At 48.7% G+C, this 288,358-nt stretch overlaps 1 protein-coding gene and 1 long non-coding RNA gene across 46 annotated transcripts; one reads left to right on the plus strand and one right to left on the minus strand.

Moving 5' to 3' along the window:
• Nucleotides 1-43,930: 43,930 nt before the first annotated feature.
• Nucleotides 43,931-235,650, minus strand: Tcf7l2 (transcription factor 7 like 2). 45 transcript variants are annotated; one of them, XM_040742576.1, is made up of 17 exons: nucleotides 234,944-235,650; nucleotides 234,581-234,647; nucleotides 234,209-234,333; nucleotides 222,192-222,260; nucleotides 160,263-160,364; nucleotides 113,521-113,661; nucleotides 69,855-69,987; nucleotides 67,670-67,772; nucleotides 65,469-65,555; nucleotides 59,721-59,861; nucleotides 59,044-59,203; nucleotides 58,527-58,634; nucleotides 53,797-53,845; nucleotides 53,162-53,212; nucleotides 51,744-51,816; nucleotides 51,022-51,094; nucleotides 46,009-46,147 (listed from the first exon to the last, which is right to left on the minus strand). In XM_040742576.1, exons 1-16 carry the CDS (start codon nucleotides 235,130-235,132, stop codon nucleotides 51,052-51,054), a joined length of 1,641 nt encoding a protein of 546 aa, XP_040598510.1. In that variant the 5' UTR covers nucleotides 235,133-235,650; the 3' UTR covers nucleotides 46,009-46,147; nucleotides 51,022-51,051. The 45 variants fall into 45 exon arrangements, with proteins under 45 accessions (XP_040598421.1, XP_040598424.1, XP_040598422.1 ...); XM_040742595.1 differs by lacking the exon at nucleotides 51,022-51,094 and adding an exon at nucleotides 50,025-50,049 and having other exon boundaries at nucleotides 46,011-46,147; XM_040742584.1 differs by lacking the exon at nucleotides 51,022-51,094 and adding an exon at nucleotides 50,025-50,052 and having other exon boundaries at nucleotides 46,011-46,147.
• On the plus strand, nucleotides 185,983-186,649 carry LOC121139285. Its single transcript, XR_005876198.1, has 2 exons — nucleotides 185,983-186,250; nucleotides 186,447-186,649. It is a non-coding gene; the product is annotated as an uncharacterized LOC121139285 (long non-coding RNA).
• Nucleotides 235,651-288,358: the final 52,708 nt, after the last annotated feature.

Here is a 288,358-nt window from a genome sequence, read left to right on the forward strand (position 1 = left end):
AGCACCAGCGGTGCTCCCTCCCTGGGTCTTCCAGTGAGCACCACTTTTGTCTTTGTTTATCGAGGACCCTGGTGTTTTCTTTACATCCATGCCGGTGACCATCCTGGAAAGGGACAAGGACTCCAAGGCAAGAGAGAGAGCTTTTATTTTTCTCAGGGAGCCCACCTGCCCTGGCCTGTAGCCCCAGTGGAGCAGTTACTGACCGAGAATTTAGAGCTCTGGACCATTTTGGCCTCCGCTTACAAAGGATGAGTGTGATTTTCACAAAATGTCCCTAAGCCACCCAAGGCTGTGCCAACAGGGGTTTGAAGGGAATAGAAAGTTTCAGGTAAGCCGGTGTGATTTCTGTAATTTCAGGAAGACATTTGACATCAGAAGCTTCCAAAGCCCGGGTCTCTGGCCTGACCCAGCATGAGGCAAGAGGAGATGCCTGCACGGCCGCCCTCTGCAGATAATTAGCGCCACCAAGGCACAAACAAATTCCTGCCTACTGCTCATCTGCAGGGCTCTCGTGGAGCCCTGGGAGACGGGGACTTTGTCTTCCTCAACCAAGGCACATGGAGGTGACTGGGGAGAGGCTCTCGGAAAAGATGAAACCCCAGTCTCGGGAAGCTGCACCATGGCAGACTCTGTGAACTCCTTCTGATTTGCAAATGAAATTTCCCCCACAGACAATGCAGGCAGCACTGGGGAGCCCCAATTGAAGACGCCAACTCCTGGAAGTCTGGGAGTCCAAGCTGGGGGACTGGGAGAAAAAAAAATCCCAGCCACCGAAGGCGGGGGCTGGAAATAATGAACCACATTAACCAAGAAATCGCAAAAAGCCATCTCTATTAGACAGCTGCGCGGGTCAAACGGAACCAGACAGCGGAGGAAGCTCGGGCTCCTCGCGATAATTGCAGCGCAATTAATACAGGGTGAGTCACTGCCCCCGTGGAAGTGGCTCCCGCTGCGGCGGCGAAGGACAGCGCCTCAGATCAGTTCCTTCCTGTGCCCACAGCAGCCTCAGATCAGTTCCTTCCTGTGCCCACAGCAATTCCCCTTCCCTGCCATCTGTGCACCCTAAAGAAGTGTCCTCAGGACCCAGGTCAGTCAAATGACCGTTACATGTACACACACACACACACACGCACGCACGCACGCATGCACACGTGCCAGAATCCACAGGTACCAACACAGAGAGGGCATGGCCACGAAACCAGGCAATGGACTTTAAAGACTTGTGCTCTAGCTCTCAGACACACTGGGGCTCTGCGGGTACCGGTGACTCACAGTAATACGTTGGTGGCGCGCGCCTTTAATCCCAGCACTCGGGAGGCAGAGGCAGGCAGATCTCTGAGTTCGAGGCCAGCCTGGTCTACAGAGTGAGTTCCAGGTCAGCCTCCAAAGCTATACAGAGAAACCCTGTCTCAAAAAAACCAAAAAAGAAAAAAAGAAAGAAAAGATAAGGTCACCTGGGTGTAACGCATTAGGCACCTGGGGTTTTTGTCTGGGTGTGTGTGGGGGGGTGCCAGGTGCTTGTGCTGGGTCCAGGGTTCGGGGGCATGCTTTCCTCCCAGAATCCTATAGGCTGAGGATTTGTAGCCTCATTCCACAGAGGCACAAAGTGAAATGTAAAGAGAGCAGGCCAGCAAGTAAACAGGAAGCAGAAACCGAAGATGGGGGTGGGGCGGTGAGAACAGGAAGAACAGGGACAAGCCTATGGACCCCCACATTCTTCTCCCTGTCCCCCCTTTTCCCTGGGCTCCGGACAAGGCAGAGCTCGCTGAACCATGGGGAAATCCCACAGGCATTTTCAAACCCACACTAGAGTCACACCTGGGGCAGAGCCGAGCCCAAACTCTCTTGACACACAGCACCAGACCCATCCACAGGAAAGAAGACTCTGGGGCTCATCTGCCACCCGGGGGGTGTGTGACGCATGCATACTCATGGGTGGATCCTGGATCAGAAGGTAACTCTGAAGAGAGAGGTGGCCACTAATTGTATTCTGAAAATGGCAGTCAGATGTTTTCATTCTTGCTGGGGAATAATAGCTCACTGGTAGAGCACTTGCCTACCATGAGCAAGGAAGGCCCTGGGTTCTATCTCCAGGGAGAGGAAAGGAGAGAGGGAGGGGAGGAAGGTGAGAGGGAAGGAGAGAGAGAGGGAAGGACGGAGAGAGGGAGGGAGGGAGGGAGGAAGAGAGATTTTAATTCCCTGCACTGAGCGTGCTCCTCCTTCCTCACCCAGAAGTGTCTTTGGAGGTCTGAGTCATTCTTGGGATACAGGACAGGCCAGAACAGGCCTGCCAAGTGGCCCAGGAACAATTCCCCTCACCTCAGTGGCTCTGTGAGAATGGAGGCTCACTGCACATCCAAGTTGCAGCCAGTGGTAGTCTGGAGCTAGACCACAAGGCCAGTCGTTAGCTGGGCTCAGGGGTGCACGCGTGCCTTCCCAGCCCGTGGCAAGTAGTCGCAAGAGAATCTCAAGCTCGAGGTCAGCTGGGCCTGCACAGTGAGCTGTACAAGCTCTATAGTGAGACCTTGTTTGGAGAAGCTTCTGAGAACTGGGTGGGTGAGAGAGGGCTCTGGGGACAAAGGTTCCTGTGGGAAAAGCACAATGGAGCAGCTAAACCCCTGGAACCTACATAGAGGTGAGCAGAAGGGACCATGGAGAGAGACGCCTTTTCCTTGGCAGCAGCTTTGGTTTATTCCCACCAGTCGCCTGGGCTCTGCCGCATTGTAGTCCCCAAATAACACACAAGACACTGTATTAATTATGAAGCTGTTGGCCTTGCTTGTTTCTTACTGGCTAGCTCTGACTTAAGTATTTACCTCATAATTGTTAACCTAAGTATTTCTCTTACTGGAGAAAAGTTCTGAACTTCTTACCCCTATGGCAGCAACATCGTGACTCCCTGTGTTTCTCCTTCCCAGAGTCCTCCTGGACTCCTAGTCCCACCTATCTTGCTTCCCTATTGGCCAACAGTGCTTTATTGACATATACACAGGACATCCCCATCAGGACCAGCTCCACAGAGTTGTCCTCTGAACCCCACGTGTGTGCCGTGTGTGACACACACACACACACACACACACACACTGGGGGGTATCACAGAGATAGAGAGAGGGAGAGAGGGAGAGAACACATAATAATTATTATTAAAACTTTTACCAAAAAGGGGAAAAACAGACTACTGTTAATTTTTCAGAGACTTTCCCACCTGTTATCTGAGGTGGGCAGCGATTTACACTTCGGCAACTGGTGAGCACTAAAAAAAATCAAAAGCTTGTTCTTCCCTCTTCCAGAGAACTGCGGCTGGGACAGAAGAACATCTCAAACCATCTCAATAAGAACGGAAGCCTGGCTGTTGCTATAGCGAGCAAATCCGAGGGCAGGGGAACTTGCGGTGGGGGGGCTTCATTCGGAAAGCTTGGAAGACAGTGAAGTCAGAGTCTCCATCTTTCCACTGGACCTTCCCCTGTGGTAGTCTGAGCCAGCAGACAGAGGCTACCTCCGTAACAGCTGGTACCTGCTAAGGGTCGTAGACCTTCTATTCCTACCAAATGTCATGGTGGAGTTTGGTCCCAGTACAGCAGTGTTGTGAGTTGAGGCTGAGGGGATGGGGAAGCTGTGGGGGCTCCATGATGAGTGACATTGTGCATGAGTTCTCACTCTTCCACAACAGGGGTGAGCTACGTCCCGCCCTCCTTCAGGAAGCCCTTCTGGAAACCAGGCAGGTGCTAGCACCACGCTCCTAGGCCCCCCGACTCTGTAATGACGAGGAGAAACAAACCCCCTTCCTTTGGGAATTACCCAGCCCCAAGTGTTCTGTTAGAGGAACAGTAAACAGAGAACCGTTGTCTGCCCCTTACTCATTCAAGTTGTACGACCTAAGAGGAAAAGAGTATGCCCCTGCTGTATCCACTAGAGACTGGAGAAGATTCTGACTCCTTAGGATCCTGACAGAGCCGAGGCAGGGGCAGGAGGGAAAGCCCACCTAACCAGCAATGATTGTACACCCATCCTGGGGAGAGGCAGTATCGCTTGACGTTAGGATTTGGTTTGGGTTTGGTTTTTTTAACCTCCAGACAATGTGGGGACTGTAGCTGAGTATCTACCTCGTAGGCGCAAGGTCCTGAGTTCGATCACCAACATTAGAGGATTGAAATCCTGGCACTGGAGACTAATAAGTGGCCAACTCCTCTGATTTACGGGAGCCAGTGGGCAATGAGATGGAAGGGTTTTACTTAATCTATCAGAGCAGAGCAGTGGAGAATGGAAAGGGCACAAGAAGTTGCTGGAAATCAGGCAATGAAGGAAGCCCACTGGAAAGGACTTGGTTATCAAAATAATCACAATTTAAAATAACAGACTACCCTGGGTAATACCAGCTGTCACCCAGGGAAGGCTACGTGAGCTTTTCCTGAATAGGGATGACACAGACCGGCAGTTGACATGAATTTTGCATCCATCTATCTGACCTCAGATCCCTCACCAACCCAAAATCTAAAAAGATAATAGAAAGAGCCCCCTGCAGGGTTTGATTTGATGTGACATGATCAGCCTAGCCTCTGGTGGCCCCTTTGTGAAGACGATGCCTGGCCCTACCGGGTAGGAATGTCGCTCCCTGGAGGCCAGGTCCCCCTCCCTCAGTCTGTCTTTGGATTATCCAAATACACGACAGTTTCCATCCTCTCATCTAAGTGCATTAAGCAATAGCCAAGGGAATAAGACAACCATTTTGTCTCCAAAATGAGCCTTCTGCAGATATGTGTCTCCGGCACTCTTCCGAGCAGCAGGGCTGGTTGAAGAGAAGTCGGATGTTAGCGAAATATTTTCCCTCCTGCTGATCTCCTGAAAAACGTATGTAACTTCCTGAAAGGTTAGAAAATAATCTCCCATGTCCCTTGCTTCAGGAAGGACATTGAAGGGGGTAGACCGCAGTACACAAGATCTTTAATGGAGTGCATAATATCAATGCATGTTACTACTTTTGATATTGCCTCGATGACAGAAGTGGGGGCGGAAATGCAAGTTCAAAAAAGGGAAAAAAAATTCCGAACAGACAGATGGGCAGAGCTTTGTCATTCAAAGAATAATAAATGTTTGCGATGGCCTACTGGGTAAGGCTGTTGAGGTAAAGACACGGGGCTTGCTCAAGTAGCAATTAGATGCTGTCCTGGGGGGAGCACGGTATTACCAGAGAAGCATCAATGTGGTAAATTCCATGCTTCCAACCCTGCCTACGCTCCCTTTGCGCTCTTAAAGGTCTGCGGTCCCGGCAGAATGAGCGAGCACAGAAATTAGGCCCCGCAGCACACCCTGGGAAACTGGGCCAGGAGAAATAATGCCACTCAGGCAGGACCACGGTGTGTGACGCTCGGCTATAACATTTGCTTCATTTTCATTGTTTCTTAGGTCTTGAGAGACACAGATGGTGCCAGCCAGGGAATAGGAGACAATCGCATCCTCCGGGTACCCACCGGCTCCGCTCAGCTTGGCCCAATTATGCCTCCCGAAGCCTGCTACACTCCTAGGCTGGGGAATACAATGATATATACAAATAGTGCAGCGATGCTGTAATTGGTTCTACATAAGATGGCTGTTGCTGCGCTTAGAGCCTTTCTCCTTGAAGTCCATCCTGGTTTTTGCCCCATGCTAGAATCAGGTGTCCTGTGCCTGACATAGGTCACGGTCAAGGATTTTAGAGAGTTTCTATGTTGGTTTTTGTAGCAGTCCCTCAAAGGCTGCTTGTAAGGACTTTAGGTTTTGTCCCAAAGACACACTCCAAGTCGGTCTGTTTACTAATTCCAACATAAGGCATTGGCAAGATCGGTGTCCTCCCCCTTCCCCCCCCTTCCTCCCAGTAAACCCTCATTAAAATGGTTATGCACTCAAGAAGAGAATCTGGGACACACAGAGGACCGTAAGTGATTAAAGTGATCAAGTGTGTAGAGGTGACAGTGTCGACACGGGCACTAAAACCAAAGTAACAATTTTGAAATTAGCGCAATTAAGATCAGCAAAAATAGCTGGGCAGTGGTGTCGCACGCCTTTAATCCCAGCACTCAGGAGGCAGAGGCAGGCGGATCTCTGTGAGTTCGAGGCTGGGCTGGACCGACAGCCTCCAAAACAATACAGAGAAACCCTGTCTCATAAAACAACAAAAGAAAGATCAGCAAAAATAAAAGTACAGAGCTAAGGATGTTGTCCAGCATGTGTAAGACTCTGAGACAGACACAGACAAGGAGACAGAGACAGGGCGGGGCTGGGGGGAGATTTGGGGAAATATTGGTGAGAGGGTTAAAAACAAGAATAAGCAAGCGAGGAACAATTTCATCGTTTAGAAAACAGATACTCAAACAGAACAGGTACAAATCCCCAATCTCAAACTGGCCCCAAAGCAGGCTGTGACTGCTACTGATTAACTTCCAGTAGAAGAGAGGAAATAGGTCAGAGGGGATAAATAATTATCTCAATAGGAGAGAATATGTGGAGCTGATTCTTTGCTAAGTTCCTTTAAAAAAAAAAGTAACCTTAAATACGTCATGTAAAGCTGCATAAAATCACTGGTAGAGTGAAAAGAAATTTAATTTTTTTTAGGCCGAAAAAAATATATCCACAAAAGAACAAGACAAAATGGGAGCTGGGAGGCCAACTGGGAGAAAAAACAACACGCTCAAATCTAAGGGGAAAGATTTTCTCTACGATCTCATATCCACTCAACTTGTATTCAAGTGTAAAATAAATACTTTATGTATAACAATTTAAATGAATAATGAGACATAAAGATGATTTTTTTTTGTCTAACGTTTATTGATGTTACCACCCTTAAACCCTCTGGAAGACTTCAGCAAAAAAAAAAAAACAAAAGGTATCAAGCAAGGAACAGACGAAGAATTCTGGACACAAGTTTTGTTTTGTTTTGTGTTTGACGTGAAAGTATCTGAGAAAAATATTAAATTCTGTCGATATGCGAGCATAAAGAGATGGGAGATGGGAAGAGGTAAACATCAAGCTAAGATTCACAGAGCATGAGAGCATGCGCCTGCTCGCGTGCGCGTGTGTGTGCGCGTGCGCGTGCGCGTGTGTGTGCGCGCGCGCGCATATGTGAATGCGTGTGTGCTCATGGGTGTGTGAGCGCGCATGCGGGTGCACACATGCCCACGAATGCTTTCTTCAGCAACAGAAGCATAAAAAGAAAGGTGTGTGCGATTTAAAAAAGAAGTGTAGGGAAGGAATCGGAGAGCTGGCACAGCCTTGAAGGGCCCTCGCTTTATCGGAGGCCTGGAGCCTGCTTCCCAGCACCTCCACTGGGGGCTGGCAGTTGCAGGGAGCGATGGCATGGCAGGCACTTGTCACCGCGGTCCATCCTCAGAAGGAGGTGCACTTTGCAGCTCATCTATAAACAATCAGGAGGCACCAAGTGCAGGTTTTCCGGAGCTGGAGCCGGAGCCTGCTTGTCTAGCGGCTCTCAGTGCAGCCTGGGGTTGGAAAGTTTGGGGGCAATCTGCTATGTGAATGAGCCCACATGTGGGAGTGGGGGTCGCAAGGCCTAGGACACGCATTACATGAGGCTCTGAGTCCTGTGCCACTAGGATGACGCCTTTGAGCAGTGGGCGATACTAAACACCAGGACGACTGCACCTCCCTGGAACCCAGACAGTGAAGAATACAGGGGTGTGGTTAGAGAGATGAAACCACCGGTTTTCGCCAAACGGCAGTGCCCAGCTTTGCTTTTTGGCCACACTGATCTCCAGCTCCTGCAGAATCTAAAATAAGGCTGTCTTGCCTTTAACTACTTTGATTATCTGGGTCTCTTACTATGAAATAAGGATTGTTGTTTTTGACAAAGGCCCTCTGAAACCTTCTTCTGGCCTCCTCTGACACTTATGCATGCATACATATGTAAATAACCAGAGAGAAACACACATACACCCATAAAATATATCTGTCTAGCCGGGTGGAGCATGCCTTTAATCTCAGCACTCACTCTTGAGGCAGAGGCAGGTGGATCTCTGTGAGTTCGAGGCCAGCCTGGTCTACAGAGTGAGTTACAAGACATCCAGGACTACACAGAGAAACCCTGTCTCAGAAAAAAAAAATCTGCCTAAGAAAAAGGTGTGTGGAAAGTGTTTCTGATAAGGGCTTTGAGAGTTTATAGCCTTCCTCTACTTTCAGTTTCTGTCTCTGTCTCTCTTCCTGTATCCCTCCCCAAATAATCAAACAAAATATTTTTAAATAAATAGAAGAAAATAGAATTCTAGTTATTCTAGTCAAGCATTATAGCAAACACCTTTAATCCCACTACTCAGGAGACAAAGGCAGGCAAATTGCTGGGATTTCAAGGTGAGACTGTTCTATCATGAGCTCCAGGATATCCAGGGCTACATAGTAAAACTGTGTCTCAAAAAAAAAAAAAAAAAAAAACAACCAGAATTCTGAAAACAATCAATAAATCCAAAATTAAATCAGAAAAAAGAAACCTAAAGCAGATGAGATAGACTGAAAACAAAGGAAAATGATAACATAAAATCCAGTCATGTGATGAACTACAATAAATTTAAATGGACTAAAAACTTTAATATCTAAAATCAAGAAATGATAGCAAATTAAGACTCATCTATATGCTGTCAACAACATAGTTGTTTCAAACATAACATTCAAGTAATTGCTAAAGGAACATAATTTCATACAAATAATAGTCATAAGAAGACATGTTACAATTTTATCATATACTAAGTAGACAGACGTCAAGAACAAAGAGCTTCATGTGAGAAAGGGAGGAACGTTTCTCAATGTTAAAAGTATGAATTTACCTGGACGATATAACAATTGTAAATATTGTTTGCTTGATAAAGATGTTTCAAAGCATATACATTGAGTAGATTGCCAGAGAGAAACAGTCTAATTTACAATCATGATCCATACTTAGTACTATAGTCCCAGCACCATTTCATCCATCACACAATAGAAGTACTGTATGAAATATACTGGAAACAGCACTGCCAGCCACAGCAATCTCACTGACTTTCAGGAGCTCTGTGCCCAACAACAGTGGGGAGGTAACTAGTGCCGAGGGCATAAAACAAACCCACCGACGTAGAATATATGCTGCCGTCAAAATACCGTGTCAATACAAATGAAGTATTAAAATTGTGCTGAGTATGTTATCTGACCACAATTAAAATATACATTAAAAAACAGCATATCCAGGTAAAAAGCCCAAATATTAGGAAGTTGAATGACATGCTTCCTACGTCTTGATGAAATTGGTTATGGTGATAAACTTCAAGGTTCCCAGGACCTGGAGGCAGAAGCAGAAGGATCACACATTTCAGAGCATCTAAAACTGCATAGCAAAAAAATCTGTTTTGGAAGGAAAGAAAAAGGAAGGAAGGGAGGGAGGGAGGGAGGAAGGAAGGAAGGAAGGAAGGAAGGGAGGGAGAGAGGGAGGGAGGGAAGGAAACAGAGGGGGAAAGAGGGAGGGAGGGAGGGAAGAAGGGAGAGAAGGAGGGAAGGAAGAAGAAGGGAGGGGGGAGGGAGGAAGGGAGGAAGAAAAGAAGGAAGGAAGCAGAGGGGGAAAGAGGGAGGAAGAAAGAAAGGAAGGAAGGAGGGAGGGAAGGAAAGAAACTTGACACACACTAAAGACTAAAGCATGGCGACCTCGTCAGGCCTTAGCACACCCCTTAAGACACTTGTTGCTTACTCTTTGGCTAATGACCCGCCTTCAGGAAAGGGCGGCCTGATCCACACCTGAAGAGGGGAAATGGATGGGCAGGACAAAGGGATGAACTCCAAACAGTAACACCTTGCAAAGGGAGGCGTTAGAGCTTTCCCACCGTGATCTGTTCTTAAATATGAGTGGAAATTAGCGGGGAAAGGAGAGGGAAAAGACAGAAGTGAGCAACAGGGAAATCATCCTAAGTAGTATGAGTTTGGGGAAGCAGAAGAGAAGCTCTGATCACCAGCATTTTAAGAAGCTGCTGTAGGAAGAGAGAAGCAAAGTTGGGGAATCGGAACCAGATTATAAGATAGAAATATGGGGCCAGGGAGGTGGCTCAGTAGGTGAAAGTATCTCCTTGGCGGGAGGAGAGAACTAACTCCTGAAAGCTGTCCTCTGAACCCCACACGTGCACAGTGGCAAGTTCAAGTATTTGCACACACATGCACACACCCAATAATAGTGATGATGGTGGTGGCAAGTAAAAATATAGGAACACATTATCATTGAAATTAAAATATCATCAGATATATATGAGATGACATAATAGAATTAAATTAGAAGAGTGTCTCTTTTCAGGATTTACCTATAAAAAATTTACTAGGGAGCAGAAGGGAGAAAACTGAAGAAAAAATGGTCAAACTTCCCCAAATTCAAGTATGCAATATTCAAGCTATACTGATAGAATGAATAAAAAAAAAAAATACATGACATCAAATGAGTGTAGTATTTCAGGATACCAAAACTAAGGATCCTTAAGGCAATCTTGGAAAAACAAAAGGTCGCTTATGTAGGGGACAGAATCAGATGACATGTTTGCCATCAGTCTCTGTGCCCGTGACTTGGGACCTGGCAGATGGGAGAGAAAAACCTACCTGCGTGCAAATACTTAGAATTTTATTGCCTCCCTTCTTTTTTTTTTTTTTTTTTTTTTTGAATTTTACGAGACAGGGTTTCTCTGTATTGTTTCAGAGGCTATCGGTCCAGCCTGGCCTCGAACGCACAGAGATCCGCCTGCCTCTGCCTCCTGAGTGCTGGGATTAAAGGCGTGTGCCACCACCGCCCGGCACCTCCCTTCTTTGGAAATTATTTAGAGCCAAGCTGTAAAAAGGGGGGGATGAGAAATAAGAAAACGGAAATGGGGAATTCAGAAAAGTCTGGAATCTATCAGAGGGTAATAAGTGGAGATATCATGATAACAGTTACCCTCCTGTCCTAAGAGCCATGGTTTTCTGTTTATAGATCCACTGGGGATTTTTGGAAGGTTAAGTATGAGGAAAATGGGAAAGGTGGAATTTGAAGATACTAAGAATGCGACTTTACAAAAACAGTTTAAGAAGAAAAGGGGAATGCCGCTAGAAATGCTTTACCAAGGAATGTGACAGGTGACTTGGAACATCTTTTTATAAGGTACTCAACTCTACTAGAAAAATTATAGAACTATTGCTGTATCAGTCTTACCCAGCAATCTGATAGAAACTGAGGATGGATTCCACCCGTGTCTATGAGAATGAATGAGTTGGGCATGCCTAAGTCATTAGCATCTTTCTGAAAAGCCACTTGGCAATAATCACAAAAGAAATTCAACTCCCATATTTTTTTTGGTTCAAACAGATGCTTCAGGAAGCCTCAGATGAGACCACGTCGTCTGTATGCCAGGACTGTCCTTGAACCCTGCTTTATAGCGTTAAAAGTAAAAGCTCTTCCAGTGTGGAAAGACCTGCAAGAGCGTAGTAACTGAGAACATTTAGCTATAAAAAACAAACGTAATTTGAGAGCGTGTGGCTTGTGCATGTATGTCCACTCATATGTGGTTCATGTGTACATGGACATAGAGTCTGGAGGTTGACACTGTGCTGCTCAGTTGCTCCTCTTAACCCCGGGCCTTTTTTTTTTTTTTAATGTAGGTTCTGGGTCACCAAACTCAGGTCCTACTTTACCAACTGAGCTATCTGTCATCACCTCCCCCTACCCCGCATCCCCCCACCCCCGACCATGAATTCCAAAGGGGAATAGAGACATGGTTGCTCACTTGAACCTTGTATTTTATGTAAAATTGGACCGTTGATTGGGAGATATGGAAATAAAAATCATTTAAACACCTATGCTATTGCCTAACAAATTGTTAACAGCTTTGCAACTTAAAACAATACCTGGTTATTTAGGGGAGACAGGCATTCTTATCTACGGCTTTTTAATTGAAAGGCCCTTTCTGTAAAACAATTTGTCAGAGTGTGAGAAAACCCTTATGAAAGTGAGTGTGGGTTAAAGGAAGTAAACACCATAAAACTGTTTGGTAGCCGGGCCTCTTAAAGGAGCCTTGAAGGTTTTTGTCACTAATGCTGAGTCAGGAAGCCTCTCTTAATAAAGGAGTTGGTCCTCTACTTGCTCCTCGAAAACAGAGCCCTCCCGAGAAAACGCTGCTGCCAAGAAGCCAAGCCTGATGGTTTGCGTGTGTTTAGAATCTCTTTTTAAGTTCTTGTCAGGTTTTATGTGGACATTATTGCCCCATGTTGGGTGCAATATGCAATAAGAGACTGTTTTTCTCCACCCACTGGGTCCCGGCAGCCGCTTACGAATTAACCACTCAGAGTTCTATTTACAACTGTTTGCCCGTTGACTTAGGCTTCTTACTGGCTTAGCTCTCTCTTAATTATTAGGTCATTATCATTAATCTATGTATCTCTATGTGCCCTCGACTCTCCAGCTGCTACATGCCACCTGATCTCTTGTCTCTCTTTTTCTTGTGTCTTTGTTCAGAATTCCTGCCTAGCTAAATCCTGCCTGTCCATTGGCCAAAATAGCCTTATTCATCAACCGATAAAAGGAACACATATTGGATGTGCAGGCGATCTGACTACGACATCTGTCACCCCATTGATCGCCAGAGTTGATTGGGCTGATCTGACTGGCTAGGTGGGTGTCCCCTTTCTTCCCTCACTGCTTGCTCCGTGTGCATCTTTCCAGAAGTTGCTCCCAAGGAAGCTGCTCCCTTGGTTGATCAAAGAGGATGGCCTTCCCCGAATAGAGAAGGACTGGTCTTGGGTCAATGTTATATGAGTAGCTGCGCTCCCTTGCTAGAACCTTCAAACAAGCTCTCAAGAAACACCTATTTACGGCATTCTCCTTCAACGAGGGAGGCCAATTCCAGGAGTTGATCTCAACAAGATAATTTGAAGGTGCACCCAAAACTCCGCAGCTTCCACTGCGAGATTTTCTTTCTCTATTTCTTTAATTTGCATTTTAGTTTTTTATTTTTATGTTTTCTTTTAGGGGGAGGTTGCAAGGCTAGAGTGCTGATACAGAGGATGGGGAGATGAGTAGGATCGGGATGTATGATATGAATTCACAAAGAATCAACAAAATAAACAAAGTGTTCCCGCAGGTTTATATAAGAGTGTCCATCACAGCGTCATCAGTTATGTTGAAAACACCAGAAACAATTTAAGAGTCCACAAAATATGAACTTCACTACTTGGTTTGCAGGGTACTATGCAGTCATTTAAAACTTGTATTAGAGAAAGAAAATGGAAATAATAAAGACTAATATCCATGACATGTCTCCAATGCTTCCTTGTGAATAATGTACGTATCTGTGAAATGTTAATACAAGAACATAACTCTATTCAGAGACTAGGTCATGAGCACCTACCCTCTTGAGAGAGTGCTGTGTGGTCAGTGCTGAGCAGGACAGCTGCCGGGCACCTGCCCTTAGAATTAATGGGGAGTTGGGAGTGGTCATTCGTGCCTGTAATCCCAGCATGCAGAAAGGTTTTCATGAGTTGGAGGCTAGCCTGGGCTAGAGATTCTGTTTCAGAAAAACAGAACTTGGAGGTCAAATCCTGGTTACAGTAAATAACCCCACTGAGCCTCTGGGTTTGCTAAGAAAATTCTCCAGTTATTTACCTTTTGCATCTTTTAGGGATGAAGAAGACACCACTTAGGAATTACTACTTGAAAGATCATTTGGGTAGCTGAAGATTTAGCTCAGTGTTAGAGTGATTACCCAGTTAATGCAAGGTCCCAGCTCTCTTTCTCAGCTCCAGAACAAACACAGTTCATTTCAGACAGACATGTGGAATCAGAGTCCCAACAGCAGTTAGCCCAGCTGGGCATGTGGCTGGTCAGTAAAGTGCTGCTCATGACGTCTGGCGACCTGAGCTTGACCCCAGAACTCCCACAAAAAACCAGGCATGGTGGCACACTTGTAAACCCAGCACTGGGGTTGCAAAGACATGAAGATCACTGGGCACACTGGCCAGCCAGCCTAGTCTACTTGTTGAGTTCCAGACCAGTGAGAGACTACCCCCCCAAAATCTAAATGAATGGCTTCTAAGGGACAAACACCCAAGGTGACCTCTTGATTTTACATGAAGGCACACATGTGCACATGAACCCAAATACGCATACATCCATGTGTATTCAAATGAACATGCCTGTGTACACATGCGCACGCATGCACACACACACACACACACACACACACACACACATTAGTGAGCCCCAAGAACACCCTATTTTGTTTTCCCGCTTTACATTCTTGAAAAGATCCTTGCAATCTCCAAGAACATACACCCCTTTCCAAAGGACATTGCAAGGGGAGGCCCTTAAGCTGAGCTTAAGCTAAGCCATTTCCTCAGTGACCAAGTGATGATGCTCCTTCCAAATTCAAGTAGAAGCATACTCCCAGCGCATCAGCACTGAGAGACGTGGTCTTTGGAAGACAACTGAGTCACGGGGTTTCATCCTCGGGAGTGGGACTAAATGTCCTAGCAAAAGACTTGAGGGCAGTCTTCACCCTTCTTCCCACAGCCTTCCCACATAACGCCATCCCTTCCAGCCGTGGACACCCTTAGAAGCAGGGAGCAGCCCCGATCAGAACCGGAACATCCTGCTGCCTTGACCTTGGGCTCCTTAGACTACAGAGCAAGGAGATAATGCACATCTCTTCTTTGTAAAGTGTGCTGTCTACAGCATTTTGGCATAGTGGCACAAGGAGACCAATGTAGACCCTGGGCATAAGAAAACTCGGTTCCGGCACTTATGCCCTCAACATCCCCAAGAACACCTTTCACCCTCTCTGTTTCCCCACTCCTGGAACTAGAAGTCAGCGCTCTAATCCTTGTGGCGGAAAGAATGGGAGAGAGCTACCCAGCTCATCGGAGCTGCCACTGTGTGGTAACCTTCTGGCATCCTCTGACCGTGTGGCGCAAGCAAAACGCCTGTGGCTGAAAGCTCAGGGGGACAGAGCCTCCTCAGTGCGCACACGACTGTCTGCTACATCTTTTCAAAAGCACAGGCACCGCCACCCAGAGCCAGGCACCAGCCAGGTCAAGTTAATGGCCAGCCAGGCTCTGCAGAGAAACGTCAAGTTCAACTCAGTGGACTCAGGAAAGAAAGACTTAAGTCGGAGGAGCAGGTGCCGTCAGCCAGCTCTGTTGCCATCAGCAGTGCTGATGAGCTTCTAGAGAGGGCTCTTGGAGCAGAAGCAACATGACAGGAGGTGCCAGGGCAACTTTGGGGGACTTCCATAAAACATTCCCTATGCAGAGGCTGAGTCCTTCCATTATAGAGACAAAGATGTGGGTCAGCACAGAGAATACCTACAGAGCAGATGCCCTCAACCTGTGGGCAGTAACTCCTTTTCACAGGGGCCATATATCAGATATCCTGCGTATCAGACATTTATACTATGATGAATAACAGTGGCGAATTACAATTGTGAAGTAGCAATGGACATAACTGTGTGGTTGGGGCCCACCATAACATGAAGAACGGTATTTAAGGGTCACAGCATTTGGGAAGGTTGGGAGCCACACTGCTCTAGAGGGACAAACAGCCCATTCTGATCCCAGCTCTGCAGCTCCAAGCAGATCCCTCCAGCTTTGGGATTCACTGTCCCCACCAGATGGAATAAAAGACCAAGCAGCAGAGCCTCTTGCCCTCTTTTTGGCTTCTGATTCAGTGGCAGAAAACTACTTGACTCACCTGGGTTGCCCTTTTTCTCTTGTGAGTAATTTCTACAATAAACAGTTACTTATACCCTCAACAAGTGTGCTGTTTATTGTTGCAGTGCCAGAGAGGCATGGAAGGGACTGCTGGATTAAACCAGCCTCTGTATTTTAGAAATGCCTTGGCTTCATAATGGAAGTCGAAAAATGTGTTGCATTGGGGGAGAGGTTGTGCATCTGTTTCCACAGGCAATGAAAGGCTACAGGTTCCTTCAAAGTTAATCGGGGTTAGATTATACTGGGGGACTGGATTGTAAAAATCTTGGCTACAAACACAAAAAAGGGAACAAAACAAAAACTACAAGACAGGTAATGTAAAAGCCAATCCTTTGACATGGGGGACATCTTGTGGGCTACAGAGTCCTCTTGACTTATTATTACATGCCATCCTTTCATATGTCATGGGTAGAGGTTTATATTATAGTCCAAAAAATTTTATAAAGTTAATAAATACCTTTTACCTACTCAACCACATAACAAAAAATCATCTTTAACTGATTTGTGCACATTGCACATTCCATGCTATATTAATGCATATATATATATATATATATGTTATCATTAAAAGTTTGTGCATTTTCAGGGGAGAAAAGGACCAGATACCAATAAAGACAAGGAGTCCAGGTGATCTAGCCTCTCTCAGAATGCCTCTGTTAAAGCTTCCTCAAAATTCTGCATCCAGAGCAATTTCAAAGCTGCTAACTGAGATGGCCCATCCTCACCCACTGCTCCAGCCAGAACTTCAGAGAAGCCCTGCACTTTCCTATTGCACAGACTGGACAACAAAGGCGACTGCTAGCTCTCCTAGGGCTTGACCATTGTTCCACTTTTCTCAGGGTCCCCTAGAGATACCATCACCCCGAGACAAGAGAAAGCAGTCTAGAGAAACATGATGTCCACATTCCCAAGAGGTAGGTTAGTGGGTTTTGGTCACTCAGTGGGTTATAGATGTTTGCCAGTATTTAGGGGGATTGGTTATAAGCTGTTATTGGTTATGGTAAGGAAAAAAGTTGAACAAAGGAGGTTAGATTCAAGAATATCTTTCTGAAGGGAAAGGGGGGATATAGTATAGAAATGATGTGATAGACAGGTGATTTGTTGAGTCTACTTCCAAACAACACTAGTCTCAAATGTTTTACATTGTAAAATATTTTTGTGTGTTGATTTTTGTGTATTGATACAAATTTAAGGTTATTTTTTGCTAAACTGTATATATGTTTCTGCTCTTGTTTAAGGTACTGTACCTATACAGGTCATTAAAAAGCTAATGTAAAGTTTTAGTTCTTAAAAGCTATTTAGGATAATAAAGAAAGACAGGTTAGTAGTTAGCCACCTATAACAATCAAACTTGTAGTAATTTTAGGAGTGTTTTAAACATCATAAAGAAATGTATTTTATATAGATACATGATCTTTGAACATTTCAAAGACCTACATAACATGGCATTTAAAATGTTTAACAGTATAAGGATTTTAATGACAGTAAGACACATCTGCACCAATTTACTTTAAAACAGGGCAATGGGCATTGTAGAACATTCATATGGAATTTGCTTTCTTTGTGGCAAAAGCTAGCTATTTGGTCCAGAAATTGCTCTTCCTTGACTGCAGACAGTATGCTGTCCAAACTGGATAAGCAGGACACAAAAGAAAGTGACTGCTCTTTGCCAAGACAAGGCGGGAGAGTCCTTCAAAAATTCCCGCTTCACAGATAATCCTGTCCGATATTCTAAGCCTATAGGCTGAAGATGGATGTCCCAATGTTACAGAAGAAACTCAAGTGACTGTCCAGGTAGCCAGATGTCTCTGTTGTTTCTCATAGTTTTGGAAGTTGTTTGCTCTGCACTCCATATTTACTCAGGTAATATTATATCCTTCTAGGATCTTTGATGGGATTAAAGACTAGACAGTTATAGTTACAGTTTTCTTTGTTACCAAATTCAAAAAAAAAGAAACTCACAAAAAGAGGTACAAAGTGTACATGGTTGAGAGACATAAAAACTTAAATTGTTTATATAAAAATGTTTTTGAGGTCCAAAAAGATATAGTTTTGGGTTGGTAATACAAGTGATAATTTAAAAAGTGGTTTTTTTTGGTTTTTATGAGACAGGGTTTCTCTGTATTGTTTTGGAGGCTCTCAGTCCAGCCTGGCCTTGAACTCACAAAGATCTGCCTGCCTCTGCCTCCTGAGTGCTGGGATTAAAGACGTGCGCCACCACCGCCTGGGTTAAAAAGTGTTTTAAAACTTTGGACTCATCAAGATAGGATAGATAATAGTGTACTTTCTCCAAAATTGTAAGTTACAAATGAACTGGACATTGTAAATGTAATTCTTACCCGATAATTGTTCTTATTGTACATAATTTTACTATGTTAGAATTAAAAAACTTTTCTTTTTATTTAGACAAAAGGAAGAAAATGTTGTGAGATACTTGATTACATTGTGTAAAAGATATGTCATTGTGAAATTAAAGAAGACACCAGAAAATGGAAAGATCTCCCATGATCTTGGATAGGCAGGATCAACATAGTAAAAATGGCAATCTTGCCAAAAGCAATATACAGATTTAACGTAATAACCATTAAAATCCAAGCACAATTCTTCACAGACCTTGAAAGAACAATTCTCAACTTTATATGGAAAAACAAAAGATCCAGGATAGCCAAAACAACCCTGTTCAACAAGGCAACATCTGGAGGCATCATCATCCCTGATTTCAAACTGTATTACACAGCTATAGTCCTGAAAATAGCTTGGTATTAGCACAAAAATAGACAGATAGACCAATGGAATCTAATTGAACACCCCGACATTAACCCACACACCTATGAACACCTGATCTTTAACAAAGAAGCTAAAATTATACAATGGAAAAAAGAAAACATCTTCAACAAATGGTGCTGGCATAACTGAAGGCTGACATGTAGAAGACTGCAGATAGATCCATGTCTATCGCCATGCACAAAACTTAAGTCCAAATAGATCAAAGACTTCAACATAAATCCAATCACACTGAACCTGTTAGAACAGAAAGTAGGAGACGCCCTTGAACGAATTGGTATAGGAGACTGCTTCCTGAACATAACTCCAGTAGCACAGACCCTAAGATCAACAATTAATAAATGGGACCTCCTGAAACTGAGAAGCTCCTGTAAGGCAAAGGACACAGTCAGCAAGACAAAAAGGCAGCCCATAGATTGGGAAAAGATATTCACTAACCACACATCTAACATAGGGCTGATCAAAGTTTACAGAGAACTCAAGAAGCAAGTCTCCAAAACACCAAAGGATCCTATCAAAAAGTGGGGTACAGAACTAAATAGAGAATTCTCAGTAGAGGAGTCTAAAATGGCTGAGAGACACTTAAGAAAGTGCTCAACATCCCTAGCCATCCAGGAAATGCAAATAAAAACAACTCTGAGATACCATCTTACTGCTGTCAGAATGGCTAAAATAAAAAACTCCAATGACAGCTTATGCTGGAGAGGATGTGGAGAAAGGGGAACACTCCTTCACTGCTGGTGGGAGTGCCAACTAGTACAGCCACTTTGGAAATCACTATGGAGATTCCTCAGGAAAATGGGAATCAGTCTACCACAAGACCCAGCAATTCCACTCTTAGGCATATATCCAAAAGATGCACATTCATACAACAAGGATGTCTGTTCCACTATGTTCATAGCAGCATTATTTTAATAGCCAGAACATGGAAGCAACCTAGATGTCTCTCAACTGAAGAGTGGATAGAGAAAATGTGGTACATTTACACAATGGAGTACTACTCAGTAGGAAAAAAAATGGCACCTTGAAATTTGCAGGTAAATGGATGGCACTAGAAGAAATCATCCTGAGTGAGGTAACCCAGTCACAAAAAGAGAAACATAGTATGTACTCATTCATATGTGGATTTTAGAAATGAATCAGGGGGAGGGTGAGCATACAATCCCACTGCCAGAGAGTCTGGGAAACAGAACCTTCATCCAGCGACTGATGGAAGCAGAGGCTGACACCCACAGGTAAACACTGAACTGAACTCCTGGAATCCAGTGACAGAAAGGGAGAACTGATGAGCAAAGGAGTTAAGACCGGGCTGGTTTAACCCACAGAAACAGCTGACCTGAGCAAGGGGAAGCTCTTGGACCCCAGATTGATGGCTGTGTGGAAAGCATGGGACTGACCCAGAACCCCTGAATGTGGGTGTCAGTGAAGAGGCCTAGGTAATCTATGGGACTTGGGTAGTATTTATCCCTGACATACAAATGGACTTTGAGTACCCATCCCACAATGAGGGATGCTCTCTCAGCCTGGACTCTTATGGGAGGGCCTAGACCCTGCCCTGGATGAAATGATAGACTCTGGAGATCCACCATGAAGGGCCTCACCCTCCCTGGGGATCAGAGTGGAGACTGGATGGGGGACTGGGGGGGCCTGGTGGGGAGGGATGGGGAAGAGGGGAGGGAGAGGGAGCTGAGATTAACATGTGAAACAAGCTTGTTTCTAACTTAATTTTTTTTTAAAAAGTGAAAAAAAAGATATGTCATTGTGATTGGTTTAATGAAAAGCTAAATGGCCAATAGCTAGGCAGGAGGTATAGGCAGGACTTCCAGACAGAGAGAGCTCTGGGAAGAGGAAAGGGGGAGTCACTAGAGGACACAGAGAGGAAACAGGAATTGCAAGATGGAAGAGAGGTAAAAAGTCATGAGACAAAACATAAATTAATATAAATTGGTTAGTTTAAGTTATAAGCTGGTGGGCAAACCTAAGCTATAGACTGAGCCTTCATAATTAATAACAAGTCTCGGTGTCATTTCTTGTGAGTTGGCAGCCCAAAGAAAAATCCATCTACAGGGATTCTGTTTGGATCAAGCAGAATGGAAGTCCATCAGAGGGTGTGATGGTTAATGTTGTCAGACTGACAGGAGGATGTGATGGTTAATGTTGTCAGGCTGACAGGGGGTGTGACGGTTAATGTCAGGCCAACAGGATCTGGAATCTCCCAGGAGTGAAGCCTCTCGGCACACCCAGGAGGATTGTCTCCAACAAGGTTAGCCTCTGGGATTGTCTGTCTGTACTGTAAGGGATTTTCTTGCTTGTATTAATTGATGCTGGAGATTCATCTTAATTATGGGTGGAGAAATTCCCTAGGCTGGGGATCTTAGACTGCATGCAATGGGTGAAGCATGCACACATGCATGCATTTCCATTTCTTGACTGCTGACGCAGGGTGGCCAATTCCCTGAAGCTCTTGGGGCATTGACTCCCCCCCCCCACGATGGGGCGTCACCTGGAACTGTGAGCCACAGGGAAGCCTCTCTCCTCCTTATGTTGTTTTGGTCAATGCATTTCATCACAGCCAACAGGAAAAGAAGCCAAGATGGGGCTATAGGCCGGCAAGGATGTGATGTGATTCATGTTCTTATAAGATTAGACTACGTACCATGTATGTAGTATCCCATGTTGAGGGGGCCATCTGTCGGGTCCAGCTGGCTTACCCTTTCATAACAGAGAAGGGGAGTGTGGGTTGGAGGAAGAAACATACAAGAGACAGAGCTAGGATCAGCCACAAGTTTATTACTCAAAGCTCTTATATATCTCCAACCAAAAGGGGGGAAGGCAAAAGACTTCCTTACCAAGATACAAAGAACAAGCAAGCATAGTCACCTTCTCAATAGCCAAAACATCAAGTAACCCACACCTCGAACCAAATATCCTGTTGTTAAGGCGAGACACACATTAGCTACACCTAAGTGAAACATTTTGTTGTTTTAACCTTGAATGAGTAATAATAACTTCAACTCTCCGACCTGAAGTCAGAATGACACGGAGTCACTTGTACCGGCCCCAGCACTTGCAGAAATAGGATGGAGGGACAGAAGTTAGTCTGCAAGTCCATGCAGTAGGCAGTGTTGATGTAAGCTAAGCAGATGGGTAATCACACAGAGGAGAAGTTGGTGGACCCATATTGGAAGGAACAGCTGCTCAGATTTGTTTGTCTTTCAGAGGGTAGAACTGATGGAAAATATTCCTGAATTAGACACAGGGAGGCATCTTAGTTAGGGTTTCTATTGCTGTGAAGAGACACCATGATCATAGCAACTCTTACAAAGGAAACCATTTCCTTGGTGTGGCTTACCGTCCAGAGGTTCAGTCAGTTATCGTCTTGGCGTAACATGGCAGCGTGAAGGCATACACGGTGCTGGAGAAGGAAGCTGTAGAGTTTTACATCTTGACCTACAGGCAGCAAAAAGTGAACTGAGTGTCCCACTGAGAGAAGCTTGAGCAAAGGAGACCTCAAGCCCCCCCAAACAGTGACACACTTCCTCCAAGAAGGCCACACCAACTCCAACAAAGCCACACCTCCTAATAGTGCCACTCCCCTTTTGGGGGCCATTTTCTTTCAAACCACCACAGGAGCTACGAGGAAGAAAAGAAAATGCAGAAACTGGGTGGTGCCTCAGAATGCCCTCTATCCTGAAAGGATGGAGAACAGAGGGGAAATCCTATGCCAACTTCTAGGCACCCATCAGGTCTGTAAAGGAGATGCCCTGTTAGGGTTGGTCACCCAGGTTGAGATTCTATGGGAGAGCAAGTCAGAACATGCAGATCTGAGGGGCATCTGTCTTAGGAAATACTAATGTTACAGCTCTAAGTCAGTTTATCTGGGGAGAGAACGTACTGGGTGTTATGAACTGTTACCTCTCCCGCTCCACTCTCTCCCACCAAATTCGTACATTGAAGGCCCGTCCCTCAGGTGAGGGTTGGAAGAGGCTGACTGGATTGCAGTCACAGTGTGGAGCCTCAAGAACAGGATGGACACACTCATAAAAGAACAAGACCCCTCATCCCCTCTCTTCTTGCTTGTGTGATAACGTGAAAACACCACCAGCTGTAAACCAAGACTGGGTTCTCCCTCACACCAAATATTGCCAGGGTTCTGGTTGTGCATTTAGTAATTTAAGACCTCCGGCCTATAGTAGTTTGTTACAGCACCCTAAACTAAACAGTGATGTTTCACATTGTGATTCTAGATGAGGATAGCTGGAGAGGGGACCCTAAGTTCCAAAAGCTAAGCAAGGGAGGGTCAAGTAAATTTCCTTTTATAATTTTGCTTCCCTGAAGCCTGTCTCTCCCGATCCTCCAAATCCCACCCAATACCCTGCTGAACTGCAAAGTTCCCTTCCTGGCCCCAATACCCTTGAGTGGCACCACACCCACCCAGCTAGCCAATGGCAGAGGAGAGCAGTCCCTTTGGTTTCCTCAGAATCCTGGCACCAAATGCCTGACTAGCTCTTGCCAGATTTTGCCCTGCTGGGTCCTCACCTCTTCCTAGAACAAATGAGGAGACCATAGATGGCAGTCTCCTGCTGACAGCCCTCCCTGTGCCAACGTGACTTCAGGCTCAGCCTCATAGCAAACGCTCCTCAACTCTGGCCTCTACATAGGCATGCCTCACAGAGAGCGGCCCTTCTTGGTAGGGCCTTCCCGCCCTAGAGCAATGGTTGCCTATGACAACAACCCCAGTGACCCACAGGTGTTTGCTCAGCGCAGAGCCCCAGGGTGGGGTGCACTGGACAGCCTCAAGAAGCTAAGCGGAAGGAAATCCGGGGCGCGAAGGGGACTGGGAGGGTGCGGGATTGAAGGTGGACTGCCCCCATCATCGTAACCAGGCACCCACAGAGAAGTGGCATGGCACATGGTTTGGGGGCCTGTCTCCCCCGTGTCTTGTTCCTGTAATATGCTTTGAACTCACTTCTCGTTTCTTTGTGTGTGTGCAGAGGGGTTCACGTGCACGCGGGTGCCAAAGGCCACCCTCAGGCACCCTTCCTCAGGAGCTGTCCACTTTGTTTTTGTGACAGGGTCTTTCAACAGTTTTCCTGGATCCCAGCACGGAGGCTAGGCTGGCAGGCCAGAGAGCTGAAGGGTCTCTCTAGCTCCACCTCTCGGGCACCGGGGTTATAAACCAGCATCTGACTTTTTTTTGCATACGGTTTCTGGGGATTGAGCTCAGGGCCTCGCACTTGCTTGGTGTGACACACTAAACCACTCCTGCAGCCCTGGTTTCTTTAAGCCTGCTGGCCGATGCCTCTGAGTCTGCCACTTATACCTCCAAACCTCTCGCTTGCATGATTTAGGCACGTGGCTCAACCCATCTACCTCCTGACAGCTTTGGGCTCACCCCATGTTTTCCTGGCTTCGCATTCTGGATTATTTAAATTGGGTGTGTCATATCCTTGGGCATGCTGCCAAACTACCCCAAACCCCTGGGGCTTGGGCTGCTGTTGAATAGCAGGCTACTAGGAACACGAACCCCAGTGCCTGCTGTCGGGGAGGGGCTGAATGCTCCTATGCCAGGCCTGCAGTGGTGACCGTTGTGTCTAGGCCAAGCGCTCCTGCTTTGAAAGGACATCTGTATGGTTTGTTTCACTCTGTGAGACCACCAAGGCCACTTCCCATCAAGACAGACCCATTTCCATTTGCCCATGTGACCTTTTCCCACTTTCTTTAGATAATCCATGTTTAAGGGGAACCCTGAGTTAGGGCCTCTGTGCAGCATCCCAGAGCTGGCGGGCCTGGCCAGCAAGGAAGCCCGGCAGCAGGGTGGGAACAGGCCAAGAAAAACCCGCTGGGCCTCAGGCTACACAGGAGGGCTCATGCCCATGGCCCACTCACCAAGGCCTGGCCTCAGAGTTCTCTGGGACTGGCCTGGACAGCTGCCAGCAGCCACCGCTCAGTTCCCTTTGCGGAGCCAAGGAGACAAAACAGAGCCTGATTTAAAGCAGAGACACACAAAGTGGCCTCTTCTCTGCGCTCCGTCACAACTGGGGCCGATACAGAACGATGTCTGCACACAGGGACCTCAGGAGGCAGAGTGTAGAGTATTCATCACACTCAGGAGAGTCAGGCCGGGACAGGATAATAAATAAAGCCGCCCGTGTTTAGCAAACCCTCTTTGGGAGCCAGGCACCACACTAAGTGCTCTGCACGGGCCTTGTCAGCTCACTGTACCAGACAGCCACCAAGGCACAAGAAGGGACCAAAGTTCACACACCTCCGAGAACAGCTCAGCTGTTTAAAGCCGGGATCAAATGCTAGGAGGACCCAAGCAGCCAGAGCACCTGAGTGCTCTGCAAAAGGGCACAGCCACCGCCGTGGAAAGCAAGATGACTGTTTCTTTCCTTGGGGGGATGGGCAGGGACTGTTGTAATTTAGTTACACCGCCTTCCCGTTTCTTCCCCCCTTCAAACCCTCCTTTCGACCCCTCCCCACACCCCCTTCAAATCTATGGCCTCAATTTCTATTAATTTGTTGTTATTGCACGCATACATGTATATACATCTATATTCCTAAATGTAATCTGTTGGGTCCATTTAATGTTACCATACCTGTGTGTATGTTTTCAGGGCTGGATTTGGTACTAGGCAACCCATTGGTGTGCTCTTCCCTGGAGAAGGCCAGCTTCCCCACTCCCAGGTTTACCCAGTTGTGTGTGTGTATGTGTGTGTGTGAGGCCTCATGGGCTTGACCCCATTCAGTTTGGAGCTCATTGGTATCAACCTTGTTCTGCTCGTGTTTGGGTAGTCATGTTGGTGAGATTTTATGGGCATAGCTTCTGGTGTTACCAGGAGACACGATCTCACAGCAAACTAGCCATGCCCCTCCTGCAATGGGCAGTTTCTTACACAGATAGACATACTCCGACCATTCAACCCAGGCAGCACTCCTGGGCATTTATTCATCAAAATAAAAACCTGCCCCCAACACATTTCACACCGTTCATGATCACCCCAAACTGGAAACGACCCAACGTCTCTCTACTGATCAACAATTAAGCAAACTGGTTCTTTAATACCCCAGAGTACTACTTAGCAATAAAAAGGAATATGCTAGTGACACCTGAAAAATATGACCAAATCTCAAATGCATTGTGTTAACTGGAAATTTTTCATAATTAAAAGACCACACACTGATAGGAAGTCTTCATGATAAGGAACCATAGGGAGAGAAATGACTGATGACTGTCTGGGGCTGCAGTGTGTACATAGAACATAGGGACTATATAATTGGGCTTGGAAAGGTTCCACATATAGTTTGATTGGGGGGAGTGATCCCATACTCTATACATTTGTCAAACTTACAGAAGTGAACCCCCCAAATAGTTAAACATTACTATGTACAAATTAAGCCTTAATCCTTTTTTTAATTTTTATTTTGGGGGGGTTTCGAGACAGGGTTTCTCTGTATTGTTCTGGAGGCTGTCCTGGAACTTGCTCTGTAGACCAGAGCTGACCTCAAATTCACAGAGATCCACCTGCCTCTGCCCCCCGAGTGCTGGGATTAAAGGCGTGCATCACCACCAATACCCAGCACCTTAATCGGTTTTTAAACTAGGAGAAGGTGGAGGAGGAGGAGGAGGATGAGAAGGAGGAGGAGGAGGAGGAGGAGGAAGAGGAGGAGAAGAAGAAGAAGAAGAAGAAGAAGAAGAAGAAGAAGAAGAAGAAGAAGAAGAAGAAGAAGAAGAAGAAGAAGCCGCCAAGAGATTCAGAGAGGCAACCAGCCAGGAAGCGGCAGAGGCAAGCGCAGCTGTTGCACCACTGAGCTAAGCTGCCGCTGCTCTGGACACCATCTGGCCCAAGCCTCATTTGCCAGGAGACGAGGTCCTGCCAGGATACTTAGGGAATGGTAGATTACGGAGTGGCTCTTTTTAAACTGACTGAAAGGTCATTTTCTTCCAACCTCTCTTGCTTATCTGCAGGTTGTCTGAACTATCAGGTTGTGATATGTCTGTTATTGTTACGAGAGTCATATCCCCTGTGTGTGTGGAGGGTGACTTAGTCACACTCCCCCACCTGACACCTAGAATATGTCATCCACTCTTTCCCAACCTGCTTCCTTCACCATGAGAAGGGGGCTGTAGCATCAATCTCTATATGAAGTGCTCAAATGAGATTATGGGGGTTGACAAGGTGGCTCAGTGGGTAAAGACGCTTGCTGCCAAGCCTGACGACCTGCGTTTAATCCCTGGGACTTACACGGTGGAAGAAGAAAATTGTCTCCTATAAATTGTTCCCTGACCTCCATATGTATGTCATGCCATGCAAACCACACACACACACACACACACACACACACACACACACAAACACACACACACACACACACACACACACACAAACACACACACACACACACACACACACACAAACACAAATGTGTTTTAAATGCAACCTACAGCTTTAGCTTCATAATCTAACTGCCCCTCTCTAGTCTCAGGACTGGCGCACAAGCCCAAAGATCGCATCAACAGCAAAAGGCAACAATTTCAAGTGTTCACCATGAGCTGTGCGGTGAGAGAAACTTCGTCTTGCTATGGAGCTTGCCTGGTGGAACCAGCTGGCCCGGCAGAAGGGAGATAAAGCATACGGACGTTTTCTCCAGTCTCGCAACTCAAAGGACGGGTGTGGGGACTCAGGCCAGAGGGTCCTGTTCTAGAATGTGGGACCTTCCTCTTACTAGTCACCTCTCCAGCCGCCTGCTGTGACCGTGCCCTGTCCGCTGTCCCCGAGCAAGGGTGTGTGAGGCCAGAGGTAAGTGGCTGGAGGCGGGGAGGGCAGAGAGGAGAACGTGCTTTTACAGGGTACAGCAAATCTCAAAGCTCCCCCTCCCTCGTCAGTCTGGAGGCTTCATTCTGCCTCATTGTCCCTCATTATCAGAGCTAACTATGTCCAGGCGAAGGGCGAACATGATCCTAAATTTATGTCTCTGTGTGCGACCATGACAATGTGTGTTTGGTGTTCTTCTCCTGGAAAAACTCCTCTTGTGACCCGGGCGACCCAGCTTGGACTTGGCCTTTCATGTGCGTCACCTACTCCGCCTGGCACCTGCTGTCAGAGTTTTCTTAAAGTCTGAAACGAGGGGCTAACCTTCTCTTCTCGCCTTTTCTTCTCTGCTACCTATAATCTTGATGTGAGTCGCACAAAAGCCACTCAGTGGGAAACCCACTCGAGAAGGCTTTGACGGGGAACAATGGACGGGCACCTCTCGGGGGCCGGCCCGCCGCGTTGAGGGAAGGAGAATGGATTAAAGTTTAAAGATGTCATGTATGTTAACCGGTCAGTATCGGTTTTGTGTATTCTCTCAAAGAGACAGCAGCAGTGAGGCTGGGCCCGTGAGGGCGAGGGGGTGCGAGGAGGGAGAGGCAGTCCCCCCCCACACACTTTGGCCAAAAGGCCTCACCAGCAATAACAAGCCCAAGGAGCTGGCGTGTTTGAAGCACAATCATAACAATCATAAGGAAGAAAAGGCCCAGAGAAGATTGTCATGGGATTGTATGTATGTCGCCTTTGTCTTCTCCACAATGGGGCAGGCCCAGGAGCCAGGCGGTCATGGGGCAACAGAGTGCCCCTTCAGAAAACAGGCTGTCCATTCAGCCTGGGTGTCTTTCTTCCAGGATAATGCACCAGCCCATCCAGAGTGAGCAGAAGCCCAGGGGAGTCATGGGGGTGGGGGGACAGAGAAACAGGTGATTCAAAGCAGCTGGCTCCCTGATACCAGGAGCAAGGGCCGTCACCAGCTTGCATGTGGCTTCCGTTTGACCTTGCTCCTTGTCTCCTTGTGGTGCAGGGTACCCACAATGCCCTACTCTTCTGACAAGATGCCAAAGAATAGACACACACACACACACACACACACACACACACACACACACACGCACACACACACACACACACACACACACACACACACACACCACTTTCACCAAAAGGAAAGTGGAATTCCCCATTCTGGTTTCCACGAACCTCTCGGTACTTTTCCTTTAACGGGAAACTCCCTTTGTGAAAGTTGCTAGAATGTTCTCGAGCAGTAAATACACTTCTCCCTGAAGTTGTCCAGACTTAGATGGGACAAACACACAGGCCTCTTTGGAAGATGTTGGGCATGGGCAAAGAACGCTCTTATAGGTTAGTCCACGCCCACTCACACCCTGGCAGCCACAGAAGCGCTACAGGCAGAGTGTACAGAGCGGGCGGACTCTCTCCCCACGGAATGCTCCAGAAGTCAGCAAAGGGAAGGCTCCCATTGGGTGGGAGACCACCTGGACTCTGGGTTAATAGTCCAGAGGTCCTGGTGGACCTGACTCATGGTGGATGGTTCAATTTGCAGCCATCACAGGACTCAGAATCAAGCAGTTCCTGGGTGAGAAGCAAGAGGAAAACCACCCCAATGCCCCGCTAGAATTTGGATGAAAACTGCTAACAACTGTCAGAGAAGCCGCTGGAGGAGAACCTAGCTGGGTCATTAAGAATTCACTCACGATGGCCTCTCCGACTCTGCTGAGTCATGGCCATCCAGCAGTCCCAGCAGACAGAGCTGGAAGTCCTTAACCTCTGGAGATTTGGTCATGTTTAAGTTGGGAATCTGGTTTGCTTTTGATCTTCTCTGCAGGAGAGAACCGGTCAGCTCAGTAATGAATTAACTATGTGGAGCCTCTTGAACAAAAACAAAAACATTCAGCCATCTCACAAACCAGTTCTAAAAATTAAATAATGCAAACTTACCAGCAAACAAATACAGCAAAGGTGAAAACAGCGCAAATTCACCATTCCCTCCCTATCTACTGTCATTCGAAGGCAGTGGTTCTCAACCTATGGGTCGTGACCCCTTTAGGATCAAATGACCTTTCATAGGGGTCACCTAAGACCATCAGGAAACACAGTTACTTACACTATGATTCATAACGTTAGCAGAGTTACAGTTACATAGTAGCAACAAAAGTAGTTTTGTGGGTGGGGGTCACCGCGATATGAGAAGCTGTATTAGAGGGTCACAGCATTAGGAAGGCTGAGAAGAGCTGTCCTAAGGCTTGGAGTTAGGTCTGCTCATTGTATTTATATGGTGGGAATATTATATGGCGGTATACTGTTAACATCTCTTCCCAATTCCATGTGCAGTGACAGCTGGTCACAAACGGGTCACAGTGGAGTACCCGGGGTCTTTTCTCCCCAAGTGCTGGGTGTCAGGTGTTTACCAGTTCACCATCCAGGGAGTAGTCTGGCCAGTGCACTCGGTCACCAAAACCAGGGTCAGCGGAAGAAGTTACCTTCTCTCTGACAAGTCACGAGAAGAAAGCGGCGAGATGGAACCAGAAGTCATTTTGCAGAAAAACAACATGAAAATATGAAGCACTGACAGCCCCTGTGCCTCTTGGCACCACATTCATGCTGCTTGCACATTTTGTCCCTGAAGGAAAATGTGCCAGGAGGAAAACCATTTCTGCTTCCAAGACCATGTGATTTGTGTGTGCGTGCATATGCGTGTGTGTGTGTGTGTGTGTGTGTGTGTGTGTGTGTGTGTGTGTGTATGTGTGCGCGCGCGCAGAAGCCAAAGGCTTACTTCAGGTGTTTTCCTCAGCACCATCTGTTTATTTTGTGGGACAGCGTCTCTCACAGAACCTGGAGGTCGCCAGTTGGCTAGATTGGCTGACCAGCATTTTTCACAGGGAAGTCCTGTCTCCAGCGACTGGGTTGACTGGCGTGTGCTCCAGGCCCGGCTTTTTGTGCAGGTGACGGCAATCTCAACCCTTTCCTCATGCACCTGCCTAGTCCCCCAGTGCCTGCTTTTAATGAGAGTGGCTGAGGCCAGCTACTTGATTCTGCCGGCTGTCCTGGGTCCAGAAAAGGAAACTAGAGTGAACAGTGATGGGCTTCGAGGATCACGTCTCTTTCTGCCTGTTTGCGTTGTTCCGTGGTCTCTCTCTGAGGGCCTCTGCTGTACGCACGCACCCCAAGGATGAACCTACAGAGGTTAAGTCACCTTTAAGGCCACAGACAACTTGCTCCTCTTGGGGAAGGGTCAGTGTTGGGAGGGGCTCTGCCGATCCAAGTCTGGCGGTCATCTGTCTACAACCACATCACACAGGCCACTGCTAGCTCCCTCTTCATAGGCTGGCCTTGCTCAGGGCTCTCCTTGCTCCTCCTTGAGAGAGTGCAAAGCAACACACACACAGGGATAATAGCCAGGGTTTATAGACCAGGCCTTCAGTGTTGACCTATGGCATAAGTAACTGACTGTCATCTGAGGCCCCGGATGTTCCCATCTTCCTGCTGAGGGAGGAAGGGTTAGAGAAGTCCCTTGAGTATGACTCACGCTGTTCAGCTGGGACTCGGGCTCAGACAGTCTACCTTTAGTCATCTCAATTGGTTCTTAGGAAGCTGACATTTTTGGCCCTCGTGGTCCTAACGCCTGCCGGCTCCCTCCTAGGTTTGATGGATGGAAACAAGGGAAGAATAAATAAGGTGGGATGGCGTCGCATGAACACAGTGACCAGGGGGATGCAGCTTGGTGGCAGAGCATTTGCTTTGAATATGCCATCTCCCTATCCCCCCCCCCGTTCAACCCCTGGGAAAAACCAAGAGGCAGCAGAAAGACAAACGCCAATAAGCGTAGGGAAACCGAGCGCTGCCTATCCCGGCTGGGTTGTCATTCCTTGAGTCTCACGATTCACAGAACATCTGCCCCCTCCAAGGTTCTCAAATTGTCTCACACCCCCAACAAAGTTCCTGCTTCCCGTGGTTTTGGATTGTAAGAGAAAAGCATCTGTATTCTGAGATTCTAGACATGCAGTAGGTACTAACTTTTGTTTTTATTTATGTTGGTTCTGACACGGGGTCTTGACATGCAGCCTAAGCTGGTCTTGGGCTTCCGGTCCCCCTACTTTAACCTCCGTAGTGCTGGGATTACAGGCGTGTGTCGCCACGTCCAGCACACAGCAGGCACTGGGAGGTGTCACCGGGAAAGGACCATACAGCAAGGCATACCAGCATCATTTTCTTTTCCTAAGAGCAGGCCTCTCCTCTACAGAGCCGGTTCAAGCTTCCCATTCACCTTTGGTTGTGTTGACTTCACAACACAGAGAGGATTAACCCAAGACAGCTCCGGGATGAAGGCCGCTTACTCAGCACAGCTCCCCTCCAAGCCTGGGCCCAGGGCTGTCCTGACGCTGCTCTTTTCAGTTCAGCATTCAACACAGCACCACCCTTTGTGAGGGGCCACGGCACGAGTAGCAGATGAAATCAATTGAACCCTGGAAAGGTGTCAACTGCTGAGACCAGCAGACAAGGGCCGAGGGAAAGGAATACTCGAGATTCCTATGAAGGAGCGATGTTGGGTTTGACGCAGAGAAACAAAGAATGCTAGACATTACATAATCCGTGGAGACATAGGCAGAAGAGGGGCTGGAACCCAGTAAGGCGGACTTCCAAGGAGGCAGCTACCCGTGGAAGTGGCAAAGGGGAGGGAGAGCCATGGGTATACTGAGTCAGCACGTAGGGCAGATGGGATTGCAGACAGCCGCCACGGCAGCATTGCAACACAAGGAGTGTGGCTTGTGATCTGAAGAAGAGTAAACTGAGGCACTGAGGATGAGTCCCTTGTCTAGACGTCTGTGGGGTCCTTTCTCAAGAGGGGACTGGGCTGTGTTGTAGCTCAGCCAGATGTTTAAGGGAATGGGGACAAAACTCAGGAAGTAAAAAGCTCACCTTGCAAATAAGAGGACTTGAGTTGATCCACAAAACACACATTCACAAAAGATATAAAAGCCAGCCATGATGATGTGTGCTTGTAATCCCAGCCTTGGGCAAGCAGAGACCGATTGGGTTCCTGTGGCTTGACAGACAGTCAGCCGAGCCAATCAGTGACTTCCAGGCAATGAGCGATTTCTTTTCTTTCTTTCTTTTTTTTTTTTTTTTTGTTTCTTTTTCATCTTCAAAAGGAGGGTGACTTCTAAGGAATGCTATCTGAGGTTATCCTCTAGCCTAGACTCACAGACATATACAGACACACAGACACACACAACACATACTCATACATACACATATATAGTCAGAGAGAGAGAGAGAGAGAGAGAGAGAGAGAGAATTGAAGAGTAACTAAAGACAGCACTTCAAGGTTGTGTGTACAATGGGTCTGTACACAACACACACACACACACACACACACACACACACACACACACACACCCTCCAAAGCTCAACCCTACTCAACAAAGCTGTGGCCACTTCCTTGAGCTTCTATGCTTAAGGAGAAGTGAGATTAACAGTATCTCCTTAGGAGAGGTGTGGATGATAAAGAAGGATTGAGAAACTGTGCTCTGTCAAAGAAGCCAATCTGAAGAGGTCTAACAAGTCAGATGGACAGAGGAGGGCCTGGTGTGGGAAACCAGGAGTGTTCACCGGGGTGAGGGGGGATAGTCTCAACTCAAATTGTGGTAACAGTTGTGCAATTTTGACATTTTCCTAAAACTCACTAAGTCTGCACTTAAAATGAGTAAGTCTTCTGGTGTCTAAGCTACACTCTGATAAATGTGTTTGTTTGTTTGTTTCTAAGGAAAACAGCAGGCATGAGTATCTGAGAGCCCCAACTCTAGTCCCCCCATTCCTATGAACCAAACAGGTTGATCCAGGCCTTGGTGTCAACATCAATAAAGTTGCCTTTAGTCAAACCTCTGGGAGGCTGTGAGGGGCCATAGGAGATACAATATTGCTATATCAGAGTATCAGCTATTCGAAAATGAGTCAAGAAATGGAGCGGGCTAAGGAGGAAGGGGTAGATCTGGGAGGAATTTGGGAGTGGAAGCTGGAGCTGTGTATACTCAAGGAAAGGTGTATGAAATCCTCAGAGAAATAATGAAAATGTTAGGTTAAAAGAAGAGGGTTATTTAACGGTGAAGGCAAGTCTGAACATCAGATCCTGGGGTCTGGAGAGGGAACCCTGACGGCATTCCATGACCGAGAGGTGACTGAAATGGAGAAGTTCCCGAGCACATGAGGCAGCCAGGCTGTATAACAACACACTCCTGAGAGAACTGATCCAGCCCGGAAGATGTAATGTACCAGTGAAGTGGGCATTAATCGCTGTTGGGGGTGGTACCCTAATGATCTGACGATCTGCTATGTGCCGCCTCTTAAAAGTCTATCTGCCCGTTTCCATCCACCTTGTGGGAGCAGTGCCTCAGCACATGGACCTTTGGGGGCGCTTCATACCTTAACTTTTAGAACTGTGTTTAAAGCCCTTAGCACTGGAATGTGAGGGTCTGCGGGTAATGACCTCAGGGCACTCAATCTGAGCAGACATGGATCACCTTTCTTTCATCTTCATGCCTGAAGTAAGTTACCATCTCCTTGAGGGGCTGTCTTTAGCCAATGGTTGTTGTTACCCAGCATGTGCGTGTCTGTGGGCTTGCTAAAATCCCAAGTGGTCCTTGAACTGGCTTGCCATTGGTCTTCCTCTCCAGTAAGGAGGTAACCTCATCTTCTATGCTCATCTTTGCTATAAGGGTACTCCCTACTGTCACAAAAGAGGGACGGGCAAATAATAGTTACTAATGTCATTGCTCAAATAACAAACGAATCCAGAAATATGAGCTGTCTGCTCATTATTAATTTCTGGGGACTTCTTTGCCTCAGAAAGGCTTCTCTGTCAGGTGTGCAGAAGAAGCCCCCAAATTCTGGTCCTGGCTGTGGAAGCAGAAGAGAGACTGGAGAAAGCTACAACAAGATCAACAGGTAGCTAGCTGTCAAAGACAGACTCAAAGCCCTTCCCCACCTGGGCTTCACGAAATAAACTGAGCATGCTCAAAAATAGTTCCTGGTGTGCAAACGTGAGAGAGACAGGTTCTGTGTGAATATTCTATGCAAGGTCTTGTGGCTTAACTATTTTTTTTTCTAGCTTTTCCCTCGGCTCGCTTGCCCATCCTCAGAAGTCTTTTTCTCTTTAAATAAACCGTCTCTATTCCCAGTCCTAAGCATGCGTCTCTCATCCTGTGCTCGGCCTTCAGACACAAGGCCCTGAGAACCTGGGTAGATGACCCTGGTCTCAGAGCCACATCCCTAACACTAGGCATCCAGGCCTGGCTGTCAGTCATTGCAACCTGAGCCGGCCTGAGGGGTGGTGCCAACCCACAGGCTACTTTAGGTGGACTACTGGTTAAAGCTGAGGTTCCTGGAACCAAAGGTAGAGGTAGAAGCTGCTGGAGTGCCCCCCCGTTAGCAAAGGAAGCTGCAGAGAGAGACCAAGAGAGGCTGATCTGCCTGCCCCATTCATTGGCTATCTACCCAGAGCAGGCAGAAGGAAGAAAACACAGAAGGGTGGAGCTGGCCAAGGGAGAGCAAGGCGTTCTGGGTAGAATGCTGAGACTGTGAGTTACCAGGGTGGGTGTGTGTATGGGTGTGCATGGGTGTGTACTTGGGATCCAAGGCAGGGCAGTCAGCCATTCGTCATCCGCAGACCTCCACTCTACCAACTAAACTATGGAAGAGAGTCCTTAACACAAGGTGCTGGCCAGCCTAGGGCCCAGAAAAGCGGTTCCAATTCTCTGAACACAGTGGCCCTTAGACAGTAAAATCAAGAAGGGGAGAGGCCAGGGAATGGGCTAATTACACCTACCAAGCGACAAATCACTCGGAAAACATAAATACGTTTTCAAGGACACTCGTCCACTAACGATGCTAAAGTGTTTTTCTTTCAAACCCCAGCAAGAAAATCCAAGGGATGAAACAAACTTCGCTTATTTTAGTTTCTACTCAATTACCTGTTAATGGAAAAAACCTGGCACCAGCCATAATGAGGCCAGCATGATCTCACTGGCGAGGGGGACGGGCCTGTCAGGGAGGGTTGCAACAAGCCCAGCCTGTATCAGCCTCTCTATAACCCTTTTCAAGCTGCTGTCACAGAGCCCACCCGGAGCAGGAGGGAAAGAAGGAACTTGGAGCCCGCTCCAGGCCTCCAAGGCCCTCTGGGAAAAGGAAAATTGTTGTTGGCAAGTCAGTCTGGCTCCAGAAATTGATCCAGTGCCCCCCACTTGTCCATGCGGCAGCAGACAGAGCTAAGAATTTTGTTATAATTAAATAACAGGGTGCTGATTGGTTGCTGGAGGTGGTCTAGAAACTGGTGTTTAAAGAGAGAGAACAAGGGTTACTATTCATAGGAAAATCCCAGCGTCTTAAAAATCCATCTGTTTCATTCCCAAATTTAGGCCAAAAAAATGCTCACTTGCTGTCTTTAAAAATACCACCTGCTTGGCGACGTTGTATAATGTGCTGTTATGTAAGTGGGGAGGGAGACGTAGGCTGGACAGGAGGGTGCTGTATGATTGGCCCTCAGAAAACAGACACAGCCTTGCCCAGGCCCAACTCACCAAAGACTGAGCCCTAGGCACGGAGAGTCTTGCAAGTGCTACCTGGGTGAACAGCGGCCGTTGCTCCAGATGCCTGGGCCTGGTCCCTGCTGAGGCCCACCTTGACCTCACCTCTCCTTACCTGGCTACCAGCTATGGCAATCTGAATGCAGGTGAGGAAGTAGGCAGTGTATAGTTGTTTCATTTCTTAAGGAGTAGCCAATGCTACCATTTGAACTCCGAGGAATTCACTGGATCACTCCATTCCTCGTGGAAGGGCCATACTCCGGGAGAGGAGTTTGTCACGATTCAGCCCTGGCTGCCCCCCTCTCAGACCTTGCTCTGCAGACCACAGGGCAAACACACCCCAGCATTCTCTGAATTCTCTAGAACACACAAAAACCCGGGTTCCTTTCATTCTTCTCACTCATCAAAACCTCCACAAGCTTTTTAGTGGGATGGAGAGATCTAAGAGAAAGCATCTTTGGACATGGCATGAAAATTCCCTGTCCGTTTCCTGTTAGCTGAAGTTTACTTATCTACGCTACTTATGGTGCATGGACAGTGGCTGGTATCAGTTTGGGGCCATTTATGAATGAAGCTACCTACCATGGTCATGTATTAACGTGGACCATATGCCATTTGGATTGTCCCTTTCTGCGAATTATTGAGTCTCAATTTTGAGTTTGGTTTAGCTTTTCTTTCGAGTTCTGCACATAAGTCCTCTGTGGTATCCCTTTTGCTACAGACACCTGCTACACTGTCCTTTGTTTCTCTAGATGACTTTGTGATAAATGCCTTTAACAACTTGATAACACACATCTACAGAAACATGCAGGCTGCCGCCACAGTGGGGTGACATGGGAGCTGTTGTCCTGTGAGTGGAGAAGAAAGATAACAAGCCTGTTATCCAACGCTGTGCTGGAGAGCTACTTGCCAGAACAGAGCTTAAATCCAAACCTCAGTTTACTTAAGTATAAAACAGGGGAGGTAGTTACAGCTACCTCAAGGAACTGTCCGAAGGCTTGACTAAGATGTGAAAGGTGACTGGTCCAATGCTCATAGTTTTCAGGTCAAGTTATCCTTCCTATATGGAATTATACAGCCACGCCTTATGCCCTTTGACCTTTCAGTTCTTCTTTCATTCATGGGCAGGATACACTTTGTACCCTGATGTTGTGTGAGGAACCTCAGGTTTTGACAAAATAATGAGGTCAGAATTAACAGTGTTACCATTTCAAACAGTCTTAAGACAGTCGTTTCTAGCCAGGCGGTGGTGGCGCACACCTTAAATCCCAGCACTCGGGAGGCAGAGGCAGACGGATCTCTGTGAGTTTGAGGCCAGGCTGGACCGACAGCCTCCAAAACAATACAGAGAAACCCTGTCTCGTAAATACCAAAAAAAAAAAAAAAAGACAGTGGTTTCTGCCTTGGACAAAGAGATGCGTTGAACACAGCCAGATTCAGCTCATCCTAGAGCCAAGTTCAGCCGTCAGTGCCACACAGCCCACACCGACCAAAGCAAGAAAAACAGTTGCTTGCTCTAGTAGACCTCTGACTTGGGGGGTAGTGTGCTGTGTAACATTGTTACAGAACTATCTGTCAAATACACTTGATACAAAAGTGGGCTTGATATATAGTCTCTATTTAATGTAAGCCGGTTTCTTCACTGGAGAATGCTTCCTACTTGGACTCAGAGCTGCTAAAAGGTGAGATGGCTGATATGCACATAAAAGGTTATATATCTGAAGACACATTTCAAGGAATATGAATTCATAAAGCATTTTCCTCTACAAAAAAATTCTATGGCCGATTACAGTTGGAAAATGCAGGCGAAGTGAAAGAGGAGTATAAAACAGACACACACACACACACACACACACTCATATATATATATATATATATATATATATATAGAGAGAGAGAGAGAGAGAGAGAGAGGAGAGAGAGAGAGGGTATGGGTCCACGCCTACCCATGTAGAAGCTAGAACAGGATGTCTGCTACCCTTCTTTTAAAGAGCTCTTCCCCCTGATCCCTTGAGACAGGACCTCACACTGAACCTAACACTTCACCATCTGAACTAGGGTGGCTGACCATCAAACTCCTGAGATTCACTCAACTCCACAGTGTTGGAGTTACAGGTGGGTACTCAGATCTTAATGTGGGTCCTTGGGATTCAAACCCAGGTCTTCATGTGTATAGACCAGGGGTTCTTACCCACTAAGTCATCTCCCCAGCCCAGGCATAAATAATTAGCCAACACTTTGATGCTGCAAAAGGAAGCCTAGTATGAAATGTCCCAACAGTTTGACCAAGTAAACTCCAAAGTACCAGAGGTCCAACAACCCCATTTGAGTAAATACTAGTATAATAAGTTAATAATCTGTCCACCAATAAACTTCTACTAACTGGATTTCCTACATGTGGATATTGTATTTTATATATTAAAAATATTTTTCTTAATGTATTGCAGCTATTTCTATTGTTCAGACTTGGCTTTTGCACTTTTTTCCTCTCGCCACAGTAAGGAAGACTTTAGATAATGCAGGAAACACATAAGACAAGAGTCTATTTTCCATTTCATTCTGTCTTACTTTTTAAAATGCTAACCTTGATGCATTACATGCATCTCCTGACCTTCAATGGCTTACAACCCATACTGTGAAAAACACTATATGATATGAATAGACAACACTGAAAAGATACGTAGGGTCATACACTTGATGTTCTTCCAATCCTCCTAAGATTCTTTAACTTCTAGTGGTGAGTCCAAAAATGGCTCAATCCATGTAATTGTCAACTGTCATCATTGTCACCTTCCCCCTCCTCTACTCCCTCTTCCTCCTTCCTCTTCACCCAGAAACCACAAAAAGCATGAAGAAAACACAAGTAAAAAGAGAATACTCTTGTGTACACACTGGGAAAGAACCCATCCCTGGTGGGTTCAGCAAAATCCTCACTCAAGGGTGTGGCTCGAGTCAGCCCTTTGACCTGTCTGTCTCCACTCAGTCACTTACTTAGCTGTCTGTGCCTTTATCACAAGCGATCTCATGTGGTCCTTTCAAGCCCAAGCATGACTTTCTGCCTTCACAAAATGAACAGGGGCCAACTGTTCTGCTATGGGAGATTAAATGAGAAATTGGAGTAGACATTTTAACCCACCCTCTTGTATTACTCTATATATCCAAGTATGTGCTGTAAGATGACACAAGAAGAAACTTAGAGAGGAAGAAAGAGGAGCAAGATGGCTTAGTTCATACACATACCATTGCCTAGAGCCACCCTGATGCAGATAAGTGACGAAGAAACAGTCACTGGAGACATGAAAGAAAGAAAGAAAGAAAGAAAGAAAGAAAGAAAGAAAGAAAGAAAGAAAGAAAGAAAGAAAGAAAGAAAGATGAGCTCATTCACAGCTCGGGCAAAGTGTACTCACAAGAGGCCAGCTCTAAAAAGCCCCAGGTGGACCTCTCTGGTGCAGCCTGTCAGACACATGCTAACTCGGGTCTAGCCTCTACTATAATTCTGGGTCTGGGGACGCTCACCTAACCCTTGGGTGGGAGATGAAGAGGGTAGCTTCAGCTGGCAAATCCAGTCTCCACCCAGTTCCCCCGTGATCCCAGCTCTGGTCTGCAGCCCTGGCCTCAGGTGATGCCTGCAAGAATCTTCTGGCTACCCAAGGGTCTTTCCAAATGGCTTAATTAAAACCTTATTTTAGCCAGGTGGTGGTGGTATGTTGAATGTAGCCTTCCTCACCATCCACCTGGGCCCTGCCGCATTGTCTGAATCCCCAAATAACTCACAGGAGGCTCTATTAATTATGAAGCTGTTGGCCATTTGCTTGGTTTCTTACTGGCTATCTCTGACTTAAGTGTTTAACCCATAATTGCTAATGTAAGTATTTCTCTTACCAGAGAAAAGGGTCCAGACCTCTTATTCCTATGGCGGCTACATCATGACTCCTGTGTCTCTCTTTCCCAGAATCCTCCTCAACTCCTAGTCCCACCTATCTTGCTTCCCTATTGGCCAACAGTGCTTTATTGACATATACGCAGGACTTCCTCATCAGTGGTGCTCTCCTTTAATCCCAGCACTCTGGGAGGCAGAGGCAGAGAGAGGTAGATTTCTGTGAGTTCGAGGCCTGCCTGGTCTACAAAGTGAGTTCCAGGACAGGCTCCAAAGCTACACAGGGAAACCCCGTCTCAAAAAAAAACCAAACAAAACCTCATTTTATACTGAGAAAAGCACACCATCCAGGGATAAGGCCTTCTAAAGAGAGGGTGTTACTCTTAGAGGGCCATTGAGTTCCAGGTTGAATGAATGCTAAGGGTGAGGCTGGTATCCCTGGGTGACATGCACGCATCTTCCTCATCTAGGTTTCTTAGGTTTTCTGACTACTGGACTCACAGAGTCCCAAAGAGGGACGGAGAAGGCACAAAAAGACGGGCCCTCTGGTTTCTGTGATCACAGTACACTTGCACATCAGTGCCAGCATGACTACGGAAATGGACATGACTGTCAGCCCTGGGCTGAAGAAACTTGGACAAAGAAGGATGGATGAGGGGGTTCCCTAAAGTCAGGTGCAGATTCACCCCTCTGCTTCCTCTCTTGGAGGCCCACATTTGGAGGACAGCAACCCCCCCAGCCTACATTCATCTGAGTCAGAACCATCAGATGCAAAAGAGAACCTTCTAGCATCTGCAAGAGGAGAGCACCCACCATAGCCATCCAGGACTACTCTGTCAGAGCAAGTACAGTCAGAACCAGCAGTTGCCCCAGGATCAGAAGCATGGACGCTCCCAGTACAGGCCCATGTGGTCAGCCATTGTGTTGCACATTATAACCTAGTACCGGGGAGGCTGAGACAGGAGAAGTGGAGTAAGGCATATTAGTTACATGGGGCATGCTAGGACAGGTGTGGTCACACGGCCAAGGCCTTGTATCAGTCAATCCAGACAATGCCAACAGCATCGCACACACATGCACATTTTCACACACACATGCATATACACACGTGCACAACACACAGGAACACACATATGAGCACACACATGCACAACACACTGGAACACACACATACCAAAGCTAGAGCTTGTATTACCATACTTTTATACAGCAAATGATAGTTAGGCATCTAAAGATAGCATATCAAGAACTATCCACATGGACCTGGAAATAAAATCATACGCATCCTTACAAGAGAGATGAGGAGCAACTCTGGGGACAGACACGCAATAGACGGTGACATGATGTTGCAAGCAGAGTCGTGGAAATGAACTTGAGATAGGAAGACTTCAAGTTGCTACCATAGGGACGACGGAAGGCCAGGACTTGGTCCCACATTTGGGAGATGAGATTGCTGATGGCCCAGAAGTGACACCCGGGAGAGCTCCTAATGTATCTCAAGCACATCAGGGTAAACAAGCAAGTATCTAAGTATCTAGGTGACCCCCATTCTGAATTTAATGCGAGACTTGACTTGGGATGGCTAACAACAAAGAAACTCCCTTCTCCTGACATCTGTCAGGGACACACAGCTTCAGTCCAGCATGCTAAGAGCTACTAAGGTCATCACCAACAGTCTTGGCATTGCGGGAGTACACAACGGGGAACCATTAATCAGTCTCCAGGTACAACCTCTTTCCTTTATCACAGAAACATGGGGCACCTTTTAGGTGCCCAGGACCCTTGTACACAACATTGAACATGAAAGCCATGCTCGTGTCCATTTGGAGGGCTCGCCAAAGAAAAGATTTTCAGGTGTAGGGACTTCAGGTTCCACAAGGATATTTAGGAATGTCTGGAGATGGTTTTGGTCATCCTGATTATCAGGAGGGTCGGGGTGGGGGGCAGGATGGGTGCTGTTGCCATCTGTAGGGTAGAAGTCAGGATTGGTGATAAACTGCTTTTTTAAGTATGAATGCGTCATTCCAAAATGCCAGCATTGCCTTTCATGGGGAGTACTACGTGTGCCCTTGAGCCTCCACAGGAGACTAGGGAGCTAAAGTGAGGAGGTGGGGGTTGGGGGCTTTAAGAACACAGAGAAAAGGTCTTACCATCACAGGATCGGAGTAGTTGGAAGATCTTCTCTGTCTCAACTGGTCCCACTGCACACCGGTTTATTTCCTGCCCACCAGTCCCCGTAACCGCTTATTAAATAATCATTCTCAGCTTAATATTAATTATAATTGTTTGGCCAATGGCTCATGTGTGTTATTTATTAGTTCTCACAATTAAATCAACCCATTTTTATTAACCTGCATATCACCACATAGCTATGGTTACCAGTAATGTCTGACATCTTACCTCCATAGCAGTTACATGGTGTCTCTCCAACTTCACCTTCTTTCTCTCCGTAACTCTGTTTGGATTTCCTGCCTAGCTATATTCTGCCTGGCCATTGGCCAAAACAGCTTTATTCATCAACCAATAAAAGCAACACATATTCGCAGCATACAGAAGGGCCTCCCACATCAGATCAGGACCATGAGAAAGTGATGTCTGCAGGCAGGAAGGAGGCTTGTGGTGGGGAGGGGCTCCCAGTGAGAACAGCAATGGTTCAGAGAAGCTTCATTCTCTTGTGAGCTGCATTTCCTGAGAGTGAACAGGCCGGTGAGGCAGAAGGGCCATCTCTAGCCTGTGAAGGTTTAACTCGGTGTTGAGAACATGGCTTGAAGCCAGGTCTCCACTGTAGTCCCTCCAATCCCCCCCCCCCACCAATTGTGGTCTTGGACAAGATGCATCGTATTTCTCAATCCATTGTTAGGATTAAGGCAGAGGCCAGCAGGGGAGTCTTCCGCTGGCAGTAGTAGGATTAATGAGAAGATGTACAGGGACAGCTTGGCACATTGCCACCAGTAACACACAGTGTCCTTATTTCTGTTCTCAAAGGTCAATCTGGGCCCCACATACAGAATACAGTAGGGAAGAGGAATCAGAAATTTCCTTATCAGAGTACAAAGCAGGACAAAACCAAAATACAGAAAATTCACAAACTCAAAGCTAGCTCAAGTAAGGCACAGCTCCTCATAGTTCTTGACCCAACATCACGGCGCTCTTAAAGGACAGCCACACGGAGGGCTTCTGGGATGGCTGAAATGGCCCTAGACACATGAACAACAAATGTTCCGTCCACCCATCAGTGAGAAGAGACACCGATGATCTCCACTTCAACCCTCCTCAGTGAGGGGGACCAACTTGGGTAATTCCAGGGGATGACCCGGGACATGGGTGCTCTGAACAGCAAGACCGTTCCCATGCAGAGTTGTGCAAAGCACTCTCTTCCATGCCCAGCTGCTTAAATCTCCTCCTCTCCACGAACAGCTACGTGAATGGGATGCTAATTTTCTAAAAAAGATGCTTGCTCAATGATTGCTAGATAAACCAGAACCCTGTATCCATGCCTCCCCTCCCTCAGGCAGTGGCTAGAAAAGTCAAGTGGTACCCAGTCGGCTCCTTAAGTCTACTCCATGTGGACTAACTCACACTGTCTAGAATCAGATTCTACTTCAGACTGTGCAATGGACAGGGTACGAGTGAATGATGGCCAAACTAGCATCATTTGTCCCTTCGTTGTGAAAACAAAAAAAAACAAAGCAAAAAACAAAAAAACAAAGCAAAACAAAAACCACCATAAGGTCCCTTTGTGTACAGGAGTCTTCACTGCAAACAAGTCATAGCTGGCTTCTCAAGATACACCACACGTTCACCAAGGGTTGGGGGAAGGAAGTCGAGAAGACTTTTTTTTTTTTGGTTTTACAAGACAGGGTTTCTCTGTATTGTTTTGGAGGCTGTCGGTCCAGCCTGGCCTCAAACTCACAGAGATCCGCCTGCCTCTGCCTCCCGAGTGCTGGGATTAAAGGCGTGCGCCACCACCGCCTGGCTGAGAAGACTTTTTAAAAGACCATTTTAGGCATCCAGTCACCACACACCACCACGTACTACCTATACCATCTTAAAGCTCTAGCCTGGCCAGTCTCTCCTCCAGAGGAAGTCCAGTGTCCAAAAAGAGACAACCAAAGCACAGAAGCAAGTGACCAGCCTTTCTCTGCACATACTAAGTCGCTTTTATTAATCCAGAACGGCATGCTACAGATACTGTACAGCATGGACATTTATTCATTACAAAAATGGCTTCCAAACCATTCAAAATGAACTTGGAATAAGCATAAAACAGAACGGTAACATCACAACTGTTAGGAAACATTCAGAGTATTCACAGGAAAAAAAATGTTATAGTTAGCATTTTTAAGAAACCAGAGAAAACCAGAGACAGTTTTACAATCGCTTTCATGTCAACTACGATGGCACTGAAGGGACAGGTCTCAGCTTTATACAGCATTTTTTACAACATCAGCATGCCTAGGTTTTCTTGTTTGCAAAGTTCACCACCTACTTGTATGTAATGTGTGTACATAAAAGCGGCAGCTGGTTTTTTTTTCCTTTTTTTTCTTTTTCATTTAAGAGTCATCTAATGTACAGAATTTTTTGGCCCTTAAGGGTTTAGACCTCTTCGTTTAAAATGCTTTCTGGACGGTCTGCTACCAAAACACAATTTTGTTATAGGTGACATTAAAACTACACACAAGTCTATCTATGTTAACATCACAGCAAAACATGGTGAACAGAAAGTACGGCATCAAAAGAGAGAGGGAGGAAGCTAAAGCCACTGAGAGTTTTGGCACATACAAGTTTTGCACACGCTCAGTCCATGTTCTAAGAGCACGGGGCGATGGACTAGGAGATCAGGGGAAACAGGGAGGTTCCCAGGGCTGCTCAGACAGCTGCGAAGAATCCTCTCACTAATGTTCAAGTCTTGTTTTACATAATGGCTTTTAAAGCAACCCTTGTTAATGCTACTGACCCTTCACGTAACTATTAATGTCCTTTTGGTGGCGTCCGGGTTTTATACAGAAGCAAACAAATAAACAAAAGTCAAAAAAAAGGAAACAAAAAAATATGTACACATTTTATATATAAACTTAAAAACCTTGTACAAATGAGTTGTTATATATAAGATGCTTATGCTAAGGAGGGGGGGACTTTATACAGTTTCGGAAAAAAAAGGAAAACATATTTAAAAAGGGACGGACGTACAGGTACAACAAGCAACCTCTAAAGCAATAAATACTACTGGTCCAACAGCGTTGATTCCATTCATTGTTGAGCAGCGTCCCCTCCCACCCAAAAGAACAACACCATGGAACAAGGTATATTAACACATTTTAACCCTTTGTTTCTGTACATTTAAACAATAACAAGTAACGTCACAATAGAAGTTGTTTCACACAGAAAAAAAAAAGAAGAAGAAAGAAAGGAAAAGAAAGAAACGGCACTGCATTCATTGTGCCCTCAAGGTTTAAAAACCAAGATGTAAAAGTGATTGGTTCGCAAGCTCGTATTTAATACAAATAATACAGAACCAACTCCTTCTGCAGGATGCTTCAAAACTGCTTCTCTCTTTTTTTTCCTTTTTGCTTTTTAATCAGTCTTTTAAAACTAAGCTATCCAAACTACATAACAGTTATGTATATATATATATATTTTTAAACGCTACAAAGACTTTAAACAGCTGTTGATAAAAATTTTGGTAGAATCATGAGGTTTCTCTCATCTACATATTTAAAAGGAGAAGTTGAAATAAGAATGGGTCAAATATTGACCAATGAACTCGATAAACATCAACTCATGTAGCCACAGCGGCACAAAATTAAGAGTACAAACAAAAGCTTTCCAAGGGGGGAGGGGGAGGGAGAGGAGGGGGAAGGGGGGAGGGCAAACCAAGAACCGGAAGGAAACAACTTTAATCAAGCAGGCGATGGTGGACGAGGTGTAGCTATTCTAAAGACTTGGTCACCAGAGACAGAGGCTGGGGCTGGGTCCCAGCCAGAGAGCCGTGGGAATGTAAGGAAGATGTAGATGGCTGTGCGAGCGATGGGGAGGGGACCATGGGTAGCTGCAGGGCGGCAGCTGGCAGGTCCAGGGCCCCGTTGGGACAGAGGGCGGAGGCCTTGCCGTGGGCAGCTTCAGCCAGCAGGAGTGCAGGTGGCGGCGGCATCATGGGCAGGTGGGCCAGAGGGTCAGGCTTCAGGGACAGCGACAGTGGCTGTGTCTGCTCAGTCTGTGACTTGGCGTCTTGGGGAGGGGAGCCTAGCAAATGCGGGGACGGGGGCGGCGACTCTAGTAAGCTTCCGTCTGAAGAGGGTGGGCTGAGGCAGCTGCCTTCACCTTGTATGTAGCGAACGCACTTTTTTTTTCTCCTAGAAACAGGGGAGAGGAGAGTTGTCTGTGAATATAAAGGGCAAAGATGCCAAGGTAGAGGCGTCATCTGATGCTCTCGAGGACTTGGCCATCACCTAAGGGATGTCCCCCCGCAAGTCATGCCAGGCAGGCGCAGAGCAATTAAAGAGGTGACTTGGGGTGGGAAGGCGGGGCTGTGTGGCTCCCAAGTCTTAAGTCTGCTCTGGCACGGGAAGTACCCTTCCTCACATTCTACCCTCTCTCTGGACACCCAGGGCCCCAACTCCTTCCAGAATCTATGTGAACAGACACACGGCTCGTCCCCTGCAGAGAGTGGCACAGATTCACTAGGAAGTAGTCTTATCTACGCGAAGGCTAACTGACTAGCTCAGTTTATATTTCTCTTCCGGCTTGGACTCACTTGGGTTTTGCCTTCTCCTTCCCATCACGCCTTCTCCCCTGCCCTCTGGGTTCTTTCCCACCCTCCCTCCCCACCCCCAGTCTCCAATGATGCCTTGAGTGTATTTAAAAGAGAAAGAAAGCTCCTTCCCCCGGTGGCCTCTTATCAATATGAGACTCTCAGAAAAGCTGACGGAGCCCACATAGCTGAAGGGCAGTGCTAGCAAGGGGCTTAAAGGTTTTAACACACCACCACCACCTTGAGGCAGAGGTTCCCAGAGAGAGAGCTTTGGGGCTTGTCTGTTTGCGAACCACACCAAATCGGGAGAGGTCAGAATCAGGTGAGAGGGAGGGGAGGAGTGGGGGAGAACAAAACAAAACAAGCTTAAAAAAAACCAAAAAGAAAAGAAAAAGAATAAGAAGAACCACCAAACAAAATCAAAAAACAGGTAGAAGAGGGTAAACAAAGGTGGGGGTGGGGGGATAAGAAAAACAGAAAATGATTCAAAAGCACAAGAATAACTGGTTGACATGGCCTGCAGGTTGTGGATAAAAATTAAGATTCAAAGTTTTTTTTTTAAATTTTTTTCTGGTTTTGTATTTTTTTCTCCCCCCACCCCCTTAAGGATCTGGGACTTCCCCACTCCCTGGTGAGAAGGTCGCAGGGAGCCAGAATGCTACCCAGGGGTGCCCCGCCCTTGTCATTTGCTGAAGTCAGGAAATGGGGTGCATAGCACAAGCCAGTCACAGAGAAGTGACAAGGAAGAAGGGGCCAGGAGGGAACCTCAGGATCAGGGTTTGAACCAGAAAGACTAAATCTGTCCTATGCCAGAACCCGTAGTCCCCCATTTCCACACCCCATCTGTGTAGGAAGGAGGGAGGGATGAGAACCTCAGAGCCTTTCTGACTCATCAAAGGATAAGGTGGGGGGGGAGACCGAATCAAGAAGCCAGGCACGTGACTCTGAAGTCTTGCCCACCACCCATCGCTGGCTGATGGGAACCTACTTAGTAGGAAAAGTGATCCTGGGGGGATCAACCCACTAATGCCATAGAAACAATTCAGACTGGGAATGTGCCATCCAAAGACTTTCCAGTAGAGTATCAGAACCATGGTGGGTGGGTACTGCTCCATCCAAAACCAAGTGTGTGAGCACCGGCCAGTAATCGGTCTCTGAGGAAACTCCAAGACGCTGCCTATTTGAAGGCAACCCCCCCCCCGTGGGACAGCGTCTTTGGCATCTGCAAGGATGGGGCTGTACAATATGAGTTCTTCTAGTCTAGGCTGGGAGCATGGGGCACAGGGCATGGGCTTTGTAGAGAGGCCGGGGGGAGGAGAGGAGGGCAACCAATGGAAGAGGGCAAGCCTCTTCCTCCTGCCTCCCAGAGGCTGGGGTTAAGTGGCCTTGGGGCTGCGGCTGTCTAGGCCAGAAGGAACTCTAGGGGAGCAAGGATGGTCCCCTCTTACCCTGTCTAGCAGGCTTCCTTTCTCTCCCTGGATAGACTGGCACAGACTATGGGTTCTGCTCCCATCCCAGGAATGAAATTAACAGTTTAACCTCTCCATTTTAAACCACCTTAGCCTGCAGATCAGAGAGAGCATGCTCACACACTAGGATCTCCATGCAGTTTGAAAACAGGAAGAAGAAAAGAAGGGGAGGGTAGGGAGGGCGGAAGCAAAACAGAGGAAGGACCAGGGAGAAAGGAGAGGGAAGAGAGGAGGGTGAGAGGAGAGGGAAGGGGGGGGGGGGACAGCCAGAGGGGAGCATGAAGCAGGGTTCCAGGCTCTGTCAGGGTGGAGCAAGAAGATGGGGAAGCAACTTGGTGGGCTCAAAACAGAGTCTGGTTAAAATGTCCTCAAGTGCCCACCTGAATTAGAACCTAAGAGTCCTGACTGCTAGGTGCACAGCTGCGGTTCTCCTCATCCCTCCCGCCACCCTTCCCGGGTCATGCGGGAATGCTGTGTGGCGAGCATCTGGACACAGGACAGGGAGACTGCGGTGGTGGACTGATGCTCCCCAATAGGGCTGGCTGAGCCAAAGGCAGTTGGGACACACACATCTGGATGGGTCAGAAAATGCCTCTGTTCACAAGCGTGCGTGCGTGCGTGCGTGTGTGTGTGTGTGTGTGTGTGTGTGTGTGTGTGTGTGTGTGTGCGGTCTGAATGTGCTATTGGATTAGCTCAGTGCCGTTATGGTGGTGTGTGAAGGAAGAGCTGGGGGATGGGTGGGTAACTCCTAGTTCACGCTCCACACTGAGACTGCCCCATTCTAGAGTTTTCTCATAAGCTCCCATCTGTGGCGTCTCCTGTACACACTCTAAGGGTGCTTCCTGGTCCTATTTTGGAAGGTCCTCCTCAAATAGACAGCAGAAATAAGCTTGATAACACATTAACAGCACACACCAAAAAAAAAAAAAAAAAAAAGAAAGAAAGAAAGAAAGAAATCCCCCAAAAACTTAAAAAAAGAAAAATACAAATGTTCAAAACAGAAGAAACAAGGCAGCTAGAACTTTCTAGGGGCTGAGGCCAGAAAGAAGGCTAGGGCCTGTTGGATTCCATGTCCTCTGTCCAGGGACATCTCAGCCTCTTTGGCAACAGAAGTGCTGCATTAGGGACAGTCAGCTGCTCAAGGACAAAGAGACTACAAAGATTTTAATCTGGCAAAACAAAATAAAAACCCAATTAAAAAGCTGTTGTTGGTGGAGGCGGTGATAAAAGTATCAAGAAATTTCTGGTTGGAGGAAGATAACGCACCACGGATTTAAGCAAAGATGGCTTATATTTGAGGATGGTGGGTCGGGTCGGAGGGTGGGGAATGGTCTATCCTTCTTAATGTCAGTAATAGCTTCCAAAGAAGAAGCCAAGGCTAAGTTTGCAGCAACTGATCTGAAACCAAAAAAGGGTCCATAAATAAAAGTATGAGGTCGTTACCTGCACCAGCCTCGCTGTGGGGCATAAACACGGGTGTCTATTGTGACTTGCTATGGCAGGGTGTTCCACCGTCTAACCCTGGGCATTCGTAAAGTGTTATTAACCAACTGACTACCTACAGAGGTTAAGCAGGTCCCTGACCTCCCTGGCTCTCCCTGGTTTAAAGTTGACTTCCTTATGCAGCTTTCTCCTGGCGTCCCTGAGGCTGCTCTGTAAGACAGGTCATGTCTGAGTGCTGTCTGCTCACAGTTAGCTGCTCTCCTGCTGGGTGCCCGTCTAAGGCCTGCTTCCCTTACTCCAGACCACAGAGCCATCTGTGTAGCTTGCTGTCAGGGGTGATTCCCTGGCCCTATCTCCCTTGGGGGCTTGTGTGGTGAGCAATCTCTCATACTGGCACCAGAAGAAGGGGGGACCAGAGACACAGCAGACTCGTGGGCATGCATGTGATGGGATGAACGTCTGATCTAACGGCTAGACACGGAGCACAGCAAGGAGATGGGGAAAGGGACACGTGATGCGGGAGGCACTACAAACAGGGATGTGTGTTTGGGGTGTTGAGATACCTACCATCACAATATTCCAAATTCAAAGACTGCTTGTATCAGAACAAAGAAACAACAAATTTAACCAAAGGTGGTCGTTAGGAGGAAAGGAAAGGGCATGGGAGCTAGAGCGCCTCCCTCCACCAAGAAGGAAGCACCTATACCTTCTCTGCCGGGACCCTGAGTTGGGAAACCTGCAGGCAGATCATGGGGCTCAATTTTGGACTCTTCGGATGCATGTGGGGACCCACGCTACGCCTGCATGTAGTCACAATGGACTGTTTGCTCTGCAGGTCTGGCAACGCCCCAGCGTGTGACTGCAGCCCTGACTACCCACAGGCTGTTAGCTGGTGCACGCCATTCAATGCCACGCCTCTTTTTTCAGCTCTGTAAAACAATGTCAGCTAACCAGCTCCTCCACACAGATAACGTGTTTCAGACATAACACAACCAAAGGGCGGGGGGAGAGTGAGTGAGATAGAGATAGAGATAGAGATAGAGATAGAGAGAGAGAGAGAGAGAGAGAGAGAGAGAGAGAGAGAGAGATTTGCTTTTAAAGGCAGCCTGCCCACAATGCACTTCTGTCAGCATCTTTAAGGAAAGTGCGCACGCGGGAATGCTACCACTGCCAAATTCAAGTTCTGAGTCTTTCACACCTGGGGGGGGGCACGCGACACAGCGGCCGGCATCTCTCTGCTGAGAACACAGGGCACCGAGTCATTCACCAGGCTGACCAGTTGCAGGACAAGCCTCAGTGTCTGTCTTCATGGGTTAGGTCATGGCTGTCAGCCCTTGCCACCAGGGGTATGCTCTTCACAAGAACAAGGAGGAGAGAGTCGGGGGAGGGGGTGGTGAAGGAAACGGTATGGAATTAGCGAGGAAAATCTGAAGGAGAGTCTTATTAGTCATTGACGCCAGTGGGTAGAAGTAGATGCGAATGAGGACAAAATAAATCGACCCACTAAAGTAGCGGAAGGACAGAACGCTCTGATTGTCCCCAAGGCCTCAGAATGGTCATGTACCTGCAGGGTTTGCACCATAAAGTCATTCGGTCAAGCCCGAACAGTGCCCGACACTTCTTTGGAGTATTTGCATCTGTTAGCATAAGGTAAACACAAAAAAAAATACAACACAATGGTGGGTCGTGTTCAGTTGGACGTGAGACCTCCACTAATTGTTTCCTGCTGTCATCTTGGTTCCATTCCACAATCGTCCCTCATCAAGGGTTTGAAAGGAAGGGGCCTCTATGAGCCAAAATAAACCAAATAAAACAATAAAATGCACGCGCGCACACACACTACACGCACACACAAAGGAAAACAACAACCAGAAACAAACAAACAAAAAAGAACCGATGGAAAATAAATAAAAAGAGAGAGGAGAGAGAGAGAGAGAGAAGAGGAGGGGAGAAGGTGACATCATTGGCTTCTACCTAGGCCAGGATGAGCACATCCTGGGCTGTCACAAGGAAGGGGCTTTGGCAGGCAGCATTCCCTGGTCCAGGGCACGCTGGAACGGGACTCTCAGCCCTGAGGAGGCACACACACTGTTTTACAGTGGCATTCTGGCTAGCAGCAGCTGGCAGACAAGCACATCCCACTGTGGAGCCCACACACTGGCAGTGTCCCCCGCTCCCTGGTATTTCCTATGATCCACACACAAAGCTACAAAGCAACAGGCCAGAGGAGAAGAACGGGAGAGACAGCTGCAAACCAGCACAGCGAATCTGGGAGACTATACACACCTGCAGGGGCCGCACCAGTTATTCTGCTGATCAAGGCCAAAGCGCGCTCGGCATTTCTTAGGAGCGCTCAGGTCTGAATGAGTTCAAGAAAGGAGCCAGAGGAGGAGGAGGCAGAGAGAGGGAGGGAGGGAGGAAGGGAGGGAGGGAGAGAGAGAGAGAGAGAGAGAGAGAGAGAGAAGGGGAAGGGAGGGAGAGAGAGAGAGAGAGAGAGAGAGAGAGAGAGAGAGAGAGAGAGAGAGAGAGAGAGAGAGAGAGAGAAGGGGAAGGGAGGGGGAGAGAGATACAAACAAGAAAAAATAAAAATAAAAAAGGGAATAAATCAATGACCGGGTTACTAATAGCAAAATATTGACTTTTCTTTCTTTTTTTTTTAAACTTTCTTTAATTAAAAAAAGTAAAAGTCACACTTATTCAACTTGTGAAATTAGCTGTTGCAAATAAAGCTGCAGTATCCCTTATGAAGGACGGTCAGATCCGGTTCCAGCCGCCCAAAGGGCGGCAATAGACAAGAACTTGTCTTTCTATTATTTTTTTCCTCTGTTTAGTTCTGTTTTTTTTTTAATTCTCTCAATTTTCTTTTTCTCAAAGAAGAAAATAAAGCAAAGGAAGGAGTTGAGTTTGTAACATGCTTTTTTCTTCTGAGTACCACAGTTTTGAAAAGAAACAAACAAAGAAACAAACAAACAAACAAAAAACTACTACAAATAAAGAGAACGAAATGAAACGAAACAGAAAGAAATAAAGAAAGAAAAAGGTTGTGGGTATTGGGATATTGCAGCTTTTGGGATGTTCTTTTTAAAAATCTATTTTCATTAATATTAAGAGGGGAGAAAGGTGAACAGGCCATGGGATGAGCTGTTAAGTGTTAAAAGCTCCTAGCGGCATGGAAGCAGGCGTGGTCAGTATGGCTAGCGGATTTGCAAATGATAAATGCAAAAAAGCGAAAGGAAGAACGAACAAACGGAAAATAAATAAATAAAAAGCAAAGAAAAATAATCATACTGCGATTGCATGCTGGCGTGAGAAAACTTAGTGAGGCAACGGGAAAAGCCATTAGATTAAGGAGGTTTTATTGCTGAAATTTTTTTCCATTTTTTTTCTTTACCAGTCTCTTTTAAAGAAATACTGCATATTCAATTTGCACAGTTAGTTCAGCTCTAAACCACTGACATCACTGCTTAAACAACTGTTATGGGAACAATAAGTAAATGAAACAGAAGTTAAATAAAAAAAAAACAAAAAGCAAAACCAACAAAAGCAACTGGAAAAAAAATCTACTGAGCATAATGAAACCGTGTAGATGATCGTTTTAAAGGATGTTCAAATGTCATACGTGTTTAATGTTAAAACTATAAATGGCAAGAAAAATGAAAAAACAGTTTATCAACTATTGTAATTACTCAAAAGGACATTAGCACCTGTGATCGGAGGAAGTGAAAGGCAAGGATTTAGGAAACATTCGCTGTGTTCTGAAAAAAAAGAACAAATTACACAAAGTCTTCAAAATCTTTGTTTGTCTGTAAAACCCTGGCCTTCTCCAAGGGACTCGATTGCCTATGCAGTATTTCTAGTTTCTTCCACTGAATGACAAACCTCCTTAATTTAAAATGGGTGCGATTTACCACTGTAAAGGCATGCATTGGAACATTCAGGGACAGCCAGCTAACCCAACACTCACACACGCCCCTTCCTGGCCCCCTAGACTCCTCCACATCCCTTTTCAGACACACACACACACACACAAGCAGGCTGTCCAAAACCAGGCAGAGGCATGCCTACCGCTGGCTCTCTAGTTACAGGCTTGGCAGTTATTTAAAATACACATTGCGCCAGAATAACAACGGGCTTTTCATGCAACAATGGATGTTACTAGCTTTAAAAGTGCAGTCACGAGCAAGTAATTAAAACGCATAAACCAAAAAGGCTGCCTAAGACGGGTTCCCCCACAACGTCCTGGCCTTGGATGTCTCCTGCCTCCCCCAGATGGAAGCCTGATGTACGAGTGGCCCTCCAGCTAGTGTCTCTTCCGTCACCCCGACCCACGGTCACTCACCATTGGTCTCACCGGGTTGCTTGTCCCTTTTCCTCTTCTTCTTCTTCCCCTAGATGGACAGATGAAAGGCAGGAAATTAGGTCGAGAGATGGACGAGGAGGGAGATGCCTGGACACACGCGGCAGGAGAACCAGGATGAACCAGTTTGCCGTCTCCACTGTTTCCAAGTCTACCCAGTCTGCCGCCCCTGAATCTAACCAACCCTTGAACACTGCCTACCCGGAGGGACACACATTTCTTGGAGAAAAGGGGGGACAGCAGGTAAATGTGGAAATACCTCATGGCCTTTATCCATTTTCAGACCGATCCAGGACACCTGACTCCATAAAGGGCAAGAGAAAGAGACTAGGAAGATTCAGGAGGGATGGGTGGGCACGGCGGGAGTAGGATGAATACACTTCCAAGGGACCATGGAGAAACCTGGGAGGTTTCGGCGGTTCACAGCTGCCCCTCCAGCCCCAGAACCTCTCACTATGAAAGCCAAAGTGTCCCTGCCCTGCGTTGAGAGAGAAACCACTGGAGTTTTTCTGTAGCAGTGATTTCTCCCAGAAACGTAGGGTGGTCCTTCCTTCTAAAAGGTGGCAAGGAGGGGGGGTGGAGGTACAGGGGAGCCAACAGCTACCTGGGCTTCTTTCAAAATTTCAAGGTGCACTTGCATAGGCAACAGGGAGTGTTCCCCCATTCTCCCAAGTTGGATACAGGTATTCCTCTAATTGCACCCCAACTAACACGCCACTGCTCACTGAGGCCACAATTCACAAACACATGCGTTGTGCCCAGGGACATAACATGTCTCAGGACACGGCAGCGTAGGCCAGCCCACTTCATACACACACAGGGCAGCTACATGTGGCCAGCATCATCTACCATGAAGACTGCCTTATCAAAAAGGGTTGAACGGCTTGTGCCACAGACAGTGTGCTTTCTTGAATGCGCAAAGTAGAATGTTTGATGGGCATGCTCCCATGCCACGATGAAGTTGAAAAACTGCGAGTCAAACCACAACAGGAGCCGTCTTTATCATTACTGCTAGGGCGGCTAGCTCCTGACAGGTATTAAAATCACGGCCTATTATAAGGTTAGCTCTTCAGTATAACAGCCGCTCCTAACACTAACAACGGCCAGCATTTGTCAAGAACACATTAGGATCCAGGCATGACCCAGACAGTAACACCTCTACACAGCGCATGAATCCTCATCACTCCGGTGTCACAAATGAGGACACAGGCTCAGAGAGGCTGGGCAACGTTCCTGAGTTGGCACAGCTAAGGTGAGGTGGACCCAGAGTGCGAACCCAAGTGCTCTCAGAGCACTGCCCTCAGCCTCAGCCACAGGCTGCACCTACCGCAGAGTGCCATCTGTGACCCTCCACAGAAGCCCCTCTTTGACACTTCAAGGGTGACGAGGAGACTGCCTTAAGTCATTGCCACCTGCCAGCCTGACCCTGTCAAGTGAGCGAGCCAGGCTCTGGGGCATTGCAGGGCTGTAGGGGGTTTTTTGGCTCCTGCGAGTTAGCTGTGGTCTTACAAAACTGTGCGTTTCAGAACATGTGAATGGTGCCAACCTTTGCTTAAAGGTTTTTATGGGACAGTGACATCGACACCAAAAAGGATAAGGGTATATGTGTAGCAACCCCAAGGCAGTGTCAGGCTTGGATGAGTCCAACTATTTCGGAGCGGGCTTCTCTACCCCCTGAGGGTATGGGGTCTGGGCCACTGGGAATGCGTGCCATTACCGTTTATGCAGCTATATACCAGATCCTTTTGTTTCTTGGCACACAAAGGAAAAGCAGGAAGCACGCCATGTGGCTATCTCAGAGTGGGCAGAAGCAAGAAGAAAAACTCAAGAAGTGGTCTAGCCTGAGGGTGCCTGTATGCGCGCCCTTCCCCCCCCGCCACACACACATTCCAGGGCCACCTCATGGTCCCCCTACAGAGTTCTCTGCTGTGCACTGACACCTGGAATGCAGGTCATGTCCTTGGCTGAGCAAAGGGTTATGCAGACTACCAGCTCCTGGTGTTTTAATGGGAAGAGGAAGGCATGAAGATAGAAGGGGAGACCACTTCCTTTGTAAAGAAAAGAAGAAAAAGAAAAAAGTATAAGAAATGGGAGCGAGAGAGAGAAAAGAATCAAGTGGACATACCCAACCTTTAATATAGGAAGGAAGGGATGCTCTTCTATGATGTCTGGTTAGCTAGCTGTTACTGTGGTACCTAGCTAGCGTCTCCTGGGTCTTACAGAACAGGGCAAGTCTGAGCAGCCAGATGGGGTTCCTTTCCAATAGACTTCCCTAAGGTGGTGACATAAAGGCTCCAAGCCCCACTTGGCTGGAAGAACAAGAAAGGCTGGTTCAGACCATATCTCCCAGAAGAAACATCTGGACTCCGCAGTAGCCACAGCTATCTGCGGAACCTCCAGTTGGTTAAAAGGGAATGTTCACAAGTTCCCACCATATTGAAACTCATAAAAGCTTCCGGGATGAAACCCCTGACCCCAGTGTGTTTCCTGGAGCAGGGAAGGAAGGAGTGAGCATGTGTTCAAACACACGTGTAATGAGACATTGGAACAGGGACCTGAGAGCCTGTGTCCAAGAGGCTAAGGTCTGGCAGTTCTACTTCCAATTCACCTCTAAACCATGCTCCTCTCCTTCTCGGTGGTTCCTAACTGGCCAAGCTACCTTCCAATGCTGATGAGAGAAGTCCTTCTGTGTACACATTTATCTTATTGGTTGTTGAATAAAGCACTGTTGGCCAATAGGGAAGAAAGATAGGTGGGACTAGGAGTCGAGGAGGATTCTGGGAAACAGAGTCATAGTCAGTCACGATGTAGGACACCAGAGGAGTAAGAGGTCTGGACCCTTTCTCCGGTAAGAGAATACCATGTGGAAATACTCAGAATAACAGTTATGGGTTTATAATTAATAAGTCAGAGCTAGCCTATAAGAAACCACAGCAAATGGCCAACAGCTTCATAATTAATATAGTGTCTCGTGTGTTATTTGGGCTCAGAGACAGCAGCCGGACCCAGGCAGCTGGCGGGAAAGAATACATATTACACTATGCAGAGTGGAAGACAGGGAAAGTGGCATTCGGACCTTCTGAAAAATCTAGACAGCACATCACAGAATGCTTGGACCGTATCTGAATGACTCCCTCCAAGTCAAATATGGAATGTTTCCGACACTGTCACCAAGTCCGCTTGTACCTTTGTGTTCATCCTGTGCAACCCCAGAGGGCACCACCTACCCAGCCCCTAGTGTAAATGACACATGGTCCACAAACTGGATACTTCTGATGAGAAGGCCCTGCGAAGACATAGATGCCTAGGATGTCTTGGGATACGGTAGCTGCAGAGAAGCTGAATCCTGCTCTGGGATACCTTCTCAATGACTCTAGGATGTGTAACGGACCAGAATTGAATTAGAGTTGAACTCGATGAGCTCTTAGAACTCAGGGTGACAGGAGGGTGCCTGAGGCTGAAGTGCCACCTGGGATTGGGTGGGATGTACAAAGAGCCCGGGGAAGGGCTCAACCTCTCAGGTGTCCCAGCAACACACACAAAGGCAAGTGGAAAGGTGTCACATAGCTAAGAGCTCATGATGCTTGTCTGTAAGTGGTAAGTGTCACTTTCTCAAGAACTGGAGTGCTGGGTAGGGAGCCCTGGAAGGGCATGGCAGGGGCATGGCTGCTAAGCCAAGCCAGTCTACTCGGCTGCGTGGTAGACAGAAGGTGAGCCAGTTCCAGCCTTACAGGGCTGAGGAAAAAGAGTGAGGGAAATTCAAAGAGCTATGACATCAATGGAATAGAGGACGACCAAAGGAACGGAGTCCATCTTCCCGTCCTCTCCATTGGCACTAACAGGCAAACACTCTCCTGGCTCTATGACTTTCCCAAGAGGGAAGAGGAAAGGAAGCCCGTGATGGCAGCAAGACAGGTTTGATTTTGACGTTAGAGTGGGTGGAGGAGACATCTCATGAGATCAAACACAATGCAATGAAGAGACAAGGCAGGAGACACTCCACCCACCCAGAGAGGAAAGACGCTCAGAACTCAGGGCTGCGGGTAAAATGAGGACCAGGACTAATGGTGAGAAATGACAGGGTCTCCAGAACAGTGGGTTTGTTGTGTGCTGTCAATGCAAGCAGTAAAAACAATAGTCCTATTAAGACGGTGTCAGCCCAGAAGCACCCATACCGTGCGACAGATGCATCATGGGACACATAACCTTCTCTACCTCTTTGGAACCCTGAGTCATTTCATCTTTCCTACCCAAAGCTGACTTCTGCTGGCTACTTTCAGGGATATTCCCATCATGCCTTTCTCAGGATGAAACAGGCTCCCAGCTCCTGTGACAGCTGGATGTTTTTTTTGGTTGTCCTCCCGAGACTGGAAAGCCTGTGAAGAGTTAAACACGGCCCACCAATCTGTCTAGTAGTGTGGTCTCTATAAAGCCGCACCACTCACGGCAGGAGGGCAAAGAGCTACAGGCTGACCAATTCAGTCTCCGGATCCCGTGTGGGAACATGGACGCCAGCCTCCTCCCTGCTTGCTTAGGAATGACCATGTGCTAACACGGAACAGAGTCACATTGAAAGACAAGCTCCTTGATTGGGGCTCAGGGACGGAATGCGTGGCCTGGAGGCCTGGTTCAAGGAGGCCACAGCCCCAGGAACTCTCAGGCCCACACGGTACCCACGGAAGACGGAATTCTCTAGAAAGCGGTCCACGTACATAGTTATCCCGCGCAGACCAGCCAGGGTACAGCTGCATGTGAAGCTGTCGTTCCTTCCGGGCCAGCTCGTAGTACTTGGCTTGCTCTTCCCTGGACAGGGCGTGCCACTGCAGAGAACATGGGACGGGGAGAAAGACACGCAGAAGCGTCACTAACCATACCGTGACAGTCAACGAGACACAATGCTATGGGGGCATGAGCCTATCCCGGCATGACAGATGGGGTGCAGGCACTGGCAGCTTTGCCAGGTCCCAGCACGAACGACGGCATCCGGGGAAAACACGCCTGCCCTCTGCGCCCTCCTGCCCTTTGCAGCGTCTGCAGCGGGGAAGACGAGGGATGTGACTATCCTAAACGCTGCTCAAAAGCACAATGGTCTTGGCCAATGGGAGCCATGCGAGGGTTCAGAGTGGCAGGGCTGAGGGGTGGGGGCCAATGCTCTGAGAGCCAAGTGTAGAGAGACAGCCGTCACTGCCTCTGGCCCACTCCGGGATCTCTCCGTGGAGGGCCACCTACCCTGCGGCCGAGGATCTGGTTAATGGCGGCACTTTCCTTCAGCGTGCACTCGGCCACCACCTTCGCCCTCATTTCCTTCATATACAACATGAATGCATTAAGGGGCTTCTTTATATGGGGCTTCTTCTTCTCCTCTTCCTTTTTGGAGTCCTGATGCTTCCTGGATAGAGACAAAAGGAGAGGGACACACACACACACACACACACACACACACACACACCACCCAATCAGCAACAATGCAGTCAGAGTCCCCCAGAGTGGGGCCCGCGTCCCTCCCTCCTTCCCACCCAAGCCTGGAGGTTTCAAACGAGAAACATCCATTTCCCCTTTCATACCCTCCCACCCCGCCCCAGGAGCATGGGCCAGAGCAGTTGGAGGGGGAGGGCCGGGCTGGTGAGAAATTCTGAAATCACTTCCCAGGGATTTGCAAGCAGACATTTTCCCAGGGCAGAGGAAACGCACAGGGTGACGGGACCCCACTTCCCAGGGTTTTGAGCAGCAGTGTGGCAACCAGTGAGCCTGGCTAGAGAGCGTGTCTCCTTCATAAGGAAGCCAGAGGCCAGATGGACTGGGCACTCACTCGGGTCAAACTAGAGGAGCTGACCTCGACCAGAAAGCCAGCAAGCAGCGGCCACCGTGGTGGCGCATCGCACAGGGCCACGGAGCGTGCAACTTACGAGCTATGGAGTGAGCCGACGTCACTCTGGGAGGATTCCTGCTTGACTGTCGGTGTGACGATGGCAGGATGGGGGATGCCGGTCGTGTGGAGAGTGTGGTGGGGAGGGACCATATGGGGAGGGAACCTAGAAGACAGAAAGCTGTGTAAATCGTCAGAATCAAAATGAAGAAATGAGGAGGGGCGTGTACACACAATTCACAAAAAAAAAAAAAAAAAGCGCAGTAACATCCACATGAAAGCAACCCAGGGCATATGAAGCCTGTCAGCATTAATTAGTGATAAATTAAACATAATGATTCTCATAATTGTCACTAAAGCCAAACTTCCCATTCATTATTGCTAACGACATGAGACATTATGATTTTTTAACATCTTTAGCAAAAGACAAATCCAACCGATGTACGTGGGCTTGGACTACCAGCCAGAAACTGCGCGGCCACTTGGTTTCTGAGGCATGAGCTGCAGCTTCTCAGAAGGCAGTTTCCTAAGTCCTGGTGAGCTGCAGCTTTGCAGTTTCCTAAGTCGTGGTCAGCGCTAGGAGGGCGGGTGATAGCGTTTCTCGTGTACTGACAGCTAAATAAAATATTAACGTGGCTGAAACATATATGCATGTCTTGACAGTGCTCCACATGCCTCATTAGGCCTCATTCTGGCGATGGAGAGCGATCGAACCTTCATTTTTTTTTCTTTTGTTGCCATGCCCACAATTTGAGAGTAACAGGAGAGAGTAGGACACAGAGAGAAAAATCCTGATAGTTCCTGCGTGGCTCCCATCTCAAATCATGGGCATTTTAAATAAATTTGCATTTTTAGTTTTAGTTTTTAGAAAGACAAGAAAAGACGCTCCCCCCACCCCACCATACACCAAAGCACCGAATTCTGTTTTTATGTTCCCTTTCTCCTCTAAGATTCTTACTTTTACTCAACACACTACCTGTGCATCAGTCAAGAGCCTGGCCAATGACCAAAAAGTCATAATCATAGAAAAGACAAAGTTAACAGCACTTGCTTCTGGGAAAGGCCTCAGGACACACTTCAGTTCTTGAACCAGCATTTCCTGACACAGAGTTTGCCAGGAAGCAGAAGCTCGTTTTTCGGCTCCACGGGACAAACGGCTGTCAAATTTTGTATGCTTTGTTAGAACAGGTGGGCAAGGACCTCCTCAACTGAAGTGACGCAGGGTTTAGGAAAGCAGGGCAAAGGAGGGAAGGACAGACTGCTAACTGATGTAAAGAGAGGCGGGGCCCAGGCAATGGCTGCCCTTCTAACAAAGTCAACCCAGAAGAGAACCACCGCCACCCAGGGACCAGCTGGGACCAGCGTCCTGCACTTGAGAAAGCCAGTTCTGGGGAGAGAGAGAGAGAGAGAGAGAGAGAGAGAGAGAGAGAGAGAGAGAGAGAGAGAGAGAGAGAGAGAGAGAGAGAGAGAGAGAGGGACAGAGAGACACAGAGACACACACAGAGAGAGAGAGAGAGAGAGAGAGAGAGAGAGAGAGAGAGAGAGACAGACAGACAGACACAGAGAGAGAATCTTGGTAAGGCTTCATTGTGATGGTTATTCCAAAGGGAACTTGTATTTCTTTACCAAGTTCTTTCCATAAGTGAATGGGGGAAATACGCAATATAGCATATAATATGCTCTACTGAAAAGGGATTTCCAAAAATCAGAGAATGAACACTCTCAGTACACCTTTAATGGAGACAAAAATCACCCATGAGGAATGTTGACTTTTCCAAGGATCCCAGAGCCATCACAGACACTTGCCTTAGGAATTCCACCCTCTACGGCAGTAGCCTTTGCAAACTTAAGGCAGTACCGGAGACTGGAAACAATGACATACTTCAATAGTGGCCAGAAAGATTGTGGGGGGGTTGGGGGGGGTGGATAACAACCAACCCATTCCTGTCCCTTAAAAAAATAAGGAAAGAAATAAGAAAAACAGACCCCTGAACTCTCCAGTTACACCATGCTCCTCCCACTGCTCCCAGGCCACAGAGCATAAGCAAGTTAAGACGTGCTCTTGGAAGCCCTTCAGCGAAGGGGCGGGTGGAGCGACAGTTCTTACTATGAACGTCTCAAATACATACGTTCCTTTCCTGCTGTGCGAGAATGCTGTGAATATGTGTGCACACACTCGAGGGGAACACCAGGGAGGGGAAGAAAGAAGTGTGCGAATGTGTGCTTGCCTGTATGCAGACACACTTACAAATACCGGGCCAAAGCCACAAGACCCGAGCACATTTTAGGGGTGGAGGATGTGGGTGCCACTAAAAAGAACAAACCCTTGTGAGCCCCTTGACCCCCACACATGGGGCGCATACGGAAAAAGATGAGCAGTGGCAGAGAGACTGTGTGTGTGTGACCCATGCGGTACACACACCTCCACCCCTTTCTGCAGACAACCGTTTCATGAAATGCAATAGACACCCTCAAAAAATTCTAAGCAGCTCATTATATGCCCATGTCTGCTTTTTATGGCTCCAAGACAGAATATAATGATGAACCTTAACTTGTTAAGGACAACTAATTTTTGTTTCTGGCTGTCTCAGGGGCCTCCCTCATACTCACGCTCACTTTCCTTCACTGTTGACACATTTCTGTTAGCTGCATGTCATCTGCCGGCCTTGATTTTATGCACAAGCGGTAGGATGCATTTTTCCCGTGCAACGATCCCGCTTTGAGTTACATTAGGATTGTCATTATTCTCTCATTTCCCCCCTTGCACGTGTAACATTTCATCTCTCCCTGCCTTATTTTTTTTGTGTGTGTGCGCCACGGTGCACCCACATTATGGTTTATACATGATCTGGCTCCCTTTGAAGCCGGCAGATTTCAGGGCCCCGCTCTCGTCATGAGAAGAGCCTTGCCCAATTTAGCAGGCTGAGGGCCCGGAGCTCCGACATCTCAATCTAAAGGGGGTCACGGGGTGGCAAAAGTGAGTGTCAGCAAGCGCTGTTTAATTGCCAATCTAGGCTTCTCCATGGTGTTTAAAGTATAATGACCCATCACTTAATTCTGAGAAGTCCTGGCCCTGCTGCTGAATAGAATAAATATCAAAGGGTGTTCTGGAACAGGGCAAACTGCCTACATTCGCCATAACTGCCGTACATATAATAGACCTATACTTCTGCCGCCCCATTACCAAAGTAATGTATTTAATTTGCTGTATACGCTTTTTAACCAGCTACCTTTCATTTGGCCTACCCAGGGAATCGGCCACCTCCACCCCATGTACCACAAGCCCCTAACCTTTCTTCCCACCACCCCTTTCCTACCGCCGCCTCCTGCGACCTATAAATCATCAGCTAGCCTCCTAATGATAATTCAATCAATAAGCTTAACCCCCAATCCCTATCCTACGATTACTCCATTGCTTTTAACCTCTGGGTGCACTGAGCAAACAAGTAGGAGGAAGAATTGGGAGCAGCCTCGTGTGAGCGCCCGCCAGGACGGAGTTAGGAGGACAAGCAAGCCCCCTCCCCTCTCCTCCCAGGAGGTTTCCCATTCGCTCCCACGCTGCACAGGGGCTGTGACGACATCATCTAAAGAGTATAACCTTTCTACTTTCTCCGGCAGAGAAGACGCAGAAAATCATTCTCCCGCCTCGCTCAGACGGGCACGGATTCCGAGATTTAGGGGATACATCACACATGTGGGGCATGGCTCTTTCAAGCTGGGTGACATTCACGGAGTTAACTATACACTCCAGCTACACTCCAGCCTGCTTCTCTCAGTGGGTGTGAGTCTCGCTCTGTCCGAGACAAAAGTTGCTGTCCTGAAAGCAGGAAAAGGAGCATTGCAGGCAGCCTTCAGACCCTTCCCTCCTTTAGGCTCTCAGTGGTTGTCCACAGAGCATGGAGGCAGAGGCAGGGGGACAGCATCCTTGCCGTGTACCGCATGCTAATTGAATCTCACGGCATCATCAGAATGGATTGGTTGCTTCAGCCCATCAGGAAAGTCTAAACCTCCACCGATTTAATTAACTCAACCGAAAATCAGATGAACATAAAAATAAAACTATCATTAGAGGCAATTAGTGACTACTTAAACATACTGCTGCCAACCAGTTTGTAAATAAACTAACAGCCACTGAAAAATTAGCTAGAATTAATTGGAGAGAGGAAAATGAGTCCCGGGGATGCATATGTACATGGTATACATGAGTAAATCTGAATGTATAGGAATGGGTGCACACATAATTTCTTTTCAACTGTCGAAGATTCGGCAGCATTGTGCATGTCAGTAACATGGCCTCCAGGCACGTATCCTTAAGTCCCTCAAACGTGCTCAGCCCGACTTGAGATGTGCCATAAAGTGTAAATGCATGTCACATGTAAAAGCTAAGTTAAGGAAAAAAAAAAAAAGAGTGGTAGCTGTGGTGTGGTCACATTGTGTTGAAAAGGTAATACTGCAGCCACACAGTATGACTGATGAATATAACGAGTTACTGAAAACAATTTCACCAGGGGGTAATAGGAGGTAGGGGTGACCTTCTTCAAGTGATATCAACAAGAAAAGCAAACATAATGTTAAATGCAAAACACAACATGGGTCCCATGAAATTTCTACAGGACACCGCTGCTCTGAGGGGCCAGGATACAGCTTATTATAAACTCTGAACTGGAATCTGAACTTTCAAAACACCCATCATTTTTTCTCAAATCTTTGAATAACAATCATAAAGTTATCCATAAAGTTACCCAGCAGAGGACAACAAAGAAACAATGACTTCAGAAGCACCGCCCACTCTATCTGCTTTCCCCTGAAGCACCGCCCACTCTATCTGCTTTCCCCTGAAGCACCGCCCACTCTATCTGCTTTCCCCCCGAAGCACCGCCCACTCTATCTGCTTTCCCCTGAAGCACCGCCCATTCTAGTTGCATTCCCCCCTGAAGCACTGCCCATTCTATCTGCTTTCTCCCAAGCACCGCCCACTCTATCTGCTTTCCCCTGAAGCACCGCCCACTCTATCTGCTTTCCCTGAAGCACCGCCCACTCTACCTGCTTTCCCCTGAAGCACCGCCCACTCTATCTGCTTTCCCCTGAAGCACCGCCCACTCTATCTGCTTTCCCCAGAAGCACCGCCCACTCTATCTGCTTTCCCCCAAGCACCGCCCACTCTATCTGCTTTCCCCCAGAAGCACCGCCCACTCTATCTGCTTTCCCCAGAAGCACCGCCCACTCTATCTGCTTTCCCCCAAGCACCGCCCACTCTATCTGCTTTCCCCCAGAAGCACCGCCCACTCTATCTGCTTTTCCCCTGAAGCACCGCCCATTCTAGTTGCATTCCCCCTGAAGCTTGAGTGGGCGGTAGCTTGATTCATTTATTTGTATGTGTGTGAGTGTGTGCATCTGCACGTATGAGCACCACATGCATGCCTGCTGCTAGTGGGGGCCAGAAGAGGGCACTGGATTCCCCGAACTGCAGTCACAGATGGTTGTGAACTGGCACCTGTGGGTGCTGGGGACTTAACCCCGGGTCGTCTTTATGAGCAGCAAATGCCCTTAACCGCCGAGCCTCTCTCCTGCCGTCTCATCTGTGACATCACGTTGCTCTGTGGATAAACTCCTAAAACCTTAGACAGGCAACCACTTACCTTGAAAGGTCAAGGCAACCTTTTGGGATTTTCTAGGAGGGAAGCCAAATGAACATTGGTCTATATTATTACACCCACACATCTTCACGGGCCCTGCTGGCCCTGGCGGCGGGCTAGAGGGGCTTCCTGAGAAGCCACCGGCAACTCACCTAGACATAGAAGCGTTGACTGTCAGGGCTGTGGGGTAGGGGTGCCTGAACCCTCCTGTCGTGATTGGATACACAGGCTGACCTTGCCTACAAAGAAAGGGGGTACGAAAAAGTGAGAGCCTAGAAGTAAGGCTGGGGTGAGACAAGGAAAGGAAGAGGGGAGTTCTCTCTGTGCAGTAAGCTTTATTCTCATTTGATCAGAACAAAAATCTTGGGGATTGTGCAGGCGGGATCAAAGGGAAGAAACAGAACAATTTGAATGCCATAAATCTGATAGGAATGGCTAATTAAATTTTATAACCTCGGCTTGTGTCAACAGAGACCCTCTCCCCACGCTGAGACTGGGTGTTTTGTTGTAATAATTAAAGGCGAAGTCTCTCTTGCTTTAATAGAACCATCACACTAATTGAGGGCTACACATCCAAAGGAAAACAATAATGAATGTAAATTTATACCAAAATAAAGAACAGCGAATCAAAGGACTTCAGTTGCGCTTTGGGCCTCTTTCGGTATTTAGATCTCGGTGAGAAAACATTAAATTAACAGAGCTTAATTTGTAGCCTTTTGTCAAATTAACAAGTGTTGACAAGAGTTACCAGGGGGGGAAGAGTCCCCAAGAAGAATTGTGGGTAACCAATAGACAATCACACCTCATTACAATAATTAAAAAATACAGCAACATGCAGAATCGCATCCTCATGAAAGACACACAACTTTTCCTGACGGAGGGTCGTCTGAGTTGGCTATTCCTTTTTATCTAGCCTTCAGTATCTCCCCACCCAATGACTGAACGAACTATGAGGCTCAGCCCCACCCAGTGGAGAAGAAGCAGAAGAAGCAGAGCCAACCCTCGAGTCCACCTCACCACGCAAAAATAAGACAAAGAAACAGAAGCAGCAGCACCCACCCACAATGGGTACTTAGCACAGCTACCGCATAACACAACCTGTTGTTTTTTAGACGGATAAATAGCCCAGTATCTGTCCAACTGGAGAATGGGGGCACTACTCCAAAATTTGTATTGCCTTTAAGACTATAAAAGCCTGTCTTCTGTAAGACTCAAACTTGACAGCTTCAGCAGGATTTGCATCTTCCAGCAACTCAACACTGCCCTGCGTTTTCTAGAGCTAGAGGTCACTGATGAAGTGGAGAAAGGGATGCATAAACACACAGAATCTCAAACATTATATCATGCCCTCACACGTGCTGCACCGTAAGGCACCTTAGCACAAAAGGCCTTTCTGCTCTGGTTTCTAAGCATATCACACTTTAAAGTTGTAAGTGGCAGTCAGATTATTTGGGCGCTGCCAGGGACTGGGGTCAACATTCAGGCAGTCCAGCCCCGAATGCTAACGGGAGGGTTCTACTTGTCTCTCTGGAGCCCATAGTTGGCTAAAGCATCAGCCATAAAGAACCTCAGAGACCATAAGGATAGTCTCACCCGAGATTCCACCACTAGCTTGCTCCTGTTTGCAATCCCTTGCTGCCACAGAGGCAATAGCTGAAAGAGAGAGCTCAACCCAGCAACATGAGCCCAAACCAGCTTCACTGGCCTGCTGCAGTTCCCAGAGCAGCTTCAGGACATCCTTGGGGACCCTGAATTTAGAGTGCCAGTTACCACTGACCCTTTTCAATACAGCTCATTGAGATGGTGTAATCCTTGTGCAAATCTACTGGGCACCTCAACAGCAACCTCCCTGTGTTATTCTATCAGCTGTCCCTCTGTAAATAGGCAGCCATCCATGCTTACACACAGGCACACGCATACACACATATACACAGACACAGATAGACACACACATACATACACAGAGACAGATAGACACACACATACATACATATACACAGAGACAGATAGACACACACACACACAGACAGATAGACACACACATACATATATATACACAGAGACAGATAGACACACACACACAGAGACAGATAGACACACACACATATACACAGAGACAGATAGACACACACATACATACATATACACAGAGACAGATAGATACACACACATACGTATACACAGAGACAGACACACACACAAAGACAGACACATACACACAGACATACATACACACAGACAGACACACACTGACACACACACACAAAGACAGACAGACACACACTCACAGAGACGAGTAGTGAGCATGCTCATGCAAGAAACAAAAATGGAATTAAAAACTGGAGCTGCTTACTGTGGTACTAACCATCCTAGCGGATGGGGGATTTGTCCTACGGTGCCGGGCGACAGCGGGTAGTATGGAGAGATATCTGGAGGGTGCGGAGGCCGTGGGATTCCTGGGAGAAGAAGCAGTGGGATTTAGGTTTGAGGGAAGAGTGAGGCAGGAGGATCCTTGGAGAGAGGGGAGCAGGGAGCGAGTGAGGATAGGGGTTGTCTCTCCTCAAGCCCCAGCTGGAGGTCATTCCCGACTCTGAGGGAGAGGGCAGCTTTCTTCTCCTTCTCCCTACGGCGTCGGTTTGCAGTGGGTGAGCTTGTTCTGAAGGGACTCGTGTGATTGAGTGAATGAGACCAGGAAGATGCCATCTTGGCTATTTTTGCTTTGTGTGACTAAAGTGGTTGCTTCAAGTTAAAAAAAAAACCCAAGAAGCTTGGCCTACCGAAGGCGAGCCAGTCACAATTATTAGTTCCTTTTGCTTTGGAAATTGGTCCATTACCCCTTTATTTCGAATGTGAAACGTATACTGCTAATTTGTAAGGCTTAATTAACTGATGGACTGCAGTGTTTTGAGACAGGGTCTAACTACACAGCCCACATTGACTTTGAACTCACGGCCTCTTGCCTCGGCCTCCTAAGTGCTGTGATTACAGGCATACCTTGCAATTCATTTTAAGTTATGACTCAGAGAGGTGAGCCTCATTTCTTTCAAAAGACTCAGCTCCTATATACAGCTACAGCTGGTCAATTCCTCCATGAAGAGAAACCACCAAACGCCAGCTGGTGTTTCAGCCAGGAGTCATTATACCTAGACAGATATGGAGAAGGTGGCCCGGTGTGCTTATCTCTAGACTATGACCCCTGGAGGGCAGATTCATCTGTGGGCACCAGCCCTGTTGCTGGCTGGGTCCTCATCGGTCAGGGACCGTGAGCCTTCTTCCCGAGGCCCACGGGAGTGCAGGCTGAAAGTGTACACCGTGGCTCACTTCCTAACTGCACAGGCCGCACATCTGGCCATCCATCCTCAGGCTGTAGAATCCTGAGAATAATTTGGCTTAAGAGGAATGGCTCTGCCCAGCTGCCCAGTCCAAGTAGGAAGCAACATGTGCCGGAATCAGCCGGGGATTCAAGGGACAGGGCGGCAATGTTCACGGATAAAAACTATCTCATTTTTCAAGAAATTCATTCAGGAAGCTTTTAATCTGTAAATTAAGTCTCCCTGGGTGACGTTTTAACGCAGACATTGCTTTCTCTCCATTACAAAAAGCAAACAGATTAGCCAGGCTTGGACCCTACACTGAGCCATTTGCACACTTGAAAGAATGTTCGCAGAGGAAAAATAAACAGTCCTTAGACGTTAATCATATGGTTTACGATAACCATTTAAAAGCTATTCCCTGGCCTACCATTATTCAAATGAGACCCTGCCTGCTGCAAGTGGAGCCTTGTACTTTGCGGGGCCTGGGGCGGGCTGGTCGCCTCCTCCAGCCAGTCAAACTGCCAGGCTGTACCTAGCGTACACCCAGGAGGCCCAGAGGGCCTATCTGTGAGAAGTGGCTGCCTGCCGTACAGAATCTTGCTGTAGGGGGAGCTATAAGCAGCCCTGCCTCTCACCAATTTCCCTTGGGGGAAAAGAAAAATAAGGGGCAGGCGTGGAGGACAGTGTGGCATTCTCTGCTCAAGACACTGCTGGATGGAATGAGGAACGCAAGCTTCCTAGGCTTCAGTTTCTACATCTGTAAAATGGGTCCAACAAAAACACATCCATGATACTGGAATGGAAGAAGAAATTGCAAAGAACCTACAAGGAGTATGAGACCCCAGTGATGTGGTCCCTTTAAGGATATACCACAAGCCACTCTTAAGTGAACGGATCCCTTCGAAACCATGATGTTGGCTCCAGGAAGCTCAAAGTGCCTAGGAGACAACGCCAGTCCCATTACCACTTGGTTTGCTTAGGGAGGTCCCCAGAGTCAGGTTCCCCAAGTAGCCCCCCCCAAAATGTCCTGGCATAAATTCTATCCCTCTAAGTGGATGTCTCCGAAGAGGAGGGAGAAACTGTTCCCCCAACACACACACACACACACACACACACACACACACACACACACACACACACACCAGGCTCTGGATCCTCTAGGAGCTTCCCTTTCAGCTCCCAGGTGAGAAGTCAAGACCCCCTCATACCTCTCCCCCGGCTTACCTGTTTTGGGGTCTACGTCAGCCGGTAAGTGTGGAGGTGGATTTCCCGGGGTGAAGTGTTCGTTGCTGTAGGTGATGAGAGGCGTGAGTGGGTGGACATGGTGGGGGTGCTGCACCACGGGCACTTTGTTCGACTGTTGGGGGGAGAACAGAGCAAGACGGTGAGCTGGGTCGCCACAGCCTGCAACGTCGGAGCAAGGGCCCCGTGTCCCCCTACCACACCCCCCAGGGTTGACTTTGTACGATGCCAGCGCTCACTCTGCCCAACCCCACCTCCCTAATTGGTTTAAGAGTAGGAGGTGGTTTGCTCTGCAGACTGGCCTGCTTCGGGTTCACCTGTGAGCACCCTCTGGAACCCCAGTCAAAAGCTGAGCTTCCCAGGCAGGGCAAGGCACAGTAGGGGTGGAATCCACTACCCCAAGGACCTCTAGGAGGCAGCTGGCTTCATAGGTAAGTCAGGAAAGAGGAATCTTCATTTACAAGAAGCCTGGCGAGGCTGGAACCCCAGCCTTGCAGCCTCCCCACCCACCCCATAATTCCGCAGGCTCTCACGCACAGTAGGATCTCACCCTTCACACTCAGCCTGGATGGCAGACTCAACTTAAACCAGAAGCCCTGGCCTGGCTGGCACCTGCATATTTTATGCAGATTACCTCGGCCCTGATTCATTAGGAAGCCATCAGGGACCACTAATAAATTAACTGGATGATGATGAATTGAGCTAATAAACAGCACGCATTTGAGAAATGGGCAGTTCTAGCCAACATAAAGCACACGTGTTTGCTGTACTGGGGCAGAGTGGGGGGTGAAGAGAACAAGAAAACAAAGAAAAGCGGTCTCAAACAGTCCCCACTGCCTTCTCCCCAGGTCTTCTCCAGGCACTCCCCCTCTCCGCCCCTTGCCCTGGCCCCTCCCCCTCGATGCTGGGCTAGAACTCAGCCCAGCAAGATCACAAAGGAAAAAAAAATTAAGCTGAAACAAGCGAACTACTGGGCCATTTACTGAGAGTAATCCAATTGCAAAAAACCCTATTCCCAATAGGGGATTTTCACTAAAATCCTACAACAGGGACATTTAACCAGATTAGGTACCAGAGAAGATAAAGAGGCTAGTATTAGATGATGAATGGATTAGAGTCAAGTTTCATTTCAGAATGTGTCTTCATTTCCTTTTATTACTTCTAGGAAGGGCACAAGTTGCATTAACATCAAGGAAAAAGAATTGCATTAAAAGAGAAGAAGGCAGGTTCCAGCACTGCCCACCAGCGCCTCTCGAGTTCAGGGACCACTGAGCAGCTCGCTCTCTTCCCCTGTTTCCTCCTGGCTCCCCTTTTAGCTTTTTTAAATGCACAAGACACAGCAAGAGTAGCTTCCTGCTGCAGCTAAGGATGGCAGAGGCATGGTCAAGAAGCGTTGCTTTCCCATGCCACGTTAGGAAAGAAAAACATGGTCTTCCTAGACGATCCCAAAAGAGCATCCCCAGCTTCCTGTAAAGCCCTAACTCTTCCAGAGAAAAGGGCTAGTCAGTTGCTCAGGGGACCTAGTTACCATTTTGCAAATGAAAATGATTACGGTAAAAGTTATCAAAGGTTTGAAAGGAGTGTCCTCTTCCCCCTACACCCCCCCCCCCGTCAGCAACCACAATGGTGGCCAGGTTGGGTGTACGGAAGCTGCTGTGTCCAAGCCCGTGGCCACACCTCATAGAAGCACACAGAGATCTTCAAGAGAAGACTCCCAGGAGTAGGAAAGAAAGAGTGAGGGAAAGATGGACAGCGATGGGGTGGGAACTACCTGGAAGGGCGGGGAAAAATGACTAAGGCCGCCTTCCAGAAGTTTATGACTTGGTTGGAAAGATAAACCCTGGGGATGTGAAAGGAAGCAGATGGCTCTCAAGACAGGCCACATGTCCCACAGAGAGGACTGACCCTGCTTTAGGGGCTGCTGTGAGCAGTGGTCAGGTGTGACAGCCACCACGCGGAGGTAGACAGTGCCCGCAGTGGGCAGGTAAGCCAGCAGCTGCCGTCTCCGTGATGCAAGGTAGCCCTGGTTCAAGGCTACTTCGCAGTAGAAACAGGACCTGGGTATGGATATGGAGCAAGTGAGAGGCTCCTTTATTAGCCACAGCTGAGAAGACCTAGGCTCAAGAGCCACACAGGCACAGGGAAGCCTCGATGTGAGTTCTACTCAGGAAACCAGCCCTTGTTCTCAGAGAACGCCCGGAGAGGGCTTGCACAGACCTAACACACGGTGTGTTAATTAGCAGTGGTTCATGGTCACTGTCACGATAACCAAAGAGTTGGCAGGAGACACGGTGGTTCTGTGACCGGTCCCAAGCTATCTTCCAAGCAGGGCTAATCACGGCGGGTCTGCCACCAACCACAAACTATCTTCCAAGCAGGACTAGGGGAACCCTCTTTCTCTCCGGCTACAGGGAAAGACAGCAAGAGCATCTGACAGCGGTGGCATGGGCACGGGACTTAATTCTCCAGATAATTTTAACGGAGTCTGAGCTCATGACGGCTGCCAATGCTGCTGTATCATTCTGGAGCCTAGTCAATTCCTTCTTTTCCTGCCCAGTCAAGACTCCCCACTAGTACTGTAGAGTAGGGAGTGGAGAGAGTGGGGTGCAAACGGAATCCTTAGGTGCTACCTGATTTAGGAGTGGAATGGGAGGCCTACTGGCCACGACCTTGACTCTATAACCGGCAAGTCCTCAGAAACTGCACGACCAACTGTCTATCGAGGTTGGCCTGTTCTTAAGTGAGGAGGAACACCGTGGCCAAATACACAGAAGGCGGGGGCTACCTGCTACCCCACACCACCTGCCAATACCTGGATCCCTTACAACAAAGGGTTTTCTTCTAGTAAACACCCGTGTCTCTCAGACCTTGGACCCCAAGGTCCTCCCTCTCCCCATCAAATTCTTCCCATCACTGGGGCGGAGTACACACCTCTCCTGAAGCACACTACACTTATCCTGAGAGACTTATCCTGTGTCTTCTGGCACTTTGAATCCTGCCATGCCCAGCCTGTTATAGCAAGTAGATACCATCTCCAATACCACGTGAAAGCCATCAAACTAAAGTGCATGAGGACAGAGCCAATCAACCACAGGACCCTTTTTCTGGCAGGGCTGGGCTCCATCAACGCTGTCCACTCAGAATCAGAGATGCGTGCTGGGTGGTCCTCACACTCCGCCCATAGCTCTCGCACACCGTCTCAGCTACGGCAGTGTCTGTAGGACGGTTTTTACGCTGGCTTCAGAGCCTGAGAGTGACGACTGTGAATTTCAGGGGGACTGGGAGGCCTAGTGGTGTCTCCCCTCCCCCAGCCCTTCCCTCCACACCCCTTGGTCTCTTTCATTTCTGCCTCCAGGTAAGTACTGTGTCTGTCCTGCTGGGTTATGGGGGTTGACTAAGATCATGCACTCAAAGTGCCCCCACAGACAGACAGACAGACAGACACACACACACACACACACACACACACACACACACACACAACAAATGCAGAGGAACTTGGTAAAATGCAATCTGGATAATATAAATGACGCTGGTTAACCACTAGGCCAATAGCCTCCACTTCAGTTCACAGAGGGGGAAATCACAGCCTTACAACACGCTCTTTGTGCACGGGAAGGAATCATCACCCAGACACGGGAGCGTGGATGGTCCGCGACCACCCCGCCCAAGGCTCACACCCTTCTTCAATGGGGCATCTAATAAATATATCGGAATAGCTCATGGGGGAAAATAGTCACTTTACTGTGCCATTGATAAGACTGCCACAGAGGATCTCACAGGAAAAAAAAAACCCAAACAAACAAACAAACAAACAAAACCCCGGAGATGAATGCGTCCTCTAGAATCGGATGACAGCCTTTAAAGTGGGTTGGCATAGGTGAAACCAGACATTCGAGTGGCCAGGGTCCACTCCCTCCCCCTTCTCCCCGAGCAGCTCTCCCTCCTGAAGGAGACCTTCAAGCTTTGTGTTCACTCTGGACGTTGGGAGAAAAGTAACTTTACTGGGGAGAGGCGCAGTCACACTTCCACAAGTGCATCGTGGGGACGAAGTCAAAGCAGCGGTCAGGACTGAGAGGGAAGCAGGGACTAAACTGCCCGGTCTAGTTCTACACCCATCCCCCTACCCTTTTTCATAGAGTCCGAATCCTAAGGCCACCAACTGCAATGTGAAACTCAGGTATATCTGTAAAAGGACCTGGGCTACAAAATGTTTGGCAGCTAACCAATGCTCAAGGTCATGGTAGTGGCGACAGTTCAGGGTTGGTTCAGTGAAAAGCCCATTACCAGTGTCTGGCCCCTTCAGAACACTACATGACTAGGCCACCAAAAAAAAAAAAACCACCAAAAACAAAAACAAAAAACCAATAACTAGAACCCAAATAAACATGAGACACTCCACAGTTTCAAGGCTAGGGTTCCACAGCTGGTCACAGGTGCAGGCACACTACAACCAGAAACTCACCCATGCAGCCATTTTAAACAACTTGTCTTGCTGGTCCCAGAGCAAGAAAGGGACCAGCCAATGGCTATACCAAAGCCCTGTCACCATGCCCAGAGCAGCTCAGACCCGCCCCCGCTTCTGAGCATAGATGTGGACCACTGAGCAACAGTCACGTTCATTCAGTCCAGCACACAGCACACGTATAAACAGCTGGCCTCTGTTATTTGTTCCACACAGTAGGTGAACAAATATTTTTCACACACCTTGGTAGAGTGCTGCTTGCTAATCTTTTGGCATCCCCAAATCCTCCACCGGTTCTAATGCACGGTTACCTTGGAAATGCCTATAAACCAGAATGACTGTTGATGGAGTGAGAGGCAGCCTGTGGGATCAGGCTGTGTCAGCCTTCCCTAGACTGAGATGCTTCAGGACTGAGAGGAAATCAGTCACCAACCGCAAAATCAGGAGCGTCTCCAGCCCCTGGACCCGACCAGGCTCCCATCCCTGCCAGAGCCACCCCTCCGCCCCGACCCCCACCAGCACCCCCATCCCAACCCCGTCAGGCAGGCCCTTGCACTGACTTCATTCAGAAGGGCTTTTCCAGATGAGGTTGCTTAGGGGAGGTGGGAACCAGGGCTTTGAATAGGGCTGTCCCTGCTTCCCAAACAGCCAGGCCCCAGCAGAGTTCTGATGACAAATGCTGTGTATGCGGTTAGTTCTGAGCTGACAAGAAACCAAAGAAAATAAACAAACTATCTAAAACCCTGAACTTGTCAAAGGAGACACACTCTGTGTATATAAAGGGACCAAAACTGATCGGACTCCTAAGTCACTGGTGCCTTAAGCTTTTTACCTGGACAGACTCACAACCCCCAGACCAGGCTCTCCCTGCTTCCTTCATTAAACTCCATGGCTGAGAGCACTGAACAGTTAAATGATAAAGGAAAGATTCTTCCATGGCCCTCAGAACACACAAAGCTTTTCTACCCAGAGGAGTAGTCCCCCAGCTGTTGAGCTGTTGGGGGGGAGGGTGTGTGTGTGTGTGTGTGTGTGTGTGTGTGTGTGTGTGAGAGAGAGAGAGAGAGAGAGAGAGAGACCCTGTGGATGACCTTTGACCTCCCGAGAACCCTTAGGTTTAGTGTCCAGGACTTGGCCATTGCCAGGCACCCATAGACCCTCCAAACCCTGCTCAGAAACTGGGACCTTCTGGATCCCTCCACCAACCACCCTCTAACACCAACCCCTCGACTTCCTAGAACTGGGAGCTCACCATTCACTTCAAAGACAGTGGGAACAAATGGAGTCTCCCCCTCAACACTCCCCACTGCCCCCTCGTGCTGCAGGAGGGGGATGGGGCCAGAAGGTGCCTTTAAAGGAGCCCAGCACAGAGTAACAGCAACAATAACCCAAAAAACAAAACAACAATAACAAAACAACACAGGAGCATTTCTCAGCCCTCTCCACTCCTCAGTGTGGTTGGGGTGGGGGTGGGGGCTCCTTAAGACCTGTCAGCCCCAGCTCCCCTTCCCCCCCAGGCTTACATGCAAATCGGGTTCATGAGTGTGGTCACCCATTTTCCTGCCTGCTGCGGCTGTGTTGAGACTAGTTAAGCCTCCATCAGAAGCAACAGAGTGCCGGCGAGGGAGAGGGATTGGGGTGAGCTGTCTCTGGTCACCAACAGCCCCTTGGCAGTTTTCCTCCTGCCTTGCACTGGATCCTGTTTTTCTCAGGCCTTGCGCTAGAAGGGGGTAGCAGTCAGCCAGTGTAACCCTACTACCCCAAACACCACCTGTAAGAGACAGAGACGCCCTGCTGTAAGAAACTGGATAATACGCCTGCTTGTCCAGCCCAGCTCAGCTGGCCAGCACCCTGTAGCCTTCGAAACCTCTCATCTCTAACGTGGAAACCCTGGCCTTCCTCACTCTAGACACGCTTCTTCAGAACCTCTCCCGCTTCCCCTCGGCCGCCAGAAGCCCGGCCAGGGCGACCCAGCATGGTGGCCGGGGTGTTTTCACAAAGCTGCACCTGGCTCTTTTTCAGCTGAGGGGCTTTTCCTCCCGCTGATGATGCACTGTACAAGGTGACTCCCGAGAGCTACAACGCTGCCATCAGAAGTAATAAGTGAAGGAGGGGAGGAAGGCTTCCCTGAGTTTGAGTTTCACACGGAAAAGCAAGGCGGAAAGAGGCCTGTGAGATAAAGAAGGGACACGGCCACCAGCATCGACCTGGCCTGTGCTGTGCCAAATGCCTACCCAGCAGGAGGCGAAGTTTCATCTTCTACAAACTGAGACTGCCTATTCGTTCTCTCTCTCTCTCTCTCTCTCTCTCTCTCTCTCTCTCTCTCTCTCTCTCTCTCTCTCTCTCTCTCTCTCTCTCAAGTCCATTTAGTCAGCAAGAAGAGAAACCATGAAGCCCCCACCTCTATAAAATTCTGCCGACTCATAGTTCCTCTCCCCTTACAAGGAGATGACTAGGCAGGAGAGGCAGAGGAGCAGTCTGCTTCTGCGAAAGTCTCACACAGGTGAACACACACACACACACACACACACACACACACACACACACACACACACACACACAGTGCTAGCTAGCTCAAACCATCCTCAGACCTTGTCTCTGTCGGAAGGAGGGGCCGGGGAGCTTCCCATACTATAATCACCGGGATGCTAACACACCAAACAGACAGCCATGACGTCTCCAAAGCTGAGAGCCTAGAGAGTCAAATTCAGCAGTTTCTGGTGATCTTTTTGTAATGCCTGAGGTGGAGATGGGGAGAGGTGGGTGCTGGGGTGCATGAGAAAAGTGGGGTTCCAAACCGAGAAAACGGAGCTGAGCACCAGGTGTGGAGCTCTGTGCAAACTGCAGGCCAGGTCCACCCAGGGAAGCCATGCTTGCGCAGGCCCCTGAACAATCTAGTTAAGTTCATCAAACGTAATTTATTGCCACTCATTCTCATTTGTTTTCCAATAAAAGGAAAACATCCCTGTGCCTCCCCCAGCTAACCCTTAAAACATTTGCACACTTAAGTTTTGGCCCACTGGCCCAAGCTGGGTTTCTAGGGTTTTCCTCCTGCCTCTCTCCAGCACCATCACTCCTTAACAGGGTCTGCGGACTGTTCCAGTCCTTCACGGGTCTCAGAGCTCAAGGAGCAGACACTTCACCCCTAAGTAATTTCCCAGGAATGTGCGACCTCCACCCTCCAGCCAAATATTTCTCCACTACTTGGGTATTAAATGATTAGCGTTAGCATAATCAATCTTGCTGGGCGTCTGGTTGTGTGGAGAATGTTTGGGAACTGGGTAAGAGGATACAGCTGTTTCTAGAAGAGCCAGGAATAAATCTAACCTATTCCAAGTGAAGTTCTCCAAATGCGCCAATGTGAAACAACTTTAAAATACAATAACGACTTCCAGGCCACCATCCCCCGAGCACAACAATCCCAAGACCTGGGGTCCCTAAACACAATGGAAAGGAAATCACTCGTTTTTATTGAGAGTAAATTTTAAGTGCATAATGGTCATTGCATCCTGGAAGTCTAAGGAAAGTAAGGAGTAAAATCGACACCACCTTCTGAGTTTACTTACGAGGGACAGCAGCCTGAAAACGCCTTTGTTGCCTACAGCTCCCATGCCGGGGCCTAACAGGAATTCAGATCTACGTTTTAAAAAAAATCATGCTTGCTCCATAGAGCTCAAGAGGCAGTCATTTCCCTCAGAAAGAAGTACATTTTCCCCCTGGAAAGCCTAGAGGAGGAAGACCTCATCCTGTGGCCCAGCAAACACAAACCCAGACTGCGGGCTTCAGGAAGAGTCTGCGCACATGTACAGAAAGAAGACAAACGGAGGCGTTGGCCTCTCCATTTCGTTATGCTCATGTCCCATACTTCAACACCCTTCCTTTTAAAGGCTACACAGAATGAATAACTGACCCCATAGGAACGGCCCTGAGTCACTATGAACCAAGCAGAAGCAAGCGTGGTGGCTGCTCACTGTATTCTAGGCTGACTTGGCAGAAGTCTGCGGATGAGCTGTCTTCGATTTTTTTTGTGTCCTCCAATGAGGGTACAAACATGCAACTGGATAGTATAACAAGACTGCACCACATTCCACGGCGTTTTAGAAAGAATTCCAGAACACAGCTCAGTAGGGCTCCCCACCAACAGCACCAAGGGAGGTTTCCCTGAGAAGGCAAGATTGCCCCCCTCGGCTGCTTCCAGAAAATGCCGGTAGGGCAGCCTGCTAAGACAACACAACTGTTCTAATGTCTGGACCGCCGGAGTTGACAATGCGCCTCTGGAAAGCAAGTCCCTTCTCTCAGAACCCTCCCCTGAGCCATGGGACAACAAAGTTCTAAGCCATCCGTGCAAACAAGGGACAGAGGTGTCTCGGGAAATAAGAAACTACTCACAGAGCATCAGCCAGAACCCCTGCCCCTGCAATTCTTGACGGTTTTCACAATGAGGCTGAACTAGGGAGCAGCAGGAAGAAGGCTTGCACGTGTTAATGCCTCGTGTTCCACTTCAGAGAACCATCTACCAAGTTGGCCTTTAATATGACACTCAGTGATTTATTTTAACAGCCGATCTCATAGTCTACACATAATGCTTCATTTCTCTCCGGGGGGGGGGGGAGAATTTTTTTTTCTATCCAACCTGGTCAGTCACTTGAGTATTTTTATTTGGCCATTCAACAACAACAAAAGTAATTGTAGTGATTATAGAGATAACTCAAGGATTGCCTGCGGATTCAAGAAAATGCCCATCCGCAGCGCTTATGGTAAAAGGTATGAGGCAGAGCTGGAGTGATCACAGTGCATCCTAGCTCCCAGGGTCTTGTCCTCATTGTCAGTAAGAGCTGTTATTGGCCCCGCCATCAGCTTTGCAAAAACAGTTTTCTATCAGATTTGCAAAATACAAACGCCACCAGCAACACCAGGGCCTGGAAAGGCCAGCATCTAAATTTGGAGAGTGACAATAAAAACAATCAAAGTCAGAGTTATCGTTATTGTTAAATAAGAAACCCAAACAGCTCATGTACAGTAGCTGGGCTCCTGGAAAGGCATGGTCCCTACAGGGGTCCAGGCCATTTCCTGCTCCTCTCTGCTTATGGTAGCAACCCTCTGTGGTGGGTGAAGTTACAGTCCACTTGCTGTGAGCTGTAAGAACTAGGATGAAAGTCAGACTTTCTCCCCTCCCCATCTTCTTTTAACCCTTTCTCCTCTCCCCCAAAAGGATGCTGCAAAATCCCTCAGGGATAGGGCACAGCCTGTGAGGACCATTCATCCTTGTTTTGTCCTGCTTCCCATTGTCTAAGATTTTTTTCCTTGAGTTTTTGTTTGTTTGTTTGTTTGTTTTAAGTCTTTCAAAGAAAAGGAAGCACTTGTCTCACGGTCAAGACCATGAGTATGGACAGACACAGACACACACACTCACGCACACACTCACACACGCGTGCGCAAACACGCGCACACACCACTACTCACCCAGCAATTCAAATTGAGGTGCCAAGCGCCCAACTGCTGCAAGAGAGAGACCCCAGGGGCCACCGCTCCTCCCTTCCCACTCAAATCCTCCATTCCCACTAACACTGCATCCCTGGGGTACATAATAGATCTGTCTTGCCCTCTCTCCACTCCAAAAAGAAAAAAAAGAAAGAAAAACTTTCTCTGTACCTTCGAGACGGGCCTGGAGCAGCTTTCCCCTTCTTCCCTCCCAGCGCCCCCTCCCTCTAGACAGCTCACTTAAAGAGAGCTGAAAAGCTGCATCCTAGAAGCCCGAGAATGCTCCAAGATCTCTGCTGGACACACTCACTCGCTCTACTGCTTTGAGGGTCCTTCCCCCCGGAAGCCTTCCCTGAAAAATAAATGCTTAAAAAAAAAACCCAAAACCTAAAAACACTTAGCTATCTAATTCAGCCGGCTGCAACTTCAATTTAATTAAAAAAAAAAAAAAAGATACAAACCTCTCCCTCTACTTCCTAATCCCTACTACTCCAGGATCCATGAAAGAAGGAGGGGAGGCCCGTTCTCCCCATCCAGCTCAGGATACCTAAGAAAAGTCCCCCTCCCTCACCTTGGGTGGCAGGGACAGAGCTAAGAGTGGCAAAGAAATTACGGTCAGCCATGAGGGGAAGTGATGGGCTAGGGACTACAGCGGGCGGGCACTTCATCTGCAAGACTGTCAAATCCCTCAAAACAAATTTCTTAGGGAGAAGGCTCCCTTAGTGGGAAGGGGGAGGGAGGGAGAAGGTGTATTTTCTTGTCACGGTGACACAAAAGTGACACCTTGTAGGGCCCTGTCTGCTGCTTATGCACATTATCTCTCCCTTCCCAGAGCACGAGGCTGCCTGATTCCCAGATGGCCTCCTTGCAAGCTGGCAAAGTGGATGTCCAGCCCCAGCGACATCGCGAGCCAGACCTCTGGCTAGCAGACCGACCGCTTCCTCCCAGGAAGAGGGGAAAGAGAGATAGGTGGAGAAGAAAAGTAAGAGAAAAGGGATGCGCCTAACTTACTTTTCCTGTGGCTTTCAAAGGATCCAGGGTCGGGTACATTGGTGTGAGTTTAAACTAATTTGAGGCCCTCAGATAGCACAGGCGTAAAATGGTCCCCTTCGCATGGTGTGTGTGTGTGTGTGTGTGTGTGTGTGTGTGTGTGTGTGTGTGTGTGCTCAGAGGTTGGTTGCCCAGGGTGGTGTTGAGTCACACAGCAGATTGTGTAAAGGACTGGATTCCAGAATTAACTCACGCTCTTCAAAAGCGAACACACAGCTCTAGTCGGCAGGTAGGAAACCATCCTAGGTTTGTCTTGCTAAGAGCAAGACTAGTGGCCAAGATTTGGTTTCCCCGACTCAGGACACCTGACTTTGATGAGGGCGATGGTTTCCCTTTATTGTACAGACTGCCTGACTGGCTAGATGTTTATCTTCAAGGCCACACAACTGTAGGTCTTTAAGTGGTCTGTTAATGTATGGAGCAAGCTAATCCCCTTTCACCCCCCTCAAAAATGAATCGCCAAAACAAGGGCTGGAAGGGCTTAAGGCTAACAACAACAACAACAACAAAAAGCAGGACTTCTTCATTTTTCTGTTCTCTTGTTTAATAATAATAATTTAAAAAAACCCCTACGACTGTGTGGCCTCTTTCTGGACTTATCTAGACTTCTTGTGTAAGTGTGGAGCAGCAATCTTTAAGGCCCTTAATACCTAAACAAAACCCCTGCCATTTCCCTTTACATGGCAGTAACAAAAGCAATGAGCTCCCAGTCTGACAAGCAAAAAGCCCCGACCACACAGCCCCCTAATTGCCTCCCCTCCCTCTATTCACCAAGACCACCACACTACCGGCAGCCGCCTTTGTGGCCCCCGCAATTTCTTAAGTAAACTGAAAAGTTCTCTATCTGTGACGGACAGGCCCTGATCACCCAGCGACAACCACTTCACAAGTGCTGCAAACATCACAGGAAACTTGGGCTAGGAGTTTACTTCCTGGACAAGGGAAAAAGGAAACGGGGAAGGAGCCAACCCGATTCCAGCTTCTTCCCCCTTAAAGAGAAAGGGGTCTCTCAGTTCTCATCAGACTGAGAAACTTCTCCCAAGAAATGCTTTCAGGTTTTTTGCTGCCCCATGGCACTGTCCAGAATTCACTCCCAAAGCACCTAGACTTGTTGGGATACACACCCACGCCTAGCATTTCCCATTAAAAAAAAAAAGTCAAAAGCCTAAAGCCTGCTGCAAAGTTGGATTAGGGGGTGGGATTAAAAAAAATAAATGAAAAACAAAACTTTCTCAAACCAAAAAAAGCAGATAGCAGTCCTTTTTAGCCTGGCACTTATGTAAAGTCCTGTGGCCGAGACAAGGGAAGCAGGGGACGGAGACGGTTCATTCTCATCCCATGATCCCAGTTTCCAGGCAAAGTTCTGTCTTGTTGTTTTAGATTAAAGAGGTTTAAGATGCCAGAACAGGGAAATTACAAGGCCAGGAAACCAACTCCAAAGGATTAGACAGACAGGTCTACATAGTAAACATTTATCTATAGGAAAGACGTGTCTGTCTGTTACTCCAAAATCTGCATATTCACACAGGGAAGGTGAAAGAGGGTGCACTCTACCAGAGTACTTACGACCGGGCAGGAGGGGGCTGAGGAGGGCGGAGGCTGTCCCTTTAACTCGGTGAGTGAGGGGAAAGGATGTCTTCTAAGTGCAGCTACTTCCAAACTAAACAATAATACTGTAAAACAGAAAGGTACCCTCCCTCCCCTTCCTTTCTTCCTTTCTTCCCTTCCTTCCTTCCTTCCTTCCTTCCTTCCTTCCTTCCTTCCTTCCTTCCTTCCTTCCTTCCTTCCTTCCTTCACCTTTGTTGTTGTTATTTTCAAGGAGACTAAAACAAATCTACTCCATGCATCTGGACCTTACCCGTCAAAGTGCACCGATCTTAAAGTTACTGCGCATTGACAGCAGGAATGGCCTGGGCTGGACAGAGAGCATGCAAGGCTGGGCACTTGGGGCACATCGCTTACCATCTAGGGGTCGCCGCGCTGTCCTTGCCACCACCGGTTCGCGGGCATGCTGCCGCACGGATGGCCCGGGCCCGCTGGAGGGCAGCACCCGCCCTGCAGCCCGCACAGCGCCCGCAGCTCCCAGGAGCAGCCCGCAGCAACTGTGCCGCGCGGGCTGCTCAGGCTCAGTTCCATTCACGGAGAAGCGCACAATAACCGGGATCTCCCCCGGTTCCACAACAATCCACCCCCAAAAGAGGGAGGGGGCGTTATAAAAAAAAAGGCAGGGCTTTTTCACTCTTTTCTTTTTCCCCCCAACCCAGCATTCAATCAAAAGAACAAAGCCTGATATTTTGTTTGCCGACTTGGCAAGCATAAAAGCAATTTCAATAATCCGAGCAAGTTCACCTAAGTTAGTGAAAGTAACGCTCTGCAGATCTCCGGTGAAATTAAGTTTTAATAGCTATCTGACGCCATTCAGAAAAGGAAGGAGAGGAAGCCGGCTGAATTTAGATAAAGTTGGAGTACCACTTCACTCCCAAGGTTCCCCCCCACCTGAAAGAATGCTATGAAATTCTTGACAACATTCAGATCTTAATTAACTCACTGAATTCTACTTTTTGTGGGGGGGGGGAGGGAATACAAAAACCAAATAGATTATTAAAAGCACTCCAATGTAAGAGACATCACAAGGATACACTGTATAACAGTTTTCATGACTAACTAACTTTAAAAAAAGAAAGAAAGAAAGAAAGAAAACAAAAACCAAAAACACCACCCAAACTTGTGGACGTGTTTCTTTAAAGCAAATGGTCCTAACACATATTAAACCACGGCTGCGCATCTTCTAAGCATAGTAGGAAAAAATGACTATTGATCTTCAAATAGCGATAATTGAAAAGATCAAAAAGATTAAACAAAATCAGGAATGTGCTGACTTACCATGCTATGCTTTTTTTGTTGCAACTTTGTAGAAATTTCACTCAAAGAAACGGCATCAGAGGTGTCAAAAATTTTAGCGGACTGTGATCGTATTATTTCCGCAGCCCTGCCTTCCAATGCTTCAGAACTTTTCCCCCTTTCTCTTTTTTTGTTTGTGGTACCTAGCTCTTTGCTATAGACTTTAAAAGCCTTCAGCTCAGCAAACCAGCACAAATTATCTTGCCACCTTGCGCAGCTCTGATGCTTTGGCCGCTAACTTTGGAAGGCCCTTTACCACCGCATCAAAATTAGCATTGTCAAAGCAGTTAATGAATATTAATACTGTATTTGTCATTGGAGCCGGTCCGTTGCTGAACTCCAAGTCACCCATCAGGGACAAGATTAAGAACACAATTATTTCTGACTGACAGGGACCAAATCTGCTAGAATTTTTTTTAAACAATTCGGGGGGAAAAAAACCCACAATATCATCATCTTAAGGTGTCTCCCAAGAGACCGGGAACCAGATTAATACGCTTTTAATGAAGTAGAGATCATTATGTATGAAGGGGGGAAAAAAAGAGAAAAGATGTACTGTTCAAGCTATTTAGTTATGGTGGAAGCTAAATTTAAAAAAAAAATGCAGACGGCGTATCTTTCTCGACAGCTGTCCAGATTTTATTCATACTGTTCTAAAGGAAAAGGCGACTCACCCCCCTACCCCGCCCCGAAATCTTTTCCTTTTTTTTTTTTTAAAGAACAGAGAATGAGCAGTTCGTCCCATCTGGGATAATTTTCCATGTCTTCACTTTACTGTGCGGCTCAGGAAAGACAGCACAGTAAATAATTCTGCACAAATCTGACAAGAGACACCTTCATCAGTGCGGCACCTTCACCCCCTTTATTCCCCAGATCCCGAGTCCTGTCTCTGCCACTTTATTCAGGATGAACCATTACATTTACAGAAACTCTGAACTTCCCTTTCACAGTGACATCTTCCTACCGCTAGCACCCAGGAAACGGTCCAAGTCAGAGGAAGCCCCCCGCTACCCACCGCACACGTTCCGAGACACCGTCAGAGACGGTTCTCCCCCCTGCGCTTAGGAGCCATGCCTGCCTGATTTTGGGATACACCCGCACAGTGGAGATGAAAGTTTTGTCAGAAATAACTAACAGCTAGTTAATGAAGTACACAGTCAGCCCAACAGCAAATGGCTCAGGAGACTACAGACGTACATCACCTTTTCTGTGCAAACAGGCGAAAAGAGCGAGTAAAAGGAATTAAGGGTAAAAACTTGTAGCTTACCTGGCATAACCAATTTATTTGAATTCACCCAAATCATTTCAGCATCTACGTCTTTCTGCCATGAGGACTGACGGGGTGCACAAAGAAATCATACATGCAGGCAGACACATATGTAGCAATTTCTTAGCGTTTTAGGCAGAGTGTGCCTCACTGGTTTGCTCCACATAAATTGTCTTCGAGACAATATTTCCACCCCTCCTTTCCTTTTTTTTTTTTTAAATGTGGTAAAGGGGATAAAATGACAGATGTGATGGCTAATCTACCCAGTGAATCGCGGGGGTCTAGGTAAAGCCACCCTGGCCACAGAGCTAATCTTCACCGCCCACTGACCACCCCACCGGCCTTCTAATGCCATTATCAACCCTTAGATGAACATTCTAAATTAGAGTTTTGTTCGAAAAGGGTGCGAATCTGACCTTCGATGCTGGGAGGCCTGTGCTGAACATCAGATGGCAAAGTTCTTATTGCACAATTTTTTTAAAGGTTTTGCTGTCTTATAATTCACATCTTTGAACTCTGTGTCTTTACAGCCTTCCCTTTCACCAAAAAAAAAAAAAAAGCACCCTCGCACCCCGACTCCTGCAGTGGCCACCAATGTCATCTCAAAGCCACATAGTGCTGTTCATGCTTATCCCATTAGAAGGACCCAAGCAAAACCTACAAAGACAAAGAGAACTGCCAAACACACATACAAACATGCCTCTTTGCCCCAATTTCTCATCTTCCCTTTTTCAATTTACCAGAGCTTTATCTACTGGCTTCTCCATGTCTGACTAATCTTTAGAATGGATCATCAAAATGTACCTCTTTCCTAAGTGCGGAGAACTGAGACAAAAATGTGTGTGTGTGTGTGTGTGTGTGGGTGGGTGACTCGGTTCTGCAGAGACCCCATAGTTTGAACACACATGGAGTCAGCCTGCAATGAAGGAGAGGAACTGGAGGTTCACACCTATTCTCAACAATTCTTGTGTGTGTGTGTGTATGGGGGAATAAATTTGTTCTTGTATCAAATCATGAACAGATATCTACTATTTACTCAAGAGGTATTTCCAATGCTACTTTAAAAACAGATAAACATCATCCCTGTGATGCAAGCATACTTTCCTTTCAAAAAAAAAAACACAAATAGATTGCTCCTTTTTCTTCTCCATACTGGCCCATAAACATCTTTGAATGGACTTCATGCAATAAAATATGGGGCCCTGAGACCCCTACTTAGAAAGGCCCTGTGCATGCATTGCCTGTGATCTGTACCAAACAGAGACCTATGCAAAACACATCCATGGGTGGATCTCACTACAGATTTCTGCCAGTACGGACTAGCTTTCCACGCAGTCTGAGATGTCTAAATTAAGGACCCCTTGCTTTATCCATCGTCAGCCTCCCCGTTTGCGACCCGAGCCTGCCTTTTCAGGGGGCATGCACACACGCCCCTAATCTGCATTATTTTGTGTGTGCGCTCTACCAGAGTTGCTAATAGGCAGCCTTCTCTGCCTCTCCCGGCTTCCCCCAGCACGACTGCATCAGCACTAGTATCAAATTAACTCTCCGACTTTGAAACTTATTGATCTGCTATTAAGACACCAGTGAACTTGATGAAATGAGTGCTGTAGGTGCAGTCAGGACTTCAAAGTCTAGCACAGCCGCATAAAGCAAGCGCCTTTGATCCTAACTCCGATCTGCTGAGGGTTTAAAGCCCAGTTCTCCCTAAGCTGCCCCTCACGCTCATCGTGTCTGATGTCTCACCAACTAGTGACTTGATAATGTTAATAATGCAAATTTTACAAATGATTTTCACAATGGCAAAATTAATCATATGAACCGCTGCTTTTTTTTTTTTTTTTGCGATCGGGCTCTCTGCTATACTCTCTCCTATAACCTAACAACTGGGTGATGATGGTCACTCAGGGGATCCCAGGCGTGGGTAATTATGAACAATCCTTCACTGAGTCCCCTCACCTTTCCTTTCTGCACATAAGCCTAATTTACTAAAAATGTCCCCAACAATCCTAGTGACACCCGTTCCTATGGCTGTCCTCAGAATGAAAGCAGTCCTCTTCTGAATGTGGTCACAATGTACCTGTAATGGTCAATACAAAAAAAGTCTTTTATTTTATGTAGGATTTTGAGTGTGTGTGTGTGTGTGTGTGTGTGTGTGTGTGTGGCAAACCCACATAGTTGTGGGATTTCACATTCTCCATCACTGCTTTGCAATTAGGAATTACCTGAAGTGACAACACAGGCAAGGCTAGGGTTGTGTTACCCAGACCCTGCACAACGGCAGTTTCAGAAACGCCTCCTCGAGCGAGCTGTCTCAACAGCTTTACCTCTGGAAGTGATTTTTCCCCCCATCGCCAACGGCTATTACTTAAGCACAGATTATTTTTGCAAGTTCCTAGCAAACATCTTGAATCACAGAAAATAAAAACAGGGCGCACACTCAAATATGTGTTAATAGCAATCCAGTTTTGAAGTGATTTATAAAACATAAAATGGGTTATTACACTGCCGGTTGAAAAAGAAATAACCCGATACGGAGCAGAAAGTGTAAGCTTCCTGATACGGGTTCAGAATCAATACCAGAGAACAAGTCCTTTGCCAGAGAGTCTTTGTATGCTGATTTTGGACAGAAGAATGCAGGTAGTTTCTAGTGAGACGAAACTCTACAATGAGGAGTGGGATGTGACCCTTTGATTGATAGCACGTTATATGGCATTTGGGTTCTGGTTGTTCTGAATCTATCATTTATAGGAAGAAAGTAACGGATATATTTTCCTCAATCAATATGGCAACACGAGCTCCCCGTTTTCAAACAGAGGGCTGTCCCCACCCCATGGCAAAAGATAATGGGGGTTTGAAAGGGCCACCATCTTAATGCTCGCCTTCAGTCGTGTGCACACGCATGTTGGGGGTGTCAATCCAATTAGCTGGTTTTGCAGTGCAACTCAGATCACAAAATGTTGGTGGTGCAAGTGACTGCATTGGTGCCCCCCCCCGTGTTGATAGTCACTTACTCTACTTGCAATTCTAAAGAAGTCAACACTTGATTGTGACAACGTTCAAAAGACTTTCCTCTGCCACAGTGCAGTGAAAAAAAAAACTTTCACCAATTAGTGCAGGAAAAAAGGAGGGAAAAGCCACAGCGCTGGCGCTCAAAGAGCCAGGCCTCGCGGCAAACCTGTCATGTCGAGAGGATTGATCAACGGGAAGGCAATTTCTAATGGCATGTTGTCATGAAAAGTCAGCCACAGGGAGCCACCTGCTCTGCTCCTCACAGACAGCAAGGAAAGGAAGGAAGAAGGAAGGAAGGGAGGAAGGAAGGAAGGAAGAGGGCGGGAGGGGAGGAAGAGGGGAAAGACCCTCTGTCCTGGTCCCTGCCAGTTCCCTTTTGCTAACGATTTAGGTAAAGATGTCGTGATTTTTCATTCAGTGGAAACCTGCCAAGTCTCCAGAAATACTACCAGGACTGGAAGATGACAATGGTCTGAAGGCTCATCCTCTACTTCGCCCCCCCCCCGCCCCGCCCCGCCCCTAGCCCTCACTCTTTGCAAAGATGGAGCATCCTTTATTTTACCACCCCACCGTCAACCAGTGCTGCTGAGGGCAGAAGACATCCATGGTAGTTTAAACCAGCGAGGAGATCCTAGCTTCATACAGATCCTTATTGGGAAGATTCAAGATGGAAAAGACATCATGGAAGACATTGCCGGATGTCAATGAACGCTACGGTTGGCTCCATACTTCCCAGGGCTTCGTGGAGTAAAGAAACATTCCTGAAGCTAGGGTCCTGCTGGCTATGGTCTTGTCTACTACGCCATTGGCATCCTCCAGAGAACATGTGCTGAGTTTGTTGGGCATCTTCTTGTGCTAAATGTGACTCAATGTCTGCAAGACCCTCCATCTACCCTTGAAAACACAGGACACTCTGCCTCTGAGGGGCCTCTAGAAACAGTAGCCTGGTATCCAAGACTGCTTACCAACCACTCCAAAGCAAAGGACATCCCTTCTTCCTCCGGATCTCCTACTCAATGTCTCCCTAGTCATTTCAAATGCCATTGTATGTGCTACAAGGGAGTCTTCCAGCCCTGTCCCAAAATGTCAGACTGCTGAAGGGGTCTAGAGGGACTCAGGGCCAGCTTGTGACATTCGCAAAACTTCTTTCTGTTGACTTGATCTTGAGGTTGCCCTGCTTGTTTTCCATAAAGGCTAATAAATGACACAAAGGCCATCTTCTCTCCCATATTATGGTCCATAGTATCTCTGTGGCCTACGGTCCTGGTAGCTTTCATACTTTCTATACTCACAAACACACTACCCCCTCCACCGACTTTGAACAAAAGAAAAAAAGTCCAATAAAAGTTAAAGAACTTTTAAGTTCATGAAACCAAACCCCACTTGGCATGCAAATCACGTACTGTAACCTTTTATTGGCGGAGCCTCTGGTCTCATCAGTCGATGAAATTCTCAGCCCGCGGCAACAGCTTAGCCGAGGGACACAGACCAATGAGAAAATATTCATTGTGTTAGCATTTCAAATGGCGAGAAAGGAGGAAGAAGCGCTAACCGATGACTGCCCGTGGAATTAATTGGATATTCCAAGAATAATGTCTCTCACTGAAGATCCTTGGAGGCCGAGCGCTGGGCTAGACCACATTTTGTGCGGCGCCTTCAAAAAGAGACCGCTGGGGGGTACTGGACATATTAGGGTTTTAGCGCATTTCCCTGAAGGCCAGAAGATAATCAGATGCACTGAACCAAACTCAACTAATCCAATCCATAATTATACATACAGCTCCAATAAACTTTGTCACTCTCCGAGAAAATAAAACTATTATATTGAAACCCCGATAAATAATAATAAAATTAAAACCTTAAGGAGCACCATGGCCAAAATGCCACCCCCACCCCCACCCCCAAGGCAGAGACATGTGGCTGAGAACTTTATTCTTTTTCTGCCTTCTGTTGTGTTCAAGGACTGATCTTACTACCAACAGAATCTTTTTATTCAGGGGGAGGATTTGCGTTTGGGCTTTTCTTGCACATAACGCGAGCATCTACAATGACCCTGACCGATATTAGTATATCCTTCCTTAAGACACATCTTAATCTAACCTTTCTAAGACTTCTTTGCTTTCAAACTCAAAACAGCATAAGAAATAAGCATTGTTGGGGGGCACCAGGAGCCTGAACTAAGGGTCTGGCATGGTCGGCAGCAACAGCCCCTGGAAAAGCAGCTGCTGGAGAAACTAAAAAAAACCATCGGAGACCAAAAGGTAAGGGGGGGAAAAATGAGATTAGGAACTTTCCCAAATGTTCCATCTCTCCTATCGACCACTGGCCTAGCGTGAGGTGTCAATTTTGACTCCAAAGAGAGCACACGAATTCGCAGTGGTCCCATTATGCGGTCTCTGCTCTCATTGTAAATTCTGTCAACGAAGTCAATCTTATTAACTTCCGCACTGGTTCACACATGACATTTTCTTCAATTTTCTTGCTGACATCAAAAACATCAATTAGCAGCCCGAAAATAGGAAGGAACGAATGACAGCGCCTGATAACGTCGACTATTTGAAGCCAAGGGTAAATCTATTCTCCAGTTCTGAATGCGTTCATTACAATTGCATTTTCAAAGAAGACCTCCAAATAGCAAGGAAAATTAAATTTATCATCTAGAAATGCCTAGAAATTGTTTTTTTAATCCTATGTCTATCTCTCCATCCCAGAGCGTAATACAAAGTATCGCAATTGAGTTTTATGATAACATGCCACAACTCTAATAGAAAGTTTATAAAATAATGTAGCCTGGGCACCCTTACTATCAAATAGCAACTACAAGGCTTAGCAACAAACTTCCCTGGCAGACTGTAATCTCCCCCCCCCCGCCCCCCCCGCCCCAACGGTTGACCCCTTGTCTTGGTCTGTCATTATGCTTAAGGCAAATGTGTCAGTGAACACGCTCACACACACACACCACCCCAGATAACCAACGGGTTGAAAAGTTTTTTAAAATTAAAATAGTAAGTATTGTCTATAGTCACAAATTCAAGAGAGTTTTTGGGGGACTTCACTGGCACTGCTGCTACCGTATGAAACTAACAAGGCCCCTCTACCTGCCTAACTGACTATTTCCCTAAGAAACAGATATTCAAATAAGATCTCAAACTGTCCCCACTCACTCAACTTGTAACAATTCCAAACTGGCCAACGTAGAGACAAAGCATTTTTCATCCCTTACACACAGTCTTCCAAATGATGACCAAGTTCATTCCCAGTGACTTCCTCCTTCCAAGATCAAATAAACAAATGTCAGTAGTTCTCTCCTAACCAGAAAGTTAAAACACTATTAGTTCATCTCTCTTAACATGTCTGTTGGGCAGAGCTGAAGCCGACCAGGGAGTGGTTGGGAGTAAAAACATTATAGCTAAAAACCAAAACAATCAACCAAATAAACAAAATCTCTTGTTTTGTAGATACAGACTTAGGAGACAATCCTATATTTATTTTACTATTTAGGGAGGGGTGGGGGCAGGTGGTGTGTGAGCCGGCTAATGTGCCCACTTTGTGTGCAGGGTGGCATCTCCCAGGGAGGGAGCTGGCTGGACTTGCTGCCCCGGACGCCGCCTCAGACGGACTTGTGGCAGAAGAGAAAGCAGCAGCTACGCCCTGGTAAACAGACTGCATTCCCGCGGCCCATTGATTTTTTGATCTTTTGACATTTTTTTTAGTTGTTTCTATTCCCTTCCTTGTTTTTCCTTCAGTGTCACAAAAGACAAAAATGTCTGAACAATGGAGGGCAGAGATATCTATTAGCTGTCACAACGACGTTTTCCCGGCATTGACTAAGCGCGTACCACAAAGAATGCCGAGAACTGGTAAGATGAAAAATTATGTCATTTTTTTTCTGAAATAGGGATAATCATATTCCAATACCCTTGCACTCCCTTAGCCAACCAAAAGGTACTATGAGAGAAAGGGGAAAATTTCATTGTATCCATTTCTATAATTTCTGTTACATTAGCTGCATTTGTTGAGAGGAGAGAGGGAGAGAGGAAGAGAGAGGGGAGAGGGAGGGAGACAGAGAGAGAATACAAATCCCTTCCAGGAATGTACTAGCATTTTTCAGGCTGCAGCGTCTGACATATGAAGTACATCCTCCTCACTGCATGCTCCCCTCAGAGTTGTTGCTGCAGAATAAGGACTGAATTAATAAAAGGAAATAAAAGAAATAATTTGCTATACTTAGGGATGAAAAATTGTAAAAGAAGGAACTGATGTCCCCCCAAGTTGTGTGCTTCACCCTCAAGACAAGCATTTCTCCACGCAAAGCAGTTACATGATAGATCTGCAGTATGACCAACCTCACCTTCTGTAAAAACCACAACCTAAAAGTCATTGTATTAAGCAATGCCCTGACAGGGAGTCTTTAGATACTGCATCAGAGGGGCTTGTCTGCGCTTCTTGTCAGACTGCATGAACTCCTTGTACATCCAGAATTGCGGGGCTAAAACTCAAAACATACCCGCGCTTTCCTTTAAAATCAACAATGATTTGGGGGGCAAGAAGGGTAAACGGGACAACTTCACACTTCCGTGTGAGAAGATGAACGCTTTTTTTCTGAATGGTCAGGAGCACTAGGCACCTGCACATAGTTTTGCGGGTAATAAAAATGTTTGGTTTAAAATCTGTTTTTCTAGTTACTTGGGAACCTATTTTAGGAAATTAACATTTTACCCTTTAATAAGGGTAGGTTGGGGCACTCAAATGAATGCATTTCACTTAGAATAGAGACGTCTAAAAGGAGTCGACTCAATTTGTTGTAACTGACAGCCTCCTAAGGAACCATTTCAAGTGTGGCGTTACTTGGTTTTCCTTACACAGGTACTCACCCAACACCCAACATTCGATGTTTAGTTTTCTATCATACTCTGGACAGACTAAACATTTAAGATGCCAGAATGCATGTGCACTCACATGTGTGGAAAATATTAATTATGCAAGAAAGAGTATCTTGTATTCGGGGGACACAAAAGTCCTATGATGCTTTTAACAGTTACGTGCAGTAGCCCACTGGTAGAGAATTAAGGAGGCAATTTTCAAATATGGGGATCAAAGTGGCAAACGAGAAGAGATCTGTGAACTCCAGAAATCAGGGAAGGAAATAGTAAATTTAAAATGCCCATTGAATTGTCAAGACACAAACGCTAGAGAATACATCCAGCCCAATTTCCCTGCGCCTTTGCCAAAGTGATTTGTGCATTCACTTCGGCTCCCTTCAGCCACCCTTTTCTTGGAGAAGCACGCCACGGCCAAACAGACCCTTTCAAGCATCTCGGTGAGGCAGACCTGACTCCTATAAACCGTTTCGCGATTTCAGAAGCCAGCTGACAGCAAGGAGCTAGATGAATATGTAGGAGTGACTTTGCTACACAATGTTTGTTTTTTTTTTAGGTTTATGAAATGAAATATGACAACGGAACAAACAGTTTAAGGTGAAAGATAGTGGAGGATTACAAGGCTCACACACACACACACACACACAACACACACACACACACACACACACACACACACACACACACACACACACACACACACGAGCACAAAACTGACCACAGGTTGCAGACTGGATGATGGCCGGTAGTTGCAGTTTTTAAAACCGCGCACTGTCCTTGAAACCGAGGCCGCACACAGCTCCATTAGATACACATCCAGTGTTCTTGATCTATTATTTACAAAGAAAAACCCTCCACTGCTTAAGTGCCCCTTCTACTTCAGCCCTTCCATTTCAACAGCATCAAACAACTTCGCAAGGGGACACACAAGACAACAACTTGTCTTCATCCTGGCGCTTTGGACCAGTCAAAATTCTACTTGGATGGACACAAACGGAGAATGGCCGGAATGGAGATGTGGACTAACGGACAAATGGAGGTTTGCACTGAAAACCTGATTTGTCCGTTTCTAAGAAGCCACACAAGAGGCATTGTTGTTTTGTTTTGTTGTTTAATCCCCCGTAAGAAAAAAAATTCCTGTTTGTGATAAATGGGAGAATTTTTTTTGAAACCTAAAGGATGAAGAAAGGACTGTTTTTGAAAGGCACATTCGATGTGGAATTCTTTAATTACGGAGTCTGCTCCTTAAGTCAAAATGCATTCGATCTAATTAGTAAGCTTAGATCTCACCTTCGTACTGAACTTTAAACTCGCTGAAGCCAATTAAGAACTATTTAAATGAATATTAAAAGGATTCCTGTGATCATTTCTGACATGAGAGAAAACATGCTTTTTGGCTGAAAAAAAAAAAGGGTTTACACAGCATTGCCTACATCTCATAAAATATTTGAATTGAGCCTTGCATTTAATCTGTGTCTCTAGTTCGACGACTCTGCCACCTAGCACTGTTCCTAAGCTCCTCGGCCCTTCCTCAGTCCTGTCTGCCGTGAGCACCGTTTGAACCCCACTCAGAGGCATCTGCTGTTCTGTCCTCGCGTTATTAAGATTTACTAGACTGCACCTAACTCCCGCTTCCATTTTGATATACCACCAATTTAAGACCACGTAGCTACAAATCCATACAACCTGTAATTAAAAGGGGGAAATTCTTAGCAATTTCCATCTTGATAAGCCAAAGCAAATTGAGACAGCTAAATACATATTCTTTCTAAGTCCATGTCTTGACATAGGTGTTTATTTTTGGTTTTTGAGAATTAATAACTTACTCTATTTGCTTATGAAATCAAATGTTCCCATGAAATTCTGTTACAATTAACACCACTAAACGTGTGAGGTTACACTCAAGAAGTTGTCACAGCTTAATCATACCAATGCGTCATTTAACTCACGTTTACTAATTCAGTTTATCTTCATTTTTGAGCTGTGTGGACTGATGGATCGTCACCATTAGAAATGACAAAACTCAATGCCCGAGAAGAACATGGACCTGCTAATACTGCGGCTTCTCCCAAGACCACACACCATTGCCATCACTGGGACTGCTTGCAAGACACCAAGTACAGAATGCCCTGACTCCAAGGCCCAGAGCCAAGGCTTCTGATGCATAAGTAGACACCAGGATCTACAAAGAAACAGTTTCTATAGAAATCACAGCGCTAAGGGCCAGTACACGTGGGGGTATTCTGTGAGATTCTCCAGGTACATTTTGGAAAATATAAAAACAAAGTGCATGTTCTCCAAATGTGCCACTCATTGATATGCATTTCTGATAAAGATACAGATGGTAGATAGATAGATAGACAGATAGATGACAGCAATCTCAGAACAAACATACTGACCGAGAGAACTTAGCCAGTCACACTGCAAATAAGTAAGAGGCTAGCAGCAGCAATGTCTGACTGTTCATCGGGGGTTCCTTCGCAAAACTCACAGCATTAGATAGAGATGGCATTATTGAGATGTTTAGCAAGCGTAAGACCATACTTGACCTGTAACAGCTGATAGTTACACTAAACCTACATGATGGGCTTTGAATCACGCTTGGAAACTTTGAAGATGAGTGACTGCCTATGCATCCAGAGTTTAAAAGGACCATGTTTGCATTTGTGTCTGACTCGAGGATTTAGCTACTCACCTCTCAGTCTTTATTTAAAGAATAAATGTGGTCAGCTAACAGAAATCCTTAGGTTTATAGCACCCACAATGTCATCAGTCTCTAATAAGGAAAAAAAAAAGAACTATTTCTTTACATGCTGGTGGGTAGGAAGAGAAACCACACATTTTTCTGAGACCAGGAGAAATGTGAGCACAGACCAATAGGAACAAAGGATCACAGTTCTCAAAAGGACAAACGGTTGTCCTCGAAGAACCCCCTTAAGAGACCCCACCCAACAGCAGTGTGCCCGCCACCCAGCTCTCCTCCTCTCCTAGGTAACGACACACCCACCTGTGAGACCCCAGTTCTCATAGCCACTGCCCACTTAATGAAGTACGGGGTGGGGAAGAGTTAAATAATGACACCAAATTGCTTTAGTGAGTGAGAAATTATGCTTGTGGGGATTTCTGCACAAATTTGCTTGATCAGAGCAATTTTTGTGCATAAGGATAGATGCTTAAAACCCTGCATGGCCAGGGCTTGGGGTTGGGTTTTGATCTTTGAGCCAGAAGACTTCTGTCATTCACGGGGCCTCCAATTAGTACTACCATAGCAATATGACAAAACTGGAGAATGGGTCTTTCAGCCAAGTGTCACTTGCCGAGGGAGGCAGGAGTCAAAACTAACAAGTTATTTGGAGTTCGGGAGCATGATAGAAACCCACCTGCCATGCTTTAAAGTGGAAACGTGGCGTCTTCGTTTTTTTTTTCAAATAAGGAGGGGATTCACCTCCATGGATTGCCTTGGATGCTGAAAATACAACACTGCTCATCTCTGTAGAAAGACCACACATTGCCACCACAACGGGGGCCAAGGGACGGTGGGAAGACATGATGCAATCCTGAAAGTGGCCAGTTCTCATTAAGTGGCAAATGATGTTGTCTTGGTCACTGAACATTTGTGTGTCCTATGAAGTTTAGGGAGGGTTCCAAGCAGAGGGCCCAAGTCCAGCTTGTTGATTTATACTCTACTTAAGTAGGCATGGAGACTTGTTCATAGCACCTGTGTTTTTTGAGAAATTAGCACTACACCTGCCTAAGCCCAGGCTGTCTCTGCAGAATTCTCGAGACTGAAGGAATGGGACTTATGGAGGCAGGTCCTTCTGAACCCGGCCAGTCGCTAGCTAGAGCGGGAAGTCTCCCCAGCCCCAAAAGGGATGTGCGTGTGCATGCAAGCACATGTGTGAACTCACCCACCGTACAGTGTCAAAGCAGACAACAGATGTGACAGCCGCTGCTTTCCTAAGCCCCTTGTAAACACACCCAGAGGGTGACACACAATGGGCGCATCCAGTGAATAATGGAGTAAAATTAAATTATGGCATGCCTCCACCATAGCAACAACGCCCATTGGCTCTCACAGGTTAAGCCCTGCCAGGGTTCCTGCCAGAGAGTGGAGTTGGGAATGCACTCACATTAGGCCCAGATGGAAAGCATGTTGCAATTGCCTGCCCGAAGCAGACTGGGAAACTGGTTTTGAATGCAACCAAGCATCCTGGAACAGTCTGGACTGTGGACTGTTTTTTTTTTTTTTAACCCATCTTGTTTTTGTCTAGCACATCCCTTCAAGGAAGCTTAGGAGAGACTTTTTCTCATTCCCAAATAAAGACACACATGGCAGCAACCCCATTTTACAGACAAAAAGGCAAACAAGCTCAGAGAAGAAGGAAGGACTGATCTAAGGAAAGCTGGCTAGCAATTTTAGCAAGTGAAGATGAGGAAAGGGAGGAGGGGGAGAGGAAAAAACAGGAGGAGGAGAAGAAAACAAGAGGAGGAAGAGGGGAAAATTGGGAGAGAGAGGAAGGCGGTGAGGGAGAGGAGGAGGAAGAAGAGGAGGAGGGAGAGGAGGAGGGAGAGGAGGAGGGAGAGGAGGAGGGAGAGGAGCATGGAGAGGAGGAGGGAGAAGAAAAGGGAGAGGAGGAGGGAGAGGAGGAGGGAGAGGAGGAGGGAGAGGAGCATGGAGAGGAGGAGGGAGAAGAAAAGGGAGAGGAGGAGGGAGAGGAGGAGGGAGAGGAGGAGGGAGAAGAGAAGGGAGAGGAGGAGGAGGGAGTGGAGGAGGAGGGAGAGGAGCATGGAGAGGAGGAGGGAGAAGAAAAGGGAGAGGAGGAGGGAGAAGAGAAGGGAGAGGAGGAGGGAGAAGAGAAGGGAGAGGAGGAGGGAGAGGAGGAGGGAGAGGAGGAGGGAGAAGAGAAGGGAGAGGAGGAGGAGGGAGAGGAGGAGGAGGGAGAGGAGCATGGAGAGGAGGAGGGAGAAGAAAAGGGAGAGGAGGAGGGAGAGGAGGAGGGAGAAGAGAAGGGAGAGGAGGAGGGAGAAGAGAAGGGAGAGGAGGAGGGAGAGGAGGAGGGAGGTGCCTGTGTTGCTATCTGGGACTCACAGGTTCTGTCTTGCATATTTCCTTAGGGCATCAAGTTTGTTCACACATTCAGTAAACATCACCCAGCCAGACTCCCATACTAAAGCTAAATCAGTAAATCAACTGAAGGCAAGTCCTGGCCTCAGCCGGCTGGGAATCTTGAAAGTTAGTACTGCCACACAGTCAGCCAACATCAGACAGAAAACTAATGTCAACCAGAACCAGAAACCAAAGCTCAGTTCCCCTCAATTCAGTTTCCTTGGAAAACAAGAACGAAAAGCTTGCTTTACCTACACGTAGGAACTAACTGAAGCTTTATTATCGCTTTTTTAAAAATCTGCATGCTACACTATACTCTCAAACTATCTAACCACGGGCTGCTGTGGAGATTGGAAACACTGTCGAGGAGAACTCAGCATCAACTAGCAGACTGCATTTGTTCTCAATGTCTACCCAACAGCCTTTCTGTTTGGCCCACTCACTTGACAAAATTAGTCTGAAGTTGGGACAGAAATATTACCAGCATTCATAAACATCAATATTAATTTGGATTTTGTCTCTTTTAAAGATTTATTTTAGATTTTTTTAAACTTTATGTGTATAAGTGTTCTGTGAACGTGTCTGGCACCTGCAGAGGTCACAAGAGAGTGTCAGATCCCTGGACCTAGAGTTACTAATGGTCGTGAGCCCCATGTGGGCGCCAGGTCCTCTGTAAGGGCAACAGGGCTCATAACCACTGAGCCATCTGTCCAGCCCCTGGATTTTGTCTCTTTGTCCCAGAACTTAGTGTGGCCTGTGTAGCGTTTGCACATTGGGTCCCAGGCTTTATAAACTACAACTTAAATGACTAGTATAGACACACACCATTTTTAGCTGCTTTCCAAACTATAAATTAGGTAAAAAATATATAGATGCTCAGGGGTCAAGAAACAGCAATTAGAATCCACTTTGCCTTCACTGCAATTTTGAGGCAGTCAAGCTTGTCAGAAAGAGCACTTGAGAAACCAATGAGGTATGTAAGTTCAAAACACGCTTCCTGCCATTCCAAGTATAAATACACGAAGCCAATTAAACACAGGTTAAATGCTTCACGAATGCACAAACTGTACCTAGAAACACCACTCCCGGAATATGAGGCCTTACAAGAGGAAAGGGAAGGGGGAGGTGAAAACAGAAGGCAATATCTCAGAATTGAAATTATAAATTCTTTGAATACAGCTCCTCAAACCCACTTTTTAAAAAGCAATTACTGAGACGGTGCTGGGCTCTCGAAGAAGGCAAGAGAACCTAGAACAGCTGAAGGGTCGTTATTACCTAAAGACGTCTCCACTAGGATGCTATAGAGATCCATAAGAATTGATTTTTTTCTCAGGAGGGCTTCTTAAATCAGAGGAAGAAGCCAAGAATGACCATGCTTGTTAAAGACAAGGGCAAGGCAAACGTGTTTCGTGTCTCCTGACGTGTCTTCACCGGCTTCAGGAACTGGCCTTTCGAAGCCTAAGCAACACAAAGCCAGTTCCTAGGACAGCTTGTCAACATCTCCAAGCAAGAACCGTTTGGAAAGGACCGACTTTATTATACATCCAACCTGAACCACGGTGTAGTTAGAATGTTAAAGTTACCAGTGAATCGGGCAAAACAACACTGAGTGACCCTGCGTTAAATCTCTTACTTGTGAGGTGAGTGGGAATTTCAACCTACAGTCCTCCAGCCTTATTGGACCCTCTGCGGGGAAGCGGAATACAGGATCGCCTTTTGTAAGTGCGTAGCATAAACCTTGTGTCATTCCCAGGAATGTTAGCCCTACTACCCTCCCTAGTTTACAGAAGGAAAAAAAAACCCAACGTTGCCAAGAATATACCCCCAAGCCTCTAAGCTAACACAGTAAGACTCTGAGTTTGAACTCGAGTGCTTCCTGGATGCTTGCCCCCCCCCCAACCTCGTGTCCACCTCTCTGTAAGTCAACACTACGTGACAGAGGACCGCAGGGGAAAACGCCCACACGGCAATTCTAAAAGCCACAAAATATCGCCACCTCCATTGAACACGCCGTGGTAAAGCGGTGCGAGCACACATGTGAGCTGTTGGCGGTGATTGTAGCGGTTTCCTTTACTAACCGAAGGGACAGTTGGCAGGTATGGTGTCGCAATTAATACAGATAAACCATCAATAGCCTCTCCGCCTTTTGATTTTTGAATAAACAAAGGCGGAATGCTGCAATTAAGATCAGAAGTGCCTCAGAAGGCCATATGGCCAGAGGGGAAACAGGATGGCAGCGCCACCAGCAAGAACGGGGGAGCCTTGTTATTCCTAAGGTGGAAGGGTGATTTTTAACAAATGTTTTCCCCTGGTGCCTTAAGTACAAGTGGTCTCCCTGCAGAAATGATGGTGGCTAGGAATCAAAGCGGGGGGGGGGGGGGCTGTGACCCAGGGTCAGGGGCAGCCTGAGAAGCCAACGTTTGTGAGAAATACCACATGCATCCTGTAGGAGGCGCCCCATGGCCTGCCCTGTCCAAGATGATCTTGCCCAGCCTTTCTGATGCAGGGGAATTTTAGGGGACAATTCTAACCCACAAACGCTGTGCAGTCAGCACAGTGGCTGGACACACTGATGCCTGGGGGTCCCCAGGGTCTACTCCTTAATACGTGGAAAACAATGACATCTCTATGCCCACAATGGCTTCAGTGTGAGCCCCTCCGCCCACAATGGCCCCATTCAATCCCCCACCATGAGCAATTGCCCCAAGTTTAACAGCCTGTGTTAGGGGGGCACCAGGCACAAAAGGAGGTGTTTCCAGGTTCAGTGAGCATTCTACATCCATTCATCAGGGAAGGGACAAAAGCGATTCCCCACTTCACCTCAGGCAGGGCATCCATCCCGCCAAAGAGCAACCTTTTCGTGGTGGGGGCAGGGAACGCACTGTTTAAGGGTGGTTGGTTGTGCAAACATGCTTCTGGATTACTTTTGCCTCCAACTAAAGACATCTGCATAAAAATGGGGATCTTTTGTCCCATAAGAAGGACCAAGAGGGACCTTTTGGGGGAAGGAGGGAGCAAAAGGAGTAAAAGGCGCCCAAATAAAGACAGAGAAGGTCGGAGACCAGAGTCTGAATTACATCTGGAGTCTTTACTAGGAAAGTGGGCCACGTTTTTTCTTTACTTTACATTTTTATTGGGGTTCACTGCGACTTTTTATTATGGAATCTGTTGTTGGCTTTGTATACCGGCTTTAATTACTGAGTAGGCTGCCAGCCACCCTTGACCAACACAGGCTGCTACAAGAAGCATTTCCCAGGACCCAAAAGCCCGACTCTCCTAATCGCAAGTGTGTCTTGGTGTCTTGACTCCATCAGTCAACAACCAGTGTCGTACTGGTTGATTAACGAGGCCTCAACTTAGTTAGCTACTTGAGTCACTTTGGGAAACAGCGACGGTGCACACAAAGTGATAATATCTGAAATAGCACAAGTCATCCCTCACTCTCCGAGCGACGACACCCACCCACCCCTTCACCCTGCCAAGCTGGATTAGTCATACTAAACATAGTCTGCTCCCAACTAACTCTTCAAGCTTTGGCAAGCAGGGCCCAGCTGACATTCCCGGCCCAGCTAACATTACATAATCAGGGCTTCACTCTCTTCATGGGCCACAAGTCAAAACAAACTTGCTGAACTCAACCCAGGGCATCAGCCTGCTTCCTGGTTACAAGACACGGGCTCTAGCAGCAGGATGGAGCTCTTAGCAGAGCTGTAAACATCCAACTTGGTCCACAGGATCTCTAACCTTGCTAGTAGCACCATGGCTACCTTGGTGATCTCCGCCCTACCTCTCGTACATCATGTTTTCAGAAAGTCTTCCCCCTCTCCCATTTCTGAGCTGTTAACAAAACCCAGGAAAGGAGCACCCTAAAAGAATCCCCAAGCGGGCTGGAGAGGCGGCTCAGAGGTTAAGAGCACTGCGGGTTCTTCCAGAGGTCCTGCGTTCAATTCCTGGCAACCACATGGCGGCCCACAACCATCTATAATGAGATCAGATGCCTTCTCCTGGAGTGCAAGCATGTACGCAGATAAAAAAAAAACCTGTATACATAATAAAATAAAATATTTTTTTAAAAAAAGAATCCCCCAGCACCAGTCCTTGGGGGAAAGAACACACAAATAGTCATCTCTCATATAAATGGTTAGGATTGGTCCGTAGCCTCAGCTCACAGCAATGCTCCTGCCTCAAGCCTCCTGAATGCTGGGCTTACTGGTGTGAGTCACAATGTGTGATCCACTTTGCTAGGTGTTGCTAAAAGCCTAGTCGTTGCTTGCAAGATTTCTAGTATGTATGTATATATATGTATATATATATATATATATTTTAGCATAAGTTCTAGGTTGTGCTTCCTGGCTATCTTTCCGCAGGGACAATTGCATTCATCCCCGCAGCCTCAGCCAATGTACAAGGAAAGTCGTGATTTCAAGAGGGAAATAAGTGAATTCATCTGCACACTCTGGATTCCACTTCCGCACAGAACACGAACGCCACCAAACAAAATGCAAGTCTGCCGTGAATCAGAGTGGTGGGGTAGGAGCGTGGATTTCTGTCCTGGGTTCCTGTATCACCTGGTAATGTGGCCTTCTGTACCTGAGCCTCAGTTCCCAAAGTTTAGAGAGAGGCTTGACGGAGTAGGTGGGGTATTGTTAGTCACCGCAACAATTACCAGGTTCTGCAGGAGTCTTCTTTCAACCCACCGACTACTGCGAAGAGATCACCATGAATGGATTAAAATTATTCTGGCTGGGGTGAGCTACTCAAGAGCCCGTGCTGGGTGCTTTGTATCTTTAGGTCACTCCGATAAGCCCATTTCCTCGTCTGAGTTCTTCACCCCTTCTCCTAGGAGTCCAGGCCCAGCAAATCTCGTGGCCTACTTGTACGGACACCTAACCTGTTAGGTGACATTCAGTAATCACTATCTCTCTGTCTCGCTGCTGTCTGTTGATGCACAGAACAGGCTCCATCACCTCCCCCGAACAGTCTCTTCTTTCATCCTGGAGACAATCTTTTCCCACCAAAATCCCAAAGAGGCTCGCCCTCCGTCTGAACAGATCCCTTCTTACATCACTTCCGCTTTCTAAGAGTGTCTGAGGCCAGAATGGTCAGAAGCTCAGGCCGGTCGCCACCCAGTGGGTATGCTTCTGACAGGCAGGTACGCACCCTGGATGGATGCAGGCTAAGAGGAGAGGAGCTTGGCATTAAAGAGGCAAGGACGGAAACGAAGCCCAAAACTACTAGATGGAGGAGGTGGTTCAGCAGGACTAGGGTAAAAAAAAAAAGCCACAGCAGTTGCAGAAGTGTAGAGAGAGAGAGGCAGAGAAAGAGGCTTCGCGGTGTTCAGGCGCAGGTCACAACCAACAGCTCTGACGGTTCCCGAAACTCCGAAGGTTAACTTGCCCACTCTTTTCAATGCAGCCTTCCCTGACAGCTTCATGACCGCTCACACTGAGTCTGCTCACACGGAGTCTGCTCACACGGAGGATTCTGCTCACACGGAGTCTGCTCACACTGAGTCCATCCTCTCTGGGCCCGCTCACACTGAGCCTGTTCACACAGGTAGAGGGGTCTGATTTGGGACAGAGCTCAGAGAGGAACAGGCCTCAGATTGGGCTGGGGATCCACGGGAGACGACGACGAAGAACTTAAACACTGCCCGTGACTTCCAGCTAGACGCAGAAAGGTCCCTTCCGCTCTCAGCCCTTCTCTTCAGGGTAGACTGGTACCAGCCCCGGAGGACTCGATGGCATCGTATGAACTGGAGTCCGGTCCCTCCTGGGGCTGTAAACGCTGCCACATACACATGGGGGCTTTTTATGATTTCCAGATTCACGCCCGCACTGGGGAGGAGGTCTAAGCCCAGACAAGCAGGATTTGAAGGTCCACAGGTGCCCTTGGTCCCCGTGTGCCCCACCCATGCCTCCCATGAGCCTTTGTCCCTCATCTATCAAGCTCACGCAGCACTGTTCTGTGTGCCTAAGAATCTGATCAGGGAACCAGTCAGTCAGAAGGGTAGGACAGGGTCACCCAAGGTTACACACCGTATAGGTGGATGCCCAAACTCTGGTAGCAGCCAGGAAAGAAGCCAAGTGTTTCCCAGACACTCCAGATCAAGTTTAATGGGGACTTTGGCATGCGTGTTTGTAAACCACCTGCAAGACCATCAGGGCGCTATGTCCTCTGAGCTATAATTGTAGGGTCAGGATGCAACACCATGGAACACACCCCCTCTGAAGGGGGGGTCACTCTTATTCAGTAAGAAACGAGAGGCTGGGAGATGGAGTGAGTGGTCTCTAAGACTCCCTCACCCCACCCCACCCCACCCCTGCCCGCTTCTTGATACCCTCCCTAGTATCCAGATGAAAACTATTAAGTTCAGGCATTGCTCCACAAGGGATCTTGGCCTCTGGCTATGAGAAGAATAGCATCAAAAAATTGCTTGCCAACAAAGCATAAACTTAAACAAGTCAGGATGGCATGGGGAGGCCACCCCACGGCAGTCATCACACACAGATCGAAATCAAAGCAGTGTGGCTCAGAGTGCCACAGGGAGCCCAGCGCCCTCCGGTGGGATGTCCCTCCACGCCCAGCAGCAAGTCCTCCTTCTCCCAGGAGGATGAGGAAGCCAGTCACCCTCTGCCCACTTAGAAGGACCAGGAGGAGGCAGGGACAGAGTGTGTCCAGTGGGTGGCACATCAGGCTTCTCAAACCAGACTCCTGCCACCATCAGCCCTGAGAAGGGTGAGGAAACAGAGCCATGAATGTCCACTGACCCTGAGTTGACCTCTGGACAACGGTGGCCCCTGGCCATAAAAGCTCACCCCCAAGGAACCTGCCTCAGTGATTTGGTCCATACAATGGGACAAGTTGTGACCATGCCAAGACCACCTCCTTTTCTCCCCTCCCCTCGTGGGCCACCACCATGAGGACTGGAGCACAGCCCTGTAAGGACCACACACCATGCAAATGTGGGCTTTAAGTTCTCGGTGCTCACACCCACGCAGAAGACATACCATTAACGAGCACAGAAAAAATGTGGGTTTCCTCCCAGAGTCATCGTGGGCATCAGATTCCCTTCCTTCACCAACAACTGCCATGAACCTGAACCAGGCAAAAAAGGAGTCAGACTCTCAGGGACCCTCACCCCCACCGGGGCAGCCATATGTCCAAATGCTCTCTTGGGAATACTTTCAGCCTTAAACCCCGTTTTAATCATTCCACCAAGTGGCCTTATTTTCCCCCCTTCTCTCTTAATTTGTGGGAGCTAAGCAATTTTTTTTTACCGTGGGTGGTAACAAGAGTCGAGCTGTTTCTAATTATTTAAAAAACAAAACCACACACACAAAACAAAACAAAACTCTATGTTGCCAATTGCTGAGAGACTCGGAACAACTTCCGGCTGGGCTTGGAGACGGTTCTCCCATCCTCCCGTCCCAACCATCCTCAGCCAGAGTGTCTGGAGAGCATGTGTGCCTCTGCTCACAGCTTCCATGTCACAGGGCAGAAGGGGTCCGGGCAGTGGGGAGGTGGGCGCCCTGTTGTGGAAAACATCTAAAGCTCCAGGCTTTGAATCCCTAGGTTCCAACAATTACTCTCAGCAGAACCTGGGACAAATCATTAAAAAAATAATAATAATACAAATAAAAACTGTGTTAGCTTCCTTCTTGTTAAAACAAGCAGTTGCTACCGATTGGGAGGACTGAATGCGAATTACCCAGAAAGGGACTTGGAAACAAAGCCTGGGATATAGAATAAGCACGCAGCAAACGTTAGCCATCCATCACTTTATTTACACGCGAAGTTATGCCAGGATGTTTGTGTTCTGGGGTAGCTGTTAAGGAGAAGCGAGAATATGTGTGAAGAGAGCAGTGACTACTGGGCTGCTGTCTGCAGAGTTTCAAGAGGTGGGATCGTGTTATACGCTCCCAGTGCTGGCCTTGAACTCTGAGTGCAAGCCGCCCTTCCGACTGGGACTACAGGTGCACGTCACCCATCTCAAGGTGGCAGGTATCTATAGAGAACGGGGAGTATCACTATCAAATAAACCCTACCAGGACCTACAAGGGATGGGCACCAATGAAAAGATATAGACTTATGCCAGTCTGCACATACATCACCTGCTTACCCCGCTGTCTTGGCAAATGAAGGTGGGAACAGGGAATGCCCCAGGCTCTGCAAGGTACATTTGGCCACTCTGCCAGTTCCTGGCAAGGTCAGGGTTACCTCAGAGTGCTGACCCACGCTGGCAATTACCCGTGGAATAGACGCCACCATCCACAGCCAGGGGCCAACACCACACGCTCTCCTATGAAGTGTACCCTCTCACAAAGGGCCTGCGTGAATTCTAAACTTGATCGGAGCAGACGAGGTGACACACGCCAGTGTGCCCGGCGTTCTGAGAGCTGAGGCAGGGGATCTTAGATGGGATGTTGACCTAACCAGCACAGCTTGCACAAAACGTCAGGCCTTTAATGTTAAATGCAAGTGACATACGGTTGCTTTCTATGGAGAGAAAATCCGCTGAGAAAATACCTAACTGCAAGAGTCAAAAGGGGAAGGGGAGAGGGCAGGTCTCTCTTGCTTTGCCATGGCTGACCTGGAGATGGGATTAGAACTCCACGCCACTATCCCACATACCCCCAAAAATCCAGGGTAACCTCCACTGACCAACTAACTGCCACTTGTCAGTCACGCCCAGAGGGCGGCGCCAGCTGCGGCTGCAGCCCGCCATCTTTGTTCATGGGATTCGAAGCCCATCGCCTTTCAGCTGGGAGAGGGAGAGGGTCTGTGTTTTCCCGAAGCAAAACTTTTAGTGCATTTATCTCTCCGTCACCAAAAATGGAAAGGGGCCAGGGCTTCTCATGTGGGTGGTTATAGAAATGACATCACATTTCCAAAACCCTAACGCCTGTCAGTCAGACAAATAAATGGCAGCCAAACTCAGAGAGCAGAGCAGGCCATTTTGTGCACCACTCTCCACAGACAGGTGAGAATCCAGACAGGACAGAATGCCACATCTGGTTCCTTGAGGCGCCCACACCAACCCCGGGCTGCCGGATTCATCCCTTGCTAGGCACCCATTCGTTTTTTTTTGTTTCGTGATTTTTTTTAAGTGCTGCTCATTCTTCCATCTGAAAGGTCTTCCTCCCCCGTGGAAACCTGCTGCCTTCATTCCCTCATGGGCGCCTGTCCCTCCCTTTAACCAGACTCGTGAGGGCCGTGTGCCCTCCTTCACACTCTCCAGGAGACTGCAGGCAGGGATGGGAAGTTGAGGGGTGAGTACGGAAGAAGACCTTTGTGCCTTTCCCTGCTTCTAAAGGGGCTTTCAGGGACAGAAAAGCTGCAGCTTGTTCTGGGTGCCCTCCTCCTCCTCCCCTCCAATTTCTGCTGCCTGCCTGGGTCACTGCTCATGCTTCTTCTCAGTTGGCCACAATGGGCGGGTCTCCAAGTAATTACAAAGACAGGAATTAGATTGCACAAGCATTTACATGTGTGCGATTGCTGTTACCTTCCCCAGCCAAATGCATCATCTTCGGTTCAGTCGAGTGTGACACTCTGAGCCGAGGACTTTTCAGGTCACCTCTCATCATTTCCCAAGAGGACAGGGGCATAGATAGGCTCTCCCGCCTTCCATGTCTCCCTTGAAAGCATAACCTCGAAACAGCTGGGGAAGCAACAGCCAAGTCTCCCCGGGAACGAATCGGCTTGTTGGAGAACCTAGGACGCACAAACAAGCACCGACAGAGCTCCAGGCTCCCAGCTCTTCCTTTCACGGAGCTCGTGGGACAAGTAGGGTAGCCAGAGAGAACCAGGCTTTGGCCAACAAACCTACAGATCACGCTCTATCTTCACTTAGGACACCATGCCCAAATCTTGGTTGTCTATCCTGGCATTTGCGAAACGACAGATAATTCAACACAGACGGTTCCAAAGGTTTGTTTCATTCCACCCCGCTGCCTCTGCAGACAGCAATAGCACATCGTCGCCCTCACTAATGCCACCATGAGCATCAGCCTGAATTCTCGTAAGTCCACAAGGTGGCCCAAAGCACCCTAGCGTGCAGGCCGGAGCATCTCACAGAGAAGAACAGGAAAGGCCAGTGGAGACGCACTGATAGCTAAGAAACCGCTGGGGCGGGGGGGGGGGGGGGAGGGCAAAACAGGGATTCCCTCTGTGTGTCCAAGAGGGCCTAGAGATGGGGAGGGGAAGACATCAGTCATTAAAAACGAGCCTTTGGAGGGAGAAAAAATAAATCAAGTCAGCACTCCTTCAAAATAAAAGTTTGCGGGTGGGGAGGCCGCTCGGCAGGCAAAGCCCTGCAAGCGTTAAGACCTGGGCTTGATTCCCCCAGATCCTACATAAAAATAGCCAAGCATGGAGATGACACAAATTTGTGACCCCAGTGGAGGTGAGGACAGCAGCGTCCCCAGGAATCACAGGCCGGCCAAACTCACCTAGCAGCTCCAGGCCAGTAAGCGACCATGTCTTACAAAGAAAAGGCAGAGGGGATGACACCCAGTATTGTTCTGTGAACCCCACTTGCATGAGAACATGTACACACACACACACACACACACACACACACACGGGGCTGGGGGGCATCTCAGAGAAAGGCTCAGACAAAGGGACAGACAGGCGTGTGCTCAGACATGCACACACCCACCAGGGTTTTAACAGAGTCATCAACGTGGGCTACACAAAAGGCACCTCGTTCCTCATTCTCAGCCGGGGCAGAGGTGACCGGCAGTGGGTCAGGACAGGGTAAACCAGAACTCGATCCTGACTTAATCAAGGGTCATGTGGCTTCTACCACAAGGCCCCCAAAGTAGAAACGAAGCGAGGGGGTGTGGAGACGTAGGGGAAACGGCTCAGGAAAATGTCCCGAGCCCAGCCTGAGGACTTGAACCCAGAGCCTCAGCATGCACGTAAAAGCCCATTGCTGAGTTACACAGCACTGGGAGGCAGGGACATTCCTGATGCTCTCTGCCCAGATCCTCTAGACAAGCAGTAAAGCTCCAGGTTCAGTGAAGAGACCCTGAAAAACCAAACTGACAAGCAGTCAGAAAAGATGCCCATGGATGACTTCTGGCCTCTTCACACACGTGTGACTGCCCACATGTACCAAGAGGTACACACCCTCACACATGCATACTCTGTAGTCAGTGAGGACCACAGGAGTGGAGTGGAAACTGAACCACACGCCCATACACTAGGATGAGAAACACCCAGGTGGGACTTCAGAGTACAAAGGACCCCACGTCTTCATTTAGCCTAGAAGACCACGGTGGTGAGACTATACCCTGTCAAAGGGGTATAGATAGGAGGAGGGGTCTGATGGTGAGTTTTTCTGTAGAAGGATTCTAGGTTGCACAAGGAAACCACGGTTCATACACTTGGGGGGCGTTACAAACTGGTCTAGAATTTCCCTCGCCAGTATTTCCACCATACACCCTCTGCCAAGTGCCCTGTAGCAGTGAAAGCTGGAGAAGAGTCACCCTTGCTTGGGAGCGAAGGCAAGTGGTCCTCACTTCTAGCATGGGCAGCTAGGAGGAGGAGTCGAAGGTCCCCACTGCGTGCACAGGAGAGCATTTCATGTTTAAAAGTCTCAAAACAAGTGGGGAACATACACAACATGAGTCCGCCTATGAGACTGTTGAAGGGAGCATTGGAAGTTTATCCAAAATCAAACTTTCCTTTAGGGGGTGCATTTGACATTGTTGCTTGGGCTGCTTCTAATTGGGCAGTACTCTACTTTTTTTTATTGGTGGGGGGGGGGCGGTAGTTGGATGCTTGCTAATCTGGAGTTATAACAAAACTTATAAATCAACACACACACACACACACACACACTCATTTTCCATATATAGCTGAACAGTAGAGAACTCGGGGAAACGAACTAATAGCTTTATTTGTTTTAAGTGATGAATAAGCAACAATAAAGCCAGCTATACCACCATGCTTTTCAGAAATCAGACATACAAGAAGCCACAGACTTGCAGGCTGTGGTCTAATAAACCTAGGGAAAGTTTCATTTCCCTGTCCAACTGGTCAACCTCCCCGTCTCCACACTGGCTTTGCAGACTGAGCTGAACTGCCCTTCCCCCTTACATGTGTAGGCTTCAAAGCTAAGGAGTAAGGAGCATCCCTAATTTGGCCCTTTCTGAAGACATACACCTAAAAGTGAAGTCAAAATAGGCTCAACACTAGCCAGAGGGTAAGTCAACCAAAAGGAAAAATAAAAGCTGAGGAGACAGAGTGAGTGTACCATCTTCCTGGTTCCTCAGCCACCGACTGGGGAAAGTTCATAGAGCCCCCAAAGAGGAAGGAAATGGGGAATGAGAGAAGGCTCCTGACAAAGAACTATTTAAGAAGTTTGTTTGCAAGTATTTCAGTGGCAGTGGGGGTGACTAAGCAATTACAGGCAAGCCCTCTCTTATCTGCAGGCAGTTATGCTGTGTCACACCCTATTATTGTCACTGTTCACAGCCCCAGTACAGTGAGTTTGTGTGGCCAGTTTTAAAATGTACACGAATAGCTAACTACAAAGAGGTGACTCACGCCTGTCCAGGTGGGTGTTGACTCTTAGTCATATTTACTCAACCAGTCTGTCTACTGAATTCCCTAGAGGAAGAGATGGCAAAGGTCAGGACCTAAGCCCAGTAACAAGCAAGAGGAGAGGAGGACAATGGGTGTTACTCGGAGATGATGTGGAAGGCCCCCTAACTGAGACACTCACTCCTGTCCCCAAGAATGCAGGTGGCCAACAGGACCAAATGCACCCTTTCTCTGGAAAGCAGAGAAAATGCTAAACCGCGAACGACAACATTGCGTCTTTCATTAGCGGGGTGGGGGGGGGGTGGGGGGGTGGGGGGGGTGGGGGGGGAGGAGTTTACGGCAGCCCTGCTCTCTATCTGTGTGATCCTAAGCTGCTCTATAGCTCTGGCTCAGTTACCTCTATTTGCAGAATGGGCGTGTGCAGTGCCGCCTCTTAAGGCTGCTGTTGGGGCTTCCAAAGAGTTAATACGGCAGTACACTCCTTTACAGCAGTGCCCCAGACCTCAGGAAGCCTGTGTGAAATGTCAAAGGATCTCTCTGGGTACCCAGAGGAGCAAGCCTGGCTGGTATTCCATTACCAGGGTTTTTACACATCCAGGCATCGCATCGAGGAGAGAGAGCCTTGCCAATAGAGGTGACGGACTCGGGGACTTACTGCTTGGTGACTGCCAATCATCTAGCTCCCTAGAGCCGCTTCTGGAATGCTCACACCACAGGTCAGGATTTTCACACTCCGCCCGAATTCCTGAAGTATAGAGTACTAACAATGTTAAACATCATTCTCCACGCAGGAAGAGTCGCAGCATACGCAGCCAGGCAGACCGTTGTAGGTCGGTGACTAGTCCATGGCAAAGATGCCCAGGCATGTCTCGGCTCTCCTTCATGCTTGCTCTGTGGACACACTAGCTCTCCCACAAGTACTGGCTTTATATACAGCCTGTCTGCGGGCTGGGGAAACTGAGGCATAGGCCAGTTCGGTGACTTGCTAATACTCGGCACCTTTGTGACCAGCCGTTTCACATTCTGTGAGTTTACCCTTCATCGGGAAATGTGGCTTTTTTTTCTTACTCTTCTGCCCTAAGGACAAGCAGAAGAAATGTTGAAGGCCACTGGCGCCGGGATTCCTAATCGGCTCCTGCAAATCTTGAGCTACAAGGAAGCTTGTCTTTCTGCTTCCATTTCCTCATATCAAAACAGGCACCTGGTTCTCCTTTATTCAAGTCCCAACTCTGACCAAAGGTTAATGAGTTGCTTTTGCCAGACCCAGTGGGCTAGCCTTATCTGCCAGGCCTGATGGGCTAGCCTTATCCTCAACAGTCAGAATGAGCTGCTATGCTTAGGAAAAGCTGACCAGGCAGGATCTGCTATGAAAAGCCTCAGCAAGGTCACAGCCGCTGCAGAGTGCCCTGCCATGCAGAACCAGCTGAGCACGTGCGTGCGCGTGCGCTCGCGCGCGCGCGCGCGCGCACACACACCCACACCCACACACACTCACACATGTACCGGGTAATGGAGTATAAGTACAGTCCAATTAAAGGCATGCCAGAGACAAGAGAACATGAGAGGTTCGACGCCCCCAGAATACCAGTCTGTTTTATCCCCACTTGGATGAAGAGTAATGGTTAGAGCGTAGGAATTCCAAGGACACTGACGGAAGTTTTCCTAGCACATGCCCTAACAAAGGACCGCATCCCTGTAACACAGGACAGCATCCCTGTAACATAGGACAGCATCCCTGTAACATAGGACAGCATCCCTTGCCCTTAGAGTGGCCGAGAGAACGCAAAACTGTGTCAGGACCACCCCCAACTGTTTCTGAAGTTTGTGAACATGAATGACTAAAGAAACTCATGAGAAATGAGATGATCCACAGGCAGTACAGGGTCTGGGTGTGACTCTCCATCCTTGTGTTTTTCTGTGTGTCGCTGGTTCTTCTAAATGGCTGTTTACTGTTTCTTAAGTAGAACAAGGGTTTTAACGTGATTTCTCCCACGGTTTCCCTCTCTAGACGCAAGACCTAAGTGCGCATGCTCCATATCTCTCCAGGTGTCCGTTCTGCCCACTAGAGAAGCCCTGATTTCTAACCCAGTACCCTTCAGCACATAGCACACACTCAGCACCTAGTAGGGACACAATCGCCGGTTTAAAAAAGACTCCGCTAATTGGCTTGTGAATATTCATGAAAACCAAAACATCATCTTCTATCTAAATCTAAGAGTTACTTTAATTTTTTTTTGAAAGTCTGCATTGATGTTTGCTTTCCTGAAGATAAAAGAATGTTCTGCAAGTTCTTTATTCTTGGGACTACTAATTTGAAGAGAGCTGTCACTCTGGAGCATGGAGTCAGTGTGGGGTATTGACACTGCATTGAATTATTTAAAGGAAATTAACAATGCTTCCTGTCCTTGGAGAACAACATCTGTGAGCAGTCATTGGGCTGTGCCTGCCTCTGCTAGCCAGGGATCTTGTGGGTGGGAGGCATTTCTCAGCACCCTGAATTTGAAAAGAAAATCTATACTATAGAACCGCTAATTGCTCGTAGCAACTGCAAAGTTGAGGTGGCACCTTCCCTTCCAGTGGGAGCCACTAAGAGCGCCCAGGGAATTACTCTCTCGGTCCAAGACTGATGGAGCAGCGTGCATTCTCGCGTGTGACGCTGGGCCATGTGGCCTTTACAAGCCAGCTAGGCATCACCGATGTCCACCCTAGAGCCGCCTCCGCCCTCCTCTTGTAAAGTGGCGGTTTTATGGCCATGCTTTCCCTATCAGTGGTCAGCATGGCCAGACATCGTGGCATCTGAGACGAAAGTGACCCCGGGAGAGCTCGGGGATGGAGGGTGGACGCATGGGCCCTACCCTCCTGTGAGGTAAACTTTGGATGGGTGGCTCATTTCAGGGCTGTCTCATCTCATACCGTCATTCTGCTCCGAGACCTACCTCCAGACACCAGGGCTCCCCAACCTTGTGTAAGGAGCGGCTGCTTTGCATGTCCCTGAAGACGTGCGTGCTGACAGTGAAGTCTGAGGGGGGGTAGCCGTGCTGACAGGCATGTCCCTGAGTGCAGCAGGGGAAGGGGCTCTGCTGCCAGGAAGAAAGGGGAACAGAGTCAGGCTCCGCCAGGAGAAGGGCCGCGTCACCCAGGCATACAGCCCCCAGCCTGACTCTCCACCTAACCCGTGTCTCCCTAGGTGTCCCGCAACCAAAGGAGCACAGAACTCTCCTCGCCTCCCTGCCACGCAGCCGGAGACCCCGAGAGGCATCTCAAGCATGGCCTCCTCGTGCAGTCTTCTTCCTACCACACCTTCCCACCGTGCCCAGCCCTAACTGCATCAGCCCATAACGCGCATGTTTGCTCCTTCCTCTAAGCAGCCAGCCACGTGGCTGAGCCTTCTCTCTTAACTTACCTTACCGAAGCCTCTATTGGGATGAGCCTTGCGGGTTAGCTGGCATTTGCACCTTGTAGGCATACGCGCTTTATATGTGTGTACACCGTACGGTCATACATACTCATGCATGGCTGCATTCACTACTTGAACTGTTGGGGCTCACCCCCAGACTACAGCCTTCTGAAAGAAACCACAACAGCACCGCACGGGACCCCTCTGTGGACGGGGAGCTGCAGGCCCCCTGTGTCCAGGAAAACACTCGGAAGGAAAGTCTACTCAGTGAGGTGTCAGCTCCCAAAAGCTGCCCTCTCCATCCGGGCCCCTAGAGAGGGACGGTGCTGACTACTCCAATAGCTCTCACAACCACTATGTGGGGGGTAAGAGCGTTCTGCCCATTTCCCAGAGGAGGAAACTGACTCAGAGACGTTAAGGAGCATGCCCAAGGTCACACAGGTAGAGGGACAGGACAGACTGTTGTTTAGCCAACTCCAGCAAATGGCCGCTGTGTAGACCCATATGCCTGGTGAGAAATTTGTTACAGCTCCATTTGTTACAAGGTAGAGAGCATAGAGGTGGGATTTAGGGGTGTGAAAAAGGGGCTACTCCCAATGAGCAAATGCCATTCCAGGTTTTTCAAGTCGGTTGGTTTCGTTTTCTGGTGCTCCTGGGGGTTGAACCCAGGGTCTTTGAACATGCTATCTATGCAAGAACTACATCTCCAACACGGGAGGGAGGGAGACAGGCAGGGAGGGAGGGAAGGGAGGGAGGGAGGGAGAGAAAAGGGGAACTATATCTTTTTATGCTCATGGCAAAAGATGTGTGAGTAAACTCACCCAGCCCAGAAGCCTAGAGATGATTCAAGAAGACAAATCAATAAAAGTAAAGATTGGGAGCCACAGCCCTGGGGCTGCCTACAAGGCCACCAGTCACAACACCATCTTTCCACATTGTCCTGGGTTGTTTTTGGGGTACTACAGCCATCCAAGGCAAACTGAGCTAACCCAGGTGACAAAGGAGAATCGACTGCTGAAAGCGGGGGGGGGGGGGGGGTGGCTGTCCAGGAACAGCAGCCAAGGGTCAGGAAGGGAGCTGGTTTGCTATCACAGAGCAGGGCCTTCACGGCACTCACTGGTAAAAAGGGGGCGAGTCACACGCTGTGTGAGCCCCTCAGAAGGATCAGCCCAGCTTCGCAGTGGAGGGGGCTGCGCTTAGCCCTCATGTCTGCTGCACTGACTCACCTGAGTGCTGCCTTCAAGGGCAGCACAGGGAACCCTCCAGCCATTCTGGGAGGAGCCCGGCAATGTAAAGGCTTAATGCTTAACTCCTTGCTTTATTGGCTAGCAAAGCAACTACCACAAAAGCAAGTCTTCCAGGGGCAAGCGACTGGAGAAGGGAGCTTGGGAAAGAAATACTGGAGTTATGCATGCAGCGAGCAAGGGGCTGCCTTCAAGTGCATTGTCTGTTATTTTCCATGGGGGCCTCCTCACCACCTATCCTATCCTCTTAAAGTGCTCTCTCTCTCTCTCTCTCTCTCTCTCTCTCTCTCTCTCTCACTAACCCTAGATACCGTCTGTGCTTAGGAGCCAGGGAATCTCAGAGCCAAATGTGGTGGTCATATTCCCTCTGTGTGATGAGCCAACGGTTTTGAACTTGAAGGATTCACCTGTCCCCACTTTAGTATTTTCACAGAATAGAATGAGTTATACAGTCCTTGAAAAGTTTAGGGCATTAGAAGTCTTAGAAGCCCCGCACGCACGCACGCACGCACGCACGCACGAGTCCCGGGAAGGGAAGGGCTTTGTGGCTAAGGGGTGCAAAGAACAAGCAGGTGCTAAGAGTGATGGATTAGCACACTGGGTTTTGTGCTCTGTGGCCTTTCTTAAATTAGGTAGGAGACACTCACCTGACTATGCTATCTATGGAGCTATTAGCTGAGGTCGAGCGCACTGCCGCCCCCAGCCTGAGGCATGGACAGGCTCACTCGGTGTGCATCCGCCCTGCATGCTGCAACCTCTTACCACAGGGAACAGCCCAAAGCCAAGTCACTGACATTAAGGGACGAAGGTCTCCCTGGACTCGAGGTAGCTTCTGTGCAATAAAGTCAGCTTGGAGGACAGCAAAGCAAGAGGCTCCTGGGAAATATTTTTTTTCAAACGCGGGCCCCTGGATCCAGCCACATGAGCCATCTCCTTGCCCTGACTTCTCAGTTATGGATCTGCACACATTCGTGTTCTCGGGCTACCTTGCATTAGGGATGGAGAGAGAGGAAGAGATTGTGAGCAGAGCACACAGTCATCGTAGACCGAGCTCAGGAACCCTAGAAGAGAAAGAGGGACGGACACTCTTGTAGAGAAGAAGGCCGGCGTCTGTGAGATCCCTCCTGCCCCAGGGTTGGAGTGCCACTTGGTCAGACTCCGCCTGCCACACACCAGGTAGAGCCAGCTGTCCTGCTCTCCTGCTGTTGTCCTCCAGAGTCCCCATCAAAACCACTGCAGCCCTGACCAAATCAGGAACGTGGATCTGGAAGTGGAGAGTCACATATCCTCGGCAGTGGCCCTGGATTCAGGAAATACTGCTTAGGTGTGGGTGGGTTTCTGAAGGGGGTGCCCTCCCAAGAAGGAAGGTAAATTTAAGGGGCTATAGCACGTAACACACTAATATGGAAGGCCTAATATGGAGGGGACGGAGGGTTTAGGTGCCTAACGCCTAGCAACAAGACGTGTTAGGCAGATCTGTACACAGCTGCGGGGAACACCCACAAAGTCCAGTGGTATCTGCATATTCCCCTATCATACTTCCTTGTGCCCTGACTGCCTCCTTCCGTAAGATGCTGGTGATAGTCAAAGTCATGTGATAGAGTAGAGGCCAGCAAGTTAAAACACACAAACTGCTCTACTGGGAAACACCCACCTGCTCTCTCGCACGCACGCGCGCTCAACACACACACACACACACACACACACACAAACACACACACAAATGGGAAGTACAGGAAAAAAAGCTGGGCAACAATTAAACAAAATAAAACAACAAGCCCTAAAAACACTAAAACAATCAGAAACATTTTGCATAAAATAATATCAGAGTAAAATTGGCCAACCCCTATTCACCTCTGGAAAAATCCAGGCTGGGGGTTAAAAATAAAAAGACTACACGCTTTACTTTTGACTCCAGAAGGTCCCAGCCTTTATAACTGTGTAAGCCAATTCTTTATATGAAGACGTTTTTTATTATATGTACTATATGTACAATCTATTGGTTCTGTGTCTTTAATCAGTTTTACATGTTTGTTGGACTAGACTGTGCCCAGGGTGTCCAGATATTTGTCCAAACATTATTCTTGGCTTGGATGTAGCTCAGCGTATGCCTAATATGTTCAAGGCTCTCAGCTCAATCCCTGACACAAGAAAAAAATAAAAATAAAAAGTAAAGTGAGGGCGGTTGGAGTGCATGCCTTTAATCCCAGCACTCAGGAAGCAGAAGCAAGAGGATGTCTCAGTTTGAAGTAAGCCTGGTTCCAGGACAGCCAGGGAAACCCTGTCTTGGAGGACGGAGGCAAGAAAAAAATAAAATAAAATAAAAAGTAAAAACAAACAAAACAAAAAGATTCTGATGTACTTCGGATGAGTTTAACATTTGAATGGATGGACTAGGTTAAGTACACTGTCTGCTCAAGTACAGGTAGGGCCCCTTCCAGCCACAGATGAAGGCCTATAGAAATCAGAAAACGGACCCCTGGATGGGAGAAAGAATTCTGTCTAATTGCCTTTGAGCATGGCTAAAACACTTCTCCTTCCTAGGTATAGAGACATCAGGCTTCAGAAGGACGTCCCACCCCTCCTCTGCCAGTCCTTGGTTCTTTGACTAAACTAAAATGCTGTGCTCGGCCCTCCTGAGTGTCCTGTGTGCCAATCTCAGATGCTTGGACCTGTCAGCCTAACTGAGTGGGGCTGTTCCTGACGCCAAATCACTTTCTATGCCCCCACACAACATTCAGTTGGCTCTGTCTCTGCAGAGCCCTAATACATGTGGTTGAGTTCTGAGGCTACTTTTCTCCTCCACTGAAAGTATAGAAAAGATCACCCATGAGTCCCCAAGGGAGAGCAGAACTTGACCATGGAATGACCCGTGCCATCACTCTGCAGATCCGTTAGCCTGCCCAGGTCCCATGCAGCCGCAGCGTGGAGTGGGGAAGAGAAACTTAAACTGAAACCCAGCTATTAAAAAACCAGTAGTTCAGGGTTCTCCGAGAAAATGCTACATCTTCATAGGAATAAAGAATCCGTTTGACAGAGATGCCAACAACAGTCCGTTTACAAAAACAAGCAAAGTAGTACAAGCTAGTGGGAGGAATCCTCATCTCTCTCCTCTCTCTCTCTCTCTCTCTCTCTCTCTCTCTCTCTCTCTCTCTCTCTCTCTCTCTCACACACACACACACACACACACGTAACATCAAGGCCAACAGAAAACAATAGCAGCAGCCATCCAACCAAGCAAACAGCCCACACACACATGACCGTCACCTTGGAGAGAAGCAGAAGGGTCTTCATGGGTCGTGCTGATGTGCCTTCTAAGCACCATCAACAATTCTCACCTCAGAAGGTGAGGTGACTGAGATGGAACTAGTTACACTTGAATTACGTTCTAACAACTTACAGCGGAGGCAAAGCAGCTGTAATCCTGCCTCCAGGCAAGCTACCTACCATTTTTTCAAAATCATTAAAAGCAAGCCCAGTTCCTCCCCAAACCCAGGTAGCATCCTATAACATACAAACGCATGCAACACCTTTCCACCAGCAGTCTTCCAAAAATGCGATGGGTTTGTGTGAGTGGGTGCATGCTCGTACATAACCCACACGTGTGCACAACTGCATGTGTGGTCACGTAGGATAGAGTCTTGGAGAAAGACGTCTCAGAGTCAGGACAGACAAATGCCCAGGCCATATACACAGCCTCTCCCTCTTTAAGTGTGCAAGTCCCTGTCACTCAAGCACCCTGCTAGAATTGGCATTAACTGGCAATGGAGTGACCATCTCCCGAGGTCAAAGGCTATGGGAGCAATGCCCTCCTGGGTCTTCACATACCCCAACTTGGAGAGGAGGCAAAGGCCCAAATGGAACGAGCGTACTCCCACAGAGGTGTGGGTGTGGGAGTACCCCTATCTTCACACTTCACAACGCAAGCGCTCTGTCACCCCCCCAACAGCTTCCCACGGGCACAGGTGAAGACTGTCAGGGGCTCCGTGTCTCCTGCCAACGAGGTCGCTAGCTCCCAAGTCCAAAAGCCCTATGCCTTCTTCTCTCTGGTCACTGCCGTCACAGACGAAGAGGCATGTGTATGTGGAGACAGAGAGAAAAGGCAACGCAGGATGAAGGCCAGAGAGCCATAAAGACAATGCAGGATGAAGGCCAACTTTGCTACACATATGTTCTATACAGCCGCAGAAACACGAGAATGCGCACCAATGGCATCCTACCAAAGGTCCTTCCTGGAGAAAACAAAGTTTTGACAACTTGTTCTCCCAACCCTGCCTTTGGAAATCAAACCTAGCTATCAAATATTGAGAAGATGGAAACACGGTATATGCACTCATACACCCGGAAGGAAACGACGGTACAACATGGGCCTGTATGCTTTTAAGAGTCTGGGATGGTTCGGGACGGGGAGGGAACAGTTGTTGGGGGTCAGTTTGAGTAAAGGGGTGATTTTATTATTTTATCTGCCACCGACGTCAAATTACCTCTAACCCTAGAGGTCAAGGCCTTCGTGATATAAAAGGTGACACGCTGAAGTGGGAACCGTAGCTTTACCGAGACTTGAGAAGGCAGCTGGAGCAAATGAACATCAAAATAAATGAACAAATAGAAGTTCTAAGAGGCCCAGGCCCAACTGGAACACCAAGTCTCACACCCCAGACCCTAGCTGACAACGGTACGATGTTTCTTCCTGCTGTCTACGACAGTGTGGGACTCCACAAGACCTCAAGCTGCCCTTACCCCCGTTCTTAGCAACGCCACCTCTCTAGCTAAGCAAACAGTGCCTGTAAGACCACGCTCAAGGAGGACACACTCAAGCCTAACCCTCGGGCTCAAGTCCTTCCTCAGCGATGACCCACTGTGGAAGAACTCGGGACGGCAGGCAGGCCGCTCAGCTCTGAAGAACGCCAGGCTGCAGACAACCTGGCGAGTCGAGCGATCCCACAGACACCATTGGGTACTCGCTGTGGAGAGTGGGAGCTCTTTCTCCCCGGCCAGCTCTGTGGAACGGTGTCCACAGCACGCACATGGAGAACTACGGGGCTGAGTTTTTAAAATTGCAGCTTGAGTAGGCTCAGGTTTGTGTTGGGCCACATTAACAGCTATTCCGGGGTGTGTGTATCCATGAGGTGCAAGGTTAATATCTCCAATAGTCTTGGGCGAGTCATGGGTCATGGGGCAAGAAGATATGTTCGGGATCCGCGCTGCCTGCTGGGAAATCTTTATAAACTAAATTGTTCCTCATAGAAGGAGAGTAATCTGCCTAAAATGGAATTGAGACGCGGAAGACAGAACGGACAGATTAGGAATCTCACCATAAGGACATTTAGATTGCCTTGCTAAAAATAAGTTGGCATTAGTGAACGACCCTTTCTCCTCTATCAACAGGAATCAAATGTTTTTAAATGCAAATGACAGACGTCTAGAAGAACCCTGGTGCTCATCCTGGAAGTGCTTGAATAACCCACATACTGCTAGCCATAGGAACCCCAAATATGGGCCCTCCTTCCTCATTGCACTAACCAGTTATTAGCATTAGGTAATAATGTACTACTTTCCATGAAATGCTTCCTGACCGACACCATCCCCAGCAGGTCTTTGTGGCCTGATGACTGAATGGTTGTGCGAACAAGGGACTATTTCTGAGAGAACGATATTTAAAGTCTCCAAGGTGCTTATGAAAACAAACCGTGGTGGTTGAGGCCCACCGCAGACATCAAGTTAATTTCACAAGACACATCAAACTGAAGAACTTTAAAGTTAGCTCAAGAGACTATAAAGGAGGGATTGTAACAGAAGAGTCTGAAAATAGATATATTCAGAAGACAATGACCCTATCAACAGGACTGATCTCGAATGACAATACGTTGCACAAAAACGGGGATACACAAAAGCCTTGTCGACTCCATTAGTCAGAATCCCTGGGTGCAAAATGATACTTGCCACCAAAAAGTGCCCTTAGAGAGAAAAAAATGTGGCCATGCTGGGAGGCATTGTTAGCCACGAGCCTGTTCAAGGGGATTCGGGGTTCCAGAGTGGACCTAGCCTGGATGATGGTGTGTTTGCTTAGGTTAGACCCAACCTGATTCAGCTGCTTTTTCATATCAGATTTGGGATTCCTGGAGGGAAAGGAGGAGTGGGAACCCCTGGCACAAAAGGTATGTCTTTATAATCAAAGACATACCTTTATTAGTAAAGGGGACCCCTGTGCTGGCATATCTCCTTATAGTCAAAGACATACCTTTATTTGTAAAGGGGACCCCCTGTGCAAGCGTGCACACACATGAGTGTGTGTGTGTGTGTGTGTGTGTGTGTGTGTAGAAGGACCAGACAGTGTTCCATCTTTTATTGTTGTTTTAAGGTAGATTCTTAAGGACCCCAGGCTCAAACTTATCACAGAGCTGAAGAGACCCTGCAGGCTCATCTTCCTGCTTCTACCCCCCAAACTCTGAGATTACAAGTCCCATCACAATACTGAGCTCATGTGGTACCATTACAGGACCCATCACCACACCTAGCTCATGTGGTACCAGGCCTGGTACATGTTGGGCAAGCCCTCTGTGATCCTTCTGTTGCGGTTGTTTTGTTTTTGAGACAGGAGCTCATTACATAGCAACACTTGGCCTGGAACTTGCTATGCAACCCAGGCTGACCTCAGACTCACAGAGCTCTGTCTGCCTCTGCCTTCCTCTGCACTACCACGTCCCTGCTTTGAAAAATGAAGCTAGAGTCAAGTGTGTAACGTAAGTAAACAACGCATTGACAGGACATGAATGCCAGCAACATGGAGGGTAGCCATCAGAGCACATGACCTAGGCAGACTCCATCCTGAGCAGAACCCTGCCTTCCTTCAGCCAATCAACCAAAGGGGAGACCCTGCCTTCAGCCAATCAACCAAAGGGGAGACCCTGCCTTCAGCCAATCAACCAAAAGGGAGACCCTGTCTTCAGCCAATCAACCAAAGGGGAGACCCTGCCTTCAGCCAATCAACCAAAAGGGAGACCCTGCCTTCAGCCAGTCAACCAAAGGGGAGACCCTGCCTTCAGCCAATCAACCAAAGGGGAGACCCTGCCTTCAGCCAATCAACCAAAAGGGAGACCCTGTCTTCAGCCAATCAACCAAAGGGGAGACCCTGCCTTCAGCCAATCAACCAAAAGGGAGACCCTGCCTTCAGCCAGTCAACCAAAGGGGAGACCCTGCCTTCAGCCAATCAACCAAAGAGCGCTGTCCACAGAGCAGACCTCTTTTACCCCCACCCCCAGAATGCAAACATCAGCCTTGCCTCAACCCTTCAGTAGTTTCAAATCAGCACCTGAAACTAGCCAGGAAGGAACCCCGCAAGAAGGAGGAGATTCCCCAGGTTGGACACAGCCTCACCTCTTCAGATTGTTGGCTGCCAACAGACTGATTAGCTTGTCAGCAAGGATTACCAGCAGAAAACACAGAGGCAAGAGAGATGACTCCATCAGGGACATGCTCCAGCCACAGCAGATAGCATCTTAACCCTGAACCCGCAGACAGACTAACTGAAAATGGTTACTGCCCACTGGTTGTGAGCCTTCAGTCTTCAGAGACTGTGAGAGTCGAAGTCTCCTTGTTCCATCCAGCATCTGCCCCTAAACAGCCTCTGCTGAGGTATGGACTCATGGAAATACACAGGCGCCTCACAGATTTGGAAATTTTTGTTCCCTAATATCCCTTAACTTTCTTCTTTTTGAGATAGGGTTTCCCTGTGTAGCTTTGTAGACCATACTGGCCTCAAATTCACAGAGATTCACCTGCCTCTGCCTCCTGAGTGCTGGGATTAAAGGCGTGCGCCACCACCGCCCAGCTAATATCCCTTAACTTTAAAAAAAAAAAAGGGAAAAAAGTTTTAAAAATTAAAGAAACATTTGCTTAGGTGGTGGTTTTTAATTTTGAAAATTTTCATAAATAAAACATGATCATCTATACAATGAAATATGACTCAATCAGATAAAGGGTCAAGTATTGATATATTGGAAGACACATGGACCGTGAAAGTATTAACCCAAGTGAAAAAAAGCCAAAGGACCGCAGATTGCATAACTTCCACGGGTAAGTGAAGGCTTAAAATGAGAAACTCATACAGAAAGAGAACAGAGTGATCGTGGTCTAGAGACGGGAGAATGAGTGACAGGAGTGGCAGCAGACAGAAGTATTCTATGGGGAGGTTTGGTCAGGAAGGAGCAGCGTCAACAGCCCAGCACTGCGGTGACAGTTGAACAACTCCATAAATCCACTAAAGCCATGACTCTGCTTTAAATGGGTGAACTCCACAGTGTGCGAATAAACTGATTAGTCGTTAACTCCAAGGTTTAAATTAACTTAATTGTCCATTATCTTATCTCAGGGTGAATGCTTTCTATTTCACTCTGAACACCTTTTACTGGAAACGTGTGCACACCTCTGGGAATCAGGCAAGACAAAAACTAGTCTTCCCTATTTTACAGGAAGCACAGGTACACACACACACACACACACACACACACACACACATACACCACATACACCACACACACAGACATCACACACAGATACCACATGCATGCATACCACACACCCACACACACATACACACACATACAACACACACACACACCACACTCACACACACATACACACACACCACACATACATACCACACACACACAGACACCACACACCCACACAGACACCACACACACATACATACACACACAGACACACACACCACACTCACACACACACATACACACACACCACACATACATACCACACACACACAGACACCACACACCCACACAGACACCACACACACACACACACCACACACACATACATACACACACCCACACAGACACCACACACATACACACCACACACACACACACACACACTCACACACACACACACACACACACAGAGCATACATGTGCATGCTGCTGGGGGGCTTTGTTTACTTGACTCCTCCCTGCTGCCTGGGTTCTGTGGGGCATGAGGGGAAGGGTCACAGGCCTCACCATCCCTCACATAAGGGAGGGAGGGCCCACCAGCTCCTCCTGGGTGTCTAGAGATGTTTGTGGTTGGCTCACAGAGGCAGTAAGGCTAAACAAAAGACATTGAAAAATGGCAGCCGACTCCTTGGAATTCTTCTAAATAGTATGAAATTCAGATTAAACAATTTAGCTTAAAAAGAAGCGAAGGGGGAGTGTCACCCCTTTAGTACATAGCTTGTGGGGTGAAAATGCACCCAATTAGATGTGCCCGTATAATTTTCACATCAAACACCCTGGGCTACCAGAGGTGACTAATGGTACAGCTTGCTTGCATTTTCCCAAGTTTTCAAGAGCCATGACAGCCCTCTTCAACAGAGCCATTTAACGTAACAGAAGGTTAAGTTTGGAGCCACAAACACTTGCTTTTCTTAATTTACACCTTTCATCTACTTCCCCAGACGTGTCTTGGAAGGGCCAGGAAACTGATGATGTACTGTCTGTCCCTAGGCACCCTCTTAAGAAGAGATTACAAAGCAAAATGTGAATCCCAGAGGGTAACACGAAGCTATTCTTTGGTTTTGATTTATTGTTTTCATTGGTGCAGGTGCACTTGTTTGCACATGAGTGTGGAAGCCATAGGTCAGCCTCGGGCGTCAATCTTCCACAGCAGACCTGAACTCACCATTCAGGCTAGGCTGGCCGGCCAGTGTGCTGCAGGACCCAGTCTCCATCTCCTAAACTCCGGGGTTTTAAGTGTGCACAACCATTTCTGGCTTCCCACTTGGGTGTTGTGGATCAAATCAGGCCCTCCTGCTGTGCAGTAAGAGATTTACCAACTGAGCCGCCCCCCAGCTCCCTGACCCTCTACTGTGGAGTGTGGTAGGCTTTGGAAGGCTAGAAGAGGCAAGACAGCTTAGGGTGGGGTCCCTTCTTTTTAGGAATGTTACATAAGTTGGAAGCAGAGGCTGGGACAAGTGAAAATAGAGCTTCACCGCCCACACCGTAATACACACACACTCCATATTCTTGTTTATACTAAAACAAAACACAGCTCAGTAAACCGGCCGGGCATGAAGGCTCACCCCTGGAATCCCTGCACTTAGGACATAGAGGCGGAAAGAGCAGGAGTTCAAGGTTACCCTCAAGGAAATAAAGACTTTGCGTCCAGCCTGGGTTAGGAGAACCTGTCTTGAAATAAAACAAGCAAACAAACAGACTAAGGAAATAATAAGAATATTCAGTAAATCACTAAATTTTCTTGAACATATGAAATAGCTGGGAGTGTTAAAACACAATTTACACATTTGCAAACCGGCTCTGCTCAAGGCGTCTTTCTACATCTTAGTTTATTCCTTGGCTGCCCAATAAACCCTTATATTAAAGTGGGGCTCCCCTGCTGCCATGCTACGGTCCAGATGATATTTCTCTGTTTCAGGGCCAGGGGTGGGGAACCAGAACTGCTTCTATCCACTGGGTGACACAGCAGCCCCCACCCAGCTGGGACAATCCAGACTTCACCCAGCTGTCGTCTGTTTCTGTTGAACACAGCCACCCACTGGAAAGCCACTGAGTCAACAGCACGGGGCTGAAAACGTTCACATACCCAGGACTGATGCACACCCTGACTGGAAAAAAAAAGTTGGGTCACTGCAGTAGCCAGCAGCACGCCTCCAACCTTCAAGTTCAAATCCAAAGAGTCAATGAAGATCAGGAAACCCCAACACAAAACAGGCCGTGGCTCACCCACCTCTCAAGCCTGGCAACTCCAAATGCCCCTAATACTGTAAATTACAAGGTATGAAGCCACAGGATTAGTAATAGCAAGGACAGCAAGGCCACAGATGGGCGCAGGGTGAGGCTCTGGGTATACCCAGGCTTCTTTGAAACCCACAGCTTTCCAGGTCTGCCCATCCACGAAACACACACACACACACACACACACACAAACACACACACACACACACACACCCCTCTAATATTCTCATTTCTGGAGGGAAGTGAGACGAGGTTGATGGTAGCAGGGACAGTATTTTTATCTCTGGTCCTTCTTGAAGGAAGAATCCAAAGTACAAAATAATAAACCCAAGCCCAAGTCTAACTCATAAATCCAGAATGTTCTATATAAGGTCAGTCCAAGTGTCTAAAAGGTCCAAGGCGATGAGCATGCCCAGGGAAGAGGAGAGCTGGCACCCGCCACCATGCTGACCTTTGGTGTGTGAGTCAGCTGCCGACCTCCCTGTCACCGCCAAGGGTGCGCAGCCCTCTGTGGAGCAAAAGGCCAGCTGGAAAGGCTTAGACACAGAGAGCCTCTGCAGCAGCAGATGTGGGGTGCGCAGACCCTAAATCCGGGCACAACCCCAGAGCCTCCCCTGCCTCCAAAGAGAATAAACGTTCTGACACCGCAGCACCGTTCCTGGGGTGGGGGTTTGCTTTCTGGACACCGTGCCAGCCACTGACGCCGGAAATGGTCCGGGCCACAAGGAAGAGCAGCAGGAGTGAGGGCCTGGCCGACGGGCGGGTGACTCATGCTCGGGCTGACAGGTTGGGAAGTAAAGGCAAAGTGCGGGGGGGGAGCGGATGCAGTGGGTCAGGAATGGTCTCTGCTCACTCAGACGCCAGTGATCACGGTCATTGGAGCCCAGACTTTCTGGGTTGATGGGTCACCATGATAACCCTTCTCTCTGGGACCCAAGGAGAAAGGGACTATGAACTGTCCCCCATGGTCAAAAGTGAAACCTGGAAAAGATGCTTACATGTAAAACAGAGACTCGGCCAGGTGGTGGTGGCGCACAACTTTAACCCTAGCACTCAGGAGATCCAGGCAGGTAGATCTCCGTGGGTTTGAGGCCAGCCTGATCTACAGAGTGAGTTGCAGGACAGCTACACAGTAAAACCCTGTCTCAAAGGAAGGAGGGAGAGAGGGAGGGAGGGAGGGAGGGAAGGAAGGAAGGAAGGAAGGAAGGAAGGAAGGAAGGAAGGAAGGAAGGAAGGAAGGAAGGAGGAAGGAAACACAGGAGACCCACCCAGGTCTGTCTCTCATAAACTCGACTTCTCTGGCCACCAGCGCTGCAGCAAAGGGTTGTTACTCTAACTCAGAGACCAGGCTCATCACTTGGCACGAACAGCTGAATTTATTAAACTTCACATCTTTACCTAGACACCCAAAACGATCTTATACCCATTACCATGACTACTATGGTGTGTATAGGAAATCAAATTGCTTCATGTTCTTCATTTTCCCCCCCGAAAGTCACATTCATGCGTGTGCACATGCATGCTCCCGTGCATGTTAGTGTGCATGTGTGTACACAGAGGTGGGCCGGAGGCTGACTGACATCAGGTGCCTTTTCTGATCTCTCCCCACCTCATACACCGAGGCAAGGTGTGTATGGTTGAATCCAGAGCTTTCTGATTCAGCCAGGGCAGCTAGCCAGTGTGCTCTGGGGACCCCTTGGCTGAGTCTCCTCGGTGCTGCGTTTACTGAAAGGCCACCATACCTAGATGAGTGCTGGGGACCTGAACTCTGGTCCCCACGCTTGCGAGGTGAGTATTTTGTCCCATGTGTCACCATGGTATCTCATGCAAGTGTTCCAAACATAACCAAGGTGTGCTGACTCCCTTTATGCATTGACTGTGAAAACAAGCACATAGAATCAGCAAAGCGTGTTCGTGGCGAGTTGTCAGAGTAGCAGAATGGGCGTCTCCTTGGGGACTGGTGCTGCGGACAGAGCAGAGACCACCGTAGTACGGCCAAGCCAGCCCCTGACCTACAGCGATCCGCTCACATTCGAGGGCCACGGACATTTCCTTCGGTCTGGGTTTGCAACACCCGCCTCATAGAAGATGACGCCATCTCCACTACCAGGGTCCCCTGCCTGCCAGGCTACCCAGGACAAACATTTCCTGGGGACAGGCCGGGGATTTGGCGGCAGCTAGCTCATAGGAAAGCACTCTCAGCTGTCCCTGGCTCAGCTCAGGTTCAGTCCAGGCCCCAGCAGAATTTGGACTGGTGCCTAGTTCCAACCCTGATAGCATTCCCTGCAGGTGAGAGGAGAGGTAAGAGCCCTCCCTCCGGGTGAACTGGGGAAGGGCGTGGCAGAGATGAAGGCGGGAGCAGGGGAGACGTCTGCAAAGCCCCTGGGGCGGCTTCGGCACAGAAGAAGCCGCATACTCCGCACTACCTGGAAGCCAGGTGCCATGTTCCCAGCCCCAGGGAGGTCCCTGAGGTGCGAGCACCCATGGTGCACGGACACGGTGAGGGAGCAACACACCCACCCCAGCAGAAGCACCAACCCGCTAACACTCCACTCCTTCTGACACACTCTGGGCCCACCCAGAAAGTCAGCTGGGGGCTTCCTGTCTTCGAGGCCAAGAAGCGGGACTCAAAGGGGCAACGGTCTCCAGAAATCCAGGCCTAGAGGCTGGTCTGGTCAGGTGTCCATCAGAACCCTGGCTTTGCTAAGTGAAAAGAACAGATTTCACAGCAGGCTGTCCCACAGAAACAGACCGACTCTACTGCTGTCACCCAGGGGGTTATTGTGGAAAAAGGGGTAGCACTAAGGGACCCTCGGGCTTATGGGTGACGTGAGTGTTCTAAAACTGACTGTGCTCATGGCGAGTGTCACCATGCCAAGTACACCTGGGCCACAGATTCACTCTTTCCACGGGTAAACTGTGTGGCGCATGAGTTACTTCTCAACAAAACCGGCAGGAACACATCTGCATTTAGAAACCTATCCTGGCCCGCATCGGGGCAAGCAGGGCTTGCACCTTCCCAGCCTGAGTCACCTTTCAATATTGACCTCCTGGACACAAAGGCACTTGAGAGACAGGCACCTCATACGGCGATAGCACTATCTTTTCTGAGATGTCAGAACACCAAGAACTTACTGTGGCACTAGGCACACAGCAGGCACTCCAAAGATTGCGTCTGTTTCAAACACCCTCCCTTTAGGGTTTCCTATTGGAAGTTCAGATGGAAACAGATCATAAGTCCTCCCCTTCAATACTGAGACTTTGGGTAACTTCTTAAAAAAAAAAACTTCAGCATTTTATATGCCTGCTTGCAGAATTAAAATGGCCGCCTCTCGCTGGCACAGTACATTGTAAGCACAAAATCCAAATATTCCTTGATGTTTGTCTTCTATTAAATGTCTGCATTTTGTTCCATTGATGTTCCCACATTAACCTGAGAAGAAAACATTAGTTCACCAGATGTGCATGTGTGCACATGAGCACACAGACACACACACACACACACACACACACGCATACACATGCACACACACGCGCGTGCATGCACACACACACTCACCCAAGCAACGCTACAGAAGCTGTAAAGGTGTGCTGCCTGGTCCAACATGTCAGCATCCTGTGGGCTCTTCTGTTCACAGTCAAGGAGCTCATGTAGCTTACAACAGATTGACAGGAAGGTGGTGGCCCTCGAAGTTCTCAGGCCACAGTAGGTTAGAGATGGGAGCAGCAAGAAAACACCAGTACTCACAGGAACCGAATACAGAACTAAGTAATGGTAATGCCACATCCCCAGTAAATGCGAAGCCAACCGGCTGCTAGCCAAGGCAAACCAAGTGAGCCCTGGCTAACCTCCTCGGTGTGCTCCCCGACACGGCCTGACACATGAGCAGCAGAAGCCACATCTTCTCCCACGACCTCCGTCTCCTGGCCTCAACCATCGCTTCAGACAAGAACGGCGGCATGTTAACAGCATCCTACCCTGGAACCTTTGTGGAGGCGAGCTGAGGGACAACTGAGCTCCACCAACCCCCAGGTCACAAAAGAACGACCCCCACGCCCTCCGCCCTCCACTCGCTGGTCCCCTCCAGTGTCCCCCGGCAGGAACGACGCTGCGGTGCTCCTAAGGGTGTTCTGTCTCCGCCATTCCCGACAGCGGCTTATCGGAGTCAATGAACTTGACACTTCACTTTGTGGCTCAGGCTGGCCCGGAACTTGCTATGTATTCTAGGCTAGACTCAAACTCAGGGTTATCCTGGGTGAGCTCTCCTTTCTATTTAACCTTTTCCAGGTTTCTGACACATGTGATACCAGTGTCACCTCGTGAGTGTCCAGGTGAGTGTAAAGACACACTCAGTAACTTTCCCCTACGGCGACAGAAGAGGGTTATACAAATCACCAGCCTCCTCCCCAGCCCACAGCTTTGATTGATCCATGCTACTAGGTAATATCAACCCACCACTCCTGCTAAAGCCCTCTACCCCATAATGGGACCCCAGGGCACTCAGTGAGATTCTTAGTTGTCCAGAAGGCTCCACAGGCCCCCTCGATACATACACGACTCCTCAAAGGAGCTAACTGCAAACGCAGAAAGCCTCAGGCAGCGAGCCCCTGAGTCAGACAGCATGAAGCCTCTGCCCGGCCTGTGTGACAATGCACCTGTTGTCCCCTGGGCCCACACTCCCCATGCAAAAGGAACAGAGCCTCTCCTACTGGACCTGTCCGTCAAACCAGACCAATGCCACACCCATCTCACTTGAGAGCTTGAGCTCGGAGGCTTCGCTGAGAAATCTGCAAACAGAGCTCTCCCATACAGGAAGCCACATCACTAGTGCCCCCTTGGACCCGCTGTTCTGGGGTATCAGCTCTGGTATGGGAACCTCAGCCAGGTGACGAGCTGCAGGGTGAGTCATCAGAAAGGAAACCCTGCAACCAAGAATCGCAGCCAGCCGGCATTCCCACCGTGGCGCAGCATCCACGGGCCCTCGCCTAACTTCTCAAGGGTCTCCCCGTTCACTCTGAACGTGGCAGTCTTCATACTCTCCTGGAAGGATGCCTGTGACTTCCTACGCAGGCGACACACAGCCCCGTGCCACCAGCACACTCACCCCCCCAAAGCTAGAAATAAACAGGGATTCATAATGCCCCCCTCTCCTACTACTACCCCCTCCTGCGTTTTGAAGTCAGCCCCTTTCTGGACCCCCCCCCGAGAGACAGACAGCTCCCTGTGAAAACTGTGTGATGGGACTCGGGATAACCGGGTGGTGTCCAAGCTCTGGACAGCAACTGGTAACAAGTGCCACCACCTCCATCCAGAATTGAGGACTATATTCTGGTCTTGTTTGTTTGTGGGAGCCCAAGGTAAAGGGACAGCTTACGGGGCATGGATGAGGTGGAAGGGACCGAGGTGGGCTGTGAGTACAGATGAAGTTAGGGCACAGAGTGTGAAGGGGCCTCGATGGAGGGCGGGGCAAAACTGCAGGTGGGAAACAGGAAGAGATGCTTAAAGCCATGGCGAGGCATGCAAGATGGGTATCAGCGCGGCTGGTGGTCCTCCACGAAGGCCAAGACCCAGAGCCTACCTCCACCTCCCAGACCTCCCGTGGCCAGCATCCAGCAGCGGTTTAGTTAAGTGTCTGTGCTCTGGGCACTCAGAATTCTGACATTGTCCTTAGAGGTCTCATTCCATGGCAGAGGGCCCCCTGACTCCTGTGCAGCCTCATGTTAATCCCACACACCCCGACTAAAGACCCTCGCTCCTCAGAGAGCCGCTCCCGTTTCCAGCAGCCTGGACGACGGAAAGCGGGCCTCTGCGGGCTAGCCATCACTGGCCAATGGCGCCCCAGAGTAAGTGCACCTGGGTAGGTGTTCACAGGAAGCAGAGAAGGGGTAAGACAGATCGAAGTCTGGAGGCAGAAAGCCCTCTGTGTGCCGAGAGGTGGCACGGAAGGAGAGCCGCCCAGCTAGTGCGCCTCACACGCAAGACAGACAGTCCCTTAGCTCTGGCAAATTTAACGAGGCATTCGCTGCTTTTGTTTTTAAATGTGTTTTGAAAAGGATGTCAGGATCTAACTGGTGTATAATATTGTAGCACATGTCACAGAGGATGGGCCCGGCTAAAGGGGTTCTTAAGGGCCCTCAGAGTCTATGAGAAGAGAAAACCCTGGCTCTCCCCAAACCTTGAGGTTCTGCCCATCACTCTGTCTTCCACTTTGTGGGCAAAGTCTAGAAAGCACAGCCTCTATGAAATTATGTGCAATAGAGAGATAAATGCATAAGTATACAGATGAAGGAATAAATGAAATCCTGGGTAGCCCTTCTTCCTCCCCCCCAAAACAGTTTTTCCATGAGGGAAAACATGCCAAGACGTGCCCCAGGTCCAGTGGTAAGTTAGAGACTGAGCCTGGCGCTTCTTCCCTAATGTCCTGGAATTTGACTTCCAACACACTGAGAAAGTCTGTGAAATCCAAGCATAATTTCACCAGCTCCTAGCACTGCTCTTCATGGTATCTCATAGAGAAAACACGCTGCTTCTCAGCACTTCCCGAGAGTGCCTGGGCCACAGAGGAACTCGTGGAGCCTGGGAGGGAGGAAAGTGGCTAGTGTTGCTTCCCCAGAATGCTCAGGCATTTCAAAGGTGGGGGGTGGGGGTTACAGGGAGGTTTCTTGCTAATAGAATCACTTCCAACCCCAACTGACCCACATCTAGAAGCCGAGATCCAATTAATCTGACATTAGTCAGATCGGGTGCTGCAGCCCAAACATTCGAAAATTTACTTTGGGTTGACTATAACCAGAAAATTCTCCTGCCAGTGAGTGGTCTGAAGTTCATTTCTTTGAATGACAACATCCAAGCTCAGGACTCCAGGCCTTCTGGAGCCTGTCCTACAGGCTCTTAGCTAGTAGATTTAGTTCAAGGTCCCCAAAGTATTTATCATTGTCCAATCCACATAATGTGTTAAAAAAATAAAAACCAAGGGCTGTTATGGAATTTGTTATTCTACCTCACTCACAGCAGAAATGCATATCCTTCAGTGCATCCTTCAACTAGATGTTCAAATGCACCAGACTTCTATGAAGGTTAATTAACATGCAGGGACCAGTCTCCCCAACAGAACAGCGGGGTGCTGGGTGCAATTGGGTCATTGTTCCTACCCCCACTGCAGAACCAGCGGAGGCTGGAAGGCGGACATGTTTCCAGCGGTGTGCCTACGGAACAGCAGCAATCTAACCTTCTCATCTTATCAATGCTGGTGACCCCTCCCTCCGAACGTCAAAAACAACACGCAGACTTGGAATTGCAGAATTTGTTCATAGACTCCTGCAAAGTCCACAGGCAGGCTCTTCCCAGCTGGTGACTCCTCAGGAACTCACTCCAGGTTTCCTGTCACATCTAATACAGCTTCAGACTGGTCCATTAGACTCTCCCCCCGACCCCCACATGGCCAACAGTGTGTTTGGAACTGTCTCACTGTGCACGTCTGAAAGCTAGAACAGCCTGTTGGTTTCAACAAAGGGTGACCGCACAGGAGCATGACCAATTCAGTTCTAACGTTGCTTCTGAACTTTTACATTACGACAGTCGGGGTGCCTAACCATACAAATTTAACACACTGATTCTTTTCTCCTTGAAAATATATTATTCTGGACATACCTGACAATTTAGGGTGTATTAGAATTGGGGGAAAATGCATTGTGCTGAAGAGTGTACTTGTCATTTCTTGCTTTTATGCATGACCTAGGCCAGGTAACAATGGCGTTAGCCATTAGTTTCTGGTCAATGGTGGCGCACGCCTTTAGTCCCAGCACTCGGGAGGCAGAGGCAGGTGGATCTCTACGAGTTCCAGGCCAGCCTGGTCTACATAGGGAGTTCACAGACAGCCAGAGCTGTAACACAGAGAAACCCTGTCTGGGAGTGGAGGCGTGTGTGTGAAGCTAGTCTGGTATTTGAGCAGACCTGTCGCTTGCCACGCTCTCATGAACAGGGACTCCTAAACAGCCAGTGCAGCAATGCAGGGAAAGCACCTGACCCTTGCACTTTTCCGCAGCTGCAGCCCCTAAGGGAAGGTAATCATCACTTTCCTTACTCCGCAGATAACGCTCTAGACAATGAGCAACTTCCTGAGCTGACACGCAAGGAGACGGCTGAGTCCAGGAGACTGAAGCATGTCCGCCTCCAAAGCCAGCGCTTACTACCGGACACTGTGACCCTTTCCCTTCTGTCATCATGGCTAGCCTGAGCTTTGCAGGTAGCGGAGCCAAGGCCCCATATTCGACTTTGATTATGAGAGCCCACGTGTGAGGAGGAGCCCAGACACTGGAAATTACACACTGTGTGAGCTTGGCAAGTTCAGAGGCAAGAAATACTTGTACCTCCTGAGTGAAAAACACAGTTCTAGGCTGGTGAGGCAGCACACTGGCAAAATACTCCTGTACATATACAAAGCCTGAGTTCCGTTCCATCCCCCGCCATAAGTTATACCAAACAAAGCCTGCAAGGTGCACTTCCCCAAGTATATGGAACAAAGCCTCCTCTATAATAGCAAATCTGTGCGTACCCCATCTCATCCCTCAGCCCTGCTCCAAAGACGTCCAAACCTCCTAGCTATTACGTGTCACCCAACCTACTAGAAACTACATTCCCCACATTCAAAACCGGCTTTCCTGTGGCTGGAGGTTGCTGCCCGGCAACAGACATCCACACAGACCTCACTAGGGATACAGCCTCACACAGGGTCCCAGAAAGAACTGTTTGGTACCAGAGTCTGCAGCCACTGGAAGTCAGGGCTCTGCCAGGCCTAGTCAGCAGGTCAGGGAAGCTGGCCGAACTAACAGAACTGAGCTTTCCTCTCTGGCCATCCTTTCCCCAAGGCTTCCCAGTCACACGTGTGGACACAGGAAGGCAGAATGCTACAAAGATGGAAGGTTGGTTCGAGTCACACTGGTAATAAACAGGTTTTACTGAATGTCTGGCTAGACACTGGCACGCTTGAACTGAACAATCTGCAAGCTTGCCCCAAGAACTAGAGACATTTTGGAATGACCAAATATTTTCCCAGGCCCGAGGCTGCTTCATTAACGCTTACCTTATTTGGGGAGAAGGAAAAACCAGCTGAAGGCTCACGGTGGTTTTATGTGCCATGAACTGGCAATGTTTTGGAACAAAAAAACAAGTTTTACACAAGGGTACTTACAGCATCATTATCGAATTTTCCAAGCCCAGGACGGTGCCTGCCAGGGAGGGAAGGAGAGCCCTGAGAACTATGCCACCTTCACGATGGCCGCCCTGCAACAGGGGCTGTAGAACAAAGCTCAGTTCATGTGCACGTTCGTGGTAAACTAACCCGCACGGAGTTCCCCTTATAAAAGTGTTACAGGTAGACGTACTTATGTAATTTATTTAATGTTCTCTAACATCCATGCTTACTTAGGTTTCATACAATTTATTAAGTTTTCAGTCTGGCCTGCAGAAAAGGGGGAAAACAAAAGCAGATGTGAGTCTACTACTCGGTTAAATGTTCACGAGCCTCCTGCAAGCAGGAGGACTGGGCTGGGAAATGTATCCAGGGCCACAACTCAACTGGAAGTTTGCCCAGGCCTGGCCCCTCCCTCTCACCCCAAGGAGGAGGCCTGCCCCTGACAACTGCTAGGCTTCCTCCAGCCAGCCTGAGCCAAAAAACATAATAAATAGGTAGGTACATAGACAGATAGATGATTGACTGATTGATTGATGATAGACAAATAGATAGATGGATAGATAGATAGATGGATGGATAGATAGATAGATGATAGAGAAAGAGATAGACAGATAGATGATAGACAGATGATAGAGATAGAGAAATAGATGATAGAAAGATAGATGATAGAGAATGAATGAATGAATGAATGAATGAATGAATGAATGAATGAAAATCTCAAGCAAGAAAAACTTGATGCCTGGCTGGAAACCTGTTACTGGTTCCAAAGAACACAGCCCCCTGCAAAATGAAAAGGGACTGTCCCAGGCAGCTTCAAGCCAGTAATGATCTTTCCAGGTAGCAATAAACAGCTCACCTTCCTCCCTGGGGAGATCTAGGTTTGTCTATCAGACATCCGAAGGCCTTATAGGAGCCTCCTCCAACCTGCCTGGGTGACACAGTCTGCGAGCCCATTCAACAAAGCTGCCCACCCAGGCTCTCTCTCCCCCCAACTCTCGTCTTGCCCATTCTTGCCCTTTTGTTTGAGATTTACCAAACCTCTTAACACATTTCTCTATCCTTAAATAAAAACTCTTTCACTGACCATTTCTTGGTTCTTTTCTCTTCCCTTATTTTTTTTCTCCTCCTGCAGGCCCCTTGGAAGAGGCTTAGAATCAATGAGGCGAGGGGCGCTCAAGAGAAACAAGCCAGAAGGGAGGGGGTGGAGGGTGGAAAGTGGCAGACTGGACAGCTTTGGACACCAGAACCAAAGTCATGTGTCATCCAGCATCGCTTCCAGATCTCATTCTCCTTCCCGCTCCTCTCCCTCACACCCCCATCTCAGGATCACTGAGATCCACTCAACAATGCAGACTCCACTATAAAATTGTCATCGCTTCATTGTCCAAGAAACCAGGGGCTGGAGTGTGTCTCCAGGGCAGCCCAAGGTTCTGGGTTCAGTCTCTAGCCCTGGCATGGGATAAAATGGAAGAGGAAGAGGCAAGAGGAGGAAAAGAGAGTTCGTAAATGTAAGCAGCAACCTGTCGGGGCCAAGGACACGGCACATAGAGACAATTTTGGAATGCTCTAGAATGGTTTTTAGAGCCATGTAAGAGTCCAGGTAAAAAGGCTGCCCCTAGACAAATGGCAGGAGCCGAAATCATTCCACAGAGGCTGTCCTGTCTTCTAGACGTGTTAAGGCAGGCGGGAGATCTTAAGTTCAAGTTCACAAATCCAGCTTTTCATGCAGTGCTTGGTTTCCACTCTTTTACAAGAAGAAATCCATGGAGTCACCAACCAATCGACTGCAGACTGCACGGACAAACACACTCTTGTCTGTGTGGGTGCTGCTGTTTCTGACAAAACCTCACCCCCGGTTTGTTCTTCAGTCATTTGCAGCAAAAAGCTCAAAATTAACCCCCCTCACTTATTAAAACCCCTAAAGCATCCCACAGGCTCCAGACCCCAAGGGGATTATAACAAACCACAAAGCCCTGACCTCCAGGTCATGGTTCAATTCCTTTCCCGGCTTATACAAACACCTAATGGACTCTTAATTGGGCTAAATATCACCTAGATGTCAAAAACCAAATAATCTGACCTGGAAAGACTAAACTTTTAAAAACTACTATTCACTCACCATCCTACCCCCAAAATAGGGGTTAGGATGGGGGTGAATAATGACAAAAAAAAAGTCACGATGTCCAGAAGAGAACCACACATGTCAGAAACATGAACAGAAAAACAAAGACGACTGGATGTTAGGAATAACTTAATCCCTGCTTCTAGAAGGGTTAATAGAAGCCAAAGTTTTTAGGGAAATGTGTACATTAAGTACAAAAAAGATCCCTCTTCTTGTACCCAATGTGGACATGTTTTGTGAATATATGGGAACAGACAGGGTAAGGCTTAGCCAGGTTCTAAAGAAGGCCACCTACATGGAAGGTTACCAGTTGCAAGACAATACAGGAAAGTGTTGGCGTCCAGTCCCACAGTGTTCTCCAGGCTTGCGTCTTGGAAAAGCAACCATCACTATTAAGTTTCTTGGTAGCATCATTTTCTTAGAACTGATTTCCTCCGCTGTCAAAGAATTTCTCACCCAAACTATTTCAGCCATGGCAAAACTTTAAACTTGTACTTCCCGTTCCCTCCTCCTTCCCTGGCAAAAGTTTCGTAAGCAAACTGCCGCCTTTCTTTGACAGGAAGAGACAGATGTACACTATGACAGTGACTGCCTCTTTGCTTCTGAAGTTCTCTCCACTTCTCAGTCACAAAAGAAATTCTTTAGGAAACATCTCCTACCTCTTAAGAAGGGACTGAGAATATGATGACCCTCAAGAGGACACACACCGTCAACTTCTAACTACTGAGCAGCTACTGCGCACGCATGCCAGCTAACAAACTGGGAATTCCCTTTGTCAAGAAAAAGATCAGAATGTAACTGTACAGTTCCAGGGGAAGATCAATAACCGTCAGAAGGAAAAAGAAAGAGAAAGCAGGCACTTAATTCACCGCCCTTTCATCTCAATGGAAGAGCAAATTTCCTGGGTGACAAGGCCTTCCCTCTCCTCCAAAGTCTTGACCAAGGAGCAAAGTGTGAAATGTTTACGACCAGCCTTTCCAGCTAACACCTGCAACACCCGATACAAATGCACTCATTAGTACCCAGACACCAGAGGGAACCGAGCTGAAGGTGGTAGACACTGATCCACTTTATTGGCAGAATGCAGTGGGGACACAGAAAATGCAAGGTGTGATCTATCCACTGAGCATTTCCCTGGGAAGGATGCCCAGGCATCCACACACAGGACCTCTCTGATGACGGGAGCCAAGTGAGAGAACAGCCCACCAGCTCTGTGAATGAACCGCGTGAGATAAGTCTCCAGGGCTGGGGCGATGACTCAGCCCAAAATACCCTTGCCACCCAAGCATGAAGACATGAGTTAAATTCCCCAGAATCCATGCAAAAAAAATAAATCAGGATCAAGCCATTATCCTAGTGCTGGGGAACCAGAGGCAGGTTGCTCTCTGGAACTTGCTGACGGGGCCGGTCTGGACCAGTTGTCAAGCTCCGGTTCTGTGAGATATCTGTGTCAATACAGAGGGGATGGAGCTTTTGGAGACGATGCTAGATGTTGGTCTCTGGCCTTCCTACACACACACACACACACACACACACACACATTTCAACTACAGCAATCTTAGGAAACTGTCCCCCAAATGTCACTGGACTGTCTTCTGAAAGAAATCAAGATCAGAGGCAAAGGCAAAGTGGGCAGTTGAGTTCTTGAATCATAATCTAAGGGGGAAGAAAGATTCGCAGTAAAACCTAATACTAGACCCCCCAGATCTTGGCCCTCTGAGGCCATTACCACGGAGTTGCTAACCCTTAAGACCTCAGCCTCCTAAATACCCAAGATGGGGTCTTCCCTGCACACGAACCTAGCCTCACTTTGGTTCAGCCCCCTCCCAGAGACCAGAGCAGCCACCACGCTGAGCAGCGCCTTGACTGAGGGACACACTCTTCCCTGTGTATTTTAGGCTCTGTGATCACACAGTGTACCAGTTTATACTTCCGCATCAAGAAACATGGTCTTCTGGGAAAAACACGCTCTCTTCGGTGTGGCCAGGGAGTTCTGCCATAGCTTGTAATTTTGGCAAAGGAAGTGACTTCCTGTCTGACAGGAAGCAGATGCCAAAGCTCACTTTAGCTGCCTGCAAAATTCTTGCGGAAAAGTTAAACGGAGAGAAAGAAAGCCTCAAGTTCTCCCCAGAGAAGCCAGCCCTTCATCAGGCAGAGGCCAACCCTTCCAAGACAGCCAACCTCTCCCCTGACCCCTTTTTATTAAAATGAGTTTATCTAACAAACAACGCAAGCGCACTCTGTCCTAAGGAAGCAAGTCTGGGTTCTGCTTTGGAAACAACAGCCCTTTGAAAGCTTCTGAGGACATAATTACCAGTTGAGTTTTGAACTTTGCCCAGATAAAGGCTGATACAGCGGTCTGTGCTGTTTGCTCCTCTAATCAACGAAGTTCAAGTGTGAAAAGAACGCTGGCCTCCCTTTGTGCCTCCAGCTTGCTGGAAGACAAAGTTATTCTCTCCCCCTTCTTAAGCACTACGTGTATTTTTATAATGAAGTTCTGAAACTCTAGTTTTGCTTTTCAAAATTCCAACCACTTGATTATTTGGGGGGAGGAGGATGGGGGGCACGCTAAGTCCGCTGGTGCAGCGTTCAGGAAGAAAAAAAAAACACTAACAGGATTTGCCAGCTGACATCTAAACTTTAAGTTGTTATCAGAAATCGTACTTCCTTTCCTGAACTCCAACTCATACCCATGGGAGCAGCTACCTACAGGCACCAATCTCTAGAAGTCTGCATAGCTAACACACAGATTTAAGAAGCAATGCCAGGCTGTCCCTTGGGCTCACACACACCACCCCCAAAGAGTGCTCAGGACATAGGGAAATGGCACACAGTACATAAAGCAATCTGTTATTTTATCATTTACTAGCATTTTTAATAGTTTTTTTTAAAGTCCATTTCTGTCTTCCCCTTTTCCTCTCCCCAAGCAGTTTCCCAGCCAGACTCGGGCAGTAAACAGTTAATATTCCACTCTCCCCTGCTGCCTTGAAAAGCAAAGGAACAATTGAGACATTGTCCAGCGAACAAGACTCCCAGGGACGACATTTTTGTTTATGTCCCAGTTCTCACACTGTCGGTTTCCACTGGGCACGTTAAAGCCCGACCCACACCAACGCCAGCTCTGCCAGCTCAAAGGGCTCTCTCTGCTTATTTTAAAGCTTCAGAGTCTGTTTTTGATTCAAACCCCAAACTTCCCCTCCCCAGCACCCCGCCTTTTACCCCAGAAAGCTGCCTCCTAACTCCGACACTCTGTTGCAATTCCTTCTTGGAATCCTTTGCCAAGAAAAGTAACAAAATATTTTCGAATACCAATGTTTGCATGGTTTGGTCAAAAAGGGTGGGGGTAGGTAGGTGGATGGGAGGGAGCAGAAGTCCAGACTAGTGAGTGACCCAGCCTTGAAAGCCAGGGTATTTTTACCATGTCTCAAAAACATTCCTCTAAAATGTGTATAGGGGAGTGGGTACCGGTGAGGCCCTCACATCCAAACCCTGGCAGCTAGAAAACATTTCAAAGCACACATGCCTCCAAAACACCCAAACTTCAGGCTCAAAGAACAATATTTCCCACCAAGTCCAGGCCAGTGCCTAATGTACTACCAGCCTGAAAGTTCCCCAGCACCATCCTTACGGGACACCAGCAAAGGTGTGGGTGAGTTTTGCAGGTTGGGGCCTGCTCAGATACTCAAGGTCTATAGAAGCCTACTCGGCAGTGAGCCAGCTTCCTGCATGGGGAAGGGATGGACGGCCAGACATCAGTAGTTTTCACTCCTGCAGTCACTTAGAGAATGCAAGGGCGACCCTGTCCCTCTGCACACAGACACTATTTCCCATTAGTCAAAGCCACCTGGGTCAAGATGCACGGGAGCAGAGAGGGGTCCTCACACAGGCACACGCACGCAGTGGACACACACAAAGGTGGATATATCCATACACAGGTGCATACACAGTGACACAAACAGGTGTGCACAGACAAACGTGCACACATATGAGACAGACAGAAAGAGAGAGAGAGAGAGAGAGAGAGAGAGAGAGAGAGAGAGAGAGAGAGAGAGAGTTCCTCAAAGGAAATGAGATCCTGACAACCCGAAAGCCATGTGACCCCAACTCCCCTCAATCCCCTCATTATTGGAAGCAGCCACTTTGTCACAAACTGCTACAGAGGTGGGGCTCGGGGCTGCTACTGCCCCACGGTACTGCAGTAAAGTCCCTATTGCTCAGTGGCTCTCCCCAAACTGTATAAAGCCACACTTTCCAAACAGCCTTGTGCACCTTTCTGCCCCCTCTCCCCCTCTCCAAGCCCAGCATTTGGCTGTCTTCCCACTGTGTGCCTTGTATGGGATGAGAGTCCACACCCCCTCTCATCCCTGCTGTAACAGGCCTCTCCAGACCCTTTCAACCCCCACCCCCAGCTCCTGTCATCAGGGGTAATAGTTTTATGGCATATTTGAATTTAACAAGCCATTCCCTCCCCTTTCAGGGGAGGAGGCCCTGTTAGCAGCCGTAAGTTTAAGTTATCATTACCCAACCCTAGTGGAAAAGCAGAGTCCCCTGAGTCAAAGGGAAGATGGTAACAGTTACAACCACCACCTTCCCCCAGTTCTGAGGCCCTGATGACCCAGTGAGAGGCAGGGGAGCTGGGAATTCCCTCTTGGCAGGATCACCAGCAGGACTGGTGCCCATATGCAGGAGAGCAGCTGGGCTCAGGGTCCTGCAAAGTTCAGACCCAGCTTGTGAGTTTACCCATCAGAGAGAGTCCCAGGCCCAGCTCCCTCTTCCCAGGAGCTCCAAGCCCTTGCTAGAAGAATCGCCTCACCCAATTCCAGATGAAAGACAACACAGCAAACAAGACCTGGGCCCCTACCACATTAACACTGTCAAAGTCTCAACCTCTGTCTGTGAAAAGGCCACCTTCTTCCCCTGGGTGTCAGTTTCACTATCTGTAAGATGGGAATAACATTTAACAACTGAGGTTCATAGAGGGGAAGCTATTATACATAGAATCTGCCACATGTTGTAAGTGTTATTAACTTATCCGTTTGGTCCATGTTATTTCTTGGGTTGCTTCTTGGGCTCCTGTACCCTCCCACCCAACAGGATGAAAGTGCCAGGATTCTCCTGATACGTCTTCAAACCCATGTGTCAGGGAGCGTCCCCTTAGTGTTGGGGGACCATGTGACAGGGGGTAGGAAAAGGAAAAACCTCAGTGGTTATCTGGCATTTCCCTTTGGACGGACAGTGCCTTGTACCTCCATGATCAGCCTGCTGGTAGCGGGTCTCCCTCCCTCCACGATAGAGGGGGGTCAGGCACAAACAGAAAGACAACCATGCCTGTAAGGAATGGTCTGGGGCTTACGGAGCACTTAGACCTTGTCGTTCCTGGTTGTTGTGTTCTCAGACGCCTCCTAGATGGCAGCTTTAGGGAAACAGTGGGAACCTGAACCCCAGGAAGCAGCTGTAGCCCAGGTGCCCCCTCTTGGTCTGCCCACCCAAAGTGACAGTGCTTTTCCAAGTGGCAAATGAATCATGTCAGACCAAAAGCCATTTAAAAAGTACACGTTGTAAAAGACCCGGCACTTTCCATTTATTAATTATGCTATGGATTAGGATCAAAGTAGAAGAAATCTTGGTGTGCTTGAAATAAATGGCTTTTGTGGTTACCCAAATCCTCTGAGTTCCCTGGAATGTAATTCCTTAGGCAAAGACAACTTCCTGGACTTCTTGAACCCCCCCCACACACACATACACACCACACACACATACACACACGCACACACACCAATAATTCAGGGAGGTTGGTGACGGCATCAGACCTGCATGCTGTAATTATCTGGGGCCTTACTTAACGTTTTAGTTAAGTGATATATGGAACTCTTCTTCTCTGACTGTCGTCCCTGAACTGGGTTCTGAGTTTGCTGTTGCTGAACCTCAGAGTCTCAAGCCTGTCCTCCGCCCTTACCCCTCTAAAAACAACATTGAAGGCCAGAGGTATGGCTTAGTGGGGATAGGGGCTTCCCAAGGGACCTGACCTCGGTCCCTGGAATCCACATGGTAGGAAAAGACAATTGACTCCCTCAGTGCGTTACCTAACCTCCCCCTGCACGTCCTCATGTACTAAATAAATAAATAATTAAGTGATGCTTTTAGTCTGTGAGTTCAAAGTTAGCCTGGTCCATAGTGACATCATGACTCCAAAAAAACAACAAAAAAAATTAATGACTTGGATGTCAGGACTCAGACTCCAAGCTACTCTTTCTGAGGGCGATGTGGACTTGTGGTCAAGAGACTCGGATTTGCACCACGCTGCCTCATCAATACGTGACAGCATGACTTACTGTCCCCGCATGACTAAATTCCCACACACACTTTTGCATTCCAAGCTTTTTATGTCTGTGACTGAATGGTATTCATAACTTAAAACCAGCTTCCTGGCCTCAGATGTCTCGGAAAAGTGACTTCCACAGTTATGGCTAAAGCAGCAGATGGGCAACCAAAGCTGAGCTCTGAGGCTGAGGCAATGCCACAGCATGAAAGCACAAGGACCTAAGCTCAGTCAGTCCTAAGACTCCACGTTCAGAAAGCTGGGTGTGTGGAAGATGCTTATCATCCTGCCGCTGGGAAGACAGACAGGTGGGCCCCAGGTAACTCAACGGCCAACTAGTTACCACGACAAATTCACAGCCAACGAGAAGCCATGTCTTTAGCAAAAAGGAGGGGAGGGGAGGGAGGAGGGGTGGAAAAGTGGATGACAATACACAGAATCGCACCTGGGACCTTCCTCTGTCTTTCACATGTATGTACACATGCGTGCCCATGAACACGGGCACATGGGCATGCACGTGGGCACGCATGTAAACAATGAAACACAGTTCTTGCAGAATCTGGAGCTACTTATAGTGGTACAAAAATTGAAAACACAGAAGATACTTATGTATCCAAACGCATTGAAATTTAAACTTAATGTAAAAATCTATCTATACAAAGTTCAGTAGCAACGTGGAGTAGGGGAAGTATTTCTACCTCTTACAGTCTTTTGTCTCCAGCTTATGTACAGAGCTTCTGAAATCAACATGGAAACTTGCTGGCCTCTTTGAAATAAAGGAGTTAATTGAGTGCACCCGTAAATATACACACAGTGCGATATTCAAGCTCAGAAGTCAGGCACAATTACATACAATACCACTGCATAAAAAAGAGAAAACACGGTCGGGAGGCAGAGACAGACAGATCTCTGTGAGTTCGAGACCAGCTGTCTACAAGAGCAAGTAACAGGACAGCCTCCAAAGCCACAGAGAAACCCTGTTTCAAAACCCTGCCCCCCCCCAAAAAAAGAAGAGCAAACACTAAGAAGAGGGCAGTTTTTGCCTTGGAATCAGAGGTAACCATTGCTTCTCCCCCCAAAAAATCTAGCAATACAGATCTAAAATGCATGCTGTCTTTATTCCTCTGCTTTGGCACAAACCCTGAAGAAATCCCAGCTAACTGCCCACACACAGCTGCCCAAGGACTGTTTCTGCAGCACAATTCACTATCTTAAGAGACTGTAGGGCTGGAGAGATGGCTTAGGAGTCTCTCAGGAGTTAAGAGCTCTGGATGCTCTTCCAGAGGACTGGTGTTTTGTTCCCAGCACACACAAGGCAGCTCACACAGTCTGTAACTCCAGCTCCAGGGGATGTGATGCCCTCTTCTGGCCTCCAAGGGCACCAGGGCACCTGCACTCATTTGGGAAACATACTTAAATCCCAAAACGCGAAGACACACAATTCTTTGATCACCAAGTAAGCAAAAGACTGGAAGTAAGCTAAAGAGCCATCGATACAGCCTAAGAAAACTAGGGTTGTAGCCTTACAGTAGCAAAGGAAATGGCAGCGAAATGAGTAAACTAAATCAAATGTACAGCATGAGTGAAATTCAAATACGGTGGTTACTTTCTAAAGGAGCCAATTGCACAACCCGTGAAACATGAAACCACTAACATTAATTGTGGTGCCCCATAGGTTTGAGTGCACACACATGGGCAACTGTATCCACTCCCACACTGAACTATGTAGTGTAGTTCAAACGCTGAAGTTTGAGAGAGTGATTGCTTAAGAGTGAAGATTGTGAAGAAAAATAAAAGAGTGAAGACTGTGGACTTAAGAGAGCAACGTAAGTCTGTCTGGTTTTGTTCATTTCTTTCAACTGTGTGCACGTAGCGTGTCTGCATGTGAGTGTGTGTATGTGAACGCAGGTTTTAATTATGTGTGGGTGTGTGTCTGTGTGTTCATGTGGGTATATGCTCTACATGGTTTATGGTCTGAGAAAAACACTCAACAAAAAACTGCTGTCCGCAGACTCGCCAAATTGTCCACTTGTAACTTGTCCCCAAGTCTGCAGACATCGGCCCACGTGGTGAACAGGAGTACAACTGGGGACAAATGGAGGCTCACAGAAGTATGGTTCCTGGGGGCTGGAGAGGTGGCTCAGAGGTTAAGAGCACTGACTGTTCTTCCAGAGGTCCTGAGTTCAATTCCCAGCACCCACATGGTGAGTTCACAACCATCTACAATTCAATCTGGTGCCCTCTTCTGGCATGTAGGCAGAACACTATATATGTAATAAATAAATAAGTATGGCTCCCTCTGTTGCCTGTTCTCTGTGCCACGAGCTCATACCTTTTTTTTTTCATCCTAGGAACTCACAAAGCCTCATTCTCTTAACACATCACAAAGGGACAATCTGCCTCCTGCAGATAACTGAGAAAAAGTGTCTGGATCCAGGTGAATGCCCAGTGGACAACCATGACGGGGCGTGACCATGACGGGGCGCGACCATGACGGGGCGTGACCATGACGGGGCGTGACCATGACGGGGCGTGACCATGACGGGGCGTGACCATGACGGGGCGCGACCATGACGGGGCGTGACCATGACGGGGCGTGACCATGACGGGGCGTGACCATGACGGGGCGCGGCCATGACAGGGCGTGACCATGACAGGGCGTGACCATGACGGGGCGTGACCATGACGGGGCGTGACCATGACAGGGCGCGACCATGACGGGGCGTGACCATGACGGGGCGTGACCATGACAGGGCGCGACCATGACGGGGCGTGACCATGACGGGGCGCGACCATGACAGGGCATATGGCTCTAGCCATTTCTCCAAGCATCAGTTCAAATGTCAAAATGTGGTCCTGGGCTGGAGAGATGTCTGGGTGTGTAAAGTGCTTGCTGCACAAGCGTGAGAACTTGGGGTTCATCCCCAGAACCCATCCGAGAAAGGCCAGGCATGGTGGCACACGCTGAATCCCAGTGCTGGGAGGCAGAGACAACAGGAGGATCCTCAGGGCTCACTGGCCGGCCAGCCTCGCTCAGTCAGCAAGTGCCAGGTATGAGTGAGAGACCCTGCCTCAAATAAATAAATATGAACAAATAAATATTAAGAAATATGGCATCATCAGAAAAAAACCCAAGGTTGACCTTTGACCTTTTGTTTCTACACACGTTTGTACACACCTATGTGTAAACACAACATGTGAGCTCTATACCAGGATTATATCTAGTAGCCTGAGGGGAGACTGCTGTGTCCTATAACTCTGTGCAATCTTGGAGTAACTGGGGCCCTGGAATGAGCATGACCAAAAGTTCGGCAAACCTTTCAATTTGGCTTCTGTTCTGAGTTCTGGTAAACGGGCCTGGGCCAGGGAGGATCCAGACTTTGCCAACTGAAATTTCACACAGGCATCCAGACAGCGGAGCATGCAGCCAGTCCAAGCCTTCTGGCCTCTCTACCTAGCTCTAGACACCTCTCAGCCCAACCCAAGCCCATATCCCCAGGGCCAATGGCTGCCCTGCCTCTCCCTCACAAATGTCCTCTGCCACTCATTTGTTCCATACAGATGTCCAAATGCACACCAGCTCACAGGCCGGACTTTAACTCGTGCCCTCAAACACCGAGCACGGTTGCTGGCTTGAGACCTGAGCTTGTGTCTCTGGCATGATGAATCATCGCATAAGCACAAAAGAGCAAAAATGGATACACGAAACACTTGAGTTGTAAAAAGAAAAAGAAACCCACCTTTCCAAACTAAATGTCCAGGTAGCATTAAAAGTTCTTTAGAAACACCGTGTTTTGTTTGCTTTACCATGCCACGGTTAACCAAAGGGTGGGAGGAAATGAAACTTGCGGCAGCTGATCCTTGACTACAGAACCATAGCCCAGCTCCTAATCTTAATTTCACTTCTAGGACACATCCTCTGTTCCAGTTCTGATGAAAAAAAAGTCCCTTTTCCCATCTGCCCTGGTCACCTTTAACTGTCAGTTTGACACAGCCTAGGGTCATCTAGGCGGAGATCAACTGAGAAGTTGCCTAGATCAGATGGCCCTATGGCTGTGTTGGGGGTTGTCTTAATTGTTAATTGAAGAGAGAGAGAGTAAAACACACTGTGGGCGGCACCGCCATAGGCAGGTGGGCCTGGACTGCTTGGAGACCTAGCTTCCCATAGGCTGGTGACCTAGCTTCCCATAGGCTGGTGACCTAGCTTCCCATAGGCTGGTGACCTATCTTCCCATAGGCTGGTGACCTAGCTTCCCATAGGCTGGCTTCGGCCAGCCAGCCAGCAGCATCCTCCATAGTTCCTGCTCTATTTCTTGCCTTCGGTCCGAGCCCATGCTGTGTGAAACAGCAGGCAGGTTTGCCTTCAAGTTCCTGCTTTGAGTTCCTGCCTTAACTTCTCTCAGTGAAGGACCACGATCTGGAAATGTGAGATAAAATAAGTCTGCTTTCCCCCGAAGTTGCTTATGGTCGTGGTATTTTTATCACAGCAATGGAAACTATAGCACAGGCATTTATTTCATCTGCAACCAGCTTTTAGGCGGTGAGTGACTGAGAAGATAGCTTACAGGTAGCAGAGTGTGGTGGCACCCCGAGGCGGCCAGATCTCTGTGAGTTCAAGGTCAGCCTGGTCTACATAGTGAGCGCAAGTCAGTGGGGGGGAGACGCTTTATAAAGAGACCCTGTCTCAAAACCATGAGTGTGACCCACCATGGCATCATTGTGGGCATTACAGGTGGGGAGCACTGATGTGGTCGGTGCTGAGCCCGGGGCTGTCTGTCCTTTTCTCTCTGGCTTAACCCTGGGAGATCCAAGTCCATCCCTCCACCCTTGACCTCGGAGTCCGGACATACTGTGCCTCAGAATCCCTGTGGCTACTACTGCAGGCAGACACAACCAGGCCTGCAGGGACAGGCAGGCTGCTCAGGGCTGGGAACAAGCGTCTACCCAGACTGCCACGGCAGCACTGTCTGCACAATGCATTGTCTCAATGAAAAAACGGAGAAAACCTTCACAAGATAGAAAAGTAGTCACAATAAGTGAAAGAGAAACAATGGAATCCTCCACTTGCCACCAATTATCTGTGATAAGAAAACAATGTTTCTAAAATATGCAAGAAAGTGTTGCCAAGAAACAAAAGAGTTTTCCGGCAATGATGAGTACGCCAATGGGAGCCAGAGAAGAAAAAAATCTGAGAATCTAAAAATATAAAAGCAGGAATTTCATGAAAATACCTAACAATCGTTTTTAAAATTCCCCCATGACCACAGAAACAAATCCCAGAAACTCCTGTATCCATACAAGTCTCCCTTTAGAGGTCGCTCATGGGGATGAAGGGCACAGTTTGTCCCCTTCTTACAGGAACTCTCAGACTAGCTCAAACCATCTGTCCTTGGAGAGGCAAGTGTGTTCTGCACCCATAGGTTTCTCTGTACAATAGTGGCGGACCTGGTTCAAGTCCTGGAACTTTCACTTTGAGAGAAACAAAATTAAAAACTAAATAAAAGGTAGCATCATACGCCTAAAGGCTTGGATAACTTGACCAGAACTGCGTTGGCCAAAAAGCAACAGAAAACCACTAGTTGCTGGCTCCCTGAGATAATCCAGGACCAGAGCCGGCTACTAGGATTAAAGCTGTGCGGTCGGGTCATTGTCCCTGCACCCATTTTAACCATCTGCAAACGACAGTCTCCCACTCCAGGGCCGGGGCACGCGTACACCACAGCTACTGTGCATCACTGTGGGTACAGGAAAACAATTGCATTTGGGCTCCCTGCATAAAAAAGACGCACAAACCTGTATCACCCGCCTGCCTCCAGCCCAACCTCGTATCCATCAGACAGACTGGGAAGGGCGGGCAAGGGTAGTCAGTCCACCACGGCGAAGAGGGAGGCGGTGTTGCTATCGAGAAGAAGAGCAATGTAGGGCAAGCGTCCTCAGAACTGAGCCCAGTTTAAGGGCCCAGTTCCTAAGCTGGGAGGAGAGCACAGGATGTATAGCACCAAGGCTGTCCCTGCCCAGCACTTTGTAGGCATGGGATGGGCAGGGCCCTAATTGGAAACCTTGGAAAGGCACTTGCCTGTAGCATCTGAATGGAAGTGGCTTCTCCCAGTCTGGTGCTGATGTTGGCCTGAGGCTGTTCTCCACCTCGCCCATCACTGTGCTATGGGCTTTAGGAAGAGGGCTGCCATTATGCTCCAAATAAACTATTTTGGGAGGGTAAGGATGTAGCTCAGAAAGTTTGTCTAACATTCGAGAAGCCGCCGGTTCAATCCCCCAGTACTACACAAAACAGAGATGGGCATGCACACCTGTAATCTCAGCACTTGGGATTTGCAGGCAGGAGGATCAGGTGTCCGAGATCTCCCTGGCTACACAATGAGTTTGAGGCTAGCATGAGCTCCATGAAGCACTGTCTCAAAACAAAACGCTGTTTCTGTTCCTGAGTTCCAACAAGGTTTCCCAGGAAACCTCGACACGTTCTTAGTTCGTTATGGGGTACGTTTGTTTATACGTACATTCTATTTTCTGCCCCTGTGCCCATCGAGGGCAGCTTCTCCCTTGAGCAGCAAAAGGGTAGGGAACACCGCTTCCTTTACAACCTCTCATAACCCTGAGCTGAACCTAACATCAAAAGCCACAGAAAGTGAACAAGTCAGATGAGGCCTGAAGACAGACGGAGATAAGGGAGCGGGGTCCACCCAGCCTCTGGAGGGCGCAGATGGGCCAGGCCCTAGGCCATGCTGGGCTCCATTTTCCTCCTTCCTTCCTAACCCTGTTTGGCCTGCCTTCTTCGCCCTCACTCGCACTCAGGGAACACAAATGGAAGAACGGAGGGCAACAGGAAGCTTGTGCCCTTGGAGCAGGGAGGGCGCCACACCTTCACCCTCACTGCCCTTAGACCCACGGAGACCCCCATCTCAATCTTATTAGCCAGGTTCAGTGATGCACGTCATCACTGCCCAGATCCACCCGCCATGCGGGTCTGGCCTGGAAAACAGATTGCATCATGCTGCCCGGAGCTGCTTTAGTGGCGACTTGAGATTACAAGAGCCTGGGAGCCTGCAGCTGGACGCCTCAGGGTGAGACAGGACTCCCACACACAGCATCAGGGGTGTGGGGGGGGGGCTCCCGCTGAGGGCACTGCAACCAAGACATTGGCCATATTGTCACAAAAACTTCAACAAAAAGAATGATGGGTGTCTGAACTGAACTGGTCTGGGTGCTGTCAGCTCTGAGTCCTTGACTCTCAGAACCAAACTCTCAGTCAGGTGGCAGAGCCTTTCTCATAAGATGAGATTGGGGGCCAGACTTTCAGAAGTATATTATAAGGTGTATACAAGGTTTTCAAAGGCCATAAAAAGTGTAGGATATTGTGATGGGAAGTTACAAATATGGGGGGTAATAGGACATGTCTACATCCAAGAGAGAGACAAATAAGACTAGAACGTTGTAGTAATGGCAAGGGGTTGTCAGAAACACACATACGCGCACACACACGTGCACGCATGCACACACACACACACCATGCGTAAAATGTCTCTGATAAATAAAAAATGCTGGCTCAAAGAGATTGCTCAGTAGGTAAAGATATTTGCCACCAAGCCCAATGGTCTAGGTTCAAGCTCCCAAACCCACATGGTAGAGAGAACTGACGCCCACACATCGTTTTACATAGCAGAAGATGAACATATGACTTGCAAGATATTTACAGGTCAATCACAAAGCAACCCCATAAACACAACTTCAGCAAATAAGCATGTCCTGGACTTCCGGTCTGAGCACCCCTTTCCTAACTAGAAAAAGACTGGAGCCCCACGCCCTGACTTTGTGGAGTCTCCACGGAAGTGCTCCCACAGCAATTAGACACGCTCAGCTGTGAACCGGAGTACATAAGTGTGGATTCTCAAGTTACTGGCAAGCCCTGCCCCATATCATTACCCCAAATTATGGCTCTCCAGAAACATGCTACCACATCAGGTAGAGAGAGAGCAGACACATGCACGAGCTATGTGCTAACCCAGATACTGTAAGCACTCTGAGCATGATGAAATCACACTGTCTCCAAACCAAATTAGCTCCATTTCTTTACCAGGGACTAGTTCTCTGCTTAATTAACACCACCGCAGTGATGAGGGAGGAAGCCACATGTGGAGAAACAGACCATGCGGCTCCTTGGCTTCAAGAAACTTACAGTCAGGTTAAAGAAATGAGCAGGCCCCGAACCCCAAGTAATCAGCATGGCGAGAAATGACAGGCAGGATGGATGGGTGCCAAAAGAACACTTTTGCTTTATTTACTGGAAAGATAAACACAGCCCAAAACATGGGCTGTGCTCTAAGACCTGTGTTAATTTAAAACAGGCTCCTGTGTTCAGTAAACAGAGCAGGTGTTGCAACCAAATAAGCTTCACAAAGAAGGTTCCTATCTTGTCCCTTTATGCTAAGTAGACTTAGGCAGAGAGGCAACCCCTCCTCTACAAAGGGTCTGAAGCCCCCTGCAGAGCCAAGACCCAGAGCTTGCTAAACCTATTTTAAGAGAGAATCTTTTTTTCCAGTAACCTTATTAAACACTCTGGGAAACAAATGTCAGGAAACACTAGATAGCTAGCCAGGATCTGCCAGAGACACTTCCCCAAAGCACACCAGGACCCAGCTCTGAGAGAGGGCAGAGAGCCAAGTCAGCCTGCCAGCCCCTCCCCTTTACTGTGGGCACATCTTTCACAGGAGCCAGTGGAAGGTGGGTGTGTCTGACCAACATCCTAATCCGGAAGTCTGACCAAGCTCACACAGGCCATCGAATAAATACCCTCCACCCACTAAGATGACTCTAAAAGGAAGCATTGTAACTAAAGTGCTCATGGTAGCACACACCTGTAACCCTAACTCTCTAGAGGTGGAGGCCAGAGGGTTGAAAGTTTGAGGCCAGCCTGGGCTACATAGTAACATCCTGTCTCAACAAGGGAAAATTAAAAAAAAAAGAGAGAGAGCGAGAGACCAAAGAAATAATTACGTCAGAAACTAATTAACAGAGATTACCAGAACACTCAAGGCCTCTGAAATAGATCTGCAAAAAAACAGCATCCTGGGGGTGGGGAGCAGAAAAAAGCAGATGTCCTGTGTGAAGATGATTTTGACTTTTGTGTGTGTGTGTGTGTGTGTGTGTGTGTGTGTGTGTGTGTGTGTGTGTGTGTGTGTGTGTGTATTGTCTAAGAAGGCTAACTGGGATCTAGGGAAACAGTAGCTGACCATGAAGGCCCTTAAAGACAGGTCTTCTTGGCTGAACTCTGGAGCCAGGGGAGTTAAAGGCTCAGGCTTCCAGGGAAACATAAACCTTTCCTTTTGCTAAGTTCCCCCAGAGAATTAAAACCATTCTGACCATGGAAATCTGACACTAAGTCTCCGCAGCCGAGGTGATATGTATCAAAAGAGCCATTTTTAAAACTCTTTATCTAAATTCTTCCGCCGAATCTATCCCAAAAGGAAAGAGTCAGGGGACGATGCGGGTGCATAAACAGCACCACCATGGAACTCTAAGGAAAGCAGAAACAAAATATGACATAAAAGATCGACAACAGGGCATTGATCTTATAAATCAGGGCAAAACCACATTGGGGACTCCTATGGATCATTAAAAGCCTTAAGAATTGTAAGGACATGGAGAAGTACTTACTGATTTTAGTAATTTTTGTTTTAAATAAATACAAAGCCAGGAGCTCCAGAATGTTAAAGAGAAATATTAACGTAGAAGAAAAAAACCTAAAAGGAAATAAATATCTCTGAGAGGTAAGACTATGGGTGGCTTTCCAACTGTCTACAATAGACACCAAGTTTATGAATAAAAATAGCTACACTCACTTTAAAAATTAATTTCATGTGGTTGGAGCGATGTCTCAGTGGTTGAGAGCACCGACGGCTCTTCCAGAGGACCTGGGTTCAGTTCCCAGCACCCACACAGCAGCTCGCAACTGTCTGCAACTCCAGCTCCAAGGGATCCAATGCCCTCACACAGACACACAGGCAGGCAAAACACCAAAGCACATAAAATGAAAATAAATGATTTCCCTTCCTTTAGAGGCAGAATAGCGTAGTTAAAATACGAGCAATTCTCATTCCCGAATAGTCTAAGGTTCACCAGTCAGTGACGACATGAATAAGGTATAAACGGGGACATTCCAAAGAAAAGAGATGGTCTTGGGGTCAGAATAATGGCAGCCTCATCACGTGTGCGCACAAGGAGCCCGTGTCTCAGGGAGAGATGCTCCAGTGCACAGTAAAGATGAAACTCTCTGAAGGGTCCATGTGGTCCCCCCAACAAAAAAAGTCTGCACCAGGATGCTTCCTTCCCATGCAGTCTCTAGGGCAAGAGTCGGGTACTAAACAGCAATGAGGCTATAAAGGGGGTCAATAGGAGAAACAAAGACAGGATTCTGTGGCCTTTGAACTTTGGTCCTTCTCTGAAGGAAGGGGGTACCATGGAGGTCACACAATCCTTTGTGACACTGGTTTTATCACCACAGCAGGCACCTACCACATCAGAATCCAAACCTGGAGAGCTTGGCAGATTCTGCAAGCACCCAAGGATGGCTTAGCCATTTGGATACACTGTGGCCCTAGCCCAGCATGTCTGTGGAGACTTTATCACACACACTTTCTTCTGAGCACGGTGACTCCATTCACCGCTTCTCCCTCCACAAGAAATCTCGGGGGTCTGGTTCTCTGTGCTAGCTCTCCTTGTAAAAACAAGACCATGTGCAGTGCTGGCGGGCTTGTTTTATAGACAAAACAGGCACACTCAGCATAGCCTTGTCTGTGAAATGGGACAGTCCTGACTCAGCCGTTACCAGGAAACACAGGCCCAGTGTTCTAGAAAGCCTGGCCGAGTCGTGGATAAGCGGACTAAATAGGTAACCAAAAGGGTACATATATGCTTAGCAGAGGGAATGAAGACGGCCCTCAGGAGGGTGAGGGGAGCCTGATGCCTCCACGCGAGGAGGGGAGAGGAACAGGGTTGGAAGCAGTGGTCTACCCAAGGCGGCACAGCACCCTCAGCGCACCCGGGAAGAGATGTGGAAGGCAGGCTTTCCCCCTTTCTTGCAAGGTACCAAGGAGCCCTTTATAACAGATACGCTCTTCACAGCCAGCAGTCACACCTCAGACACTCTGGAAGCTGGCAGGGCTCTGAGAGCCACACCTTGGCACAGGTGGGGTGGGAGCGCTCCCATTGGTATGCCCACTGACAGGAGGGAAAGTCGCATGTGTACAGGCTCTAGAACCGACCTACTTGTCTGCTTTCAGCTGTCTATTCAGGGCTAGGAAGCTGGGGTGCTAGGGCCCAATGGCTTTGTTCCACAGGCTGACTCCCACCACCGGTGAGGCCTGGGTCCTCCCGTGGCCAACTCCTTCTCTGTAGAAGGATGGAACATCTAAGATGAACTCTGAGCATCACCCAGCACAGCCCTCTGTACCGTTATTGGGATGACTGATTGTCACCAGTGTCGCTTTGCTCCGTGTCTGGAAGACTTCCCTCCTACACAGTGCACAACCACACCACATTTGCAGCACCAGTAAACAAACCCATGGCTGCATCAATATAAGTGTGACCTCTCAACAACAACAAAAACCAAAAAGTTACTACATCCCCAACCTGCCTCATGCAGCGAATGGCATTCTCCAGCCGCCTACCTCTTCCCTCCAATCTGATGGCAGTTTCCCCTTCGGGTCCATCCAAATCAGCCCACATCCACCATCTCCAGGGCTTGCAGCATAACACAATCACCGAACCCTTCATGACTCCCCCTTGTAGGTGTGACATCACAGCACCGGGGTCTCTGCCCTAGCCAGGTGTCTCTGCTTCTCTCTGCACCCACTCTTTCCTCTAGGAACTACACCCACTTTTCATTCTGCCTAGTGTGACCATTCAGTTTTCATGGACTCATAACGAATGTACTAATGCATGTTTCCATACATGTATACCACGAACAGGCTGAGATTCAGTACCTCCCAAATTCATTCTCAGACCTGTCATTCCTTTAATACACACCCACACAGACAAGGGCATTTAGAATTTTCTAGACTAGCTATTTTGAAATACCCAATTAAACGATGTCAATCGTCATCGTTAGCCTACCATGCCACAGAACACGAGAAGTCACCCCTCCTATTCCACTGCATCAATTAACCATCTTAAACGTCCAGGAACGTAATCCCCACCAACGTCTCAGTCACAAGCAGGTTTCCCTGGTCACACCCGCAAGGGCCCTGTCATCTTTCCCGGCACACATCACAATGTTTTTGTCAGCCTTGACATCTTTCTATAACAGAGCCTCCTGACATTTAGTCAATCCCCATAAACATTGGAAAATGGGGGGCGCGGAGTTAGAAGCTTTCACATGTGTTTAACTACAAAGAGAATATTCTTGAGGTCGTGTTTTAATTAACAATGAGTAGGTACTCCTAGACTCTATAGGAACAAAAGCTCCCAGTTCCTTGGGTCCTGTGTCCCGTGGAAACGTGTTCAACACAGAGGGCAGAGGCCCCGCGTGCAGTCCTACTGACTATGCTACATCTTGTAAGGTTTCTACTTGTCATCCACATTTAAGCGATTAAATAAAAATGTGTATCACCACTGTCCGCAGGCTTTCTTCGCTGGGATTCAGTCTGCTCTCCCAACTCACTCCTCGATGCTCATTACACAACAAAACACCCAAGACAGAGAAACAGGAAGAATCCACCCCAAGGTAAAACTCCACACAGACTTCAAAAGGAAACCCCCGAGATAAAATTGTAAAAACTTTTGAAGCCTTTTTACTGGGTTGTAAGACACATGCTATACCAAATACCACCATTTTGGGTTTAGAATCTTTTTTTTTCTTTTTCCTTTTTTTTTTCCTTTTGTGGGTACAAAGGAAGGTAAATGAAGGTCTTTGTAACGCAAAGGCACCAGGGGTGGTACCCAGGGAGCAAGTCCTAACCCCACAGCTTATCAGCAGCTGGAGGCTCTGTACAAACCTTGCATGAGACACTACCACCAAGAAGAGCCCTGCAGTGACTCCTTGAACTTGTGAGAGGAAGAAGGAGAATTAGAATATAAACTCCAGAAATGTCAGCAAGAGTAAATGGGACAAATCAGAAAGTGGAACTGGAGAGAATGGGTTCCTTGGTGATTTCGAGGCCTTGCAAAGTCGGGGTTGGGTAGTGGGGCAGGATGGGAAGAAGGAAGAGGGGGGCAAAGACTGAATCCTTGCAGGGGAGATCAGCTTTTGACCAGCCAGCCAAGGCATCCCTAGGGATGACTTCTTCTCTCCTCAGAACACAGACTGGGGATCACCAGGCTATAATAAACAAGATGTGGTACATTGGTTAAAGGAGCTACAAGAATGCATGGGGTATTTTGTGGGGGAGGGTTAGCTTAAATATTATTGGGTCAGAGTAGGTTTGTGGTACAGCAATGTTTGCTTAGCCTGAGCAAAGCCTTGGCTCCTAACCCCAGCACCAGGAAATGAATGAATGAATGAATGAATGAACACACATTGTTAGGAGTGCATTCTAATAACGTTTATTCCACACATCAACTTTTAAAAGTTGTCTATTACTCTTATTGTTGGTGTGTGTGTGTGTGTGTGTGTGTGTGTGAGAGAGAGAGAGAGAGAGAGAGAATGTAATGTGTGTGCAAGTGTCCATGGAGGCCAGAAGTGGGTATCAGACCTCTTGGAGCTAGAGTTTTAGGCAATTGGGAGCTACCTAGCATGGTACATCAGGCTCTGGTCCTCTGAAAGACCAGTGAATGAACGGTTTTAACTTCCAAGCCATCTCTGCAGCCCCACAATCATCAACTTCATACGGCATGGAGACCTCCTACCACATAGGGAAAAAAAACTCAACTAGATTAATATATTCGGGAAGAGTACTTTAAATTCTTAGGTGCAGATTGTCTTGCACGTGGAGGTCCTGGGAAAAGCCATTTTCTGAGCAATCTGTGACAGTCATTACTCCCAGTGACTGACAACAGCCCCAACACTTCTCTATTTTTACAGAGAAACATCTGAGGTAGTTTGGAAACAGCTTAGCCCACAAGTTACAATAATCCAAATTTCAGAGAAATTAGGAAACAGTCCGTAGAAGACCATTTTGAAACACGTCTGGTGATGGGCTATGATATGTCAACATTCTGGTTAACAGAATGAAACACCAAGTGTAAGGAGGGAAGCTGGCCATTCATGACCAAATCTGGACACAAACCCAAACCCCTCCGGCCACCGCGAAGCTGTAGAGAAGCCCAAACGGTGCACAAGCCGCACACTTCAGTAAGCTCCCTGGCCGACTCAGACACGGTGCCCACTGTGGTATAGGTGGGTTAGGTTGACACATAGCTCTACACCTAATGAGACGATAATTAAGCAGTTCCCAAATGTGGTCCCGCCTTTTGCCCAAACTCACAGCTTCCCCTTCTCCTCAGCTCCAAGGGCCTACCGTTCTCCACAAACCTGCAGCCTCTACCAGACCGCCGGTCCCCAGGTCCCTAAGGACACAGCAGTCGGCAAACACAATTGTGTGACCACTGCTGCCAGCTAAGGCTCCTGTGGACAAAGGTGCCCACCTTGGAGGTGGCGTGGGAACTCCCAAGTAACTACTGTGGGACACATGTCTTCCAGAAAACAGTAGGGATGGGGGGAGGGAGGCTCAGTGTTCCCTCTGAACCCCTTGCCAGGATCCACACTGGTTCTGCAAAACTCTGCTTTCCCACCATTAGACTGTCCATCTCCACACAAGAAAGTAAGACCCTGACGACGCCAACTGTGGCAGCTGCTCTCGTGGTATGTATGCAGGAAAGAGGGGACAATGGAGACAACTCACACTTGCATGAGGGTCATGCTTGGCACTGCTATGGCCCATGACCCTTCACCGCCTCAGCTGTCTGAACTGCATTGAGCTTGCAGAGGCAACTACCCTCTCTGCAGGCAAAATGTGGGGAAACGTCCAGGTAAGCTTCCAAGGGGAGAGAGATTAAATTCCAAAGTCTGGGCAGATGTTGGGGAATGCACTGACATAGAAAAATGGGAATCTCGCTCCCATCACTCTTAGGACCCAATAGCTAAGGATTTTTTTGTTTTGTTTTGTTTGTTTTTGATGTGGCATTTGATTTTCCAGAGAAACACAAATCAGCACCCACACCAGCAACTTCTTCACACCTCACCCCTATCACTGTCCTGACGGCTGGCCAGCTCAGGGTAAGCAGAGTTGGCTGGGAGCATTGCTATCACCTCTCACAGAAGAGGATCTACTGGAAGGGTCCCAAAAGGGCGCAAAGAACCGGATGCGGGCTTTTTGCTCCAGCTGCTACCTCGGTGTGTGACATTGGGCAATTCGCTTAGGCATCTCTGGATGGTCTCCCTCAGTTCCCTTCCTGAAACCACGCTGGGCCTAAAATGATCTACGGTTATCACCTCCAGCCCTCATCTTGACACCCATTTAATTGCGGGGCTGGAAGAGGGGAGAAACTCGTAGCAGACATCAGCCTTCTCCCTACATGCCTTATTTATACCATAAGAAGTTAAGACATTCCCACCAATCAAGGCTCCAAATATGGTTTTACAGAAATAAATTATGTTCTGATACATACACACATGCAACTGAGGCCTAGCTCACTAAATAATATATAATCAATTACACCAAGCTACCAAATCAGGAGGTGGCCTGAAATTTGACAAAATGCATCTTAAGGTTTTTCTACTTTAAATTATTTTGCAATTTTTAAAGATTCTGAGTAATGTAGGGGCCAAACAGACTAATGGGTAACATTTTGTGATAGTGTAAATAAAAAATGTATGAATTATATCCTGCTTTGCATAATTCTACCTGTCATGAATTCATTATAAAAATATGTCTTTCATTAATTATTTCAAAAGTCTGAAGTCCGGCTCATGATATAAATATATAGAAGCAAATAGATATTCTAATAAGGCTGAGCTACCTTCTCAGGAGGTTAATTTATAGACTTTCAGAGCCTACGATAGGCTAGGAGAGCGCATTAAAAATATATGTTGACACACGCTTGGCGCTGTAGTCTCGGTAAAAACAAATGTTTTCTGCGTGCAGCCCACACGCTTTTCAAAGCTGTGGGAACGCGGATTAAGTTTACTTCGAGACTTTCCATGTTCACTTCTACTCTGGTTTGTAGTTAACCAGCTCAGATCAAGTTTGCCAATCTTCATGTAAAGCGTTACTTTCTAGTACATATCAAGATAAACAGGGCGGATGGGAGATTTCAGACCAAGTCCTGCTTTTTGCTCGCTTTTCTTTCAGCCTCGATTCCCCTAAAATGCATTTTTTCCCTAAATGCTTCAGTGCCATCTCCAGTTTCCTCCCGAAACAGGAAGGATGCATCCTATTAACAGACGCCCACAAGTCTAGCTTCTAACCCAAAACACAGAGCCAAGTGGGGAGGGAAGGACCCGGGATACCTCCTCGTGACATTTGCTGCGGTACCATCACAGGGAGCAGAATAGCTTGTCACACAGACCATATCCAAAGCTAGTCTCCAGAGAAACATTTTTACAGAACTGACAAATACAAGATTTCATCAACAAAAGAAAAAAGGAAAGCATCTACTCTCTGCCCCCGTCAAGGGGCGAGTGTCACTGAGAGACACTTACGACGATGTGTGCGGGCGACGGTGAGCGGGCATCCTTGAGGGCTTGTCTGCTCTGGAGGCTTCCTGCTTGGACATCCAGCAGTGGCCATTTCATCTGAAGATACTGGAAAAAAAGGAAACAATCAATACAGGGAAGGAGAGGGTGCATCCACCTTAGATATAAGCATTGTGCATTATTTACATCAGGAAGTAAAAAAGAGAGGAAGAAAGGAGGGAAGGAGGGAGAGAGGAAGGGAGGGAAGGAGGGAGAGAGGAAGGGAGGGAAGGAGGGAGAGAGGAAGGGAGGGATGGAGGGAGGGAGAGAGGGAGGGAGGGAGGCAGGGAGGCAGGAAGGCAGGCTCTAAAAATACACAACAAAGGAGAAGGTATAAGTAAGCTTCCCTGGGAGCCCAAAGTTCAAGAAAAATTAACATTACTGATAAGCACAGTATTGTCTTTGCAGCATAAGTTATGGAGTGGGGTTGGTAAAGGGGGTTGGATAACCCACCTTCTTCAGAGAGGAGTGATGGAGGGAATGCCGGGGCAATGGAGAGAAGAGGGGTACAGGGGGAAAAAGAGGGGACAAAGGCAGTAAGCCAAGACAGAGCCTCAGCCAGAGAGGTCCTAGAAGGCCGCCAGGACCCAATCTGCTCCTCCAGCCACCTTCCTCTTGAAAACACCAACCTCCTTCACTTCTTTGTACAACACAGGTGCTCACCCAAGCACAGCATTCCTCAACCGACCCCAACGCTTGGAAAACGGAAATGTTCCATGGCACACCCAGGACACAGTGCAACTGACACAGTCATTTCAAAAGAACGGCATGATTCTTAAATGTGAGCAGAACTAGCATGAGAGGAAAATAAAAGAATAAGTCGCTATATCCCTCCCTGCCTTTCTCTGGAGCAGGAGATGACACAAAACTCGCTACTTCTGTTGAAACCAACAGAGCAGCTAAGAGAAGATGGTGAGACATCAGTTGACCTAACTCCTCCTTCAGTCTTACAGACAGGGAAACTGAGGTAGAGCAGCGTGCTGGGGACAGAGATACTCTGAATACTCTAAGGATGCGTGGCTTTACTGGGTCATCATAGTATCACCCAGGAAGTTGGGGAGGATGCTTGTGAGGACATCAGTGACAGTCTTTACGGTTCTAAGTGTCATGTGACTAAGCATCAGTAATGCTTAGAGGTCATATAAAGAGACTCTAAGAGAAATGATTAGTCTTAATACCCATTTTAGAGAAATGAATGTGCGTGTGTCAGGCGTGGAGATGAGAGGGGTCCCTTCTCTCCTTCCACCATGAGAGTTCTGGGGATCAAATTCATCAGGCTTGGATGCAAGTACGCCTACCTACTGAACCCCAGAATTTTGTGGTCAGTAAACATTATGGAAGCTTGCTGTGTGTCTGTCCATCTTGCAGAGGGTAAGGGGGTGCACAGAGTGTCTGCCCTTGGGAAGCTCATAGTTGTGAGGCAGCTGACACACATACAGCCAGGTCAAAGCAGAAGTTGGGCAGCCACGCCCAGGTAATGCCAAGAAAGATGGGGGCATTTCCGGAAAAGAAAAATACCATACCAAGGACACCAAGTAGATGTAGCTAAGTCTTTAAGGTCTCTGTAGAAAGAAAAAACAGCAAAGGACCGTCCAGGAAGAGGCTCTGCTCAAACTCCATGTGGGAACAGAGAGGTCAAAGGTGTCTGCAAAAGAGTGTGCTCTGCTCAAAGACCTGCCTGGGTGGCAAATAAAAACTGAATGTGCTTACACCTAAGACGAATGACCGGAGCCCATCGGCTGCCTGCTCAGGTACACAGTCTGCTTCTGCCGCCAAGATCCACACACAGTGGCTTCAGCTCCTGCAGCTTGAGACTTTTACCAAGAAGCCCCCATGGTGAAGACTGAGCCTGACGAAGTCTTCCAACAAAGCTGTCTCTACTGATCTCTAGCTGCCATCTCTAGCTAAAAGGGTTGCCGTGTCTGTGACAGAAGAATAGGTCTGCCCAAATACTGAAGGACACTGGGGTTCAACTGAATCCTAGGAAGACCCTCCCACTCATCCTTACAACCAAACCACCTCCAAACTGGAGCCAAGACAACCACTGAAAACAGAATTCCCAAGGTACCCTCAGCCCTGTCTCCAAGCCAGAGGGCTCTCGGGAATCTATTTTGCCCTGTCTCGCCCTGACTTCTTCCCATCTACACTTGCCACATAAACTACAGGGGCTGCATTGGTCAAAAACCACTCAATAGAGTCATTTCCTTGAGGCCAACCAAAAATGAACACTGGCCAACACTACCTCTCCATCTTGTAAGAACCCACAGACAAAACTGCAAAGCTGAACAGAACACGCCCACGCCTCCTGCTATGCCCCAACGGAAGGGGGGTTCGGTGAGTGGACAGGTTTTCATCTTTGACCATCTGTAAAGCAGATCTGATTGCATCCTGGTGCCAGCTCTATTGAATTAGAACATTTAGGCTTGGTTTAAGGTGACAGACTTGCCCCGAGGAACCCACCCAAGAACTGTCACACTCAGAATGCAGTATCAGCTCAGAGACTTGTAATTCTCAGCGTACATAAAAGCCTCATTGTGCTCCAATCTCCACAGGCTACCTGCACCACATATTTTTTATGAGCCTACATTTCAGCGCTCTGAGCCTACAATACACATAATTTTCAATTATGTCAGGGCAGCCCAGGACCGCTGCCTATATAACATTACTGGTCAGAGGAAATGAGAGTCACCCCCGCTGCCCAGGGAGAGCTAACCAAATCCAGATGGTGAGGGACAGTCCCAGCCCTGCCGACTGGCAGGGACTCCTCAATGACAGCCTCAGATGCCTCTTTTGGGTGCAGCCTGATTCCACTGAACAGCTAGGCACCCACAAATGCACGCTCACTCCCAGAGTCTTAACCGGCATGCTAGATGGCAGGGTCCTCCTGGGAAAGCAAGCGTATTGTCGGGGTTTTTTTTTTATTTTAAAAGAAGTTCTTAACTTCTTCCAAAAGTGATGCTGCCCACTTCCCTCATCTCCCCCCCCCCGTCCTGATTAATAGGGAAAATAAATAAATAAAGGAAAGAAGAAGGAAATTAGGTACAATTACAGCCTAAAGGGGAAAAATCTCTTCCTTCCTGGAGACATTAAGCCGTGAGAAATTCTATTCTGCTGAACCCTGAGGAAGAGGTGCAGTGGAGCTCCACACCCACAGAAAGGCTGAACGCCCTCAGTTGCCCAACAGTTCCGCTGCAGGTTAATATCCTTTGGGGGGAAAAGAGATATCTCCACCACCCTACAAGAAAAACAGCACTGGGCTCCTGCTCCACATGGACATTACGAATTGCCTACGAAAACATTAAACTTTTCAACAAAGGGCAATCAAACGGGGCCAAGGGAGTTCCTGCACTGAAAACTGTTGAAAAGGGGTCTGCTCGGCTTTCATTTAGTCAAAAATAATAATAATTAATAATAATAAGGCCACCTTGGCTTAAGCATTTCATCTTTTGTTTAATAATAATGTTCTGATCTCGCCCCATTAGGCCCTTCTCCAAATCATATTTTTACGCTATGTCTCTAGGAGGTGAGGCTAAGCACTGGACCCGTGGGCCAAGGGTTTGAAAGGAATCAGAGCTTGAAAGCCTGCTGAATTGTCAACAAAAAGGAGGAGCCCGGGAGATGACTCAGTCAGCAATGTGCTCACCACACAAGTGTGCAGACCTGAGGCCCAGTCCCATGAACTTCAAAAGCAGGGTGCACCTGCAAAATGAGTGCAGAAGAGGACCCCGACCCCTGGCCACACTGGCCAGACAGTCTAACCAAATCCTGGAACCCCAAGTTTGGTCTGGGATCCTGTCTCAAAATAACAACAATGTGGAGAGTGATTGGCCACTAATCTCCACATGTGTACACATGCAAAGCACCCCATAAACACACAAATGCTCATACACAAGCGACATACATACATATAAACACACACACACACACACACACACGCCCCTCTAATTTCCTTCCTTTTTCCACTTTCCCCAATAAAAGGAAAAAGCCAAAAGCAGATGGGGAAGAGGTTCTAAATAGAAGCTTCCAGAGCTGCCAGAGCCTCATCAGACCAGCTGGCCATTCTATGCTTCCACAGATCTCTCATCCTTCAGGACCACACCATCGGAACCTGTTACTTTCTAACTGCTTCTGGGTCCTGGGCACATGTTCCTAAACAAACAGCACTCAAAGCACAATGACAATGGTAACAAAGTTGCCGGGAAAAATTCACATCCTTAATTAAACACCAGCAAGGCTTCCTGGCACCTCCTTTCATTTGCCGCTCCCACAGATGGGCAGGCGTGTAGGGATTGCCCCCACACTCTTATTTATTCAGGGCAGGGCTTGTCACATAGTAACTATCTCGGGTTCTGTGGTCCACGGCCATGCTTGCCATTGTAACTTGAAACAGCCCCAGGCAAAGCATGGATATGTTGTGTTATGTTATGTTACATTATGTTGTTATGCTACCGCTTGTCATGTCATGTTATGGCTGTATGCACTCCAATAAACTGTATTTAAAGGATACTGATATCTGAACTTTCTGTATCTGGGGAATACTATACTTGCTATTTTTTTCTTTTTAGACTTTTTTTGGTATGCCTATGTGTGAGTCTGTGCGGGGTTATATGTACATGAGTACAGGCATGGAAGTCAGAAGAGAACCTCAGATCCCTGGAATCTTGAGCCACCTGACGTGGATGCCGGTTCTCTAGAAGATCTCCTTTGACTTCTGAAATCATTTAAAAATAATAAAACTCAAAAATAAGGAATTAATTCACTAATTAAGATAGTCTTCGTTTTCGAGCCATTCATACAGAGATACAAGCCAATAGTGAGCTATGAGTGCTCAGTAAGTCATCTCCGGCTTGGAAAGTCTAGAACGAAGGCTTAAGTTGTCTCCAGATGGATATCACCCCTGTATAAGTCTGGACATTCAGATACAGTCATGTAAGAAAGTGTATTCAGTGGCTCAAAGGCTACATTTTAGATTGAAATGTCACTCGTGTTTTGAGGATCATAAAAGAACCTGAGCCGGACATGGTGGCTCACACCTTTAGGTGGATCACCCTAGTTCAAGGCCGGCCTAGTCTACATAGCAAGTTCCAGGTCAGCCAGAGATACATAGTGACACCCTCTGTCAAGCAAAATAACAAACAACAAAATCTGAGACCTCTGACCAAGGTACCCAGTCACACACAGAACCACCATTCCAAAGAAGTCACGACATCTACTATCCAAAAATGGAAGTTCTAGAAATCATGGAGCAATTCTGACTGCAAGATTCACCACTTCCCAGAGACAGTGTATCATGTGACATCAGATAATCCCCCAGCAGAGCAACAGGTGGACCGTCCTCAGGGCACAGAGAAGATCTCAGAGCTTTGAGAGCAACTGTCTGCTTCCTAGCTCCAGAACTTTCCCATATGACAAGGCTGGAAGGAAGCCCCACGGTGCCTGCTCTGCCCTCCACCAAAAGACCAACAGCTGTCATTAGCCATGGGCTTACACAAAGACAATGCTCGAGGTGGGTAAGGGGACGGTGAGGAAGAAAGTGAAGCTCGGGCTTAGGGGGGGCAGCTCCGTTTGGTATGGTGCCAGCTTTGCAAACACAAGGCCCTGGGGTCACCGCCAGGACCGCTCATGGCAAGCAAAGCATAGTGGCTCTTGTGATGCCGGTGTGAGGAGGGAGACATGGGAGCCCTGAGGTTCGCTGACCAACCAGCCTGGCCTATGTAGTACGTTCTAGGCCAAAAAGACACCCTGTCTAAAAAAAAAAAAAAATGGCGGGTCCCGAAAACAACACCCAAGTTTGACCTCTTGCTCCCATGAGCATAGCACACACAAACAGACACACACGCAAAGAAAATGAAGGTGTCATTGCCCCTTCCAGAAAACAAAGTCCCACAGTCCGCAGTCAGCCAAGACAATCGGTAAAAAAAAAAAACCGAGGGGCAGCAACGCCTCTTCAACTCAAGCTGATTCTGACTAGGAAAATCTATTTCTCACGAAATCTAAATAGCTGGATCCAGCTTCGCAATGGATCCTTGATGGATTCCCACTGACAAAATCTTCTAGCTCACCGGTACCAGGAAGTTGTAGAAACATCAGACGTGTCCCAAAGGGCAGGCAGGGTCACCCATGGTCCACCGTGTCCAAAATCGTCAAGTTGTCCTTTCAAAGCAGCGTGGGCCAGAGCTGACTCCCCTCGTCAACAGGCAGCACAAGAGAAAGTGGTGACTATGTATCACACCTTACTAAAGAAAAGGCCACCAGAGGCCACTTAGCACAAGGAAGAAAGCACCAGAAATAAGAAAATGGGCTGTTGGAGTATTGTCCCAATAGCAGTCATCACTGGGCCTCTTCAGGAGGTCAAGTTATAAGAAACAACACACACCCACACACTCACTCACACATACAATCCCACACCCAGACACACACACACACATGCACTCTCACATACCCCCACACAGACATACACACACATGCACTCTCATGGGCACAGACACATACACACACACAGACAGACGTACACACACACACTCTCTCTCTCTCACACACACACTCATGTACTCTTACACCCACAGACACAGACACACACACACACACACACACATGCACTCTCATGGGTGCACACACACACAGAGAGACAGAGAGAGAGAGAGAGAGAGAGAGAGAGAGAGAGAGAGAGAGAGAGAGAGAGAGAGAGAGAGAGAAAGAGAGAGAAATTAAGAGTAGGCCTAGCTGACCCTTTCTGGCCCTCCTTCATTTCTTGGAAATGGGAAAAAAAAATCCATCCCATCTCCTATCCATCTCCTATGAACAAAGATTTTTTTCCTGGTAGGCAAAAAATCTGAACTTACCCACAATGATTAAAAATGTGAAAAGCTGTGTTAAAATTAAGTTTGTAGAATGTTCTGTGTATGGTTTCCAAAAGTCAACATTCATCAACTATACTGACATTGAAAATGCGTGGACCGTTCCAGAAATCCCTTCAGAGTCTTTGCAGGTTGTCACTGTGAGGCCAGTTGAGCCAATGCTTCCCATAGCTGCAGAACGTATAGGACAGTGGTTCTCAGCCTTCCTTTGCTGCAACCCTTCAATACAGCTCCTCATTTGTGGTGACCCCAGCCATAAAATTTATTTCATTGCTACTTCATAACTGTGATTTTGCTACTGCTATGAACTGTAACGTAAACGTCTGATAGGTGGCCCCTGAGGAGCCGTAACCCACAGGGTTGAGAACCACCAGAATGGGCAATTACAAACTCCGGAGCTGGTTCTATTGCAAACAATCCACAATGCTTCTGTTTTTAAAGGTCTGCTTGCCTATAGAGTGCGACAAGATGCAGAGATCTGTGCTTTCCGGTCTGGGGTCCAACATGATGAGCACACGCTATAGTGCACCAAGGAGGAGAACCCCCAGGGACCTCTAAAGTTGAACAAGGAACGGGGCCGTGAGAACTGGCGAGATGGTAGAGTTTGGTTGGGCCTTGTCTTTGGTTTTGTTCATTTTTAAATAAAACCCAACACAGAAGGAACTTGAGGACTTTCTCTTAAAATCACTGTCCCATTTCTCACAGAAAAATGACCAAGAGAAAAAGTTACATGCAGCTGCCAGGGTCCAAGCAGCCATTATTAGCCTGCACTTTCACGAGTCATTCATTTTTAAAGATGGTAAATGAAATCCTGTGGCTGGTTCCCGTCACAGTGATAGAACAAAAGCCAACAATGCCACTCATCATTGAGGTACCTTAGCAGTGACCCCTATGCCAAGAATAACCCTATAAAATACAGGGGAAGGGGATGTAGAATTGACATTCGTACAAGAAGGAAACCCAGGCCAATCAAATGGGACCTAGCTTGCTACAAGACGCAAGGCTGGTCACCTGGTAGACAGGTACACAGGTCTTCAGGCCACCAACTTTCTCTACTCCATCTAGGTTCACCTCCTAGGTCCCCTTTGCCTTCCCTGATTTTTCTACCAGGCATCTGTGGCCACCAAGCTCCAACCAGAGAAAAGAGCCACGGATGCCGAGCCAATGTTTCATGCACCCAAATCCCTGATCCAGGTTAGAGGATGTGAGCTCTCCCGGGTCCTGGTCTACAGCCTCCAGCCAGAGCCACACAGGCCATTCCCTGAGCCCCCAGCTGGCGATTAACGGACCTCTTGCCTGCAAGCCTCTGTGGGAACCTCCCATGAACAGGCGGGCCAGAGACAGGTCACCTTTAGGCAGAAAACACTTACAATCTCTCGTTTTAAAAACCAGCTAGTTGTAGCCATCACAATTTTTACTACTTATAAAAAGGCCAAGAACAGTCAAGTTAATTGGAATGTCTGACTTAGCACCTGTGTCTCGCCATATGTCAAAAGAGATGCAGGCCATCTGCAGACAGAAAATAAACCGGGAGACACAGAAAAGCCTAGGGAGCAAGCACGGGTCCTGATAGTAGCTAAGCCGAATCCTGGATGACCTGTAACTAAAAGGCACCAAGACTCTTGGTTTTTAGACTACGAAAACCAGATAATTGAAGTGCGGTGCACTCACAAAACGGAGTATTATCTAATGATAAAATCAGACAGCATACTGACACATGCTAGACCCTGGATGGTCCGTGATACGTTCTATGAAAGAAGGCAGACAAAAAGGCAGGGGGACACATATATTATTCCATCTATATAAATGAATGGTGGGGAGCACCAGCCAGGAGAGATGGGGTTTCTTTATGAACGATGAAAACCCCCCAGAAACAGACGGTCAGTGTTTGCCCCACCCTGTGAGTATTCTAAAAAACAATGAATTGTGCACTTTATTTTACTTTTATTTATATGTCTGTGTGTTAGGACTCAAACTGGTCTTCCAAAAGGGCAGCGATGGCTCTTACCTGCTTAGCCATCTCCCAAACCCTGACTGTGTCTGCTTTACATAGATCGTTTTAAGGCATGGGAATAATATCTCAATTTAAAACCGATTATTTTAAGAGAAGGCACAGAGTTGTTTGATGGCTGTCTCACCACCACAGTCAGGAGACCCTGAGGGAAGGGAGGACACCCTCCCTGCTCCATCCATATCATAGCAAAGATGAGACAGGGAAAGGGCAAGCTATTTCCAAAAGGGGCTGTGGTCAGCTGGGTCCCTTGGAGCAGAATCACGAAGGCCGGAGTCACAGGGCACAGTCTAGCCTGGACGGAAGATGCTGTTGATTAGGACTAGAAGAGCATGGTTGCTTGGTGAAGGGCACATGGTTAAAACTCTGAAAGAACAGCCATGTCAACAGACCCGCACGTCTTCCAGACGCGCTCCAGCTCCCTCCCATAGAGGATGGGCAGGCAGGACGGCTCTGTGGAGGAGAGCACTGCTACCATGCCTGAGCACCTGGGTCTGACCCCAGGGTCCACACAGCAGAGAGACCGACTCCCACCGCTGTCCTCCGACCTACACACACACTCACCATGGCCGGTGAGCACCCAGTCAGTCAATCCACGTAAAAACAAGAAAACTATAAACAAAACAAAATAAACAGAAAACCTAAAGAGATTAAGCACCAAACCACATAGTGGGGACAGTTAACAATTAGATTTCTTTTTTTTTTCCCTCCAGATCTCCACAGGACTTAAGTCCACAGGTCTCTCATGGAGACAAGTGGCCTGAGAGACAGAGGGAGTGATGGGGTCTTGCTCTTCTGAGGAGATTTTAGTTTTAATTTTTAAACCATTCAGTTGGTGCTGTTTGTTTTTTGTTTTTGTTTTTTTTAACGAAAACTTTTCTTAATTCCTTTCTTGGGGCACTCAGGGCTTAAACTTCTCCAAGCAGAGTCTCTCCCCAAACTGGCAGGGGGGAGAGTGCACTGGCTCACTTCAGTCAGCCTGCACGGGGCAAGCAGACCCCAGCTCCCAATTCCAGCTGAAATCGCAGCCCTAAGTGCATTTTCGTTTGTACTTTCTTCCCCTTGTCACATCTGAAAGGGGTCAGTGGCTACGAGGAGGTCTCCCCTTCCAAACTTTCATTGTCGGTCTCTAGCTGTGACAGGCTTGTAGCAATGACACCTCCTAACCCTACGCCCGGGGAAGCCTGGGGTCGGCAGTGCCTCTGGTTTAATTTTGCACTGGGAAGAAAGAGCCCCAGGTCCGGGTAGAGATATCTGACCTTCCACAGGCCCCCCGACCCCCCTGCCTGCTCATCTCTGCTGCCTCCGCCAGAGCAACCTGTCACTCAAGTATCATCTTGCTGTAACAAATTACTCCTAACCCAGGATTACTGCTCTTTCCAAATCCCTCCTAGAGAGCAAGGAAATAAACATTCTCTCCCAGGACTCTTCCCCGGGGTTGTTCCCCCGGTTGGTAATCCCCAGCTCTGTTTGCTTCTGCTAGCTTCATCTGGGAGGTCTACCAGGTCAGCCAGGCCACCCTGGCCCACTCTGCTCTCAGGCGTAAACTGAATGTCTCAATTGTCCACCCAGCACAGTCAAGGATGAAGGCGGGTTTTCCGTGCCCAGACACCCCTCATGATGGCTTCTCTCCCTGCCAACAGACGGAACTGCACTGATTCCAGTCACCCCAAAGCCCTTCCTAGCAGTCCACGGGGATGAGCCCCCACCCAGCTGCTCCATATAGGCTAACACCCCATGCCTAGAAAGCAGGGTTATGCCCCCAGGAGTGACAAAACATCTGGGGGCAGGCTTAATGGGGGGGTAGGGGAGCAGAGGAAGGGACCAGGTTACAGGCTGCAGTCAGAAATGCCCTTGGGCCCCCAGCCTGTTGGCTTCCCTTCATAAACCAGCGGGAGACATTTCTAGCACAATAAGCTCATTGGGGATAGGAAATACAGTTCTGCTCACTTCTCCAAGAGGCCTCTGAAACGCTGGGAGATTCCGGGCACTTGAGACGCACAGGGTTGTTGAGGATTTTTTAATTGTATACACAGCCCAGGCTGTATACGGTGGAGAGCAAAGAGCAGAACAATGGATGTGGCAATCAAAGCGGGCAGTGTGGAGATAAGGATCTCAGGAGCTGCTGCGACTGCGACATCAAAGAGGGGGGGCTGACAGCAAGCCCCTTGACCCAGGACCAACAAGGAGCACACACCACAGGCCCGCGTCCCCCTGCGGGACAAACCCCAGCGGAAGAGCTGGCAGGAGGAACATGGTCCAGAGTTCCAGCTTCTTGTATGGGAACTCTCCGCTCCAGGGGACAAATGGCCTCTTTAGATGAGCTTCTTCTCTTCCTTGACAGTTTGGAGTCCTTAAAAACACTTAGCTGGGGAAGGAGCACTGACCATCTGAAGCTAGCCCTTAAGTGACCAGTATGTCCTCCGGACAGACAGACTCAAGTTCAACAGCACCAGGACGGGTTCTCCCTCCCTCCTGGTCTTCACCATTTATACCAAGAGAATTTTCCAGGCTTTGGTTTATTTGTGATCCCAACCAGCCCTAACCAGAACCTGGCCCAATGCACTTCCAGAATTCCTAGGAATCCAGCAGACTCAGGACAAAGAGGGTGGCCTAAAAATCCATCCTTTTAACCACACGACATAGCTGCTGGGCTCTCTATCCCATCCCAAACCACCAATACGTCCCCCCCCCCACTCACACACACCCATTCTCTCTCCATAATGAAGTTGACGAACATAGGCTCGAGAAGGAACAGGCTGAATAAAATGCAAGTTAAAACTTCTCTAGAGTGGGCTATGCCACAGTGGTCAAGGGCTTGCTCAGCCCATATGAGACCCTGGGTTCCTCCTCCTGCACTGCAAGATGGGGTCAGGGAGCACCCCCTAATTCTATCCTGGGTGACACAGCAGAAGGGGTAACCCACATGGGCTCAGAGGTAACGGGGCCGCAGTGGGAATCTGGGGTGCATGATTGGTACTTCCGGGACCCTGGACATGGCTTCACTTCTGCCAGGTTCAGGACCCTTGCCCGCGACGTGAAGGTAATAACGGGGTGGTAACAGTCTTCCCTCACAGAGTACTACAAGTCAGGGAAGAGCAGCCAGCTCATGGGGCATGAGCTAGGTTTACACATGTACGTCCATGAATGCGCACTCTCGTCACTGGGAGAAAACATCCACTTGATAGGCACACACGGAGTGTGGCCAGATGCCAGGCAGTCTGGAGTGTGCACCTGATTATCCAACTATCTCTCAATGCAGCATTCCTGCCCACATGCAAACGGGCAGGTCAGAAATTACCCCTTCAGTTGATTCAAATGGGCCTTACCTCCTCTCTTTCTGCTCTGACATGGGGCTTGGCCTTGAGAACTCAACACCAATTGTCTGCAGATCCCCCCCAGTCACCTGAGTGGAGGCAGCCCACCCCCACTCAGTTTTTGGAGCTTAATGAGGTCCCAGCCGCAGAACTGGCAAGCACAGCCCGGTGCCCACTGGGGTACAAGCGAGTTACCATCACCCAAACTACAGGACCTCTAGAGCGACCTTCGGCAGACACACGAGCACGGAGAGTGTCACTCGGACACTGGCGGAGAGGAGTGCTGCCTCAGCAAATTCTCCTGAACGACAGTTCCATGCAGTGCTTTGACACCTGTGTGACCACGAACACCCCCCCCCCCGAAGTCCAGTCCTTGCCACCACAGTGTCTCCTTGTTCTTGGACCACTGAGCCCCGCACACCTTCTGCAACCGGATTAATTGGGCCCGCTGTTAGGAGCAGTAACGAAAACACAGGAATGAGCCTCGGGACCTGCAAGCGCTCAGAGGCAGGTTCAACCTAAGTCGTCCAACTCCAACCACTCAGCAGAAACACTGATTGGGAATCTAATCTAACGCATGCCAAATGCTGCCATTCAAAAGGGGCTGGATTCTTTAGGAAAGGACGCTGAAGGTGACCATCTAAAGGCAGGTAAGCAGAGGTCTCCTTGTCAGTAAAATGAGAACACAAACAAGCAGCCATCTCTCGGGGATCGTGTAAAAATCAAAGGGTTGGCTGGGGCTCTGGTGCCTGGTGAGTGCTCCATAAATGCCAGCTATTATATTATTAGCTGGCTATTATATTTCAATTAATATAATCAGCATCATCTGAAAAATCCCTTGAGTCACTGCAAGATGCTAAATCACCTAAGCAGTGAGTACCAGACGGATACAATGCACAGGGCTCCGAGGGGACAGAACACTTCCCTAGGTTTAAAAAAAAAATCAAGTATACAGTGTAGCTACCAGCCTCCAGCCCCGCCAGCCCCACGCCACATCAGCCCATCCGCTCAGACATGTGATTAAGTGGGATGCATTCTGACTCATGTCCGCGCGCTCGCACACGGCAGGTACACAGGGAACAAGCAGGCACGTGGGGGCACGAGCTCGCTCGCAGACTGGGGCGTTGTACCGCACTGGGTTCCACAGAGCGGCACGCAGAGGCCACGCCAGCCCATCAGCCAGGAGAGGTTCTGCAAGGCGCACAAAACAGAAAGGGGAGGGGGGAAAGACATCTCTCAAAGGAAGCCTGTCACTCGGCTCCCAGGCCATAACTCGGGTCTTGGTTTTCTCTCCTTCATCTTTCCGCCAAGGTGTCAACACGACTTAAAACCCAAGCTATTAGAAAAACTGTCTAAAAGAGGGTACACTACTGGGGGACAGAAATTTTAAAAAATCATGGGCTGCCATGGCTTGACACCTTAAGTCATAAAAACAAGGGTCAACTATTTAAAATTCAGCATGTAACAGAATGCCAGAACCTTCCAACCCAAAGCCTGATGTGGACTCCTTCTGCATTGGCTGTGGTTGCCAAGCATGGGAGATACAGAATCCAGCCAAGGGAGAGGGGGGGAAAGTCCAGAATGAACCCACGAGGAGATGCAGCTGAAAGTGTGGCTTACAGAGGGAAAATCAGAGAAGCTCTAGTACGACTCTCGGTCACCAGCCAGCAACTTCCTAAAAGAATCCTTAGCCCCTGAGCCTTAGTTTCCTCTTCTATCATATGCTAGATTAAAAATGTCAATCATCACATGGCCGGAGCTCAAGAAACACCAGCTCTCTCAGGACACAGCTGTCATTATTAGGTTGACACTTGCTGCATCTGATGAGTTGAGCAATAGTGTCAATAAGATCTTTCGGTTCCTCGTGCTGTCCAACAGGGCAGCTTGCCATCTGAAATTTATTCCCTAGGGAGCTGGCTGTGGTGGCGTGTCTCCTATAGCCCCGACACTCAAGAGGCTAAAGCAGGAAGGCCTGAAGTTCTGTGAGCCTGGGCACGCATAGAGACTCTGTCAGAAGAAAGGTAGGAGGAGAAACTGAGGATTATGGTAGAAAGGGGAAGGGAAGATACAGGAAGGGAGGGGAGGGGTTATAGGGTAGGGAAGAGGAGGGAGGGGAGGGGCTATAGGGTAGGGAAGAGGAGGGAGGGGAGGGGTTATAGGGTAGGGAAGAGGAGGGAGGGGAGGGGTTATAGGGTAGGGAAGAGGAGGGAGGGGAGGGTTGGGTTTGTTTTCTATGAGGCAGAAACCAAAAGAGAAACTGCAAATCAAGGACTAGGACATCTGCAGTCTCACTGTAAAGAACACCCTGTGATCTTCTTCCCACACCCACCCCTACACCCACACCCACCCCCACCCCCACCCCCATCGAACATCCCAGAAACAGACGGAAGGTGACTCAACTAGCCCAATGTCTTGGGACTGGCCATGAAGGTTCTAAGGGCAGATACATGCTCCTCTCATTGGGACCATGTGAAGGCACGGGCCATCTCTTTAAACCCCACTGGACACTGAGCAAATGTGGATTCATTCCAGAGCCTAAGGGCCCAGGGGATCTGGATGGCCAAGCCCAGCTCGTACCCGACTTGCTATATGAAGAAGCTGAGCAGATAGATACTCAGCCTCCTTGACCCTCAGTTATCACAAAATAACCCCCACACACACACTAAGTGGCAGCACCTTGGGATTCATCCAGTGTGGGTTCCCTTCTCTGTGCTACATGTCCTCCCCACCAGAAAAGTTTTGGCCACCACATCTATGAAAACAGATAGATGATACAACCCTAAAAGAGTTGAGGCAAATGAGGACCATGTGGATGGACCATGTGACTCCCTAAAAGCTCAGACTGACACTAGTGAGGGACACACCCGTCCCCACAGGTTAGCATTGGAATCTGCAGCCATCATCTCGGTGGCAAACCATGTTCCTCCAGGCAAGGCCAGTCTTGCCCTCCAGTCTGAGACAGGGCGGGGATAGGGACATTGAGAGGTGCGACTTGGAACTGGAGTATAAAGAGGCACGGAGCTACAAGCAGACTTCCAGGCAGGAAGGTAACCATGCAGCGTGAAGCAGAGTCACGCACACCCAGTGACCGACAGGGAGGTTTCCTGTGGGCTCCAAGATGGCACCTATGGAGTCTACTCAGGGGCCTGCCCCTTAGCACAAAGGCCTCTGCATCTGCTTCCCATTCTACCCCAGCCGTCAATCAGAGGTGTTCTTGGGTCTTAATAGCAGGTGACACCAATGCTAAGTTGAATGACAAGATGACACATGTGCCCTCGCTGACCTCATTATCTTCAGGCTCCAACGATTCATTAATGAGAACAACACAGCGTACATACCAACTTCTAAGACACTACCCTCGGGCCACGGCTCTCCCAATATTTTAAGAGCCAATGATCTACTCACACCCTATCATTGCTGTTTCTAGAGAAGGCCAAGGGCGACATCTCTGCACACCACCAGCTCAAAGTTCTACAGTAAAGAAACTTCCAAGGGGCTCTGGCATGGTCTGTAACAAAATGGAAACCCGTCTCCTCCAGGTTCTGCACAGTGAAAACATCAAGTGAATCAGTCTATGGTTTACTTTGTGTCAAGGAACAGGGACCAGACTTGGCTGAAATCCACAGGAAAATTTGTCGGGCTGCCCTCGTGACAGCGTCCACACCTGAAAATCAATGTAGACAAAGCACTTACTTGCTTACCACCTTAAAAAGAAAAGTGTCACCATTTGACCCTGCCCTCTGGGTGGTAGGATTATGGGGAGTTCTTGCTTCTTTGGTGCTTCTAAGATAGGATGTTGACACCTAACTGTCTCGGGCATGGTGGCATGCCTGTAACTCCAGCGCCGGAAGCAGTGGGGTCAGGAGTTCAAGGCTAGCCTTGTCTGCTTGAGAAATTTGTAGAAGACATAAGAAGTTAACGGGGACTACCAAGAACCATGACATTAAAATTCAGCCAAAAGGCCCAAAATTGGGTCCATTAAGCTACCCCAGGGGAGTCCTACGCTCAAGAGACAAGAGGCTCAGTAGCCACTCGGGACCACGCCCTCTTCCACAAAAGGTCCTCACTAATCACCCAGGGACAAGCAGCACTGACCGCATCAATGATTGCCTCACCCCAGGCTCGGCACTTCCAAACACGTTAAGAGACTCCAGAAACGTCAACGCAAGATGTGCTTACTTTACATTGCTCCACCCATAGCACATGGACATTCTTGTGCCCTGTGGAGACTTCAACCAGGGTGACTTTGGTAGAGGAGCCAAGTACAAGAATGCTCTCCAGGGCTGACCTACCCAAGATGGTTCCAATGTCATGACCCATGTCTCACCAGCCCTAGAAACCTCCTGGGTTGTGGCACACTCTTGTGCCTACTATCAACCCTGCTCCTGCTTGCGCTGTGATGACTGCCTTTGGCTTCCCAGTTAGCACTGCTGCCTCCTAGAGCCACGCCTTGCTGAAGCGCCTTTCCCAGCAAGTGCAAGCCCTTGGTATATTAGAGCTATACAAGGGGCAGTCTAGCCCAAAGGAGGCCCTTCTCACAGCAGAGCTCCCAACAAAGCCTGCAGGCACGGCTCAGGGGTCCTCCACCTAACTTGAAACAAAACAGGCTGTGACAGCCTACAACCCTCACTGCTCAATCCAGCATGCTTGAAGCATAACTGTCAAAAAGAGACAACAGAAAACAGGGCAACACACCTGTGAGAGGCAGCTTGGAATTTAGTGACCTCCCCAACCTGGAGAAGGCAATCCTCACCAAGGACACCCTTCTATGTGGCAGACGGTGGTCAAAGGCTGTGCAGAACCTATATAATTTTCCCAACCTCGAATGACATCAACGTACCTGTCACCTCCATGGCTGGGCAAGACTCTCAGTAACCCAACACCGGGCCTGCTCGGCAACGGGTACCTCAGAACCATGTGTTGGCCAACTGAAAATCAACTTGCTCAGCTCTTCCCAGCCCTCGAACACACCAGTCTTTGTTTGCAAAGAGCGACATTCTGAAGACCACATTTTAAGCTCTCCGGTCCTCAGCTTTAATCATCTCCAAAATAAATATAAGCAAAACTCCATTTTCACCACAGTCTGTAAAAAGGGTGCGACATCTAATCAAAAGGCCCAGCCATGAGATTCGTCAGTCTGCCACTTTACTGAGAAATCTGACCAAGTCAAGAATGCTTGGACATCCCATGAATGCATTTCTTCTTAGGAGACTACCTACAAGGCACCCCTCCATCAAGGGGGGCATTGGACATGGAGGAGAAGACTGCAGTGACGAGGAAGACTGTGTCCAGGAGAACAGCCTTCCCCTTGCTCAGCTACGATGGACCAGATGGAAGAGAACCCTGGCCCTGGCCCCTGGCTGTGTCTCAGCCAGGCTCCAGCCAGAGGGAGCAGGGTCCTCGTGAGGATGTCACCTTCTACCAATCTCAGTCGCCGTAGACGTTTCCCAAAGAAGACTCCACAGGGAACAAGGCCGTCCGACATCTGCTCCAGTGCTGAGCTATTCCTGTTTCCTTCTGGGTAGCATGGGATAGTGTCTGTTTATACCGCTCTCAGGGTGCCCCTTCACGGAAGCAGAGCAGCCAAGGCTCTGCCTGGATATCACACCCCACCAGCGGGGCTCACACCTCTCCCAGTTTGGCAGTGTCTTAGGAACAAAACACGAGAATTCATTCAGGATGCTATCTCGGCTTGACAGCAGACAAGGGTTTGAGTGCCCCTGGTCATCCCACGTGCAGAAGGGATAAAGAATGGAAGGTCATGTGTTGGGCGTGGGGTGAGAAAGCACGGCTTCAGAAACCTCTCTCCAGGGACTCTGCACAGTGAGCTAAAACACTGCTCAGTCCTCAAGGCCTCTGAGCCTGTCGGGGTTATGCTGGAGCCACTTTCTAGGAGACGGTGGTATTAGGGTACAACCATCTGATGAGTGTGGTAGCATTGAAGATAGACGGGAGAATGAACCACAGATTCCCGACTGTGCCTCCTAACTCCACCTGAGTCCCAGGGTGCCTGCCTGGGCATGCCATAATCTCACAGAGATCTGGACTATAGACCCGCTCCTGATCCCTACACAAACAGAGCAGGAACACTCCGCCCTATTGGAGGAGAACAAGTTATCCCTGCCCTTGGGACCCAGGTACACACTTAATTCCCCAGGAAACAGATTCTTCAGGTATCATTAAGTTTATCACCAGGTAAAATAGAAGCAAATGTATGAAGCATGACGTAGCTTGGTACTGATGTTCATGAATGCGTTCCCATCAGGCAAGCATTACCATCAGTAAACCCTGTCCAAGCCCAGCCCGTCACCACCTGGTGACACCATGCTCTGTCATAAGCACAAGGCACTCCAAAGATCCTCGGCTCTCTCACATTCTTCACTTGGGAGTTTTAATAAAGAAAGCTCATCGTGCAGAAAAGGCCAGCAGAGCCCAGAGACAGGGCCAGGCCTCCTGCTCGCTCTCCCATCCTGGTTCCGGCTAATAATAAATAATAATACTTTGTGCTCTCCGATGCCTTTCATCTGAGGATTTCAAAGTGCTCTGAAAACATTAGCTAATTATTGCTCGCAGAATCCTGCGAGACAGACAGAAGAGGGAAAGGAACGACACGGTGAAGACTGGGGAGGAAATCAAAAGAGGGTAACCCTCAGGACTGCTACCATCCAGGGATCCCAAGCTCCCCCTGGTCCAGGTCTTAAGGGATGAGGGAGGGACAGACTAGTCACTTAGGACTGAGGCTTAGAACTGGCCTTTCTAGGCTCTGACGCTGACACCATCAACACACACACACACACACACACACACACACACACACACAAATACCAAGTGTAGACTTCCATTCTAGAAGTACCTTTGGCCTTAAAATGAAACCTTGCATAATTACCAGGCAGTATAAATCTGGTCCCAGGCAAGAAACATTCATAATGTAATCCTCAGTGAAAGATCTGCTCAGGGACACACCCTGGATCTGAGCCCCTCGCTATGCCCAGGGCTGGGACCTTTACAGCCGTGTGGCCACGCAACATTGGGGGCATGGAGAAGGGAGTAAACAGTGAGGACATCCTACGCTTGAGGATTTTGATCGCCGCCATTTCAGCTGAAAGCCAAGCCAGAAACCAGTCACACCCTGTCTCCCAAGCTGCCACCAACAGACCGGGCTCCTTTGGGTTCATCCGTTTTCACACAGAAGAGAACTGGTTTTAGCCCCCAAATCTTCAGTAAAACATGGAAACCAGAGTTGAGGGGGAGGGCACCGGAACACACAGGGAGCTTCCGAATGTACTGCTTCCCGCGCATTAGTCCAAATTCATGAATTAGGTGAGCCGAAGAGCAGTGTTACATGAAAGGAAAATACTTCGGTCCCTCTCGAGCACTTAAGCTAACCCCAAAATACACAAAGTAAATATTCCCTAGACAGATTCTTAACGAAGTGAAAAAAAAAAAAACCTGAACAGCTAAGCTGGGCAGGTGCCTGTATGTAAATGACAGGGCTTCTGAAAGATGCAGCTCCAAGTTAATGGACCCTCTGCCAGCTCGGCACCTAGCGAGCCCTTTTATCATGGAGAAGAGAGGTTTCAGTTTGGGTCCTGACGAAATTACCTGTAATTCCAAAGCTCATATCTCCTTCCTAAAATGCCTCCGCTCTCAGCTCTAGCCTTTCTTCCTTCCCCACGCCTTCGCACACAAGGACAGACCATCATCCTAGCAACACACCGCTGGATTTCTGACCCCCACCCCCACCCCCACCCCAGACCAGCCCCTGCCCACCACAGGCAACGGGCAAATACCGCTCGACAAATGCACAGTGTGCGATGCCTCCCAAGCCCAGCCGCAGCCTGGCTCCCACCTTTATGACTGGGCACTCAGCCGTGGTGAAAACCCCACTAGGCAGGCCTGTCCCACTCTCTGAGAGCAGTATTTCCCAAAAGTTCCAGCCTGATAGAATCCCCGAGGGACCCCCTAATGCTACACCTGCCTGGATTCTCTTCCCTGAACAGTCTGACTTAATGGAACAAGGTGCGACCTAAACATTAGGCCATTCTGATGGGCCGCAAAGTTTGGGGACCACTAACAAAACCCTCATGGCGATGGTGCAATAGCAGTAACTGCAGAAAGTTTAGGAGGAATACAGGTTTCTCGGGCTTGGCCAGAGCCCCATATCACAGGGTTTAGGCAGTGCACAGAAGTAAGAATATTTGTGAGAGATACCCAGATGGCCCCTGTACGCTCAGAACATTCCTCTGGCCTGTCCCTTCTGAGAATGATACATCATTGCCAATGTTTTTCTTCTGCTCAGTCAGAAAGTTACAATTTATCTGCCAAGTTCAAGTATCACACTGTTTCCAGTCTCTCAAGGGCCAGGCGGTGGTGGCGCAAGCCTTTAATCCCAGCACTCGGGAGGCAGAGGCAGGCGGATCTCTGTGAGTTCAAGGCCGGGCTGGCCCAACAGCCTCCAAAACAATACAGAGAAACCCTGTCTCGTAAAACCAAAAAGAAAAAAAAAGAGCAAAGATAACCCTGCCCTCCAGGTCCTAATCATCAAGTATCCGATGGGTTTCTTCAGGACGGGTAACGTGAGGGACCCTAGGAAGGGTTAAAGACTGTATTCAAAGCTACTTCTACAGCTGACTATGACCTTGGTCCAGGTCTCAAACTCCTTTCAGTTTCGGTTGCATCACTTACAATCTGGCCTCCCTGGGCAGGTGCACACATTCACACACAGGCACATACACACACACAGGCACAAGCACAGATAAAAGTAACCAAAACAAAATAATCCCCAGGGGCAGGCTAGATGGTTCAGCATGTAAACCGTATGGCCTGAGTTTGATTCCCAGGGATCAAAAGGTGGAAGGAGAGAAATGGCACCCTAAGTTTGTACTTTGACCTCCACTTACATCACACACACACACACACAAATGAATACTTACATACATACGCATGTAACTACAAAAACAAATAGGGAAAAATCTCTCCAGGTGATTCCAATGTTCTGAACTACAAAGACACTGGACTTTTCACACCTGACCTCATGGGTGAGGAACCTTGCCTGGCTTTCCTATCCCAGCAAATGGCATCAAAGGACAATCACAAAAGCCAGCTCCTATAGGACCTGCCAGGGTCCCCCAAATGCCATTCTCCAAACTCCTATGGTAAGGTATCAGCCAAGCAGAAAGAAAACCATGAACATATACTCGCTGCGGCCTGGGGGTGAGATATGGTCATAGTCAACGAGCCGAAGACCCAGCACCCCCAAGTGAAAGGTAAATGGACTCGTGCCTCATCTTTTACAGTCTCCTTAATTACCTGAAAGAAGAATAGGCCGTGCTCCAGAGCAGGCTGGAAAACCTTTCATCTCTCCCTCAAGGCTCCCCCAGGGAGTCGCAACAGGTTTTCTTAAATGTATGAAAGGATCAGGTCTAGGAATGCTATCTTTAATTTACCATCCTCTAAGGGACATGAACTGAGAAGCAAAACAAACTTGACAATGGCCCTTTACAGCTTTAAACGCAGACAAAAATGAAGACCCTGCCGGCAAAGTCGTGTGGGCACTGGCTGGCCTGGGAGGGCACCAATGCCTCCCTCAGGGAGTCAGCCACTTTCAGGGAGCATTTCCTCACTGGCCAGGGTGTGTCCCCAGGGCTTAAGAGAATCCCTCCCTACAGGCTGGCATCTCATATTTCCTAATGAGTTTCTCCAAGTCCTGGTCTGCGGATAGCAGGAGATGTCTTTTCCATGAGGTGATCCACGGAGGTGTAGAATTAACGCAGCTGGGTCTTCGGGGGCCAAGAGCATTGGAGGACTCACTTGTGGTAAAGAGGTGGGAAGGATTGGAAGGGACCTTACAGAAAGTAACCCAGGCCAGCTGGAAAAGAGGGGGACCGTGGAAACACACGTGCAGGGTCACAGTGAGAAGGAACAGGACGGCAGCCAATGCATTCGGAGTCGGTTCTCATGGCTGCACGTGGGGATGCCCGTACTCTGAGTGGGAGTCTGCGTTCAGCATGGCACCTGGCCTAGCGGTCAGTCAGCCTCAGGATGTAAGGACAAGCGCTGAGATACGAGGCTTGCCCAGTCACGAGTCCCCAGAGGAAGAGGGCAAAGAAAAGCAGTTACCCCATATGTAGTGCCACCGAGTGTGTTTTTAGGTTGGATGCGTGTTAGAGGAAAAAAAAAAAACAACAGCTCATCAAACCTGTAGTTTCCCAAAAGGCAAAGGTTACCGACAGGTCGAGCTAAATGAATCAAATGGTTGAATACATCAAATGCTAACAGTCCAGGTGGCATAGAGCTGTGCCAAAGACCACAAAGGGGTGTTCCTAAGAGGAGAGGTACTGAAGAAATTAGTGGGAATTCCGGCCCGCAGTGATGACGTCATGTTGAACCCCCTGCAGGATGTCAGAGAGAGAGAGGCGTGTGAGTCCAGGAGGGTAAGAGCAAAGGACAGTGATCTGAGGGCTTTCTGGATACATCCCAGAAAGGCACCCACAGCAGGCGCAACAAGGATGACCATCTCCAGATGCGGATTGTACACCAAATGGTGTCGGAGAAAAACGTGTTTGAAAAACCACTCAAACTTGGCTTTGGAGGAAAATCTAAGGCAAAGGTTAATGACCACGCTGAACCAAACAAACTCTAGACAAGTGCCATCAAGACCCCACTGAGACCAGGCCATGGAGTTGAAGGCTTGCTTTCACTGTTATAATTCACTTCCTAGATCTCAGACCCAAGATCCAAGCCAGAAGCCAAGCTGCCTGCTCAGTCGGGCTCTAGATCACCCCAGAATTTGGAAGCATCCAGTGAAATGGGAACAGGTGAGGGGTTGCAGAATCAGAAGGGTAGGCAGACAGCGATCCTCAAGAGTCAGGCTGGGTATGCCTCAAGGGTGCAGATCACACGTGGGGAGCCCTCTGCTTCCCGGGCGTTAAAGATCCCCACTCCTTAAAGATCCCCACTCCACTCCCCGTCATGCACACCCTTCTCCCAAGATTTCACATTTCTGAGGAAAGGAAAGAGGGAAAGTCAGCCCGAATTCATTGGTGATGCAAATGAAGCCCATTGTGAATGCTAAGTGCACTTCCAGGAAACCAAGGTGGAAGGGCTGTTTACTCCAGCCCTGGTGATGCTGTCGCCACGCCATGAAGCACAACCTCCAGTCAAGCTATTAACTTGAACGTTGAACTTCACAGCCTGGCTGTCTTCCTCAGCCTTCCTTTTGATGTTACCTCCAAAGCAAAAGATCAAAGGCTTTGAGTGTGGTGAGGGGAAGTCCCAAGCTCTTAGCCTAGCAGCCTCTGATATATGTTAAAATCCTGGCCAAAAGAAGAGCAGGCAGGAGAGGGAACCAGCTCCTGAGAGGCCTGGGGCGGGCAGGCGGGCGAGCAGCTCACAGAACAAGGCCAGGGAAGGAATGAGGTCACCCATGACAGAGACATCAGGGATATATATATATATATTGCGGGTGCTTGGAACTCACGATGCCCCCGAGAAGGCATCAGTCTTGCCAGATGTCATGCATTCTCACAACTCACCCCTACCAGAGCCAAGCCCTGCTCCGAAAGGGCCTTTAATTCACCATGAACCTCCACCCATCACCCAAGAAACTGGAGGGGACTGGGGAAGTGGGTGTCTGCTGGTCCTGAGTGCCAAGTGGGAAGCTTGACTGAGTAATTAGAGCAGGTAGCACACGGCGACGGAGACGCCCGCGCTGTGGAAAAGGAATGGAAGTCTAAGATCACACAGCCCCGGCCTCAAGCTTCGTTGGGGAATAATGAAGTCCCTTTCCCTTCCTTCTGAGGTTGTACCACGTCTAGGGTGGGAAGGAAGGGGGCGGGGAAGCCCTGATATTGGCAGGCACAGGGGCCCAGCTCAGCAACAGGGAAATGTGGCCAAGGGTGGGCAGAGGCCAGCAGCTGCATAGGGTTTCCAGCCACGGGGCAGACTTGGAGCCTTTTACTCCACGATTCTGTCCATATGCTACGAAAGGATCATGCACAGAGCAACACCTCAGATGCCCGCAGCCTATGCTTTGGATGAAGGCTCAAACAGAAAAACCAGTCTGAGGTGATCTGTCTCCCCTGACAAAGTGCTGGGACAGTCCTTCATCCAGACCCCCTCACCGTGGTGTAGGCGGAGGTCTGTGCACTCTGAAGCTAGCCCGATAAGCAAAGAGATGGGAGACGGGTACTCCGTCTTTGGCATTTTGTTCTGTCTGCCCCCACCATTCAACTGTGCAGAGCGGGCTCCAGAGGACTCCAAAGCGCTCCACCCCAGGCTCTGCCTGTTGACACCCTGGAGAATGGGCTGGAAACACAAAACCCAAAGTTTCAACTGAGCAAACAAAACAAGCCTATCTCTGGCCCCTTTCCACGTTTAGCAACAGAAATTTGGCTAAAGGGATAAAATGGAGAAAATTCTTGTGGGACGACTCTCGTTATGGACAGAGTGTGCTGTTTCCCAAGTTGACTCCCCTTCTGGGTTCCATTTTATTTCTTACAATAAAAGTCTCTCAAAAGGAGTCAGGCCCTGAGGGCCAAATTTATCCTCATTCTCTGCAAATCTCTTCCTCCAGGACACCAGTAGAACCTGCTTCCTCGCCTGCTGTCCCGGCCCAGCCATTTCCTATTGAGCCCTCCTCCTCCTCCAGCCTCTGAAGACAGCCTGCACCGGCTTGGCTACTGTTCTTGGACAGCTACATTTGGTAATTAGACAGTGGTATACGGCCCACGTGCCTGAAGGAAAAGAGCTACACTGAAGAGTTGCCAGCCACGGACTTTTGTCCTTCCCAGCTCACCTTGCGCCTCTCCTCTCATCCTCCCTCTGCCCAGGCATCTCTGGGTAACGCGACCAAGGCTGAACCTCTCCCCAACCCTCCAGGAACTCCTAGGGCAAGCCTGACTCCTAGGACAGGCATGGCAATTCCCCGTCAAAGCTTTGTGCAAGCCCAGAGGTGCAAGCCCAGAGGCAGGGAGGGCAGCAGGGAGAGAGCGTGCACTCATGAACCAGTGCTCCGCTGGGTCCCCCAGGAGTAAACGATTTCCAAAAGACAGAGCGGGGAGCCCCGCCGGCCACCCCTATGATGAACACAGGAGAAAATTAAAAAGTAGAGAGATGCTACTCCTACACAGTTAACCTTATGGCTGGGAACAGCAGCAGACTCACCTTCGGCCCCGGCCCCGGCCCACCCTAATAACCTGCCTTTCTCCCCCAAAACAGCACCAGGACTCACACCGTTACAACAACTGTTGGGACAGAGGAAGGACCGTGCCCCCGGCAACTTCACAATGCACCATCAGACAGATTGGATAACGGGGCCAGATCGTGAGCAACACAATACCAGCTCAAACACTGAGATCCCCACCCAGCCACCCACCTACCCGCTCATCTGTCCACCCATCCATGCATCTGTTGACTCATCACTCCCCCACCTGCTCATCTATCCCTCACCCACCCACCCACCTACCCACTCATCATCCACTCACTCACTCACATATCCACTGGCCCACTCAGCCATCTACCCACTCTTCCAGCTAGGGTTGACTCAACAACGTCCAGGGACCAGGAAGTACGTCCAGAGAATCATCAGACACCCTCTGCCCACGCCCCCCCACCTCCCACCTCCTTCCCGCCTCCACTTCCCTGACAACACAAGCTATACACAGAGGACGTCTCCTGAGACCAAGGAGCTCCACTTTGCGAAGGCCTCCCTCCTGACAGTGCACTCCAAATACCGTGTGGGAAGTCCCATGTCTGTTGTCTGCAGATGTGGTAAGTCGTGGCGGGGAGAGGAGGCATGCCATCCCAGCTCTCCACAGAGGAGCCTTGCTGGAAGAAGAGGGGTCTCTGAGAGGGGAATTCCTCCACTGCAGCCAGCTGCCATCTCTGGCTGATGACCCTACTAACCTCTTGATCTGAATAAAAACCCGGGGCCCTAAAGCCATCCTTCCGACTGTGCCTTCTGCAGGGAAAGGAGAAGCAGAGAGCTGTACACCCTGGCTTCCACGCCCACCAGCAGCCCATCACACCTTCTTCCTGAAATATAAACAGCCGTGTCCTCCTATCTGTGTTTTCCCATCTTCTGAAGTTTCAATGCCCCCCCAATCAATCAGCCATGGTCCAAAAGTATTAAGTGGAAGATTCCAGAAATAAATTCTAAGACTTAAATAACGTTTATTGCAGGGGTTTGTTATAATTATTGTCTCGCTGTTGTTGCTCTGGACCTGCTGCCACACCTTAACTTGTGAGTTAAACTTTACCAGTTGTGCATTATAGGGAACAGAGAGCAGTTGCTTGTGCGTTTAGCGCTTTAGAACTAGGCATAGACTCAGGCACACACGGGAACATGCACCCCGCAGACAACAGGACAGGTGTGTGGCTCATCTGGGGTCTACAGAGACCCTTCCATCATCCCAGAACCCCTCGGTTCCCAACTCCTGACCCAAAGCTCCCTGCCAGACTCTTCCTGCTCTTTTGGAGCCTCCCTTTCTCTGAGCAGAAGTTCAAGCAAGGTCTCTTCCATAAACTGGTGGGATGACATCTCATCCACGAAGGACCCAGCATCTGACAGGTCTTGGGCGACCTACTTCCCCTTTTCCACACAATATTTTAAGTTTCCAGCCTGGAAAATCCCAACAGTACCAAGGCCTTGGCTAGGTCTTTTCAGTCTTGGAAGGTAGGTAGATAGTTTCCCTGCTCGCACGGAGCTGAGTCATGGGGCCTGTTACCAACGGCGTACGTTGGCAGCTTCTCCGTACCAGATGCAGAGCCATCTAAACATGGGATGCACCGCCACCTGTGTCCAACAGGACTGGACTTCCAAACCTGGTGCTGACGCTTAGTACCCAAAGGAGCTCTTGCAGACTCCCCCATGGAAGTTTCTCGTTTGATGGGAACCTCAGCTCTGGACCTCAGAGACACAAGAGACCACTGCTGTGCTCAGCAGCCCAAACAATATAGGTTATCTTGACAGATGAGCCCCTTTCCCTCCTCCGCTTATCCGCGAAGCATTTGGTGAGTTACGAGAAAGGAGACTAAAAGCAACCAAGCAAATGGTTCTGGCTGGGAATGGGGATCAGAGAGGCGAGAGAGAAGAAGAGGGGTAAGGAACGATCACTACTCCTGAGCCCAAAAGCAACTCAAGAGTTCAAGTGCAATCGCAGAGGGCCATCCCCATGCTGTGCCAAGGCCGGGGGGAGAGCTCATCACCAAACAGGCACAACTGGCACCACGTGGGTGGCTGGACACAAATGTCCTGGCAGCCAGGGGATCTCTAGGGGCAGAGAGGTGAGATCTTACAGAGAAAGGACATCAAAAGAAGCCCCAAATGAAGACCTGATTGCACATTGGCCACAACAAATAATGTTTGCTCAAAGGTGGGAGGGAAAGGGGGGTTGGACGGAGACAGGCCCTCATTGGCTAAGGCCGGCTGGCGCATCCATTGTGGAAGAAAGGCTTGTTCTGTGTGTGCACAATGGAGACACTGTTCACAAGTACTTTGCCCATAAATAATCAGGTCTGCCTCTGCGTCGCATTACATAAGTCTGCAATGCAGTGAGAATCCAAGAATGGATTTCTTTCAGCGTCTATGCCTAAGAAATACACACTTGTAGTTCGCGCACACAGGCACACCAAAGAGTACAGGCTCAGGATGAGATTTAGAAATCAGCAAAACAGACCTTTATAAATTGTTAGAAACAACCACCTCCAAGTGAGAGTGTAATGAACTCTGATTTCTCCTCCAATGCACACCCTTCAAATAAACAAAGGAAGTAGGTGGTTTTCAGTGTGTGTGTGTGTGTGTGTGTGTGTGTGTGTGTGTGTTTAGATTTTTCTGTGTGTATGGGTGGTCTATCTGTGGCTACATGCACATGTATGTGCAAGCATGCTTGTCCACGCAGGCACACATGGAAGCCACAGTTTCTATCTTCTTCAATCACTCCTCCATACCATCATCACCATCACCATCATCACCATCACCATCATCATCATCACCATCATTGTCATCATCATCGTCATTACCATCACCACCACCACCACCATCATCATCGTCATCGTCATCATCACCATCATCATTTTGAGACAGGATCTCTCACTGAACCTAGAGCTCAACATTTGAGCTAGGCTGACTGGCCAGTCAGTTCCTCAACTCCAGGGAGCCTCCTCTGTCTATGTTCCCGCCACCCCACACCCCAGCACTGAGACTGCGGGTACATGATGTCAACACGGGTGCTGAGGATCTTAACTCTGGCCCTCATGCTTGCACCACGGCGGCAAGCACGTGACTGCCAAACCGTCTCCCCAGCAGCCCCTTGTGTTGTGTTGCAGTTTTCTAATTTCACAGAACTGCTAAGTAAAGGAGATGACATCCCTTTTCCTGAGAATTCTGAGGGATCCAATGGCTTGCTTGAGCCTTTACGCTCCCGTCACTTGGTGCCACAGGAGGTGGATCCAGGCTGAGTGGCGGCAGCAGTGACCCTAACCTCTGGCCACCAGATGCCAGTAAAATGTCTCCAAGACAGGCCATCTAAAACATCAACAAGTGCTGACAAATCCCCCTGAAGACAGGACAAATCGCCTGCGCTTGAAAACCACCTGAGAAGCAGCAGTTTGTGCCCACCCCCCCACCCCCACAACATTCCTTGGTGTCCAGTGCTTCTAATTCACAGTAGACACTGAAGGAGGGCTCAGCACAGCTGGAAACATCTGCAGCTGGGTATGGGGCTGGATACTGCCACTTGGCCTCACTGGAAGCTGAACACAGCCAGTAGTTTCTTCAGTCACAGGAGCTGGCCCAGGGAAGCTGGCATCCCAGGGGATTCTCCTCCTCCTCCTGGAAGGCGGATGTTGCCATGCCATTTCACAGATGGGAGAGAGGAGGCCCCCAGGGGTGCCAGCACCTACCTCCAGCCTCCTGAGCCCCTGAGTAGAAAATTCCTTTGCGGGGAGAGGATAAGCTAACGGAAATGGCTCAGAAACAATTCTTAGTTCTCTCTCACACACCAAAGATGGCGAAAACTCCTCTTAGGAATAAGTGGTGTCCTCTACTGTGATCTGCTTCTCAGTTGAGGGTCCCACAAAACCTCTTCCTATGCACCGCTCTCCAAGCTTCCTTCTGTGTTGCTGATGGCTGTGGCGTGTGTGCATGTGTGATGCCTGTGTATTTAATTCATGGGTGTGCACATGTTCATGTCTGTGCACTTGCACGTGGGAGAGAGCACACACACCGATTGTGCATGTAAGAGCCAGGTGAGTGCCGGGTGTTTTCTCCGTCACTCTCCTCCTTAAGTTTTTAAGCAGCTAGCTGGGTAAGCCAGTGAGCTCTAGGGACCCATCTGTCACTGTCCCCTCGAGCGCCCCACAGCGCCAGGGGTCACAGGCCAAGTGTTACACAACTGACTTTTACATGGGTGCCGGGACCCGAGTTCAGGTCCTCATGCTTGCAGAGCAAAACTTTATATTCACTAAGCCATCTGCCCAGCCCCTTCAGCTTTATTTGAAGAAACTACAGGTCCTTTCCAGGAGCTGCTAACATGCCCAGAGAAAAGTTAAACCATCTTCCCTCCACCGCGGAAGACCCAGAAGAGAAAACCCTGAATGATTAAAACCTTTCCGATGTGGGAAGCTGTTCCCAAACCCAGCCGGCCAGCCTCTTCCGAGCGTGGTGCGGCAGCTAACAGCATCGAGCTCCAAGCTGGTTGGCTGGGGTTCTACTAACCCTGCAGGCATTTTTCTCCTTTCAAAGTTTCTATTAACTCCCTACTGATGTGCCCTAAAAGAATTTTTAAGGGCTTGGAAACACATAAATAAAATAGTCTTTGTTGGACCAGCACAGCCAAATGAAAGTATTTCACCTGTGTAGCAGTGGTGATAAAAGTTTTAGGCCCGGCTTTCACAGAAGTCATCCGAAGACTGAGATGAGCCTGGAGTTCCCAGACCGTGTGTAGCAGGAGCCCTCTTGCCCTCCAGTACATGCCAAGGGCAAGGTAGGGAAGAGAGAGCGGGCCCACCATACACCCAGGGTGCAGGAAACGTCTCCCCACCCCCAAGTACCTGCACTCAGGGCAGTGGGGTGGGGGAGGCTCTGGAGGAACCCTAGTCATGTCTGCTGGAACTCAACTCATAGGGAGCTAAAGACGCCAGGGGACCCTCAGAGAGTGTGGCGCAGGGGTACAACTGAAAGGTGGAGGTGGCGGATGGAGAGCAGAGGGGACTCCAGAGGAGACGTGGCATGCAGGCACACCAGATCCCTGGAAAGAGAAGTGCCTGTTCATCCCGAGGCTACACGGCCAACCTTCAGCAATGAGCCGCATGCGCAGAGCCCGGGAACCCGTGCAGCAAGCTGTGTGTTCTGTGCCTTCTAGCAGAATGAGACTTCCAGCCTCCCCTCTGGGCCCGAATGATGGTTTGCCAGCAGCACTGCCAAGGCCATCCTAAGCAAACATCGCAGCGCACACCGTCCAGGAAAACCATCATTCTCACACCACTTGGCAGCTTAAATAGCACTGGCGACTTGCTACGAGCCATTCGTCAACTCTGGGCCGCCGGTAAACAGCGGGCTCTCAGGGATGCCACTCCAGCTTCTCGAGGTCTAAAGAGTCCTCGCCTCGATGGGGAAGAGACCGGCCAGACTGTGCCAAGCCCTCCCGGTCACTCAAGGGTAGACAAGTGCTCCTTGACTTACCATGTCAAAAATGTGTTTAATTCAGAGGCTTCTTTGGCAAGTATCGTGTGCCCCCCCCTCCTTGCCTGCCTGAGGTGTGCTAGAACGCCTCCGTTAGCCTACGATTGGGCAAACTCTTCTAATACAAAGCCGACTTTACCATAAAGTGTTGTCTACTTGTCTGTCACTCATCAAGCACTGGCCTGAGTTAAAAACAAAACAGACACAAGGGAACGTTTTCACACCACTGGGAAACAAAACCTATCAAAGTCAAGACCACCTCTACTGGCCTTTGCCAGAGGCCCCCAGCCTCTATCCATGCGGGTCTTTTTCCTTCTTCTTCCGGGGAAAGTTCCAGGCACCCGGCAATAAATCAGCACCCACAGGCACTATTCTCACCTAAGTGGGTGACACTCCTTGACTTAAAAAGCAGGAGCCTGTGCCCTGTTCGCAGAAGGAAAATGGAAAGAAAGAGGAAGCGAGACTCACCACAGATCTGAAAGGCTGTTCCATGTTTCCCAGGGTGCATCAGTCCTGGAGGCCAGCCATTCATCATCCTCCAACCTGTCCAGACTCACTTTAGTTGCAGGGTGTCCTGAAGCATCCAGGGTCCTGATGAGCATCCGAACTCGCCAGGGTACCACCCAAAGTTGCCCCCGAACTTGTGCAGAGGGCGTAAGGGACGCTTCCTAGGGGCCACACACTGACTGTCCAGCCTCTCTTTGCCTCAAGAAGGGAAAGCAGGAGGCCAGCAGCAGACCCCACGTCTCCTAACCCCAGCCTAGCTTCTCAAGTCCCGCCTGTGTCTTTCACCTCACACATAACATAGACAAGGGTCTTCGCAGACAAACCGGAAGAGGCCAAATCCACCATGGCTCCCCAGGTCCATAGCTCATGTCCATTAGGCAGCAACACCTTCTAGAATATGAACTACTTCAGCTGAGGTAGTTCCCACACAAACCTTACTTATGTGACGAGTCACCAAGTCTTAGGATACTGGATTTTCCACCCATACCAAGAGAGCAGCTAACAGGACTCAAGCTCCACCGCAAGGACTCCGCCTCACCGATGGCTCCTTCCTTTCCTCCCATAAAGTAAGCTGAGACAGTGTCTTCACAGCGCCTGGTGCTCCCAGGAAGAAAGGCGCCCAGTGAAGCCAGGCTACTATTCTACACTAACAAGGGCTTGGAGGCTCGTCACAAAGACGACAGCAGCATGCTGACCTGTTCAGACCCCATGCCTAGTGCGCTACAAGGTGCTTACCTGCCTCCCCTGCAAATCAGGGGAGGGGGCTTCCGTGCAAGCCACTGAGTCTGCAAGAGGCTGCCCGCTTAGCTGTATGGAGCACATGCAGCTAAGCCTTGGGACCACTGAGAGCATTGTGAAGCCTTGAATAGAAAAGGTCCCCCACAGCAAGAGCCTCCCTGTCCAGAAGATCACACATGGGGGAAAAAGCCTAGCGTCCACTTTGGGGGAGTTCCTTTGGGAGACAGGCAGAATGCCTACAGAGGACCCAATACAGATAATCAGAATAACTAACTAGTATCCACCGGAGACTCCCATTGGCGAGAGCAATAGAAACTAGCTCCAGCCCCCGCTGAGCTACTTTAACTTGACGTAATGCTACAGAGTTTGATGTTTTCGAACCAGATCTCTGCCAATATTACCAAACTGAAACCATTTTCAGTTACTGTGTATCATTCCTGGTCTACAAACGGAAACCAAGCGCTGATGAGAGGAAGTGTGACTGCTGTGTGAGCTTCCCACACACAAACCTCAGTCCAGAGCCCCAGCTAGCCCCTCGCAGCTGAGTGACACCGGACAAGAGGCTGGCCCTGTGCCACCTCCACTTAAAAAAAATCAACATGCCCCCTGCTGAGACTGGATCGCCTGAGCACCTAGCCTAAGGCCTCTTTACTTTGTGGGGAAGGGGACGCTTGGACAGCAGTCTCGCCAAACCTGAAGGAACAAATGAAATTCCCCTGCCTCCCACCACACCTCACCCCCACAATCATGGCAAAGCAAGCCCCCCCACTCCGTTTTATTCCTCAAGCTAAACTCTAATAGCTCTGAGAAACCCAGTGTTTCCCCTGCAGTCTGGGAGGAGAGAAAACTCCCCCACAAGGCAACAGAGGTACTAACCCCTAGAGCCTAGATGGCCTTAGCTCCACTTCTAAGCAACTACGGCTTCACTGTAGGAGTCATAATGAAACCACTGGTGCTGTAGCAGGGACGGCTGATGGGGCCCAGATCACCTGGATGCGTGCCAGGTCTCCGTGGGCACGGATCTTTACCTGCTTATTCACCCCAGAGCAATAGAACATCAGGGGCTCTGGATCCAGAGGCCCCACAGGGGGCTCCCTCCTTCCCAGTCTGCTCACTGGGTCTCTAGAGACCTTAGCCCACCTGGATGTACGGACCGTGCCTAGAGTCCGCAGCTGTGCTAAGCAAAGTTCATGGAAAGCATTTAGTCTATCCAGTTCAGGAGGAGGGGATGAGATAGAAAGGACAAAGAATTACCTACTCCTGGGGGCTCCCAGCTACACCCCACACCATTGGGAGTTGAGGATACAATTCGGTAACTCATTTATTCTCAACAATGTTTCTAGAGTCCTGAGATAAGGAAGAAAAACTCATGATTGGTATCCCCTACCTTTATGGGGCCCAACATCAAGGGGAGGAGGAGGGAGAGAAAGACGTAACGGTTCAGTCAGCACTCTAGGAAAGCAACGGGTAGAACCAAGCGCAGGAGAGACTGGGGAATGGGAAGTCCCCACAGACCTCTAAGCCCACATGAACCAACACAGGCAGTGGTGGGCTTAGGAGACACGTTGCATCACAGAACAGCCAGATGAAAGGAATCTATCTGAGCTTCCTGGCACAGGGTGAATCCCATGGGCACCCACAGGAGCCAGCACGCACGGTGGAGTCTCTCCAACCCCATTTCTTCCTTCTCCCTGTGCACGGTGCCTGAGGAACTGTACAGACTAGGGCAGATTCCCACCACCACAGTGGAAGCAAAACACAGCAACAAACCACCAGACACTAGCCAGGGACCAAGAATCTCATGGCTGCCTCCATGGGCAGTCATGTCCTCCTCCTGGGGAAACAGAAAAAGCAAACTGCAACTATAGTTGATCCGTCTCCGTCCCAGACCCGTCCAGCTTTTCACAGGTTTTTCCCACTACCCTGAACAAGTCCTGAATCCCCACCTACTTACAAACAGCAACCCGGGTTTCCTTATAAAACAGTCTTCCATGACTCTGAATTCTTTTTGGTCTACACAGCCAACCACACCTGTCACCTGTGTCTTTTCTTCTCCCCTGGAGGGCGGGGGTAGGGCTTTCTGTCTCTAACAGCATCTAGGTAATTATTTTACAGTCAGAATTCTAAAATACTGGGAGAAATAATGTGTGTATGTGGAGGGGGTCCATTCAGTTAAAACACTGGAGGAGTTTTCCTAATGAGCAATTTCATATTGTTTCTGTCACTTTTTACTGTCTTGCCTAACACAATTGGGGCATCACAGACTCATTCGAAAACTTTGGCAGTTGTTCAGAAAGTTAAACATGGTTATCACGTGGCACAGCAATTCCACTCCTAATGATGTACACAGAGGACATGAAAACACATTTGCATAGAGAAATGTGTGCATAAATGTGGACAGCAGTATGCAGCAGATGAATGAATGAGTGAGTGAATGAATGAACGAACGGATGTTTGAACAGACAAAAGAAACGTATATGGAACAGATTATTTGGCCCTCAAAAAAAACAGAATACTATTAATGTCGCCACACAGATGAGCCTTGAAAACATAAAGTAAAAGGAACAAGGCAGAACAGACCACACTTCCAACGATTCTGAATGCTCCTAAGAAATGTCAACAATAGGTAAATCCAGGCTGGCACAATGGCTTAGTGGGTAAAGACACTTGATGACAGAGAATGCAAATCTGGCAACCCAAGCTGTATCCCTGAGCCTGTGCTAAGATTGTAGGAGAAATCTGGCTGTGCAACCTTGTCTTCTGATCTCCCCATGTTCATCATGGTGTACTCACCTGCACACACACACACACACAAACACACACATGTATATACACACAAACACATACACACACACTCACACATCATGCATACACATGCTCACACACACACACTCTCTGTTACACACACACACACATAGATACACAGATATACACACACTCTCTCTCTCTCACACACACACACACACAAACACATACAATGATAAATAAATGGTTTTTAAACAATAGGTAAATCCACAGCCTGTGACAGGAAGGAGGACATGTTCTGTAGTTAGGCAGCTGAACAGTTCTGAATATACTAAAATTCACTTCAAACAGCTGGACCTTTTGGTCTCTCCACATCTTCACAGAGCTGCTACAGTCACCAAAGGAAAGACGGGAGACGCAGCTGTGGATCTGGCCTGTCCATTCTCTGGTAGAGCACAAATGCTTGGCAGGACAACTTCCAGGTACCCGTGAGTACAGGCGCACCTGAGGAACCTTGCCATGTAAGGACAGAGCAACAATTCAAAACACGGACCGTGGCCAGGACATCACACTGCTGATCAAGAATGTCCCTAGGCCCTGCCCCAGAGACGTGCTTCACTCTACGCGACGGGCGGAGGACACACGATCGGTCTCAGTCAGGAGTGGGTGAGGGGGAGCAAACAGAGAAGACTCCACAGCACAGCCCTATCCTCCAGGACCTCAGAGCCCTCAGCTCTAACTCTGGTCCTCTGCAGGGTGCTCCAGGGGCCAGAAGCCCATCCCCTCCCTCCCTGGAGTCCAGCACTGTCTCCTCTCAGGAACTCCGGGTTTTGGCGCAGGAAATGCAACCTTAGCGCCCAGCGGGACTTGATGGGCTGGCCGCACTGCTTCTTGTTCCAGAAATGTTCGCCCAGCATTCAGGCGATTGGCAGACAGCTGGAACTCGAACCCAGGAATCCCAACGCCCACGGATTCTCACCTCCAGCTCCAACAAAGCTCCCTTTGTCAGCTCTGGGTGTCTCCCACAGGGCATATTTCCCTCCCAGAGCCGGGAAGCGGGGGGCGAGGGTGGTGTGTGGGATGGCACCTATGCTACTGACGTGGACTCTCTGCTTTCCAGGTTGCCCAACCCGGGTACCTAAGGGAATGGATGGGCAGAGCTTGGCATGGGATGCCCCACAGAGACTCTGGCCCTACACCAGTCACATCTCTGCCCTCTCTCCAGACCTCATAGCTCTGATACCCAGGCCTGAACAACAAGCTGTCTGGAGCCTGCGTACTATCCGGGCAACAGAGCCGGGAGTGAGCAGGGCTCTCGTTCAGACATGCCCGTGCGCCTGTGAGGGTATCCTCCAGAAAAACATCTAGGTCCACTCCAAGCATCCTGTCCCCAGGTCCCTGTGCAGGCCAGCTCCAGTACAAGGCACTGGAGCATGTCACCCCTACAGTGCGCAGCTCCCATCAGCTCTCCCAAGACCTTCTGGGACTCGGAGGTCAAACCCATAGCCACATTACATGGACAGAGCCAACTCTTCTTCCAACGTTGTCTTCCCCAGAAAAGCTCAGGAAAGGAAGATGGGCTGTGGTTGGACATGTTGACAGAGGCTCCCACCAAGAACAGTCTGCACTACCTCTGCCCCCAGAGATAATGCTACCCTGGGTGGTGGCTGGGCTGTCCTGGAATAGAGCTCAGTGTTAGCCAGTCAGTCTCTGAGCCTGGCCACATTTGGTAGCAGGAAGAGACCCACCCCATGACTCTTCTCACCCTAAGGGGGGGTGCACACTTGCTGAACCTCTCAGGAGCCTGTGGTAATCTCGTCACCACATACGATGTAGTTCGGCGTCTGGACTCGCAGAGTCCTCTGACCCTCCACTTGGCAGTGGGGGAAGCTGAGTCCTGAACGCACTAAAGGAAGCTGGGTGCTCACAGTCTGCTCTCTCATGCTCCAACCTGGCTGAAAGGATTCTAAGCGTTCCGAGGGGAAGCCACAGAACTCATCGCGACAGCGAAGGTAGCGGAGAGGTACAAACTATGATACTACAGACGGGAACCCTTTGTCCAGGGCACACTAAATGGCTCCAGGGCCAGTGTTTGAGCATGTCCACGGCCCTGGGTTCCAGCTCAAGCAAGACAGGAAAAGAAAAGAAAGAAAAGAAAAGAAACTTTTTATCCAGGCCAACACCCATCCAACTTTGTTACTCTTGATGCTCAACACCACCCACTAAAACGAGCAATGCAGCCGGGCGTTGGTGGCACACGCCTTTAATCCCAGCACTCGGGAGGCAGAGGCAGGCGGATCTCTGTGAGTTCGAGACCAGCCTGGTCTACAAAGTGAGTTCCAGGACAGCCTCCAAAGCCACAGAGAAACCCTGTCTCGAAAAACCAAAAAAATAAAAATAAAATAAAATAAAACGAGCAATGCAGCATCAACCCCAATCAGAAGGTGAGAAACAAGCTTGGGGATGTAAAAGACGGAAGAATCAGATTAACTCAATGCTAACAAAACAGAGATGCTGATGTTGTGGAGCCAGGGGTGCAGGGAAGTAACGGCTGCTGTATCGAACCGCTTTGGTGAAGGATTACTACAAAGCGTGTCCCTTCGAGAGATAAACAAGTAAATGGGTCTCACCTGAGTTGGCCTGGGGGTTTGTAGGGAAAAGTTAGTATCCCCGTCCCCATCACTGTGCCCAGTGCTTGAGGGAAGGCACTTTTGTGAACAGGGGTTCTGAGAGGCAAACCATTGTCTTGATACTATTAGCAGTAAGTAATGCAAATATCCTACCGAGAATAATCACTTCTGCATCGTGCCAGCCCCGGACTTTGGATTCTCGGTAAGAGACACAGGGCATCAAAGCCAACGAATTCACAGAAATGCTCAGGGAAAGAAGGGGGAGACCGAGAAGAAAGCCTGGCTTTCTTCTGCCTGCCGCCCCCACTACACACCCCATCCATCAGAAAACGCATTGCCCAATACATCATAGGGAAGTCCAATCTGGAAGGACAGTCAAATGACCCCCTCCCTAAGACATCATCACCAAATAACTTAGGTCTCCGTGTCCTCACCAACTCATCTACCGCACCTCAGCCCAAAGAAGACGAAGTGCTACCACGAGGCTGTGTCTAAAAGCAGTGTCCGAGGAGGTGGGAGGGGCTACCCACAGCAGGCAAGAACTGCTGTCCTCACCATAGCAACGCGCCTGTTTATGGTAAGGTCTACCTGCATCAAAGGCTCCAGACTCTCAAGGCGCTGGAGCCCTAAGATGAAGCTGAAAACTCTCGTGAGCATGTCAGTGAGAAACTTTCCCAATACAGGACACGCCACAGTTATTAGTTCAAGTAAGAGTAACGGAGGAAATGAATTCAGACAGTGTCTAAGGCAGAGTGGAAACCCAGCACGTGGCTTTCTGAAGTGCTTTGGCTGTTTCTTTTTCTGATGGGTTAACCCCCCCCCACGGGCAGAGAAGGAGGAGGGGTTCTAAGAAGAGCTGGGCTGGCGGCTGAGACTCAAAATACCCATATTGAGCTCATGGGGTCTGGTAAGGTACAAGGGGGGCCCCCAATGACTCCACCCAGAGGAGAAATCCAGAAATGGATAGACACACAGTAGGCCTTGTGTTACTGGGGGGTGGAGGTTGTTGTTTTAGCCTCTGGGAGACACAGGAACCCACCGTTAGGTGGTTTGGAAAATAAATCCAGAATTTAGAAAGGCAGTCGGAACACTAGTCCCTCCCAACCGCAGGCTCTCGCTCCCCTCCCCAGCTCTCCCTCCCCTCCCCAGCTAGTGCACAGCAGGACTGCAGCCTCATATACCATCTGAGCAGCTTGCTCCTTCACGTCACGTCACATAGACCTCAACGGCCCCTCAACCCCGGAGCTCAGCTTTCTGTGTGTATGTCTCACTTTGGTTTCTAATGCTATTATAATATTCCATGACCAAAAGCAACCTGGGGAGGGAAGGTTTTACTTCATCTCATAGCTCATGATCTATCATGAAGGGATGTCAGGGAGGGAGGGATTCGAGTCAATAACTGATGCAGAGGCCATGGAGGAGAGCAGTTTACTGACTTACTGTCTGTGGCTTGTTCAGTCTACTTTCTTATAGCCAGGACAGCCAGGCCGGGGATGACACCGCCAACAGAGAGCCAGGGTCTTCCACATCAGTCATTAACCAATACCCCAATAACTTAACTATGGACCAAAACTATGGGTGGCATTTCCTACTTAAGATTTCCTCTTCTTCTCCAATAACTCGAGTGTCAAGTTGACCCAGAAAAAAAAATTGTACAATAGCATTGATGTATAACATTATTGTGAATATCACATTGAAAAATGTATACAATGATTCCAGAAACTGGTCGTGCCAAGCACTCAAAATATCAACCCTTTTCTTTTTGCTATCATGGTTGAATAAACAAGACCTAAGCTCTTGTATAAAGCAAGAGACACCAAGGGACTCCAGCACAAGGGAGACGACGAAGCAGATAAAATATGAGGATCTGAGTTCAAATCCCAGGAATCCATACAATAAAGCTCAGCTGGGTGATGGATGCATATATAGTCCCAGTGTTCCTATGGTGAGACAGGAGGATGTTCACCAGCTCATGGGCCAACTAGCCTGGAGTGCACATTACTTAGACTGTCTCAAATAAGGTGAAAGGTGAGGTCCAACACCCAAGATTGTCCTCTGACCTCTACATGCACCCCACAGCACAAGTAAACCCTCACAAACACATGCACACTCATCATACACACAAGCCAGGTGTGGTGGCCCACATCTTCAATCTCAGCCCTTGGGAGGCAGAGGCAGGCAGATCTCTGTGAGTTTGAAACCACCCTGGTCTACAGAGAAAGTTCCAGGATAGTCAGGGCTACACAGTGAGGACCCCCTCCCCATCTCAAAACAAAGAAAAACCACAAAAGAGAGAAAAGATCTCAAAACTGTAAGGTCCTGCCTCTTCTTTTAATACACACACCTGATATAAAATTGGGCCCATTTCAGGGCTGAAAACAACTGAGGCAAGGGTCATTGGTCAGTCGTGCTCACCTTCAAAACTGGGGAGGGGAGAAGAGCCCTCAGCTAGCCTGTGTCTGGAAGAACTATTAACGGAGACGGAGGAGAGCGATCTAGGGTGTCTGGAAGATAGATGGATGGTAGCTCTTGAGTTGGGGTGAGTCAGAGCTCAAGACAAAACACAGGATTCAGAACTCCTCTCATGGTTGGTGTTTGGTTCCAACCAACCATACATTGTCCCTAACGGGTAAGACACAGCTGACATGCAACAGGCCTAAACAAATACTTCTCTCATGTTTCTAATTCTATTCATTTTATGTCTGTGTGCCACATGCATGCATGGTGTCAGCAGCAGACAGACGAGGGCATCAGATCCCCTGGGACTGAAGTTGCAGATGGCTGTGTGCTGCACACGGGTGCTAGGAATCCAATCAGCCAGTGATCTACGAGCCATATCCCCAGGCCCAAATAAACATTGCTTGCTAATGGGGGCTAAACACACACACACACACACACACACACACACACACACTTCATACTCACAGATGTACAGCTCACACACAGATGCACATACATACACACACAGATGTACACACATGCACATTACATACACAGATGTATATTCAAATACACACAGATGTATACAATACTACACACACAGATGTACACACACACTACACACACACAGATGTACATTTCCTTTTAAATGTATCCTACATCTCCAGCAAAAGAAATGCAAGCTCTGTGTTTTCATCTCACTTCTTTGAGTCCATGATGCTAGCTGATGTCAATATAATGTTAGATCTTTAGCTGTACACCAAACCCATGGCTGACCACACCACACCCATTTTGCGTGTCTATGGGGCTCACAAGAGTCTTCCCAACTTTGTGGTGATCTTACATTTCAGATCCACCAAGGTGCTCAAGTTTTACCTGCACAGTCTGAAACGGCGTGAGGATTCTAGTACAACTGACTGCACACTTGGCACCATATTCTCTGCTCAGAGCACTCATGGCAGAGACTCGGGGTGCAGCTCAGGGGGTAATAAACTGCTTGCCTAGCATGCGTAAGACATGTGATTCTCAGCACTGCAGAAGCAGGCATGGGGGTATAGGCCTCTAATTCCAGCGCTCAGAGGAAGAGGCAGAAGAATCAGAAATTCAAGGTCAGCCTTAGCTACATAAAGAAATCCAGGCCAACCAACAGCACAAAAAAAAAAAAAAAAAAAAAGAGGGAGAAGAAGGGGAAGGAGAAAGACAATATTTCTGCCTACTAAATGCATGTATAGGCAATACAAGCAAGGTGGCTTAGTGGGTAACACAGTTCACTGCCCAGACTGATGACCTGGGGCCCACACCATAGAATGGGAGAACCAACTAAGTTGTGCTCTGAACTCCACACAGACAGTGAGCACACATGCACACACACAAATGCACTCATATTCGAATGCACACACACATACTCACACATGCATACATACAGGCATACAAATGTAGGCACATTAACCCACACATACACACACACTCACACATGCATACACACAAGCACACAAATGCACACATATTTGCATGCACATGCACACACTCACATGCATACACACAAGCACACACATTCACATGCATACACACACACACTCACACATGTATACACACAAACACATACAAACATAGACATATTTGCATGCACGTACACACAGGCACACACACACAAATGCACACACATGCACACAAACACATGTACACATAAATGGATGTAATTTTAGAAAGCATTCATGTTCCTCAAAGCTCACTGTAAGTGGCTTTATTTTTTTTAAAGCAAAAATTATATCCCAATCCATTTGAGCAATAATTGCTTGAGAAAGATCATTTTATTGTACCTGCTTTATAGACAACAGAAATTGGGATGTAAGCTCAAAGTGAGGTGAAACCCTAAAGCTGTACGGCCAGGACAGACAGACAGGTCTGCTGACTTACAGTCAAACTCTCAGCCACTTGCTTCCTCAGTCTCAGCATTTCTCTGGGGGACATCATGTGCATCAAGAAGAGTTCTCAGCTCAGTACATGTCTTTTCCTAGCTAAGGAGTGAGCGGTTCAGTCTGTAGTACCCAAGCTCACAAAGTCAAGATCGAGCCCAACAGAAAGAGCATCTATCTACCTTAAGCCTTGCAAGGTACAAGAGTAATTCCTCGCTGAAGATGCTTTGGAGAAAAGAGTTTAACGAGTGTCTTTACCCACCAGACTCTCCAAGCAAAAACCACAGACAGGGGAGGAGCTGGACTTGCTCACCTCCGTGTATTAAATAAATCACACCCAACTAGAAATCTACAAACTGGGGGCCTTGCACTGCCCAAGAAGGGGTGGCACAGCCACTAACTCGGCAAAGTTCTCAAGGTGACACTTCCTCAGACCTTCGGGGGAGGCATGGAGACCCCCAGGGTGAGGATGGGGGGGGTAGAAAACGCTCTGATTCATAACCTTAGCCGAAGTATTTTTTCCACCAAGTGTAGCAGCAACGGTGACTTATAAGTGTGCTGACCGATTATAGCTTTACTTTCAAAAGAGCTTTGATTGATCTTTTCTGATAGACCTGAAATAAATTAAACTAGATTGACCCACTTGAGAATGGACTCTAATCCCTTAGTCAGATCCCGCAGAACTCAAACCAAACCAGCTGTTAATTTGGGCTTTATAAGATAAAGCATGAGAAATCCAAGTTGATGTACCCCAGAGCAAAGCTGACCTCATCCCTGTGAGTGATTGCTGGCTGCTTTCAGGAACTAATCAGTTCTTGGGTGAGTGGGTGCCAAGCCAGTGCTCTAAGAACGAACCCAGCTCAGAGAACGGAGGAAAAGACAGAGCAAGATGGAACCAACTCCCTGAAGCCAGTGCAGATCCACAGACAACCAAGGGTTCGACCAGAGCCCAAGCACCCACATAACCACCAAGGAAGAAGAAGCAGCTGTTTCTTAAAGAGGGTGGGGAGGTAGAATTACCCAGGAAAGTATTCCCCACTGCTGTCTTAGGCCCTCATCTTTGAAGATCACACTGTCCCCTTTATCTCTGCTTCAGGATGCCTTTGATTTGAATATAGGAATTTCAAGGCTTTCAAGTGGCATCGTGGCAGCTGCCCGTGGCACTAACAGACTTAACACAACACACACAAACAAACACGCATGCACACACCTGCACATATACAAACACACACACACACACACACACCACCACCACCACCACCACCACCACACCACACCACACCACACGCTCCCTACACCGCTAAACTCCAGACCGCTTTCTCAACTTCTGCCAGCATCTTTTCTGACGTGATTAAGGCCCCAACCTTGTGTAAAGGTAAGCCGTCAACTCTGAAGGCTTTCCCCGACATACAGACTAAGCCCACAAGGCTCCAACACTCCAAACAGCAAGGCTGGCGGTGTCTCCATCCTAAACAACATTTCATAGAACACTCTGTTTACTGAATATAAGGGGATCAAGAATTGAAATCCAATTTAAGGAATTATGGTGCCTTCAGACTGTTTTTCCTCAACGATGAAAAAAGACAGGCATGTTGTTCCTGGAATTAAGCCAGAAGAAACTGATCCTTGTAGTAATACAAGAGAAGAAAGAAAGAGATCAATGTATGTGTTTATCCATGTGCTGGGGGAGGGGATGGCTCCAACAGGAGTTGCATTCTTAGTAGTAAATGAATTTGCTTCATTTGATGGAATGAGCCCGAAGTTTATTTCAAAGCCCTATTTAGATATCCATTATTTAGGCAGAATACCATTCCCCTCTCATGGCTTCTGAGAAGCAGAAGAAAGGCACCCAGAAAAGATGGACTGAAAAGACACAGGAAAATAAACCACATAGTCTATCTACTTTGCTAGTAGCAATGAGCCAAATAACCCAAGCTGTGGTAGGGGCCAGGGATACAGTGCTGTTCCTTTCAGACAAAAGTAACCACTGTTGCTTGGTGCTGGCTACTGTATCCAGGCTGTTTATATGCTGTCTCATTTAACCCTGAGAGTAACTGCAGCACAGCGTGCTATGGATAAACTCACACTCAGAGCAATGAAGTAACCGGCCATGGCCCACACACAGGCTTTGACTAACATCCTTCCTTTCCACCACAAATGTTTCTCACTTTCCGTAGTTCTGAGGATCAAGCCCAGGTCCTTCCACATGAGGACCAGGTGCTAGCCCAATGAGCTACACTCTAAACCCCTACAGACTTGCTTTTAAAGCCACTAGAATATTCTCCTGGCCTCTCATTGGCCCTGCTGTTGCACACATCCTACAGAGTCAAAGGTCAGCCGTCCACGGCCAGGTCGCTGGGGAGTGGACCTAGAAGAGTCCAGTAGTCCTCCTAGCTTCATCTATCCGCCACTGATTCTTCTGCCCCCATTTAGACACAAAATGAGGTTGTCCCAGAGCAAAAATATCTGGTCTCACCAAGAGCTACCTAGGGGAACAGGTCAGTGTTGGTGTTAACTGGGGGTGGGGAGGATGGGTATTAGATTAAATAAATGAAGATATTTCAGCTCCTGTTGAAAGCCCACGCCGTCTGCCAGGATACCTGGCACAGCAGGGTAGAATGGAAAACATTTCCTTAGCCTAAAGCCACTGGCAGCTGGAAAGGTATTGGCTAATGCAGAAATAAATTAATTAATTAAATTAAACAAAAGTAATAAATGGGATGTAAATTTAAAGATAAAGGAATGAAACGTGGCATTGGAAAACAAGTCTAGTTTATTGCTGTTATTGCTGATCTTTCTATTATTATTTATTATTATTATTACCGCAGGGAGGGATAATCACACTCACCTACTGTTTTACACACACACATCCAAGACAAAAGGAAGAGAGTGTGAACAGAAAATCCAAAGAGGGGACCGCAAGAGTGCTGGCCACCAAGCCTGACAAACTGAATTCAGTCTTTGAGACGCACAGAAGAGAACCAACTCCCCCTCAAGTTGTCTCCTGAGCACACCATGGCATGCATGTACTTATCAGCATGCAAACATGCAAACACAAATACACGCCATTAAATAAAGAAAACTGTAAATCCAATTAACCAGGACTGCCCCCTGGTTCCTCATATTTCACTCCTCCTCTTTTCATATGAGACTCTGAAAACCTAAAGGAAGCAACAAACACCCACGGCCCCTGAGGCCCTGTGCTTTAAAATCAGTCATCTGCAAACAGGGAGGCTTTAACTGTCTAGAACCAGGAGATGGTAAAGAAACAATGGCTGCTTTCAAGTCAATGGGGAGAATCGATGTCATTTCTCTAAGCCCCGGAGGAATAAATCATCCTGGGCAAACTCCTTTCTGCACCACTGTCACCCAAGTCTAAGTGTGAACAGACTCAGAGTTGGCTGGCCACTGATGGATTTCTCACTCAAGGAAAAAAACCACAAGAAAGTTCCAGCAAGCTGAGCTGGCCTAGGCTAAGGACTCAAGCCCAGCTACAGAGACGTCAGCCCTTCATCCCATAGGTATCCAGGGACCGAAAGGTTCGAGAGCACCCATGCCAGGTTTCCCAGATCTCTTAGCCTTGCTAACTAAGTAGCATTAGGTATCTTTAAGGTAAATTGGAGGAGAAAGAAGGGAGCTGCCACAACATGCTCGTTAAGACTCAGACAAACAAGAGGTGACCGGAAGAGCCACAAACAAATGTGTTAAGTTCACAAGCCAGGGGCCAGAAGTCTGTCTTCCAAGAACAAGAAGGGCATGGCTTTCAAATTTATATTGTTAATGAAGACTTAAGCAAGAGAACTGCAACCAATGAGAAGGCACGCCACAGTCAGAAGGCTACAAATTCCTGTCTTGCTGACACTAATTTCATGCCCATCAGAAACTGAATGGCTCTGAGTTCAGTGCCCCCACTGAATATTTTTTGTTTGCCTTCATGGGGAGGTAAATTATGGGGGATGACCTCTGGCACCATAACTCCCTTCTCTTCAGAGGGTAAACTCTACCGCACTCACTTGAGGAAGAAATAACTCAGAGTCAGATCCACTGCCTGATGGGGAAGGGGAGCCGGAGGCAGCTAACGCAATGTGGCACGGGTCTGTTAGCTAGGCAACAGTTTCCATACCTCAGGGACAGTGAGTGGCACGCCCTCACACATTTCTCAGGTGTCCGGTGACATGTGAGAACCTCTGACAGAATCTCCCAACAGTGTCCATCACAAGCCAGACCTCTCATGGGATCTATTTCTTTCAGATGAGAAAATAACAACACAGAACAATTCTGCCACCAGCCCAGCTTAAAACTTTCAACTGTATGTTAAAGCAAAAAAGTTCAGTCATAGCCAAGAATTAAAGAGTCTAGAGGTGTGTGTTTGTATCGTGTGTGTGTGCACGCACACGTGAGACAGTGAGAGAGAGAGACAGAGAGAGAGACAGAGAGAGACAGAGAGAGACAGAGAGACAGAGAGAGACAGAGAGAGGCAGAGAGCCTGGTGGCACATGTCTATAACCTCAGCAGGACTAGAGAGATAGAGGCAGGAGGATCAGAGGTTCAAGGTCATCCTTGACTGCATATTAAGTCCCAGGCCAGCCTGGACTACATGAGACTTCCAAAACACAAAAACAGAGGCAGAGGGATGGCTCAGCAGGTGGGTGTGTTTGTCATCCTAAGGTCATCAATTACATGTGGGAGGAGAAAATCAACTCAAAAAAGCTGTCTTCTGATTTGCACACACATCACGCACGCACACACATACGCATGCGCGCACAGTGGGGGGAGAAGCCCAGTGCAGATGGGGAGGAGGGTTAGGGAACACAGTGGGGCTGTGTGTACAAGAAGCAGTGTAAGTGCTCATGCATGAAACTGTCATCATGGAGCACACGGCTTTTAACACCAACCAAAAGGGGGCAAAGCAGGGAATGACTGATGCTAGGGAAAAGGGAAAAGCCCCTGCTTCACGAGAAAACTCTGAAATGGAAACCCGTTAATGAGGAAAACATAGCTCTGCCAAAAGAGGCAACAGGAAATCAATTGGGAGATCAGTCACCTCACGGGAAACACCGTGGAAAGTGGGTCTAGCTGCTTCCACTGCGGTCCTCAGAGGTGTGACACAAGGAGCACAGGAAGAGGGAAAGCCTGCCACGGAAACGATGGCTCTAAGGCGACCCGCCAGGGACCACACTGGGTATCCCCGAGGGTCACCATCCTGGGTAGCCTTTCAGACCAGTTTCTTCTGGTCACCCCAGTTCCACAGCATTCAGACTCTCGAGCAGTGATAATGACTGGAAACCACAAACCAAGAGTCAAACCAAAAGATAAAAAAAAAAAACAAAAAAAACCCTCCGCCCTCTGGGTAAAGGCGGAGATATCAGAGCCGTGAAGCCTAGAGTCAAAACCATCGCTTCTTTGCCTGCGGCCTGTGGCTTTAGCAAGCACTTTTTACACGTCAGATCCTGGGTTTTGGTCACATTTAAAGCCATTGCCGGGTTCCTTCAAGTGTCATGCCCAAAGTTCCAAATCAGGGGAGCGCACGCACGAAGCACCTAGCAACGGCGACTTTATCTCTTAGGTAGACAGTGGGGCAGTAGAGACTCCAACTCCATATAAGAAGCAAGCTAGCCTGACCCACCCCAAAATGACAAAAATCGTGTCCCAAGTAGCCACACAACAGCTTTTCCTTTCTGATGAAGACTGACCAGGAAACTTGACTTCAGAGTGACCCGACCAAAACACATTTTTCTTTTTTTAAACAGGGGGCAGGGGTGGGGAGGCAGACTATCCTCCAAGGAAGGACCCCCCATGCCCACATCCCATCCCCACCCCCCACTCCCACGCCCCACCTCCAACCTCACAGTCCCACCCCCACCCTGCCAAATCTCCACAGAGCCCTAGTCCAGACTCAAGGACTCAAGCTGAGTAACAAACCCTTCACAACAAATGGGTTCACAAGCTGGGACTTTTGCAAGTGACATTTGTCATCTGCTTTCACTCAGGGCTGTGGCAGCAGTGACACGTTTTTTAAGAATACACAAACCAAAATAGTATGCACAAGACCACACTGGAGGCTGGGCAGACTCGCCCTTCCCAACCTTCCTTTAATTTCTTTTTGGAGGAAACAAAACAAAACAGCACAACACGTCTCAATACATCGAGCACGTGACTGCGGCTTACTGCTCTGTTTCCTTTTAGGGCTTCATTATGGAGAAGCTCTCTGCTTCTCCAGGAATTAGGAAGAAATAAATGTTGTCTGGTTCCAGAAGAAAATGATACCATTAGAGACCAGGAGGAAGAACCAGGGGAGGTTTGTTTGTTTGTTTTTATTTTAAGGATAAGAATCAAGTCCAGGACTTGGTGACTCCTAGAAACAATCCTGAATTGAGCCGCATGCCTCCCACAAATCAATAAAGGCCTTGTGCGGGTATCTTGCTAACCATTTCACTCCTAACTCTTTTTTTTTTTAATTTGTGTCTATATCTTGGGAGCTAATCAAAAGGACAAAGGTTCCTCTCTGAATGTGGCTGCCCTGTGTCAGCTTGACTGTGATTACCAGAAAACAGGAAGTTAACATGGGGGGGGCAGCTTTCCGACCCTAACCATTCATTCTCCAGAAGGACTAACTCACCTCCCTGCCCAGCCCACATCTCTGCCCACCTTGAAGAATATAAATCTGCCAACCCTTTCAAAGCCAGGGTAAAGTCACCAGCTCAGGGAAGGTAGACGCAAACTGCGGCTTCCAGGACAGACAGACATCTCCAAATTGGGGGTGCATCCCAGCACACTTCCTGCGTGCTCACCGAGTTCTGTTCTCCCCGGTTCCGTGCCATTTGGAAGCCTGGGGGCTTTCTGGAGGAGTGAGTAATTTAAATTTCTCCTCTGCCCACCATCTGTTGGTAACCAAGCTGGTATAGACACGTTCTCAGGACTCAACTCTGTGATGTCACCACAAGGTCTTAATCCTGTTGCTAGCTCTTCAAATGGGTTGGAACTTGGAGAAAGGAGATCTCCAGCAGATACACTTCCGGACAAAAGGTTTGTGAGGAACAAGCCAAGCGAGCGTCCACCGTGCCCCATAAGGTGGACTGGCCCCTGATGACAGGGAGAGCCCGTCATACCACCGGATTTACAGGGCAGAGGGTGTCAAGCGAGCGTTCCTCACCATCACTGCACAGGCGCCTTCAGTCCTCCCTTCTCTGGCAGCTTGCAAGTCCAATGAAAACCAAAAGGAAAAAAGAAGAACCCCCTCACAACTAAACGAAAAAGGAGAAGTCAGGGTGGCTCACTAGAGGGGTTCCATCTCTCCTCCCCAAACACAAAACTGCAGGCCTCCAAGGCCACCCCTGGGAAGCCAGTTCTGTAAAGCCATAAAAAGCAAAAACCACGGGGCGGGGGGGCGTGCTCAATATGCAATACAGATTTACAACAAAAACTGAGTAAGTGTGGCTGGTGAAATGACTCAGCAGGCCATGGCACCTGCCACCAAGACCCCTTCCTTCGGTTCAGTCCTACAAGCCATATACTGGGAGAAGAGAATTGGCTCAAACAGGTCGTCCTCTGATTCTAACATGTATGTGAGTCAATTCTCTCCTGCCACATGCATGTTGTAGTGGGTGTTTCGGCACATGTGTGCATATACAGACACACAGTAAGTAAAATGTCATTGCAGTTATTTAAAAAAAACTTAAAATGGAGTTCTAAAATAATACAGGGTAAATCAGATGCATCCATTGTTGCGCAATGAAACAAATGCCCAAGAATGAAGAACGACAAGCCAGGAGTGACCAGAGGGCAGAATGGAAATAAAGACCCTTCTGTTGTCCCCACCCCCACCCCACCCTTGAGACAGGGTCTTTCTGTGTAACAGTCCTGGCTGTCCTGGAACTCACTCTGTACACCAGGCTGGCCTCGAACTCACAGAGACCCTCCTGCCTCTGCCTCCTGAGTGTTGGGATTAAAGGTGTGCGCCACCACCATCCCACAAGGTCCTTACTTCTATGTCCTCATGGGGAGCTCAGGTGTCCACCTGAGAAAGCAAACCCTCAGTTCAGTGCTTTCATGTACACAATAAAGCACCTATCATGTGCAAAGTCACACCGCGCAATAGTGTTTAAAATAGACTGCTTTTAAATAAGCAGGACTCCTCATCCACCTCAGACATGCATCACGTGTATCTCAGAACGCAATGCCCCTTTAACTTTCCAATAAAGAACTAAATACCCCGGGATACATATATATTTCGGGGTATATGTAAAATAAGCATGTCCTCTCCTGGCATGATATCTGTGCGTGCGTGCGTGCGTGCGTGCGTGTGTACATGCCTGTGTGTGTGTGTGTGTGTGTCTCATTCTCTCTCTCTCTGTCTCTCTATCTCTCATTCTGTCTCTCTCTGTCTCTCTATCTCTCATTCTCTGTCTGTCTCTCTGTCTCTCTCTCTCCCTCCCTCCCTCCCTTTTGCTTTCTAGAATGAACTTTCTTAAGTCTCTTATCACAAGGCCCCAGGAAAGCCCCACAAGACTGTGGAGCTGGAAACACGTCAGCGCCCTCCAGTCCTTTCTGATTTGACGGTCGCTGGCATTCAGGAAAAGCAGATCCCCTTTCTGCTTCGTAGATTTTCCTCATTGGTTCATTTGCCCAGCGCCGTTCCCCTGCAGCACTGAGTGCATCTTTTTGTCATTCTGTTTTCCCCGCCATTAGTGCAGGCCGACACGCAGCTGCCTCACAAGAGTGGCCACAGCACAGCACGTCACTTTTCCCCCATGGTCACCCCTTTGACGAATGTTCACCAACACTCATATATCATCCCCAAATTGGTCCAAATGAATTAAACACAGCTCTGCTTAACATTACGAGATTTAAATGGATTTTCTCTCTACAGGTCTGCCCCATAATTGGGTTTATCCATCTTGTTGAAGTACAGTTTACACTTGCTAACATCACGCCAATTCAAGCTACATTTTCTGCTCCAGTGACAGGAGCAAGGCAGATTTGTCATTGGATCATAACAGGTAATTCAAACAACAATTAGTTTGATGACCGCCCGTATGTCAATGTCTGCTCCCCGCAGCCTGGCTCACCCCCGATGCTCTCTGTGCCTCAAGATGAATTGTCCTGGCGATTCTTCAATTTCAATCATCAGCAATGCTTACTGGATCAACCGAGAAACTGGCAGCCTCCACCAAAGCTCTAGTCCCCCTAGGATGGACAACCACCACAGACATCCACGTTCAAGCCTTGAAAACTGACCAGCTTTCAGCCAGGGCCATTTATTCTGGGCTTCATCTCAACCTCAAAAATTCAGGGAAGCACCAGGCTTAAGAGCAGGAAAAAACCAGCTTTGTTTAAGTGGCTTTGGCACCCACATGTAGCAAAGCCCTCTTCAACGGTGACTGACAGCTGTCAAAGTCTAAAAGTATGGTATCATCCCATGGACATTGCTACTTATCATTTAAAAAGAAATAGCCAAAAGAGAGAAGGCTAAGAGAGTTTTTAACGGCCAACTAACACCCACATTGTGAGACCCAGAAAGCCCTGGAACAGATGCAAACCAGCTTAGACGTGGCTACTTACTAAAGCCATGGTACCCACGGCCATTAAGAGAGCACACATTAGCACTGAGGAAGGACAGTTGAAGTCAACCTGCAAGACCCAGGAAAGAGCACTGAGCTGACAGAGGGGTGAATGCCCCACTCAAGCTATTCAGCAGAAGACGAGAAACAAATTATTATTGACTTTCTATGCCATAAGGGGGCTAATATTTAAAAACCTGAAAAGGTAACTCCATTGGCATTTCCAGTACGCACTGGCCTACTCCAGCCTCACTCACACGCTACTTCCTTCTGCTCAGCTGGATGTGGTCTGGTTCATTGGTTGATTAATTGGTTTGTTTGTCTGTCTGTGGCAGGATCTTATGTCGCCCATGTTGACCTTGTTCACTTGGTAGCGGAGGATGGCTTCCACCTTCTGAGTGCTGGGGCTGCAGTCCTTTTAAACGTGCAGCTTAGACCGTGCTGGGTTTGAACCCACGCCCATGAGTGCTAGGCAAACACTCAGCCTCTTGTCCACGCTCTACATCCCCAACTACTGGGACATGAATATGAGCTAAACACAATGCCAACCCTTAGGAAGAGCCTGCATGCTTTTCAAATGTCACAGAGTTGGGGCAGAATCTTTAAGTGACATAAGACAAATGCAAACAGCAACTAACAGGAGTCATAAATCTCCGTTACCCAGTGAAGATAGCCAAGGCTATCAAATTCATCATGTGTGAGGCTCTTGACAGCAAATAAAAAATATACACTGCATATCAGGGCGAGCCGTACTCCAGACCTACAAACAAGTGCCTCCTGGGCGCCAGTGACAAAGGCAGTGGCTTGCACCCAGCAAGCATCCTCCTGTGCACCAGTGACTGCACCACCCAGCCCATGGCAAACCCTGTCACATCCAGGTGTCTCCCAACAGCGTTCAGGAAACCGCCTCAGGTGCCACGATCATCCCCACCTCACACATCAGGAGGAGAAGCCTGGCTTGCCCGAGACTCAAACCCAGCCTGTCTAAGACACTGACCCTCATCGTCCCCACCTACTCTTCTGTTCCCTTAAAATGAGAAGGGGGGGGGGCTACCACAGCACCAGTGGAAGAAGACACACGTTAGTCTCCTACTCAAGGCCAGTGGTTCCCAGCCAGAGGTGACTTTGACCCCCCAGGGAACACCGGGTCACTTCTGGGAGTACTTTTAGTTAGCGTGCCTCTGTTGAGAGTTTTGCTGAGGCCAGAGATGGTAACACAAGATAGCTCCCCGGATCCCTGCACCAAAAAACCACCGGGGTCAAAGTATCCATCAGTGCTGAGACTGAGACACTGAGCTGCCCCATCCCGTCTGACACTCACCCGATCCCTAACTCCAGTAGCAGACAACCAACGCAGACAGGACTGTTTGCAGCCCAGCGTGGAAACGGGTGTAACCAACCCTTTTCCAAACACACGCCTCAAAACCAAGGCTTTGTGATGGTTCTTAAAAGCCCACACGCCTCCTTTGACTCTAACGTTCCTTCCTATAAGAAGATACACAGTACATGTAACTACTTTGAAACTTTCTTTTCCAATCTGATTAAGCGCTGAACTCATTGCCAAGCAATGGTTTGGGGTGGGACCCTCTGGGATAAGACCACTGCCAGGGACGGTAAGCCAGAAAGGAGCGAGGGGGGGGGACAGGAAGGAACCGACAGCCATTTATCCAGACTTTATATACCAGCTGTCCCAACCAAACTCCAGAAACAAATGAAGTGTCGGGTCTGATAAGGCTGCACATTCCAGCTCTAACCCATTTACAACGTTCTGTGCCCAGCTATACAGTTCCCCTAACTGTCAAGGGCTTCAGAGAAAACATAAAGCGAAACCTAACAAACCTAACAAACTTTCTCTCTTATACGAAGGAAATGTAGCCAGCTGACCTCCACGAGCACTCCCTGTGGCCCATGAGGGGACTCAGACAGCTGGCAGGACACTTGTTTTCACTTTCTGGTGAAAGACTAGCACTGTGCCTGCACCCTAAGCCACCCTCTCACTAAACGCGCGCCGGTCGGGTCTCCCAGAGCCTCACAATGGGGCTGAGTGAACAGTCTCAACAGCTGCAACAGCCACATCACAAACCCAGCAAGCAGGGTCGGGGTGTGGGGGGCGGGGGATCAGAGCACAGTGAGGCCAGGCTACTCCATCTGGCCAGCGGAGGGCAGGGGGGCAGCTGCTGCTGACTTAGTCAAGACAGCAATCCGTACACAAAATGACAGGTGTAGGAGATGGAGAGCGGTTGCTCTTGGAGAGGACCCGGGTTCGGTTCCCAGCACCCACACTGGGGCTCGCAAGCATCCATATTCCAGTCGCAGGGGGGGATCCAGTGCCCACTCTGAGCTCCATGGGCACCAGGCACGCCGGCACACACAGTGCATGCAATGGAACACTCGGGCGTGGCACCATGTAAAGACAAAGCTGAACTGAGACCCCCAATTCTTGGCTTGTCCCCTTCCCACCAAGGTGTGGCCAGAGTGAAGCCTGTTTGCCTGTCTGCGTCACTCACCTTCCCGACCTATCAAAACGGACTCTTCCTGCTCTATCCCAAGAATAGTCCGGGAGGCAATAATCAGCTCCGGCTGGTTGGATATGCATGTGCCCAATCCCAGCCTCAGACCAGTAGAACCCAACCCTGTACCTCAGCGTGTCCTGCCTGCGGCTGCTGAGTGCCTCTCTTCCACAACTCTACTGCCCAGCCCATGGTAGCGCCTCTTCTCTTCCCACGGATTCTAACCGAGAGGACGGTGCTCATCGCAGGTTCCCTGTTCAAACAGCCTTCTAAGACCGACTCCTACCGTTCCACAGACCCCAGACATCTGCAGAATTCCGAATGCAAACAGCCTCCCCCTAGCCCCCCGCCCCCAAAGGCCTTTGCACAATTCTCCTCCACCACAAAGACTATATGTGCACAGCTCTGTCCTCAGAAACTACAAGCGCACAGCGGCTATAGACTCCAAGATGCCCAAGGCCAGAGGGAAGCTACCACCAAACAGAGATGTTAGACAGGATGGATACTCAGAGGATGCCAATGGAGGTGTCTAGATCAGGTGTCTGAGCCCTGTTCTCAGTACTTCCCAGGTACCCATGATGTGTAGCCAGTGTCGGGAACCACTGCCTTGGACCCATGGTTCTCCACTAATCCAGACAAGGGCCTCAACTTTACTCAATAACAAGGTAAAACTACAAACACAGGCACCCATCCCAGACCTACAGAACATGAGCCTGGGACGGGATCCCAGTCTTCTTAAGCTTCTCCAAGATGTTCCCAGGAGATGGTGGCCCAAATTCAGGACACACTAACCTAGTCCTACAGAACAGAACCCTCCAGGAAGAGCGCCCAGGATGTGCATGCCACAGGTCCCACGGGTCATCTGTATGGTCTAGGAAGCTGGATGGTAGCCATGGCCTGGCAAACAGGTAGGCCCTCTGCTTAGTCCTCTCGGTGCTGGGAACCCAACTCAAGGCATGAGCTCCGCCTCTGAATCACATCCTTTGCCTTGAGCATGGCTTAGCGTGAGGCTGCACCAGCAGCCTTGCTCCAGCCACACTGGCCTGGGTTGGAATCCCAGCTGACCGTGCGGGAAAGTAAGGCATGTAGTTTCTCGTTTGCAAAGTGGGGTGATGAGGACCATAGCAGGAGCTCTGCCCCTCAGGGCCCCTCCATGCACTGATGAGAAGTCAATGAATAGAAAGCATTTAACGCTGGGCCCAGTGCACCAGGAGAACTCAATAAACAAGCCACTATATTAACTGTTGTTGTTGTCTCTGACCCCCCCCCCCACCAAGCACCCATTGTCCCAGCTACTCTTTCAGAAGCAAATGCTCTCTTCACAGAGGCCTGGGAAGCAAAGGCCCCGGGCCAGTCTGCTCTCGCTCATGGAAAACATGGAGGGAGCATGTGCAGCCCTCCGTTTTGACTGGGCACCTGGAAACGTCAAAACTTCCAACAAGTAATCAATGGATCGATGTCAGGAAACTCCAAGGCTGCCCTTCTCAACCTTTAGTAGTTGAAAAATCTCTGATTAGAGTTGGAAATCCTGGTATGGACAAGGCCCTGGGCTCAATCCCCCGAACCACAAGTAACAGTGATCATGACGATGACAACAACTCATGTATGAAGCCTGGACTAAGCGGGAAGCCTATCAGTTACAGCAGTGGTTCTCAACCTGTGGGTCACAGGGGTCACTTGAGACCACTGGGAAACACAGACATTTACATCACGATGCATAACAGTAGCAAAATTAGAGTTATGAGGTCGCAGTGAAAATAATTTTATGGTTGGCGCCACCACAACAAGAGGAACTGTATTAATGGGTCACAGCATCAGGAAGGTTGAAAACCACTGAGTTAGAGCAAGGTGTGGAGCTTAGAAACCAGTACCTGGGTCTGGTAAAATGACTCAGCAAGTACAGGTATTGTCACTAGCATGGCAAGCCAAGTCCCATCTCCAATGCTCCACACACACAAAAACACACTCAACACAAAAAACAGAAAATTTTAACAGTATCTGAAACAGCACAGAGGGTGGACAGGGGCAAGGGATTTTTGTCTGTTTTGCTCACAAATAAATCCCCAGTGGATGAAGTTCCTAAATGAGTGAGTGAGCTAGCACCCACCGGCTTCAGTTAAACCTCTCGTGAATAACACCCACCAGCTCACCTCTGTGCAAGCACACAGGCTCCTCCTCCGTTCTTCGTGGAAAGTGGACATGCACGCTCATCTACAGTGGAAAGTGTGTGTGTGTGTGCTCATATAGAGTGGAAAGTGTGTCCTCATCTAGAGCGGAAAGTGTGTGTGCACTCTCATCTCCAGTGAAAAGTGTGTGTGCACACTCATCTACAGCGGAAAGTGTGTGTGCACTCTCATCTACAGCGGAAAGTGTGTGTGCACTCTCATCTACAGCGGAAAGTGTGCGTGCACACTCATCTACAGCAGAAAGTGTGTGTGCACTCTCATGTACAGCAGAAAGTGTGTGTGCACTCTCATCTACAGCGGAAAGGGTGTGTGCACTCTCATCTACAGCGGAAAGTGTGTGTGCACACTCATCTACAGAGGAAAGTGTGCACTCTCATCTACAGCGGAAAGTGTGTGTGCACACTCATCTACAGAGGAAAGTGTGCATTCTCATCTACAGTGGAAAGTGTGTGTGCACTCTCATCTACAGCGGAAAGTGTGTGTGCACTCTCATCTACAGCGAAAAGGGTGTGTGCACTCTCATCTACAGCGGAAAGTGTGCATTCTCATCTACAGCGGAACGTTGCACACTCATCTACAGCGGAAAGTGTGTGTGCACTCTCATCTACAGTGGAAAGTGGACATACCCTCGCACATCTACAGCAAGTGCTTACACTGAGCACTGACTTGCAGGCCAGGCCTGGTGTGTGTGTCCTAGGGACATCAGGAGCTCAAGCACAGCCTAGATTGGTAGCGAATTCTAGGCCAGCCTGAGCTACATGAGACACTGTCTTAAAATTTAAGTGATAATAATTTTTTAAGCTCAAACAGACTGATTTTGGGGGATTTTCCCACTAAGCTGCACTCTGCACATCCATACAAAATGAAAGGCCAGGAAATGCAGTGGATAACATGACAGCTTAAGAACCCAATAAAGGGAAGGCGGTAGTGACCCACGCCTTAATCCCAACACTTGGCAGGCAGAGACAGGCAAGTCTTTGTGAGTTCGAGGCCAGCCTGGTCTACAAAATGAGCTCCAGGACATCGAGATCTACATAGAGAAACACTGTCTAGAAAAAAAAACCCACAACAGAGACCAACATCAGAACTCCAAATTAGGGGAAAACCAGGAACCCTCATATACCTTGACACCTTGGTCTTAAATTCTGAACAAATCTGATACTAATCTCTAGTCATCTCCATCATGTGTGCAGACTGAGGAATTCCAGCCACAGAACCTCACAACTCTATGGGACAAGACGCCCTTTCACATCAGGGTGGGCAAGCTTTCCATCCTTGCCCGGACTCCAGAAAGCACCCAAGCTCTGGAAGGAGGTCCCGGGGGCTCTGGTGAATCCCTGTCGAGGAGATGCAGAACCAAGAGCCTTGGAAAGCTCACACAAGACCGTGCAAGGTTAGCAAAAGGGAGAGCAAACTCACTGCAGAGTCTCCGCCACTCAGCTGTGCAAACAAAAAGATCCATTTCTTCTGGAGCTGTCTTTGGCCACAAGCATGAACCTGTATGTGAGTGCGCATGCACACACAGAAACCACATCTCCAAAGGAAAACAACCATGAAAGGTCTACACAAGTTTGTTTTTGTTGGGTGTATTGCTTTTCCCCCTAAATCACATCTGACTTCGTGCTAAAACATCAACCTTTGGCCAAAACACTCTTAAAACAAAGCTTAATTGGTTTTCAAGTAGCCCTTCAGAGAACCCAGGGAAAGATCTTGTGTAGGCTCCCTCTGCCTTGATTACAGGGCTTCTCTTGGAGGCTGCGATAATGACCCGAGTAGGAAATTTGGAAGAGGTCCCTCCAGGGAAGCTACAGAGATGCCTAACTGTGCACCACCACCTGCAGGCCATCCCCAGGAGGCACCTCTGGTTTTGCACATCTGCAATTAGAGTCCATCCTTGTCCTCATCACCACTTAACAGAGAGAGCGGAGGGATCTGGACCTAAGAGCTAGGACCAGAAGCCAACCTCCCGCTTTAGGGGGCAACCCAGAAGAGTGTCATCTATAGGCAGCCTGTGATCACATGTAGATCATTTCATCACTGCCCACACACACGACTAATTGCCGTGTATTTCAAAGACGACACTCAACGTTCCCTGGGCAGGCTTCTACCTATAAAACATTGATGCAAATATATATATATGTATATATATGTATATATACACACACCCCTCAACACCACTCTTAGGCACACTTGCTAGTGTAGGACAATAGGCGCAGACACCACCATTCTTCCAAAAGGCTCCCGAAACTTCTAGTCCTGTATTTGGGATAGGGTGAAGCTGGAAGCAACCGAGTATCCAGCAACACGGAACAATGTACGCTGTATGATTCCATGTATATGAAGCCAAACAACAGCAAAGCAGGCTAAAGGAATAACCCACTGTTGGGATTTTAGTCACAGGTTGGGAAGAGAGGAAGCCACAACACTGTCTCATCAGAGGGTAGTAAACCTCAGCCCAGGGTCCAAATCCAGCCAATGTTTGCATTTATAAATAAAACTTTATTGGGACCAAGTCATGCTTTTTCCCTTCATGTTTATCCCAAGATGCTTTCAAACCAAAGTAACTTTAAGTTAACCAGTCTATATAACCTCAAAAGCTTAAAATATGCACAAGCCGCCGGGCGGTGGTGGCGCACGCCTTTAATCCCAGCACTCGGGAGGCAGAGGCAGGCGGATCTCTGTGAGTTCGAGGCCAGCCTGGACCGACAGTCTCCAAAACAATACAGAGAAACCCTGTCTCGTAAAACCAAAAAAAAAATATGCACAAGCCCCCATTTGTAGGTTCATCCACCTCCTTAAACACTTGTGGACTAGGCTGTGTTTCAGTGACACTTCTAAAAAGCCAACGGTCTGGAGGCTGCTCAGGGAACAAGCTCACAATTAGCATCCAGGAGGCCCTGTGCTCCAACACACACACACACACACACACTTGTGCACACATGCACGTACGCGCAGGCACACACACAGCAACAGAATTAAATAACAGTTTATTATCATTGCTAATAATAGCCATAGAGTACATACACTTATACCCCTTTAATTTTTAGCCCACTTATACTGTGTTCTCAACCATTCTCACTGGCCTCGTCTTCCAAGAACCCAGGAGGGCTGGATGGAATCGACAGTGAGAAGGTCCCAGCACAGCCACTGATACCAGGGGACGAATCAATGTGTCTATAGAGCCACTCGGAGGCCATTCACACCCGTGGTGAGCTTTCTGGCTCAGTGCTGAGATGACCGAAGGGGTGGAGAGGGAGGGCGAGAGGAGTGAGCCTCATGTGACACCGGTGTCACAGTACCAGGTTATTTTAGGATGGGACTTAGGAGAGAGCAGCAAGCTGAGCTCCTCCTGAAATACAGTATTCGTTCAGGTCCAGCCAGTTATAAGTTTCCAGGGAAGAACAGCTGCCCCAACATCTCATTGGATTCAAGCACGGGACGAGAGAAGGCCAGGTCTGTTTTCCTGTGCGCCAAGAGACCGCCCCCCAACCCCCCGCCCCCCACCATCCCAGGGTGCTATCTGCCCCCACCCCCACCCACCCAGGCTGCTGCTGAAATGCCCAGGGAATTCACAGAACAATCTTAATTCTGTCTGAGCTTTGCCTCTTTTTTTCCCTCTGCTTCTTTCTGTTTTGTTTTTGGCCATTTATCCTTTGATGATCACGCTAAAACTACAGCTAGCTGCCATTTGCCTTGGCCTTGTGCTGGCGGAGCAGACACTGACGGAGAGTGGACACTTCTGAAAGCACACAGCTAGGGCTCCAATAAAATGTCCCTCTGTCTGCCCACATGGGCAGCAGGCCTCAGCAAACAGAAGCAGAGGAGAACAATACTACCTGTTCATGGAGGAACAGGGATGGCTTCAGTCCTTCAAACAATAAGCTCTGTAATTTACTCCATCTTCCTCCTGAGAAAGGGCTCCACATGGCCCGCATCGTGCCAGGTGGTTTGGAGAAAGACAGAACTGCGCCTTCAAACAAGGGACACTTCAGCGCGGGGTGCTAAGATTCAGCAGCTGGGCTGGTCTCGGGCTGGTCTCCCAGTGACATGGCCCCAGCCAGCTTTTCCACACCAAGATAAGCATCACTGTCCTATTCAGCCTCAACAATTCCCACACCCGGGGCAACAAGATTTTCCAGCCCTCTTGTGCTGGAGCAAGGGCCTCCCTAGGCCTGGGGATACTGTGTTTATCCACCCATTCACCCAGAGCTGGGGTTTAGACTTGCTCTCTAACCAAGCCCTGAGTCTAAACTGTTTTCTAATGGCAAGAGGTACTGGGCCTTAAAAGGAAGCAATTTCCAACAGGAAGTGTGCCAGGAAACTGGAGCTTCATGCTAACCACACAGTTTTGAAAGTATCTGGGTGTGGAGGGATAAAAGTCAGGAGATATGCCTTTTCCCTGAAGAACACACAGGGAATCAGTACCTGCCCAAGCACAGAGGGAAAGCAATTGTTTCTAAGCCCAGCTACTCTATAGCCTTGAAAGAAATACAAAAAGACAAGGAGCCAATCACGTGTTTGAACATGCTGACTCATGCCTCTCACTGGAGTGATAATTCCATTCACCTGGGGCAAAGAGCTGTCTCAAAGGAATAGGGAGGCTGAAACAGCAAAGCTAAGAAGCTGCAATAAGGTTGAGTGAGAAGTAGGAGCTCCATTAGACCACACAGGTACACACACACACACCCATCCATGTACATGAATGTGTTTATGTGTACCCACACACACCCATGGACACACATGTATACCTGCACACATGTGCATTCACACACATGCCCACACTCTCCTGTACTTAGGCACACGGGTCCACACGCACAAACGCGCTCGCACAACAACCTGCAAAGGCTTCCTCCAAAAGAGACAGCAAGGAGGCGGCATTCGCCAAGCCAACAGCAACTTAGGAGACCCGAAGGCAGACTTTCCACACCTACAGCCCTCGAAGGCCTCCTTGCCAGAGATTAAGACAGTACACTGGAGATGTGGGGGTTCAGTGAGGGGTACCATGAGACATCCGTCATAGCGAGGCCAGGCTGGCAAACGAAAGCACGTCAGTCTGCCTGAGTCGGCCGGCCGCTCTCTGCTGGCTCCTGTTCAGCCCGGGTCTGTATTAGTCTGTGATTTGTTTAGCCTCTGGATTTAAAAGAATGGAGGCACTACAAGAGCAGGAAACAGGACACTCATCAGAAGCTGGGATCTGTCGCCTTTCCCTTCCAACACTTCTCCTGTCATATATCAAGAGGCCCAAGAGAAATGAACATTTCAGGACAGTCAGGTCACAAGTGGTTACTCTCAGCACCGTTTACCATGACTTGGGTCCACAGGAAACAACTCTTCCTGGCTGCCTCGAGACCTCCTCCCCCTCTGAGTCCTCCCTGCTCACATCTGGCCAACCTGCCTGACTCCCAGCTCAAGGCCCTTCCTTCAGCATACACATGTAAGCACAACCAACCAACGCGGGGCCTATGCGCCCACAACGCCTGATCAAGACGCCCTCAAGCAAGGCAGACTCATCATCTCTCTCTTCATTTCTTTCCATCATTTTAGCGACGTTTCTTCTGACCTCCTTCATTTCCCACCTCCCTCAGTGATTCAAACCACCGCCACCGCCGCCGCCACCACCGCCGCCGCCATCATCACCGCCACCACCACATCATCACAACGACATCATCGTCGTGACCATCATCACCACCACCACCGTCGTCATCATCATCATCTGGGTAGGGGAGGCAGAGAACAAAAAGACACAAGAGACCCTACACATTGGTAATTCGAGCTTCAGAATCTCTTGCGCCTCCTACCTGAATTGCAATCTGGTGCTCAATCGTTTTGTACGCAGAGTAATGAGTGCTGCCGGGCTGAAAATGGAGCTGTAGGAAGAAACCAAACCAAAGCGTTCTGCTCATGTCACAGAAACACAAGGAAACATCTTAAGCAGCTCATGAACAGCAGACAAACCTCCCTAGCCTGACCTGCGGCCCTGGCATTCAGTCAAAGCCTGTGGGACTTTCATTATTAGGGATAAGATGACCACACTAATCTGAATTGTTGCTTTTGTTTTACTTTATTGGGGTTTTTGTTTTTTTTTTTTTAAAGCACCCATTCAATCATCGAAAAAGGGTAGGAGGGGCAGGAATGAGAATCAGTAACACAAAAAAGCAGAGACTGAAGCCCATAAAGACACAAAGGAAGCCAGTAGGTGCTGAGCAGAAGGCTAAAGAAAACTTAACGGGGGGGGGATGGGAGGTTGCAAAAGTTAGCAGAGTTTGCGACACACAGGCAAGAGGAGAGACAGAGAAAGAGGGCTGTGAGAAGCCACTAGGCCACAAGTGCAAGACCCACCGACCCACCCCCCCACCCCCGTATCTCCAACAACCGAACCCTGGCTCTCAGACACAAATCTATTTCTGGGAAAACAAATGTCTCTACGGAATTCAGGGGCCACCAGCACCATATACATTCTTTCACCATGACTAAGCCGTTAGATCCTAAGACATCTCCGCAACCCGCACTCTAGTAATCTACACTTCCCCCAAAGGGAGCCAAGCATTGCCCAAGAGCCCCAGGGTAGTGAAGAACCAACCACCTCTCAATGAATCTCTGCGTTACTCCTAGGACCACAGTTCAACCCAGTCATTCCCTCTGCAGCCATATACATGCATGCCCCCACTGTAGAAGTGAATACCCCTACAAATGCACCAAGACTCCTCCCCAAGCCCTCCTCCTCCCAAATGACACATGTTAACCTTAGGCTGCTACCCACTGGGAAAAACAAGCACCATGGGTTGAGACCTTTTATAAAGGGCCCAATATTCGGGGGGGGGCATGTCTCAGCAGTTATCTGAACTGCAGTACCATACTCAAACAGATGAGGAAGCATTAGGTGGCCAAGAGGAATCCCTGCCTAACCCCTCCCACAGCCAGCAAGTCAGGGGTACCTCCTCCTAACACTTGGATGACATCTCCATTAATATCTTTAGCCCCACAAAATATAACCTGAATGCTTCAGGACAAAGTTACCAAAACCCTTCTGTGCTTCAAGTACCTTCGGGGCTGCAACAGAGTTTGAAACTCAATTAATTTGTCATCTTGTACCCTGGGAAGAAAGTCATTCAATATGGTGGGTCTGTTTGCTCTTTTAAAAAGATTCCCATAAATTCTGAACTAAAATGTAACACTGTAGTAATACAATCCAAACCCACATTAATCAAAATGTAAGATAGTAAGTACCCATTTTTAGGATACAGTGAGCCTGAAGAGGATCTCAACAGTCAAAAAAAACCTTAAAAATTATGTATGTTTTCTGTAACATACTAATCAAATTAAAAGATAAACTAAAGTTGGGCAGATATAACAATAATCTCTATACATTCCAAAGCAGAACAATAAGCCACTTCCTTCATACAAGTTAACATGGACAGAGTAAACTAAATTTCCATGCACACAATCCCCCCACATTCAAGGAACCCATCTAAGGTGATTGGTTGAAATTAAGGTGCATTTGTCCCCTTTGTTCCCCAATCACCCACTCCAGTCAGTGATGCCAGGATTTCACTCATTACTGTGACAATTTTCCATCGTGTTAAAACAACTTTTGTGTGGCGGACAGGTCTCTTTACGAGTTTGGAATTCCTGGCGAGAGAGCAGCTCTTGTCTGAGAGGAGGTCCTCTCCCCTCAGCAGAGCAGGCAACTGTAACAACTTGGTCCTTCCTCTCAAGGGTTTTTATTCTCCTCTTCTCCAATTGCCCGGTTCAGAACTTAATGGAAACTTGTCCAAGCTTCTGTTCCCACAAACCCTGCAGAGCCCCAGGCAATCTGTACTCAGGGTAACCACAGGAATCTTATATTGTCAATTAAAATTGAATGGACACCTGATAACTTTGGATATGCCGTGGAAAATAATTTCATGTAGTCATCGTCTTATGAATAAATTAATGAAACTGTGACTATGCCAAATGCAATTTTCACTTGTCCACTCCCACTCTTAATCCTTGTATTCATCACCTCCCCCATAAAGACCAAAGAGCCTGGAGTGAATGCAGCAATTAAAATAGTGAAAATATGCGCGCGCGCACACACACACACACACACACACACACACACACACACACACACGGAAGTTTCTAAAGACATTAGCAGAGAAACCTCGAGTAAAGTGTTCCTGCACAGGATGCACACGCACACACACACACACACACACACACACACACACACACACACACACGGAAGTTTCTAAAGACATTAGCAGAGAAACCTCGAGTAAAGTGTTCCTGCACAGGATACACACACACACACATTCCCCCTCATACCACCCAACACCTCCAAACACTGTAACTTCCTCAGGGTTCCAGCAATGCAGCCTCACAGCCCCAGTCAGTGCAAAAGACTCCCTGAGAATCCAAGTAAGATTTCCCCCAGTCACCAAACACTGTGTTCTAGAGAATTCCAAGCCTAGGCTACCTCCCTTAACAGCAAACAATGCCAAATGTTCTTGATTCAACTCGGGACTTCTATGCTCTCGTTTCCCAAAAATGCTTTTCTAAAACCTAGGCTTTGACAGCTTTTTTTTTTTTTTTTTTGCCTTCCCTATAAAACACACGAAGAGGCCTTGTTTGTTTACAGTCCCACTCCTTAAAGACGAAATACAGATCCTCCATAAGAACTTGGCACCCCAAACTGAACTGGTCTCTTCCTTGTCTGTCTGCCTCTGCCTCCCACTCCTCCTACAAGGAAGGAGAAACCAAAACATGCTCAGGCCTCTGTGTTCTGAAAGCGTACATGAAGACGGAGGTCCAGGGCAAGATGGCTTATGCCTTATCTGAGGTTTAAAAGGTAGGCGCCACATGTTTAACCCGCTCAGCACAGGTCACCTGGAAGGCTCCAGGGTACTTCCTCATCCCAGCACAGAAACTTCCCTATGTGGGTGTGTCTTGTGCATAGGATAAAAGTGCCTCTCCCCTTGGACAGTCCAGGGAGCCAGCAGACTCCAGAGTCCTAGGAAGACCCACACAATGACACTGTCCCTCCCTAGGTCACAGCGATCAAACACCCCTCCCTGGCAGAGCACCCAGGCAACCAGACCCCCACCTGTCCCCAAGAGTCAGGAAGCCTTGGCAGTTTTAAGCAAACGCTTGCGACACTCCCCGACTGTTTCCCTTATTACCCTATCTTGATTCCTCTGGCTTTATTTCTAATCACTACCACTGACTCTGAGTTTGATGCTGCAGATACTGAAGATCACAGATAGCCAAGGACAGAAGAGGAAACAGCCTTTGTCAACCACAGGAATTTCATGCTCCAAGCCACAAGCAAAACAGCAGTCTTCAGTGGGGAGAAGAGAAACTACCACCCGGGCTCACCTCACTTAAGGGATGAGGTGGGGCGTGGGCCTTCCTTTACGAATCACCTGCCTGCACGAGCCTGCACGCACACACGCCCACCACGCATATGTCAGATCCATCTCCTAAGCAGCCTGGGTTCTCTTGGGCTCTTGGTCTGTCTTCCTTCGGTCCTTTTGCCACTTGAACTGTAATCGCCACATCACCCACTTTAAGGACAAAATGTGTTCCAGTAACTTAATCTGAGACCTTGTTTTAAGTCCACATCCTTTTGGGGACACTGAGGCAGCCACAAAAGATCATTTATGTGCCCCCCACAAACACACCCCCAGCCCACCACAACCACGGTCCCATGTGGACAGCCTTTTTCATTCAATGGGAAACAAGACTCTTGCCCAGGACTTGGGGGTGGCTTCCACCCATCCTGATAAACTGCCTGCTTACAAGTGCCAAACAAGCCTCAGACTCCAGTGGGGAGGCCTGGAAGGGATGTCCAGGGGGATTCTCGGCTTTACAGTCCCTTCGAAGATCCAGACAGAGAATCTTTGCAACATCCTGAAACCACTGTCTGACAAAGGCATTGCCTCCTCACTTCCTGGTACCCTACCACAGGAAAACACACACCACAGAACGCCTGCCCCCAGACACTAGGACAGGCTCCCCACTGTCTCCTCGTTCCAACATATATATGTCTATTTACCCTCGTTAATTTCTTTCTCTCCCCCCTTCCCCATTTCCTCAACCTGAAACCATGAGCTATGAGTCAGAGCTGGATCATTAACTTTTAGTTTCCACACACACACACACACATCCACCTACTCACATTTGGGGAAAGAAGTATTGACTTGCAACATTGCCTGAGACCAAAATCCTCTAAAAGGAAGGCAGGGGGAGGGAGAATCGCTTCGAGAAAGTTTTCTCTACATCTCTACTGGGGGATGTTCCCTTCATTGTTCTACTTGAGCCAGGATCCCCGGGCAGAGAAAGGCTGGGGTGAGCTCGGTGTGGATAGCTGTAGGCTCTTCTGGGTTGGCTTTTGAGGAGAGATGGTTGGTGTTCTTTAAACATCAAAACATAATTAAAGTTCTTCATCTGGGAGTGAAGCTGAGGCACACCCAGCACACGGGGGCACGTGGGCTGAAGTGCTGAGGCATGTTCTCTAACACAGTAGTTTTCATTAACACTTGCTACAGAACACCCTCAGAACGACGCACCATCACTTAGCAGTCCCAGAGCTACAACTCATAACGAATTAATTTGCATTAATGTGGATCTCATGTGCCCTTCCATGGGTATGCCATTGCGATTCCCCGGCTCAATAAAACTGACATGACAATAACACAGTGCCTCTTATTTCACTTTCTAAAACAAACAAACCCACCCAGAGACCCACACGGATCCCCTCAATTTTTTAAGCATTTTTACTAATATACTTAGTACATCATAATTGGCCCAGCACGGGGGTGGGGGGTGGAATCTAGTTATCTTCTCAGTAAATATTTATAGCATCACTCTTTCCCATTCATTGTGCATTTTCTTAGAGGATCTCACTGTAGCCTTACATCTGCAATTCATTGACTTTACAATTTACCACATGTTGGGATGGGAGAGGTCTTAGCTCCATTTGAATCACTACACAAATATGCAAGTGATTTATCGGTTTCAAACTGGAGACTGCAAGAGAGGGACTCCTCCTTCCTGAGTATTACTTCTTCTGGCAGACCATGAACAATTACAGTTCGTACTAATTAAGCTCTGTAAATGTGCCGGGCCCTGCTAATGCCTACCAGGCCTCACATTTATTTTCATGATGCCAAACTTTGGCAGGCCATTGTTAACTCCTTCAGAGCTGATACTACCAAGAGCTGTCTTCCCACAGCAGCCAGAACCACCTAGGGCCACTTCAGGACAAAAAAAAAAAAAAAAAAAAAAAAAAAGAATATATAACAGACTGAATTACCCACACAAAATCAGATGTGCCTAAGGAAGAAAAACCTATCCTGGGAAAAGCAGAAAAACACCGTGCCTGATAACCCCTTCAAAGATCCCACAGCCTAGTCTTTGTAATGAGCTGTTAAGGGATTCACATATCCCTAAGGGCTAGTAAGTTTCTGCATTCCATTGATTAGAAAATAAAACCTTTCAGCCTGGGTCTTTAAGTTTGAGTTGGATTGGAGGGAAAGTATTTGCCTAGAAATGGTAGAGTCATCCACTGGCCTTGTCGTGTCATTCAGTGGTCCCCACACTTGCTACACACACACATACACACACAAACACACTCACACACACAAGCACACACACAAACACGCACACACACTCACACACCACCAGCAGCAGCAGCAGCAGCAACAGCACTGTGTAGCCCACTTTGCCAAATGTTCACCAAAACAACCCGCTCCTTAAGACTAAGTGAAACCTCTCTGGCAGCTGGGTCTGGACTTCAGATAACTCTGCAGCCAGACCCTCCACCTCCAGATGTTCAGGGGTCACTGATAGGAAACATATTGGAGTTGCCAGATAGGACACTATGGGTAAAGGCGAGATGGCAGCCAGTCTGTCTCTCCCCGGAGCAGAGTCACATAGCTTCAAGGGTCTCTCCCACTGTCCCCCTGTCCCCCTGTCCCCCTGTCCCCCTGTCCCACACAAGAAGCCATCCTGTCCGCCCCTGCTCTTTATTCTCAGGCAGGTACCCAGCACCACTGGCTGGGTACAGTTTCCACAGATACGTTTGCTCCCCAGCCCCACTGCCCCAACACAAAGCTGTGGGGGTTTTTGTTTTGTTTTGTTTTGCTTTGTTTTGTTTGCTTGTCTATTAAATTCTTCTCATAGGCTTTCCTCACTGTACCTCGCTTCTTTTTAGGCCTTCATATTAACTGCAACACTATACAATGTGTATATTTCTCCTTCTAGCTCAGAGGAGCATCTTTTAGATTAAAGTGCATTCTCCCATATCAGGTTCCTTTAAGTATTGTGGGAAATAAGCACAGTATAGGCAAAATGGTCTCCAGGATAAGGACAGGGTGGGTGAGGGCAGCAGGGGATTAAGAAAGGAAAGAGGGGAAAACCAGAAGAAAAGCAGAAAGAAGCAAATACCCCAAACAACTTTGCTTTTGAAAAGAGCGTGACGCTGGGGCCCCTGAAATGGCTCCCCTCCCTCGGAGCGGTTATGAAAGTGTACCACAGTAGCTTAGAGTAAAGAACAGGTCCGCTGCCAGAAGAGGGATGCCTGTCTCAGTCAGCTGGGACTGAAGAGGTGTGGGGTGGCTGGAGGAGTGGGGGGGCAGCTTCTGCGATGCACACCCCCCCCATCTCATTGCTTATAATTAGTGAGAGAAATCTGAGCCACTGCCAACGTCTGCGGACCTTGAATATCATAAGGGCAACGTGGCGTCAAATATCTTAACATTCGTAAGTGTTATGGGCTGCAAATAAAGCCTGTGGATTTATGGCTCAGGGAGCTTGCCAGCAAAGGACTGGAGCACATTTCTTTCAGCAGGCCTGTCGAGGTGCAAGTTTGCCTTTGGTTGTAAAATTAACCATTTCCTTCACAAATGCGCTCAATTATAAATCCAAGTTGAAGATTTACTTACATGGTTGCCAATATCTACTCCCTAAAGAAACTCAGACACCCACCACACACACACACACACACACACACACACACACACACACACACACACACACACACACACCCCTCCAAAACAAAACCCTGGAGAATCTTGATCAACCCTCCCTTTTAAAATGTTGTAATGCGCCGGCAAAGTTATAAATGTGGTCTGAGATATCGAGTTCCACCCCCCCCCCAAGACTAAGAAGCTAGCTAGCACCTACCTCCTTGGGAGCTTATCTATTTGGCAACCCTGAGATTATTTTTTTAAGGGAGTAAATCATTCCTTGCCTAGTCTCCTCCCTGCCCCCAATACAATGTCATCTACTTCCTGTGCGGAGAAAGAGTCTGCTAAATCCAGGTTGTCCCATTCTTAACTGCCAATAAACCAACTTCCACATAACTTCCAGACAGCTGGGGGAAAGGTCCTCGGGAGTTTTTAGTCACGGTCCTAAACACGCGTCCACACAAAAATTTGCAGCTGTCCTTTCTCTACAGCGCATTTTTAATGTGATTCGGGAGCCCCTGTTGTGACACCTGACAAAACCCTCCCTTTCTCCTCTACGCTCTGTGCATGGGAGAGAGGCCAGGCCAGCACTTCCCAGAGGGGCTCCACAGACAGTTTTTGTATGCGCCTGGGCACCTAAGGCTACCCCAATCTGGAAAAGCATAGCCTCTGGTATAACCATTAAATGTCCTCCTCCTTTCTTAAATGGCGTGCAGAATTGCATCCATCCTGTGCCACTAAAAGAGAAAGCAGCATTCTAGATGTCACTCTGGGGAAACCTTCCTGTAACTTTTTCACAGCTTGCTAAGAAACAGAAAGCTAGCCAACGGCCAGCAGCAACTCCAAAGGCAATCCTCTCAGGAAAAAGAAAATCGGAGTGAAGAACTCCAAGCAAGAATCAGCATGGCTGTTCTGAAAACCTTTTTGACCTCTCAGATGAGGACAGAAGTCAAAGCTGGCATCCCCTAAATGGTAGCCAGGTTCCCCAGAACGCCTCTCCTAGATGAGACTTTTAGATTCCCGAGCCCCAGTTTGCTTCAGAAAGCCAAACTGCAAAGCACTGGCATATTAGATTCAAAATCATTAAAATATGACTTACTGGGTGAATGCTGAGCCCAGACATGAAACCCTAATTTACAAGATTAGCATAGAAGACTTGCTGCACCGAGATTAAAATCTAAACATGTCTGCCATAAATATTTCTGAAGGAGATGAAAACAATTAGCATAAATACGAAAGGAGGCTGAGAGCACCTGTTCTTTTTCAAGGCGATAAGCATTTTATTGTTCTCTATTTAAAATGTAATGACCTGTGTAATTACAGTAATATTACATTGTTATGGAGGGGCTTGGAATGTCACACTTTGAAAAGTGTTGTCAAAACAATCAGGGGTGAAGGTGGGGGGTGGGAAGACAGCAGGGAAGGTCCTACATTAACCCTTCACACTCCAGGGTCTCAATCTTTTCCATCAGGAAGGATTATGTTGTTTGAGAAAGTAGAAAACATCCATTTTTCGGCAGGCCAAAAAAAAAAAAAAAAGTTGCCAGGCTAAATAAAACCTCCTCAATGAATAGGCTGCCTCTCAATTTCCTTGAAATGCTCCATTCCAAGTTCAAACATGAATTCAAGATGCTGTAACTTTATCTGCTCAACTAGTAGCAAACAGCTCCGCGGACCAGCAAATGCTTTGGGCAGATGAGGCTGAGTACCTTCACAGGAAACCTCACACCTCTCACGGGTCCTCCCACTGCAGACCTACGCCAGCCACAAGGAAAACCAGAAGAGTAAAGCTTGTCCTTCTGCTGGACTCCAACTAACCCTGTGACTGTTTTCTCTGAACCCAGTGCCACCTGAATTATAACACTGGCACTTCCAGCCCCTTCCCATCTACTTAACTAGACTTCTCCTTAACGTATTTTTCTCTATCTGAATGTACCCTCTTCATAAGCCGTTCCTATTGCTGAATCAGAGATTAAATTAATGTTCTGAGGAAAGCTTTGTCGTTTTAAAGTAAAATCATTACTACCAAGCTTTGCGGCTTCTTCGGCAATTAAAAGATTGTTCTAGGGATGATTTATTATTCATCAGAAGCCCATTTAATGACACTCCTTAATTCTTTACATTCTTAAGCAGAAATCAGGGTTCCAGAGAGTCTATTTTTCAAAGGATTCGGCCCTTTGGAGGGTACTGTTCCCAAATAACAGAAAATGGATCAAAAAGCTCCCCAGCCAAGAGGAAGGAAGAGAATGAATAAGCTTACCCCTAATTTGTGTTTACAACTCACACTCAAAACCAGACCCTATGAAACCCTGAGAATTTCAGACCCCGGGACCGCTGACTTGCCTGTGGGTTCCACCCGGGGCTGTATCGAATCTGGAATTGCCAAGCTGGCCCTAGCGTCCAAAGGCATCTGTCTAGAGGGACATGCGACCGCCTCTCAGCTCTTTGCCAACAAGGCTCGCTCCCCTCAGCAGCCTAAACAAATAACTTCAATTTTGGAGCATTCAAGCTAACCCAGGTAAGGGAAAGGAAAGACGCAGGGGCGGTGTGCACAAAGATGTCTGATTTCTTACACGCAAACACCAACAGCCTACTGGGTTCAGAAATGCCTTGTCAGAGTCAACCTGTTGTCACAGCACAGGGCCACCCGCTATGTCCACAATTAAAATAACTAGACGCTGTCTATTCCTACAAAGCCCACAAAGGGGGCCGTGGGTTGGGAGCCTTCCTTGTCTCACCGGGAAATCATTTATTTCCCTTTAACAATTTCCCTGTTTCCTAATTACAGCACAACACAACTGTGTAGGTTTGAAGCGACGGTGTGGCAAGATCGCCAGCGGTCACGGGCGTGCAGTTTAAAACGGGTCAAGAAAGCCAAGAAGCCTGCCATCAAAGCCCGATATTCAGATGGCCTTTCGGGTGGCTAAGTGGATTTTAAAATAAAAGGAAAAGAGCTCTGCGTCCTAAGGAGAAGGGGAGGAGGGGAGGAGGAAATTACCAGGATAACTTTGGAATGTTGCTGGGTCTAGTTTGCTAACACACCGATTCTTTAAGATCCCGTCAGCTACCAAGAAAAATACCAGGCGCCGCTTCCGAGGCCGCCGAGCAGCCTCCGGAAAGCGCGGGCCCTGCTGGGCGAGGTCAGGCTGTACCTCGTCCTGGCTTCCAAGGAAGCACGGGCTCTGGGGGCGCTAGGGGGGAAGGGTGACTGTTTCTCTTTCCTAGGCATTAGGGGAAAAAAAAATTACCGGTCTAGCGTGCTCTTGCCATTCTGCCAGAGCCAGGAGGAAAGGAAAAAAAAAAAAAACAAGTCAAACCTGATAGTTAATATTTTAATGCTTAAAAACACTGGTAGATTTGGCTGACTCCCCTCCCAGCACTGATCAATAGTGGGCACATTATTTCAGACTGCCACCTTAAAAATGAGCGAAGAAGGAAAAACAAAACTAGTGTGTGTAAACACGAGGTTAGCGACCACGGCCAGAGGTGCAAAGTGACAACCCCGAGAATCCGGGCACAAACCGGGCTGAAGCGTCTAGAGCTCGGCAATCCAGGCTTTGGAGGGGGAGGGGGAGGAGGCAGGGGACACTGTGTGCGGGGCAGGGGCCCCCCGCTGAGGAGGATGACCGGGAACAAATGTCTGCCGTGGGTGCCGGAGGTGCGCCGCAGGGAGCTCCCGGGGAGCGTGGCACCCCGCGCTGCCCTGGGCCTCTCCAAGTCGGGTGGCCGGTCCCCAGAAAGGGAGGCACCCCCAAGCCTCCAGCACCTCCTTGAAAGCGCTCACCCTGGCCTCTGCCACCTCCCCAGGGGCCCACAGTGAGGAGGTCAGGGAAAGGGAAAGGCCTCCTCCACATGCCATCCGAAGGCACCGACTTTCCCTTGACACACAAGTCCACTCCAAACAGGCCATCCTGACTACGCACAAATCCAGAAGCCCTCCAAACGGGCCTTCCCAACACGCGCAGCTCGCAGCTAGCAGCCGCGTGGGGCAGCTAAGCTCTGCCGGGTGTGTGCAGAGAGAAGCAGGGCCCCCAGGCCTGCGGAGGGGAACCAAGCCTGGCCAAGTGTGACCTCCTCACGGGAGAAGGGGCCAGGAGGCCCGCGAGCCTGCGATCGCCACTAGAAAGCTACGGGAACGACCGGCCGGGGACAGCTCCGGACGCTTCCGCCGGGGCCGGGGCTTGCGCGCTCAGCACCGCGGCGCCTTGGAGCCAAAGGCACCAGGAACCAGCGCGGCCCGGCCCCCGGCCCCCGGCCCCAACCCGGCCGGGCCTCCCAGCCAGCAGCCAAGGGGTTAACCTGGGGAAAGCCCAAGACGCACAGAAGAGGGAAGGAAGAGAAGGGAGAAGAAAGAGCCACACAGTCCTCTTCCCAGGGACAGAAACAAACACCACTAGCAAAAATGGGGGGCGGGGGTGGGGAGGGGAAATCAGAGCTCAAAAGGAAAAAAAAGAGAAAGAGAAAGGAAAGGGGGAAAAATATATATACACACACACACACGGGGCGGAGGGGGGTGCGGAAGGAAAATTTAAAAGTTCTGATTGACACATCCCCACCGCCCCAAACAAGAGCCCTGCCTGGGAGGGAAAGGGCTCCCCGAATCGCGAGCGAGGCGAGCACAAGGAAAGCCAGAACATGGCGAAGCGCAAACAAACCCAGTCCACAAAAGGCAGAGAGAGAGAGGGGAAAAAAAAAAAAGTTTGGAGAGTTCGGGCCGCGAGAGGAGAGAGTGGCGGAGGGGGGAGGGGAGGGGAGGGGGGAGGGGCGGGGCGGGGGAGGGGCAGGGCATGCGGGGGCCGGCGGGCGGGCGGGCGGGCGGGCAGGGCAGGCGGGCCGGGCAGGGCGGGGAGCGCGGTGGCACTTACGGTTCGGGCGGTGGGCGAGAGCGATCCGTTGGGGAGGTAGGGGCTCGTCAGGTCGGGGATCATGATGAAGGGGTAGCCGGGATACGGTGGCCCCTTAAAGAGCCCTCCATCTTGCCTCTTGGCCGCTAACATGGCGGGGCGGCGGAGGGGGACGGCGGCGGCGCGGGAAGAGAGCGGGAGAAACTTTTTTAAGCAAGTGTCCCCCACCCTCCACCACCACCACCGCCACCCCGCGAGGGCCCGCGCGCGTCCCCGGGAAGGGGGCCCGGCCCGGGTCGGGTCGGGTGGGCTGGGGAGTGGGGCGAGGGCACCCGCCCGGGGGGGACACACAGCGCGGTCGCTCGGCTCCGGGGGCGCGCGGGGCGCACTCACCTTCTTCCAAACTTTCCCGGGATTTGTCTCGGAAACTTTCGGAGCGAGGCGGAGGCCGTCTTTCCGCCTTTCGCCGTTGGGGCCAGGTGGGGAGGGCGAGGGGCGACCGCCGCGCCGAGGGGGTGCGGGGAGGGAGGGAGGGCCGGCGGGGAGAGAAGGGTGCAGAGAGACACACACACGGTTACAAGTTTTCGCAGCCCGGCGAGCAGCCCGCGCCGCCGGCCGTGGCCGCCCGCAGCCCGCGCCGCCCGCCCGCAGCCCGCGCCGCCCGCAGCCCCGACCCGCCTCGCCTGCCAGCCCCGGACTCCCGAGCCCCGGGGAGCGGCGGCAGCCACCCCGCCGGCCCGAGGGGCTCTCACCTACCTCGGAATCGGAGGAGCTGTTTTGATTCGTCTCTGATTCATTGACCAGCGACGACTTGACATCGGCTAAATCCCTCTCCGCCGAGGAGTTCTCCGAGTTCTTCTCCTCCTGCTCGCCCTCGTCTTTGAAGGAGATCAGCTCGTCGTTAGCGCCTAGGTCATCTCCTCCACCGCCGTTCAGCTGCGGCATTTTTTTTTTCACCCACCAGCAGCAATTTTGGAAGAAAAAATGAAGGAGGAAGGAAAAGCCAAAAAAAAAAGTTTGCGAGCCCCCCCAAAAAATATTGCAAGAAAAAGACGAGTCCAAGGTTAACTTTTTTTTTCTCCCTGCTTTGGGGTCTTTCTCTCCTGGGGAGGGGAAAAGAGGGAGGAGGGGAGAGGGGAAGGGGGAGATCTTCCGCACGCGTGAGTTTGGGTTTCTTTTTTTTTTCCTCTCGTTCCCAAGGATCCGATCAATGTGCAAAAAAAATAATAAATAAAAAAGGGGGGTAAGAAGAGAAAAAAAACAACAACAAGTCAGATATAAGAGCAAAGGGGGGGGAAAGCCGAAGACACCGAAGGAGCTCGTGCCGCTCGGATTTGAGTGAGTTGAAGTTAGACTGAGCTTTTCAGTTCAAAGGCGGCGCTGATTGACAGATAGAAAAAGGGGGATCGAAATCCGGAGGAACGGAGTAGTCTGGGAGCGGAGATTATTGACAGGGCGAGAGGAACACACTCGCCTTAATGAGATGCCAGGGGGCGGGGCGAGCCCGGTGACGTTTGCATAAATAAACAGCCGGGGTGGGCGGGGCGGGGGCGGCCAACAATGATCCTTTAGGCGCCGGGAGAGGGAGCGGGGCCGCGGGAGGCGCGCGGGGTGCGGCCTGGGCGCAGAGTGCGAGCCGGGCGCCCGGGACGGTGCGGGCCTCGCTCCTGGAGGGGGCGGGTTCCGAAAGACAATGCGGACCGGGAGAGGAGGGGAAAACGTGGGGGGGGGGGTGGCAACCGAGTCCGGAATCTGAGCCGGGGAAGGCGGAAGGAAAGCCCACTTGGGGGGAGGGAGGGGGCGGGCAAGGGGAGAGGCCCAGAAAAAGTGTGATAGCCACAAGTCTTGAGGACCCGGGTCCAGCCGGGGAGGACTGTGGGACGTGGGGACCGGGGAGCCCAGTGGTTAACCCCTCAGAGAAGTCGGACACCCCGGGGCGGGATAAGACCCAACTTGTGCGAGAAGACTCACCCCTCTGCCCCAAGAAAACCTGGGGAAGGTAGAGGGGCTGGGCTATCCTCGGTCAAGGAGGTCAACCCGCAAAGGCTCCCTCCCTCTTCACTCTAAGGACAGTGGATCATGTCATTAAATGTAAAGAACTAGTCGGTTAAATACGCCAAGAAGGCGTTCTATCCAAAAAAACATACTTTAGGTTCGACTGGGGTACTAAAAATATCCTTAAGGGAAATGTAAAGTTGTTGGGTTTTTTTTTTAACTGACGTTGGAAGTAGGAAGTGATGTAGGGTCCAAAGTCCGTTCTGACTTTGGAGGTGAAAAGTTTGGGCGTTAACAGCGCCAGGGAAAATAAAAGTGAAAGTTCAGCAAGCCCTGGGGATGAATTGGGCTGTAGCTTTTCCGAAGGGGGTCTGAGAGGAAATGCCCAGAGGCTGTAGAGAGGCTCTGGCAGGAGGCAGTCACCAAAGCTGGCCTAGAAGCCCTTGTGGAGGAGGTGGCAAGCCCAGGATTTGAGGCAGGTATTTATTTGTTGGCTGTTAGGCTCTTCGAGGGCACACTGCTTTGCTATGAAATGGACAAGAAGATTATGTTAAAGGAGAAAGAATGTTCCTGGTTGGTTGAGTCAAAAGGTCCCTTTCCTTGCAAGTATCCAATGAGAAGTGAACTGGGAATTCCAATGTGAAAAGAGAAGGCAAAAAAAAAAAGGAAAGAAAGAAGAAGAAATAATAGTAGGAACTGGCAACTTACTTACTATTAGGTTTGATATTATTCTGGGGTCAACAATGCATTAAAGTAGCCCACCCTCCCCCTTTAAAAGGCTCATCTGTTGTAGACTTCCAAAAGTAACCAATTTACTGTGTAATATTTAGAGAGTTGGGGGTTTCAACAAAACTGTTCTGCAGGTTCAGGCCTCAGAAAGAAGACAACTGAAAATAACGATACTGAGATTGACAAGGCCAACGAATTCCCCTGCACCGGAAAGGAAAACTCCCAACCACATTAGCACACTAAAGCAAAAGATGCAGACAAAATAAGGATGGGATGGGGGAGGTGGTGAGATTCACTGTCCCACCAGCTCCCAACTTCCATATTCATCAGAAAATCAGAAGTGGGGGGAGAAAGAGCCTGAAAAAAAATAAAACAAAACAAATGTGTACATTTCATCCGAAGGATTGCATGGGACACAAAGTGGAGGCTAATTAGTCTCAGCAGGTAGGGCTAACCTTCAGACTTCATAAATAAATAAGACGGCGCAGTGTCTAGGAGGGAGTGTGGAGACAGAAAGGGGGATGTTTCAAGACACCAAGTAAAAACACAGCGCAGCCCTCCCTGTCTTGAGCCCGTATAGATGACTGATCCCCTTCCTGGGTATTTCCACTGAATGTCTTTACATTCCACGTCTAGCCAAACAGCTGCAGCTCTACATACTTGTTAATTGCCATCTGTGTAGAGCTTGTACCCAAGTTGGTCTCTGTACCATATCATACAGACGGTGCCGAGTCCTGCTTGGGGGCTTGACGGCATAAACGGGAAGCCTTTCCCAGGGACCCTGCTCTGTGACCAGTTCTTGGTCCTGTACGGTGGGTTTGGGTTCTTCCTGTATTTCTACCTACCCCTGACCTGGCACAAGTTGAATAATGGGGCCTTCTGTGTCCCTTACTGGATTGATTGTACAATAAGGGTTATGAATCCACTAAAATGAAACGTAGCATGTCATTGTGCTTAACACTGCATTTTCTCATCCTGTCAATGTAAGGGCTTTCTTCAATGACCAATGCCTTCATCTAGCTTGGCATAGACTTATTTTTCTAACTCAGAAGGGAACCTTTGAATCGTTCCTTAAATCTCCACCTCAGTTGATTAAAAAGTTATCCCACAACGGGTCACATTTAATTTCATTGTTTAGAAGGGGGAGAGAAAGCCGCGAGATCTCCATTGACCTCTAGTCCCTGTTGCTGCTTAGGGTGGTGCCCAGAAGGGGAGAGGGCAGGCCAAGGGATGCCACTGACAGGAAGGAAAATAAAACAATATTCAAAAATGAAAAGCCGGATTGGCCCACCATGTAGACCTGCAGTTTATAGATTTGGCAAGAACTCTTTAAATGCCAACTGGCTCATGTCTGAGTACTGATGTACCTTCTCTTAAGTCCTGATGACTCTTGGCTTAAATGACTGAATTCTGGCCAAACGGTAAAGATGCTAAAAACTCAAGAGGGACACCAGACTTGTCCTAATGTTGACTTGAGCCTTGAAAGGCATTTGGGCATACTGGTCTTTGCATGTAGGAGTGGGCAGGATGGATGGAAAAACTGTTCTTGATTCTCATTATTTGGAGACCCTCCCTGGGCCAGCCCAGGTCCCCAAGTGCCGGACTGTTCTACAGACCACCCCCACCCCATCCTCTTCACTCCATTTCTGGTTTCTTGGTCTTGCCTATGGCCTTTCTCCCATTGTCTTTCTCCTGGTGGGTTTGTGTTAACGTTGGCAATCTGTATATTGCCTTGAAACGTAAGTGACTAAGCTAGCCATGCACGACTCAAGTCTGCCAGCATAGCACTCAGGAGGTAGAAGCCTGATCTACAGAGTAAATGACGGAAAACTAGGTTTACATATGAAGAGCCTTACATGTGAAGTATGTCTACATAAAGACACACATCTCAGGAGAATAGATCGCCTGGGAGAGTGGGGCATGGTTTCTAACCCTGAGTGGGAGGAGGTGACTGCTGTTTACACCAGTCACCCTCAAGGCACGGGGGAGTAGGTGGTCACCGAAATAACTGCAATAGTAGGTTGGCCATACACCATATTACCTGTGGCCTCTTTGTCCTGCACCATCTTCGGGGTGAGGTGTGGGTTATTTTCTGGTGTGGTTTTTATATTCAGAAGAGTCCACTAGTCTATAGTTTTCCTCCAGACTACGGTCATTACCAAAAGTTTCTCTTACTATGGCAAAGACAAGCCATAGTAAGAGGCTGGCTTTGTGATACTGGGGATACCAGGGTGGTTGACTTACATCATCTAGGAGCAGGGACTCCATGATGGTAGCAACACTCAGATCCTCCAATCACTAGGCAAGAGTCTAATCAAGTACCCTTGATATCAGCCTATGCATGCATGAGGGGGGTTGTCTCTGTGTCTGTGTGTCTGTGTATCTGTTCTTGTTCAATTTCCCTTTACAGACCCAGTCTCCAGGATGAGTGATCTGTCACGCACTGTGTTGGACTTATCTTGGCAGGGAGTGATGGCTGAGGGAAGGAAAGAAAGCATTTGGAAATACAAGGAAGCTATAAAGGGGGGGGGTATTTAGAAGCCAAACTCCTGATTCCACTGAGAGATGTGCGTGTGTGTGTGTGTGTGTGTGTGTGTGTGTGTTTGCTTTTTGTCCTATGTGGGTGATGAACATTCATTTGGGTGTTCAGGAAGGGAAGGCTCCTCCCTTAGCCAACACAGGAACAGACATCTGGACTGGGATGTAGCTCAGTTGGTAGAGTGCTTACCTAGCATGCAGGGGGACCTGGGTTCAAGAGCCAGCATTGCATCAATCAAGAGTGATGGCACAAGCCTGTACTCCCAACATTCAGGAAGCAGAAGGTGGATCAAAAGTTTAAGGTCATCTTCTGCTAAATATTGAGTTTGAAATCATTCTGAGATACATGAGACCTTACCTAAGATGAGATAGATGGACGGATGGATGGATAGATAGATGGATGGATAGATAGATAGATGATAGATGGATGGATAAATGATGGATAGATAGATGGACAGACAGATAGATGATCTAGAATAGATTAGTCAAGCCTGAGTTCAAACTCCAAAACCTATATGGTGGATGGAGAAAACCAACTCCTCGGAGCTGCCCATGCCCTCCCTTGAAACCCTGAGGAGGAACAGACTTGTGTTCTAGAGACCTCCAAAGGACCTGACTTGATAACCTTGCTTCAGCTAACAGCGGATCTAGGTAATGAAGGACACAATGGTGGCCATGACCCAGGGACTAGTAGAAAGCATATATGATTTCTAGGGCCTGTGTCACCCACACTCATAAACTGATCATGACTGCTATAGGCATCTGTGATGAGAACAGCTTCCCAAAGACACCAGCACCCCCTAAAGAGACTCCTTGTATCGACAAGATGCCTTTTAACCCCAACAGTGATAGAAGAAGGCCAATAAGTGAAACATTTACTGCATAACTTACTTTATTTTGAGGTGGCGCATGATTCCTTTCTTGCCATCGCTAGAAGACGTTTGTGCACTAATTTGCTCCCTAGAAATCTCGCTTGCTACAGTTACACGGTGGTGACGTTTTATCGCCCGGAGCCAAGTCTGCATAAGAGCTTTCTTAAGATATACTTACCCTAATGCCAGGCTACAGGAGCCAGGCTGCTTTTGTACCAAATTATTTGTGCTTCCCTGATATGCAGGCCAGAGCCTCCCTTGCAGCCATTGCCATAGGGTAGTTCTAAATGTTTCTGAGCAGGGAAAAGGTGAGAAAAAGTTTCATGTAAGTTGATCTTGCAGAAGTCTTCAGAATAATAATTGCTTGTGTGTTTAGCGTATGAAAGTGCCACTGTTTTCTTTTCATTTTCCTTGTACGAGTGGGGTGTGTGTTGGTGTTGGGGCAGGCTTGTGTACCTGGAGGTCAAAGGTCAGCCTCAAGTGTCATTCCTCAGGCACCGTTCACCTTGGGTTTTTTTTTTTTTTTTTGAGACCAGGGTCTCTCATTGATCTACAGCTTGCTAGCTAGGCTGGGCTGGCTTTTGAGTAAGCCCTATGGATTGCTGTACCGTCTCTCCTTCCCCTGTGCTAGGGTTACAAGCATTCATCACCGTGCCCTGACTTTTATGCCGGTGCTGGGAATCCAAACTCAGGTCCTTGTGCTTGCATGGCAAATGATTTCTGTATGAAGCCATCATCCCCATCACCCAGGAGCTTTCTTTTCCTTTCCTCTTTAAAGAAATAAATGGGTCAATGACCCCACCCTGTATCACAGAGCATCTTTGCTGCTGTGACCCAGAGCCGTGTTTAAAAGTGTCTTGCAACCAGGCATCGGTGGTGCACTCCTTTAAAACCAGCACTTGGGAGGCAGAGACGGGAGGATCTCCGTGAGTTCAAGGTCAACCCGGACAGCCACGGCAGTGACACAGAGAAACCCTGTGTCCAAAAAAAGAAAGAAAGAAAGAAAGAAAGAAAGAAAGAAAGAAAGAAAGAAAGAAAGGGAAAAAAGTGTCTTGCAAACCAAAGCAGCTACCACAAAAATGTGTACACTTTAAATCGAGGCAGACACTGTCGGGCGTTGCACAATCTCATAAGGTGGTTTACATCTGTTCAACGACAGAGCCAGTGAAATTTCAGAAGACAATGCCATTGTTTCCTTGTAATGTATCCAGGTGTGGGCTGACACACCTGCCTTTGGCCAAGAGCATCATGGGATAGATGAGGTGTAGGATCTAAAAAGACTCCCAGGCTCACACTGGGAAGATCCCAGGCTTCAACCCCTAGGAGTTCATGCACCATTGACCCCTGTGTGTTCAGAGGAAGGATGAAACCCAAGTTGAATTAGTTGCTGGAGTCCACATCAGCATCAGCACCCTTCTCTACTGTAAAAATCTCGATTATTTATGTTCATTCGGCGTGTGCATGGATCATGCTTCCTAATGACACATTCTTCTGGCTGGGGGAAACAAGAAAAGTGAAGTGAGTTCCAGGGTCCAGAGTGACTTTGGATCTCAGTGTAGACAGCAGCCTGCAGCACAAGGTTCAGCAATGACAGAACTTCCAGCTGACTGTCATCCTGAGCAAACTCGGCTTCTTCATAGCCTGAGGGCACACTGTAAATACCCAGAGCAGGCGAGAAAGCATTAATCGTTATTCCTCAAAGGTGCCCAGACAGCGAGAGAGACTGAGTGTTCCTAATCACACACACACACACACACACACACACACACACACACACACACACACACGACAAGAGTTTCTATTTATTTTACTCTTTTAAATTAAAAATAAACGATGGTAGGGTCAGCCACAGACTGAAACCTGCCAAGGATGCATGGCTTCTATCCCAAGCCTCACACTATATAACAAAAGAAACAAAGTAACAAATAAGTCTGGCGATTCCCCGAGGACCTGTGCCTGGATTCCTGCACCCAATCTTCCCAAAGGCAAGAACTGGCTGTCCTAGAAGGGGCTTGTCCTCCCACAAAGTCAACAGAGGCAGAGAACAAATATATGTATCCTCATTTTGCAGGTAATGAAACAGGTTCCAAGAGATCCAGGTGCCCCATAGGCCGTGAGTGGCCAGGCCAAGAGTTGAACTCAAGTTTCTGGGCCCTGAGCCTAACTCTATCTAGCTCTGTTACTGGAACCTGGTCAAGTCAACAGCAGACTTGTCATCGTGATTTTTCTGATGTTGGAGAGATGGCTTGGTGTTTGAGCGTGGGCTGCTGAGAGTACCCAGGTTTTGTGTCCAGTGTCCACTGATAGCTCTCAATGGTCTGCAACTCCAGTTTCCATAGTTCAAATGTCCTCTTCTGGCCTCTGTAGGCACCAGACACAAACATGGTACACAAATAATTGCATTCGAAACACTCTTATACACCCAATAGATTTCTAAAAGATAGATAGATAGATAGATAGATAGATAGATAGATAGATAGATGGATGGATCACAACACAAAGAGAAAGAGATTCTTTTAAAGCCACCTAACTAGGGATGAGTTTTGAAGCAGTTAATTCTGTCTTCAAAAGCATTCACTCCTCCCTTTATCTATCTTCTGGGGTTTCCAGAGTTCTCTCCCCAGCATGTCCCTGCTTTACCCCAAAATATCCTTGTGTGCTAGACACTGAAGTTTTTTTCTTTTTTTACCTTGTCAGCCTTGGAGACGGAGTCGGTAGGGGAGTAGGCTTGTCATCCTGTTGCCAGCTGATACTGACTAGCGTTTGAAATCCCTACAGCAGTTGCCAATAGCAACTCCTTCCTTTGGTGGCCATAAGGCATGCAGAGCTGGGGATGTCAGTCATCGAGTGGAATGCTTACCCAGCATGCGTGAGGCCCTTTGCTGGATTCCCAGCACCACATAAGGAGGGAATGGCGGTTCATGCCATGATCGGAATCCCAGGGATGTAGAAGCAGGAGGATCAGGAGTTCAAGGACAACTTCAGCTACAGCATAAGGTTGGGACCAGCCTGGGCTATGAGAGATCCTGCCTCAATAAACAAACAAACAAACAAACAAAACTCCTACAGAGGTTGGAGGAGACATTCCCCTCTGTGAAAAAAAAAACTGCTGCCCCGCCCAGAAACTTCTGGAAGAAATGTGAACTCTTTAGCCTCTGTTAATATCCCCCTACCATGCCCTCTCCTTTCCCTTTTACCAGTGTTCTTCCATGCTGGAGGCCTTGGCAGAGATTGACAATACCTTTGAGACCCTTCTTGGGTGTGTCCTGTACCAGGTGAGGCAGTTTGTAGAGAGCAGCCTGGTACATGGCTTACAATTCGGACAGGGTCTGGTGTAGCCCTAGCTGCCTCAAACTTACTGTGCAGCATGGGCTGGCTTTGAACCCCTGATCCCCTTCCCTCTGCCTCCCAGCTGCTGAGATGGCAGCCCTATACCACCACACTCAACTTACTAAATTGGTTTTCTATCTGGAAGGGGCTCACCAACACCCCTTCCCCACTGGTTGGAGGTGGAGGGCTATAGCAGAATGACCTGTGGGGGGGGTGTTCAACAAGACCCCACCACTCATATTGAGAACTCTGCATAAGGGGCCTCACCAGCAGGGCTGAAATCTTGGCTTCTGCTGTGACCTTGGCCCCTCCATAAATCCTCTGACTCCTTCCTCGTCTACAGTGCAGGTGGAGCATCTCCGTTTGAGTTGTACTTATGACTCAGGGAATGAGCATGTAAATTAAGCCGTGGTGTTTCCTAGGGCGGCCTCCTTTTCCTTCCTTTCCTCTCCAGAGGACATAGAATGCCAGGACTGCCCTAGCCCTGGAAGGCACCTGGGTTCTCACCCCCTGCTCATCCCCTTCCTGATACCTTTGTTCAAATGCAGCAACTTCATAACAAGGAAAATCTTGCTCATCCTGAGCCAGGATACTGACCTCCAAAGATAAGCAGGCCCTTTGCTGCAGGGGCCTGATAGGATCCCTTTGAATGACAGGACTTAGGAGAGGGGCAGCCCCCCAGAGGGTGTCTCTTTCAACCTCCCTTCTCTGTCCCTCCAGCTAAGTCCCTCCCACCCAGTTAGAGCAGTGTGCAACTTCCCAGAGTCCCCAAGGCTCCCTCTCAATTGCCTAGTCATTGAATACCACTCTGCCTTCAGCAAGCAGGAACAGCTCTAGTGAGGACAGCCTGCTGTCCTCCCACCGCAGCCACAGCTTTCAAAGGGAGGCAACCAAGGAGCATTGACTCTTGGGAGCACTAGCTTGCCTCCAGCCAGAAAGGAGGAAGTCTGGGTCAGAAGAGAAGAAGCCAGCCCCAGACCCAGGTCCTTGTCCAAGCTATGGCTGCTGGCTTCTCTGATCCCAAGGTCTTCAGACCCTGGCTCTTGTGACATTGCTAATTTTAGGAAGAGGGCAGGGACCCCTTTGAGAAAAAAAAGACACAAGGTCTACTCTGTATCAAGTCTCTAGATTTTTGTTTAAATCTCCTGTTTTAGGTTGGATGTGGTAGTATGCACCTGCACTTAGAAGGCTGAATGGCAAGTTCAAAGCCCTGGACGGCATAGCAAAACACTGTCTCTAAAACAATAAAACAGAAACGAAAGACAAACTCAGCATACATGAGACTTAAAATTCTTTAAGGCGAGCCGGGCGGTGGTGGCGCACGCCTTTAATCCCAGCACTCGGGAGGCAGAGGCAGGCGGATCTCTGTGAGTTCGAGGCCAGGCTGGACCGATAGCCTCCAAAACAATACAGAGAAACCCTGTCTCGCAAAAACCAAAAAAAAAAAAAAAAAAAAAATCTTTAAGGCGAGGTGGGGCCAGACAGGGTCTCATGTAGACTGGACTGACTTCAAACTCACTCTGCAGCCAACAAGGATAACACTAAACTTCTGATTCTCCTGCCTCCACTTCCCCAGTGCCAGAACCACAACACTTAGTTTTATGGGACGATGGGGATGAACCCAGAACACTGGGCAAGCACGCTTCTAACTGCACCGTATCCTCAGCCCTTCACTATTTCTAAATAGTGTTAATGTTACTATTGTTATTGCTATTGGTGTGTGTGTGTGTGTGTGTGTGTGTGTGTGTGTGTGTGTGTAGGCATGCGCACCATGGGACATATATTGATATCAGACTCAATTCTCTCCTTCCAGCATGTGGGTCCCCGGGATTGGACTCGGGCTATACAAGAGTGTCTTTGCTGAACATCCTTCCGATGGCCACTACGCCCTCCTTCGTGAGGTGTCAGCTCAGATCCTTCGCTCACTTTTAACAACAGGTCATCCGGGGCCCGTGAAGATGGCTCAGCAGGTGAAGCCCAGCACCCGAGGCTGACTGTTTGAACTCCATCCCTGGGGTCCACACGGCAGAATCCACCGTGAACGTTGTCCCCTGACCTCCACACTTGGCCCTGTTGCACACACACCCGCGTACTGTCCCCACGCAAATAAACACATAAAATGCAATGATAGTGAGTTCTCTTTCTTTTTCCTATTGACTCTCAAGAATTCCTTTTTTGTCAAAAGACTGTTTTATGTGTGCAGGGATGAATGCGTCTGTACACTACATGCATGCGGGCGTCCAGGGAGGCCAGGAGAGGGCATTGAATCCACTAGAGCTGAAATTATGAACAACCCAGTGTGGCACTGGAAACCAAACCCAGGTCCTTTGTAAGAGCATTAAGTGCTCTTAACCTCTGAGCCGTCTCCAATCCAAGCACCTTTGTTTTTTAGAGACAGGGTCTCTCTATGTCGCTCTGGCTAGCCTGGAACTTATGCAGACCCAGCTGGCCTTGAACTCACAGAGATCTACCTGCCTCTATTTCCTGAGTTCTGGGGCTGAGGGTAGGCACCACCGTTGCAGGTAAGAAATCTTTTCATGGTCTTCTCGTGAGGGCCTATATTTTGGGAAATATTTTCCGTGTAGCTTGCGTCTTTACTCTTCCAAAGGTACATGCAGGCTGACGACAGAAGGCATAAATCTTAGCTTCCTTCGTGGCTGCTATTTTCGTGTGTGAGGAAATCTTTCCCCCACTGTGGCGATAGTCTCTAGTGTGGTTGTCTGAAATGTTGGCATTTTATCTCTCACGTGCAGATTGCATGGAATAATTCTGTTGTCTTTTTTTTTTATTAGTTTTTAAAAACAGACCCAATGAGATGCCAGAACCGTTTTTTAAGGCAACTTCTTTCAGGCTAGAACTCTAGAAGGTTGGGGCGAGATCAGAGAAGACAGAAGGCCAGAGAGGGCAGACACAGAAGGAGGGCACAGGAAACTGAGCCCCGCCCACACCCAATTCCACAGTCAGCCTCTGCCCTCGCCTTCATACCCACCCTAATGCCCATCCCCCCTATGGAACCTATGCCCATATCCATCAGCTCTTGGTCACAAAGCACTGCCCCACCCCCATTCAACCCAAGAAGGGATCCCAAAGCGCATTCACACACACACACACACACACACACACACACACACACACACACACACACAGAGAGAGAGAGAGAGAGAGAGAGAGAGAGAGAGAGAGAGAGAGAGAGAGAGAGAGAGAGAGAGAGAGAGATTCAAAACTAGCCCTTGGAGCCTGCTGCCTCTCTTACCCACCGAGATCCAGCAGCATCTCCATAAGGCCAGCGCTCACACACGCACAGCACCAGCTCAGTCTCAGAGCAAGCTCCACCTTAGAGTGGCCTCTAGGATGAAGGATGTGTGCTTGTCCTCCAGGGCCTAGGCAGGTTGAGCTCAGGGTTACTCCTCGTGGGAAATTCCCATGGGTAGTTGGGGCAGGTAGAAATCTGGGCCCTTGTGTGTTGCATGGCTCTCCCAAGGGAGCCTCCTGTTCGCCCGGCCAGGCCCATTGCGACTTCCAAAGATTTGAATCCCAGACATTGCAGGAAACCTTTGGGGCTGGGGTGGGGAGCCCAGGAAGTGCTTCGCTCTGCTCAACTTCATTCCACAAGGTCAGGTACACTCGTGTGGAGGTGGGCTGGGACCCCACGGAGGTGGTGGGCTGGGACCCCACGGAGGTGGTGGGCTGGGACCCCACGGAGGTGGTGGGCTGGGACCCCACGGAGGTGGTGGGCTGGGACCCCACGGAGGTGGTGGGCTGGGACCCCACGGAGGTGGTGGGCTGGGACCCCACGGAGGTGGTGGGCTGGGACCCCACGGAGGTGGTGGGCTGGGACCCCACGGAGGTGGTGGGCTGGGGACGCGTGGAGGCAGCAGCAGAGGCCTTTGCGATGGAAGCTTTTCCCGGCATCTACCTGTGACTGCTAGGGCCAGGGGAAGGCTTGGGCTCTGCTCGGAAATCAGGTTAAGTGCACCCTGCCAAGCACACAGCCCTCCCAGGGACCCCCGCTTGTGCTACAGTTTAATAACGCTGCAGTAGTGCGCTCCACTGCAGACAAGGAAGAGGAGCAGGTGCACGCCCTTTGCAGGAAACAGCTTCACACACTGAATTGACGAGCGTCTTACCCCAGGCTGTTCCAAGATGCTTTCCAAATGTCTTTACCTTTTGTAACGCTTGGGAAACCCAGCACCAGGACACACACACACCCCCCCACACACACACACCACATACACATACACACACACTACATACACACACCCCATATATATATACACACACACTACATACACACACCACATATATATACATACATACCACACACACACACACCCCACATACACACACACAACCCACATATACACACCCCACATACACATACACACACCCCACCTACACACACCCCACATATATATACACACACACTACATACACACACCACATATATATACATACATACCACACACACACACCCCACATATACACACAACCCACATATACACACCCCACATACACACACCCCACATACACATGCACACACCCCACATACACATACACACACCCACATACACATACACACACCCCACCTACACACACCCCACATATATATACACACACACTACATACACACACCACATATATATACATACATACCACACACACGCACACACCCCACATACACACACCCCACATACGCATACACACACACCACATATATATACACACATACCACACATACCACATACACACTACATACTCTAGGCCAGGCTGACCTTAAACTCACAGAGATCCGCCTGCCTCTGCCTCCCGAGTGCTGGGATTAAAGGCGTGCACCACCACTGCCTGGTATGTTTTTTTTTAATTTTTTAAATATAATTTTTTATTGATTCTTTGGGAATTTTACATCATGCACCCCCAATGCCTGTCATTTCTCGGTCTCACCATATCTACCCTTCACCCTTGCAGTGTGCCCCCTCCCCAAGAAAAACCTAAAAAGGAATACTAAAAGCAAAATAAAAATAGGAATATTAATTAAAGACAATCAAGAGAAAACACCCCAAACAGCCAAAAATAAAAAATAAACAAAGAAGAACCACTTCCCTCCTCCATTCTCCCCGCTCTCCATCACTTCTTCATCTACTTAGTTACCGTGGGATTTGCTGTGTGTCACACAGTAGGGTCCTTTTGTCCAAACAGCTTTGCTTGCAAAAGTTCGTTGTGTAATGTGTTGTTGGCCAGGTTCAAAGGTACCCTGCTGCCCTGGGTCATGGAGACTCTGTGGTTAGGGTTCTGTGGGATTATAGATGGGGTAGATGTTGGGGAGTAGCTACCCAAAGCCCTGGGTGTGTGCCTGGGTGATGGCTGACTTGGTCAGTCTGGGCTGCTGGGACCACCCACCTCAGATGAGGGGCAGAGCCAGCTCTCCCCTGCCAAGATCATTGGGGTCCACAATTCCAGGGTGCACGAGGGGTGGTCAGTCCTCTGGTGAGGTGATGTAGGCAGCTCTCCCTGGGCCAGGGAGGGGCAGGACCAGCTCAGCATATCCCTGATACTTCAATACATGGCTAACACATGGTTCATATGGGTCCCTGTGGTAACTCAGGCAACAGGCATCAACACAGACCCCAGCCGCAACGGGACCATGGCCATCAACAGCAGCTTGGGCCCAGATGTCACCGTGGCCCCAGATGGTGGGCCAGACTCTGGGCAGTTGCTAACAGGAGCCGAGGACAGCAACACAGATCCCAGCTGCAGTAGGTCCATGGATCCAGACACAGCACTTGACAGAAACTCAAGCCCAGAGGACACCATGTGCCTGGACCCCAAAGTGGATAATATATTTTTTTTAATACTTTTGATTTTAATTTTTTATGTCTTTACTGTTGTAGGTATTTATGCTTTGTAAGCATTTATAGAAAAAAACCTAGCTTTTTAAAAAAGCAGTCTGATGGTCTCTGCCTTTTAACACGAGTGTTTTGACCACTTATATTTAATGTGACCATCAGCTGGTTGAGTTTGAGTCTTCCCTCTTGTCATATTTTCTTTGTTCCTTTTCCCTTTGTTTTCTTCTTCCTTTTAATTATTTGAGCATTTTTATGCTTTCATTCTGTCACCTTTGTTGGCTTGCATAACTAAAATTTCTTTGTTGTGTCATTTGGCGATTGCTTTAGGGTTTGCTTTATCATTATCAAGTAATTTGTCCTATCCTTCTATACATATGAGAACCTCACAGTAAAATATTTCTCCTTCTCATCCCGTCTTTTGTTACTATTATGTAATTTGTAGATTTGATATGCTACCACTTTTATGAGCCCAACTCATTGTTTGCATTTTTTACTTAAAGCAGTCAACTATCTGGTATTATATTTCTTTGGGTAGTTGTGAATTTACAACTGATATAATTTTTCTTCTGTTTTTGTATTTCTTGCGGCATTGGTTTTTAAAAGTCTTTGCTTCGTTTGCAAGCATGAGATCCTGAGTTGGATCCCCCAAACCCATGACAAACAAAAAAGTGAGAACATATTGGTTCTTGAAATCCCAGTATAAGCGAACCAAAGGCAGGCAGGTGGTCCCTGTGTCTCATTGGCCAGTTAACCGAGCCTATGTGGTGAACTCAGGACATGTAGAGGCCCTGTCTCAAAAATCAAGTTAGATGGTGCCTAAGGAATGGCACTCCAGGTCACCTTCCAGCACACACAAATGCACACACGTAAACACACACATACAGTCTTTGGGGCTAGGGAGGCGGCTCAGCTGGTAACGTTGTCACCAGCACCAGCATCCCTAGAAAAGCATCTGTGACCCCCAGCATTGGAGAAGGAGAACAGAAGGGCACTGGGGGATTTGTGGACATCCAGAGGCAAACTGATGAACTCCAGATTCGGGGGAGAGACCCTAACATCGGCATCTCTCTCTCTCTCTCTCTCTCACACACACACACACACACACACACACACTCATATTTGCACATATATACACTCATACTTTAGTTTTCAAAGCAATTATTAGTTCATTTGAGCTGAAGGTACAGGCATTTCCTATACACTCTCTCACCCTGCGCGCGCGCGCGCGCGCACACACACACACACACACACACACACACACACACACACTCCTTATTCCACAATGGTTTATTTACTAAAACTGAGAAATCTGCATAGGCGTCCCATCCCCATGCGAGCTTATTATCTATAAGTTACATAGTGAGGTCCTCCCTTGCCCATTTTACAGACATGGTCTTACTATGCAACCCACGGTGGCTTCTCCTGCCTCAGCTTCCCCCAAGTGGGATCCGTTCTGTGGCTGTTGACAAATGTGTAATGACATGTCTCCACCGTTATAATTTCACAGACCATAACTTCAGCTGCCCTGAGAATCTAGACTCTGCTGGCTTCCACTTCCTATCCTCCAAGCCCTTGCTGATTTACTGTCTCCATCATCTTACCTTTTCCTGGGTACCAAACAGCTGGGATCGTGTAATGCATGCCCTGTCCCCATTGGCTTCCTTCACTTAGGAATATGCACTTAGGTTTCTTCCATGTCTCTTCGTGGCCTCATGGCTCCTTTTAAGATTTTTTTTTAATTTTACGTGCATGGGTGTTTCGATTGCGTGCATGTCTGTGCACTGCATGGGTACAATGCCTGCCAGGTCAGAGGAAGGCATCAGATTCCTTGGGACTGGAGTTACAAATGCTTGGGAGCTACCATGTGGCTACTGGGAATAGAACACAGGTCCTCTGGAAGGGAAGCCAGCGAGTGGTCTTAACTTCTGAGCCATCTCTCCAGCCCTGTTCTTCTCTTCTTATTTTATCTTTCACTCTCCTTCTTTCTAGTCTGCCATCCGGAGGCACCATTGTTTATCTCTTTGCCTTCTGAAGGGAATTCTGATTGCCTTCAGGTTTTTGCAATTATTATCAAAGCTGCCACAAGCATTGCGTATGAGTCTTGTTGTGGTGGTTGTTGTTTGTTTTGCAGATGGCATGTATTAGTAGTTCAGGATGGCCTTGAACTCGGGATCTTACTGTCTGGGCCTCTTGAGTGCTGGGATTGCAGTCCTGAGCCACCCACACCTGGCTCCAGAACGGTTTGGACGAAGAAGAAGAAAAGAAGATTCCTGCCCTGGACAGAAAGCCCAGGCAGCATGGGGATCCCTGGAGCCTGACTGTTCCTCCATTTTGTCCCCTGAAGCCGCCCACACTCCTGAGCCCCTCAGCAAAGTCTAAGATTTGAGAAGGAAGTCTCCTCCATTCTCCTTAAGGCCAGCCTTAAATAAATCGATTTCTTTTCACTGACATTTGTCTCCCAGGAACTGGGTAGAGCCTTGAGCACAAGACCCTCAGACTCTAGCAGTGGAGCTCCCCCAGTCCTGCTCCAGAGCTCCCCACACATCCTTCCCTACCTGCAGCGAGCTCCCCACCCCGTCCCCCGTGGAGTCCAGGAATCCAGTGGTCATTCCTTCAATGTGTAGACTCTCTGGCTTTTCAGAGTTCATCCGCATGGACACCCACAAGGACACACATGCACTGGCACGCACGATCAATGTTTGGGTCTCGGTTAAAGGGAACCCTGAGCCCTCTAGGGCTTCCTCTCAGCCCATACCTCTCATCTTTGGTATTCTGTTTTGCAGATTCCCGGCACCCGGGCCTGTCCTTCTCCCCAGTTTTACCCCTCACCTCAGGGACTCACACCCACCTTCCTTCTCCCCTCCAGACAGCAGTGGCAGGCGGCGGTACTGTCTGAGTCTGACCCTCGTCGCTCTGGGATGGAAGAGGTTTTGTAGCCTTCGGTTATCCGGTTGTCAGGCAGGAAAGTAAGTCTGGCATGTCATTCCTTGTTTGCCAGTGGTGAAAGTCCGTGTAACAAGATAAGGGTCATGGGGTGTCCATTACCTTCAGGAGGTCGCCAGAGCAGACCCTGACACACAAACCAAAGGCTAGAAGTTTTGTTCAGCACCTCACTCTTCTGGAATGTTCCAACATTCCCAGGGGCCGAAGGAGCTGGTTTGTGCTTCCCCTCCCTCAGAAGGTGGAGTCTGTGTGCGGATGAGTAGCTGTCAGGGCCCTCAGGTCGCCCTGGTTGTAAACCCATCTCTATCCTTCTCTCCCTCCGAGCTTGCCCTCAGCTGCTTCTGGTGGGAAGGGCGCTACAGATCATCTGCTGGCTTTGCCCAAAATGCCTGGGGTTTCAATCTCACAGCAGACCTGCTTCTTAACCTTCTTGCTCCTTTCTCTGGGCCCTTCCTGGAAATACTTCCCAGCCCCATGCAGACTCCGCCCTTTTCCCTCTCCATAATTAAGGCTCTCACTTCCCCAAGTGAAGTGTCTGCCTTCCAGAGCCCGGCAGAGCTTGTGAGCTAATCCTGGTGTGAAGTCACAACAGGCTGCTGCCTCTGACTCCACCCGAAAGCTATGTGTTGGCCCGGCACGTTCTCTGGCTTTCCAAGTCTGCCGTAGCTCCCTTTGGGCAACCGGAACTGCTAGGGCTGCTGGGCCAGGACAAACAAAAGGAAGCAGCAGCATTTGTAAGTGGGCGTTGACCTACAGTCTTACCACGGCTACTCTGGTCGGAAGTTCAGAATCCCCTCTGCCAGATTTGACACAGCCGTGCCACATGCAGACAAGCAGACATGACTGTTCCACAGCAGACACGGCCGTCCACGCATTTCAGTGCTGTGTGTGCATTCATATGTGGGAGGCAGGGGCACACGTGTGTACAGACGTGTGCAGCATATGTGTACTTGTTTATGTATGTACACACACGAGCACCTGAGTTGCTCATGGAGGCCAGAGAGTCGCATCAAGTGTCTTCCTCTAATAACCATCCTATCTCTTTTTAAAAATTCTATTGTATTTTTAAATGTGTGTGTGTGTGTACACGTGTGTGTACGTGTGGATGTGTGCACATGAATACAGTACCCGAGGAGGACAGAAGAGGAACCCTGAAGCTGGGGTTACAGTGGCTGTGTGACACTGGGAAAGGACTCGCCCTCTGCAAGAGAGCACGAGCTCTCCACTGCTGAACTCTCTTCCAGCCCCAAGGCTGTGCTCTTTTGCACACACATGAATCCCACACACCACACACACACACCACACACACAAACACACGTATGCATAAGCACATATACTCACAATCACACACACAGAGTGCTGTCTCTCCTAGACAGTAAACCTCCTAAGTACAGTCACACAAACACCACACACACACACACACATACACACACACACACAGAGTGCTGTCTCTCCTAGACAGTAAGCCTCCTAAGTATAGTCACACAAACACCACACACACACACACACACACAAACACACGTATGCATAAGCACATATACTCACAATCACACACACAGAGTGCTGTCTCTCCTAGACAGTAAACCTCCTAAGTACAGTCACACAAACACCACACACACACACACACACATGCACACACACACACAGAGTGCTGTCTCTCCTAGATAGTAAGCCTCCTAAGTATAGTCACACAAACACCACACACACACACACACACACACACACACACACACACACACAGAGTGCTGTCTCTCCTAGACAGTAAGCCTTCTAACTGCAATGGAACCTGCTTGGCTCTGTCCAGCACTACCCTCGGTGCCTCCTTAGGAACCGACACACAGTAGGTCCCATATATTGTTGTGTAGAAAAACACGCATGGGTGGGAGCTGGAGGGATGCTCAGCCGTGAGGATCCGGGTTTGATGCATGTGGATGCATGGACAGAACAGCCCAGAGCAGGGCAGAGAGAGCACTGACCGCTTACAGAGGATCCGGGTTGACTCCTAACACCTGCATCAGGCGGCCAACATTGGCAGTGACCCCAGCTCCAGGGATCTGACACCCTCTGCTCTTCTCAGGCTCCTGTACATAAACTCACACACACACACAGACACAGTAACTTTTACAAAAATATCTTTAAAATAAGAGAGCAAAACACATGTACATATAAGCACATACATTATACACATATACATATATACACATATGTATATATGTGCATATATACAAACATATACACAAGCACACAGACATATACATTCATATATACATTATACATATATACACATGCATATATATGCATGTATACACACATATATACAAGAACACATACATATACATTCATATATACGTTATACACATGTATTATATACACATATGTATGCATGTATACACACATATACACAAGCACACATGCATATGCATTCATATATACATTATACACATATACATATATACACATACATATATATGCATGTATAAACACATATACACAAGCACATAGACATACACATTCATATATACATTATACACATATGCATATATAATATACACATGTATATATACATACATATATACATACAATATGCACTATATAATATACACATGTATATACACATATACATATATACACACATTCAATATAAATGCAAACATAAAATATACACATGTATATGCGCACATATTCAAATATACACATATACATACACTATACACATATACATACATGTGCAAATATATAAGCAGACATATACTATACATTTATAATATACACATGCATGTATACATATTACATACATACAATATACACACATACATATATAAAGCTTACCTCTAAGCACCGAGGAAACCTCGGAGACCACTGAGAGGCACTGACCCGATTGGAGTTGCGGGAAGTCTTCACAGGTGAAAGGATTCGTCTGAGAGATGTGGCACTGGGGAGGTTTCTGTTAGAGGAAGACAAGAAGGCCCATTCCAGACAGCAGAAGCAGAATGCACAAAGGCCCTGTGGCCCGAGAAAGAGCTGTGCGTGCCAGACGGTGTTTTCCAAAGACGGCTGCTTCACTGTGAGCCGCGGCTCTCCCTACAGAAGTGACACTACCCTCACCCACGGAAAGGTCCAGGGCCACGCTTCCTTCCTTTCAATGCGGGCAGCTCCGTGGCCATAGCAGACGTCATGCTAAGTGCAAGTCCCCTCTGTCTCGTTTCCTTGCAGCCTACATGCTGGGTGCAGCCTGGCTGTCACATGGAGGGGTCTCCAGCAAATGACAGGACTGACAAAGAGCTGGTCCCGATGATCCCAGCTCCGGTCTTTTTAGCCACTGCAGCCAAGGGGAGCAGGCCAGGTCCACGCTGCAGATCTGCCAACAGAACGACGCCGTGGTCATATTAAGCCATTAAGCGCTGGCAGGATTTGTTCCGTGTCTGCAGAGAGGCCATGAGAGGGGGCCGGTGGGAAACGACACGGGCACTGGGAGCTGAGGGAGGATGGAGGCAGGGGTGACCCAGACCTTGCAGCGAACCCAGCGGCCTGTGCCAGAAGAGGCCCTGCTGTGGTGCGATGGCACTTTCAGTCATCACTCACACCTGAGCTGACCCCCACCCCTGGCCAGGGCACACTGCCACCACTGTTCCTGGCGGCCCTCCTAGATCACACAGCCTCAGTCTGAGTCACCGTTTAATCTTCATCCTGGAGCAATGAGCCTGGAGAGAGGCTGGCCGGACTGCCGCGGAAGAGATGCTCACCGTGAGTTCAGGGGCCCCCGGGACACTTCCCACCACTGCCTCCCACAAGTTTCAGGTTCCATCCCCGAGGCAGAGCACTGGGCAGAAAGGTCAGACTTCCACAATGCTTTTTCTTACCAAGGTAAGGACAAATCCTGCCACACACAGGCTCGGCCCTGCAAACACTCAGTACTGGGCTCACCCACAAGAGTCAGCAATGGTTACAGGAGACGGCAGCCTCCAGGCTTTGCCTTCCCTCCCTCCTTCTCTCCCTCCCTCCTCCCTCCCTCCTCCCTCTCTCTGCCTTCTTTCTATTTTATTATTTTTAACTGACAAATAATTTTGTGGGTATAAACCTATACAATACGACGCAGTGCTTTTGGCAGTGCTGACCCTAACCTGCTTGGCACGCTTCTCTGCTGGGCCCATCCCAACACCCATGGTGTGGTCTTTGCATACATGTACACACTATGAAACGACAGAATGAATCTAATCAGTACATCAGTCACATCCAATACCTGTCGCTTCTCTAGGACGAAACTCCTTACAATCCTATTGGCTAACTTCGAATGCATTACACAGAGGCAAGTGGAGGGCTTAGCGGGGTAGACACTCGCTGTCTAACCTGACCCTCTGAGCTCCATCCCTGGGGCTGGTGGTGGAAGAGAGAACCGACTCCCTCCTACACAGCGTCCTCTGACGTCCACCTGTGCGCCATGGCACGCACCCATCCATCCCCCAGCAGAGTAAATAACTGAAATGTTAAGACACAGGTGACAAGTCACTGCTTTTCATTCCAGCTGCCTTGCTGCAAAGCCACTGTCCCTGAAGCCCTGTGCCAGGCTGGCCTGGCTCCCTGACCCTGGCCACATCAACTCTCAATGCCTCTTCGGTCCTCTGTTCCCGGGAGTTCTCCACTTTCAGCCTCCATGTAGGGTGAAGGTTCAGTGTTTACTTGTGTGTCTCGGCTAGTGCATTTCGCTCCTCGTCATGTCCTCTTGTGTGTGGTGCTGGCGATGGCGCCCAGGGCCTTAGGCGTGCAAGATGAGATCTCTCCTGTTGAGTCACAACCACGTAACCACGCTCTCTGGATGTCTCCAGGGTTTTCCAATCAATGCAGATTGCTCTGCGTCTCCATCTTGACTGCTGTGAGTAATGCTTGGAGGTGTTACATTGCTGTGACAGGACTCCTGACTAAAATCAGCCCCAGGAGAGCTTTGTTTAGCCAACAGGTTTTGAGGTGTGGCCCACCGTGGCGGGGAGGCCTGGTGGTGGGGTGGCAGACAGCGCTGGTCGCGTTGCCTCTACAGAGATGAAGCTGCTGCTTCACGTGCCTCTCCTTTGCATATTCATGTTGGGCTTTTCTACCTCAGTTGTTTCCTTCTAAAAACACCCTCACAGACACACTCAGAGGTGTGTTTCCATGGCGACTTCAGGTCCAGTCAGTTGACAAGGAAGACAAGCCACCCCAGGGCGTCAGTGAACACGAACTCCCCCAACATGGCTGCTTCTTGCCAGCAGAGCTGGAGATCCCTCTTCAACACACTGACTCCAATCCCCATCTCTTTCTACGCCAGAAAGTGGGCTTGGCAGATCCCACGATGATCCCACACTGGGTTTCCAAAACGGGCTGTGTCTTCACCTTTCAAGTCTTTGATCTGGTGGTTTGATTTTGACCCAACGTCCTGGACATTTTGGGCGTAAATTTTTAATCTTCTTGTCTTCTCCTTCACCTGGTTCAGCTCCCGTTCTCCGCTTCTGGTGCCTGAGAGAACAGGCTTTGCTCGACACTAAGAGCATGCCCAGTCCCTGGCCCCTGGTGGGTGCCCTCCTGCATAGTCAGGGTATCTAGGGTAGAGTGACAGACACTGGCATGGACTGCTGGCTGTGTACGTCCACCGTCTCCTGTGTCTCTGGGTAATCCTGCTCCGTTCACTTGACTGAGTGATCCCAGCTTTCCAGGATCACTGGGCTACCCCTTAGCCTCAGAAGCCCGAGGTCTGACGGACCTAATGACAAAGCCACGAGAAGACTGTGTAAGTGTAGGCAAACACCATTCTGTGTCATTCTATGTATTTTTGTTTCCTGTTTTAAGAGAGCAAGTGCCGCACAACCCAGGCCAGCTTCCACATGCTCTCTGCACTGTCTTTGGCCTCCATGTTTCCTCCCATGTCTGCACAATTCCAGGTTCTTGAATTAGTACCCGGTTTTCCAGCCCTGCTCGCCCCAGAGGCGAGCCAAAGAGTTGGCCCTGGTAACCCTGGACCTCTGCCCAGCCCTTAGCCTCTGGGGCTTCCTTTTTCTTCCTCTTTTGCTCTTGTCTGTCCTCTCCCCCATGCCACCCCCCTGCCTGTGCTTACCCTGCAATGTGCAGCCTACAGCTCTTATGGGCTGACCAAGGGGCTGGGCCTTGGGTAGTCTCAAAATTCTAACCGGGAGGTTCCTTAAGCTCAAAAATTCCCCTATTCCTTCCCCCACTTCTGCAGAGGACCCGGAAAATCAGGCAAGACACCCCAAACCACTCTCCTACAACCCAGGCTCCATCCCAGGAGAGTCTGAGGCACTAGGTTGGGGGGGGGTTGTGGATCTCTGTGGTCTTCAACACGTTCCATCCCTAGATGATACTGATTTTAGCCATAGCTGTGAACTTCTGATCAACCCCGCCATGCTAGGCATCTATGTCCCCGCCATTGACAGAGCACTAACGTCCCTGCCCACCTCACCTTCGAGACCAGGAAGCAGTGTGAAAAAATGCACATGCAAACTAAACGTGTCCACCTTTACCACAGCAGTCATCTTCCAGACGAAGGATCATGCATTCAGAACTCCCAGCTAATTTTATCCCTGACTACATGCTATGTGGGCACCACGATTGTGTTGTTTTGATTTCCACTCCCAGGGAAGCTGACACTTCTATACACAATGAGCCATTGAGCCCTAAGCATAAATAAGACAACTCGGATATGGCGAAGACGCAGACGGTGGTTATGAAACTGCTTGGCACATCCATTGCCATCTGTGTGACTCATATTTACAGCGGCTGGGGCAGAATAAGGGAGGTGGCTCAGTGGGTTCCCCGGAGCCTGCTATATCAATCCACAGCCAGGAAGCTGGGCCAGCTACAGTATCTTCCGCAACCAAGGTAGAGTCCACTATCTCTGACTGCATGCCTGCTGTGGTTTTATTTTTTCCAATGTCAGGGGGAGGAAAAAAAATCAGGCTGTAGAACAAGCCAGTTTGAAGCATTTTGTAACAAATCTTTCCTGATATTTTAATCTCTTAGGCCCCAGGTGATGGTACCCGGAGACGTGAGGACTTAGTCCCAGATCTAGTGGATGCAGAAAAGCCCCTCATTCTCCTCCTTTGGTGATCCACCCGAGGCTTTGGTTTGCAAGAGGAGGCTGCCTCCTCTGCAAGACGCACTCCTCGGCGTTTCCAGTGTATGAACGGAGCTCTGTGTTCAGTGGGCCTGTAGGCAGCCACTCCTGTCTAGGTATCCAACATATCTTCAGCACCTTGTCTCTGACACAATCCTGCAAGTGCCTGTTCTCCAGGCCTAGGGCAGAGAGCCACGGATGCCAGACTTCTGCCCAGCTCCTTCCCTGTAGAAAGAAAGGAGGAGGAGGAGCAGTAGGAGAATGGGAAGAGGGAAAGAGGAGAACGAAGAAACTATTGTCTGGGCTGACAGGAGACCGCACATTCGTCCTGTTTGCCTGTCATTCATTCATTCCATTCACTTGTTCAGCAACATTTACAGGCAAGCCTCTGAGAGCCGGGTGATGCCACTGTAAGGGGGGGCCTGCACCCTCACAGGTGAAAGACTCTAGTGTAGCTGTGCTCAGCCCTCATATTTACAAGTTTCCCCATAACTTTGCATGGGATAACAAAGGACTAAGACTACGGTGGGCTGAGGCAAAGCAGAGGAAATCGAGTCCCACAGGGCTCCTTCTCCAAGGTTCCCACTCCCATTTGCAGCAGGTGGGGACCGGCAGGGCCAAGCCCTAACTACTGGCTTCCATAGGAAAACCCTGGTGTCATCTGACCCAGCTCTCTGGGATCCATTCTACCAGGAACTAGAAGTCAGAGGGCACCTTTCCAAGGCATTAACCCTTTCGCTCATGAATATCATGTACATGACCTTCAAGTCACTAAGAGGTCAGACACATTGTTGCACGCGCTTGGAGAGTTGACAACAGGTCAGAAACAGCGTGAACTAGAATGAGCTACCCTGTGGAAGAGGAAGAAGAGTGTAAGAAACATCTAGAATATTCTTTGATCACACAACTAGTAGGTGGCAGTGCTGGGCCAGTGTCTGTCGCTTCATTCATTCATTCATTCATTCATTTATCATTCATTCAGGTTTCACTGTGTAGCTCTGGCTGTCCTGGAACTTCTCTGAAAACCCGGCAGCCACTAACTCACAGAGATCTGCCTGCCTCTGTCTCCTGAGTGCTGGGATTAAAGGCGTGTGCCACCACCGCCTGGCCTGTCTTCTTTCTCTGTGTCTTCTTTGGTTGTGAAATAATACAGGCTCAGTTCTGTTAAAAAAAAAAAAAAACTTCCACGGAGCACTGGGGAGTTGGCTTAGTGGGTAACAGTGTTTACCAAGGACCCAAGTTCAAATTCCTAGAACCCATGATTAAAAAAATAAAAATCATCATCATCATGCCTTTTGTTTTTGAATGGTGGCTGCAGTTGAGCGTGCCTGTCACCCTACTCCACTAGGGTCCACCTTAGTCTCTTGGCTCTCAGAATTTCGGAAGAGGCATTCCCTCCCTGCTCTGACTCCGCTGAGCTCCCAGTCCACCATGGACACAGCCTCGTACTGTGCCTTCAACATATGCCTACTTCTTTGCTTGTGTTCCTCATAAGACTACGTCCCCTCACATCTGATTAGGCAACCCGACATATACTCAATAAGCCTCTGTGAGTGAGCTGACGGATGAGCTGATAGATGGCTTATATGCAGACTCAGCAAACACTTGTGAATGTGTTGATGAGTGGGCGGATAGATGGAAGGGTGGGTGAACGGCCGTAGACTGAATTAATTGCGTGGGAACCAAAGCAACAAAAATGGGTATGCAACTAAAACACATAGAATATTTTTATTTATTTATTTATTTATTTATCTGGTTTTCCAAGACATGGTTTCTCTGTGGCTTTGGAGGCTGTCCTGGAACTCGCTCTGTAGACCAGGCTGGTCTGGAACTCACAGAGATAGGCCTGCCTCTGCCTCATGAGTGCTGGGATTAAAGGGGTGCGCCACCAATGCCCAGCTTTAGAATTTTTAGAATAGAACTCCTGCTAGACAGCCAATGAAGGCTGTCAGCAAATATAATTTAGGGTGTAAATGTACATGAGACCTCTGATGTCCCATTGCGCGATGACAGCCACGACGATACTACTTTGGATGGTGTGTTTGTTTTGATCCGCGGTCTTACGTAGACAAGACCAACTGCAGCCTTGACACACTGCCAGGGAAGGCCTTGAACTCCTGCTCCTGCAGCCTCCGCCTCTAAAGTGCTGGGATCACAGGCACAGCCGTGAGTCCAGGGTCTCATGCTCTCTGCGGGGGCCCAGCCGTGTCCCAGACTCCACCTTGGTTTTACATAATCCCGTTTCCCCTCAAAGGGGTTAAACCACCCAGAGAAGGCCAGCTCACAGTTTCCCATTTTGAAGAACCTGCTCAAGCGGTCGGTTGTCCCACGTATCTGAAGGAGAGAGGGCGGAGTGTGTAATAAAGAGCATCTGTGCAGTGAGTCGGACGGACGCTCTCCCTGTTGCTCCACAGTGGCTCGCACAAAGAGAAGAAGGTTTTGAAATATGGCAGGTCTTCAAGAGCAACACGGGGCGTCTCAGAAAACAAAGCAAGCAGTAACATCATCCCACGACGACGGTGATGAGGCAGGCAGCCCGAGTCCTGCGAAAGGGCACAGAAAGAGGACTACACGTGCAAGAAGGAAGCTCCTTGCGCCAGCCGGTCTTGGTCTCGGATGTGGGAGACTTGTGTCAAAGGGGCGCCTCGGGATGTGCCGACAGGAAGTCTCTAAGGGCAGCAAGGAGAGGGCTAAGAATGTTCCGAACAAGCCTGGGGCTGCAGCTTAGGTGGGACAGTGCTCACAAAGCCGTTGGTTTGATGCCCCCAGGGCCACATAAACCAGGCATGGTGGCCCAAGCCTGTAAAATCCCAGAGAGGTAGAAGCAGGATCGGAACCTGAAGGTCATCCTTGGCTGTGGTTTGAGTTTTAGACCAGGCCGGACTGCATGAAACCCTGTCTCAAAACCTTTTATGTAATGCATGTAACATGCATGTAACATGCACACTCCACTTCAGTGTAGCCTTCATCCCTAGCCTCCCGCCCTTCACACAGCACGGTGTCTGATGTGACGTTACACCCATGTTGGAGGCCAGAGTGAAGACCAGCCCACCCCCACCCCTGCAAACCAGAGCGTGTTTTCCTCATCAACACCCCACTAAGCCACCTTAAGGTGCTTGCTATTCGTGTGACGATATTGTGGGGGACTGGTCCCCTCTGCCTGCAAGGAAGCCAACAGTGCAAGGATGTCTGGTGGCTGCCTGTCTGTTCAGAATGGCACTTCTGTCTGAGGCGTAAAGGACCACTCTCCCTGTAGAGCTGGGAGTGAGTCGGGCAGCTGCTGTGTGCAGGATGTGGAGATTTCAGGGAGCTATGGTTATGACCGCTGACCCACAGGAGAGACTAGGAGCCACTTTTGGGTTGACAGCTAAGTCTGCCTTGCTGGATCCCAGAGCAGCCTCCGAGAAATGCAGAGAGGAGGAAGTGATGCAGGAAACACAAAGGGGAGGAAGTGATGCGGGAAATGCAGAGAGGAGAAAGTGATGCAGGAAATGCAGAGAGGAGGAAGTGATGCAGGAAATGCAGAGAGGAGGAAGTGATGCAGGAAATGCAGAGAGGAGAAAATGATGCAGGAAGTGCAGAGAGGAGAAAGTGATGCAGGAAACACAAAGGGGGAGGAAGTGATGCAGAGCAAGAACCTGAGAAGGAAGCAAACCATCTCTGATGGGCGTGTGTCACTCAAGCGGCCTAACCTGAATAAAGGTCTTCATTGCCACGGAGTTAAAACTCTGAGCTTCCAAGTACCGCAGAGCTTGGGGAATCGCACTTCCAGGGTGGTGGGAAGATTCCTATCCACATAAAAACACACCCTGGACACCAATATCCCATGTGTATGTGTGAACATGTGTGTGTGTGTGTATGTGTGTAAGCGTACCATGTGTCTGTGTATGTGAGTGTGTGTGCATTCCCATGTGTATGTGTGAACATGTGTCTGTGTGAGAATGTGTGTGTGTGTGTGTACATACCCGTGTGTGTGGGGGCTACAGACTGACTCTCTCTCTCTCTCTCTCTCTCTCTCTCTCTCTCTCTCTCTCTCTCTCTCTCTCTCTCTCTCGACATTATTCCCATGAGACAGAATCTCTCATTGAACCTAGAGTTCACCAGTTGGCTAGCCTAGCCTGGCTGACAAGTGACCCCCCTCATCCTCCTGGACAGCAAGAGGGCAGTAAGGAGAGAGGGAGAAAGGGAGGGAGGGAGGGAGGGAGGGAGGGAGGGAGGGAGGGAGGGAGGGAGGAACAAGACAAAGATGGCTGCCAGATTGAAAACAAAACAATGTAGCAGCATGTAAGGGCAGGAATGGAAGAAAGGACCAAAGCAGGCTTTGTGGCATGAAGCTAGGAGAGGAAAATGCTCCTGGGAGGCCAGAGACACCCTGCGCTGCTCCCATCACTCCTCCGAGCCTCCCCATGAGGGGAACTGGGCAAAGCAAACTCAGAAATGCGGCACAGTGACCTACGCCAAGTGCCCGGTTCCCAGCCCAGGACTTCCCTTGCTTCTCAAATTGCAGCATTTAATGAGGTAAAACATCATATTACAGCGATTCCTTTTTTTTTTTAATGAGAATTCAAGGAAGTTTCTGGGCTAGCACAGAAGCCTGAACGTATTTAACCTCTGCTCCATAGTGCACCCTTTGTTAACATCTTCCCTTCGCTGGCTGCCACGCACTGCACTTTCTCCAGTGAGTTCACCATTTGGTGTTTGGATCTGGTCATAGCCAGATGGTGCGTATCACCACAATGGCAACAGCGCACAAAGCAGTCTAGAGCTCGATTTGAGGACCAGAGTGTCCAAGGTAAAAGTCTGTGGTGAGGAAGAAGAAATGTCACTACTCTCGGAGCCAGAGGGTGGGTACCAGGGCTCCAGGCCCCCTGCACAAAGACCAGTTGCTTGATGGAGACCCCTCTTCCATCTTAGGGTTGGTGGTCCATGATGTCCCCTGAAAATACTATTGTATACCAGATCTTTTATTTATTATCTATCTATCTATCTATCTATCTATCTATCTATCTATCTATCTTCTGATGGTGTCTCACCCGTCCTCGGGTAGCCTCCTGCTTCCTACGTAGCAAGAGGTGACCTTGGACTTTCCGTCTCTCTGCCCTTCCCTGCAGAGTTGCTGAGATTCCAGGCACATGCGGGCACGCTCGGTGTCGAGGCTACGTTGGGTACGGAAGCCAGAGCTCTGAGCACCTTAGCCAGCCATTCGGCCAGCTGTGCTGCATCCCCGACCTGAAGGGCAGCCTTCGGGGGCAGTAGGAAACATGAAAAGAACCCTGAGCTCCCAAGGCTGATCTAGATCTCGGTGGCGGTTTCTGAAACTCAGGAAATGCTGGAAATAGCCTCAGGCCTGGGGGAGGGGGAAGAGAACCTCAGGGTACTTCTGGCATTTATTCAGTTCTGGTCCTCCCTCTGGATTTGCGAGATCCACGTGACTCTGGAACCCCAACTATCCCAAGGCCTTTGAGCTACACAGAGGAGCTTACGCCCACTGACTGCCCCACCTAGCTCCTTCCACCCCTGGGGGGCAGGACTTGCCACCACACTAATAGCCCAAGCAGCCAGACCTTGGAGCGGTGAGCACTCTCTGGCTGGCTGTAAGTGGGATATTCTGCCACCACCATTCAGTCTAAGATTCCCAAAGTACCCCGGGAGTCTTGTACCAAGTCCCTGGAGGTAAAGGACAAACCTACCCAAGGAGTCTGCAGAGCCCAAAGTCCCCATTGACTGTTGCCAATGTCTCCTGCCAGCTGGTCCTCGGTGACTCCAGTAGCATTGTTCAGCCCCCCTTCTCCAAGGCTCCTCTCTTTGCAGTTTGCAGGGACCTAACTCGTGACACCTTTCTGGAAGGACTCAGCTGCTAACAGCTACCTACCACCTCCGTCTCTCAATTTCCTACTTAGAAGAACTCCACAGTGCTATTGACTAGTCTGGAAGCATCACTTCTGTTTTCCCTGACCCTGAGGTATTTCAGAGCATAGGTTTGCAAGAGGTCACGTCTGGAATCCGGTTTCACTGCTTGCCTTATGCCTTGGGGTGAGCGAGTTGCTGACCTCTCTATGCCTCGGTTTCCTTAGCTGTTTATACCTCCTGCCTCTGGTGAGAACCCAGCAGGCACATACTGGTGGTCTGCCCTCGGGGTTGGCCAGCGGTGCTGTGTCCAATGCGGACAGTGTAGACTCAGTTTGGCCTGTGCTCTCTCCGTGACTGCTCCAGCGACCCGAGGAGAAACAGTGAGTTGACCACATTCCATACCCTCCAGGGATTTAGCATTCACTCGGGGAAGACAGACTATTAAATCATTAGAGAGGACGATGCACATAGTTTCCTGTAATTAAGCTGTGAGTGACTTCTAACCAGCACGCTGCGGCCTGGGAGGGTCACAGAAGGAGAGAAGGTTGAAGAGAAGGTGGGCCAGGAGAAGATGAGAGGGACTATTGGTTGATGAGGTGACTTTAAAAATGATACTCAGCCAGTGGTCTGAGGAGAAGCTCTCAGAGTCACCCTCATCTCCTCAAGTCGGGTGTGCGGAGGTCAGAGGACAGCTCTTACTTAGTCTCTTCTTCTACCACGTGGGTCCCAGGGTTCACACTCAGGTCCTCAGGCTTGATGACAAACACCTTTCATCGCCAAGAAATCCAGAGCAGAGCTTCTAAAACACCCTAGGCAGCTATGATGGCGCATAACTTTCATCCCTAGCACTCAGGAGGCAGTGCGGGTGTGTGGATGGCTGTGAGTTCAAGGCCAGCATGGTCTACACAGAGTTCTAGGTTTGAGCTACTTAGTAAGACCCTGCCTTAAAAAAAACTTCCCACATGGTAGGGAGAAGATGGGACTCTTTGTGGCGATACCTAAGGCACAGCCATGACTTTTGTCACTTCTCTGAGCTCATGGTCCCAGGTTAGGCTCCGTAAGAAACATGGGTAGACCAAGCTGTCATACTCTTGGTAGCCAGTCACACAATGGCTGCTTAGCATGGCTTTCCTTTATCAGGCAGCCCCTCTGTGGAGTTAAATCCACTCAGGCCACCAAGCAGCATAGTCTTATGCTTTCCACAATGATTGAGACAGATAAGCCTGGACCACACTGATTGAGACAGATAAGTATGGACCACAATGGGTCTTCTTGCTCTGCGTCATTCTGCCGAACCCTGTGACAGCCTGATGAGATAGGCCGGGGAGTTTCTCACTGTAAATCCCATATAGCAGACAGTAAACTAAGCTCAAAGCTGGAAAACGGCGGTGAACATTTGTGTCTTAGTTCATAATAATGTATTTCTGTCAATTCTTTTATGATTTTCTTACAATGTATTTTGATCATATTCACCCCCATTCCTCACCCTAAACTCCTCTGGAATCTATTCCTCACCCTTAAACTTTATTTATTTTTAAAGACTTTATTTATTATGTATACAGCATTCTGTCTGTCTGCAAATATGCCTGCAAGCCATAAGAGGGCACCAGATCTCAATATGGATGGTTGTGAGCCACCGTGTGGTTGCTGGGAATTGAACTCAGGTCCTCTGGAAGAACAGCCAGTGTTCTTAACCTCTGAGCCCTACTCCTCACCCTTTATCAGCCTCCCTCATCAGCTTTGTATCATGGTCCTCCTCTTCCTCCTCCATTTCCTATACCTCCTCCTCCTTCCTCTCCTCCTCCTCCTCCTCCTCCTCCTCCTCCTCCTCCTTCTTCTTCTTCTTCTATAACCTGCCAAGTCCAATCAATGTGTGTTGTCCATACACTCTGTGGGGCATCAACTGGAGCATGGTTGACCTACCAGGGGCTACACCCTTAAGGAAAACTGACTCTTCCTTCCCAATAAGCCACCATCTGTCAATAGTTTCTAGGCCAGCGGTAGTGTCCCATGAACCCCTCTCCCGTCCATGCTGGAATGTGGTCCAGCTTGACCTTGTACAGGTCTTTCGCTGGCACCCACAGCTGCTGTGAGCACGTGAGTGCAATTGCCTTGTCATGTCCAGAGACGCTGTCTCCCTCCAGTTCTCCATGACCTCTGGATCCAGCCCCTTCTTCCTCAGTGGTCTCTGAGACTTCTGGGTCACGGTTGATATAGATGTCACATTGTGGCTGATCATGATACACTTTGATCAGATATGTTTCTGTAAGGCACAAACACTTGTAACTCAGGCACTTGGGAGGAAAAAGTAGAAGGATCATTGGTTCGAGACTAGCCGAGGCTATGAAGTGGAGCTTTGTATCGGGGGCGAGAGTGGATGGGTGGGAATGCTAACTGAGTTGCAGAGGAGAAGAGGGACACACCCTAGGTCACTCGGCTGGAGTCTGACTTTCATTCCTGACTGCAGATCAGTGTCTTTTGGTGTGTCATCATCACCCCCTGCAAACGGACCCCTTGAAGGCGGGACTATTTCTGTAAGGCTTTCTCTCTTATATTGTATTACCTACATTTTAGGCACTAGTGTGCTAACACTCACTTAAAGGAAACGACTCTCAGGTGGGTTGTAGGGTTTGCTAATTTCTGTGGTGTGAACACCCCGACAAGGCTGACTTTAACTGACCAGTGTGACAAAACCCCTGAAATTTAATAACTGATCATTACAGCTCAACATAAGCTGGTTGGTTCACACCACTGTTTTCAGAGTGTCCTAAGAGTAAAACTCAGAGACAAGTTGTGAATTCAGCGGCAGTGTTGACCCTGCGTCCATCCAAGCTCACCAGTTTAACTCAGTGGAAGATGGGGTTTGCAGGCTGTGGTGTCCCCTGGGCCTACCCCAGAGGTCCAGAGATACTGGTTTGAGGTAATGATTCTGGCAGGGAGGGAGGCAAAATGGACGGGCAGCAAGGACTGGAAGAATATGGATAAAAGAGAAAACAAGAGAGAGACTGAAGGAAGACAGGAAGGCAGAGAGGAAGGAAGAAAGGGAGGGAGGGAGGGAGGGAGGGAGGGAGAGGGAACGGAGGAGGGTTATAAGATCTCTGGGTAGGGTGTGGATGGCACACGCCTTTCATCACAGCACTGGGAGGCAAATCAGGTTCCAGTCTAGCCAAGTCTGCACATAAGACTTTGTCCTGCCCCCTGCCAGAACCCAAAAATTAAATGAAATGAAAAATGGGTGTTGGTAGAGAGAGACCACCTATAGATGGAATTCTACTCTCTTTTCTTTTTTTTTTATTTATCATGAATACAACATCCTGCCTCTGTGTCTGTCTGCAGGCCAGAAGAGGACACCAGATCCCACTATAGTTGGCTGCGAGCCACCATGTGGTTGCTGGGAATTGAACTCAGATCTCTAGAAGACCAGTCAGTACTCTTAACCTCTGAGCCACCTCTCCAGACCAAGGGATTCTACCTTCGTATCCAGTAGGTGCTCAGAGAGAGGGAAAGCGGTCATCTGTATTGGTGGCCTGAATCTAGTTGTGGGCTCTCTCTCTTTTTAGAGATTGAGAGAGGGTCCTGAAATTCACTATATAGATGAGCCTGGCCTTGAACTCACAGTGATCCACCTGCTTCTGCCTCCTGAGGGCTGGGAATAAAGGCATGTGCCACCACACCCAGCTATGGATATTGTTTTTAATGTCTCCAGCATTCTGCAGGGCAGGAAACCGAGGCTCAGCATCTCCATTGTTCAAACTTTTGCATGGCCACTAAGTGAAGGAAGCTCTGCAACTCCACATCACTTTGGGCAGGATGGGTAAGGTTTCTGACAAATGAATAGTGAGTTAGTCCTCTTACCTAGAGACCTCTGTCTTCCTTATTTCCCATTGGAGTCTTTTTTTTTTTTCATCTGTCATAGGGGTCCAAATAGAAAGATAAGTCTGTTGGCACAAACATACAATGTGCACTCTCCAAGCCAGCCTTTGTACACTGGAACTTAATCATAAGATATCAGCCATGAAATGCTATGATCATGAAGAGGTGGGAATTCTTAATGCTCCCGCCACCCGCTGAACACAGAGTGGGCATAGGCACTTCCACGTTTTCTCACTGTGAGGTTAATGTAGCACGCTGCCAAGCAACCCTGGTACTGAGCATTTTGTTGCCTTCTTCTTCTTCTTCTTCTTCTTCTTCTTCTTCTTCTTCTTCTTCTTCTTCTTCTTCTTCTTCTTCTTCTTCTTCTTCTTCTTCTTCTTCTTCTTCTAAACCACCAAGAGGCCTGAAGTTTCTTGGAGTTAAATAATCAGCTATCCAGGTTGAGTGTCAAGGACTTGAGGAGGAGAGGGAAGAGAGACTTTAGGCTCTGCTACGGACACATGGGCTTAGCTCCTCAGGGGACCAATGAAGAATTATCATCTGGTGTCAGCACATACCCCCCACAAAGGACTGAAGAAACTTAGATGTTCATCCAACAGCCACCAACTCTCTTGGAGGGACCTCTCTCTGGCAGTTCAAATCCAGGATACTCCCGTGGCCTGACTCAAGGACCAGGCAGGCTTGCTTGGTGTCAGGGAGAGTAGAGTCTTCATGCTTTGATGTGGAGAGAGCCCCTCGGTGCTGGGTGGAGTGTCCACAGACACAAAGAAAGAACTTCGTGTGAACTTGAAGGTGAACCAAAGCAATATATACAGGCATGCTTGTCCAAGTCACATTATATGCCCAAGGTCCTGGTAAAGATAAGGGGAGCCTAAGCGGGGTTCCAATATGTGTCTATTTCATGCCAGCCCCACTTCCTTGCTGGTGAGGAAGATCCGGGTCAGGGGTCAGCACCGAGCCCTGGCCCCGCCACGATTCGATTTGGTGGCCCAAAGCTCAGCCTTTGTTTCCGGGAGGAAAGCACCCCCCACCCCATGGCTGTGATGACTTCATGCTTGCAGGTGTAATTTAACTGTCAAAGGCACCTCTCTTCTAGCCACATTCGTTTCTTTTTAAAAACCCAGTCTCTTTATTCCAAAGCCCAAATCCAGAAGTTAGAATAACAAAGCAGCAGAGGCAGCAACCCACAAAAGACACACGGGAGGGAAATGAACTGAGAACACAGACTTCCCCAGGCCACCCAAGCCTCTTTTGAAGTGTGCAGAATAACAATATATCCAAAACAGCACAAAACAAAACACAACAAAACAAAAAAAACACATGCACAAAAACCAACACAAGCCAGGGACCCTATTTCTCGGGGCTCCTTAGCCAATGGTGTCACCGGGCGGTTTAAATGGCCCTGTTTGTTTAAGGGCTGAGCAGGTGCTCTTCTATATGATTCACGGGGAACAAAGCACAGCCCTGGCCTAGGCCACAGGGACAGCCATTAGCGAGAGAAGGAGGGAAGGCGTGCGGGCCAACCTCTCAATGCGGAAAAGGCCTTGTTTTGTTTCCTCCTCCTCTCAGAGTAATTTCTTCTTGGCAGAGCTGCCAGGTTGAAACACGACTAGATGCTGCATCCAGATTTGGGAGGGGGAAGGGGGGGCAGGGGGATGGAGAGAGAGAGAGAGAGAGAGAGAGAGAGAGAGAGAGAGAGAGAGAGAGAGGAGAGAGAGTTGAAAATCTGGGTTGAAGCAATGAACAGTGAACAGATGTGGCAAGGCCTCTGGACACCTTTAACCTCTCTGCCCCGATGACCTCTCTTGTCATTGTCCCATCTGCCCTCTCCTGAGACTGTTGGTCCTTTGAACTCCAGACTGGGGGAGCCCACCTGGAGGAGACTTCAGAATGGACCAGGTAACATTCCCCTTGTCTTGTCTGAATGAACAGGTGACAGATACACAGAGCTCATGGGGGGTAGGAGGTAGGGGACAGGGGAGTGGTCCTGTAGAGCTCTTAACCCTGAGTAGACAGAAACAAGGACTCAAAGAGCTAACCCTCATACCAGCTTCTAGTCCCAGGTTGGCCAGTTCCGAATAGGGAACTGGCGTAAGGCCCTTTACCTACATGAGCCTCAATTTCCCCACTGTGACCTAGATATGACACTATTTACCTCTTGACCTTTTGTCCCAAAAGTCAGACTGCAAAAGTAACAGGTTTGAAAGCTTTTTCGTCTCAGGACCCTTTCTGCTTTTAAAATTGTGGAGCATACCAAACACCCCAGAAGATGCTATAGAGCGCATCGCATTGGCTACCGGACATCACAGATCCTATGCAAAATTCCATTTTATACTTAGAGTACAGGGAGAGTGCTCGCCTGGCATGGATAAAGCCATGGGTTCAAATCAGAGAGAGAGAGAGAGAGAGAGACAGAGACAGAGAGAGACAGAGACAGAGACAGAGAGACAGAGACAGAGACAGAGACAGAGAGAGGGAGACAGAGAGAGACAGAGACACAGAGACAGAGACAGAGAGAGGGAGACAGAGAGACAGAGACAGAGAGACAGAGACAGAGAGAGACAGAGACAGAGACAGAGAGAGAAAGAGAGAGACAGAGACAGAGACAGAGAGAGGGAGACAGAGAGAGAGACAGAGACAGAGACAGAGACACAGAGACAGAGAGAGGGAGACAGAGAGACAGAGAGAGACAGAGACAGAGACAGAGACACAGAGACAGAGACAGAGAGAGGGAGACAGAGACAGAGAGAGAGACAGAGAGAGGGAGACAGAGAGACAGAGAGAGAGACAGAGACAGAGAGAGACAGAGACAGAGAGAGGGAGACAGAGAGACAGAGAGAGAGACAGAGACAGAGACAGAGACACAGAGACAGAGAGAGGGAGACAGAGAGACAGAGAGAGACAGAGACAGAGACAGAGACACAGAGACAGAGACAGAGAGAGGGAGACAGAGACAGAGAGAGAAAGAGAGACAGAGAGAGACAGACAGAGAGAGAGAGCGCTGTTACATGAGATGCTGAGAAAATGGTTAACTCTGAAGACATACATACTCCTAGCCCTCGGTCCCTGGACTTTAGGAAACCATGTACTAGAGCATTTGAAGTTTTCAAATGGCGCACGTGGTAGGCATCATCTCATAGCACCAAAGGCCCCTGTTTAGTGTCCAGAGAGTTGTCTTTATTTTTTTTAAAGAGATATTTTTAAATTTTTATTTACATGTATATGTTTATGTACACATGTGTATGAGTGCATACATTTATGTGTATCTCCTTTTGCACGTTGCACACATGTGTGTGGGTGCATACATTTATGTACATCTCCTTTTACACATGTGTACACATGTGTGTGGGTGCTCTCAGATGTCAGGAGAGGACGTGGGATCTTCTGAAACTGAGGCGACAAGCAGCCGTGCGTCACCCAATGTGGGTGCTGGGAACTGAGCGGGGATTGCTACTTCTGGCTGTGTCATGGGGCTGGTGTTTGGGCCTCGTGATCTCGAAGTTGGCAGATAAATTCCAGGAAGAGAGTGCCGACACAGGGATGCCACCGGACAGGCTCCTTTTCAAGCTCCGGTAGCTGCTTTGCACGATGAGTCCCACGTTGAGTCCTGCTGTTAGGTAGCAGAGCGGGCCGTGTGCGGGAAGGAAGACAGGTGGCCAGCGGGTGCGGAGGGCTTCGGGGGGACTCGAGCCGCCTGGAGCTGAGAACAGAAAGGCTCTCCCCAGTTTTTTGACTAAGGACAACTTTGAGAAACAACAGCTTTAACTCCAGAGCGGCATCATGGATTGAGTGAGCCCCGCCCTCTTGATGAGAAGGCAATGGAAGGATGCTATCAGCCAAAAGGGTTCCCTCCGCTTGCCAAACTCAACAGGGCAAGTTCGCTGGCACCCGGCACTGTATCCAAGAAGACAGGAGGTGGGGGTTTTGAGTTTCTCGTACTCTTTGCTGGAAGGTGTCTGCCTTGTCCCCTGCACAGCCTTTCTGACTGCAGTCCGGGGGGGGGGGCAAGAGGAGCTGACTTCTCACCATCCCTTGTGCACAGACAAAGGCTGGCCCCAAGAAGAGCTGTCTGTGGTGAGACCTGAGGCCATGGTTCTGTCTTCATGCCCCCTCTGCTACCCTTCACACCCCTGCTTTCTTCTTTCTGAGCCTCAGGTTGACATCTGTCAGGCGATTTGGTGGTCACCAAAGTCAGAGCCCACGTAGTCTCTTTTAACAAGGGCAAGACACTGTCCTCAACAGCAAAGGGAACGCTGGACCTGAAGCCATCACTGGGGATTAATAAAACCTCCCCTAGGCAGCTCCTCTACTGTAGCAAGAGCGCATTCCCGACAGTGGTAAGTCATTCAGTGAGGGATGCTTTCCAGCCGAACTTGGTGCTGTATTTAAAAAAACGGGTGTCAGAAAAATGTGGCCCATGAGCCATGATCTGTCACACACACCCCCACGACCACAACAAACACCGTTCAGGCAACACTTCTATGAAAGCAGTTTCAACTCAGATCAATATTGAAGTCGTCGGCCGGCTCAGACTGAGTAAGCCACTTGTGCGAGCTTACATAGCAGACAGCGACCAAAACAGTGGAGACCCTGTGTGGACTGAATCCTAAAATAAGTATTGCAGGTCCCAAGCTGCTTCAGTGTCTAGATTTGCCACAAGTCTGAGAACACACTTGGTGGGTTCCGGGACACCCAGGAGAGCAGCCCTTCAGCACACGGGATGAAACTTGAGGGTTTCCTGGGACACCCCAGAAAAGCCAGACACCATCAGATGCCACCTAGATCTTACCAAAAGGGAGGTGGCCAAAACTGAGTGACAGCTCCCACGATGTCAGGGTGACAGGGCGAGAAATAGGGTTTGGTCATCAGCTTCCTGGCGCCCAGTTAAACTTTTGACTTTCCAAATTAGAGAAGTTGAAAGTTCTACTGGGTACTTTTTTTTTTTTAAAGGGAAACATGCTCTGTTGTTAATTATTTACCAGAATGGCTGTCCTCTCTCCTGCCCCAACCAGGCTATGTTCCCTTCAATTCCCCACCTCCCAACCTTTTCACACTGTGCGCAGAGCTGTGGGGGGGTGGGGCATGGGTGTGGGTATGGGTGTGGGTGTGGGGTGGGGATGGTTTCTTCCTCCCAGATCAAGGAGGGGTGGGTGTGACTAGGGACAGGGCCGGTGGCAAAGTCTGCTCCACAGACTTGCTCTCTCTCTCAGCTGCCTCAAATCTGATATACACAATTTAGCCGCCCAGTTCCTCTGTTATCTGAGGTGTTTTATGGACTCTCTCACCACAGAAGCTACCTGTGGGGGTGAGGGAGGGGACGATGCTCAGTACCATTGTCACAGAGGTTAAACATTAAATTGAGCTTGTTTCCTCCCATCCCCCACCCCCACCCACACCCTGCCGCCTTTAAACCCCCTTTTGGGCACACTTCCCAGCCAAAGCAGGAGGTGCTAATGGCCTGATTTACACCCGGGTAAAGCCCAGAGCCCGCTTTCTGGGACCCAAGGCTAGGGAGCCGTGGCCACCATTGAGATCTACAGCAAGCCCCAGGAACAGAAACATCAGGCACACTCCACTCCACTCACTCCGCAGTCCGCAGGCCACAGGGGGGGTTAAATCATCTCCCAGGGCAAAGGGGCTTAGCCTCTGATCATGTATAACTGATACCATCAGCCACATCTGTACAGGTCCCGCTTCCCATGGGAGGCCAGAGCTCAGCATCCTAGACTGGGCCGTTCAGTGAGCATCCCCTTCAGAACATGGGGACAAAGGTGTCCGCGGTAGGATCCGGTGGTGGAAGACAGGCAGCCATGCCGTTCTGGGCAGTGACTCTCAAGCTGGTTTCCGGTCTGACGGGTGGGGATAAGGTTTCTTTGTCAGTCTCTTTGCCTTGCTGTGTGACCTCGAGACAGTCACTCTACCTTTCTGAACCCAGCTCCCAACCTTATTTCCCTCCCGCCACTGTGTATGTGGGAGAGCGCTGTGACATTCCCACCTCTTTGGAGAGAGAGAGAGAGAGAGAGAGAGAGTGTGTGTGTGTGTGTGTGTGTGTGTGTGTGTGTGTGTGTGTGTGGTGGGTGGGTGTTAGGAAGACTGTGTGAGCTACTACATGAAGTATGAAGGTATTTCAGTGCCCTTGGGTAGGGAAGCAGCTCAGGGTGCAGAGTCCGTGCCTGGCGTGCAGAGAACTCCGAATCTGGACCCTGTGCACCACATACCCCATGCGCGCGTGTGCGCAGAGAATGTCAGCAACTTTGGGGTGGAGGCAGGAGAGTCAGAAGCTGAAGTGGGGTGAGCGGGAGAGGTGGTTAACGGCATTTACTGCGTTTGCGGAGGGCCCTGGTTCCATTCCCAGGACCCACGCGAAGGCTCACAACCACACATAACTCCGTTTCAGGGCATCTGCAGCATCTTCTAACCCTGGTGGGAACCGGGCACTTGCATGGTGTACATATGTACATCCAAGCAAACAGTCGAATACAGATACGTAATTAAGCTTCAGACACAGAAGGTTATCTTTGGCTTCATACAGCGTTTGAGGTCAGCCTGGGCTATGATAAACTCTGTCTTGAAGGTTGGTTGACACACTGCCACACTCATGTATGGTTACAACGTCATATTTTGATACATATATATACAGTGTTTTCCACAGTGTCACCTGGATATTTCTAAGGGGATGCCCTAGACAGAAATAAAGGTGATAAGATCTCAGGGAGAAGAAAATTACCATTTCAAATAAAAAACAAACCCACACACAGCCTAATAGTGAGTCTGGAAGCCCCACCAGCGGCGTGGCTTGGGCTAGCCCTTGGATCAAGCTCTCCGTTCTCATGCCTCAGCCCTGAGGGTTGCAGGCAAGTAAGCTTCCTGAAAACTATAGATGAGGGAACTTTGGAACTCATAATCTCTTTATGTGAGGGCTAATTTCAGTTGTCAGCACCACAGGGCTAAGGGCTGTCCGGATAACTAGCTCTGGGTGTGTCGGAAGGTGTTTGCAGAGCAACCTACATATGAGTCAGAGGGTTAGGAATGAGTATGGTGTCTTCCAACCCACTGAGGGCCAGAGGTCAACGGCACAGAGGAAAGATTATCTACTCCCTGCCCATGCCCTGGCGTCCTTTTTCTCCTGTGACGGAGGCGGGATCTGTTGGCTGCCAGGCTTTCAAACTTAGGTCAAGACTTACGCATTGGTTCTCCAGTTCTCAGGTCTTAAGTTCGGAGTGTTGTCTTAACCTTCCTGGCTCTCCAGTTTGCAGATGGACAGGTGGGGAGATGTCTGTGGCTCTGTAACCACGTGATGCAAGTTCACACCTCTCCTTCCTATACCCAGGTTCTTCCCCTCCCTCCACGTATGTAGCCCCTACCCCTTCCTTTGTCCTGAGCAGACATCGCATTCTCCAAATGCAAGGGGCTGCTAAGGACATCATGGTGTGACACAGACTGCCCCTCTTCCCTGACAACAATGACCATAGTGATATAATCACCGTGAAGAGAGCTCTCCAGGTCGGATAACTGTATCTCTGTGCTACCACCAACTCTCTCCGGAGGTCAGCATAGGTGCAGGGCCTGGGAAGTGGATTACACCCGCATCAGAACCAGGCTTAGGGTCATGGGCCAGAACCACCTTGCTACAGCCACATGGAAGGGCAGACAAAACCAAGAGCAGACCTATAGCCCTCCCAGAAAGGTCTGTTCTTCCTGGGCCTGTCCAGTGTCTACTACCTCTGCTGAGGGCCCAGTGCCTTATGTCTTCTCTGTGGGATAGCTGAATGAATGAACGTATGCCGATTTGCCGTTACTAATTCAACTCCTCCAGAATTATCTGTTACCCATTGTTGCACTGTTATGCAGCCTTTTTTTTCTACTATAATTTTGTGGGGTTTTGTTTGCCATCGTAATGGTTTTTAAAAGGCCACGATTTTGACATTCCCTCTCTCTGAGCAAGAGAATGACTGTTTCGACTCCTAGGACTCAACATCAATGAAAGCCTTCTGAGCCCCCCCCCAGTCTCTCTTGTACTCCTTCCTACCCTCTGGGACCCGCCCCAGGCTGTGGGAAGGGTAGGTCTACCTACCTACCACGGCATAAACAATGTGACATATCTTCAATCTTGTACAACAGGGTTGGCATAGATGCCAAGGACGGGCACATGAGTGGCCACTCGGTGCATGGCATTCCATTCCTGTGTTCTCTTCCCTTAAGGTGGGTGACAATTCAGCAATTTCACAAAGCCTCCCTCCCAATGGAGAGCCCTTTCACAGCCACATTCCAGAGGCCTGGGGAATCATGTTTGGAAGACCTTGGTTTCCCCCAGTGGGAAATTTGTACTTTTTTTTCCCTTAGCAGAGACTTAGTATAGGATAGCAGTTGTGTGGGGGGGTCACAGGAATCAGCAGAGACATCTAGGTGCCAGCTGCAGTCCCAGCCCTCAAGCCCCAGATGATTATCTCTCTCCCGAAGTCAAATAAGCAGACTGTGGTTCCCCTGCTGTGCGTGAGAACCTTCAGTCTCAAGGCTAACACAACCGAGTTCAGTTCCTGAGAGGAGTCTGCAGGAGGAGGCCTAGCTGTAGCTGAGACTATCCTAGAGCTTCTGCCCCTCTGGCCCAACCTAGACCAGAGCTGGGGCCTGGACCTGGGGCTTTGTACGAGCTGGGCAAGGACACTCCACCACGTGGGCTGCATGCCCAGCCTTCTGTTTGGTTTCTGAGAAAGAGTTTCACTCTGTATCCCTGGTTGGCCAGGAACCCACGGCTTAGACTAGTCAGTCCTCAAGTTCAGCGATCCTCTGCCTCTGCCTCTTGGGGGTGGGGGTGGGGGACTGGGTGACAGTCATATGCCACCGTATCTGACTCACTTGTTCATTTTTATCCCCTGAGGACCCCCCCCCACTCAATGTCTGATCTTTCTGGGAGTCCTAGCTCAAGGAAATTGCCTTTCACGCTGCGCTGGTAAACTCTGTTGGCCTCCACAGTGGACAGAGAAGAGTAGAGATGCATATGACTGTAGCGACCAGAGGAGCTACTTGGGGGCACAGACCCTGGGGCAGGGTCTACAACTGGAGGACCGTGGAGCCCGCATGGAAGGCCTCAGAGAGAGAGACAGAGACAGAAACAGAGAGACAGATAGACAGAGGGAGAGAGACAGACAGACAGAGAGAGACAGACAGACAGACAAGAGACAGAGAGAGAAACAGACACACACACAGAGAAAGAGACACAGAGAGAGACAGAGACAGACAGAGAGACAGATAGACAGAGGGAGAGAGAGACAGAGACACAGATAGACAAAGAGAGAGACAGAGAGACAGAGACAGACAGACACAGAGGGAGAGACAGAGAGACAAAGAGAGAGACAGAGACACAGAGACACACAGAGAGAGACAGAGACAGACAGGCAGAAAGACAAACAGAGGGAGACCGAGAGAAACAGAGACAGAGACGGACAGGGAGGGACTTGTTCACACCTAGCTTGATCTTTACCATCGGGCGTGGAGCTCCCACAAGTAAAATGTGTTAAGTGGCCAGAAGCGGTTTGTGCTTTTAAGGGTCAGCAAATGTGACACCCGGCTTTACTATGATGCTTCCAAAAGGTGAGGCGGCAGGAAAAGACACTTTCAGGGAAGGAGCCAGGATGAGAGGGCGAGGCAGGACAGATGGGAAACGGCAAATGGCTCACAGGGAGCACGGAACAGAGGGGAGGGACACCCACAGGAGCCAACACGGGAGACTGTGCCGATGAGCAAAGCTGGCTTCGTCCTGTGTGCACTGGGAGCCAGCACTGGCGTGGAGGGTGGCGTGACCGTGGACACCAGACAAACTCCTGACACCTGTCCTTGTACCTGATCGCATCCCGCACAGCTGGGGGAGACGGCTCCTGGCTTTCTGCTTCACAGACGGCAGAAGTAAGAGGGGAAACGCTCAGACAACTGCCTGTCTCTGTCACAGACTAGATAGTTCCTTCTGCAAAATCAGCAGGAATTGCTAGAAGCTCCTTAGAGTCTCCTCACGCAACTCTTCTTCAGCGTGAGCAAGGAAGCGTCTCCTCACAGCCTGGCGTGAGCAACACAGGTGTGGCCTTTCTTCTTCTTCTTCTTTCTTTTTTTAACATGGAGCCTCACTCTGTAACTCAGGCTAGTTTGGAGCTCACTGTGTAACACAGGTTGGCTTCCAACTCATGATAATCCTTCTGCCTCGGAAATACATGTGTGGTGAAGGCGTGCATCGCTATTACAGGTGACGGTCTCACTCGGTGGGTTGTCCTGAGGGCCACTCACCACTTTCATAACTGTACAGACTGTATGCACACACGCACACGCACACACACACACACACACGCGCGCGCACACACACACGCGCGCACACACACACACACACACACACACACACGCACACACACACGTCCAGGAGTTTAGTGTAGGCTTCTGAGCGGGCGGAAACAGACGTGTTCATTGAGATTATGCATGGAGATTATGCATGGAGATTATGCATCACTGCAGCCCAGTACCTCACGTTGGTCCCAACTGCAGGCGGAAACAGACGTGTTCATTGAGATTATGCATGGAGATTATGCATGGAGATTATGCATCACTGCAGCCCAGTACCTCACGTCGGTCCCAACTGCAGGCGGAAACAGACGTGTTCATTGAGATTATGCATGGAGATTATGCATGGAGATTATGCATGGAGATTATGCATGGAGATTATGCATCACTGCAGCCCAGTACCTCACGTCGGTCCCAACTGCATCGGGGAGAACTTGAGTTCTGCCGCCTGAAACGCTCGGCTGCTACTTTCCTTTGGAAATCAAACAGCAAATTGCCTTCCTTTTATTAATCATCTCTTTCCTTACAAGATCTCACCTTTTGTTTTCCTGCACTTTACAAGGAAAAGGTGTGTTTTTATGCCTCGTGCGGAGTTGGCAGTCAAGGGAACCCTTTGATTTTTTAAGGAAGGAAGCGAGTCCCGCGTATGCAGAGGAGGCTGCAGTAGGCGAGGGACAGTACCTTTAGGTTCAAGCCTTCCCCAAGCGCTTGGATCGGAAGGATTGGACTGAAACTTTAAACATTTTGAGCAATACCTAGAATATGTATAATTTATAAGCCACACACCGTTGGCTGTCAAATCGGCGATTGATCTGACTCGGGTCTTGTTAATTATCTTCCACATACGTTACTCCTTAACAGATCCTCAGTATACTACGTATCAATATTAATAAGATTATAAAACACTATTGATAATTAGGAACAGAAAGAGCCCCAGCCTTTGATTCTGGCTGCTACAAATGCCCCCACTCTCCCTAGATTAGAAAGCGGCCACTTTCATTTAGTAATATCAGATCAGAACGGCTGTGTCCTAAAGTGGGTTATTACGAGGCGGCTGAGACTCTCACCGTGCGCAAGAGGCTGCTTGAAAATGAACATGGCAGCACTCCTGATGGGGAGGAACCTGCCTCTCTTGTCCGCAGGAGGCCTAATGGGGTGGGTGAGGCTCAAGGGGGAGCTGAGCTCACTTTGATCAGCCAAATTCTTCATTTTCTTTGTCCAGACTAATCAGAGTGGTTTGGTGTTGCGGGATATTCACCAGACTGGCATTTTATCTCGATCTCTTCCATTGGATGAAAGGGGGCCCTGTTGGGAAGCCAGAGAAAGGGGGCTGGTGAGATTCAAGGCAGATCTCAAGCCCACCCCATCTCGATGGCACTTTATTTTCTATTTTCCCTCTTTGCAAGAGCCTCCTCTTTTATGTTTTTGTTGGGTTCACAAACTCATTAACATCAAACAGGCGGGTCTGCCACTAACTAGGAGAACGCAGCGATTTCCCATGGAAAAAGAACGCACAGAATCCGGGTGCTAGGAGCAGGCTTCCTCCCCGAGGTCTCACCTGGCTCAGGCAGCAGAAGGGAGGCTCTGCAGAGCGCCCTGTTTGCATGGGTTCTTTCTACTTTTAACTCGACCCAGGCTGTCTAACAGGAATCGGCTCTTGCGACAGCCCAGGAGATAGCCTGGCCTCCAATGGAGTAAGATACAGCCCAAGCATTTCACCTTCCCATCCTACCTTCTCTCACGGTGACTTCCCACACGGCAAGATGGCTGCCATGGCGCCCGTCAGTGGGAGAACAGAGGCGGCATCTCTTCAGAAGCATATACGGAAGACGGGGGCTTGTCTCTCCCAGAAGGTCCTGAACTCGCCATCATGCCTGTTTAGTCCTGAGCTTGTTACCCACTCACCTGTACGTGAGCCTGTATGGGATAGTGGTGATGACTACCTGGGGTAAATGAACAATAGGGTGAAAAAACCCAGAGAAATCTCCCAGGGAGGGCAGGAGCTGTGGACAAGACCCATAAAGCCACGTAACACTCATGGGGGGGCCAGTGGCGTCCACCTTCGGGATCTCTCACTTGGGGGTGTTCTCTTTCTTAGTAAATTTCCTCTGTTTCCACCACTACCTGCGGGTCTCTGCTCCAGCTCTTTGTCCCAGGGCACAGGAGCCAAGGCATCCCAGAAAGAGCCTCTCGGACTCAATCTGTGCCCACAGCGTGGGAATAGATCGAGTGTATCGGCTGCATCTCTAAACTTTCAGAAGGAGAAAATGTCCCGAGGTTTACAGCTTGGGTCTCTGTAGCATCCACCCTTTGTAAGAGCATTGGACTGTCCCATAGCTGCCCTTTTTCTTTCTGGGAGTCCCTGCTTGAGTATACCGGTCTGGCTGCTGCTTGCTTGATTAGCCCCTGTAGTCTTCAAATAATTCCCTGAATAAACCATCTGGGGACACATCTATCTATCTATCTATCTATCTATCTATCTATCTATCTATCTATCTATCATCTATCTATCATCTATCTTATCTATCTATCATCTATCTTATCTATCTATCTATCTATCTATCATCTATTTATCATCTATCTATCATCTATTAATCTTATCTATCCATCTATCTATCTTATCTATCTATAATCTATCTATCTATCTATCATCTATCTATCTATCATCTATCTTATCTATCATCTATCTATCTTATCTATCTATCTACATACTTTCTTTATTGAATCCTTGGGAATTTCACATCACATACCCCAATTCTGCTCACCTCCCAGTCCCTTCATACCCTCCTCTCCTCCCCGCAATGCCCCCTCAAATGAAAATAAAAAAATCAGACCAAACCAAAGCAAGCAAGCAAACAAACAAAAACAAGACAAAACAACAAAAAACAAAACAACAACAAGGAAACCTCTTCACTCCTCCCTCTTTCCCGCCTCTCCAGCACCTCTTCATTCGTCCTGGTGGCATTGGGAGCTGCTGTGTGTCACGTGATATACCCTTTTGTCCGTCCAGCTTTGCTCGCAAATGCTCATTGCAATGAGTCACTGGTCTAGTTCAAGGCCTCTGGTTTCGGGCACACCGTCATCACTGGACCCTCACCAAAACTCCTCTTGGCTATCCGGCAGTTATCGCTCCACAGGACCAGTCTCTTCATGAGCTCTAGCAGGTCCTAGATGGGGTACATGTTAGGGTGTTCCAACTCAAGGCCCGACTGTGGGTCTGGGTGGCAGCTGAGTTGTCAGTACAGGCCACTGAGCACCCCACTCAGGCAAGGGGTCGAGCCAGCTCCCCTATGCCCATGCCATCAGGGCCAGCTCTCCCTTGCCATGGTGAGGGGTGGGGACATCTTTCCCGAGTGCTGGGGGCCAGGTATCCCATGAGGGTCAGAAGTTCTAGGTCACGCTTGCCTATGTTCTAGGCCACCCTTGCCTACATAAACGAGTTCAAGGGTAGCCTGGGCTACATGACATCCTGTCTCAAATAAAGAGGTAAAAGAAGACTAAAAGCGGAACTACAGAGTACAGGTGTGATGAGAAGCAGCTGCTTACCTGGGCTGGGAGACTTTTCCCACCAGTCACTCATTATCTGTTGCAAAGGGAAGGACGTTGGCTTTGCAGGGAAGACAGCTGGCAACCTCCACTGGCATCAAATAATCAGAGTTGACATTCCAAGCAATGACATAAATTGACATCGTGTACCACTCAATCTGCGCTCTGAAAAGGGCATGCCGATATTCTTGCCCGAAACATGTAACCTGAACCTAATCTTGAGGGAACATCGGACAAATCCCAGTGGAAGCTTGTCCTGTGAATTGTGGCGGTACTTCCTCTTCCAGTTGTCTAAGGAAACTAAAGATGTTGTCTAGGCTAAACTCAAGATTCCCCTGTCTCCCACACAGAGCGCTGGGATCGCAGGTGTGTGTCAGTGTACCGACTGGCTTAGCTATGTGGTTTCTAGGTTAACCACGTACTGTCTCTATGCTAATTAATTAACTAATTTATCTTAGAGACCAGGTATCATGTATCCAAGGCTGGCCTTGAACTCTCTACAGAGCCAAGCATAACCTTGAACTCCTGATCCCACTGCCTTCACCTCCCAAGTGCCAGGATTACAGCCATGAGTGGCCACCCCTTGTTCTCATGGTGTTGGGGCTCAAACCCAGAGTCTTGTGCATGCTAGCCCATACTATGCCAACTGAGCTACATCTTCAGTCTAATATTTTTGCTTTTGACTACATTGTGATTGTGTAAAATGCTAGTGTTAGGATGGGGCTGGTTGAAGGAAATAAGAGGATTATTATTTTGCAATTTTTCCGAAATCTAAATCTCTTCCAAATGCAAAGTTCACAAACATCTAAGTGGGGTAGTAAGAGACGGTCTTTCAGAGTGTTACAAAGGAGGTCAGCATAGAGTGGGTTAAGCTGTATTCGCAGAGTAGCAGCCTGGATCTGTACTCCTCTGGCTAATGTTATAATCTGTCCTTCTGTGCAGGTAGAATCCTCAGGATGAGTGAGTGCTAGCCATACACACCTCCAAAGTCCAAAGCCCTCACTAAAACTAGACATTGGTGTTTGGGAGCCAGGCCAGACATTGGTGTTTGGGAACCAGGCTAAATATTGGTGTCTGGAAGCCAGGGTAGACATAGGTGTTTGGGAGCCAGGGTAGACATTGGTGCGTGTGGGAGGAGAAAACGGGAGTGTTTCAGTGACAAGCACAGCTGATGAATGAGCCATTTCTTGAAGAGAGTGCTGAGTCCTTTAGTTGGTGGGAGTCCTTTCTTTACTGGAGGAGACCCCAGTTAAGGGAACCTGAACCTACTAAAGCTCATAAATGATGGAATGCTTGTGCAGCGCCTACCTAGTCTTCAGCATGAAGCCTACTTCTTACTTTATCTGTCTTAGTCAGAGTGCACATAGGTTGTTTTTTTTTAAAGTTTATTTGTGTGTGTAGGTACACATGCTATAGCACCCATGTGGAGATCAGAGGACAACCTGTGGGAGACAGTTCTCTCTTCCTACCCTCTGGTTCTGGGGATTTAATTAGGATTTTTTTTTCTAAGACAGGGCTTCTCTGTGTAGCTTTGGAGACTGTCCTGGAATGTGTTCTATAGACCAGGCTGGCCTCAAACTCAGAGATCCATCTGCCTGTGTCTTGAGCGAATGGATTAAAGGCATCCAGGAATTGGGATATTTGGTGGCAAATTCCTTTATCTGTGGAGCCAAGAATGTGTAGGGTTTTGTTTGTCTGCCTGATTGTTTTACAGTACTAGGAGGTTGAACTCAGAGCCTTGTCTAACAAGCTACCACTGAGCCCAGTTCACGCTTTAAATCTTGTCCCCAATGGCCATGTGTCTCCCTGGCCCATGTCACATGAGCTGGATTCACTCCAGTAAGCAGTAGTGATTGTCTTAGAGGGAAAACAGCCAAACCTTGATCCAACTGGCTACCCATGATGGAAATTCAGCTTACTCTAACCTACTCCAATTGTTCTCCTACAGAGGAACCTGTGGGCTGGCAGAGAACCCACATAGGTAAAGGATTTGCAGTGGGCCGTGTTTTGGCAGCCCGTGGGAAAATGAGTATTTAGAATCTTAGAGATCCCAGCTCTCTGTGAGGACAGATACTAGCCATTTCTGAAGCACAGATTAAATACAATGGATGCCTCTGGTCCCTCTTCAGCCGGACTCCTTTAAAGACTGCTCTCCTCTGGCACCTTTGTTAGAGTGATTGATTGGAACAATGCAGAGCTCTGGCTCTGGCTGATTTAAGCGATGGGAACCATTGGTTTGTGCTTGGGTCAAAGGCCAGTGGTTGATAATCTTGGGTTCTATGGTTTCTTCTTCCTTGGTCTCTCTGTGGGATTGGCTCTGTCTATGGCCTGGGTTCCCAAAGTGGAAACAAAAATAACTAGGAAGACGGTATCAACAGCAAATGGTGCTTTTTAAACATCAGATTGGGGTGGGGAGGAGGAAGGGTATTTTATTTTTGCTCTACTTGAGCCATCCTAAACCAACTTATTCATTCAACTATAAACTCACAGGCTACTGAGCTCCCATCCTAAACCAACTGTTGTGATCAGAGCAAAGCCACAGGCAGAGTGTCTTAGGATCACACCATCTCAGTCGACTAACAAGAAAGGGAAAGATGGCCACGATTCTCTACAACTCTCTCTTTCTCCTCTTTCTCTTTGACTTCTTATCAGCCCCCCAACTCATTTCTCAAATACTTACCTGTGACGAACATTCCACTGTAAGATTCTGAGTCCCTTGTTTTTCCTCTGTCAAATTACTCACCATGCTTTATTGGAATTTGTCAAATGGTAACAACCCTCTTCCTCCTCAGTCTGAGGTCCATGAGTGCAAGGTCCATGAGTTTATTGTTCAGCCTGCTCTTTATCAGAAAGACTACTGCGGTCAGGATTCAGTAAACAGCCTTGCTGTGTTGGCCGATAGCCCTACTAAAACGTGCGTGAGTTCCTCCCCACCGCTGGAGACAACCCCCTATTTGTTCACAACGCATGAGCAAGTGGAGGCTCAGAGAAAGCTGGAATGTTGCGTATGTCCTCCATTCTCATCCCAGGAAGTGTGCTCTTCTAGTATTGCCCTGTGGGCAAACCAAAGATCTGTAAAGACGAGGCTGAGGCACTGTCCCTGGGAGAGGCTGGTTGCAGTGGCGGGAACCCGAGGTCTTCATCATGATGGGAAAGTGCCTCTTTTCTGTTCAGGTAACCCTCTCCTAACTAACTCACGCTGTCCACACCTTACAGCACACTGTGGCGCTCCATGGGGGTGTCTAAGAAGGACAAAGGGTTTGGGAAGTGACACTGTCGCTTTAAGAAATTCTAGCATCCTGAAAACAGCCTCTTCTTTTTTTCTCTTTTCTTTCTTCTTTCCTTCCTTCCTTTTTTTTCTTTTTTGTTTTGTCTTGTTTTGTTTTGTTTTGTTTTGAGACTGGTTTTCTCTGAGTAGCTCTGGCTGTCCTGGAACTCTCTCTCTTTCGATCAATCAGGCTGGCCTCAAATTCGAGAGCCCCACCTACCTCTGCCTCCCAAGTGCCAGAATTAAAGGTGTGTGCCCCCACCGCCTGGCACATCCAGCCTTTTCTATAGAAAGATTTGGTTCATTCAGTCTTCATGACAACCCAAGAGATAGATAGCACTTTTTCCTTTTGAAGAAGGTGAGGATTAGGAAAACTAAATACTTCATCTAGGACAGAGTTTTTAGACATCAAAATACTTGAATACAGGCAACTGCAACTTAAGAGTCCATGGTCTTGGGCAAGAAGCCATGGCTCAGTCAGGAGTGGCCTTGCACACCTGTGATTCCGCTACTCTGGAGGCTGAGGCAGGGAGATTTGGAGTTGAAGGTCAGCTTGGGTTATAAGACATTTCAAAAGCAAAAATGAAAAGGAAGAAAAAGAGGAAGGGGGCGGCGGCAGCTGCCACCATCACTCACCCAGGCCCAGTGATGCACGGGCCTAGGCTTAGATAGTCAGAACATAGCTTTGAGGTCAGTCTGGATAACCCAGTGAAACTTCACCTCATGACTGAGCTCAGAGTCGTGGGGAGCAGCACAGTGCTGGAGCTCTGACTTAGCATGGGGGGAGGCGCTAGTACATTCCCCAGTTCTTCAAGAAATGGGAGAAGGTGGTATGAGTATATGTGATGTGTGTGTGAGTGTGTGGTATGTGTGTGTGTGTGTGTAGTGTGTGAGTGTGAGTGCTTTTGTGAGTGTGTGTATGTTTGTTGGAACAGACCGACCATAATACATAGGATAAGAGCAGTGACCTAAGAAAAATTATCATCCTCGCTCCTTGGCTGACCCTCTCTGACCTTCTATTACTAGGTAACAAATGAAAAACCACTATGGTTTGTGCGGGTCTTATCAGAAAATACTCCTGCGATCTCTATTTGTGAAGGACTTGTCATGAGAGCTACATTGTCACGGCTTATGCAGAATGCTACATTGTTGCTGAGGGAAACATTAATATCAACCCCAAGAGCATGGTGTGGCAGCAGAGAGCCAGGTCTTGGGAGAGCCCCCGGGAGATGTGTCTTGCTTCAGATGCAGGGGAAGTCAGGAGCTCAGATCTCTCCACCGTCTCACCCCTGGTCTTCCTCTTCCCTCCCTCTGATGTCCTCGGACACGGCCCCACTCACTGGAAGATTGTTTTCCTGTGTCAGCCCTGATGGATCTAGGGGCAAACATCTGTCAGAGAAGCAGAAGGTGTTGATGCTATGGTTCATAGACACCTTCTGAGCCACAGGTGGCTTTCAGGAGGGGGAGGTTGAAATTAAAAGGGTGATGGGAGGCCGGAGAGAACACACAAGATGCCTGTAAGAAAGAAAATCAAATCCTTTGCCAAGGAAAATGGAGTAGATGCTGGCCTGGCCTGTATAGTGTCTACACACCTGTCCCTATAGTGTCTGTCTGCACACCTGTCCCTATAGTGTCTGTCTGCACACCTGTCCCCTATAGTGTCTGTCTGCACACATGTCCCTATAGTGTCTGCACACCTGTCACCTATAGTGTCTGTCTGCACACCTGTCCCTATAGTGTCTGTCTGCACACCTGTCCCTATAGTGTCTGTCTGCACACCTGTCCCCTATAGTGTCTGTCTGCACACCTGTCCCTATAGTGTCTGTCTGCACACCTGTCCCCTATAGTGTCTGTCTGCACACCTGTCCCCTATAGTGTCTGTCTGCACACCTGTCCCTATAGTGTCTGCACACCTGTCCCCTATAGTGTCTGTCTGCACACATGTCCCTATAGTGTCTGCAC

The sequence above is a fragment of the Mesocricetus auratus genome, unplaced genomic scaffold (genome assembly GCF_017639785.1).
Source record: "Mesocricetus auratus isolate SY011 unplaced genomic scaffold, BCM_Maur_2.0 Super-Scaffold_4256, whole genome shotgun sequence".
Classification (NCBI taxonomy): Eukaryota; Metazoa; Chordata; class Mammalia; order Rodentia; family Cricetidae; genus Mesocricetus; species Mesocricetus auratus.

Coding starts and splice junctions, on each gene's coding strand:
- Tcf7l2 (XM_013114030.3), bottom strand. CDS start 235,132: ATGCCGCAGCTGAACGGCGGTGGAGGAGATGACCTAGGCGCTAACGAC. Junction 160,365..222,191: donor AGCACCAGATTGCAATTCAG/GTAGGAGGCGCA, acceptor CTTTTTTTCCAG/TATCTTCAGATGAAATGGCC. Junction 58,635..59,043: donor ACCAGATCCTCGGCCGCAGG/GTAGGTGGCCCT, acceptor TGTTCTCTGCAG/TGGCACGCCCTGTCCAGGGA.